This window comes from Meriones unguiculatus, chromosome 14, assembly GCF_030254825.1.
Source record: "Meriones unguiculatus strain TT.TT164.6M chromosome 14, Bangor_MerUng_6.1, whole genome shotgun sequence".
NCBI lineage: Eukaryota > Metazoa > Chordata > Mammalia > Rodentia > Muridae > Meriones > Meriones unguiculatus.
In genome coordinates, this window is record NC_083361.1 from 47,119,184 (window position 1) to 47,407,541 (window position 288,358).

Here is a 288,358-nt window from a genome sequence, read left to right on the forward strand (position 1 = left end):
TTTATGCCTAGGTCATTTACCCTTAAGAGAGAGTTTCTTTTTCAGAAATGAGGTTACATAGGCTTCACAGTATCATTTCTTTCTGTAGTCATTCTTGTATTTGTGTGTGTGTACCTAAAACCTTGATCTTACCATCTTTAATTGAGAGATTGAGATATTGAGATTGGTGTGACTTGAGTTCAGGAATTTAATACCTGTCTGAGCATTGTAGGAACACCCTATTTCGGTTAATAAGTACAATTAATATCTTTTATTGATGAAGCCATTTGGACCTTTTAGTGCTCTTGTACTTTAGTTTTTCTCACTGTAAATTCCAGGTAATTCTAGGCTAGAATAAGATTGTCTCAAATGTAAAACAATCTTGTTTAGTAAGCTGCTTGTGTGCAACTTTTTCATTTGTCTAGCTCATCACATATATTTGCATAGAGTCATTCATATATTTCCTTGATGATATTTACATACCTGGTGGTTTCAGAGACAGCATAATTCCACTTAAGCTCTACTCTTTGTATCTTTCCCATATATTCTAGGCTATATGGTAAATTGGCATACATTTGCTTAGGCCATCGTTTGATTTTGGTGACAGCACAAAATAAAATATTAGACTCTTTTACAGTTTTCACCTGCAATAGCCAGTGTTCTCTACTGACTTTTGATCTGGGTTTCCATCTACACTCATCTACACTCATGAAATGCTCATCCTGGAGCACTGAAAAGTTTTTACTTTATTTTTAAAATAATTCAGGTAGCTTCTGGTGGTTATCTTCAAATTTTTATCTTTTTACCTCCTTGAGATACAGTTTTTCACAAGAATCCCAGACTGGAACACTCTGGAACCAGCTGCCTGAGTTTCCCAAGTCCTGACATTTTAGGCTTGTGCCACCAAAACAGACTAACTCTACGTAATGTAAAAACATCTTTGTTTCATCATTAAAATTAGTTTGTATTGATGTATGATATCATTCTTATTCCTATGATGAGGATAACGATGACGATGACAACAAAAACAATGACAAGGTCTCATATAGCTCAGGGTGGCCTTGAACATTGTAGGTAAGGATGACCTTGAAATCTTGATATTTCTGCTTCCACCTCCTAAAAGCTGGGATTAAAAGTGTGTGCCACCCCTAGCTTGTCTACATTTTTGACAGGTATTTTTTTTTTTTACTGGCTATAGAATTATTGATTACTTTTGGGGGTGGTAGTTCTATCATCACTTTAAATTTATCACTTGTCTTCTAGAAGCCATTTTATTTTTCAACAAAAAGTAGCTGGATTCCTAGCAATCTCCTCTATTCAGTGGGTCTGTTTTTCCTGTGTCTGCTTTCAAGCTGTTTTTCCCCCTTATTTTTGCCTTTCAGTAATTGGACTCAATTTGTGTTTTCTTTTAATAATCCTGACCAGAGTTTTTTGAGTTTCCTGAGAGTTTAGGGAAGCTTTTGTGTTTACCAGGCACTCCTCCTTCCCTTCTAAGACACAACCGTGTACTCTCTTGCTCACTCTCTTTCTCCCCCTACACACATTAAAAGTGGACTATTTTCTTACAAATGTTTTTCTCTCTGCTATTCAGGTGGAATAATTCACATACAGAGACATATACATCATATATGTATATGTATACATTTGGCTTGTTTGATTTTTTTTGCTGCTGGGAATAAAACATGAGGCTTCTACATACCACAGGCAGGTGCTCCCCCACTCATTTATGTACCTAGCCTGGACAATCTGTAGCCATCTCCTTGTTTACTGATATTTTAAATCTACTGTTCAACCCAGTAACATTTTCATTTATTACATAGTACTTTTTTAGCTTTAAAACCACAATTTGGATCTTTTCATAGTCTCTATTTTCTTGCAGATATACCCTAGTTTATGATCATCATGACCATAGTTTTCTTAGGTTGACGTTTTCCTCTTCCTTTTTCTTTCTCCTTCTCCTCCTACTCCTTCTCTTCTTCCTCCTTCCTCTTTCTTTCCCTCCCCCTTCTCTGCTACTACACATAATTAGAAAGGTGGGGTTGTACTGTTTTCATCTTGTATGCTTTTGTCTTAGGAGCTACTTACCAAGCTTTGTAGTGTCATTCCATACTTGACTTGACATTTGTATGCACAATCATCTCTTCAATGAGTCCTTAGTGTTTTATTCTGCAGATGGTTAATGGACTGTAGCTGGAACTTACTTGTTTCAGATGGACTGGATTACAATACTGTGGGTCTAGGGTAGCCCCCTCCTCTGATTGCGCTACCTCTGCTCTTAGGCCATAACCTTCCTGGGATCCCATTAGGTTATTCAGGATACCCAACTGTGTATTTTGAAAGAAGAAACAGATGGGTAGGGGTGTAGGCGGTATTGCAACTGTGGCAATCAGAGCATTGCACAGTCCCTGGAGTTCGTGTTTTACACAGCAGCTGCACAGCACCAGGTCTTACACAGTGTCCCCTACATGGGTTTGCAGGTGGAGGCAATGAGCCTCTAAAAGGACAATTACTTCAGACAAATAAAACTTACTTTTACCCTCAACACACATGTTGCTCCTTTATTAGCCAAGTCTGTGTCCCTACAGTTTACATGTTCAGGCCTTTACTCATGGCACCCCAGAATGTGACTTTATTTGGAAGTAGGTGTCTTGAAGATGAGTTTGGGTTACTATTGGAGTGACAAAACAGGATTACCAAAACCACCTTGGGTATGAAAGGGTTTATTACAGATTACAAATCCATCACTGACAGAAGTCAGGGCAGGAACTCAAGGCAAGATCAGAAGAGGGGAACTGAAGCAGAGGCCATGAAGGTGTGATGCTTACCAGCTTGTTCTTTATGGCTTTCTCGGCCTACACAGAGGTGGCAAAACCCACCATGGGATGGTCCCACCTACATAAATCATTAATCAAGAGGATGCCCCACAGGTTGGCCCACAGGACAATCTAGTGGAAACATTTTCTCAGTTGAGGTTGTCTTCACAAATGACTCTAGCTAGCGTCAAGATGACAAAAAAACAAAACGAAACAAAACAAAACAAACAAACAAAAAAAACCCCAGAAAGAAACAAAACTCAAAAACAAAATAAACTAGCACATTGATGGAATCCTGAGTAAAAAAGAATAATGCTGGAGGGATATTATATCTGATTTTAAGGTAGTCTACAGAGAAATCCTAAGAAAACTAACACTTAACTGTCATACAAAAGTAAACAAATATATCAAGGAACAGAATACAGGTCCTGCATATAAATACATAAAACTATAGCCACTAACCTTAAATAGTGCTACAATGAAAACTGGATATTCACATGTATAAAGATAAAACTAGGTCTGTATCTTTCATCTTGTTAAAAAAAATCAACTCTTATATGCCAAGCAAGATGAATCCACTAGTGCAATAATGTTAAGTTTATTATGGGGTAACTAGCTGTTTCCTGATTGGATTTGATATCTGCTATACAGGAAGGAATTCAAGTATGGTACAAAAAATGCCAAAGGAAATGCATTATTATGTATAATTAAAAGATGCTAATGAAAACATTAAAAAAAAACCCTGTGAATTGATAAGAGACCTTAATGTAAGACCAGAAACTAAAACCAATAAAGGAAAAAAGTAGGAAAAACACTTTAAAAGATAAATATAGGTAAAGACTTTTAAAATAGTACTCCCAGCATTTAAGAAATAAGGCTAATGATAGACAAACTGTACCCCATGAAATGAAAAAGCCTCTGTATAGCAAAAGAAAGAGTCAATCATGTGAAAAGAGTGTTCAAAATGGGAATTTGTTGTTGTTGTTGCTAGCTGTACATCTGACAGAGGACTAATATCTAGATTATACAAATCATTTGTTGTTTGGGGAACTGGCAAGCATCATTCCAGCAGAGAAATTATCTGTACAAGGTGAAGAATAAAACTCAAGCCAGCACCAATTTTGCAAATGCTGTGTCAAAACTTCCAGAGTCTGACCTTAGCATTTATTCTTCTTACTTATCTAAGCACAGTAAGATTTCAGAAAAAAAGGTTTCCACGTGACAATTATCGTGATAAAGCTTTAGGTTTAGCTAAATGGAAACAATATAGCTAATACAGCAAAGAGCCCATGACCTTTATAATAAGAATGAGTTCTATTAACTGGTAAACAGTGCTCAGGGTTTTGTAATAAGCATTTGTAATAAGCATTCAGATATATCCTATTGATAGAGAATATAAAGTACCTGAGACATTTTCATAAGGATGGGTTCTCGTCACTGAGATATTAAGTTTAAGATTAGGGCCTAAAAAATGCTCAGGATATTGGGGAAATCAGGAAGGCTCACTCCATAGAATAACAAAAAGATTACCAGGTTGTTAAACAATATCCACTCCAGCCTTCCAGATGACCAGGAGTCAGTCATTTCCTTTCTTTGAAGAAAATTGGTCTGTGCTTGTGTTTAACAAGCCTTGTTCCTCCAATGCTTTCTGTGAGCTGAGCCTTCTACAATTTAAAAAGCTAAACAAGAAAAAAAAAAAAAAACCTCAATAAATAAACGCGTTAATGAAATGAGCAGAAAGGTCTCAAAATATGAAATATAAATTGCCTATAAACATATGAACAATTTCCAACCCAACTAGGCCTCAGAGGAATACAAATCAAAAGTATATCAAAATTCCTTCTCATCCCAAGTCAGAAGACAGCCATTAAGAAAAAAAAAAAGTAACAAATACTGCCAAGGATGTGGACAAAAAGGAGAATTTACTCACTTGTGGGAATGTAAAGTAATCCAATTACCATGGAAATAAGTATGGAGGCTTTTTAACAAACTAAAGATAGATCTACCCTCCAATGAAGCTATTCCACTCCTGGGTATTTTCTCAAAAGTCTTCAAGTCAAGGTCAGAGAGATTATGTGTGCATCAGTGTTCACTATTGTTTATTACTATTCACCATAACTAAGTTATTGTGAGTAGTAATAAACCAAACAATAGAGAAATGGATAACAAAAAATGGTTTATAAAAGAGACTATTTCAGCCATAAAGAAGGGAGTTATGTCCTTAGCAGAAAAATGGGTGCAACTCGACATCATTATATTAAGTGATTCATGCCAGTCTCAGAAAGACAAATATTCAATGTTTGCTCTTATATTTTATGTAGATACATTAAATAGAGTCTGTATGTACGGCAGCAAAGTGAAAGTAAAGCTTCTATAGAGAGAAAGGCGGCTAATGTGAAGCACAAGGGGCAAAAGGAAGGTAGGAGGGTATGGGGTATCAGTAACCAACAGTACATGTCTTGTAAAAATACAGTAGCATGTACAGTGAACATGTACAATTTAAAAACAAATGACTACGGCATACATGTTTTTGATGTTTTTCAATTTAAAAAAGTTAATGTGGTGAAAGTGTCTTGTAATCCACCAACATAAGAAGCAGGGGCAAAAACTGTCTAGAGCTGTTCCAGGTCACCCCTTTCTTAAAACAAAGGAGGAGGTAGAGGAGCAATGGCTCTGTAGTTAAGAGAGTTTGATACTCATGAAGAAAACTAGAATTTAGTTCTGGCCTAATAATTAGACCAGAAACTGTATCATTCAGCTCACAGCTGCCAGTAAGTCCAGCTCCAGAAGATCTGATTTTCTCTTCTAGTTTCTAATGGTACTCACACACATGTGTACAAAGTTACACACAAATATACACAGACAGATAGATAGACATAATAAACACAGGCACACACACAGAAGTACACATGTATACACATAAAAAATTTAAAAACCCATATTTAAATAACAAATACATCAGAAATACAGAGAAATAACTTATTTACTTTACTTTTGTAATGGTCAGTTTACCTCATGTCATAAGCTCATATTTCTTTCTTTTATTTTTTACTTCGAACCACAAACTGAATTTCCAATATATAGAGAAACGTATTTCTGGGCTCTTTTTTTCCAGCTGTATAGGTCTGCTTAAATAACACCAGAAATGATACCTTCATTAATAAAACATACTAATACATATCCTTTGTATTGTTATATTTTGATAGCGGAATTTGTGTTTTTATTTTTTGTGGCTTATCTTTTGAATATACCATTTAGCATGTGAACACTACATGTAGAGGGCTAAAAAGGACTTGTACACACAGAAAATTACTAGAGACTTCAGGAAAGTTAAGCACATAGCTTACCTCTTCAATGAAATGAAACCTGGAGCTGCTCTTTCTGGAATGTAAGGAATGATGTAGTTTTACAACCTGGTGATCCTTTGATGTCTGATGAGAGAGACTCTGCATATACATTTCAGAACTTATCCTGGGCCCTTTCTCTTAAATCTTGAGCATTACTTTTAGACCACAAACCCGTTATTATGAGTGATGTCACCTGTACTTTACAGCCTAAGTGACTTCTATGCTCTCTTAGGGCCAAGCCAGTCCTTTGACACCCACAGGAGTTATGGATATCTCAGTCAAGCTCCCTAGAACCTAAATATTGGGCACTGTCTCTCAGTCACTTCTTTCTTAGGCACTTCTTTCTTGTGAAAGAAGCCAGATGTACTTTGTAAAGAATCTCAGTGTAAACATGTCTCAACTTGTGCGCTTAGCTGTTACCTGAAAATTTTTTTTTTTCAAAATTATGCTGTGCTTAAATTTGGCTGAAGTGAAATGATCTGGGCCAGACTATCTAAGTCTTGGTCCAACACTGGCTAAATAAAACCGAGCTGAGCAGAGTTTCATTTTTACCTTACCCTGCCTGCTGTAAAGTTTGTTGGGGAATCACAACTATATATTAGGTATCATTAGTTATGATGTTAGCAATGATATATAGATGGATGATAATCAGAAGATTAGTATTCTTAAAATTAAGTTTAACAAGTTTAATGATTAATAAAATGTCAGGTATATTATTACAGTTAAATATATCGCTTATATATTATATAATTTTAATATATTAGTTAAATGTACTTTACACAGCTTATAAAGTATAAGCATATTTGTGTGATAACTGATATAATCTATCAGCTTTGTTTAGATGTCATCATATACACAGTCGTAGGTATTCCATGAATCTGTCATATATTGATTCCTGCAACAGCAACTTAATACAGAACAATTCTATCACAAGGATGCTCTGAAGTGAGTATCCTTTTATAACTGCAGACTATTCTATTTCTTCTTTCTCCATAATCACTGGCAATCAGCATGTTACTCTTGTCTTTATTATTTGTTGTTTCAAGAATACTGTATTAGTGAGATTATACTATATGTAGCCTGTAGAGATGAGCTTCCTTTACTCAGTATCTTTCTCTTGAGACCTATCAAAGCTGTGTGTATCAATAACGTGATTTTATTGCAAGCTAGTTAATTCTGTAGTGTATATGCGCCAGGACTTGCTATCCATTAGCCTGTTGGAGGGATTTGGTCTGTTTCTACTTTCTGACTACCATGAATAGAGCTATAATGCTGTATGTAAGTTAATTTTAATTTATCTAGGATAAGTGCCCAAGAGTGCAATGGTTCTATTCTATATTAAGCAAACTTTATGAGAAATGATCACATTTGATTAACAATGTTCTTAGTATTGTTAATAATATCTGTGATCTCTAAAAACTGTGTTGCCCTGCATGTAGGCTCTTGAAATCTGTGTTTTCACTCAATGTTGGGTTTCATTTGGTTTCGCCAAATGTTTATTGAGTGTGGCCCTAATTAAATTTCATTTTGTAAGGTTTTTTCATTTTGTGAATACATTAACCATTGCATTTTATGAACCAAACTTACCATTTATGAATGTGTTATTTATGTGTAAAATTCCTTTTTTATGTTTTCTTATGAATGAGGACATTGGGTTTTGAGGATTTACTTTTTTTTTTTTTTTTAGGATTTACTTTTCAAATGAAGTATACCAAGCAATATCCAAGTGGTTTCAGCAATTCACACTCCCACCAGCAGAACTTAAGAGTTCCTCTAATCCACATTCTCTCAGGCATTCAGAGATTAGGTTCTTAGCCTTTGTCAACGCAGTATATGTTATTTTTCCTATTTCTAAATACATTTGTTCATATATCCTGATTTGTTCTTTGTCTGCAGAACTTTGCTTCTCTGGTTCGCCAGTTTAAGGATGAAGCATCATTATCTCAGCCTGTAGAGTCACATGCTGCCCCTCTTCAGTCCTTTGTCTTGAACAGATGTATTCTGCTGGTTTCACTCTTTTGGGTACTTCGGAAGGTTTTTCATATGATTTGTTTGAGACCCAGTCTGTCTGTGTAGCTCATAGTCACCATCAAACTATTATTTTTTGCTTTGTTTTGATTGCTTGCTTTGGGTTTTTAAAAATAGGGTTAACACAGCTTAAGTTTTGTGCTTGCTATAACTTGCTATAAAGCCCAGGTTGGCCTTGAACTTATGACTCTTTTGTGTTCATTTAGTGTAGGTATTGCAGACATGTTCCACCATGCCTTGTACTGCCTTTCACTTGAAATCCTCCTGTTTCTGCCTCTCAAATTCAGAGACTATGGGTATGTGACCACTGTTCTTCACAGGAATGGTTCTTGAGGAATAGAAGTTGAAGGATGACTTCTAACCTTTTTGGGGAGTTTCTACATACATTCTCTAATCTATCAGAGGTGAAGACGTTAAGACTCTATCAGCAACAATACAATACATTGCTAGTTCATGACATGAACTGTTTGCAGAGATAGAAAAATTATCTGCACTGATACCAACTACTAATCAGAGACAGGGAAATTAACTGCCTTGACACTTCCAGACATTTCTAATATTCTTTGTTTGCTCCTTTTCTTGGCAACTTTACTGATAAGGAGGATAATCCTCCTTGCACAAGTTTGTTTTGTTTTTGTTTGTTTGTTTTTGTTTTTGTTTTTTGTTTTTGTCAGGTTTTCTTGAAAACCCAGTGACTTGACTGAAATGCAGGCTCCTGCTCATTGCAGATGTAGATCATATATGACTATACCTCCCTACTCATGACAATCACCCAAGAAGTCTTTAAGAAACATGGTGCCTAGTGAAATCTGCAGACTTAAAGAAGCTAAACAGCAAGGAGGACCTTAGGGAAGATGCTTAAATCTCATTCAGAATGGCAAAAAGGGTAGACACCAGAAGCGGTAGATAAGAGGGAACAGGATGGGAGCCTATCATAGAGGGTATTCTGAAAGGCTCCACCCAACAGGTGACGAAAGCAGATGCTGAGACTCACAGCCAAACTTTGTGCAGAGTGCAGGGAATCTTACAGAAGAAGGGGAGACTAGAAGGACACAAAGGGGACAACCCCACAAGGAAACCAACAAAGCTAAAAATTTTGAGCCCATAGGGATCTTGCAAGAGACTGATGCACCAACCAAGGACAATGCATGGAGAGGACCTAGAGCCTCTGCTCAGACGTAGCTAATAAGGTGCTCAGTCTCTCCCTACCTCAGCATCATCTGTTGTCCTTGGTTGCTTCCTCTGACTGTTCACTGACCATTCCCTGCCCTGGTTTTACTCAAATAATTTGTCTTCATCTATCCCTCTTCTTGGATGATCCCAAACTTGTTTTCCCTTCCTTAAACCCTACCCAGCTGTAGGAGGGTCTCGTTTTTGAAGCAGCCCACAGTATTCACTACAATCCAGTATAAGAAGAATGAAGTAACTGATACCAAAAAAAAGAAAGAAAGAAAAGAAAAAAAAAGAGAGAAAAGAAAAAAGTTCTCAATCAAATTTCCCTACCTACAGTAAGAGGTTCAAATTTGAAGGGTGAAAGCCAGATCAGAAAATCATTGGGCTGAAATGTCTGTATTTCTCCACCATGATATCTAGGCTGAAATGTCTGCATTTCTCCACCATGATATCTATATAGTTCATATCCTTTATATTCAAAATTGTCTAACAGTTATTATAACCTATGCACATTTCCATATACTAAATCATCCTTATATTTTTTCCTAATTCCCGATACTGTTGATACGCTGTAACATATATGTAATAGTCTATGTACATAGACTATATTGTTCAGAGAATAATAGCAAGGAAAATACCTATATACGGTCAATGAAAATTCACTAGCCTCCAAATATTTTCTATCTGTGGTTAGTTGAATCCTTGAATGTAAAATCTTTTGACAGGGACAGGCTGATGTACTTCCAAACCATATCCTGATTTATTGCCTTTCCTGATGGCAGTGTCCTAAAAGGAAATCAGGCCCTCTTGTCCCATGCATTTGTCTTGGGGAATCCATAACCTCTGTGTAACTGCAGCAAATGCAGACATGACTCCTGTCTCTCAAAAAAGGGCAGTGAAGCTCAGCATGCTGACAACTCTGCCTTCTCCCACTCTTTCTTGTGCATGGATTGGCTAATCCTCTTCCTAGACATCCTTGGCCTTCCTGTCTACCTCTGTTCCTATGGCCTTGCCTTGTGGGAATGTGACAGTGAGCCTTAACCTGATGATGTCACTGTGTGATTGCCTGCCCAGAAATAAATTGCTCTATCCCATTCTTAGAGACACTACCCCCAGAAGTTATTACACAGAACTGTGTAATAACTTACATGCAACTTTCCTGTGATGGTTAGAGAAACTTTGTATGGTACCAGCCATCCCTTAGAGACTGTTGACCTTTGCCCTGGAATGCCTGTGAGATCCCAATGGCCTACAGGTGAGATAAGAATGGGATAATGGTGTTCCTGCTATGAGGTATTTAACGGCCGGCCTTGCATTTCACTTTTGTAAGCTTGCTTATTGCTATGGGACTGGGATCAAGTGGTCTTTTTATTGCTGTGTAATGGGAAAGAGAAACAGTTGAGGGAACCAAACAATTTCCTTGCCCAGCTGTGGATTCTATAGATAATTGTAATGTACACTTTTGATATCTATCTTTATAAACCCTTCCTTTAGTCCCCTTCAGCTCCACATGCTGTTTGTATATAAGGCTGCCATGCTAGCAGTAAGAATACATCCACTTAATCAAAATTTGAATTGAGTCTAAGTCTTTGGTCTTTCCCAGTGTTTTCAAATGCTGCAACAGCCTCAACCTGCCACATCAGTGTGGATGGCAACTCCACTTTCAGCTGCTTGGCCATGTGCAATTCTATTCTTTATATCCTAACTAATATTAAATCCTCCTGCACTACAGTTCCCTTTCCCCTCTATATAACCACTTGCCTGAGCCACTGTATTTTTCTGCACTGCAGTGACTACTTACTGTGCTGCCTCCTTTGCTTCTATTCAGGCCCTTGAGCCACACAGCAAACAGGAAAATTTTGAAAACGTTAATGTAATCACATGATTCCTCTGCTCAACACCTGCACAAGGCTTCCTTTTGCATTCAATAAATAGGTCCAAATTCTCAGGAGGATTTACATATTTATGCATCTTCATGTTTCTGCTCCCTCATCTAGCTCCAGACACAGCTCTCTCTGCTGAATCTAGACCCCTGTGGCTATCTAAACGTGGTATCTGCATGGCTCATTACCTCAAGCCTATATTCAGGGCTATCAGAAAAGCTCTTGACTTCCATCCACAGAAGCAGCAGCTGTACACTCAATGGTCCTGTGCTCTGTGCCCCAGCATGTCCATGTCTTCTTTGAAGGGATCACTACTCTGGGCTATGCTAGTATTCATGGCGTATTCTCAGGGACTCCAGCAAAGGCTTGCAGTGGTGAAAGGACAGTGGGTTTCTCAATGAATTACAGACAGAGCTCTACCTGTTTAAAGGTCACTTCTAGAGTTGTCCTGCTTTGAGGCATTTGTGCAGAATAGTCTCTCAGCCTGGCTCTCTCACAGATCTTGCCTGATCCAGGTTTCTCCTTTTAACTTCCCTCTTACCTCTCTTGCACCCCTACAGGGTTCCACCTACTATTCTTGGGTGGTTTTCAGGATTTCTTGTGGGTTGCATTCTCTTCCTACTAGGATGTCAGTACCAAAAGAATGCTAATTGACCTTGACAGTTTTTCCTTTCACTCTTGCTTCCTACAACAATTTCAGGCAACAACTCCAATGGTGAAAAGAGGCTTGCTGAACAAGATGGGTTTGGTGATTTGCCCAGGACCCAGTAGCCTGGTGTCATAAAAAGTTCAGAGGTTGGGTGGCAAGCACAGCACTGGCCAGGTTACATCACAGACTTGTTCTTGTCTAGGCAGCCTATAGTCTGTGAATTAGACTGGTGGGCAACATCTAAGCTCAAAAGTCCTACAATAACTAGGATCGTGTGTTTGTGTGTGTGTGTGTATGTAGAGATCATCTCTTTTGGGAGATGACATGAGCTAAGCCCAACTGGAAATACTGATTTTGGATTTGTGAAGGGCATGTGAGGGAAGATTCCAGACTGGTGGGGCAGTATGACTCACAGAATCTTGGAACCTTAGCATGGAATGTAGACTGGAGGGAAATGGTCTGTTCTGAGAAGGGTAAGGAGACATCTCTCCCTGGGGTGGCCAGGGAAAAGAAGGGGCAGCCTTAAACCAGCTGGTGCTAGTTCCCCTAGGGCCTCAAGGGATCTTTGCCTGAGGAGTCAGCATTTGACTTTGAAAGCAACAGGGGATTCCTAGGAGCTCCAGGGTAAGGATACAGAATGAAGTGCTCAAATAACTAACTACTTTGACAGTGTGGACCAAATGCAGCAAGGATATTGGGAGGCAGTGCTTTGAGGCAGTACTAGAATATTTGTGAAGACTTGTCTTGTCTTCACAAGGAATGGAGAAACTCTCAGGCCTGGCAACTCCACTGGGTTATACGATGGAGTTGAAAACAAAGCCAGAGATGTTAAGGACTAAATTTGCTACTGATATTTAGTTTAGTATGCTACTGGTCTACTGTAAGAGTTCTTTCGGAGAAATGCAGACATTTTAGCCCAATGATTTTCTGATCTGGCTTTTACCCTTCAAATTTGAACCTCTTACTGTAGGTAGGGAAATTTGATTGAGAACTTTTTTCTTTTCTCTCTTTCTTTTTTCTTTTCTTTCTTTCTTTTTTTTTTTTTGCTATCAGTTACTTCATTCTTCTTATGCTAGATTCTAATGAATACTGTGGGCTGCTTCAAAAACGAGACCCTCCTACAGCTAGGTAGGGTTTAAGGAAGGGAGAACAAGTTTGGGATCATCCATAAAGAGGGTTAGGTGAAGACAAACGATTTGAGTAAAACCAGGGCAGGGAATGGTCAGTGAACAGTCAGAGGAAGCAACCAAGGCCAACACATACTCCTAGGTAGGGAGAGAAAGGAGAAGCTAGCCTATCACAGGAAGAAGATAAAGTTCTCAAATCTGGACACAAAGTGCCCCAAAAGTTATTTCTCATTTGGTCCCCAGCCATGGCCTTTCGGACTACAAACATCCCCATTTCTCATCTCTGTATCTGTAAAGAGAGCCACACAGAGTAGAAACTGTGGGCCTTTAATGGTATTGTGCTTCACAGCTCCTTCCAAACTCAACGCCAATCACCCACTATTCAATGAATGCAAACTCCTCTCTCCCATCAATGGAAAAGGATCTCTTTGCTCACATTCCCTCATCTGCCTATCAGTTGCTTTCAGTACTCAGTTTCTTTCTATATCTCTAGATCAGAGCTGCCTTAGGGAATCTCAGTCCTGTCCACCGGGCAGGAAGGAACACAGATTACATTATAATCTACTACGAAGAAGTTAAATAAATAAATTAAAAAAAATACACCTTATTTGGGGAGTAAAGATGATTATTTTAGAAAAACAAAATGTCTGGTTCACTAAAAAAAAAATGTGGGCTGAACAGTAAGGTAGGGTTTTGTAAAAGGACAGGAATATTGACTTCATAGAGAGTTCTTAGGCGCCAGTGTGATCTTCAAAATAAAATTTGAAAACTGGAAAACTAGTATACCAGGGATTACTCCAAGTGATCCCATCCTGGAGGAGATGCCTATTCCAGCTCTCCAGACACCATTTCCTGGTTCAGGAACAAGTCTGCCTGCTCTAGTCAGATCAAGCAAGCTAGGAGGAGGGGATGAGGCGTCCTGACTTTCAATCCCACAGTTTCCCTCTCTTCTCAGAGGCAACAAGCGTTTGCAAACTCTGAAACTAAACTGGACGCTGCAGAGAAACGAAAGTAAAGCTCTGTAAAGTTTCCAGCGCGGGCTCTTTTTGTTTCCCGCTATCCGCCCAATCTGAATCTGGGCGCTGAGTGAGGGCGGGGCAGAGGAGCCACCTCGGCGGAAACCACCCAGGCCGCCGGGGTGGCGGGAGGGGACTGCTAGGGGCAGGGTGTCGGGCCCGCCCGCGCTCTCCCGCCGGGCGGGTACTGCAAACCTCGAAGGCTGGACGGGCCGCGCGGGTTGGGCGGGGCGGACACGCTGACCACAGTCTTCGTGCGTCCCGCAGGAGGGGAGCCCGCTCCGCCGCGTCTGGGCGGCGGGCGATGATCACCTAGTAGGCTGGCGCGAGCGGCAGACGAGCCGGGCGCGGCGACACGCGGCCATGGAGCGGGAGCTCACGGCAGCCGACGAGTCCGCACCCCATGGGCGGCGGCGTCCACGACGAAGGCGCTGGGAGGGCAGGACGCGCATGGTGCGCTCCAACCTGCTGCCGCCCCCGGGCACCGAGGACTCCGCCACCGGAGCCCCCAAGGGCGAGCGACTGCTGATGCGCGGCTGTACCCAGCACCTGGCCGACAACTGTCTAAAGACCACCAAGTACACGCTGCTGTCCTTCTTGCCCAAGAACCTCTTCGAGCAGTTCCACCGCCTGGCCAACGTCTACTTCGTTTTCATCGCCCTACTCAACTTTGTGCCAGCTGTGAACGCCTTCCAGCCGGGCCTGGCGCTGGCCCCTGTGCTCTTCATCCTGGCGGTCACAGCTATCAAGGACCTGTGGGAGGACTATAGCCGCCACCGCTCGGACCACGAAATCAACCACTTAGACTGCCTTGTCTTCAGCAGGTGAGCCTCATTGGTCCCAAAAGGGTCGAGAGCCTCCGGGCAGTTGGTGTTGAGTGTGACTTGCATGAGGCCAGGGTGGCCCAAGGAGCAGAGCTGGCCAGGTGAAGTCATTCAGCCTCAAAGGCTCCTCAGCGCCCTAGATACAGGAGACCACACCGGTCCCCAGTCTCAGACTGGCACTTGACTTAACTTCTAAGACAGAACAAACCCATGGTTGACATCTGGCAGCACGCGGGCAGCATCATCCACAACTGCCCCTACCTTATGTCTAGGATGGATCACCTGAAGTCCTGGCCTCAGTCCTTGGGTAGCCACCATGACATTTAACATACAGGAATATACAGCCCAGTCTTAGATAATAGCTGTCTTGGGACAAAAAGTTCTCGTCTGATCAAATGGAAGGTTGGGGTACAAACGACAGTACATCTATGTGATGGACTTGTGATCCAGCCTCACACTTGGTACCAATTTTTAGGCTCTTAGCTCTCTCCCCCTGTCCCTATCCTTGATCCTCTCCCTCTTCCCCTTCCTCCCTCCTTTCCCTCTCTTTTATTTTCTCTTCCTCCTCTCCCTTTTTCCCCAATGGTTTTGAGGTAGGGTCTCTATGTAGCTGAGCGTGTTATTGAACTGGTGGTGGTCTTCGTACCTCAGTCTCCCCAGTGGGAGATTACAGCCATGAACCTCAGCACTGCCCAGTTTTCTTTCTTCTTTTCTTTTCTTTTCTTTTCTTTTCTTTTCTTTTCTTTTCTTTTCTTTTCTTTTCTTTTCTTTTTTTTCTTTTTCTTTTCTTTTCTTTTTCTTTCTTTCTTGTTTTCTATTTTTGTTTTTCTCCTCCTCTCCTTTTTTGTTTGAGAGAATTTCTCTGTGTTGCCTTGGCTGTGTCAGAACTCACTGTAGACCAGGCTGGCCTCTAACTCAGAAATCTGCCTGCCTCTGCCTCCTGAGTGCTGGGATTAAAAGCATGGGCCACCACCACCATCCAGATCTGGCTAGTTTTCATAGTAAGAACTTGTTTCCAGTTGAAAAGAGGCCTTGAGGGGCTGAGATGTTTCCAGGTGTGCCACAGGGAGTTGTTACCTTTCAGTGTAAGTCTCCTACTCTCAGAACCCTAAGGCTGGGATGTGAGCCAGGGTTTCCTGTGCATCTTCTCCCTGTAGTCATTACATGGACTTCCACACGGAGGTAGGTCATCTTGGAGCTCTGTGTTCAGTAGCTGTAACACCCTTTAACCCCCATCTAAAGCTCACTATGTTGTTTTCCTTTGGCTTACTTTGTTGGGTGGGCATAGGTGCCTACTTGGATGACATTTTTCATGTGCAGCTTCTACCACGCCTGAAGGCACCCTAAGAAACCCTTGCCTTTCGGTGGCAAATAGTGCCTCACACTTATGGGTGATGTTGAACTTGTCTCCTGGGATAGGTTAGAAGACCAGGAATCACTTTCTCCATACTTGAGTTTTTTTTTTTATTTGTTTTGTTTTTAATATAGGTTTATGCTTTGCTGCCTAGGCAGACTTGACTGTTTTCACTGCCTGAGCAGTGGTTAAGGTTCAGAGAGGTTAACTTTCAGCTACTGCAAAGTGGTATGACGGCTCATATTCAACAAGTTTCTCATATTCCTATGCTTTTGCTTACCAAACTTTGTGTAAGAACCACTGGGAAGATTTTTAAAGTATCAGATCTCCAGTGGGTTAGATTCAGCAGGTCTGGGAATAGGCCCAGGAATGCATATGAAATAGCAAAGAGGTGATTCTTATGTGATGGCCCACATTTGAGTAAGGCCCATTGCTTGCTCTGGAGAGGTGCTCATTGGCCAGTCACCAGACATGGTGATGTGGATGGAAAGAGCTATGGAATTTCCTGAGGCCTGTTCACCAGAAACCTTGGCCAGGGAGTGTGGAATCCTTTACACAAAAGCCCTCAGTGTCTCACACTGCAGGCAACTGTGTGTCTGTCCTCAGCACACATTGAGGTGGGGCTTTTAACAGGTCTCTGCATCTGTGTACATGTTCTTCCCACTTCCATCAAGCCTACTATTTGAGTAGCTTCCTTTTCAGAAATACTTAAGCTTTAGAAAATAGTTTATTTTCAGCTGACAAAGTCATTTGACCCTTGATAACATACCTATCTTGTAGAAGAGAAAACTGAGACACTGGAAAACTATGTCCACTTAAGTTTAAGTTCCCAGTTGGTTCCTGAGGACCCAGTATAGCCTCCAGGGAGGCCTATGATGCACCCATTGCTCCCTTGTCTCTAAGTTAAATAGTTTCCCTTGGAATGACTAGCTCTTCCACCAGGAAAGGTTCCTGGGTAGTTAGTGGACTTGAGAGAGATAGTGGTTGTATATGGAGCCTTACCTCAGGTATCTCACTTCCATCTCTGACCTTGTCATCATCCCAATGCAGAAGTTGCCAGTATTTTATCACTGGGGAAAGCAGTTTGCCTTATGCTCCACTTCTCTTCCTTGTTATAGGAAGACAGGTCAAATTCTTCCATTCCCTGAAGCCTGGGATTGATGTTATCAGGCCCTTGGGGTGGAGGGAAGAGGAAGTTGGGTTCCATCTAGGGCTGCTGATAGGCCCCCGAACAAGGCCCTAGGCTAGGCTCATGGCCCTGCAATGCAGGGTGATTACCAGGGGATGCCTTTTAGAAAAGACAGATAAGGGTCTGGGGTGGCCATGTAAGGTCCAGAGGGATGTGACCAGAGACGTGCAGGGAGGGTGGATGCTGCAGGTAAGGGATGGTGGAGATGGGGTGACACAAGCTGGCCACACCGGAGGAGAGTTCAGGAATGAATTTTAAGGCCTCTGGGGGTGAGGATGGACATGAACTTTGGTTCATGGGCCACTGCATTGGGTGAGCTCAGAAAGAGACCTGTGTTAGGTCAGTCTGGCTAGCACCTCTCTGAGAACAGCCATTCGTAGACTACTGTGAAATGTGGAGGTCTGTCCTGTCTTGTGCCTTTTCCATGTGCTTCAGATACAGTGCAAATTAGGCATTTATTCAATCAGAGCAGCTTTCTTTTCTTGTTTGAGATGGGTAATCTTAGCCTGGTGCCTAGGCTGGCCATGACTCCTGGGCTCAAGTAATCCATCTGCCTCAGTCACCAAGTAGGTGGGACTATAGCCAGTACTTTGTGCTCAAAGAACCCTTACCAAGGACCTTGTCCTTAAAGGTGGATTAATGACATGTCATTCTTATATGGCCTTTTGTGTGTCTGCTTCCTAGTCACAGGTTTCTTAAGCTCCTTGTTCTGAGGATCTTCTACAGTGCTTGGCAAGAGCGCAGCTTCCTAGGCAATGCACATTAAGCAGCCATTCTCTATGTTCTGAACACATTTTATCCTCCAGTGGATTGCAGACTCTGTTTGAGAAGATCCCCTGAGCCACATTTAGTGGGCTGGAGAAATATCTGTCTCTTGAAGAAGGATTAAGTGTCCTGAGCTAGATAGACCACCATTAGAGTATGTCCTGGTAGGAGTCCAAAGTAAGGGTCCTAGCACTGTACAGCTCATAGCAATCTACAGTAGGAAGTGTACAATAGGGATTATGTGGGTACCAATAGTCATGCCTGTTTCAGTCCCTTATGGGAAGTGTGTAGTTATTTACATCAAAACCTTACACATCCTCCTGGGTACTTTAAATCAACTTTAGATGACCAAATATCTAATACATTATAAATACTGTGTAAAGAGTTGTTGGTTTTTTTTATTTTTTTATTGTTTAGGTAGCAAGGACAAGAAAGGGATACAGAGACATATTTTATTTTTAGTTCAAGGTTGGTTGAGTCCTTGGATGTGTTGACTTTCAGGTATGGAGGGCTGACTGCCACAGTGAGCTGTGACAAACAGAAGGATCTACCTTTTTACTGTTGTCTGGAAGGTGCTCAGTGTTAGCTTATTAAACAAAGGCAGCTGTAGAGAGACCAAAGTCAGAATGAGAGAGGCCTTGTTTGACCCTACATAGGACAACACGTTTATTCACAGAGAAGGGTATCTTATCACCCATGTGTGGTATGACCAAAATGCCTCTAAGGGAAGATGGAAGGTGGCCTGTTATGGGGCAAAAAGTGACTTCTGTAGTCAGCAAGGGAAGTGTAGTCCTTCAGCAGGAAACCATCATTCCTAACTATGAGAGGATATTAAAAATGCAGGACAAGGGTGTTATAGCTGCTTTTTGATGAGGCTTAGTCTTTGTCAGAGTGATTAGTTCAAGGTCCATTGAAGAGGGGCTCCTCTGGTCATGTAGTGGGGGGAGAGTTTTATTTGGTCGGCTACTATGGATACGTGATTGCCATCCTACACTCCTCAAGAGACTTGGGAAATAGTTATTAGAGGGCTGTAAGCAGATGATTTGCTCACAGTGTAAAACTAGAGATTTCCTGGGAAGGCTGAGAGATAAGGGGAAATAGTGAACATAGAGTTGATTCAGGGTGACAGTGACTGGTCCCATTGCCAGGATTGTTGTACCAACATGAGCTAACAGAAGTAGCAGGGAGCTACAGAGCGTCAAAGGAAGGGAACAAGATAAAAGAGAGAGCAGTGTAAAGAATTATATCTAGGCCAGGGTAAGAGGGATAAAGGTCTCTTTTAGCCAAGGTTTTTCCAAGAGTCTAAAAGGTCTTATTTTGCGGACATATCAGGAATATATTTGCTTACAAAGTAAAACTGAGAGGTTTCCTGGGAAGGTTGAGGGACAGGGAGAAACAGAGATGGTATAAAGTGGACATTGTGGGGTGGGTATAGGGTGAAGCTCAATAAGTAAAACATTTAAAAGGCAAGGTGAAAACATAGGTATGAGGATAATAAGGAGAAAAACATCATCAAGGGGAGGAACCAGAGTGGGAGGGGACCAGAGGAATTTTTTGTTTGGTTCCTGTTTCTTTAGGCTCTGTTTCAAACCAGTTAAAATTTGCTGGCCTGGAGGCAGCTTTGCTTGAGGAGGACATAGATTGCATCCTTAGTAGTAGTCAGATCTAGTTCTTTTTAATCTTGGAGCACTGCAACAGCCAAGGAGTTGAGCTGGTCCTGAAGGATGTTAAGTTGAATTGAGCCGGTGAGACAGAGAAGTTAACTGATGCAAAGAAGGCTCCATTTCAGCTCAGCTGTTTACATTCTAAGTCCCAAAATCAGTGTCCAGAATGGCAAGAATAGGGATGAGTTTGATGGATCATGCCTCATTAGGCTGCAAATTGCCTTTAGGTGTTTCAGGGCATCAGTCTCTTTGTAACTGCTTCAAGGTTAACAGAAGGGAGATAAAGTGGAACAGCAATTAAGAGGACCTCTGAAGAGGATCCATCAAAGGGTTATTATAAAACTTAAAAGTTGACAGAGATATAGAACATAAGTCAGGATGTACAGCTTTGTGGGGAAATATTAAGAGGCAAAGTTATATGAGGAAAACTTATATAAGATTAACATGAGTTAAAGTCATTTGTACAATTGACCATGTACCAGAGTTCTGTAGAAGGATAAGGTAACTGTAATTCGCTGTTTGTTTACATCAGACTCCTGCATAAGGACCAAGAACCTAGAAGATTTGTAAAAGAAGTCAAAGTCATCCAAGGAATGAATCCAATGAATGAATCTGAACACAAAGTGTCTAAGTGGTATTCCTTGCTTTCACATATGATGGACTTTGTATATTTGTTTTAAACATTATCAAATATTAACAATATCAGCTATTATTTAATGAATGAAATAGACTCAATTTGATATGCTAAGTTTTTTTTTAAATTTGGAACTGTCACCTTAAATGACCGTATCTATAATTTAAAAACATGACAATACATATTTTGTTAACATCAAATTGTTATACCCAAGGTTATATAGTAAGTATATTTTATATGTCAAGCTTTGTAAAGAGACAGTTTAATTCTTAGTTGATTTCCCAAAAAGAAATGATTTTCAATTTCCATTTAAAAAATATACTCCCAGACGTAGTGACTACCTTGTATTTTTTTCTCAACAGTTTCTAGAACATTCTAGAACAGTGGTTCTTAACCTTCCTAATGGTGCAACCCTTTAATGCACCTCATGTTATGGAGACCCCATACAATTATTTTGGTGCTTTTTAATACCTGTAGTTTTGTTACTGTTATGAATTGTAATGTAAGTATCTGATATGTGACCCCTGTCAAAGGGTCATTTGACCCCCAAAGTGGTTCTCACTCTAAGATTGAGAACCACTGCTCTAGAACATCCTGTTACTACCCAAGTCAGTGACTGTCATGTCAAGTGTAAATGATTTATTCTACAAAGTTTTCTAAATTAACCTACTAAAAAAAAAAAAAAAACTTTTAAAAGTTTACATTTCCATTCCGTACACTCAACCAACAGATGAAAAAATAAAAGCAAGCAGTTCTATCTGTAAAAAATAATTTACATTATAGATTGAATTAACAAAGAAGGCTAAAGCCACCTCTTTACTCCTTTTGCCCATGGGCAAATCTTTAGGCCACTCTGTACCAACAGCAGTAACCTTACTCTATTTAAAAATAGATTACTTGTTTAGAGGCATACTTTGTAAAGCAAAATAACAAAATGAAGTAAACTTTAAACAAGTACTGGGTTTGGAGTTTCTTAGACAACATCCGTAAGTATCATTGCCAAAGTCTTTGTACTCCTTGAATCATTTGTTACTCTGCAGATGAAACCAACTGTCAAAGATGGTTTGACGTGGATGTTCTGAACAATTTTCCAATGCTGTGAATTTGATAACTGAGTATCTGGCACACTCTTTTAATGAGGGAACATGAACTGTTAGGGTATAGTTCTTGAAAGTAGCTTTTGCTAAAAGGAAGAATTGAATGCCAGGGTAAAGGGCATGACAAATTGACCTATTATGCAGGTCTCACACGAGTGAGGTGGTAGGCTTAGGTACAAGGTTCTTATTCACAGACTCCCATTATGTCAGTTTGGGAAACATTGATGGCAGAGCAATTGCTATTTGCCTCTCTGTTGTTTGGGACACTTAAGATGTGGGTATAGACTCTGAGATCCTCCACTGGGTAAGAGAATCCATCCTTCTTGTCATGTTAGACACAGGGAGTGACTCATCTTTAGATAAAGAGATTTTGTTTTGTTTTCCTAGTTTGGTGTACAAGGCCATAGCTAGTTAGACCTACACAGCTAGAGATGGCCAGGTCTATGCACATGAAGCAGCAGACTTCTGACAGCTCTTATTCCTATGCATCCTTGTCCTATAATGAAGCTATCATGCAATGTACTTTGTTGGGAACTGCCTGAGCTCGGGAGTTTCTTGCCATGCAAGTGTTTTGTAAATTTCACTCATTATACTCAAGCATGTGATCCTTTATAACCAATTTTTAAAATATTTTGAATATTACTTTACATTAAACAAACTAAGTTTACTTTAAACTTGTTTTGATTAACTTGTTTTGGGCTTTACAGCATATACAGAATACTCTTTTATGGGAGGTAACAGAAGACTGTATGATGGAAATAAAAATTGCTCTCTCTTGTCTCTTCAAGCTTGTCTATCTATACTCTCAGAGTCAAGAATGATAGTTTCTTGCTGAAGGACTATACTTGCCAGTGTCCCCTTTGGACTGCAGAAGTCATTTCTGTCCCATGGAAGGGACCACCTTATCTTGTAGGCATTTTGGCCATCTGTACATGTGGGTGATAAAATTTACTCCTTTACCCTGAATAAACATGGTCCTACCGAAGGTTCAACCAAACCTCCTTTTCTTTCCCATTTCTATCTCTCTGTAGCTGCCTTTTAAAATCAGTCTAACACTCTGGAAACAGAATTCTCATCCCTTCAGCTGTAAGCAGGTAACCGAGGCAGCAGTGCCTGAAATATAGTATATTGTAGATGAGTGTCACTGTGCATGGAACCCTGGTGCTTGAGCCTCATCCCTTCCTCATATGCTACTTAAGTTATCACTTCCCCCCACCTTAGCTTAGCTAGTTATCTTTTTTCTTTTCTTTTCTTTCTTTCTTTTTTTTTTGTTACAGGAGATTAAACGTTCACACGTTCAGTGTAGAACATTGTTTTTGTTCTACAACTGTGATACACTTCTGTGCTTGACTTTGTCTTCAGTCTGCTGCATGACATATCTGTCTATCTGTCTGTTTGTCCTGTCTGCCTGCCTCCCTGTCATTTATTTATCTATAGGAATTTCCCTGTTCCATTTCCTTTACTCTATTGCTCCAGTGAGCCAGGGGTACTTAGAACCCGTGCTCCCTGATCTTCTTGGTTTGTTATTTCAGGAGAGCTGAGAATGTGATACTCTCCTAACCAAAGCCTCAGTTGTTTTTCTTTCCTTCCAGGGTGCCATGCCCTGTATCTTGCCTTCCTGCTTCTCTTCTCCTTTTGTGTCCCTTTTCTGGTGAGCTTGCCTCTTTCTCCCCAGAGCTTTGATTCCATGGATCATGGTTCCTCCCCCTTTCTGAATTTTCTTTTTAAAAATGAGACAGTAGTGTGTAGTTTTGAGGGCATGAGGTAGAACTGGGATTGTATTCTTTTGATTGGGAAGAAGTAACTTTGTCCTAATGGGCCCTTGGAAAATCCAGATTCTTTCACCTTTCATATGGTAATTGAACGCCTAAGGCGGGGCAAAGCTGTTTACAATACTAGTGTTACCCAAGGAAGTAATGTTACTCAGGGTAATGAATGATATGGGTTCAAAGCTCTGTGGTCTTCGAAGCTACTGTAATATGGCCAAAGTTGTTTTGTCAGTGTTCCCACCTGCCCATCTCAGTTTTCTGTGAGGCTCTCCCTGTGTAGTGCAAGCTGTCCTTCTATCTCAGGTGTGTGGCACCATTCACTTATTCTGAAGCAACTCTCAGTCATAATGGCATTTCATTTCATTTCATTTCAAAGCATTTTTAAAAAGCCTGGCAGTTGTAATAAATGAAACTACAAATACCATTATCAGTATCAAAATTGTTATTTAAATTATTAAGTAGCCTAGTCTGTGTTTGAATATTCACAGGTCTTAAGTGGATTCATTTTTCAACTTGTATTGTTTGAATCTGATCAACATGAAGTCAATTGATTGCAATTAGCTGGTGAATTTTTAAATCTCTCTCAATATGTAGTTTTCCCTTATAACCCCTCCCCATGCTCATTTCTGTTCATTTGGCCTCAGAATTTATTTTCAGCAATTAGGCTATTTTTGGTGTAGGGCCTGTGGCCCACACACTGCTGAGGACACCTGTAGGGTTTTTTATTGTTGCTGCTGTTGTTGTTTTTTAGCATGTTTCTGCCTTAACATCTATGAAGTGGCAAGGTTGTTCTTCCTTAAAGTTCCATCAGTCTCGGCTTTAAATTTGCTTTGGCCAAAACTATGTTCATAGATGTCTGCACTTCATGTAGACTCAAATGCTGATCTCTTGTTGCTGTCTGATTGGACAACACCTGGGACCTTCGCTGTACCTCCTGAGTTGCTGGGGGGTGGAAATGGTTCTTACAGGGTGTCCTACTTTGTACAGTTAAAAAAGCAAACAAACAAACCAAAACAAAACCCCCAAAACAACAAAAAAATCAGAAGTACTTGGTATTGTGTCTCCATTGTTTTCCAACGAGAAACAATTAGCTTGCTAACGTTTATTAATTTCATTTTGAAATAATTTTTGACCCAGGCAAGTTATAAAAATAGTGCAGAATTCTCATATGTGTTTCATTAACCTGCCTCCCAGTCTTCTAGGCTTACTCTATCACTGAGCTTCTTTCTCAGACCCCTTTCTATACTTTAAGCTAATGTTAACCTTTCCCCATTTCTTCAGCTTTACTACAAAGGTACAAAATACAAATCTATGAGTTTGAATTTTCTCCTTGGTGTTGGGCATTCCATTAGAGAGCTCTACTTCCAGCTTCAAAAGCATTAGTAAGCTACAATGCTTTTGTTGTTTGTTTATTTATTTATTTATTTTAATCTCAAAACTGTTCTTCTATGGATGCATCAAGGAGTTTGGGTCATAAATTTGCATACATCCTCTGCTGTGACACTTGACTAACTTGTGCTATTGTAGTGCTTGTTTTATTGGACCCCTTGTACTTTTCTACATCACATCACTACACATAGAGTCAGTCTTACTTCTTCCTTTTCAGACTTTTGCCTTATATTTTTCTTGTTTTATCAGCATGGCCTTAAGTCCAGGATAATGTATAAGAAATGGCGGGAATCAGCTTCTTCTTGTCTTATTTCTGATTCTCAGGGAAATACTGTATTTCACCAATGTATGTGTGTCTTTGGCTGGGCAACAGGATTGGTCTTGCCTGTGTTAGGCAGGTGCTGTACCACTGAGTTAGAACTCTAGCTGTGGGTTTTATACATGCTATAAAAAGTATAAATATAAATATTTGCATATAAAGATATATAAATACATACACATACGCAAGTAGGTGGTGGGTATTGGATTTTTAGGTATCTGTTGAGAAGATCTTGTAGTCTTGTCATGTATTCAATATGATTTTAGGTCAAAGTGCAAAAATATTCTTAGCATACAAATGACCATCTATATTAATGTACTATCATTCTCCAAATGCACAAAGTATATAAGAAACAATTAGACAGTCCAATCCACTGCCCATTTGTATTAAGAATCTTTTATTTCAGCTGGGCATGGTGTCACACACCTTTAATCCCAGCACTCAGGAGGCAGAGGCAGCTGGATCTCTGTGAGTTCAAGGCCAATCTGGTCTACAGAGCAAGTTCCAAGACAACCAAGACTACACAGAAAATCCCTATTTCGAAAAAACAAAACAAAAAATTGTTTCATGAAGTCCATGATGAAAGAACCCTGTCTTTTTGCACAGCATTATTGTATTGGTTCATGTCTTTCACTTCTGAAAGATTGGTGGGCTGTCTAGCTGAGGGTTCATCTAAAACTTCAAGCTGACTGTGTTTGTCCAGTGTGTGCTGCCTGGTGTGAGCCCTGGTATGAGGATTTACACTTTTGCAGACTTTCCCAAGCATTTTTTTTTTAAATCCACAAGGATAAAGCTCTAATGTCTTAGTCTTCAGCATGGCACACCAGGAACAAAGCCAGTCTGAGCCATCAATTACCAAAATATTTGATGTTCTTGCTTACAGGACTGGGTGCAGCAGCCTCTCCTTTTGGCTACCCATCTCAAACCCCAGGCCAGATAGACACACTAAAGTCTCCAGGATAGGTCTTTGCTGCTTCTGGGGCCTCTGCCCCAGCACTGCTTCTCTGCCTCGTGGCTTCTCTAACCTGACAGACTAAGGAGATGCCTCCTCCTGCAGCTCTTGCCCTTTCCTTCAATGGGAATTTTAAAACTATTTCAGTTTCTTCTCATACCATTTAGATTTTGTGCTTCTTAAGTTACTTGAGACGCTTCACATCTGTGTAGAGGTTTGTTTATTGCACCCAACTTATTTGTTTGCGTAGAGATGTTCATAGTATTTCTTTATAATTCTAGTCATTTGATAATGATATATCTTCTCACTGAATTTAATAGTTTGAGTTTCTTAAAACTATTTTTTAGTTAGAATGCAAAATAGTGTTTTTATTGTGACATTTTAATCACATATATGATTATACTTTGCTTATATATGTTTTTTTTTTTGCTTTGTTTTGTTTGTGTTTTTTTTTTTTTTGAGAGAGAGAGGAGGTTTGTCTGTAGCCCTGGCTCTCCTGGAACTCACTGTGTAGATAAGGTTATCTTTGAACTTAGAGATCTGCCTTTTGAGTGCTGGGATTAAAGGCAGTCTTGCTATACTTTGTTATTTTTTCTTCCTGTCTCATGTCCTCTCACCCTTCCTTTTTCTGGTCTCTCTCCTCTTCCTAAATAGTCCCTGCTTTCATGCCATATATATTCTACAGACTTCTCATTCTCTCATCACCTTCTCCTGAGGATCTATCCTTTCCAATGTTCTAGTTTCATTCTCCTTTACAGCTAAATAATACACATTACATTTTCTTTATCCATTCATCTATTGGTGAATATCCAGGCTCCCATATTTTAGTTTTGTGACTAGAACAACAATAAACATGGGTGTGCAGGTATCTGTGTGATGACTTGATCCTTTGGATATATCCCTAAAAGTGGGAAGCTGGACAGGAGCTCTATTTTCACACTTCGTGAGATCTGCATGTTGCTGTCCATAGTAGCTTCATTAGTTAACACTTCCAAGTAGTATATAAAGTTTCTTTTATCCCACATGCTGACCCAGCATTTGATATCATTCCTTTTGTTGATGACAGCCATTCTGACCATGGTGAGGTGAACTCCCAAAGCAACTTTAATTTGTATTTCCATGATTCCTAAACTCATAGGGTACTTTTCAAATATTTATTGAACATTTGTATTTGTTTCTCTGAGATATGGCTATTCAGTTCATTATCCCTTCCTAGACTGGAAGATTCAGAGGAGGAGGGTATATTAGTACTTAATTTTTTGAATTCTTTATAGGTTCTTAATATATATTACTTACTTTTCTGTTGCTGTGATTAAAACACCATGACTAAAAGCAACTTAAGAAAATATTTATTTTGGCTTATGGTTCCAGAGCAACAAGAGACTGTCGTGGCAGGGTAGAGGCATGGCAGCAAGCAGCAGGCATGCTGGCAAGAACAGAAAGCTGGGAAAGAACATCTTTAACTGTAAGAATGAAGCCAAGGTAGCAAACTAGGAGTAGGGTGAGATTATAAACTCAAAGCCTACCTCCTGTGACATAGTTTCTCCCAGCAAACTCATACCTCTTCAACAAGCAAGACAAAGCCACCTTTTATTTTGTGTTTTGGTTAATGAGGATACAAGCATAAAATTTACTTAAATCAAATCCATCGCCAATTCCCTCCCTCAAACTCCTTCCCTCTTTTTACCACTACTCCCACAGCCTCTACTTTCTACTGCCAGTATGTACACAAGAGTAGTAGTAGCATCAGTAGCCTCTATAGGGGACATATTCCTGAGGAAGACTGACTCTGCCATGCCCAACAGCTCATACTCTAAGGGTGCAACTCTTTGCCACTACCTCTTTCCATGCTGGGATTTTATAGGGCTTAATCTTGTGTGTGCTACCACCACCATTGTCAATTAGTATGTGCAACTGCCCTGTTGTGGTTGGAAAACACTGTTTCCATGTAGTCATCTACTGCTTTTGGCACTTCCAATCATTCAACCCCTTCAGTGAGATGATTACTGAGCCTTGAGAGGAGGTTTGTGTGATACACATGTCTCATTCCTACTGAGCACTCCACAATCTCTTATTCTCTGCATGTTGATGAGTTCTGGGCCTCTGTGTGAATCGCCATCTACTGCAAAAAGAAGGTTCTCTGATGAAGGTTGAGAGATGCATTAATCTATTGTAGTAATAAGTCGTTAGGAGTCTGTTTAACAGGATGTCTGTTTAGTAGAGTAATAGCTGTAGCTTCTCTTTTAAGGTCTGTGACATTCCTTCCTGTGAAAGGCAGGAGACACGGGGGAGCTGGCCTGAAGCAAGAGTGAGGTCGAAGAGTGCCCAAACCCAAAAATTTCATCTTGAGACTGGCAGGAGTAGGACCATTCTGGGCCTGCATTTCCTGGCGCAGGTAGCCTTAAGGCCCCCACCTCTGGCACCCTTGAGGTGGTCACATAGCCTGGCAGCCAGATTACATGTTAAACTTTCTCCTTATAAGGTCATGTCCATCAAACACCTGAAATTCCTCCTCATGCAAATAAGATTTTCTCAGCACATTGGCCCCAGGTACAGTCTCTACCTACTCCCCAAAAGTTTAAATAACTTTTGTTTCCCCAGTTAAACGAGCCATCTCACTGAAGCTGTCTTTTGAGAAGGCTACTCACCTGCATTGTATCTACCCTCCCTGGCTAAGCTTTGATTCCTCCAGTCCAGCTCAATGTGCAACAAGCTTAGATACCCTGAGGGGGAACCAGACACAGGGTGACACCTGGCTTCAGATTCTTGGACCTATTTGTAGTAGTCAGTATAAGTTTCACCTTGTGGAGTGGGCCTTAAATCCAATCATAAAGTTGTTGGGCATTCCCATAATATTCATGCAATTGTACTAGATGGCATGTTTTGCCAGGTTGGTCATTATTACAGCTTGCAGCTATGTAAGTAAGCATTATAACCTTCCAGCATTATGAAAGCTGGCCAATAAGCATGAAGCTTCCAGTTCAGTACCAGCCTGATTTCTCCACATTCTCTAGCTTGAATGTGCGTATTTTCCATAGTCGGGTTTTACCATCAAGTTCTGCAGGGAAATCAGAGCAATGGCAATAGTATCTTTTGGATCCACAGACCAAAAACTCCAAAAGCACTAACCAATTCCTGGCATTTGGCTTTTTATTTGCTAGTAGCCCATGTATGGTGTCTGAGAGAGTCTCCCCTACACCCAAGGTAACTTCACTTTTAGTACCAGGTTTCCATTTCGGTTTTTCAAAAGACTTCATTGTTAGTTATCTGGCCCTAGCCTTCCTCCATCCTACCCTCCCATCCTTCATCCTTCTTAACCCTTCTTACTTTATTACTCCAGCTTCATGCCAGCTACCTTCTATTAACCATCTCTTAAAAGGTGCCTACCTACTGTCTCTTGCTGATTTCCCAGTTTCTTTGGGTATTCCTAATTTAAAGACATCTATCCAAAGGTTCAAAGCTAGCATCCATATATGAGAGAAGACATACAATCTTAGTTTTTCTGGGTCAGGGTTAGCTCACTCAGAATCATTTCTAGCCCCATATAATCATTTTTGAATTTCATAACATCATTTTTCTTAACAGCTAAATACTAGTAAATTAAGTATATGTACCACATGTTCATTATCCATTTATCAGTTGATAGATATCTAAACTGCTTCCATTCCGTGGCTATTGTGAATAGAGGAGCAAAGAACGTGGATGAAGAGAATAGTAAGATATAGAATCTTTAGTCAGATAGTTGAATCACGTGGTAGAGTACTTCCAGCTTTCAGAAAACTCCACCCTAATCTCTGTAGTTTCTGGAGTAGTTTGTAATCCTACCACCAATGCCTGCTCCAGTGTGCAGTCAGCCATTTTTCTAGGGACACTTATTATTACGAATTTAAGACTTAAAATAGATAATTATTTTGAGTTAAAGATCTACCTGCCTACCTACCTACCTACCTATCATCTATCTATGTTCAAAGTTAAACACAGGGCTTTGTATCCTGCTATGGAGCTGTATGCCTTTGCTGATCTGTAGGTATTTTTTTTTATTTATTTATTTTGATTTCATGTGCATTGGTGTCTTGCCTGCATGTATGTATGTGTGAAGGTGTGAGTTACCGACAGTTTTAAGCTTCCATGTGGGTGCTGGGAATTGAACCCAGGACCTCTGGAAGAGCAGCAAGTGCTATTACCCCCTGAGCCATCTCTCCAGCCTTCTGTAGGTATTTTCGTAACTGATATTCTTTAGTCACTAGGATACATTTGACTATAGTTTAGAGTCCTTTTGATATAACCTTCGGTCATTTCCTTTGGTCCTTATTTCAGGCTCATCTTACATATTTCATGGGTAGATTCATAGATGGCCTTCTTATTTCTAATGCAATTCTTTCGTAGCTCAAACTCCCAAGCCTAGCTTGATCTCATCATTCATTATGGTGGGATTCATCATTCATCATACCCACGCCATTGCAGATTCTTTTTTTTTTCCTTTGGAGAGGGGTCAGGTGGTCTTAGCTGTACAGTACCGAGTGGCAACACTGTCAGGTGTGTGGCCAGTATTTAGTTATTGTAGTGACTTCCATAGTTCCTGGGACTTGATGCTCATGAGCTGCAGCTGCTGAATGTGATATTCTTGTTCTGCATGGTACAGCTTGAAGACCATTCAGGAAGGTATGGAAAGCATTTTTGGAAGAACATTCTGGAGGCAAAGTTTTGCACACATCTGGATTCCTTGGTGGGGGGAAATTGACATGGTGGGACCTGCAGGCTCTTGCCCTTCACAGTTTGGTGGCCTGCTTTTTCTTGCTGGGTTCCTGGAACAGGGGAGCCCAGAAGGCTTATTTGTTCAAGACCTCCTCGCTATATATAGCAGAGTGAAATAACTTACAGGAAAAAAAAATGCAGATGCTATTTTGATTTCTACATTTTTAGAACACTTAGCCTTCTATGTTCATTTGTTTTGCATTTTGCTTGTATACATTGCCCCATACAAATCCTCTGGCCATTTTTTCATTGGAGATACTATATTTTGGAATACTTTGCAGGCTAATTTGGCTTTACTTGGTAATAAAGGAATTATTTTACTTTAAGTTAGACAGCAATGATTAAAATTTCTGTGAGGCAGAACCCTTGTCAGCAGGTTGGTGTTGGACAACTTCTGCTTTTTACAGCCACTATCCTCATTTAAACCTGAAGAGTGATACTGTCTGACCACAGTGCAGATAGAAGCCCCTCCCTGTGCTGTGAGCAAAAAAGGCTTGAACACGGAAAGAGTAGAGATCATCTGACAGGTGGGTGCATGTATGAAGAGGTCACTGCAGCTCTTTATAGCCTTACCACAATTTCCTTTTTACCAAGACATTTACGTCACAGTGTGACCAGCCAATCTTCAACATGATCTAAATGTTCTTCTGTTTAAGACAAAGCTATCAGTAGTTCATATATCTTTGTCATGAGTACAGTAAAGAGTGTGGACAGCACATAATTCCAGTCCTTGGGGACTGTACACAATTGCAGGATGACCATGGGAACTGTACATAAAATATTTTTGAAAATAAAAACAAAAACAACAAAAGTAAGGCATTACTTAAAGTAACAATTTAACAGTGCCATGTATATGATAACTTAGTTTGTAAATATACCTTGTCTTTTTCCTTTTCTTTTTTTTTGTTGTTGTTATTGTTCTTTGAGACAGGGTATATCTCACTTATGTAGCCCTGGAAGACATGGAACTTACTATGTAGTCCCAGCTGGTCTAAAACGTGTAGTAATCTACGAGCCTCAGCCTAATTGCTTTTGATTTTAAAACATAAAGTGATTTTAACTCACTGACCTACTTAATTGTGCTTTTGAAATGGTCTTACTAAACTTTAAAAAATGTATTTGCGTGTGTGTATAGGTCAGAGGACAGCTTGGCTGTTGGTTTTCTCCTATCTCTTTCTACCATGTGAAATCTGGCATTGAATTCATGATGCCAGTCTCAGTAGCTGTTACCTTCATCAGCTGAGCCTTCTTTAGCTCTGAAAAAAAATTTATATTTTTTGCCTATGAATAATTATAAAATCACAACTCAAAAGTAAGTATACAGTTTCTTGAAGGACTATGATTCAGAACCAGTTTAGCAATGAGGGAGCTTCCTTGAACAGTTGCTGGAAGCCACATGTAAGGCATGGGTACTCTGGGGACCAGCGGACTTTTCCATAGTAAGGAGATGCCAGCAGCTCAGAGACTGGCCTTATTTGTATTTCATCATCAGGCTTGAAGCATGTGTGAACTGTAGGGCTTTCCTAGAAAGTCCTTAGGGTATGAACAACTTTGGAAGGGTGGGCTGAATGACCAAGCCCTACAGTGGAAATTCTCCAGCCTGATTTTCTTCGCTAACCAGTAGTCCTCAGGGAGAAACTAAAGCCTGCAATAGAATTCAGCACCAGAGGAGTTAATGAAATGGCAGGAATCCTAAAGTGTCATATTTGCATAGAGTCATTTATGAGGCTTTACGCATAATGCTTTTTTTTTTTTTGTCTTGTTTTGTCTTTACTTGAGACAAGGTCTCAGTACATACACATGGCAATTCTGGAAGTCCCAGGGCTTTTGTTCTTACTATGCTGTGCTAACTGGCCTCTTAATTCTTTTTTTCTCCATTCCTGAGAGCTGTGATTACAGATGTATGTGATTAAGTCCAGCTATTACTATTTGTTTAATTGTTTGTTTGTTTTTCTCCTTGCTGTACAGGGGACAACCCCAGGCCCTGGTACATATCATGCAAGTGCTCTAACAGCTGGGCTACATGTCCGCCCTGTTTTCACTACTGTGAGGCATTTTGTGTTTGTGCTTCTCATGATTGTCAAGAACAGCCACATTTAGGAGTTACATTTTGGTTCCTGGTAAGAGCCTTTGTCTTTAAGACCTGAGGGACCTTGGTGGTGGAGAAGTGAGCTTGATAATTGTATCCCAGCTCTACTTCCACATGTCTCCCCTGACTGCACACATTAGACAGTCTGGCCAGCTAGCCAAGAGTGCCGCAGTGACTCAGGAGGGAGGAGGATAGGGCCTCTGGTTGGCTTCAACCCACACACCAGCACTTGCTCTGCAGTCTGGTTCTCCAGACTCCTAAGTACATGGGTGAGCAGCTTGGAGACTTCTGACTATTGCCAAGCCAGAGGGTGTGGCCACATCCTTTTCTGGGCTTTTCTCTGCAAGTCTCAGTCAGAGATTGTACCAGACACTGCCTAGGGTCTTTTCCTGTTTGTTTGTTTGTTTGTTTGTTTTTTGTTGTTTGTTTTTTAATCAGTGTTACTTCAGTGACAGACTTACACCTCAGTCATTTCTAACACACAGTGGCTCAGAAAATCTGCTGACTCAGGGAACTCAGAACAGCTTGAGAGAGACAGCAGGAAGAGAGTGGGCTACCTAGAGAGGCAGCTGCTACCAGGTGCTACCCTGGGATGTACTCTGAACACACTTGTTATTTTACACAAAAGGGAACTTTTCTCAGAATGTCTTATGTAGATAATACACAGAGGAAACAGTTCAGGATGTAGATTTGCGCAAGGGTCTTTTAGTAATAGCTCCCAAAATGAGGCAACAAAAGTAAAAATGAACAAATAGGGCTGTGTGAAATGCAAAAGCTTTCACACATCAAAAGAAAATTAAAAGAGTGAGAAGATGATACACAGCATGGGAGAAAACCATTACATAACTGTTCTCCACTGAGCAGTCTTTAAGACAGGTTGTATATGTGGCATTTATTTAGTAAAAAATAGTGCTTTTATTAAACTGTATGATTTTATTGCATGTATCTTGCCCCTCGTATCTGTTTTGTAGAAAAGTAATAACATTTTGCATTATAATGGTTATTGCTGTCATTATTTTATTTACTCCTTTCTCTGTGACAGGTGTGAGGTTTTTCTTGGCTTCTATTTCTCATTATTACTCTCACTGAACAACTTTTATTTATAGTTTGTTGTATCAGGGGCATATACTGGGGATTAAATTCAGGGTCCCAAATATGTGTTAGGCAAACACTCTGCCCAGCCCTATAATCTATCCCTTTCCCTTCTTTCCTTTTTCCTCCCTTCATCCCTCTGTCCTTTCCTCCCTCCTTCCTTCTCTCCTCTTCTTCTTTCTCTCTTCCTTGCTTTTTTTCCTCCCTTCTCAATCATTGCTCTTTGCATAGAAAATTCTGATTCATAGTTGGCATCTGATGACTTTGGTTTGTAGTTGGTATGTATGTGCTAAGGCTCAGCAGGTTCCTCCTATATAGTCTGTCTGTAGTTAGTGGTATGTCCTCAGTGCCAACATGTATGCCCTTTACAGTCTGCAGCTGGAGGCATGTGTTCAGGGCCAGCAAGCTGTCCTTGTATATGCTATAGTTGGTGGTGTGTCCTGGTCTCCCCTGTACGGCTGGGTGATTCCTTACACAGGAGGAGAGAGCTCAGGCTGTATTTGCACTCACCACTTCCACTGTCAACCTCCCTGTTTTCAATGTTCCCTTTTCAGTTTCTTTTTTTTGCTGTTTCTCAGTGGAGTGTCTTGTATAGCACGGTAGCAAATGCTTCCCAATACACTGAGGGACTTGCAGAAGGCACTCTGAGTGGAAGCACATGTCTGTAGTAGTACCCATCTCTATTTTTAAGTCTTGCCTGCAGTGACATCTTAGGTCAACTCCATTATACCAGTTCTGCATTAGCTATGTCTTTTCATTTTGCCGCTGATGTTGTGAGGCCTGGCCTTGATAGGGACTGCTCCTCACAGGGTTCACTAGTTTCTAGAGAGCAAATAACTCTTTTGAAAACATGCTTTAGGAACGCAGGCATCTCTGGCCACCTTCATCAGGCTGTCATTACCCCAGGTAAGGCACTACAAAATTAGATATGGGCCACCTGCCTGAAACCTGCTGACACAGAAGCCAACCCTAAACCCATTTGCTCTGCCTCATGTCTGCTTACAGGAACGTGACAACAGTTCCTCCTCTTCTTTTAAAAAAAATATTAATTATTTATTACAATTTATTCACTTTGTATCCCAGCTGTGGCACCCTCCCTCCTTTCTTCCCAACCCCTCCCACCCTCCCTCTTCTCCTATGCACTTCCCCTAGTCCACTGATAAGGGAGGTCCTCATCTTCTTCTATCTGACCCTAGACTATCAGGTCTCATCGGGACTGGCTGCATTGTCTTTCTCTCTGGCATGGCAAGGCTACACCTTCCCCCACCCCCACCAAGGGGGATAAGAGCCTGCCACTGAATTCCTGCCAGAGACAGCCCCTTCTCCACTGACTAGGGAACCCACTTGGGAACTAAGCCTATGAGCTACATCTGAGCAGGGGTTTTAGGTCCTTTCCATGCATGGTCCTTGCTTGAGGTATCAGCTACTGCATGGTACCTGGGGCCCAGTTTTTGCTTGTTTGTTTGTTTTGCTTTTTTGGCTCTGTTGGTCTCCCTTTGGAGCTCCTGTTCCTCCCAGGTCTTTCTGTCTCCTTCTTTCATAAAATTTCCTGCACTCTGCCCAAAGTTTGGCTATGAGACTCAGCCTCTGCTTTGATACCTCCATCAGTAGAGTCTTTCAGAAGCCCTCTGTGGTAGGCTCCTCCTGTTCATTGTCTTCTGCTTCTGATGTTCTTTCCCTTCCAGACCTCTGTGGCGTGGGGTAGTAGGCTTCCTCCTCTAGAGAACTGCACCGAGTTAAAAGTCGTCTAACCACATGGTTTTCTTGTTTAATTATTTATTCACTTACTTTGCACACTGGAAATCAAATCCAGAGGCACTCTCAGATTAGGCAAGTGCTTTACCACTGGATTGTATTAAGAGCCCCATTTACGTTCTCAGTGGCCATTGCCTACTATTCTTTAGATTCACCACATTTGAAAAATAAAAGAACGTATGTATTAAAATGATTCTGTGCTGGAGAGATGGCTCAACAAATAAAAGTATTTGCCCAGTAAGCATGAGCACTGAAGCTCAAATCCTCAAAATAAATCTAAAAGACAGATACCTGTAATACTAGGCTGTAGGGGGGTAGGATGTAGACAGGAAATCTCAGGAGCAAGTTGGCTAGTTGCTGAAATAGCCCTACATGAAATGAGGACCTCAGCTTCCATGTATAAGGAAGAGCCAATTGAGATCTCAACCTTGTTCCTCTATGTACCCAATCATATATGCATGTATAAATGCAAATGTACAAAAACAAAGTAAAACAATAACCAAAAAAGTTTTTTTCTGGAGTTGCTTCCTCTTGGCTCTTTTTGTTTTTCTTCAAAAGTTTTATGTGTGTGTCTGTGTTTGTGTGTGTACACTAAGCTGTGGAGCATGTGTGGAGGTCAGTGGAGGAAGAGCCTTCCCTAGGTTAGGCAGCCAAGTTGTATATAGAGGTCTGAGGAAAAAGTGCTCACACTAGGGGAGGGTCTTCCTCCTCAAGAAATCCTTCCAGGAGATGCCCTCTGCGGTTCTCCTGCCCAGAGACCTGTCTAGTAAAATTTGATAGCCAAGATTAAGCATCACACCCTCTCATCCTATAACATAATGGACACACATGATTTGTCACTGTTATCGAGTGTCTGAGCCTTTTCAGCATGGTCTTTATTGTGTTTTCCTTTAACAATTAAAATTCGCTACAGGAAATAAATAGATATAAAATTTACCATTTTGTTAATTTTGGTGGAAGGAAGTATATTCACCTTGCTGTGTGACCATCATCAAAATCCATCCCCCAAATCTTTTCCAGCTGAAATCCTGTACCCATTAAACACTGGCAGCTCATTTATATCTCCCCTGGCCCATACTTTATGTCTCTGTGGATATTGAAATACTTCATGTCGGTGAAGTCATATAGTATCTGTGTTTTTGTTACTGGCTTATTTCGGCTAACATGATGTTTAGGTTGTACATGTGTTAGCACTTGCCTCTTTAAGTCCAAATGGTATTTTATTTTATTCATAGAACTCTGTCTACTTAGCTATGGGCTGAGTGAAGTTGCTACCAGTTTTGGCTGTTAATAGTGCTTGTCCGCATATGGATGCACAAGCCCCTGCTTGAGTATCAGTGCTTTCCACACATGCAGGCCTTTTTCTTGGATCTAGTTTCGATGCCCTTTTCAGGGATTGTATCTAGGACAGCCTAAGCAAGGAGATTGTCAATTCCACAGGAATGAAACACAGCTCTACATTGCCACCCTCATTGGTCTGAAGTATCTTCTAAACTTTGTAAGGGACCTTGATTCAGGCCAAACTGCGGTATAGGGCTTTTATGCTGAAAAGAATTTCAGGACTAACCAATCATGATGATAAAGCATTGGAAATTTTATTTTAGTAGCAGCCAAAGCATTAGGGTTAAGAGAAAGAGAGACACTGAGAAGGAAGTGAGGTGTACTCAAGTTTGGGGGACATGCTCTTAAGGGAGAGTGGAGAGGGAAGATCTAGCCAAATATAAAAATAGGTCTTACATTAGCCATTTTTACATTTTGGTGACTTTCAGGTTGTGTCTCAAAGGGTTGTTAAGAAGCCCTTTATTCCTTCTGGTTTTGTACATGCTTCTCAGAGCCTGGCAGTTTGTTCATGCTTTGGTTCTGGTCTGGCAGTGAGATGTTGTGTCTTCCTATCATTTCTCCAATGTTTCCAGGGCTCACTGGCCAGGGATATAAAAGTGACAGTCTTCCTAGATGAATGTTTATCACAACACGCACAAGCTCCATTTTACCCTACCCTCGCATTGGGGATTTGCTGCTTATTTTCTTGACATGACTATTTAGTATCAGGCCAAGGTACTCTGTTCCAAGATGCCGATAAAAGGGATGACCATACTCAGAGGGAACAACAATGCTCACTGTCACAGCTTATAAACCCACTCTTTTGTATAGTTCTCATTGTTCAAAATGTTACTGTGGAGAATGATACTCTGGAGGCTGGAAGCCTGAGCTGGAGAAAGGTCAAAGGCTTCAGGGCCCCTGTTCCCACTTGTAAAGCACAGATCTCCCCACCACCATGCTGTGCTACAAGGCAGTTTTGGTAGCTGGATTGTCAGTCTCTCTTTACCTGATTTCTTTTTGACGATAGTTTTTCACTCTGACTTAATATCCTGCCACAACCTTGAACTCATAATCAACTCAAACTCATGCCTCTGCTTCCCAAGTGCTGTGATTGCAGATGCAGCCTTCATATCTCAAGGTCCTTTTTATTGAATGGCCAGTTCTCATGGGATTGCAATGGTGTATTATAACCAGTAGTAAGGAATAAGTAGGTAATCAAAGTCACATTGGGGATTTTTAGTGCTGCTTAGCAGCTTTGTGCCCTTGTGTCATTTGTGGTATCTTGACTTCCTCATGTTATGAGTATGTGTGAGTGTTTTTGGTGTGACAGTAAATGAAGGCATCTCTCTCATTTTATATGAATTAAGTGTTGTCATAGTTTTACTACAAAAATATACCTTTTTAGTGCTGAGAATCAAACACAGAGCCTGGGGCATCCCAAACAAGTGCTCTATTACAGAATTAAATTCAGAAATGAAATATTGTCATCTTAGGGAATCCCTCCAAAATTTTGTCATAAGACCAAGAAAATGACGGAAACAGGTAAAAATGACAGGCCTGACCTTTATACCACTATTTGCTTGTTTAGAACTTAAGAGTTTCTTGCTTTGACTGAAAAGAGCTCCACCAGAAATAGTCTTGGCATCTGGGAGCCTGGCAAAAAAGCAGAGAGCTTAAATGTTAGGGACTGTGAGTTGATCTTTTGAGGGGAGGAGATTCTCCTGGATATCTCCCAAACTTTATTTTATATGCTTTGGATAAACAGAGGAGATGGGGCTCTATGGGATGAGGGCTTTTGGAAGAATGTTGAAAAGCACTATGTAACTAGCTGTCTGGAAGGATCACAGGCTTTAGGCTTTTGTGATACAGGATGCACCTGGTAGATCAGCACACGGAGAGGCATAGCCACCTGATGTCCCAAGAGCATCCATCTGTATATATGGAGCTAATGCTCAGCCTGGCTCTTCCTGGTTACTCAGTTTTTTCAAGATTTATTTTATTTTTAGTTATGCATACATGTCTGTGTCTTCATGGGGATATGTACAGGTGCTCACAGAAGCTAGAAGTTTAGGCTACTCCTGGAGCTGGAAATACAGGTGATTGTGACCACGCTTAGGCCCAAGGGGGACTTTGCTGTCTTCTTTCATTCTCCATCTTACTTTTTAACACAGAGCTGGTCATTGAATCTGGAGTTTGCTAATAGGCCAGAGTGGCTTGCCTGCAATCCCTAAGGATCAACCTGTTTGGTGCTTTGAATGAGAATGGTCCCCTAAAGGATCAAATGTTTGGATATTTGGTCCTCAGTTAACGAAGCTGTTTAGGAATGACTAGGAACTGTGGCTTTGTTGGAGTAATTGTGCCACTGGAGGAGGGGTTTGAGGTTTCAAAAGCCCATGTCATCCCCAATTAGAGCTCTCTGCCTTGTACTGTGTCTCATAATGTACTCTTTCAGATGCTGTTTGCTGCATTGCTCTTCTCTATGATGGTCATGGACTCCAACCCTCTAAAACTTATATAAGCCCCAAAATAAACTCCTTGAATTATAAGTTGCCTTTGTCTTAGCAGTTGATCACACTAACAGAAGAATGGCTAAGACAACTAGTATTCTGCCCCCAGCATGTCACCATGCTGAGGTGACAGATACATTGATACTGTTACGTGGGTGCTGGGGATCTGAACTCAGTTTCTCATGCTCTCATAGCAAGTGCTGAGCCATCTCTCCAGCTCACTCTTCCACCCGGTTTAAGTTGCATGTTTTGAATTGTAGAGTTTTCTCCAATCTCCGAATCTTAACATCTGTGGAGCTGCAGTCCCAGGAAGCTTTAGCCCAGCACAGTGTGGGCTGGGGTGGTGACACTTGGAATGTAGCTGACCCAGCCCAGACTGGGGTAGATGGCTGAGGGCTGGTCCTATTATTGCTGTCAGTTCACCATAGAAAAATGTGAAAACAGAGACTTTTGGTGCTAGAACAAGATGGTATCAATTCACTTTAACCTACTCCTCCCTGTAAATACAACATGACCTTGAAAATAATTCAACAGGCTACAATAAAAAAGCCAAGGGATATAAGGGCATCTGTAGAACCTGAGGGCAATAGTCTTGGCTTCTGTTCTAACTCCAGGTGAATCCAACCTGGGCACAGGAGGCCAGAACCAGAACCACTTGACTGTGTAGACAAAAGCTAAGCTTACATAAGGATTCAGTGGAGGCCCCATGGAGATCCGGATCTCCATGTACTATTTCCACAAATACAAAAACAGATGACAGGATGATGCCCTTAACTTTTCTTTTCTCACCCTTGTCTTCTTCAGTGAACTGTCTTATGTCTTGCCTCTTTTCAAATTGTGTTCTTTGTTTTGTTAATGTTGAATATTGAGTAGTTCTCATCATCTTGTACCTTACTGTTTTTAAATTTTTAAATTACATTTTTAATATGTGTGTGCATGAGTGTGTGTGTGTGCCTGCATACTCTACAGAGGTCAAAGGACAATTTCTTTGTTCTTGTGGATTCCAGTGATCAAATTCAGGTGGTCAGAGTTCCAGGCAGCTTTATTACGCTCTGAGTCATCTTACAGTATGTTACTTTATGAACAAATCAGATAACTATGGACTGAAGAAATGTGCTAATTCACACGTTCAGCATGGCACATTATTCCCAGCCCTTTTGTTGCTGGTGTTCTAAATGTTAATGAGGGAGCACAATATGAACCACTGTTGGCACCAGGTAAACATGTTAACACCATAGGAGACAGAATGCATAGAGAAATACTATCGTGTTATGAGATGTTCCTGAAGTACAAAGCTTATGGGTAGAGACACCTGCTTTTTGAGACTGATGTACACACATAGCTGGGTGACAAAGTTTTCCGTGGGATATGTTTTTGAAACAATGGTGATCACTAATAGTGAGGAGGACTGCTTTAGTAAGGGCAATAGTGCTCTGTAATAATTGGCATCTTTCTCTTTATTTATTCAGGGAAACAGTTTAAGGACATGTCACAGACAGCACTATTATCAAGAACCACAATTCTTAGATCTTTCCCCAGAATCCCCACGGGTCGTGACTTTCAAGATGCAGGGCATCAAATTTACAGCCATATCACTGTCAACTTGCGTGATCTTGAAGCTAAACAGGGTGGGGCTTGGATGAGAGGAATTCAAAACTTTATCTGAAGTTGAGTGATAACACTAAGTCATTCAATTAAATTAAAAGAAAAATCTATCCTTGGCTGGAGCTAAGAAGGATAGCTGGGAGAGCTGAGCCAACCACTGTGGTCGTAATTTGAACACTCTGTACAGCCAGGTGGGGAGAGGCCTCTCGGACTTTCATACTAATATGTTGCTAAGAGGTCACACAAGAGTGGCTCTTATGTGGTTATGACTTTGTCACCATCACTTAGCTGGATATACAGTGGGCCCTTTCCCATCTGACAGTCTGGCACCTGTACTCCATCGGCCTAAAGGAAATTGATGGCTTGGTGTATGACTAATGTTCTAGTGTCTTCTTCCTGTGTTTGTGGGCAGGTAATCCAGGGAAACAAGCAGTATATCTCCAAGTCTCTTGGATTCTTTTTCAGAGTAATATACACTTTGGTTTGTGGGTGTGTTAGTTGGCATTGAAAAAAAGTCTAACTGTAGTTGGATATTTAGTCCAACATCTTAGCCCAAACATCCCAGAGCTTTGTATTTTGAAGTAGGTATTCATCATGGGATAGTGAGTGGTGACATAATTGATAACTATCATTTTTATGTTAAAATTGCTAATAATAGAGTTTAAGGGTTTGTTCCATCCCCCGAAAAACCTTGAATTAGCCAGCCAACACACACACACACACACACACACACACACACACACACACACACAATTTTCCCTCAATTTCAAGAGAAGAGGAATGTGTGGCCAATGTGGTCTAGTGCCAAATGACTGCTTCTGTCCTCTTAGTTTCTAGTACTCTGTTTCCCTGGCTGGTTGCTAAGTAACATCGCTTCAGCATCTCAGTGAGGTCCTTCACAGAATAAGTCCTGTGTGTTATAATCTTTTGCTGATTTGCTTTTCTCCCTTGGGCACATCGATAATGTCACTTGTGAAGGGTCTGCCGCTTCATTGTTAGTGGTGTGTCTCAGCAGATAATGTCACTTGTGAAGGGTCTGCCGCTTCAGTCTTAGTGGTGTGTCGCAGCAGGGTGTGTTCCAGCACTTCTGCTGTAGTGAGGTCTGTGATCTGGGTAGGGATGAGTAGCACACAGATTCCCACCTGCTGCAGAATATGACACTAGGGATGCCTTACAGCTTCAGAAATTGCGTCTCTGTGCTGGAAGCTGCAGGACTGCAAGCTATTATTGGCAGGACCATGTTCCCAGAAGGCTCTTGGCAGAAGACTTCCTGTCTATTGGTGTTCCTTGGCTTATGGTTGCCTCACTACAGTTCCAGTCTCTCTCATAAATGGCTGTTTTCTTTCTGTGTAAATCCCTGTGTCTATGTTATCTGCTCAGTATATTAGGGCTGACTTTAATCCATTATGACCTCATCTTAACAGCTCACGTCTGCAGAGGCCTTATTTCCAAATAAGGCCATGTTCTGATGTTCAAAATGGGCATCAGTTATTGAAGGGGCATACACAACACACCACAATTACCATAGGCTCTTATTGACACTTGCAATTTTTTTCTCCCCTCTCCCCTCTCATTCTTCATTTCTTTCAGTGTTCCCCTTTGGTACCATGTAATGTATTATTAACTGTAAATGGTTAAAATGGTTCTTTGGAAATTAGATGGCACTGTTATTTTCTAGACATATACAGGGACTTGTGAGTGGATGCTAGCTGGATGCAACCCCTGGCACATCGTGTGAGTCCAGAAACTCAGAAATTGTACATTCATTCAGTAGAGTCTCTGAAGACCAGCCTTTATTCAAGTATTTTGAGGATATTACACAGCTCGCATGAGTTGTTTAAACTTGATGAAAAACTTTCATATCTTCACACAGCATGTTGGTTTGGATTGCTGATTGTGGCCCCACCCCATTAGAAATTTTCTTCCCTGAACATATTTATTGAGTAGATTAAACTGTGCGTGGATAAAGTCAGGGTTTTTCTGGGCAAGCATAAACACACAGAAGCCATACAGTTATAGTAATCATCAAACAATGTGCAACTGCAGTGTGGGGTTCCTTGTAAGGGAGGAGTCCTCAGAAGCCCTGAATGCCTCAAACCACGCATAGCTTTGGAATGAGAGAAGACCCGTGCAGATGATCCAGATAGCCAGGCCCAGTGGAGGGGCTGCTGGACCAGGCCCAGCGCACAGCCTGTCTGCTGAATGTGTGGTAGGGAAGGAGGAGTGGGTGGTAGATGTTTTGTTTACATTTCATTGCAGATCTCTTCCTCACACCGTATATAATTTTGGTTTAAATAATGTAGAAAAAGTTCAGTCTGGTTCAACTTTAGGCTGCATTCTGGAAAGTACTGAGAGCTTTCTCAGTGCATTGCTAACTCTGGTTTCACTGACAGTTCTAGGAAGTGAATTCTTATGTTTGAAGTATTGATTCCCATGACAGTTACATTCTGGAGGTCCCATTAGTAACAGACTTATTGAAAGCTACTTGAATCTTTTGAAAGGGTGTGGTTGAAAAACAGAAAGGAGTTCACCATGCTAAGGCGTCATCCTTCAATGGAACAGTGTAGATGTAGGAAAGTGTTTGTATGTTTAGAGCTTGCATGAAATTCCCTAGAATCAAGTGAGAGAAGGGGAGCGATGCTGAATGGTGCTTCTAAGAGATGGTGTGAAAGAAGAAATGTAAAGATTCTGTCGTCTGCTTCTTAGAGATTATGTCACTGTGAGAGAAGAGAGTGTGAACAAGAATTCCGGGAAAGAAGCTGTGTCTGCAACAGCCAATTGATTCAAATTGCAGTGATGTAGAGGGGGTGGAATGTTGCAGGTCTAGCATAAAATTACAGGTTAATATTGGTTATTCTTAGCCTCCCAAAAGCCGTTTTTTACTTACCTCTGTGTTGGGCCTAACCTGTGGCTAATGGATACAGATCTTTTCTAGCAATCAAAGGGCAAAGAATGGTACTTCCCAGAGACTCATACTCCAACCAAGGACTATTCATGGAGATAACCTAGAACCCCTGCACAGATATAGCCCATGGCAGTTCAGTGTCCAAGTGGGTTACATAGTAATGGGAAGAGGGACTGCCTCTGACATAATCTGATTGGCCTGCTCTTTGATCACTTCCCCCTGAGGGGGGAGCAGCCTTACCAGGCCACAGTAGAGGACAATGCAGCCACTTTTGATGAGAACTGATAGACTAAGATCAGAAAGGAGAGGAGAATCTCCCTTATCAGTGGACTTGGGGAGTGGCATGCATGCAGAAAGGGGAGGGAGGGTGGGATCGGCAGGGGAGGAGGGAGGGGCTTATGAGGAGATACAAAATGAATAAAGTGTAATTAATAAAAAATTAAAAAAATGAATGCTGTCAGAAACAAACTATGGGATTTGATATAACCCACCTATCCAGTATACCTACAAAGTATTTAAAATGTGTCTTAATTTATGGCTATCTTTGTTCTGTTACTATAAACTGCTTCTATTGCGGAACATGGTATTTGGAATGATCTAAATCTTTGTACCACAGCCATGGCTCCAGAACAAGCTATCTCTTATTTCCTTTGAGGTAAGAGTTGTTTTTCGTATAGACTAGAGGGGTCCTGTAGGGTACTTCTTAGAGGAAACCTGGAAACCAGGTCTAGAATTTCTAAAATTTTTAACTCAGCATGGTGTTCTTTGGAGTTATGTCATTATTAACCAAGGCAGGTTCTGACACTGGAAATGGTGTAGTTCTAGGTATTATTAAGATTGGTCCCCTGTGCCCAGATTTTTTGGTTCTGTTGCTCTCCTTGTGGAGCTCCTGTCCCCTCCAGGTCTTTCTATCTTTCCCTTCTTTCATAAGATTCCCTGCACACTACCCAAAGTTTGGCTATGAGGGGGGAACAACCTTACCAGACCACAGAGGAAGACAATACAGCCAGTCCTGATGAAACCTGATAGACGAGGGTCAGAGGGAAAAGGAGGAGGGCTGGGGGAGGGGCATGGAAGGAGAAGAGGGAGGTAGGGTAGGATTGGGAGGGGACAAGAGAGGTGGCTACAGCTGGGATATAAAGTGAATAAACTGTAATTAATAAAATAATAAATTAAAACAAAGATTGGTCACTCTAGCAAAACACGTTATTTTGGAGGGTTTGCCTAAATTTTAGGGCACACTGCAGGGACAGTAGGAACTTTCAATGAGTACCATGTAGGACTACCAGGTATACTCTGTTTGAGGTACGGGAGAGGAGGACAGGAGAGGCTTGCGCTGCACACACTCTTGCTCAGGTCCCATGTCTCACTCTACCTCATTACTCTGTTGACCCAGAAGTGCTTCTGGATTCTTCCAGCCTTGCCCAAGAAGCCTTTCACCTTCCACTTTTCTGGACTCCACTACAATTGTCTTGTTTGCAAATATGATTAAGTCCCTTTATTGGCTTCCAATCTGTTCTCTCTGGTCTTACCTTCTGCCTGGAGGCTAACACACTTTACCCTTCAGCCAGAGTGAGGCCTGGAAACAGAAATCATATCTGGGTACTCCTGGGAAGCTGCCAGGGTCCCCTCATCTTCCTGGAATAAGACTCAAGCTTTGTTTGGTCTCCAGGACTCTGTACCCGATTGCCTGCTGCTTCACTGCCTACTTTTCATTCCACGGCAAGATGTCTTCTTTGTTGTACATGCTACTCCAAGGCCAGCTCCTCTTTAGAACACTGTGAAGCTATTCTTACTGGTATCTCCCCCCAGCTCTTGCTTGACTCCCACTTCTCGTTCATACATCCCAGTGTCTTGTCCTCAGGGGGAACATTTTTTCTTACACAATTTCTGCCTTACTCTGTTTTATTTATCTTTATAGCACATTTTATAGCACATACCACTACTAATCTCTCCCTCTCTCTTTTTTTTTTTTTAGAGTTGTGCATTTGGCTGGTTCCCAAACCTCTCTCAGTGTAAGAATGTAAACTAACAGGAGCAAAAAAATTTGTTTTGTGTGTGGTTGCATGCCTGGTTGCTATGGTAGAGAAACACCTGCCCCATAAAAGATGCTGTGTGTGTTTGTGTTTGAAAAACTAATAATAGTATACTCAGTGTTTATTCATTCCTATATTTAAGATTTTAAAAAATTAGAGTGTGTGTACACTGGTGTGTGTGTGTGTGTGTGTGTGTGTGTGTGTGTGTATGTGTGCATTACAGCTCCTTTATGGAGAGCAGAGGACAACTTTAAGAAGTTAGTTCTTCCATTTAACCATTTGTGTCCTGTGGATTTAACTCAGGTCATTAGTCTTAGCTGCAGGTGTCTATACCCCCTAGACCATCTTGCTGGCCCTAGAATTTATTTTTTGCTGCCTTTTCTATTTTGGTTTATTTTTAAGTTCTGGCTGATGCTAGGTACCTAATGTTAGTTTAGGGATAATGTGTGGAAAGTCCTGCTAGTTATTGATCTCTCTATAGACACTGGCAGAGGTGTCATCATCATGAGTGGCATTATGTTGCCATGAGGAACTGTGAACCAAAATCTCTTCTTTCCATCAACAGATTTGAACAAGTTTCACAGTTTTTTTCTTCTGTGCAAAGGCCCATTTCAATGGATTCTGTTGTAGTCCAGCAAATAAAACTGGAAAGGCAAAACCACAATAGGCTCCCATTTCTGCTTCCCCATGCTTGCTTTTTCAGACAGATTGGAACTGCAGTATCCACTGCCTCACCCTTTTTTGGAGGGATTGCCAGAATTAAATGCTGATCTTAGCTTTGTGGTCAAGGTGTCTTGCTATAACTAGCCATGGAAAGATATACTGTTCTTGTTTGTTTTTTTAAGATAGAGTCTGGATATGTAGCGTAGCTGAAGTTGGCCTTGAATTCATAATCATCTTGCCTTTTAAGTATTGGGATCATAGCCATGCCACCACTTCCTATAAGTCCCCACCTTTTGGTTAAATAATTCCATTACTCATCTGTCTTTGGAAAATAATCTTTAATGCAATCTAATATTCAAGTGCTGAAATAGCCTTCCCCTTTTTATAAATTATTTGCTTACTTTACATCCTCATTGCAACTTCCCCTCCCTTCCTTCATCCTCTTCCTTTCCCCTCTGCTCCTGCATCATCCATCCTTCCTGTCCTTCTCTTCAGAAAGGAAGAGGCCTCCCATTGGATATTAACCAGCTTTGGCATATCAAGTTGCAGTAAGGCTAGGTCCATCTTCTACGAGGCTAGCAAGGCTTTCCAGTTAGGGCAAAGGGATCCAAAAGCAGGCAATGTAGTCAGGGACAGCCCCTTCTCCTGCTTTAGGAGTCCCGCATGAAGACCAAGCTGCACATCTGTTCCTTATGTGCAGAGGGCCTAGGTCCATCCCGTGTGTGCTCTCTGGTTGTTAGTTAAGTCTCTATGAGCCCCTATTGGCCCAGGTTAGTTGATTCTGTAGTTTTGTTTGTTTGTTTGTTTTGTGTGTGCGTTATCCTTGACTCCTCTGGCTCTTTCAATCCTTCCTCCCCCTCTTCCACAGGACTCTACAAGCTCCACTTAATGCTTGGCTGTGAGTCTCCACATCAGTTTCCATCAGTTGCTGGGTGAAGCCTTTCATATAGCAGCTATACTAGGCTCCTATCTGCAAGTGTAGCAGAATATCATTAACAGTGTCAGGGCTGGGCTCCCTCTCATGGAATGTGTTTCAAGCTGAGGCAGTCATTGGTTGGTCCTTCCCTCAAATTCTGCTCCATCTTTTACATCATCTGCACATCATGTAGGCAAGGCCAAATTGTGGATCTAAGGTATTGTGGTTGGGTTGGTGTCCCAGTCTCTCCATTGGTAATCATAATTGGTTAGAGAAGACAGGCAGTTTAGACTCCATATTCCCTGTTGCTTAGCTAGAATCACCCTCATAGATTACTGGGAGTTTCCATTGTCTTGGGTTTCTAGCTCATCCAGAGATGACCCCCTAATCCAGTTGTCTCTCCCAGTACTCTCTCCCTCTGTCCTCCCCCTACCTCATCCCTACTTTTCCATTTCATCCCCCACCCAGTTTCCTCCCTCCATTCCACCTCCCCCCCATGTCTAATCTATTTCCCCTTCTCAGTGAGATTCAAATATCCTCCCTGGGGCCTTTGTTACTTAGCTTCTTTGGCTCTGTGTTTTGTAGCATGATTATCCTGTACTTTGACTAATATCCACTTATAAGTGAGTGCATTCCATGTTTGTCTTTCTGGGTCTGGGTTACCTCACTCAGGATAATCTTTTCTAGTTCCATCTATTAGACTGCCTGCAAATTTCATGATGTCATTGTTTTTAATGGCTGCATAATATTTAATTGTGTAAGTGTACCATGTTTCTTTATTCATTCTTTGCTTGAGCGATTTCTAGGTTTTTTCCAGGTTCTGGCTAAAAATAGCTCATTTTTAAAGCAGCAAAACCAGATGCTATTGTGCATTCAGATGTTGGGATGTTGTCTCATTATTAAATTACATTTAAATACTTTTATTACAAGGAAATGCATAAGACTGGATACGATAAATACAAAGGAGATTAAGTTCTCTAGGCACTACTTTTGGTTGCAATTGTCAGTTTTGGTGTGCTACCTTTTTGCATTCATCTTAAAGTATCCAATTTATTTATTCATTTATTTATTTTTGGTGGGTTCATCATTGACCCATTAGTTATTTAATCATGTCCATATATTTATGTTTCCCTCAAAGTTGCTGTTGTTGCTGTTGCTATATTTTATAAATTCATTCCAATAAAGAAGGTACATGGCTTGGTATTTGCATATTAAACTCACTTAGGCTGCTTTACTGCTCATCATGCACTGTGGGCTGCAGAATGTTGCATGTGCATTTAGGAAAAAATGTAATAAGAGCATTCTATAGCTAAACAGGCTGAATGGTTTATAATGTTTTTCATTCTGTTTCCTTGGCCAGTTGAATTTTTTCTTGTCAGTTGATTTTTTTTTATTATTATTAAAAGTGAAAGCATGTGATTAGACCTGATAGGCTAGGGTCAAAGAGAAGGGGAGGAGTACCTCCCCTACCAGTGGACTAGGGGAGGGGCATAGAGGGAAAAGAGGGAGGGAGAGTGGAGGAGGAGAGGAGGGAGGGGGCCACAACAGGGATACAAATTGAATAAATTGTAATAAATGATAATAATAAAAAAGTGAAGGCATGAAAACTTCAGTTATTGTTAAATTACTGCCCCGTTGGCTTTGTCATTTGTTTCCATGTTTTGGAGTCTATTTGGGCAGTTGGTTTATAATTACTGTGACATCAGAACAGAATAGCCTCTTTATCACTATGGCGTACCCTTTGTCCCCTCTATTAGTGTTCACTTTCAGATAGCCAACCAAGATAATTTTTTGACGCTGTATATTTTTTAAACCATTTGATTTAAACTCATTTGTTTTGGAATGTCGTCTACCTTTTATATGGAACATATAGATATATTATGTTTTTTAGGGAGAATATGGAATGGATTTAATTTGTATGAATAGGCTTTTTAAAAATTCTTTATTAATTACACTTTATTCACTTTGTATCCCCCCTGTGGTTCCCTCCCTCTTCCCATTCCAATCCCTCCCTTCCTCTCCCCTCTGCATGCATGCCCCTCCCCTAGTCCACTGATAGGGGAGGTCTTCTTTTTCTTCCTTCTGATCCTAGTCAATTAGGTCTCACCAGGAGTGGCTGCATTGTCTTCTTCTGTGGCCTGGTAATGCTGCTTCCACCTAAGGGGGAAAAGGTGGCCAATCAGTTCATGTCAGAGACAGTCCTTGTTCCTATTACAATGGAACCCACTTGGATACTAAACTGCCATGGGCTACATCTGTGCATGGGTCTTAGGTTATCCCCATGCATGGTCCTTGGTTGGGGTATCAGTCTCAGGAAAGACCCCTCTGCTCAGATATTTTGGTTCTGTTGCTCTCCTTGTGGAGCTCCTGTCCTCTCCAGATCTTACTGTTTCCCACTTCTTTCCTAAGATTCCCTGCACTCTGCCCAACAGTTGGCCATAAGTCTCAGCATCTGCTTTGATAGTCTGGAGGGCAGAGTCTTTCAGAGGTCCTCTGTGTCAAGCTCCTGACTTGATTCCTCTTTTCTCCTTCTTCGGATGTCCATCCTCTTTGCCTTTCTGGATAGGGATTGAGCATTTTAGCAACTCTTGATTAGTTTCTTTAGGTGTACAGATTGTAGTAGGTTTATCCTATATTATATGTCTATATGAGTGAGTATATACCATGTGCATCTTTCTGCTTCTGGGATAGCTCACTCAGGATGATCTTTTCCAGATCCCACCATTTACCTGCAAATTTCATGATTTCCTTGTTTTTTATTTCTAAGTAGTATTCCATTGTGTAGATGTACCACAATTTCTGTATCCATTCTTCCACTGAGGGGCATCTGGGCTGTTTCTAGATTCTGGCTATTACAAATAAGGCTGCTACAAACATTGTTGAGCAAATGTCCTTATTGTGTACTTGAGCCTCTTTTGGGTATATGCCTAGGAGTGGTATAGCTGGATCTTGAGGAAGTTCTATTCCTAGTTGTCTGAGGAAGTGCCAGATTGCTTTCCAAAGTGGTTGTACAAGTTTACATTCCCAACAGCAGTGGAAGAGGGTTCCCCTTTCTCCACAACCTCTCCAGCATGTGCTGTCACTTGAGTTTTTTATCTTAGCCATTTTGATGGGTGTAAGGTGAAATCTCAGAGTCGTTGTGATTTGCATTTCCCTTATGACTAAGGACATTGAACATTTCTTTAAGTGTTTCTCTGCCATTTGATATTCCTCTATTGAGAATTCTCTGTTTAGCTCTGTACTCCATTTTTTTAATTGGATTACTTGATTTGTTGCTGTTTAACTTCTTGAGTTCTTTATATATACTGGATGTTAGTCCTCTGTCAGACATAGGGTTGGTGAAGATCCTTTCCCAATCTGTAGGCATTTGTTTTGTTCTGACGACAATGTCCTTTGCTCTACAGAAGCTTTTCAATTTCATGAGGTCCCATTTATTGATTGTTGCTCTTATAGCTTGTGCTGTTGATGTTCTGTTCAGGAAGCTGTCTCCTGTGCCAATGAGTTCAAGGCTCTTCCCCACTTTTTCTTCTAAGTGGTTTAGTGTGTTTGGTTTTAAATGACTTATTCTCTGCTCTTCATGAGAGTTTGATCTATTTACAGTAAATGTGTGTACTTAGGAATGTGGAATTTAAGCGTGCCATCATGCTTTTTGTTTTCAATATGCCACATCTTTCTGTTCAATTTCTCTTTCCTTGCCTTATTTTCTAAACAAGTGCATCCTAGAGTATAATTTTAAAACCCCTTGTATTTTTTTCTCTATTTTTTGAGTCATTTTCTTAGTGATGGCTTTGAGAATCATAACCTACATCTTAATTTATAGCAATGTAATTCAGATTAATGTGGCTTGAATTGCAGTTTAACAAACATTTGGCTCCTTGAAGCTCCCCTTGCCAGCCCTTGAATTTGCCTATGCGGTCATACACATCGCATCTTTACACCTCTAAGTCTTTCAGCATGGGCTTCTAAGAATTACTTCATGCCATTGTTAAAAGTTATAATTCTAACCTTCTGTTGCTGCAAACAGTTCCTATTGGTTAGTAGCTCTTTATACTCATATTACTGTCTTATTAGCTTTCATTTTATTCAGAGGACTCCCTTTCCACTGCTTGAAACAAAGGTCTATCCTTCAATAATTGTTTTTGGGTATAGAATTAGTGTCTGATAGTTTTTCTTTCAGTACTTTGAAAATTTCACTCAGTTCCCTTTTGTCTTACATTACTTCTGATAAGATATCAAGCTTATTGGTGTCCCTTGCACAGTAAGACCATTCTCATGCTTTTTAAAGATTCTGTTACTGAAATAAGAAGGCACAGAGGCAATGGCCCATCAGACTGTGAACTACATTGATTTAGATGTTTAAGATTTTACTTTCTCTTAAGTTGTCTACTGAGCTTCTCTGACAGTTTCGTCATATTCTCAGTCATTCAACTCTATGTTTTTTTTTTCTAGAACTCTGTTCATACATCTGTAGGCACTATGGTTTCACAGATATTTCCAGGGTTCTGTGGATGAACCTCTCTTTCACTGCAGCCTCAGCTGATAGCTGTAACTGTATAGTGGTTCCTCCCCACCAGGAATCTCCTGCAAATTTTCCAGTTTCTCATTTCAACTTTTCAACTCCAGAACTTCCATTTGGTTTCTTTCAATATTTTTTCCTTCCCTGATATACTTTATTTCAGGTGATGTGACTATCATGCTTCTTATTAGCACATTAGACTTTTAGTTTGTTAAATATAAAAATTGTTTTGCCTAGTAAATTCAGCTCTGTGCTTGCCCATGTGCTCTTTTCCTATACAAGTTATACTTTCTTGTTTTTTTCTTGTTTTCTTTTCCTTCCTTTTCAGAGGAGACAGGGTCTCATTATATAGTCCAGCCTAATACTGAAACCAGGCTTCTCAACCTCTGGAATTGTGGGAATTATTACAGTAGGCCACAATACCTGGCTTCATGATTTTTCTTTGTTGAAAATAACATTTAGGGTCCATTGGTGTGGTGTATACCTTTAGTTCCAGAATACTCAAAAGCAGAGGCAGATGGATCTCCGTGAGTTTGAAGCCAACCCGGTTTACATAGTAAGTTCTAGGCCAGCTAGTGCTACACAGTAAGTTACCCACCCTCTCAAACAAACAAAACAAACAAAAACCCAAGTCCTCAAAACCCAAAAACTAAAACCAACGAACCATAACCATCCAAAAAACAAAACAAAGAAAAACAATACATAAGTGTGTGGGTTTATTTCTGGGTCCTCTGTTCGGTTCCATTGATCCACCATTCTGTTTCTATGCCAGTACCATACAGTTTTTAAAACTGTTGCTCTATAGTACAACTTAAGATCAGGGATGGAGATACCTCCAGAAGATCTTTTATTGTAGAGGATTGTTTTAGCAATTCTGGGTTTCTTGTTATTCCATATGAAGTTGAGAATTTTCCTTTCCAGGTCTGTAAAGAATTGTGTTGGTAATTTGATGGGCATTGCATTGAATCTGTAGATTGCTTTTGGTAAGATGGCCATTTTTACTATGTTAATCCACCTAAATGAACATCTGTACAAAGTCCCAATTTATTTCTAATATCAGAGATCAGACCTCTACTCTTGCCCGATGCGTCTAAAACAAAAAGGGGGAACTGTAGAGAGCTGCGGAATGCTATGCCTTAAAGATGGAGCTGGTTTCCGCCTTCCACCTTCCCGATGGTGAGTGCTCTCTGTCACGAACAACTCCACATTTGGCTAAGGCCGAGGATCTGGCTTGCTTCCATGTATGTGGACCTATCTGCATTGCCCCCGTGGCACGCCTGGGTTGGCTACCCAGAGGCTATTTAAGCTGTGGGCTGGCTTTCCCCGGGATCCGAGGATTGTTCAATGTTCCTGAATAAACTGCATTGAAAAAAAAAAAGTTATATTTTAAATAGTATTTGAATGTATTCTTTTAAAATGTTTGTTATGAAATAAATTAGTATTTAAAAAAAGTTATATTTTAAATAGTATTTGAATGTATTCTTTTAAAATGTTTGTTATGAAATAAATTAGTATTTAAAAAAAAAGAAAAACAATACAAAACAAACCAAAACCAAACAAACCAAAACCGAATAAAAACAAATTTAAATAAAACAATGTGTAGATTATGGAAATGAAATTCTTCTGTTTTGGAGTTTGCTGTTGCTTTTTTTTTTTGGTCTGCCTGTTGACATTTCTGAACAAACAGTAAGGCCACTGTATTCTCTCTCCTGCCACACAGGCAGGGATGGCTCTCTGCTTGGTTAGCCCAGTGGTCAGAAAATAACTGACCTAAAACCAAACAAGAAAAACGTTAAGGGCAGCTTAACGTTAAGGGCAGCTGAGCAATTTTTCAGTTACTTGGTGTAGTAAGCCTTTCCTTTTGAAAGCAGGAAGTGTTGGCTTTGAAGCCTATACTCACATACAAATCAATTTGCTTTGCTGCAAGGCTTTGGTTATTGGTAGGTGTCAACAAACAGCCCTTGTTTTGATACATCAACTACATAAGCTTTCCTTAGAATGTGTCTTTGCCTCTTTCTTCCTGCAGACAGAGGTGAACAGGTGCAAAAGGAGTTTCAAGCTTCTCACAGAACAAAGTCTGTTAATTCCTCAAACACAGTGAAGTAAGTTAGTTGTTGTACATTACTTTTGCTCATGTGGATTTTTTCCCCCAATACAGAGTCTTGTTGAGTAGCTCAGACTGGCTTCAAAACCTCTATACATCCCTTGAATTTGCCCTTCCTCATCCCTACCTCAGCCTCTGAGAATGGGGATTACAGATGTGCACCATCACTCCCACTGTTTGTTTTGTATAGTAATGAATGGTAAATGTGTTAACCTAGTTTGCATATTGTTACATTCAAGACTGAGCTCATCAGAACATTTTTTGATATGGAAATGTTTTGTTTTCCTTATGGAAATTAAGATCAACAGACGCTGAATTAATTTGAGTAATGTTTTCTATGCTCTGCATATATTATGGTTTTTTTTGAAAGCTTGTATGTGGAAACAAGTTGGTTTATCAACATAAATTTTAATGTTTGAACTACAATGTGGTAGATTTCGAGTCTCAATGCAGGAGGAATGCCTTGTTAGGGGCTTTGTTAGGTGCCAATTTGGAGGGGGCTATAGAGGCTCAGGCTTTCTTTAATCAATTGTGTGAAGTTGGGCAGGCCAGTCAACCTTCTGACCTTCATTTTCTGTTTTAGTAAATTGTTATAATGCAACTCCCGTGGATAAAAACAAAATAAAACAACAACAATAAATAAAAAATGAATCAGGGTCCAGGGAGATGGCTCAGTTATTAACTCAGAGGACAGGTATTTATTTGTTTCCTAGTACCCATGTACCTAAGTCAGTGGTCAACTCTGTTTGTAATTCCAGCCCCAGGGGATCAGATGCCCCTTCAGGTCTCTCAAGGCATCTGCACACTCAATACCCACAGACACATACATGCACATACATAAGAATGAATCTTAATTTTTTTTAAAAAAGTGAATCAAATAAGGTCATGTGTGATTATTCCTCATAAACTGCAAGAACTTAAACATTTCTCATTACTGTTATTACTAATAATATTGTTATGTATGTAAAGAAGATACAAAGGATGTTCCTTCTGTTGCCAGTGCCTATATAATTTCTCTTTTAAAAACTGGGTTATCCACTTGTGTATTAATTGGGGTTCATGCATCCACACATCCTGCCCACCCCTTCTAATTTTTACCAGCCTACTCTTAATCTTTCTGTTAGTCTCCACGAAAGAGAGACTGGAAGCTGCTTCTTGCTTTGTGTCTGGCATATTTCACTGAACCCAATGTCCCCCAGTTCTGTGTGCTGTGCTGCAGGTAACAGGCTTTCTTGTTCTTTGTGACTGAGTGAAATTTCATTGTCTATCTCTCCTCCTCACTTTCCTTAGCCCATTCATCTGCTCAGAGACAGCTTGCTTAATTCTCTGTCTTGCACTTGTGAATATTACTGGAGTGAACATGGGAAGACAAGTGTCTGCTTGATATGTATATTTCACTTCTTGTGGACATATGCCCAGAAGTGGGATTGTGGGATCATATGGCAGATCCATTTTGAGTATTTTAACAGTATGGGAGCATCCATACTGTTCTCCATTATGACTACACTTATTTATATTCTCGACAACAGTATATGGGAAACTTTTCTCACCTCTTTCCCAGCATTTACTTATTTTTACTTATGTATTTATTTACTTTGATAATAGCCATTTTGGTTGGAACGAGATGGCATCACTTTGTGGTTTGAATGCATTTACCAGGTGGCTAATGACATTAAACATTTTTTTTTCATATTTCGCTATTTATACTTTAGGGAAGTTCAGATCATTTGATTGGATTACTTGTTAAGTTCTTTGAGCTCCTTAAGCGTTTTGGATATTAACCCTTTGTCAAGTGGGAGTTGGTCATACCTGTCTATCCTGTGCCTGTCTTTTCAGCAGCATTTCAGTCTGATGGAATCTCACATAACAGTTTTTCACTGTTTTTTACTATATTCCAGGGTTTTACTCAGAAATCATGAGCCTGCATTGAGGTGTTCAATTATTCTTTTCTTTTCTTCTTTTCTCTTTTCTTCTTTTCTTTTCTTTTCTTTTCTTTTCTTTTCTTTTCTTTCCTTTCCTTTCCTTTTCCCTTCCTTCCTTCCTTCCTTCCTTCCTTCCTTCCTTCCTTCCTTCCTTCCTTCCCTTTCTTTCTTTCTTTCTTTCTTTCTTTCTTTCTTTCTTTCTTTCTTTCTTTCTTCTTGTAGCCAGACTTTTATTAAATATATATTAATTAATAGTCTTAACCCAAAATCAATACAGGATTTCTAAATGCAGGCCCAAATTTTGAGCTTTTGGAATTTTAAAACTATGATAATGTGTTAAAATATTATTTTATAAATAGGTGGTTAATATCTTTAAGTTTGCACATGGCTGAAACATCAGAAATTGGTTCACAACTTCATAGATGTAGATTTACGTCTATAGTTGGAAATTTAAATTCAGGAAAAGGACCTCATAGGAACCTACTTTGTTTTTATTTTAGGTTGAAGTTGCATAATAGTTTGAGTAGCTTAGATTTACCACAGTCAAACATTCATTCAGTTTGTAATCCCAACAGCTGGGAGTTGTAGGCCAGGCTCACCTAGAGTGAGATAGTCTTAAAATTAACAGGACAAACTAAAGAAATTTATCCAGTGACGAACTGATAATATACCATATAAAAGTTCAAGGGTGTGTGTGGAGGGACAGGAAGAGGGAGAGAGAAGTGGGAATGAGAGTGTGAGAGAGCTCTTCGGTTTTCATTCGGTGGGTGGCAGATCTGAGGTTTGTTTCCAGTGCTATTTAGGTGTTTATTTTCATTGTCAATTGGGTATAGAACTTCAATCCTCCATTCCTCTAGAAGTTGGAATATTGTATACCTCTCATAGGCTTGTATGGTAGAGAAAGGAGGATTAGGGCCTGCGATCTTTCTAGCATTCTGATCCTTAGGTTATCAGGGACAGGACAGAAGAACAGAAATCAGGTAAATAAAATTCACCCAGTCTCCCACAGTTATAAACAGGTTAAATTTTTAAAGTGTTAATGAAATAAACACAGATTATTATTATGATGACTTCTTTTGGCAGCAGCAATGCCTAGCTAAAGACTTAGGATCACACAATATGAATCATATTGTATGATTGTTTTATGGAATAATTCCTTGCCACTGACTATACCTCTGCCTTGGTAGATAGCTTTGTGTCACTATGATTATATTTCTTTCCTGTGTGTTAAACTATTCAGCAGAAATGTGATTTCTTTTTTTGAGACAAGCTATTTTTTGTAACCTTGGCTGTCCTGGAACTTGCTCTGTAGACCAGACCAGCTTCAAACTCAGAGATCTGCTTGCCTCTGTCTCCCCAGTGCTAAGATTAAAGGCACGTATTACAACACCCAGCTAGAAATGTGATTTTCAAAGACTTCAAAAAGTTTCTCTTTACAAGACTTTCACCATTACTTTACTAGTGGCTAAGTTTAGTCATGGTGGCCATATCTCCTTGCCAAAAAATATGTGTGAGTTCACACATGTGTTTGTGTTAGTGTGTGTGCATGTACATGTATGTGCCTGAGTGTTGTGTCCATGTGGGTATGTTTGTGTGTGTGCATGAGTATGTGCATGTGAGTGTGTGTGCTTGTGCATGTAAGTTTCTGTGTGTGTCCATGTGGTGGGTATATTTGTGTGTGCATGTGTATATGCACGTGTGTGTTATGGCACATGTGGAGGCATATGTGACATGTCAAAGGACAACATTAAAATGTCAGTCCTCTTCTGCCTTTCTGAGGTAGAGTCTCTCTTTTCTGCTGCTGCTTTGCATCCTGCAATCTTCTAAATTTGATCATCTGTCTCTGACTCTTATCTTAGGAATGCTGAGATTGTAGATGAATGACAGAGCACTCAGTCTTTTTTTTTAAACAAACTTATTTATTTTAATCATTTTACAGCCTGATCCTAGCCCCCCCTTTTCTTCCAGTCCCACCCTCACATCCCCTTTGCCCATTCCCCCCTCTCCTTCTCAGAGAAGGAAGGGTGGTTAAGAGGAACAAACCCACCTTGGCACCTCAAATCACAACAGAGCTAAGCACATCCTCTTCCACTGAGGCCAGACAAGGCAGAACAGCTAGGGGAAAAGGGACCCAAAGGCAGCAACAAAGTCAGAGATAGCCCTTACTCCTGTTGTTAGAGGACCCACATGTTGAGTATGCTGCACATCTGTTATATATGTGTAGGGGGTCTAGGTCCAGCCCTTGCGAGCTCTTTGGTTCTTTGGTTGGTGGTTCACTCTCCGTGAGCCCCTATGGGCTCAAGTTAGTTTGCTTTGTACATCTTCTTGTGGTCTTCTTGACCCCTGTGGCTCCCTAAATACTTCCTCCCACTCTTCCATAAGACTCCTCAAGGTTGGCCTGTTGTTTGACTGTGGGTCTCTACATCTTTGCATGTGATCCATCAGCTGCTGCATGAAGCCTCTCAGAAGATAGTTATGCTAGGCTCCTTGCCACAAGCATAGCAGGGTATCATTAATAGTGATAGGTGTTGGTCCTCTTCCATGGGATGGGTCTCAAGTTGGGCTGGTCATTGGATTGCCATTCCCTCAATCTCTGATTCATGTTTTTATAATTTTTTTATTTGTTTTACTTTATTTTTTCTTTTCTCTATTATCTTTTGTTTAACCTGTAAAGGCTTTCTTTTTTAATTTTATTTAATTATTTTACTTTTATTAATTACAGTTTATTCATTTTATATCCCCCCTGTACCTCCCTCCTTCCTCCCCTTCCAATCCCACCCTCCCTTTTCCCCACCTGTGTCCCTCTCCCAGTCCACTGATAGGGGAGGTTCTTCTCCCCTTCCCTCTGATCCAGGTCTCATCAGGAGAGTCTGCATTGTCTTCTTCCATGGCTTGGTAAGGCTGCTCCCCCTTAGGGGGAGGTGATCAAAGAGCAGGCTAATCATTTCTTGTCAGTGACAGTCCCTGTCCCCATTACTATGGAACCCACTTGGATTCTGATCTGCCATGGCCTACCTCTGTCCAGGGGTTCCAGGCCATCTCCATGAGTGGTCCTTGACTGGAGTATCAGTCTCAGAAAAGACCACTCTGCCCAGACTTTTTGGATCTGTTGCTCTCCTTGTGGAGCTTCTTATATTTCTTGTAGGCACGACAGATTTTAGGTTGAAGGTTTTATAGGTTACTTGGTGTTCCCCTCAGTCCAATAAAAGGTCCCACCTTGTTATAGGACGTAGCAACTTCCGGTTCCATACACCACACTGATAGGAATCTCAGCTAGGGTCACCCCATAATCTCCCCTGTCTCAGAGATGCTCCCCCACCTATTTCTCTTTTCTTTTCTGGTCCTCCCTTCTCTTCCCATCCCTATTCTCCTATACCTGATTCCCACCCCTTTTACTCTCCCCACCCCATATCCCATACAATTTTCTCCCCCCTCCCTCCTTCAATCTAATTCAGATGTCTATTATATTTCCTCTTTTGAGTGAGATTCAGGGATCCTCCCTTGGGCCCTCCTTGGCTTCTTTGGATCTGTGGTTGCAACATGGTTATCCTGTATATTATGCACCCAGCCTTTTATGCAGGTTCCAGGGATCAAACTTGGGTTGTCAGGCTTGCATGGATAGTGCTGAGCCATCTCCATGACCCTAAAATTTTTACACTTGCTTGTTTAATCCAAGCAAAACTTCTTCCCTTCAGTTTTTGATATGTCTGCTTGAAATTCCTAGAAGGCCTCTCCACCTCAGGACCTTTTACTAGCTCCCTAAATCAAGTCTTTACCTTCAAGATAAATAAGATATTGAGCTATATCTCTCTGATTGTGTCTCCAGCCAAGGAGAGTGAACATTGTCCATTCAAGGTCCATTGTCCATCCATTGTCCACTCATTTTTTGTTTTTGTTTTTTTCCTTTTTAAAAATAACTGATTTTCTGCCCCTTAAAATTTTATGTATTATTCTATTGGCCATTCTAAATGAGATTTAAGCATCCTCTCTAGGATCCTTATTGTTTAGCTTCTTTAGGTCTGTAGATTTTAGTGTGGTTATCCTTTATTACATGACTAATATCCACTTATAAGTATTTCTAGTCTGTGTTATCTCACTCAGGATAATCTTTTCTAGTTCCATCCATTTTCCTGTAAATTTCATGATTTCCTTGTTTTTAATAGCTGAGTAGTATTCCATTGTGTAAGTGTGCCACAATTTCTGTATCCATTTTTCCATTGAGGGATATCTAGGTTGTTTCCAGATTTGGCTATTATGAATGAAGCTCCTATGAACATAGTTGAGCAAATGTCCTTTTTGAATGGTGGAACATCTTTTGCGTATATGCTCAGGAGTGGTATAGCTGGGTATTGAGCTAGCACTGTTCCCAATTTTCTGAGAAAGCACCAGATTGATTTCTAAAGTGGTTGTATAAATTTGCACTACCACAAACAATGGAAGAGGGTTCCCATTTTCTCCACATCCTCTCCAGCACGTGTTGTCACATGCTGATGGGTATAAGATGGAATCTCATAGTTATTTTTGTTTGCATTTCCCTGATGACTAAGGATACTGAGCATTTCTTTAAGTGTTTCTCCACCATTCACTATTCCTCTGTTGAGAATTCTCTATTTAGCATTGTTTAGCTCCAATTTTTAATCAGGTTGTTTGGTTTGTTGGTGTCTAAATTTTTGAGTTGTTTATATATTCTGGATATTAACCCTCTGTTAGATGTAGGGTTGGTGAAGATCCTTTCACAGCCTGTAGGCTGTCATTTTGTTCTATTGGCAGTGTCCTTTGCTTTACAGAAGCCTTTCAGTCCCACCAGAAACAGTGGAAGAGAGGAAACAGAATGGGAGCCTACCATAGAGATCTTCTGAAAGGCTCCACTCAATAGGGGATCGAAGCAGATGCTGAGACTCACAACCAAACTTTGGGCAGAGTTCAGGGAGTCTTATGGAAGAAGGTGGGGTTAAGAGGACCAGGAGGAGGCAGGAGCTCCACAAGGAGACCGACAAAGCCAAAAATTCTGGGCCGAGGGGGACCTGTAGAGACTGATGTATCAACCAAGGACCTGGACCCCCTGTTCAGATGTAGCCCATGGGCAGCTCAGTATCCATGCAGGTTCCCTAGTAAAGGGCATAGTGGTTGTCTCTGTCATGAACTTGGTTGCCTGGTCACTTCCTTTTGGGAGGGAAGGTTACAGTGAAAGGGGATCCAGGTGGTTCTGATGGGAATTGATAAGTTAAGATCAGATGGCAGGGGAGGAGGACTCCCTTTCTGTGGACTAGGGGAGGAAGATGGGGAGAGGAGGGAGGGAAAGTGGGACCAGGAGGAGATGAGGGAGGGGCCTAGAATAGGGATATAAAATGAATAAATTGTAAAAAAGATAAAAATTAAAAAGTAAATAAATAAAAGGGAAAATACTACACTAAAAATTTATGAATTAACATTTGGAAGGCAGTAATATCAAACCCAGAGCCTTGTACATACTGGGCAAGCACCCACCCATCAAGCTACACTTCTGGTTCTGAGTTTTTAAAACATTCTCTTTTTTAATGTGTAAGTCGTGTAAATGTGTTGGCACAATGCATACACGTTTCTCACTTCATCAATAGCACCACTAAGTGTCCTTTTGACATGTATATATGAAAATTTGGTTATGCTTAAGCCTACTCCTTACAAAAACTTAGAATATTCTTTGAAACCCCAAAGGGTCCTCTTCTAGTTTGCTGTGATAAAAACACTCTGACTAAAGACAATTTAGGGCGGGAAAGGGTTTATATGGCCCAGATTTCTAGGAACACTGGCTATCATTAGTTTCTTCACAGCTTTCTTTTTTGCCCTGGACCACCTGTCTAGGGCAGTACTGCCTGCATTGTTTGTGCTCCTCTTACATTAATTAACAGTTAGCAAAATACTGCCACAGATATGCCCATGGCCCAGTATTATCCAGCCAAACCCCATATTCTCTGAGATAACTTTGGGCTGTGTCAAACCTACAGACACTAAATAGGAGAGATCCTATATGCATTCCACTGAACCTTGCTGGAGTTTGAACACAGGGCCTCATGCATACTCAGGCATTCAAGGGAAGTTCTCTACATTTCTAGCTCTACCCATTTATTTTTGTCTTAGTGTTTCATATCTTAATTTGTCATTTTCCTTTGATGGTGCTAGTGATTGAACCTAGGAACATGAACATGCTAAGCAAGGGTTCTCTACCAAGGATGTACACTCCAACCTTTCCTCTCATTCTGAAACTTTGTCTGTAGTCTAGACTAACTCTAACCTCATTGAGTTAGGTTAGCCTGGATAGCTTATCCTCATACTTCAGCCTCTTTAGTACTGGGATTGCAGACATAAGCCATGGCCTGGGCTTTATCACACACCCTTTAAAGTTATATTTTCCCCTTTCATATAATGAATTGTCCAAGGAAGTGTTTATTGAATTTTCTCTTTCGCATAAGACCTTCATTGTCTTTATTAGTATGAATACTGTACATAATTTTGCAAATGCTTTTTTTAAAACTCTAGCCACTGATATTATTACACACTACCAGAACATATAAGCTTTATAAGCATTGTAATGTATGATGGTGAAAATTTTCAGCTCTGAGATTGGTCTTTATCTATTGTTATCTATTGATTTCTTTTTCTACATAAAATAGCTGCTGTCAAGATTCCTACCAGGTTTCATTTTGTTCTCTCACATAATGAGAACTGCCATCAACTTGGTATAGCGAAGTGTTTCTACTCAGGCCATGCAAAATGGTTTTTGCATTTTCTAGCCCTTTAAGCCATTCAGAAAGCACTTTCTCTTTCTGCTTGTATCTCTGATTATACCTTGTTATTTTCTCACACTTACTTTCCTGCTCAGGCTGTAAGCATACTATGTGAACACATTTCTTTATATGCAGCAAGGTCTTGTTATGTAGCACATGTCACTGTCATTTTCTCAGTGTTGATACTGCACATATGTTTTAAATTTGTGTCATTGCTTTTTGTCATTTTGGGCTGTTGGGAATGGACTATTGTCCTTAGATGCCTTCTGAGCCCTCTCCTGAAGTTTGAGCTAGTTGTTGCTGATGCGTAAGAAACTAGTCCTATGTATCAGGCTGTTTTATTTAAAATTTTAATTATGGTCATAGTTCTACTGACTATTTTTTAAAATTTGCCTCTATAATTTGGTCTGTTCCTTAACTGTCTTTTTTAAAGTGTTTAACATCAATTTACTGTTTTTTCTTAAGATTTTTCTCATATATAAGAAAAATAATACAATTTTCAAGTTTAAAAAATTGATTAGGTTTTGCTGTACATTTTCATCTTATTTTGTAAAGTTAAATTAGCCATTTAAAACTATCCTTGTGGGAGGCTCCTAACTTGTTTCCTGTTTTCTTCTTCTTCTGATGTCCATCCTTTTTGCCTTTCTGAATGAGGATTGAGCATCTTAATCAGAGTCCTCCCTCTAGATTAGCTTCTTTAAGTGTACAGATTTTAGTAGGTTTATCCTATATTATATGTCTGTATGAATATATACCCTGTGTGTCATTCTGCTTCTGGGATAGCTCACTCACATGATCCTATCCAGTTTCCACCATTTACCTGCAAATTTCATGATTTCCTTGTTTTTCATTGCTGAATAATATTCCATTGCGTAGATGTACCACAATTTCTGTATCCATTCTTCAGTTGAAGGGGTATCTGGGTTGTTTCCAGCTTCTGGCTATTAAGCTGCTACAAACATTGTTGAGAAAATGACCTTATTATGTACTTCAGCCTCTTTTGGGTATATGCCTAGTAGTGGTATGGCTGGATCTTGAGGAAGTGCTGTTCCTGAGAAAGTGGCAGATTGATTTCCAGAGTGGTTGTACAAGTTTACATTCCCACCAGCAGTGGAGGAGGGTTCCTCTTTCTCTATAACCTCTCCAGCACGTGTTGTCACTTGAGTTTTTCATCTTGGCCATTCTGATGGGTTAAAGGTGAAATCTTAGGGTCGTTTTCATTTGCATTTCCCTTATGACTAAGGACGTTGAACATTTCTTTAAGTGTTTCTCTGCCATTTGATATTCCTCTATTGAGAATTCTCTGTTTAGCTCTGTTGCCCATTTTTTTTAAATTGGATTACTTGATTTGTTACTTGATTTGTTGCTTTTCAACTTCTTTAGTTCTTTATACAAACTAGATATTAGCCCTCTGTCAGATAGTGCGTTGGTGAAGATTCTTTCCCAATCTGTAGTCATTCGTTTTGTTTTGATGACAGTGTCCTTTGCTTTACAGAAGCTTTTCAGTTTCGTGAGGTCCCATTTATTGATTGTTGCTCTTAGAGCCTGTGCTGTTGGTGTTCTGTTCAGAAAGTTGTCTCCTGTGCCAATGAGTTCAAGGGTATTCCCACTTTTTTTTTTCTAACTGATTTAATGTGTCTGGTTTTATGTTGAGGTCTTTGATCCACTTGGACTTTAGTTTTATGCAAGGTGATAAGTATGGATCTATTTTCATTTTTCTACATGTAGACATCCAGTTAGACCAGCACCATTTGTTGAAGATGCTATCTTTTTTCCATTGTATGGTTTTGGCATCTTTGTCAAAGATCAGGTGTCTATAAGTGTGTGGATTTATTTCTGGGTCTTCTATTCGGTTCCATTGATCCACCATTATGTTTCTATGCCAGTACCATGCAGTTTTTAATTACTGTTGCTCTATAGTATTCCCACAGAGGGCCTCTGAAAGGCTCTGCTCTACAGACTGTCAAAGCAGATGTTGAGACTTATGGCCAAACTTTGGGCAGAATGCAGGGAGTCGTATGAAAGAAGTGGAAAATAGTAAGATCTGGAGAAGAAAGGAGGTCCACAAGGAGAGCAACAGAACCAAAAAAAAAAAAATTGAGTATAGGGGTCTCTCCTGAGACTTATACTCCAACCAAGTGCCATGCATGGAGATAACCTAGAACCCCTGCACAGATGTAGCCCATGGCAGTTCAGTGTCCAAGTGGGTTCCATAGTAACGGGAACAGGGACTGCTTCTGACATGAACTGATTGGCCTGCTCTTTGATCACTTCCCCCTTAGGGGAGGAAGACAATGCAGCCACTCCTGCTGATACCTAACAGACTAGGATCAGAAGGAAGAAAAAGAAACCCTCCCCTACCAGTGGACTTGGGGAGGGGCATGCGTGGAGAAGAGGGAGAAAGGGAGGGGTTGGGAGGGGAGGAGGGAGGGAAGTAGAGGGGGGATACAAAATAAATAAAGTGTAATTAAAAACAAAATAAAAATTAAAAAATAATAAAAATATTCTCAGAAGAAAAAAAAAATAAAACTATCCTTGGAGGCATTGGGGATGTAGCCTAGTTGGTAAAATAATTGCCTAGTTTGAACAATGCCATGGGTTAATGCCCAGCTCCCCATAAACCAGGAATGAAAGCACATGCCTGTAATATCAGCAGGTGGGAGGTAGAGGCAGAAGAATCAGTATTTCAAGGTCATCATAGGCTATGCAGACTTCACTTTCAACCTAGGATGTATGTTACTTTGTCTCAAAGAAACACTGAGTAGTAATATTGTTCCCTTAAAGATGATTTTTATGGGATTTAAGATTGAGGTTTTTTTTGTTTTTTGTTTTTTTTTTTTTTTTTTTTTTTTTCCAGACAGGGTTTCTCTGTGTAGCATTGGCTGTCCTGGACTTGCTTTGTAGGTCAGTCTGACTTTGAACTCACAGCAATCCTCCTGCCTCTGCTTCTCTGTGCTGGGAATAAAGGCATTTGACACCATGCCTGGCTATAGATAGCATTTTTTTTATGGTTGCCAAATACAAATGAAATAAACATTTTGAATGTAACTTTTACATATGGCTTGCCTGATTGTTTCATACCTGTTCTTACTGCATGTAGTTTATTATAAATAAATCCATATGCAAAAGAATATTAGGAAATGCCTATCAGACCAAAAGATTCTTAACTTTTTATATCTATATTATCTATATATCTTGATAGGTCATTTTCAAATTTTCTTAATGTATTTTTGTAATGTATTTATAAATATATTTATAAGTTTTTCAAACCTTTAGTCTTAAAACAAAACTATTGTTCCCCCTCCAAATGTTATCACATCAAAAAAAATTTAGTTGGTGGTATAATGTATGGGTTATTTGTTCTTCAAGATAGCTATTAGGTTTGGGGTCTAAAAATACCCCTCCCAGGCTCTTGCTTTGAAAGCATGTGCCCCAGTTGGTGGCATTGTTTTGGGAAGTTGTAGTGATTTTAGATGAGTGTGGCCTGGCTGGTAGAAATAGCCTACTATGGGCAAATATTTGAAGATAATAGTTCCACCTCTAGCTTCCTGGTTACTCAGTGTTCGGAGGAACTTCTGTCATATGCTCCTGCCATGTATAACTTTCCCACCATAATACACTGAAGTCTCCTTGAAACCACAGGCGAAAATAAGCCATTCTTCCTTTAAAATATATATAGTTTTTATCACAATATCGTAACAGTAAGTAATATAATGTGTCTAATATGTTTGTGTGTACACACACATACTCTGTAGCATGTGTCTCCCAGTATTACATAGAAATTCAGTTAACTAGAACATTAAAATTAATTTCTAACGGAAAAGAAAAATGTGTGCAACTTTGACTGTGCTATCTGTGGAAAGGCACTGTACAAGTAAAATATCTGTTCACAGTCATCAGTATAGTACAAGTAATCCTTATGATTTGTGGGCACATTCAATCTTTACAAGTGTCTTCTTTTAGAAACAAGAATTCTGACCACAGGAAAGGTAAGCAAAACAAAACTATGTACAGGTTTTTAAGTATCTTTTAAGGATTGAGCTGATGGTGAGCTTCACTGTCCTCTTAAATCTAGTGGTGGCTGGCATCCTGTAGCTGTGAAGTGGGTAGGGAGGCAGTTTGCAGAAAGGAAGTGTAAGTAGCTTATGTGCATCTGGGAAGCTGTTGTTTGTCTTCACCAGTAAGTTACTCTAATTAATTTTTAGATACTTTTGTAACATGAAGTAGGCTAAGTGGAATTTTATTTTCAACAGGATAGTGGTTTGTGTGTGTGTCTGTATGTGTCTCTGCCTCTCTCTCTGTGATTTATTTAGTTCATTTTAATTAATGATTAATTAATGTACAAGACAGGTCCTTATACACCACAAGCTGGCCTCTAACTTACTATGTCGCCAGTGAAGACCTTCAACTCTTGACCTTTTCCCAGTTCAGGGATCTTAGGTATGTGCTGCTATGCCTGGCTTTTAAATTTATTGTGATCGGTGTTCTTACACACGTGCTATCATGGAATGCTTCATTACACATATGTGTTGTGTAATGTTGCCTTACTTTCTAGTTGTGTACAGATTTGCATGGTTAGAGAAAATAGAGGAAACTTTGGAATATAGGTAGTGGATTATATAGATGATGTAAATTAGAAATTTCAAGTAGAATTTATTTTATTTTATTTTTATCAAAGTTTGTTATCAAATTCTAACTGAGAGGCACATATTTTGAGTAGTCTGCAAAATGAATAAGAGGAAGAATTCAACCTTCATTTTCAAACTGAGCTTTTAAGGTTCACTTTTCCTTTGTGAGTAGACGACTTCAAGAGTTGCCATTGGTTAGCTTTGCATATAGGACGCAGCTCAAAGATCAGTGAGGGTTCTGGCTGTAGCTCAATGGTGGAGGACCTACCAAATACATAGGACATTTTGGCTTCATTCTCAACACTCTGAGTTTTAAAAGTAAGATGGTCATTGTTTTCTCATCTGTTAATTTCTTGTAAAACCATTTGTACTGTCTCAAATCTGTGACCGGACTGTTGAAAATCTATAACTGTGGTTACCCTTTACTTTTTCAAAAGGTGTTACTACTGGATTTGCAGCATTTTAAAAATGTTAAATTCTAATTTTAAAAAGGAAAAAAAACCCTCAAAAAAAAAACTACACAGGTTTTGATTTTTTTTGTTTTGTTTTTTACTATGCCACGAATCACTGACAAAAATTTGAATTTTTGCTTTCTGTGTAGTTTAATTTTAAGGCATTATTGTAAGGGAAAATCGAAGCCTTTGACTTTATTTAGGTTTCCATATTTTTCTTTCTTTCTTTCTTTTGAAAAGCACAGTCACAAAGCAGTACAAGTTTTATTTCATTCATAATTTTCATTGCTTTGCAAATCTTCAACTATAAATATTTCCAGCCCTAAGATTTAAATGTTATTGCTAGAAAAGAAATGAGTAGGTATCATTTGAGTTTATTTTTCTGGTTGTCCTATATATTAAAATTTAAAGGTAGTTCAGATCCTCTGCCATGCATGTATTTTTTGGCACATTTTTCCCCTTCTCTAAAAACTTTTCCATAGTACATGATTCTAAATTAAGTCTTGGATTTCCATCTGGAATTGGAAAGGTAAAGTTTTTATATGTTCACAAAAGTTGGAACTAATATGAGTTAATGAAAGCAAAAAGGTATTACTCTATTTAAACAAACAAACAAAAAATTTAGCCTAAGCCAACAAGCCCATTGCTATTTTCCATAAAATGGCTAGTAAATGAAAAAAGTCTGCTGTTTGACATGTCTTACATTTTATTTTCTTGAAAAAAAAGCCATTTTCCATACATGCATTCTCTTTACCCATTTAAACTCAACAACGTCCTTTTATTTTATTTTCCTTTTTTTCAAAATACATTCAAGTTTGCTTTTAGCATGTTTTCCTATACTAACCAGTAGAAACAACCCAGTGTTTTGAGCATCAGCTTTGCCTCATCTCTGGTGCTTGCCAGACAAGTACTTTACAAGTACTTGAGCCACACCCTCAACCCAAAGTATTTTCTCTGACTGGTCACTCTTGTCATGGAACGTTTTGAACCAGTGGGAGGTTCTGAGGGATGTGAGGGCAGAGGTGGTGGGTGTGACTTAAGTATCTAGCTAGTGGTACAGGGGCCTTGGCTTCTGGTGGAGGCACTGGGTATCTGCAGAAGCCAGTTCACCCTGGAGGATGGGTCAGTGTAGTTACAGTCATGGCTGAATTTCGCAGCAAATTAGACTTAGAGATTTTCACAAGTTTCTTTTTGATAGTCATTCATATCATTTGTCACTGGTTTTGTCACTGGGTGACAGCTTGTTATTCTACCACAGTGTCCCATGAAATAGACCTTTTGTGGTTTCAGTAGTCTCAGGAGTGCTAGACTCAGAACCCTGGACTAGCTAATGCTACCTTACCTTCACTCTTGTGTGAAATGAGCAGGCTGTGTACATATACAAAAACCAGTTTGGAACATGTAAATGCCCTGTATGTGGTCAAAGCTCTTGCACATGATCTGAAGTTGGAAATGATAGTTATTGTTTATGGCACTACTAATCTCCTCTAGTACTCCCAAACTAATGAAACCATGTTGTGTGTGTCTATCTCTACCCTTGATATTTGTTCTGGAGGAATAGGTTTATGGATTTAACCCTCCGTGAGCCCCTGGCTTGGGTAAGCTTGCTGGAGGGTATAGGAAGTAAAGGGCATTCTGTTCAATTATGTAGAACTAAACCATCTGGAATTCAGCTATAGCATCATTTTCTTAAAAAGGACATTCTGGTCTCTGGAGAGAACTTTCTTACAAACTGATTGTTCACGAACCAGATGGATATTTCCAGTTTCTAAGGCACATTGTGTAAATATGAAAGACATATAAATATTTGTGCATGTTGTCATCTATTTTCAACACTGATCCCAGACTCTGACAGACTTCACAGTACCATGTAATATGGAAGGCTCCATCTTTATTGTCTTCCTAGCTTCAGCTGGAAACTTAAAAGGAGTTTTTTTTTTTTTTTAAACCTAGTTATGGACAAAAAATTGATTTCCCAAACTAGAAAGAAAATAGTGCCAAAGGCACTGTGCAATAGCCTGTCTGAAGTAACTGGCTCCTGTCAAGCAGGTTTTATGACTTGAAATCCCCAGGGATCGCAAGGAAATAGATACTCAGTCCCACTTAACACAGTGATGAGAAAAGACACATGGGTTTGGATCCATGTCCCATGGCGTTGGTCATCAGCCATTGGTCGGAGAAACTAGGTAGATGGCACCATCTCCAGTCTGGTACCCTCTGTTCCCTGATACCCTCCAGATCCTTTCAGACTTTCTAATCCTGCCTGAAAGGATTAACTTTATTATTTTCCATCTTGCATGTTTGTCCTTAATTAGTTATGTCCATTTTTATGAGTTTAGAAATATCTTTACCTCTCTTGTTTTGAAAATACATTTTTAGGTGGAAAATTACAGGATTGATCATTTTCTTTTATTAATTTGTATTCATTGCCTTTATCTCTAGTTCCTTGCACATCACTATTTACTCGTTTGTTTACAATTTAGTTGTTAATTTAATTTTCAGCAGTTTTGTGAGCCTGGGTCAGGTTTTCCCCTTCCTCCTTGGATTCATTGAATATTTTGAATTTGTGGCTGTAGGTTTTTCCTCATATTTGGAAAAATTTGAAAATTTTTCTTAGCTCCACCCTGGTTTCTATTTACAGCCTCATCAGTGCCACAGCTTACTGATGTTCTTTTTTTAGTCTGTTTCATATGTGATCTCATGTTACTTCTTCAGATTCAGGAGCTCTCTTTTCCTCACAGTTCTTATAATCTGTTAATCTCATCTATCATTATAGCTTTTAAATCTACACATTTTGTTCACATCCTTAAAAGTATATATTTTTTTAAATCCATTCCATCCATGTCTCTCTACATGCTTGAATCTTCCCTCTGACTTTTTGGACACGAGGACATGGCAGCTGTTTTGACGCCCCTGTCAGTTCATTTTTACCATCTGTGCCATTTTTGTATCTTTCTCTCATGTGACTCTTACTTGTTTAGTAGCATGTGCATTTTCCTGCTTCTTTACATGCCTGCCACCTTTTGTTAGAGGCTTCCAGGGCTGTTTTTGTTCCTGTACAGGTTCTTAAGTGGTTTTAGATGAGATCGTGTGCACCCTGGGTGGTATGGCTGTAGACTCCCAAGTGGTTTTAGGATTGGTTAACTTACTGTGTTTGGTTTTCTGGAGGCCTCCTTTTCACTTTTTTCTAGGTGGAATCCAACTGAGATAATATCCACCAGATCACCTGTTGACCTCTGAAATGAGAGGTTTTTCTCCCCTGGCTGGTGAGAAGTAGGGCTGTTTTTTGAGATGCTGGACTCAGGCAACAGGCTCAGTGACTACTGCTTCTCTCAGTCTGTGGCTGCTCCTCTCTGTCCTCAACTGCCCTTTATCATCAAGACTTGGCCAAAGCTCCAGTGGGATCCCTGAAAAAAACCAAGAAGGTACTTTCTAGGGCTCCACCCTACAAATTCTGGCTCTCTTGCTCTCTCTGTATCCTAAGCTCTGTGGTTTGCACATTGGAGGAGCAGGGTACTGCCAGGTACTCCTTGTTTTATGGTACAATATGGAGAGTGCAGGCAGTGAAATGGTCCAACATAGCTCTGCCTTTGCCCTTACAATAGGATCATCATCTATGTTTCTGTAGTTTAGTGCTTAAAATCCAAGTTAAATGTGTCACTTTTTTGATGTACATGGGTAGATCCTGAGCTGTAATAACATCTTGGTCAGAAGTGGAGCTGTGGTCACTGCTAAAAAATAATTTATGCTGACCTGGGGATGTGGCTCACTTTTTTAGAGTGTTTGCAGTGCTTGCATGAACCCTTAGCTTTAATCCCCAGCATGGCATAAAACCAACAATATTGGTGGCAAATACCAGTAATGCCAACACTGTGAAGTGGAGGTAGGAGGATCAGAAGTTCAAGGTCATCCTCAGCTAGTAATGAGTTGGAAAAGATCCTGTGGTAAAATAAAAGAGAATTATGCTTTGTTTTGTTTTTCTAAAAAAAAAAAACACATCGAGTTCAGAGATTAATAATGTATTTCGTTGCCAAGAGAAAATAATACTAAATAGTGTGTTTTCCTGTGCTGAAAGAAAAATAAAGACAACCCCCAAAGTAAAAGAAAATAAATAAATCTTGCTTTAATTTAAAGTGGAACAAAATGAGTATTCATTTTCCTCTATACTTGAATCAGGTTGATTGTAGATAAATTAAGACTTTGATACCATCAGCAAAACATTCTTACAGACTTAAGAACATGTGTAAAGTGTTCTAGGAAAAGGCTTGTGGGTGTGCTCAGGGTACCCTGGCTGCTTTCCTTCACTTTGAATGGAAAGAGAAATGTATTTATTTTTATAGTAATATTTCCTCTGAGTGATTGTGCAGCAGTAGAACATAGCACTGCCCATTTCAAAGCAGAAACAAACAGGTTAGTCCCGGGTACAGAGCACGATATCAAACTGCAGAAGTTCTCTGTGGCAGGCAAGAAGTTGAGTGCTGGTTGTTTCCTGCTTTGTTGTTTTGAGTGTGATTGATACACAATCTTTGCCAAAGGATACTCAGAAACGAAAAAAGCAGTTTAAAAAAATTAACATGAAAAATGATCGTGGTTTTAACTCCTAGCTTTCAGCTGTATAGAAAGCCAAAGTGAGGCCACAGCTTTGCTCTTATGAAACATTCAGTTTGTCTCTTATGCTTTTGTTTAATATTTAAATCATTTTTATTGATTATTTGATGTATTTTGATTAGATTAGTCTCAGCTTTTTCTGGTTTCTTCTTCCTGATCCACCCAGCCTCTCTATGTTCCCCTTCAACTTGGGGTTGGGGCCCTATTAAAAATTTAATTTTTCATTGATTTAAATTTTGCAGACATTGATAAATAATACTCTTCTTCTCCCAAATGCCATCAGATGTCCATCCTCCTCAATTAGGGTGGGAATTCATAGAACCCCTATTTATTTCATGCTAGAATGTTGATTGGCTTGAGCTTATGCAGGTCTTGTGCAGGTAAGCACAGCTGCTGTGAATTAATGAGTGTAATGGTCCTGTCATATTTAGAGGACACTTTTTCATTCTGGTCTTCCCCAGCCCCTGGCTCTTATACTCTTTCTGACCATCTTTCATGATGGTCCTTAATTCCTGCAGATGAGCGTGTGATAGAGATGCACCATTTGTGGCTGAGCCTGTCACTGACACTCTTTGTACTTTGACCAGTCATAAGTTTCTGGGTTAATCACTACTGACTGCACAACAAATTTCTCTGATGAAGTCTGAGAGCTGCAGTAATCTATGGGTAGAGAGAAATGACTTTAGGGAATAGTTTAATACTTTACCCGTTTGGCTAAATACTAGTAGGTTCAACCCTGGACCTGTGAGTCCAGAAGCATTTGTTATTGGCCAAATTTGCAGTATCAGCTATGTGTTTCTCCCTTGTGTAGTGTGCTTTAAATTCAATTAAGAAGTGGTTTGTTACTCCAATAACGCAGGTTCCACTATTATATCTGTAGACATATATACCTATAGCTTGCCATGCTGGTCATTTTTGTTTTGATAAATTTCAGAGGGGAATAAGTATTGAATGAGGCTATGAGCACAAGTGCTGAGTGAGACTCTGGCATCTTTTGCACGGCTGTGTATCCACTAGGGCTACTGCACTTGGTGTGCCACAACTTCTGGTAACATGCCTAAGTTTTTCTGGCATTAGTGTGTTCTGTGCTGTCTCAGTACCTACATCAAGGAGAGCAGCACAAGTCCAGGCATACTTAACAAGTGGAACTATGGAAGCCCTGGGAGGCAGGTGGGTTTGGCTGTTCTGTGCATGTTGGGATGTCAGATCAGTACATTGGGATCACATATACTGCTGGTGTCTCCCCATGATCTCACAAGTACTTTTTAAATTTCCTTTCTAGTAAGTTTTTATATTAATGTTTTCCTATTGTCCTGCTGTAAGCACTTTACAAAGAGCAGAAGTAGCCCAGGCCCCAGCAAGGGCTACATAGTGAGACCGTCTCTAAATTAAGAAATAAGTAAAAATAGTAGTGTATGCACAATCTCCAATCTTATTTTCTTCTCAGTCAGAGGGACCCAGTGTGAAAAGCCAGAGCTGTCACTGTAGTGTGGAATCTCCATACTGGCAGGCACCAGAGCTCTCCCAGCATGCCTCATGATGTTCATTTATGTCTTTTGTTTATCTTCACCTCATATTTCTTTCTTAGCTCCATCTCCTTTCTTCCAATTGTGCATTTTGCCTTGAACAATTTTTTATTCTTAGTGACAAGTCCTGGTGCCTAGGCAAAGTTTGCTCCTGGCTTAGAGGTTCCTTATGTTTTATACACAGTGATACTCTAGAATGTCCCTTTCTACCTAGAAGAGTCTTCTGGATTTGGACAGGGTACCCTCCTTCAGCTGCTCTACCCACACCTTCTTCTCTATGACTTACGTTTGGTTGGCTCCTATTGTTGTACAGAAAATATACAAGTATTTGTGGGCTTTAATAAATATCTTGACACATATTCTTAACAAGGTATCCTCCAAGCAGGCTGGCAGGCTATGAGCTCTGCCTGATGATATAATTCCAGGCCCCATTAAAAGGCAGAACTTGGGGTTCTGTGGGGAAAGGTACTTGTCACCATACCTGATGACAAGAATTTGATCCTTGGAAAATTGTGGAAGGAGAGAATTTACTCTTGCAGTTTGCACTCTTATCTCCATAAACACATTATTGCACATCTATGTCCCTTTCTCCAAATAAATAAACAAGACATAATGAAAAACATTTTTAAAGGCATAGCTTACTGGGCTTATGAATGTGGCCTGAGTGACAGAGCCCATGCCTGGCATGCACAAACTCCTGGGTTTCATCCACAGCTCTGCCATGAATAAATAAATAAATAGATGCAATTTAGTTATAGTACAGTTAGCTGAAATTGGGATCAACATTGCACCACCTGCATATTGAGACTGTGGGTAGCAGGGAGGATCCAGGATGACATCCACTTAGCTGTCATTGACTTTATTTTGTTTTCACACACATTAATCTCTCCGTCATTGATGGTTACCACTGGGCTTCTAGAGATTCAGAATCAGGCCATCCCTTGTCTTGTTCCTGTGCTCTAAATTGCTTGCTCTATGTACTGTGTGGTACAAACACACAAAATCGATTTTGTGGCTGCTATAGGCAGCTATGAGAAAAACCCTATTGGACATGATTTGAGCTTGGTTTGGCTACTGTTTGCTTTTGACAGCATCATCAATGTGTATTTTTAGCATCTGCAGAATAGCTAGTGTGCCCAGGACCCTATGGGCATCATTATGTTTTAAAAACAAGCACACAGAATCATTTCCTAGAACATCTCAGATTTAAAGAATTGACCTAAGAGACAGATATAAGCATTAGACCACACCTGATCTCAGACTGAGTGTGATGTACATGCTGAGCATTGCAGGTACCTCAGGTTCCTTTAGAAGTATGAAGCTCCCCTGAGTTGGGGAACCCACCCTCAGCAACTCTATTGTTTCTTATAAGATGTGTACTATGGCATGACTAGGGTCCAGGCCTTGGGTCTTCTGGCAGCAGATTACATAAGAGTAGAAGATGGTGGAGGATTCTTTTCCTTCTCTGTCACCATTTCCCCCCCTTACATTGCTGTGGACCACAGAGGGCGATAGATAGGGAAACTCTCTGTCATCTTCTCTCATCTGGTGACCAGACTTTTATATTTGTGTGTCTTGGGAATTGAACTCAAGGCTTGGCAGATGCTAAGCACTAATTCTACCGCTTTGTTTTAGTCCATGCAGATAATACTAACTGTTAAGACAAGTCCCCAAAATAAATGGCACTCTTTTTGTTGTTGTAAAAAAGGCATAAAAAACCTTGGGATTAATTTCCTCTGCTCAGATAGTTTGTCAGGCATGTCCTGGACGTGGCTGAAATGTTGGTATTCTCCAGCATGACAGTTTCCTTCAGTGGAGGAGCTCACTTCGCCTTTGGGTGGTCAGCCCTGATTTTACCACCTGGTGGCTGTAGTGCAGAAGTGAAACCAAGAAGAAAGACCATAGGAAAGAGGGCCAGCTGCTTTGTTGTTGTTGTTTTTCTCTATCTCATTGGGTCCTCTATTTGAGGACTTTGGGGCAGGAAGCCTTCTTCAGTTACATGGTGCGGTTCCAGATGATATGATTCCAGATGGAATGTGGCATGGAGGCCCCTCCTGGCCAGCCTTCCTTGCTGGGAAGCCGGATCACAGGCACAAGCTGCACATATGGAATGTGGAGGACTTTGGCGCTTTCCCCAGAAGAAAATGAAGATAAAAGAAAATGAAGCATTTAAAGCACAAATGTAATTTTTGTATTACTTTAAATGGACTTTATTCCATACACACAAAAAAGAAAAATCCATTCTTGCATAAATTTCTTATATATTCATTCTTAAAAACTCACAGCAACTTTCTGATGAAGGAGATTTCTTCAATTAATCTTTGTCACTCCATGTGAGGTTTTTCTTTGGTTTTAAAGGAAATGCATTCCTGAGAAAAATAAGAATGAAAAGCTTTTTTTTTTCTATTCTCCACCCACATCAAGTCTTCCTGAAGCTCTCTCCCGTAGACACATGCTCTCTCCTGGGTCCAATCTCTCTGGCTCTCCTCCACCTGGTGTCTCTTGGGTCCTTCACCACCCTACACCTGGCTGACTTTTTCTCATTCCTCTCTGTCCCCACCACCTAACACACAGCATGGAAGCCTCTGTAGAGCATAGATTACATTGCAGTTATCAAATGCTTGCTTCCCATGGTTGCCCAGCTAGGCTTTTATGGTCTTTTATTTTCTTTTAGTGTTTTCCTGTCGATGCAAGAGTTTCATATCTTCACAGTTATTTTTCTTTTTTTTTTGGGGGGGGGAGTCTGAGAAAGTCTGTTGTGACTTTAAGTACTGAGGTCAAGCTCAACCTTCTACATTCAAGAACCTTCTTCAAATTTTCCCCAACATTACACAGTGTTTGTCATATAACTGGAGTAAAGACTCAGGTTGGTGACCTAGTGGATGAAATGGTGATGTAATAACACATGGGTCAAAAGCCACTGGTCACTTACGTGGACTGTCTTTATACCTGGGAACTGAGCTCAACCACAAGGCAGCTGTGGGTTGTGTTGAAGCAATCCTTTTTTGCTCTTCAAGCTATCTGGCACAGTGAACCTGACATAAGCAAATGCCACACTGAGGATAACCCTTGGGATTGAACAGCACTTTTGATGTGCAGCAAAGCTTCATGTTCTTGTCATTTGCAGAGTTAAGAGCTGTTGTTACTGTACACTGGGACACAGTTAAATCAGAGGGAGCATCTCCTCGGTCCACTGATGTGTTTGGCATATGTGAGAGTAAGATGACATACTTAATTCTACATATTCTTTCCCTTTAAAAAATTAATAATGTTGCACTGTGAAACAGTGTCTTCTGTATGTGTGCTGGAAGGTGGTTGTTTGTAACAGTTAGGATCAGTACACTGGGAAACTGCTTCAGCATATAGGAACTGGACTTGTCATCATTGCTTCTAGTTCTCAGCCCCGACGAGTTCAGGAGATTACATATCTGTTCTCCTCCTATCTTTTACTTTTCCATATTTCCCCCTTGAACTCAGTTCAGTTATATAGCCCAGGTGTGCCTGGAACTTGTCATGTAGCTCAGACTGGTCTTAAGCTCAAGTCCCACCTTCCTCAGCTCCTGAGGATTATAGATATGAGTTGTCATCCTCTGAATGTGTCCCCTCTTCTCTCACTTCTTCTAAGTAAATATAGGTCCTTGTTTGAATGGAAGAAACTGAAGTGTTCAATAATCTCCAAGTTTAAGTGCATGTGAGAAGGAAAATTATCTGCTCCTCATTTTTAAAACATGGATTCAGCATTTCTTTTTTATCTGCAGGTTTTGCTTCAAGGATAGGTACCCAAATCCACAGATGCTGATGTTGCTTCTGTTTATATTAAATTATTCCTAGAAGACTTATAATAGTAGCTAATGGTTTATGGAATAACACTAGGTAAAAACTGGGTTCTGGGAAACTGCACTGAGAGTGTCCTCCAGTAGGCATCAGCCATGTGTACACCATTGATTTACCTAAATTCTGCTCATGGTTCATTTCAGGCACAATAGTGTCTGTATACATCCAGATCTTCAGAAGCTGTGAGTCTCTTGGTTTTCATGGCAGAGAGAAGGAAAGCATTGATGTGACAACCATCTGTAGGGAGGATAACATGGTTAGGCCAGTGGTCTTTAAAACACAGAGGAGAAAAGCAGTGAGCGGCTCAAAAAGAGACCTGGCACTGTTGCTCATTTTAAAAATGGGGTGCACTTTAGGGAACAGAGAAGATGGGAGAGAGAGAAAAAAAATCTTTGCCTGATCTTCCAGAGCCCTGCTGGGATCTTGAATTTCCTCATTTGTTGGAATTCTGCCCTTTAAAACTGCAGACAGTCCATTTAAATGGTTTTAGCTACTGTTCGTGGAAATCTGGTACAGCAGCAAGGAAGGCCTGTGGCAGATATTGAAGACTTCCTTCAGGGATTCAAGCAGCAGCTCAGGCTGTACAGCCCAGCAGTGTTCTCCTTTTAACATGAAGCAGCCCCACGAACCATGCCATTTCCACAGTGTATTTTGCAATTTCTGTACTGTTCTCCAAGAAGGAAAGTATCCAAATGGAGAGGTCCCAAATAATTCTGGCCCCAGCAACAACTTGCTAACTTAATACAGGAAAACCATTTTCCCAAGCCTCCCAAGTGAACAACGGCAGTTTTGTGTTTTCTGTTGAACCTGCTGACCACATGGCCTAGTCATGTGAAGCACATGTCTTATTTGTTCATAACAATGCTGATGAGACCCTTGGCTTAGGAGTGCCAGGAATTGTCCAGCCTTCTTTCCAGCACTGGCAACCAGCTACTTAATAACCTCGACTGATTTTGTTGCCATCTATTAGGAAGAAAAGTTGGGCTCAGAAATAAGTAAGCGGTCTTCTACCTGGTGTTCTATGATGCTACTCCTACCCTGTTGTGTGGAGTGCATGCAGAACATGCCAACCTAGTTGAGGAGTTAGTAATCTCAAGGAGCTGCAGAAAACAGAATGTTGTGTTTGCTCCAAAAGCAGTTTCCCCCACCAGATTGGACAAGGATCACTATGGATAAATTTATGTCTGATAAATGGGAGCTCAGGTGTTGGTCTTGTTTTCTGAGAGTTGAACAGGAGTTGTGCAGAGTGGTTTTGGAGAGTCACAAACTTCTGGATGCCACACAGCTTACACCCAGCCATATTTCCTGTGATGCAGACACTGTACTGTTCTCATTATCCCTGTTTTGCATTTGAGGATGCTTAGTCCAAGACCAAGTGTGCTGTGCATCTCATGACTTCTCATGCCAGGGTGTAAGCATAAAAATAATCTCTCTGTACTGTGACCCTGGTTCCTACTTTGCATTCTGCTATACTGGGACACAGGTTGCTGTTGGCTGAACAGCCTGTTCATTAGGAGCTTGCATTAAATTCCATAATGTAAGGGGCACAGTGTGGATTAATGCGTGCTTCCATGAAAACCCTGCATGAAGCCCTGTCTTCCTGGGGTCACTTAAATGTTCTTTCTTTTAAGGTTAGTTATTTAAATTCAGACAAATTTCCTTCCACCCAGAGAAGACTTACCAAGTCCAAGGTTACTATGTATGCCCAGAGGGCAGCACCAATAACTCACTTTCCCATTACTTATTCAAGTGGTTTCAGGAATGCTCTCATTTGTTAGCACTCCTTCCTGAGACCTTCGGTCTTACTGCCATGTAGTGTGTGTGTGTAGAATTCACACACACACTGTTGGTGGCAATGCAGTTTAGTTCTAAAGAACAGCGTGGCCATTCCTCAAAGGCTTACAATGGTGCTCCCCCTGGTATCAAATGTTCTAATATTGGGATAATATAGGGAAGAGTAAAATGACCTGAGTGAAAGGATGACACACCTTTTAAATGATGTACAAATATATCTCCTCTCAGTTTAAAAAAATAAGTAAGAATAAGATAAGATAAAATAGAATTATTATATGATTAAGTCACCCACCTTGGGGTGTATGTTCAAAATATGGAAGTCAGTGTGTGGAAGAGACAACTATACCACGTTGTTACATCAGGCACCAGTGACAAGAACCAAGATATGGAGTCAGTCATCAGTACATGAGTAAGTGAATAAAATATGCTAGATATACATGATGTAATGTTATTCTGCTTGAAAAGATCCTGCTCTTTGCAGCAGCAAGCAAGGATGGACCCAGAGCAGAGTATGCTAACTGAAATAAGTCAGACACAGAAAGATAACTTCTTACTCCTACAGTCTCATGTACATGTGGAATCTAAAACAATGGAGCTCATGACAGCAGAGTTGTGGGAAGTTTAACAGAAAGTAAGGGCTGAGGGAGTGGGAGATGGTGGGCAAAACTATTAGAAAGAATCCATTATTACTATGAAGTGATGGATATGTTAATTAGCTTCATCCTTTCATTCCACATGGCACACATATATCTCATTATAGCATACTCCATAATTAATATAGTAAGTAGGAGAAATGGTGAGAGAGGGAAGAAGGAGGGGGAAGAGAATGAGAGAGGAAAGGAGAGAGAGAGAGGGGAAAGAGAGAATCTGATTGATGGTCTAAAGGAAGAAAGTGTCTTCTGATTGTGAAGTTGTGGAGGTCTGAGTAATTAGAGAAAGAACTAATGTGTCCAGGTCTTCAAAAGCCTGGGAAGTTTATAGTAGCCTGGGATCCCATTGAAGCTACAGTGATGATTTGTTCTTTAAAAACTCAGTGTTTTCTTTGTATTGTTTTGGCATACATTAATTTTTTATATTAAAATTTTTCATATAGTAATACAATTGCTATACATTTTAGTGTCCCCCACATTTTTTGATTGTGACAGTCTCATCTGTTCTTCCCAGGCCTCAGAGAGCTCACTGTCTTACTGACAAAATTATTAAAAAAAAAACTCTAAAAAGTATTAGAGGTAATGTATTTATTAAGTGTCCTGATTTAAAGATTTCTCAATGCAAATGTTTATGGAAGCATCACATTAAACTGCTATAAATGGATAGAATGCCTTGTCAGATAAATATGTAAAACTGGCTGGATTCTCAGCAGCATGGCTGAACATGACTCTCTGAGCATGAGAAACTGTTGCTGAACTTTCTGTGGTTGACTTTTTTGTTGGGAGGGGGCAGGTGTAGAACTCAGTTTATGAATCCACCCTTCCAGATGATATGGATCAAGCCCACTCAACTGCTGCTCCTGAGCCATCCTTCTCAGGTTTTCACTTTTTATTCCCTTACAGAGTGTGTTGAGGTCACTTAGTTCAATATTTTGTTTTGTTCTTGTTTTTAAAACTTCTGTGGTTCATCTCAAGTTGCTGGCTACCTGAGACTTGCTCAGTTCTCTGTCTGCAAAGATGGAAACAACTTCTGGTGAAGCCAAGGAAATCTGCTGGTTCAAATGGGGACTTTAGGTGGAATTATCCTTTCTGGCTTGTGGATCTGAGGAGACATGTCAGAACTAAGTGAGGACATTTGGCAAGCTGTCAGAATGTCCTGGGGGCTGGACTGTGTCTCCAAACTGCTTTGTTCTCTGGCCATAGTAACCTGAAGGCTATTGTGCCAGATTGCAATCTAGCACGTCACAAGCAGAAGAAAGGCTCCTAATTCTGCTGGTGATTTAATGCTTGCTTGTGTTTTGGTGTGCCATGGCCATTCTGTAGACTCTCCAGACTGGCTGTGAAAGGCCATCTTATATCCCATGCTCCCATACCTTTTGATACTCATGTCTTCTCATGTCATATCACTCATAGGGACTTTTTTTTTTTCGTATAGCAGATTATCTATACAGCTATCTTTAAGAGTCTTAGAGATCCTGGAGGCAGAAGCATGCTGGTAGTACATGCTTCTACACAGGATGGCGTGGGGTTGATCTGGGTTTGGCTCTAACTAGGACTCGGGCCCTGAAGCAGGAAGTAAACGCATTGTTCCAGGTACTTCCAGCATAGAGTTTTCCCTAGGGAGACTGAAATTTGTTAACTTTGTGATTCATATCTTCTACTAGGCAGGGCTGTTGTGGCTAAGTTCACCCATGGTGGGTAACATAGACAAGCTTTCTCATCAGGTTATGTGTTGTCAGTGACAAGAAGAGGGAGGCAACCAGCTACGGGCCTTTCTTTGCCCTGGCAGGAGTCTAGCTTTCCAAATTTGTGGTCCAACAGACATTGTAGTGTTCCATTTTTACAAAGGCCAAGTACACCACAGCAAATTCACAAACTCATTCTTCATCGAAACCTGTTGTGCCTAAGTTGATCTTTCTGGTTTCATAGTTTCAGTTTGATAGATGACACTGGAGAGTGTGACCTAGATATAGAACTGATGGCCAGGGTGAAAAGTGATGCTTGGCTGTGCTGTTCAGTTCAGAAAGAGTATCTTTAGGTCCCCATTTCCCACCAGAAGACAGTAGCTACTTGTTATGGGTGACAAGTACTTGTGGGAAGGAAGTCTCTTGGGTCCATCTGCCCTAGGTACTACACCTTGGTAGAGCCTGAGGTCCTACTTCCAGTCATCCAGTGCTGAAAAGTCAGGTGCTAGACCAGACTGAAGATACTTCAATGCTGTGCGAGTCTTTAAAATAATAACTTAAAAAAACAAAACAAAACAAAAAAACAGCACAAACTTGCAAAGAGGGAAAGGAGTGAAAGTGGGTCTTGATTTGAGGGAGGACAACAATTTTTGACAGATGTGTGGGCAGGTGTAGGAGGGTCTAGAACTTGCAACCCCCACAGGACTGGTTAGGGCTCCTCCAAGGCTGGACTATTGGCACAGGGAGTCCAGAGACTTTTATTTTGTGAATCCTTTCCTCAAAACAAAACTACATTATGCTGTAATGAATCTAGAAGAATCTAGAAGACATGTGTGATATAATCTAACTATAGACAAACACTGTGTATATAGAACAGCGGAAGACCTCTTCTCTGAAATTATTAGGACCAAAATTTTTCAGACTTGTTTTTTCAGACTTTGTCACTTATATGTCTTGTATGCCCCATGTACATAGCACAAAGGTAATTTCATATAATGACCTCATCATACTTTTGCTCTGACTGCAACATATCACATGAAAACTGGTAAGAACCTTCCCCTTGTAGAATCAAGGGGACATTCAAATCCTTTTTGATGTTCTGATTAAGGTACCTAGCAGGAATGTGAAATAATAATTTAAAAAGTAAACTACCTTCATAGAGACAGGCAGAATGGGGTGGTTGGGGACTGGAGGTAGGAGGGAATATAACTGGTCATGGGGTTGTCAAAAATGGCACAGAGAATATAGGTGTTTGCCTCTAAGACTGAGGACTGTAGTTTAGTTTAGATGACTAAATGGTAGAGAGAACTGACTACCACAAGGTGTTGTCTGTCTTTCTCCCTTTCCTCCCTCTTCCTCTCTTTTTCTCTCTGTCTTGTCTCTCTCTCTCACACACACATACAATAAATAAAGGTAATTAAAAAAAATTAGAGAATATCTAACTGTTAGTCAAAGTATGCAAAGTTTAAGACAGATTGCATGAATAAGTTTGGTCATCTGTTGCACAGCACAATGGGTGACTATAATTAATGTGTGTGTCAGATTTTAAATGTCCCCCCATAAACACACAAACATGTGTGGTGGTCAATATGTTAAATAGCTTGACTTGATAATTGCACTTTGAATATATATCAAAATGTCACATTTTATGCATACATATGTATAGACAGTTATTAATCATTTAAAAATCTAAAACTTAAAACAATGAAAGAATGTTTCTCAAGCTGTAGAAAGAGGGAAGCCTGACAAATAGAACTGCAGATTTCTGCTGTCACTCCCTTCTCCAGCCACAATATGTCCCTCTGACTGGCCAACTAATCCCAGAAGAAAAAGACAGGGTTAAGTTAGAGCACACATGTCTAGGATGCATATGGTGGTTGTAGCCCCCTTCTAATGTCCTTCTGACTGTGAGGGTCACCTGTTGATTGACCTATTGGTATAAGCCATGTCCTCCAGTGCTCATGGGTTAATTCTTTCCTGATGACTCATCTTCAGGTCATTTGCACTGTATAAAAGCATTATAGTCCCCCATAGAACCCTTGAGGATCCAAAAGTAGCTGTGCATGCACACATGGTCACAGTTAGATCTATGGCATACCATTGAGGGACAGCTGCTGAGCCTATGTATATGAGCTCTGAAGCACTGTTGTCATGTGCTCAGTTATCCCCAGGAAATATTATCATCTAACACTCTGGAATGAAGGACTGGAGTAATAGCTGAAGAAATATTTCCAGCTAAAATTTCTAGTGGTAGTACTTGTCCCAGCACATTTTTGGAAAGAGCCATAGCCACTGGCAAGAAAAGAGAGAGGATAGTAACACAGTGCTAAAACTGGATTTATAAATCTAGCCCATTGGTCATTCATAGTGATAAAAGATAACTAGGAATCCCAAAACATCAAGACAATTCCTGTTTCTGTTTGCAAGTCTACAGTTCCAAGTCACCAGGGAGAATTGAGAGGGGAATCTGACTTCACAGCAGTCTAGTGAAGGCCCAAAATCATCATTTTCAAATAGGCTGTGAGAGAGTAAGAAGATGCTGACTACAGGCCCTAAGCTGAGGTCAGGAAAAATGGATAGGCTCATGCTTCATTCTGCATAAGGACTATAGCTAGTAAGAGTTATTACAGAACTAAAAAGAGATGAGAGAGAGGGTTTTGAACATAATCACCATGAAGAAACAATTATTTTGAGGCTATGGATAAACTATTTTCCTCAATTTGATCATTATTCAATGTATACATAAATTAGAACATTATGCTGTGCTTTGTAATAATGAAGCCATATTATATGTTTTTTTAAAAGGGCTTTAATTGGCTCATGGTTTTAAAGGGTTAGGGTCTATGATGGCAGCTCACATATTGATTACAAAATAGGAGACACAGAGAGACTGGAATGGCTTAGGTCTTTTGAAACCTCAGAGCAGCCATATTATATGTTAACCAAAATATTAAAATAATAAAATAAAAACTGAGCTGAAGGTGACTGGCAAGGTCAGATGACCCTGTGTGGAAGGGTGACAGTAACAAGCATTGTCCTGGGGTTCCCAGGCACGATGCATGGCTTTCCTGTGTGGGTTCCATGTGCTCTGACATAGTTGGAGGCCCCATCTGAGTTATTACCTCAGAGCAGCCCAGGAGGAGACATAGCTTGTCTTTTCGTTTTGGAGGCAGTCTTGCTATGTACCTGAGATTGGCTTTGAACTCATGATCCTTAAGCCTTAATCTCTTGAGAGCTACAATTACAGATGTGTACCATCACACCTGGCTTGTATTTGTATGCCTGAGTGATTTCATAAGACACTGATCCATAACCACTTCTAACATACTTACTCTCTCCAAGGAAGGGGAAATGTGTTTTTCAAAGCTAAAGCAAGAAAAACAGCTTAGCACCATGCATTTCTCAACACTCTTTCCAGTCAGACAACCTAAAATTAGAAGATGCAAGTTAATTTATTTGGGACCTTTGAGTGACTTCTAGCTGGGTCCTTTATTAACCTCCTTTGACTCTGAATATCTTCGTCTTTGGAGGGAGGACAACATTACTTACAGGGACACAATGAGGACAAAGTAGGACATAAAAGTCACCTTGGGGTTTCCTGCTCATGGCCTCCAGTTTTAGAAGCAAAGAAGGAAACAGTTGTTGTAAATTTCAGTACCACTGCTTGTTCTTGTATACAGCTCTTGCATATAATTGATGGGATCAATTTTTCTACAGGCTGCCATCTCTATTACTTTACCGAAGAAAGCTGAGAAGTTACTGCGAACTTAGATCACAGAGGTGTTTTGTCACCCCACAAGTGGCATCAGAAGGAATTACATCCTAGTAGCATATTTTAATTCATATGTAACAATGTTCTACTCCAGTGTCTGCCTCCACCAGGCCAATACTGTGTTTATTTATGATCCCAGAGTGATCATAATTGTGCAGACTACTATGTTTTAGGACATTTGCAGTAAATATATTACCAGGAGATATTGCTCTGGTGGCATTTTTAGAAAGCCTTTTTATGAAGAAGAGGTTGCTTTCATGATGTCTAATTTTGCATTGTGGTGAGAAGGTAGCACCTATAGTAGCATTGGTTGGGGTGTTTGGGAATTCAAAGACTTGACAAAGAACTTCAAGTCTCTGAAGAAAGAAATTGAAGAAGATACCAGAAGATGGAAAGATCTCTTATGGTCATGGATTGGTAGGATTAACATAGTAAAAATGGCCATCTTACCAATTGTATTACAGATTTAATGCAATCCCCATCAAAGTACCAACACAAGTTTTCACAGACCTTGAAAGAACAATTCTAAACTTCATATGGAAAAAAAAAAAGCCCAGAATAGTTAAAACAATCTTACACAATAATAGAATTTCTGGAGGTATCTCCATACCTGACTTCAAGCTATACTACAGAGCAATAGTAAAAACTGCATGTACTGACATAGAAATAAGCTGTTAATCAATGGAATCTAATCAAATTCCCAGAAATAAACCCATACACCTATGCATGCCTGATTTTTGAAAAAGGATCCTAAATCATACAATGGAAAAAGACAGTATCTTCAAAAAATGGTGCTGGTCTAACTGTTTATCTACAAGTAGAAAAATGCAAATAAATCCTTTTTTATCTTCATATTAAAGTAATTTTTATAAAACTGTATTTGTTTATTAGTTTCTCTCTTAACCAGGCTGTCACACACATAATTAAGACTCTATTATATTTGTCTAATAATAAGCTTCACAACACAATAACTGAGCAGTTATTACTCTTTTTTTTAACCTTCTAAGCTAATTTGGCTTCCTCTGAGCAGGCATCCTAGGGATACTTGCACTTTGTAGCTTTGCTTGCTGAGCTCTTTCTCCTGGTCCCTACCAAATACCTCACATGACTGAATCCCCTAGTTCGTCCTCTTACGCCTTGTCCCCTGGCTGGCAGGAAGTCCAGCCATATTCTCCACTTTGCTCAGTGACTGTAAAGCCTCTTTGTTGACATATCAGGGGACAATTGGGGAGTTGAATTTATAGAACATTGAAACAGGAGATGCTTGGAACAAAGATTGAAACCAGATATGGGGGGGGGCTACAGAAATTAGCATTTGAATTACATAATAACTTTATGTCTACATCACACCATCAGATTTGGGCTCCATCAGGATCAGAAGGTGGAGGCAGATGCTGATGGTATTGTTGTACAGTCTGGATCTCTATGTATTCAACAACCGGTATGAACTGAACTCTGTGGTATTTTTCACATCCTGCAATGGATGGGTTCTGAAATATCTGATGGCAGTCTGTCTCCTGTTAGTAAATCTCTATGACCTAACATTGGGTTTTTGCAAACATTAATTGCCCCTCTTCACATTCTGCAGCCATTTGGCTTTTAGTTTTTTTGAATTTTTATATTTCTTGCCTCAAAGGCTTATTCTGTTTGCCTTAGAAGAACCATGCAATGCCTCTTCTGTGAGCCAAAAGACCCAGCAGTTTCAGGGTGCTTGGGAGGCCTCAGGGGAGCTGATGTGAGTGGTGGGCTCAGTTCTGTGGGCTTTCCTATTTTTAGATGCATCTTCTATGGACCTTCCTAGATGGTTTACCTTTAAATTTACCTGATTACGATGCACTTTGAAGAATATGAAATATATCTGACTGCTTATGAAACAGAACACATCCAGGCATGCTTGGTCAACTGCATTTCTGTTGGTTTAGCAAGTGTAACCACTCTAGTGGTTACAACTTAATCCTGGATGTCTTAGCAGAAAATACAAACAGACAGAGACCAGAAGTCAATGTAATATCTATAAAAGACACTTGCCTTTACATGGATTGTGATGAAATAGGATAAGGAAATAACACTAACCATATAGCCATATTTTATAAGATTATGTTGAAATTGTACCTATGTGCTTGATTTCATTGAAATCTTGTGAACAATTGTGGTGTCTTTCTGATAAGCAATGTGATGGCTTTTTTTTTCTTTTTAAATTCCAAACCAGAAATCAAATGTAAGATGTAACTCCAGTCTCACTTGTGGTGTTGCTGACTTTATTAGTTAAAATGAAACACTTGCTTCAAAGGCAGTATTGGGGAGAAGTCATACATAAAGCAGACTGCAAGGTAAAGTCCAGATTTAAGGTTCCAGGAAAGGGTAAAGTGTATAAGGCAAGGCTAAAGAGCTTAGGGAATGTGGTGTGAAGGGGTGGGCTTGCTGGGAGACTGAACTAGGTCAGTTTCCTCTTTTATAGATCAGGAAGCTGAGGCATTCAGAACCCAGAGCCTGATTTGGAGGATGAGTCATAGCTCAGATGAGACCTTATATATATATGTGTGTGTGTGTGTGTGTGTGTGTGTGTGTGTGTGTGTGTATACATATACATATATCTGGGCTGTGTGACATTAAGCAGTGGCCAGATGGGAGGCATCATTAGCAATAGTCCATCATTCTGAAGTCAACGGATTAGTAGGTTTATAAATATACCATGTAAAAGGATCATGTGAGAATATATAGAGTGGCTTTATGCCACCTGGGACACAAACTTGAGGTCTGTGGCTTCTTCATGCAGTCAGATTTTATTTTTTTAAAGAGGGAGCAGTGCTCAGAGCTGCCACTCAGCCTGAACCCAGGAAAACAAACAAACAAACAAACAAACAAACAAAAAACAGCTTTCTACCTCAAAGAGAACTCCAAAGGGAAGTGCCCAGAGTGGGAGACCACAGCAAAGCATTGTCCTTCTATAACCACAGCTCAGGTGGTTCTGGGTGGATGATGTCTCTATGATTGTTTACGAATGTGTGGGCATTTTGACAAAAGGACTAGGCACTGCTTTTCTATGCCCCTCAAACACTGCAATGTATGTTCCAGCACCAGCTGCCTTTGTTTCTTTAACATGCATACCAATATGCATTCTTAGACCACACCAGTCTCGCCGGAACAATTTCAAATGAATAGGGGAGGTAAGGTTTCTTGCTTAGTCTATGTGAGATGTCTTTTTTTTAGGCCACCAGATCACATGTGCTTTCTAGGTCAAACCTCTTCACCATTGTGGATTCAGAGTAAGGTGGGTTTGTGACATTGGACTGCTCAGTCCCTTTAGGGCTCCTTTATCTGTGCAAAAGGGAACACACTGTTAGGACCAAAAGAAGGCTTCTCAAGGTATAGGCTGGAGAGTTCACTGTGTGGTGACTTCATCAGCCATGGTGTGGAGAGAGATGTGTTCACTTTTTGGTTATATTTACTGCCAGTACTAAGATGATGGAGTCTCAGTGCTGAAAGAAACTACGATCTAAGCCATCTACACCTGCTGGTGTTCGCTAAAGACCCCAAATAAAAACTCTGGAGTACCCATAGCCCTTGCATGGAGGGCTGTTCTGAAGAACAGTTATGTCTTTCAAGAGACTCAACAGACTGCTGTATTTGAGTGCTGAGTAAGTCTCTAGGGAGATGAATGCATGCCAGGAATGTTTACATACATGAGTGAGCTACTGGGAGTTACAGTTTGCAAAAGCTAGAGGATGTGGCAATTCCATGCACACATTCCAGAACTGTTTTCCAGCTGCATTCCCTCAGCATGGAAGGGTAAATTATGGTTTCATGCAGAAAGCACAGCACTCTATAGTCTCTTGCTTTCGGGGCTCACAGGACATGGCTGGGCACCAGGGAACCCTATGCTTACCTGGTTGCGAGAAACACCAGAATCTGTCTTTATCTCAAACAAAACAAACAAAACAACAACAACAACAACCCTTTACTTCTGAGGACAAATAGCCTAAATGTTAATCCCCATTGAAGTAGAAGAGTAGTCTCTCATTTCCTGTATTACTTCTCTGTACTTCATTTCTGTACTCAACACCTGATAGGAGCAATATGAGGAAGAAAGAGTTATTTTGCCTCATAGTTTGAGAGCATAGCCTATCATCGTAGCAAAGGCATGGTAGCAGAAGAATGAGGCAGCTGGCCACATTGCACCCACAGTCAAGAAGTACAGATAGGAGCAATACTGGTATTGCTTTCTGTCCTTTTCATTTTATTTATTCTGTGGTCCATGGTATGGTGCCAGCCACAGTGAAGCAGAGTCTTCCTGCATCAGCTAAACATCTGTAGAAATGCCTTCACAGATATATCCAGAGTTGTGTCTCCTAGGTAATTCCAAATCCAGTCATTTGGCAATGGAGATGAATTATCTCTCATTTGTTCTTATAGTGTCGCCCATCCTCCATTTTAGAAGTAGATCTTCTCTACTTTCAAGACATTAGTAATTGCACAGTAGAGATCACTCTCACTGTGGAAACACTGGACAGCCATAAACAAAATCATGCACTGAGTGGAAATCCTGATGTATACATCTCTAAACAATGCTTAAATCTTCAATTTATGAAGAAGTCATATCAATTTCTTGACCTAAAGCAAAAGTTCTTATTAGCAAGATAAAACAATTACTTTAAATTAAAAAAAAAAAACATGGTTTCTAAGAATAAACTAGTTTTAACCAAGTTTAAGCCAATGATCAAAATAATGAATTGAGGGATTGTTTTATTTTTCCTTTAAATGAAATTGGTCATCCTAATTCTTATACAAGATTCCTGGAGTGTCTATGATAGACAAATAGGGTCAGATGAGAGCAGCAAGGCAAAATGTATCAGATTATAAAGTGTTAACAATGTTTCCTCAGAAGAAAACTATGGAGACCTCAGATTCCCACACATCTGTACAACACTTCGCTTTCCAGCTGAGCAAACAGAGGCTGAAAGGTGATGTTGCAGGGACATCTGTGATTTGTGGCTGACTGACCAGGCCAGATTTCAACCCCATTCTGAGGTGACAGGACCTTTGCTTTGCTTGAAAGGACTTGCTTTTGTCTGTAGCCTTAGGCCTGGCTCTTTTTGCTCATGAGACATTCTTTTACTGTTTTTGTCTTTGTTTCTTATTTTTATTACTATATTTCTTACTTATGTTTGTTTTAGAATTTCAAACATGAGTACTACATTTACTTCATTCCAACCCCTCTCTCTCTTCCTCTAACTCCTCCTGTGGCCCCTCAAATTCATGACCTCTTCTTCATTATTGTTACATATATACATGCACACAAGCACTCATCCACCCCCATCCCCACCTCCCCACCAAAACCAAAAACTTCACTGAGTCCATTTAGTGTTGCTCCTATGTTCATGTGTTTAGGGATGACCACTTGGGACTGGAACTCAAAACTGGAGAAAAATGATTTTCTCTTTCAGCTGTCACTGACTGCCTCCAGCTCTTGTAAGATTTCTCCCCTTTTCATTGGCTTATCCCCATTAGTGTAGTCATTATGTAGGTATTGGTAAAGTATCCATATTGTTGATATGTTATCATGTGTAGATAACACTCTTTTGCTTGGTCCTCTGGTTTACAATATTTTCACCTTTTTCCTTTCCAATTTCCCATGAGCCTTGTGTGGAAAGATTGCATTGTAGGTACATCAGTTGGGGCTGATCACCCCACAGACACTTATTTTCTGTAATTTGATGAGGTATGCATCTCTGTAGCAGTCTCCATTTGTTGCAAAAAGCTGTTTTGACTAAAGGATGAAGCTACATTTATCTGTAGGTATAAGGGTAAGTATCTAGAATAGTCACAAATTACATTGGTTTAGTGGCAGTAGGTTACCCTCTAGGACAGTGGTTCTCAACTTGGGGGTGGTGACCCCTTTGCGGGGGTTACACTGCAATTCATAATAGTCACAAAGTAAAAGTTATGAAGTAGGAATGAAAATTATTTTTCCACAACATGAGGAATTGTATTAAACGGTCAGAGCATTAAGTTGAGAACCACTGTTCTAGGGTCCATGAACTCTCCAGTCACTATTAGTTGGTAAATCTTAAGGAACACACACATTTTCTCTTTCATAAGTGCTCTCTGAGCTTTTCTTGGATTGACAGTCTTAGATTAGTCCCCTCTTGTATCTTGAGCTGAGAACTCAGCAAACAGAAGAGCTGGTTATCATTCCTCTGGAGTGACCATGATTTTTGTGTGACCATATCTCAGCTCATGCTCCAAGACTGTTCACTGTCAAATTCCTTTGTTTGTATGTCATTTTATGCTTTGGTGGACTTCCTTTTCATGAGGTAGTTCTTTCTCAGTCATGGGTATTATAGAACTAAATGCTAAGGACATTTCTTGTTTACTGCTTTGTATATATAGACCATGGGGTGCTTGGGACAGAGAAGACGAGAAAAGAAAAAAGAAGAAAATGGAGTAAGAGGAAGAGAGGGGAGAAGGGAGAGGGAGGGTTAGAGTGCCTTTACCTTGGTGTAGGAATTAGAGATGACATGTTTATTTTTTATGGCTGTGTAATAAATATCACACACACATAAGTTGCTAAACATTAAACAACATGATCTCACACTTTCTATGGCCAGCAGATATTAGCTGGATCCTCTACTCTTGAGTCTTGTCAGGCAAAAGGTACCATCTGTCCTCCCATAGAAAGTTTCTGCATTTAGGAGAAGGTATGCTTTTCTACCTCTTTCCATTGGGTAGGTCTGGGAATGATCCCACAAAAATTTACAAGGAAATTTAATCCTCCGTGTAAGCAACTAAGAGTTATAACAATGATCTATTCTCCCACAGATTAAGGAACTGCTGGGTTATTTCAAGACCATCTCTGTCACAAAAGCCAGTTTATCTCTTGTCCTTGGACTCCCTTCTCATGATACCTCATACTACCTTGTGTGAAGGCAGATTTCCTGCCTTCAAGAAAGTGCTTCACCAAACACTGCCCATTGACCTTGAACCTCCTACTTTCTACTGAGCTGAATATGCTGCTGTTTTGGTTTATATATTATCCAGTGTGTGGTATTCACTTATAGAAACAAAACAAAACAAAACAAAATACCCGAAACTTACTAAGACAGTCTGAGGTATTCCATTCTCATTCTGGCTGATGGGTGAGGGGTTCACCCTCAGGTCCTGGCCATGTAGCCTCTTCTTTGCTCCCATGCACATCTCTTTCTCTGATACCAGACATAGATTCACAAGACACATGGCTAGGTCCATATCCTACTGGAAGTTGCCCCATGTGTCAGCTTATAACAGGATGATTGGTCACCTGTGTTCCATAGGTGTTTCTGACTCCAACCCATCCACAGAAGCTATGCATGTTTCCTGTGCACCAGTGTTAAAGGTCTTAGGGTCTTCTTGAAATCTGCTGCCACATAGGGGTAGCATCTGTCCTTAAAAAGAATTCAATATGTTCTTTTTATAAACAGTGTCATTTCTAAAATTGCTATAAACTCATCTGCTGTGTAGAGGACTATGATTGCTGTAAATCCCCTCTGTTTATCCAATTTTTAAAAAATTTTCTATCCATATAGAAAACATAGAAAAATATATGGATGATATCTATCTATCTATCTATCTATCTATCTATCTATCTATCTATCTACTATCTATCTATCTATCTATCTATCTATCTATCTATCATTTTGTGTGTGTGTGTGTGTGTGTGTGTGTGTTAAGATCGAACCCAAGACTTAATGTATGCTTGGCATATTCTTTGCCATTGAGCTATAGCACAAGCCCATCTCTATTACTATAGAACATGCAACCCATTTATCTCAGGTGGCCCACAGTTGCTGGAAAAGAATAGCTTTCTTTGGGTGGGGTACACTAAAGGCATCTGCAGAGATGGAGTACTGTGACCCCTGGGGTGTTCCTTGTGGAGAAGATTGTTGACTGTGTAACCACTTGAGCACTGAGCACAGAAGTCTGAGGAAAGTGGAAGTAAGCCTAAGTAGGTCACCTGGCCAAAGCCTCAAAAAGAGTGCTTCTAAGAGGCCACTGGGCATCAGGTTAATTTACTTCTGCTTTCTCTACAGTGCATTCCCTGTGCCCCGGTAGCCTGTTGAGTACAAGCATGTGAAGAAATCACACACTGTGCTGCCCTCATTCAACCTCTCTGCTCTGCTCATCTTTTTTTGGCAATTCAGCTTGTGAGCTCTTTCTAGCTAGAGACATAAGATTCAAAGTCCTGAGAGAGGTAGTAGTCATGCAATGCCTAACAGTGGGGATGTTTTCTCACACAGGCATCATCAGGCCATCTTGTTCTTGTAAGAACATTGTAGTGGTACACACATAGTTACACACTTATATGTTGTCACTCCATGTGCTATCTTGAGGCAATCAAAAGACACTCTAACCATGGATGTTTGCTGATGCTAGAGGAATCAGCACGCCACTTTAGAGTAAACATTATTTATAACTGGATGTGTGCATTAAAATTATCATGAAGGGGTTGGAGGTTTATTTTAGCCCAATAGTAGAACAGCTGTGGGCTTGGTTCCTCTAGCACGAGGGAGAAAACAAGAAAAACATAAAATGTGTAGTGGAGTAAGTATACAAACCAGAGACATCATCACTCCCCATTTAATATCATATTCTATACATGATTTTGTCTGCTGTGCTAAATGCCACTTGCAGCGCAGCAGCTTTGTGCCAGCATTACTGCAGACCTGAAGTCATGCATTACACCATGGCTACACAGCTGTTATGTCATTATGTGATGATAACCTTTAGCTCACTTTTGCAGAGGTCTGGCACTAAGCAGACCTTGTTGAAATGGCTATGTGCTGTATTAATCTATGTGGGCTGCCACAGCCAAGTATTCAGAGCTGTGTCTTCAGGAGTCTGTAATGTCCTGTACTATCCTTGGCCTTTAAATAGCCATCTAACCAGTGTTGTCACATTCATTTTGTGTGGACATCTCTGATAGCTCTTTCCTTGTTATAAGGACACAACTAACACTAGAGTAGCATCTCACCACACTCTCTTCACTCAGATCCCTCTGGAGCAGTGGTTCTCTCTAATACTGTGACCCTTTAATACACTTCCTCATATTGCCGTGATGTCCAACCATAAAATTATTTTTGTTGCTACTTCATAACTGTAATTTTGCTGCTGTTGTGACTCTCAATGTAAATATTTTTTGAAAATAGAGGTTTGCGAAAAGGGTTGTGACCCACAGGGTAAGAACTGCTGCTCTAGAAAGACCCTATCTCCAAATGTAGTCTGAGATAGTAGTGGATAAGACTTCAACATAATTACTTAATGGAACACAATCCAGCCCATAATATTAGGAAAGACTGACAAATATGTAGCATCTATTATTTTCCCCATAAGTGAGCATATGTATCACACATAATCACGAATACAAAGACATTTATCATGAGAAGAATACAACTTGAATTTTGTGAGGGATCCTGGTCTATGGCAGCAATATGTGCCCTGTGTACTGTTCTTTTACAAAAGATTCCCAACTTAGACTTTCACAGGATCTGCCCAAGACAGGGATTCCTGCACCTGAAGGGTCTTTTCCTCAGAGCCTTATTCTTCTAGATATCCTGAAGGGGGTGGTGTTGCTCTTGCTTAGAGCCTGTCCCATGTCTCATTGAAGGCCTTAGGCTTCTTCTGCATAGTGCCCTTAGTGACTAGCTATGGTAGGGAATTTCCTTTAGATGCACATGCCTCTCTCTATTACTGGTTCTAAAAATGAGGTCTATTGAGGAAGCCAAACTGAGCTCGCTGAGTTTTGATACTATGTACAAACTCACCAAAGACAGTGCTGCTGAGCTTCTCTGTCTTCTATCATCACTGTCCTGGAATGGATCCCAAGATCACCCGATCTGGGGGTCCCACTGAACTCAAAGTCTAGCCCATGGACTCGAGTACATCTACTGCCATTCTCTGTGGTAGAAATGATTTCCAAAAGGACTGCCTCTTTTAAACTGCTTTGCTCTTTCTGTAGAAACCCAGGAATGGTAATGATGAAGAAGGGAAATTAAAGGCAAAAGCTTCTAATGCTATAAACTTGGGGTCTGACCTTTAGAAAAGGAATTTTAAATGAGCTTAATATGTCTAATATGTTTGATATCAAGTTCATATTTCTCCAAATTTGGAAGGAATCAGACTGTTAATTAGTAAGCAAGATGGGTGATGGAGTATCTCTTCTGTGCCTTACCTCAGAATATCTCTGGATGGGGTGGGGTGAGAGGAATCTTAGTGTGATGAGTGGACCATATAGATCCTTGGGATAAACATAGTAGGCCTATGTGATCAATATAGTGGACCAGATAGAATGACATTTTGCTGTTTTGGGGATGTGATCAACCATGTGGGCTTGATTGCTACAGCCCACAGGATGCTCTCTAGTGGTTGTCTCTCTTTTAGCATTTAGGTTCCAGGACAGACACTATATTTAGATCTTATTTTATAGTGGCCGGTACTGTGCTTTGTACATAGTTGGTTTGGTGTATCTTGAATTAGTAAAACATAGGAAAATAGAGGCTTAAACTGAAAGAAGTATCAGGCATGGTGGTATGTAGCTGCAGTTCCAGCTACTTGAGTTTTTGTATGGTCATTTGAGCCCAGAAGTTTGAGGCCATCTTGGGCGACATAGTGTCTGTATCAAGAGACAGTGACCAAGACAGACAGATTAGAGGACAGAGAAAGGAAAAAGAAACAGGGAAGAAGCTGAAGGAAGCACTTATAGCAGTCAGCCCTTGAAGTTTGTAAGGGTTTCTTCAGATCCAATGTGGAACTTAGCTGAAAACATTCAGCCAATTCTTTACACTCCATACTTACATAAAAATCCAAGAAACTGCTAAAAACAACCTTTGTGTTGGATTACTAGGTTTGCTTTTCTCGTGGTCATGTGAATAACTTAACTAGCAAGTTCTGAAGGCTACAGCGATTGGTGACTGTAGCTGTTGTCCTGGGCTACTTCTTGATTTGGTCAAGAGGATAATGCTGGTCTCTTGTCCATTTTGTAGACCCAATAGTGACATATGTCATTGCTCACAGATCACTTCCAGGCCCTGCAGGAGCTCTTAGACCACCCAATAGTTTGCTAAACAGGTACAACATAAGCGTAGTTTCACAGGGTTTAAAGATTTAAAATTATATTCTTTTTATTTCAGGCAGATAAACATAAAGATTACCATTACAATTAAGTTACATTTTTTTGAAATAAAAAATTGTGGCACATAACAAAATCTGCCATTGTAACTATTTTAAGCATATAATTTAGTAGCATTAATGATACTGTGCAGTCTAACCATCATCACTACATCCAAATCACCAGGTAGAAACTGTATCTATAAGTAAATATTTTTTTCCTCCTCCAGCCTTTGATAACTATGATCTCTTTCTTCCTCTTTACATGTCCCTGTTCTAAGTCCCTCATGAGAGGAAACATGAGATAGTCCTTTTGTGAATCCTCCCATCACTTAGCACAGCATCTTCCCAATTCACCTGTGCTCTAGCTTTCATTCCTAAGTATTGGGTAATATTCCACTGTATGTGCACTGTATTGTCTCCCTGTCCATCAGTGGGAAGAGGGTTGGATTCTGCATTGTGGCTAATGTCATACCACAATGAACAGAGAAATCCTTGCTTTCTGTTTTTGGGGCACAGGTCCAGGAGTGGTGATTTTGACCATTTTCAAGTGATGAAGCTCATGACATTTATGGCTTCCACAGTGATGAGCTCCTACATCATTGTCTAGCTTTGAACATTTTTGTCAACCCCAAATCACTTCCCCCTTTTAAGCAGTCAGTCTCCATCTACCTTCCTTCCAGCCACAGTAGCCTTCCACAGTCTGTCCCTACAGTTCTGCAATTCTGGCCATTTCAAATAGACTTATATGCATTTATAGCCTCAAGCTTGTTCTTAAAAAACAACTTGCTGTTGTCAAAAAGTAGAAACAATGTTTCAATGATCCTCAAATACTCATCAGCCAAACTCAGCATAGTTGGATCTTGTCAACAGTGTTAATCAAAGTCTCTCACCAGGGAAGAAAAGAAATATGTGAATCGATTCTGGAAAGAAATTCGAGTAGGCGACTTCGTCCATCTTCGCTGCAATGAGATCATACCTGCGGACATTCTGCTGCTATCATCCAGTGACCCTGATGGGCTGTGTCACATCGAGACTGCTAACCTGGATGGAGAGACCAACCTGAAGAGGCGGCAAGTGGTCCGTGGCTTCTCGGAGCTTGTAAGTGGTCTGCATTCTCAGAGCACCACAGGCATCTGTCTCCTATGTGGGTCTTTGTCTCTGGGCTGGGCCACTTTTTCTGGTAGACCGACACTGAGAGTCTGAGAGCCTCTCTTCCTGAGAAAGCGCATGGTCAACCTGATCCTGTGGGCATGGGGATTTTTCTGACTATGATTTCCAGGGTACACTTACTGAGTTTCTCAGAATGATGTTTTAGTCTTTGAAGAATTGTGAGTGAACATTCTGAAACAGTCAGTGTTTACTCAGTCACTATGCTAGGTCACCAAATGGCAGCATAGCAGAGTCACAGCCTGTTCCCATGTAGGTTGGGAACATTATCTCCTCAAGAGACTTTTTCAGTTCAGCCTCCGGGCTTCAAAAGATGAGTTCTTTCTCAGATAAGAGTGGGGTTGAGTGAGGAGTAGAAAGGGAGGTTTTACCCACAAACAAGCTAGGAAATACAGAATCCCCAAGGGGCTTTCCCATAGGTGTTCTTTTTTTTTTTTTTTAAAGTTCAGTTTTGTTTTGTTTTTGTTTTTTATCAGTTACATTTTATTAACTGTATCCCAGCCGTGTCCCGCTCCCTCATTCCCTCCCAGTCCCTCCCTCCCTCCCTCATCTCCACAGTGCCCCTTTCCAAGTCCACTGATAGGGGGCCCTCCTCCCCATTCATCTGATCCTGTTTTATCAGGTATCTTCAGGACTGGCTGCAAAGCCCTCCTCTGTGGCCTAACAGGACTGCTCCTCCCTTCGGGGGTGGGGAGACTAAAGAGCCAGTCATTGAGTTCCTGTTAGAAATAGTCCTTGTTCCCCTCACTTTGGGAAACCAATTGGTTACTGAGCTACCACAGGCTACATCTGAGTGGAGGTTCTAGGTTATATCCATACATGGTCCTTGGTTGAATGTCAGTCTCAGAAAAGACCCTGTGCCCAGATATATTTGGTCCTTGTGGAGCTCCTATCCTTTCCCCATCAGACTAACTCCCCTTCTTTCTTATGATTCCCTGTACTCTGCCAAAGGTTTGGTCATGAGTCTTTGCTTTGAAAACACTGCTAGTTAAGAGTCTTTCAGATGCGCTCAGTAGACTCCTGTCATACGTTCAATGCACATCCCATCTGTCTTTCTAAACGAGGATTGATCATCTTACCCCATGTCAGCTCAATTGGTTATCTTTTTTAGGTGTATAGATTTCGTTATGTTTATCATATCTTATAGGTCTATATAAGTGAGTATATCCCATGTTTGTCTTTCTCCTTCTGGGATATTTCACTCAGAATGATCTTTTCTAGATCCCACCATTTGCCTGCAAATTTCATGATTTCCTCCTTTTTGATTGCTGAGTAGTATTCCATGGTATAAAAATACCACAATTTCTGTACCCATTCCACCGTTGATGGACATCTGGGTTGTTTCCAGGTTCTGGCTATTACAAATAGAGCTGCTATAAACATGGTTGAGCAAGTGTCCTTTTTGTGTACTTGAACAAACTTTGGGTATATACCTAGCAGTGGTATAGCTGGGTCTGGAGGAAGCACTATTCCTATTTGTCTTAGAAAGCGCCAGATAGCTTTCCAGAGTGGTTGTACCAGTTTACATTCCCACCAGCAGTGGAGGAGGGTTCCCCTTTCTCCACAACCTCTCCAGCATGTGTTGTCGCTTGAGTTTTTCATCTTGGCCATTCTGATGGGTGTAAGGTGATATCTCAGGGTCGTTTTGATTTGCATTTCCTTGATGGCTAATGAGGATGAGCATTTCTTTAAGTGTTTTTCTGCCATTCGATATTCCTCTGTCGAGAATTCTCTGTTTAGCTCTTTTCCCCATTTTTTAATTGGATTACTTGGATTGCTGCTTTTCAGCTTCTTTAGTTCTTTGTATATACTGGATATCAGTCCTCTGTCAGATAAAGGGTTAGTGAAGATTCTTTCCTAATCTGTAGGCAGTCGTTTTGTTTTGATGACAGTATCCTTTGCTTTACAGAAACTTTTCAGTTTCATGAGGTCCCATTTATTGATTGTTGCTCTTAGAGCCTGTGCTGTTGGTGTTCTGTTCAGGAAGTTGTCTCCTGTGCCAATGAGTTCTAGGCTGTTCCCCACTTTTTTTCCAATTGATTTAGGGTATCTGGTTTTATGTTGAGGTCCTTGATCCACTTTGACTTTAGTTTTGTGCAGGGTGATAAATATGGATCTATTTTCATTTTTCTGCATGTAGACATCCAGTTGGTCCAGCACCATTTGTTGAAGATGCTGTCTTTTTTCCATTGAATGGATTTGGCTTCTTTGTCAAATATCAAGTATTCATAGGTGTGTGGATTTATTTCTGGGTCTTCTATGCGGTTCCATTGATCCTCCTTTCTGTTTCCATGCCAATACCATGTAGTTTTTATTACTGTTGCCCTGTAGTACAGCTTGAGATCAGGAATGGAGATACCTCCAGATGATCTGTTGTTGTACAGGATCGTTTTGGAGATTCTGGGTTTTTTATTTCTCCATATGAAGCTGAGAATCTTTTTTTCAAGGTCTGTAAAGATTTGAGTTGGTATTTTGATGGGAATTGCATTGAATCTGTAGATTGCTTTTGGCAGTATGGCCATTTTCACAATGTTAATCCTACCAATCCATGAGCACGGGAGATCTTTCCATCTTCTGATATCTTCTTCGATTTCTTTCTTCAGAGACTTGAAGTTTTTCTCAAACAGGTCTTTCACTTGCTTGGTTAGAGTCACACCAAGGTACTTTATGTTATTAGTGGCTATTGTGAAGGGTGTTGTTTCCCTAATTTCTTTCTCAGCTTTTTTGTCTTTGGTATATAGGAGGGCTTCTGATTTTTTTGAGTTGATTTTGTATCCTGCCACTTTGCTGAAGGTGTTTATCAGCTGAAGGAGTTCTCTGGTTGAATTTTTGGGGTCGCTCATGTGTACTATCATATCATCTGCAAATAGTGACACTTTGACCTCTACCTTTCCGATTTGTATCAGTGGGATTGATTTAAGTTTCTCTCCATTGAGTTTGATGTTAGCTATAGGCTTGCTATATATTGCCTTTACTATGTTTAGGTATGTGCCTTGTATCCCTGATCTCTCCAAGACTTTAAACATGAATGGGTGTTGGACTTTGTCAAATGCTTTTTCGGCATCTAAGGAGATGATCATGTGGTTTTTCTCCTTCAGTTTGTTTATGTAGTGGATTACATTGATGGATTTCCATATGTTGAACCACCCTTGCATGCCTGGGATGAAGCCTACTTGGTCATGGTGGATGATATCTTTGATGTGTTCTTGGATTCGGTTTGCAAGTATTTTATTGAGTATTTTTGCGTCAATGTTCATAAGAGAGATAGGCCTGAAGTTCTCTTTTTTTGTTGGGTCTTTGTGTGGTTTAGGTATTAAGGTGACTGTGGCTTCGTAGAATGAGTTTGGTAGTGTTTCTTCTGTTTCTATTTTGTGGAATAGCTTGAGGAGAATTGGAGTTAGCACTTCTTTGAAGGTCTTGTAGAATTCTGCGCTGAAGCCATCTGGTCCAGGGCTTTTTTTGGAGGGGAGACTGTTAATGACTGCTTCGATTTCCTTGGGAGATATAGGGCTATTCAATCTTTCTACCTGATCTTGACTTAGTTTTGGTAGATGGAATCTTTCAAGAAAATTATCCATTTCATTTAGATTCTCAAATTTTGTGGCATATAGGCTTTTGTAGTATGACCTAATAATTGTTTGGATTTCCTCAATGTCTGTGGTTATGTCCCCATTTTCATTTCTGATTTTGCTGATCTAGATAGTTTCTCTCTGCTTTTTAGTTAGTTTGGCTAAGGGTTTGTCTATCTTGTTGATTTTCTCAAAGAACCAGCTTTTTGTTTCATTGATTTTTTGGATAGTTTTATTTGTTTCTAGTTGATTGATTTCAGCCCTTAGTTTGATTATTTCCAGCCGTCTGCTCCTCTTGGGTGTATCTGCTTCTTTTTTTTCTAGGGTTTTCAGTTGGGCCATTAAGTTGTTTGTATGTGATGTTACGAATTTCTTCTTGCAGGCACTTAGTGCTATAAATTTTCCTCTGAGCACTGCTTTCAATGTGTCCCATAAATTTGGGTATGTTGTGCCTTCCTTTTCATTGAATTCTAGGAAGTCTTTAATTTCTTTCTTTATTTCTTCCTTAACCCAGCTGTCATTGAGTAGTAAGTTGTTCAGTTTCCATGTGCGTGTCGGCTTTTTGTTGTTTCTGTTGTTGTTGATGTCTAGCTTTAGTCCATGGTGGTCAGATAGTATACAAGGGATTATTTCAATCCTTTTGTATCTGTTGAGGCTTGCTTTGTGGCCCACTATATGGTCTATTTTGGAAAAGGTTCCATGTGGTGCTGAAAAGAAGGTGTACTCTTTTGAGTTTGGGTGAAATGATCTGTAGACGTCTATTAGGTCCATTTGATTTAGGGATTCTGTGAGTGCTTTTATTTCCCTATTTGGTGTCTGTCTAGTTGATCTGTCCCTTGGTGAGAGTGGAGTGTTGAAGTCTCCCACTATTAAGGTATTAGGATCAATGTATGATTTAAGCTTTAATAATGTTTCATTTACGGATGTCGGTGCTCTTGTATTTGGAGCATAGATATTCAAGATTGTGATGTCCTCTTGGTGGATTTTTCCTTTGATGAGAATATAGTGGCCCTCCTTATCTTTTTTGATTAACTTGGGTTGAAAGTCTATTTTATTAGATATTAGGATGGCTACTCCAGCTTGTTTTCTGGAACCATTTGCTTGAAAAACAGTTTTCCAGCCCTTTACTCTGAGGTAGTGTTTGTCTTTGTTGCATAGGTGTGTTTCTTGGATGCAACAGAATGTTGGATCCTGTTTCCTTAACCATTCTGTTAGCCTGTGTCTTTTTATTGGTGAGTTGATTCCATTGATATTGAGAGATAATAGTGACCAATGCATGTTAGTTCCTTTTGTAATGGAGTCGATGATCTAACCCTGTTTCATTGATTGTTTTCTTTTCATTTTTGTTGGGACATTATCTGTATGCCCTGTTTTCTTGGGTGAATTTGTTTTCATTGGATTGGAGTTTTCCTTCTAGTATCTTTTGTAGGGATGGTTTGCTGTGTAGATATTGTGTAAATTTAGTTTTGCCATGGAATATTTTGTTTTCTCCATCTATGTTGATTGAAAGCTTTGCAGGGTATAGTAGTCTGGGTTGACATTTGTGATCTCTTAGAGTCTCCATGATACTTGCCCAGGCCCTTCTGGCTTTCATAGTTTCTGATGAGAAGTCCAGTGTGATTCTGATAGGTCTACCTTCATATGTTAGTTGGCCTTTTTCCCTTGCTGCTTTTAATATCTTTTCTTTGTTCTGTAGATTTAGTGTTTTGACTATGAAGTGACGTGATGTGTTTCTTTTCTGGTCTAGTCTATTTGGAGTTCTGTAGGCCTCTTGTATATTTATGGACATCTCTTTCTTTAATTTGGGAAAATTTTCTTCTATGATTTTCTTGAAAATATTTTCTGGACCTTGGAGTCTGGAGTCTTCTTTTTCGTGAATTCCTATTATTCTTAGATTTTGTCTTTTCATAGCATCCTTGATTTCTTGGATATTTTGTGATTGGAACTTTTCTGATTTTACTTTTTCTTTGAGAGAAGTATCCATTTCTGCAAGTGTGTCTTCAGCTCCAGAGATTCTCTCTTCCATCTCTTGTATTCTGTTGGTGATGCTTACTTTTGTGGTTCCTGATCTTTTCTCCAAGTTCTCCAGCTCAAGGGTTTTCTCATTTTGTGTTTTCTTTATTGATTCTAATTCTGTTTTCATGACTTGCACCATTTCTTTCATGTGTTTGAATTTGGATTCCTGTCTCTCTACGATGGCCTCTATTTCTTTTTTCATTTCCTTCTTATATGCCACTAATTTTTCCTCTACTTGTGTATCTATTTGTTTGGCTATGTTTGCCTGTGTTTCTTTAAGGATATTGTCTATTTCTTCTTTCTTTGCCTCCAATTGACTGGCCATCTCTTTGAAAGACTTGTTCATTTCCTCCTTATGAGCCTCAAATAATTGGGCAAGCATGGCTTTAAAATCATTTTCCTGTGCTTCTGCTGAATTGGAGTATCCATCGATTTTGGGGTTTGCTGGTGAAGTCATGATGTCCTGATTTATGTTTGAAGTGTTCTTTCGCCTACCCCTGGCCATTGGCTTATCTGAAACCTTCCCTGTTTGTTTTTGAATTCTGCAGATCAGACTGGTGCTGTCTCTCTCTGGTATCTGGAGGGTTCTTCAGGAAGCTGAGCACTCTCAGCGTGTGCTGAGGACTAGCTGTACCTGTGGGAGGAAAGTACGCAGGCGCAAACGGGGCAAATGCAAGCGTGTGTGTGCGCGCACGTGTGTGTGTGTGTGTGTGTGTGTGTGTGTCTGTGTGTGTAAGTGTGCGTGGATGAGTTTCTCGAGGGACAGAGTGATGGCTAATGTTGAACCCTTGAGTGTGTGGGAGGGACTCTGCACTGTATATGTCGCAGGCGCTAATGATGATCGCAGCGCAATTTCTGGCATTAACTGTCTTAACTCCTCAATCAGGCTCACAGGGCAGGAACTTCAATGTCCCTAGTGCCCCTCTGTTTCCCAAAGTGGGTATGTGGGTGGGAGGGGGGTTCGATGCCTGGCTTCTGATTTAGAAGGGCCCAGGATCTGGGGAACTGCAGATTCTCAAGGGTGCACTCACTTACAGGCAGGTCTCTTGGCAGAGATCGTGGTATCCGGGGCTCTCTGCTCTCTGGTTTGGCCCTGCTTCTTTGATGTGTTCTGTCAGTTTTGTGCTGCTGTCACTGCCAGGTTCTGAGGTCTTGCTGCAGCTGGAGATTTCAGGGTGGTCACTTCAGCAGGGATGGGGTAACGAGGCTCTCATTTCTCTGGTTTGGCCCTGGTTAGTCTTAAACTGGAGGGCTGTGGTGCCCCGCCAGTTCAGTGCTGCTCCGCTGCCATGTCCCGCTGTAACTGGAGACTGGGTTGCTAGTCCCAATGCTTTCTGGGAGGTCCTGGGATCTCTTTGTTGTGCTCTCCAAGCTTGGGAGCCCCAGCGCCTGGTGTGTCCAGGTTGTATGACGTTTCTGCCTGGTTTTGGTGAGTATATAGCGTATTCTCTGTCACTGTGGGATTGGGCGGGCCGTACCGTCAGTGATGGCGATCCTGTGGAGCTAGTATGGTGTCTAGCAGATTCGCGCCCTGGGAGGATGGTGCAGCCGCTGCGCGAATCTGGGACTCCGGGACACGTACTGCTGGCTTTTGTCTGCCGCTAAAGTGCTTGGGGCTCCGTCTCAGCGGCTGTATACCCCAGGCAGTTAGGTCTGTGCTGAGAAAAATGAGTCCGCTGTGCCACTGTGCCGCTGTGCCGAGGAGGAAGGAGGTCTGGGGGAAGGGAGTGCCGCAAGAACAAAGGATCATTTCTCTCCTTCCCCAAGCAAGTCTCCGGGTGATGGGAGGCCAAAGTTTTCACCTCCTGCAATGTTCCCTGTTTTTCAGAAAGCCTCGCTTTGATGTTCCTGGGTTGGGGGTCCTTCCATTCTCCAACTCAGAAGATCAGGTATCCCACTGCTCAGAAACTGTGTGTGCTAGTCGCCATCTTGGCTCCCCCCCCCCCAATAGGTGTTCTTAAGAAAGGTTTGTCCCTTTTAGGTCTGTGCAGGGACATCCAGTGCTAACACCCTGTGACGTAAGGACACAAAAGCCTCTGGATATGTCTAAAAGGAAGTGGGGAAACCTCCTGACCTCACCTACTCTATTCTGCTTTGCTTGTCTGAGTCACTCCGTCAGGTCTGGCCACTGTATGTACTAAGGATGCTTTGAAAAGTGACCACAGGATGTGAGTCCTGCATTTAAGGGAGGATCATTGAAGATTTCTTTTGCCACATGGGGTCATGCTACCCATTTCTCCAATAAAGTTTTGGTGGGCTCAGAACCAGGGTTCAAGGGGCTGGTGTCAGCAACTCGCTTTGTTTGATAGTTTACAGGTCTGAAGGAAGGTAGTGTAGGCATTGCAGGCGAAGTGACTCCTCTATCAGGACTGCGGAGGGGCTAGGAGTCCTGCTTCCCACTCTTGCATTGTCTTGCAGTTTACATCATTCACCATCACTGGCAGAGATGCCTCTTCACACTCTGAGAAGACCACAATGAGACTAACACTTCACTACAAACCTTTGACTTACTGTTCTGCTCTTTCTTGTTTTCATCACAATTTCCTCATTTATATTTGACTAGGAAACAAAAAACAAACAAAAAGCAGAAAACCCATCCGAGTTTCCTACCAAATATATTTTGTGGAACTGTAGATATAAAATTTTAGAATTCCTGTATTGTAATGGTGCATGTTTATAATTCAAGCTGCTCTGGAAACTGAGGCAGAAGATGGAAAGCTCAAAGCCCAGGTGAGCTATGGAAAAAGACAATGCTACAAAACAAAACAACAGAAAACCTTAATGTACAAGTATAAATATACACAAAGTCTTATAAATGTGCATATATGTCCACACACACATTTGTCTGTTTGAATGGAACACTCTTATACCAAGCCTGTTTGTTAGGGTCTCCTCCTTGCCTGATGATTATGCTCTCCTGAATTTGGTGGTCGTTTGGGTTCACATGCAGTCTGATGTGTTAAGTAAATCCTGGCAGTAAGTCAGCCTTATGTTTAGGTTTCTTCACCTGGTCAACTGTGTCCCGGAATCTGAAGCCTCTGCCTTCTCTCAGGATACAAATGGGTGTGTGGGGGACTAACAATGCAGCATTGGCAGCTGCAAGGGACACAAGTCTCCTTCCAGTTCTCAACTGCTCACTAAGAGGCAGGAAGAGGTGGGATGGGTACAAAGAGCAGCATAGAAGTGCTGCAGTGTGTAGAGGATGAGGCGACATAAGTGAACAGGTATGAGTAGCTGAGGTTGAGGAAAAGATGATGATATGCAGAATGAGGTGGAGTATAAGTGTTTAGCATGGTGAGAGGGATGGTCAAAATACTGACTTCTTAGCTAACTCCCAAGAACTTACTCATTTTATATCTTTTACTCTTCAATTTCTGAATTCTCCTAAATTCCCCTTGTTTCTCAAACAGCAACTGTGACACTTCATAGCTCTATCATGCTTTGTATAAGCAAGTCAGATGTAAGTAGGATGCTCAAGATTTAAAGATGGTGTGATGGTTTAATCTTGTTCATTTGATGGGACTTTGAATCGCCTTGGAAACAAATCTCTGGCGATATCTGTGAGGAATTTTGTGGTTCATGGAGGTGGGAGACCCACCTTAACTGTGGGTAACACCATCCCATGGGCTGAGATTTGTGGACTGAATAGAAAGGAGGAAGCAAGAGCACAGGCATCCATCAGGCTCTACTTCCTGACTACAGATGCATGTAACCATGCCACCTCTTGTGTCTGCTGTCCTGACTGCAGTGACCACCATGGTACACTGTATCTGTGGAATTGAAGAAATAAACCCTCAAGCTGCTTTCTGTCTTGTGTTTTGTCACAGCAGGAAAAGTAACTAATGCAAATGGTTGTTCTCTATCACCCTTTAGGGAAACATAAGGAAGCAAATAGAACTGAGTCATAATCTAGTCAAATTGGGTCAAACTAACAACTAAATAATTCTGACTTTTTAGCAATAGTTTTCTTTGACAGCAGCAAATTCCTTCAAGATGTATGAACATTTTGGTTCTCTTATTGATGTATTTTTCACTTTTAGAATTACTGTATATACACTGTAATTTTGAAATTTGTTTATTTATTTCCTATATAGAAAGTAAAAAGCCATAAGTCTTCGACTTTTAAATGCCCAACAACTGGCAAACTAGGCTTCTTATAGGAGCAATACAATGTAAGTTCCCTGTATTTAAGCTGTTTTTTAATTACGTCATAGAAAGATGAATAATAGACCATATTCTAGATCTTGATTCATGTAAGATTCAAAGTAATATTTTATCAGTTTGATAGATGGCAAACTGAAAGGAATAGACTTCAGAAAAACTTAAATTAGAAGGGATTTTTATTTTTCTAGTTTTATAAGGATAAGAACAACCTTGCCATTTTCACAGGGGATAAAAAGTGAGTGTGTCATCAGACTCCGGGCAGGAGACAAGTCATACATGACTACATCAGAGAAAGTCTATCAAGGACTTTTATGTGTTCTTGTGGCTCTAGTAATGGAGCACAGAGTGGTGCACTCATTGGGCAGGTGTTCTGCCTCAGAGCTAAGACTCCATCACAGATGTGAAGCAAACTTAATGTGAGATAAACAGTAAAACCTGAGTGGTGTAGGCGAAACTGTTGCAAGTAGCAGGTCTGAGATAAGCACAGCCTTCTGCTCAGGGGACTACCATAGCTTATAGGATGGGGGACTGCTGAGGGGCTGTAGTTTTGTAACTTGATGCAACTCTACTGCAGAGGATTTACAGAGAGTTGCCAAGCTTGGGAATTTGCTGGATTCCATGGGAGCCTCTGATCACTGGCTACTGACGAGGCTGCACTCTGTATGTTCCTAAGATAGACAGCTCTTGCAGCTGCAGTGAGCCATACTCAAGATGGGTAGATGCCTTCTAGATAGTCGCTCAGGAGCCCTAGGCCTTGAGTATGAGAGGCAAGGTGAGTTTGTAGGGAGAAGCAGCCTAGACTGGGATAGAGCCCATGAAGTTTTGCTTTCATTACCATGGACAAGGTATGGCTAAGTCCTCTCTCTCTCTCTTTTTCTCTGTTTCTCTCCCTCTCTCTTTCCCCCCTCCCTCTCTCTGTCTCTGTCTCTCTTTTTCTCTCCCTGTCTCCCCTCCTTCTTTCCCTTCTCTCCCTCCCACTCCCTCAGTCTTTCTCTCCTCACTCACCTGGAAGTAGTCCTTTACTCCTCCACCTTCCACCAGCGCCCTCTACTGACAAGACAGAATTTAGCACCTCGCCTACACATTCTCTTACAGGGTGGATAAAGCGAAAGCGTTCATCTGCTTATAGAAACTGTAAAAAAGAGGGAGTGGCTCCTATCCTTTCCATGGCATACTAACCCCCCTTCTTTCATATGATTCCCTGCACTCTGCCAAAGGTTTGGTTATGAGTCTTAGTATCTGCTTTGAAACACTGCCAAGAAGAGTCTTTCATATGCCTTCTACAGTAGACTCCTAGGAGCAGTCCTGCTAAGCCACAGAGGAGGACTTTGCAGCCAGTCCTGAAGATACCTGATAAAACAGGGTCAGACAAAAGGGGAGGAAGTCCTCTCCAATTAGTGGACTTGGAAAGGGGCAGGAAGGAGATGAAGGAGGGAGGGTGCGATTGGGAGGGAATAAGGGAGCGGGATACAGCTGGGATACAGAGTTAATAAAATGTAACTAATAATAAAAAAATTAAATAAAAAAAAGAGAGAGTGGCTCATGTCTGCCAGGCCTAGTAATTTAAAGAAACGGGACTAATTCATGTCCATCAGCTGATGCTTCTGTTTGGGTCTGAGGTTAGAAAACGTGCCCATCCTCAGCTGTCAGAGGATGTTTCTAGAAAGAGGGGCTTGAACCTAATTTGAAGGCTAGAATAAAGGCTAGGATGTTAGCTCTTTGGTGTAGTCATAAAGACGGACCTACACACACCCTGAGTGGTGGAAATGTGTTTATTTAATGAAGCATATTGGATAAAACTCAACATAGTTGAGAGGCTATAAGACAGGCAGGAAGTGATGGGCATGTCCCACCCAGACCTGATATAAGGATGAGGATCTAGACTAGGTGGATGGCTCCACCATTAAGCCCTCTGTTGTAAACTTGAAGGTTTTGACTTAAAAAGAAAGGTTTAGTTTAAAGCTTGGAGTTGAATGATAGCATCCAAAATTTCAGAAAGAAATTCCAGTGCTAAAAATTGCATTCACATTTGTGAGTCACATTTTTTTCAGCTCTCTTAACCCTTAACATGCCTTTGCAATTGAGGTACAGTAAACATTATGTTAAAAAATTTACATGTTAAAAATGAATCCTGTGAAATAATGATCATCACACTGTGTTATCAGTGTGAAATAGGTAAAGCAAAGGCAGATACTCTGCCTACCATCTTTCCATCTGCTTCTCTGGGTGGAGCTGGAGTAAGGGGGTGCTGTCTGAACTCCAGGGAGGGCTCAGAATCATTCAGGTTTTCTCTATGTTTCACAGCCCACTCACAGTCCTATAGCCCCGGGAAGAAGTTCCAGCTCACCTGGAATAGTTGTATGAACAGAATCGCAGAATCAGAGCTTTTCCAAGCATTCTCTAAGTATCTCAGGTCATATAGAACACTTTTTCTTTGCAAATTTTGATTCATTCAACAAATATTCATTCAGAGTTTTGTTAATTAAAACTAGAAGCATGTTCTTCTCCTGATCCTCATATTGCTTATGTTAAGTACGAGAACTAGGTAAAGGTTGACGTGGCAAGGAGTAGGTGGAAGTAACCAAACAGAAGTCAGGTTATGAAACATGGGGTGGGGGTAGGGGTTGGAGTTTCAGATGATGGTGAGAAGAGGAGGGCAGGTGATCCAGAGGCTGTTTCTGTTGGAGAAGAGCCCTCATGAGTGGTTTCTTTGTCGCTTGGTTTACTGAGAGGGTGTGTTCTGATAGTTTTTTCTTGAGTGGGTCTGTCCCAGTTGATGCTAAGTTTCTATTTATAAGTGAGTGTGAGTGCATATGTTTTTGGGTATGTCTGTACACAAGAACGTGTATACATAAGTATGTGCAAATATGAGTATATAGTACACGCACTATACTGCTTTTCTGAGGTGATAACTTTGCATTACTTTTGCATTTTATTTCATTTAATTTTCAGAAACAAGATGTTGCTGTGATCTTCCTGCCTCAGCTTCTTGTAGTTCTGCGATTATGGACATGTACCAGCATGCCTGACTTGCATTATTTTTAAATTTTACAAAGGACAAACAGTGTTCTGCCCTGATAACACTGTGTTCTAGAAACAGTGAGTCTCTCAGATAATGTTCTGTGGAACAGTGTCTCCAGCCTCATCATTGACATGACTGTGAGGGCAGGTCTTAGGTCAGTGTGCCCAGATTGTCCATCCACTACAAAGTGGACTAAAGAACACTCTGTTGCTTGTTGAAGGGCCCTGCTTGGTATCATTTGTCTCCCAGTTGTTTTGTGAGCAGAGTGTCAAATAGGCAGAAACTTCACCATGTCCACAGAATATACCAGAGACCAGTTCCCTACATTTTAGTTATAGCCACTGTTTCTAAGTTCTACAAGCCTACCTCTGCATTTCACCACCTGGGCCTGTTTAGTTTGTATGTGGCTTCCAAAAGCAATGTTAAGTTTCAGCCCTCATTTTGATGCAAGTGCATTGTAGAGGAGATGGAAGCAGAGAGATGTAGGGGCACATTTGATTTTTCTGATGATGGGAATGTAAACCAGACCTTACAAGACATGAAATTGACTTCAGAAAACACTTTTACTGCCTCAAGTGTGGATGGAACCATGATATCTGACAAGATCAGAATTGAATTTAATAGTGAGATGAATTCAGAGCCTTACACTTTATTTATGCTAATGAGTGACTTGTGCTGAAAAGTTACTTAAGGACCTCTTGAGAATCTTAACTATGCTGGAAAAAAAACCAAGCTTCTCTAGCCTGTCAGATTCAGTAAAGCAATTTTTAGTCATATACTGTACACATTAAAGTCCCTTTACTTCCCACAGTTCTTCACCTACTAAAGAGAAATGTGGGTATCACTGACTGTGATGAGAAATTTCCTCCTCTAGGCTCCAAAGATTAGCTACTTAGGGATATCAAGTCAAAGGCCTGTAGGTCAAGAATTGGCCCAGAACCATTTAAAGATATTCTCCCTCTTTGTCTGTCTCTGTCTGTGTATCTCTGTCCCTCTCTCTGTCCCACTCTTCCATCTCTTTCACTAGTGGGTACTTATGATATTTGAAGCCCTGAGATCTACAGCCAGTAATCCAAATGTGCCTCCCACTCCAATGATTCAACAAAGAAAAAATGTCTTATTTAAGCTTTGTCTTTGAGCTAAAAGAACAAGTAATTCTTATTCACCTGGACTGACTGACTTTCATCAAGGGCACTTGTCAAGGCTGAAAGTAAGCTTTTCATTGTGTGCTAAGAAGAGCTAACTTAGGTCAACTTCAAAGGCTTACAGATCTAGGTTTGTTTTGGACAAAACATCAAATGGTTGGTTGGTTTGCTCATCCGGCCTTTATCGAGCATGAGGAGCCTTGACCACCAGGCAGGAAATTCTCCAAGGTAGACTCTGAAGCCTGGGTCTTTGCCTTGGCTTTGGGAGATTCTGTGGCCTGTGAACTCTTGTCATTTACTTAAAAAAGCCTGGAAAGGGATTATGCAGGGTCAGATTCCAAGGATAAAAATCTGTCTGTCTGTCTGTCTCAGAATTAAAAGCAAAAAGGTCCCCTGGGAAACTGGAAAGAGAATCTGGAGTTTAATGTCATCCTCAGCTACATAGGGAATTTGAAGCTAGCCTGGGATCCTTTTCTTTTCCTGAAACAAATACTTGAAACAAACTGATAATTTTGATTCATTGTTTGGGAGGTGTCAGTTCATGACCTGTTTTTTAGTAGATGTGGTGGAAGAACAAGACTGACAAAACTCACTCACCTGTGGCCAGAAAAAAAGAGAGAGAGAGAGAGAGAGGAAGGGGTTGATGGTCTCACTACCCCCCCCCCCCAGTGTCCTAATTTTTTCCACTGGCCCAGTGTCTTAGAGATTCTATCAGGTTCTCTCCATGCATAGTCCTCCGTTGTTGCCTCAGTCTCTGCAGGTCCCTGGGACTCAAGATTTTTAGCTTTGTTGGTGGTCTTGTGGAGCTCCTGTTCCCTATATGTCCTTCTATTCCCCATCCTTCTTCCATAAGACTCTCTGTGCTCTGCCCAAAGTTTGGCTGTGAGTCTCAGCATCTGCTTCGATTGCCCTGTTGGGTGGAAGTCTATAGTAGACTTCCATTCTGCTCCCTCTCTTACATCGATTCTGGTGTCTATCCTGTTTGCCATTCTTAATAAGATTTAAGCACCATCCCGAGGGTCCTCCTTGTTTAGCTTCTTTAGGTCTGTAGATTTTAGAATGACTATCCTATATTATATGGCTAATTGCTCAGATGTAGCCAATTGGCAGCTCAGTCTACTTGTGGGTTCCTGAGTAAGGGGAGCAGGGGCTGCTTCTGTCATGAACTTGATTACTTGCTCTTTGATTACTTGCCCCTGGTGATGGGATCTTGCAAGGACAGAATGGAAGAGCATCCAGGCAGATCTTATGAGACTTGATAAGCTATGAGCAGATGGCAGAGGAGGAGAACTCCCCCTTTCAGCGAACTAGAGGAAGGGGATGAGGGGAAGAGGGTGGGAGGGTGGGACTGGGAGAGTTGAGGGAGGGGGCTTCAATTGGGATATATAATGAATAAATTGTAATATATATTACATATATACTGTAATATATATTACATATAATGTATACTATATATTATATATAATTATATATATTTATATATTATTTATATATATTTTATATATATAAAATAAGAGAGAGAGATTCTATCATGTCTTGATGGTAGCATGCAGGAGCCAAGCTGATAACATTTAGGGATCCTTGCAGTCTATACTGTGGTATCTTTGGGTGAAGTGGCAAAATACCTTTACCCTCTAGCAGTGCCAGCTGCACTCCTTTCACTCACTGTGTTCCACACCATTTTCCAACTGGTTTATCTTTTATATTGAAAATAAATTTTTATACAATATATTCTGATTATTGTTTTACCTCCCCCTACTCTTCCCAGTTCCTTCCCACCTCTCCTCCTACCCGGACCTGTACCCTTTCTGTATCTTGATAGTAAACAAACAGGCAGATAAAAACAATAATAAAATACAATAAGCTAAAATAAAAATAAACAAATCTGGATAGGAAAAACCAACAAGGAAAAAATGACTGGAGAAAAAGCACAAACAACACATAGATGCAGAAACACATGTTTGCACACACAGGACTCTTACTTAAACACACACTAGGAAGCCATAATATATACATGCAAAGGACCTGTAAAATTAAAAAAAACAACAAAACAGTTTCAACTCAGCATTATGAGACAAAGTACATCCAAAGATGCCACTGAATTCATTCTGTGTTGGCCATCTACTTCTGGGCATGAGGCCTACCCTTAAGAGTGGTTTGTTTCCTCAGTGAGACTCATTTTGAGAAAAAAACAAACAAACAAACAAACAAAAAACCACTAAATTTTTTATTTGCAAGTTGTTATCAGCTGGAGATAGCTTCTGGGTTAGCTTCTTCAATTCAACTTCACTAATCAACATATTTTTTGAGAGACAGAGAGAGCGCTAATTCCATGTTGTTTTTATAAATATAACTCTATATTACATTTTGAAGTCAGGGGTAGTAATACCTCCAGCGGTTCTCAGGAACTCTAAGAAAGGATTTCTCTTCTTGTGCTGTGAGGACACAGTTTTTCTGGAGTGTTACTCTAGTGAAAATAGCAAGAAGTGTCCCTATGCTGCCCAGGTATACCAGGTTCTCCAAAATTATGGCCCTAGGGAACCTGTGTCTTCATGGGGACTTTGTTCTGTGACCTCATCTCCTCTCTTTATAAGGACAACAGTCACAATAGGTCAGAGTCTACTCTAATACTTCATTTTAACTCATTCACATTTTCAAAGGCTCATTCCATATATGTGATAGTATTTGATGGTTCTATATAGGACACTGAAAGAGGGGTATAACTCAATTGTCACAGTGTCTTTTCAGAAAAAACTTTACTCTGTGGATGGTGCACTGTCACACTGGTCATCTCCATGATCTCTCAGAGCTCATTCCAGCTCACTCTGCTCCCAGAGGTGAAAAGGACTTTTTTTTTTTTTTTGCCTGGAAAATTCAGCATTAGTGGAGGAGAACCTTGGCACAGTAATTAATACATGACTGCAATCTCCCTGGGAGCTGATTGTCAGTGAATGGTGCAAAATCTAAACTAAAATCTGTGAATGACAGGGCATGAGTAGGAATTAGAATCTACTGTGGAACAATGTTCAGAACTTCAGCTAGAGGGCATTTATTTATTTATTTATTTATTTACTGGTTTTAGATATGTACCACATGTATAATTCAAGCTATTATTAGCTGGGGCAGAAATTCTTTTTACCAAGTATTTTCTGTAGAGATAGTATAAGGAAGCCTTTCCAACCCCTGGCTAAACTCTGCTTTTGGTTGTAGAGTTTCCTTGAAGAAGACTAATTTCCACTGGAAGAGATATCTTCTGTTTTCCTAGCTGGTGTTTACTTTACATTATAAAAAGAGCCGGGCCTTGGTTTGCTTTGTTCCTACAGTTAATGAAAAAAAAAAAATAGCAAGCAAAGATCTGCTGAGAGTCATTTTAGAATCTTGACCTGGTGTTGAAGGTAGGCAGGATGCTGCTGGGCTGGAGTAGTGGGACATGTTGGTGGCTTGGGCCCCTGCCCATTTCCCAGTTATCAGCCTATGTTTCTAAGTCTACATCTGTGAAATAAGGGTGTTAGGAAAGCATGAGTGTTGTTTTAAGCAAAGGGAACAATTTTCTTCTGATTACACCACTTAACCACAGTCATCTGTGGCATGAGCATTTATTGGGTGGGGGATGAGCCGTTAGTGCTGACCTCTTTCCCCTCTACTGATCTTTCCCTTGACTGACAACATTCTCCTAATGGCCTGGTCACTTCACAATCAAGCTTGCTCCTGCATCTGAAGTCCCACTGAATCCCCTTGTACTCAGAGTCACCTTGCCCATGCATATTGGTGGTCACTCTCCATACAAACCAGCTGCTGATAGTGGGATCAGAACCTGTCTGCCCCAGTGGGCCCCTTGACAGTATGTTAGAGCCCTTCTAGCTCTTTATAAGCAAATAAGAATAGACCTTTTGACCCACTATTGTGAGGTGGGCCACACCCTGGGGTTGCTATGGTTTCAAAAGGGTCAATGCTTGAGGCACTGTGTGGTTGCTTCCTTGGTTTACAAGCAGAGGGCTAGGTGTAGAGAGGTGGCAATTTTTAGTCACACAGCAAACCCAGCATCGAGGCTCCAGAGACTGTCTACCACATGTACTTTCTGCTTTTTATGTGTTATTCTTTTTTTATATATATATTTGCTGTGTCTGGTCTGTCCTGCACATTGAACACAGAGCAGCCTGGGCTGGCTCCTTCAGTTGCCTTCTCAAGAGTGTTCAAGACTACATACCATAGTCTTGGTTTCTGCAGTCAGCCCATGTTTTGCAACATGGGCTGCTGCTAGGATGTTGTACCCAAATAATAACTCTGACCTTGAAACTCTGGCTTGAGAGTTCATCAGAAGGAGGCTCTTTGAGCTCTCTGGTGAAATAGAGGAGTGGCTCTCTAGACCAGAACAGGTTGAAGGTGATTTGATTACTATGCACAAATCTGACTGCAATACACTGCACAACAGAATAGCCTATCTAAGGGAAGCTGTGCATGCCAAGAATCCAGGAAGAACAAATGTTTTTGCATATGCATATCTTTATGCACAAACACTACACATGTGATGCTCACTTAGGGGCCACTTATTTGAAAAAGGAGTTTCTACTAATTTAGAATATTTGACCAAAACTCCACTAGATTATTTCTAAAATACTTACTATGGTCAATGCATTGTGATTTGGTGCCTCACTGAGACAGCTCTGTTCCCCAACCTGGTTGTGCTCCCAGTGATTTGGCAAAGGTAATGTGAACCTTTTCAGTTGAGCATACACAGTGTCCCCTAGGGTTGCAGAATAGTGAGGCCTGTGCTCCAGGCCTCTGTTTCTCTTATGGATATGGAGGATGGGCCTCTGTTTTTCTACATGGGGCAGGAGTCATAAGGTTGAAATTGAAAGGAGTTGGATGGATGAAGTGTTCCATGTGGCCTGTGTACAGAACACTAGATATCCAGGAAAGGTGATTGTAGCTGTCAGCTAGGCAGAACAGGATGAAAAGGCCCACAGAGTACTGGGGTCCTACACTGAGCAGAGGTATGCATTGGGGCTCTTAGGGTTTTAGAATGAAGTGTAACTAGTAGAGGTATGACTGTGCTGTGGAGAAAAAGATAACACTTGCTGTGCATTTCATTTTCCACTTTTCATCTCTTGCTACCCTGAGGAGCAGACAAAGCAGAGGAGGAAAGGGCCAAGTAGAAGCATCAGGAAGCAGGCTAGAGTGGCCAGTGTCTACATGTAGGTCTAAGAGGCTTCTTTACTCTCTCAGAGTCATGGAGCACTTTGGAGGGTCAGGCCCTGTTGTTGACACTGGAAAAATAGACACCAAAGTCCAAACACTTTTTCCTTTATGTAAGAAACTTGAGCTGTTAGGCAGAACGGACTCAGGCCAAAGCCTTCTTATGCTGTTGAGACCAGAACATCAGGAAACAGGAGGCCTTGGGTTCCTGGCCTACACTTACACCACAGGGGTTCCTTCCAGGCAGAGGGAATGCCTGTGCCTCCATTGCTTAGCACTGAACACCCAAATCCCTCCTCTAGAGCTGTCAGAAGAAAACTCTTGATTCTCAGAAGAGAGGAGTTAGGCCAGTGGACTGGAGTACCTGCTGCTATGGTCCCAGCCCTTATGGTGTACATGGCAAGCCACACCTTCCACAGCCTGTAGCTGCCTGTCTTTATGCCCCTTCCTATTGGCTCACTGTAAGAACACGGGAAGGAAGGTATTGGTACCGCTTAAGCAGGAACCTGGATGAATGGCACTTGAAGATAGTTGGGCTGGTATAGCAGTCAGGGTAAGCTGTGAGGTCTTTCTCTTGCACCAGCTATGTTTTGATTCAGAGAAGTTATTTGATCTCTCTGAGCCTCTGTTTCAATACAGGCAAAATGGGGCTATCATGTTTTTTTCCCCTACCCGTAACATAGTACCTGATTATTATGCATTACTGACATGGAAAGGCTATTTTACAAAAGTGCTCCCCTCGGACTGTTGCAAGGAGAGTGAATATGAAATGATGGAGAAAAGCAAAGAATAATCTACCCTATCAATGAACATCACTATCTGTGTGAGGCGGTATGTTTAAGAAGCAAAAACAGAGTCCCAATAGTCTAGGTATTGGGTGAGAACTGGCCAGAGCTGTGAATACTTGCTCAATGGGACTTTTGCACAAGAGATGGATGAATCACACTCAACTCTCCCTTGCTTGGGAATCCAAAAGTGTCTTGGCTCCTGTGAATAGGGCAGAACAGCATATTTTCAGTGAAGGTCATGTTGACAGAGCTGGGTTCTACCTGGACATAGAGATATATGTTTATTGCCATGTTTTCTAGCCACCAGTGAAATATCCATAGCCTTCCTGCTCTTTCCATAACTCACTAAAACTTTTTGGTTTTGTTTTTAAAGCACACACATGTCTTTTACAAACAACAAAAAGGTAGTTTTGAAAAGCTTTGTATAAAATAAGTTCTTTAGGGATGCTTTACTCATGTTGCTTATTAATTGACTCATGTAGGAAGAGCCCACTCCTGTCCTTCTGTATTCTATAAAGCAGAAGGAACCTGTTTGCTGGGGTGAATTGTCTTCCAGCTGATGCTGTAGAATCAGTTGTTGCTGCGTTGCTGTGTCTTGGCCACTAACCTGGAGCCAACGTTCCACCCAGTTTCCTTAGAGAGGACTGGCATACATAGCAACAGTGTTTGACTTGGGCACCCATTCAAGCTCCCTCATGCAGTTAATCCCCATAGGTATGTAACTGGTATTTTTCTTGGAGACAGTATAAGAAATTAAAGGGGAGGAATATTTCTGAAACTCCAGCTGAGGGCTCTGGTAGAAGGACTGCCCTACTACAGATGACTTTAGAGGGCCACCTTGATCCTGGCTGCCCTCCCACTTTCACGCCAAATGGAGTAGGAAGAGAAAAGGGAAGGATGCTGCACTGAGGAATTGAGCTGGGCAGCATGCCTAGTAGGTGGGGATGAAACCTAGCTACAACATTGCCCTGAGATTCCAAACAAGTCAGTTCTCCGCACCCAGACACAGGGCTTTTGGAATGAATGTACATGGTGGAACCATGCAGTCCCCTCCTGCACTCTTTCACTATGTGGTACATTTTATGAAAAATTATAAAGACATTGCAGTGGATGGTGTCAGGCAGGGACAAACAAAATGAGTATGCACCTCAGTTGTCACCACCTTCCAACCACTGTGACCACTTTGTGCTTACTACTTGCCTCTAGTTTTGCCCTTAGCATCTGGCAGGTATGTGGTTGTGACTAGATTTTACAAAGTCAGACAACACATAAGACTATAAGGTCCACTTGAGAGAGAGACACAAGGCATGCACCTTTCATACTACAGGTCCAGCTGCCTCAGGAAAGAAGAGACTTAGACTCTAAAAGATGAAGATTTCAGATGAACCTGAGCTTCACTGTTACAATATAATGAATGTATCCACTAGCATTCTCTGGGGTAGGAAATGATCTTTTCTTATTGCTGTGATAAAATACTCTGGCAAATGGATCCTAAGGAAGAAACTTATTTAGTTCACACTTCCAAGTTACAAGTCATCATGACAGGGAAACCTCATTAAGTCTGTAGCCAGAAGAAGAAATCAATGCATGTGTGGAGCTCTTGGTGCTACTGTAATGTTATAAGAGGCTGTGAGAGGAAGAGTGAACTCTTTCACGAGAAAGAGCCTGAGTGGTATCAAGTGCTGTCAAACAGTAAGAGCTCTGGTGCCACTGAGCCCTTTTACTCAAGGTAAGGATTGGATTTTGCCAGTTTGTACACCTTTCAGACAGAAAGGCCCAAGTACCTCTCTCCCCAGATCTTCTGCTGAATCGTAGTAAGCCCCACTCACTCATGTTCTGCTCTGTGTTCTCTACATGGGCTGGATCTTCCACATGAGCCTTGTTTTCCTTGTAAGCCTTACTCAGGGGCTCTTCCTGTCATCCTCCTTTGAGTACTCACCACATTGAAGGATTTCAGCCAACTACAGTATATACTCAGCAGTCAAGGGAGCAGCACATAAGAGACCTGAGGTTTCATTTGGGATTGTTTGGCTGTTTTTCCCTTTGCCCTCACAGTCAGTGGTTTCCAGAATTTCTTGTCATGGACCCAGTCTGAAGAGGACTTGAGTGTTTATTTCCTTATAAATTAGATTATATAAGTTAGGTTAAGCCATTTTTAAATTTTCTGTCCCTGGGATCTAACTTTGGTTCTTAGACATGGAGACAAATGCTCTGCCTCTGACACTCATGCCTAACCTCCATTACTGTTTTGTAGTTCAGAATGCTAGCATATAGCTTCAGAATTCCCAGAAAAAATCCAAAATTCTCCAGAATCCACAACTTTTTGGTGACATCACTGACACCATGAGTACAAAATCATACTTCACCTAATTTTGTTTCATGAACAACAACAAAAATATTTTTTGTATAAGTCAGAGTGTAAGTTATATACGAAATATCATAAATTATGTGTTTTAAGATTTGGGTTCTCCCCTCAAGACATATCATAGTGTGTATGTAAGTATCCTAGTATAAAAAGAAATCCCAAGTGAAAAAACACATCTGGTACCAAACACTTCTAATTTGCCATCTTTTATGTCCATTATGAAGGTTAAAAAGGAGGAAGGTTTAAGAAAAAGGTTTAAAATAAGTGTCAGCAGAAGGCCTACCCCTGATTCCTGCTCCCTGATCACTGAGCTGCCACCAGCTGGGTGTACTTCCCTTTTGCAGGCCCTTGAGTGGATGTGCAGGTAACGGTTTCAATTAGTCACATATTAGCAGATCCTACTTGTACATGTGAATGACCAGGGAACTGTAAAATCAGAATCCCAGTGCTAAGGATCTGGACAAAGTAGACCTTTTAGTAGAAGCCTTCAAGTTTAAACTGTAACATACCCCTGCCTGTGCTTCAGTTTCTTACTTTTTTCTGCTATGATCTAGATGGCTCTGTGGAGTTCACATAATGGGTGTAGGTTTGGTAGGAGCATTCCTTACTCACTCCATGTTTAGCAGAGCCCAAGGACCCCTCTGTTTAGACCCCAAGGACTAAGCCAGGGTTACTTGCATCCCCTAAAACATTCATGGAAGGCTGGGGACCAGTGAGAGTCTAGGCTGAGCAGAATTGCTATCTGATTCTGATCCCCTTGTAACAAAGAGGGTTTCTTTCAGTTCTTCATTTTAACCCTCACAAGGGTTAGGAATTTGGCAAGAGTAAGTGTGGCTGGCCAGTTGAGCATTGTTTTAATCATCTTGTGCATGAAAGGCCACTGTAGCCTGCTTGTGCTGACCTTAGCAGTGTGCCTTCTGTTGGCTGTGGGTGAAAGATTCAGGAGAGTGGCTGAAGGGTACACCAGCAGAAAATAAGCCATCTTCCTCCACTTCCCAAACAGGGCACTGAAGGGCATGAGAAAGATAAAGAAAGAGAATGATGACAGTGGCTGGAGAGATGGCTCTAAGGTTCAGAGCACTTAACCTGAGGTTAAGAGCTGCTCTTCTATACCTGATAAAACAGGATCAGATGAATGGGGAGGAGGTCCCCCCTATCAGTGGACTTGGAAAGGGGCACGGTGGAGATGAGGGAGGGAGGGTGGGAGGGACTGGGAGGGAATGAGGGATCGGGACAGGGCTGGGATACAGAGTTAATAAAATGTAACTGATTAAAAAAAAAAAAGCTGCTCTTCTAGAGTTCCGAGTTCAATTCCCAGCAACCACATGCTGGCTCACAACCATCTATAATGAGATCTGGTGCCCTCTTCTGGCCTGCAGATGTACATGCAGGCAGAAAATTGTATAAATAATAAATAAATCTTTAAAAAGGGGGAGAGGCTGGAGAGATGCCTCAGAGGTTGAGAGCACTGGTTGCTCTTCCAGAGGTCCTGAGTTCAATTCCCAGCAACCACATGGTAGCTCACAGCCATCTATAAAGAAATTTGGTGCCCTCTTCTGGTGTGCAGGTGTACATGCAGACAGAATGCTGTATAAATAATAAATAAATAAATCTTTAAAAAAAAAGAAAAAGAATGATGACAGAGGGTTAGCTTCCTGTATGTCCCTAACTGGGGCCAGTTACATGCTTTCTGTAGTCCAGCTGCCTTGTATATACAATGTGAATTAGACTGTGCTGCCCTCAGGATCAGAGGCAGGTTAAGGTACAGTTTGCTGTAGCTGAATATCTCACCTGAAGGTTCTGTTGAAAACCTGCCCAACTTGATACATTGGTGCTTTTTGGAGGTATGGCCTCTGGGAAGTAATCAGAATTAGATGAAGTCATAAGTAGGGCCCCCCCATATGATATTAGTGGCTTTACAAGAAGAAAATTGGCACATAATACCTTCTAGGTTATTAGGAAGTAGCAAGGATGTTCTCACCAGAGGTGGTTTCTGTGAAGTTGGACTTTCCAGTTTCTTATCCAGTGTTTGGTATTGTGCTGTAGCAATAGAAAGGGATATAGCTTTTGCTCAAGTAAAAAAAGTAGTACAGTTATGAGTAGTTAGTTGTCAGCTAGGTGCTGTCTATTATGGATGTTTCTAAGGACAAAGTGGGAACCAAGCACAGGAAGTCTGGAACATGAAAAGTTTACATGATGGTGGGGAGGGTTGAGTCAAAGCAAGCAGACTGAACAAGGACATGGCACTTTGATTATGTAACTCAGTGTGGGGAGGAACAAGGAAAGACTGAATGTCCTAAAAGTGAGTCGTGGGATGCAATGAAGGTAGTTGCCCCCAACTGGAACCTGGCTGTCATCTGGAATCAGTCAGCTTTAGCAGTTGCTAACACTCTGAACCTAACAAGCAGATGTTATATTTATTAACAAGAACAAAAAAAAGAGACCCTGTTCCATTAAAAATAATTTAAATCAAGAACTACATGGGGATTGAGCATTTTAGTCAGAGTCCTCCCTCTTGATTAGTTTCTTTAGATGTACAGATTTTACTAGGTTTATTGATATTACATGTCTGTATGAGTGAGTATATACCATGTGTGTCTTTCTGCTTCTGGGATAGCTCACTCAGGATGATCCTTTCCAGTTCCCACCATTTATCTGCAAATTTCCCATCCCGAAAGGCAAAGAGGATGGACATCAGAAGAAGAAGAAAACAGGAAACAAGTTAGGAACCTGCCACAGAGGGCCTCTGAAAGGCTCTGCCCTGCAGATTATCAAAGCAGATGCTGAGACTTATGGCCAACTGTTGGGCAGAGTGCATGGAATCTTATGAAAGAAGTGGGAGATAGTAAGATCTGGAGAGGACAGGAACTCCACAAGGAGAGCAACAGAACCAGAGAATTTGAACACAGGGGTCTTCCCAGAGACTCATACTCCAACCAAGTACCATGCATGGAGATAACCTAGAACTCCTGCACAGATGTAGCCCATGTCAGTTCAGTGTCCAAGTGGGTTCCACATTAATGGGAAGAGGGACTGCCTCTGACATAAACTGATTGGTCTGCTCTTTGATCACCTCCCCCTGAGGGGGGAGCAATCTTACCAGGCCACATAAGATGACAGTGCAGCCACTCCTGATGAGATCTGATAGACTAAGATCAGAAAGAAGGGGAGGGGGACCTCCCCTATCAGTGGACTTGGGGAGGGGTATTCGTGAAGATGGGGCAGGGAAGGTGGGATTAGGAGGGGAGGAGAGAGGGGTTTATGGGGGATACAAAGTATATAAAGTGTATTTAATAAAAGTTAAAAAATAGTTATATGGTTATATAAACAGTCACATATTTAATATTAATAAATATTAAACAAATATAGATTAAAAAATAAAAAGAACTACCTGCACAGCCAGGTGGTGCTACATACTTTTAGTCTTAGGATTTGGGAGGCAGAGGCAGGTGAATCTCTGATTTCGAGGCCAGTCTGATCTTTTAGAGTGAATTCCAGGACAGCTAGGATTACACAGAGAAACCCTGTCTCAAAGGAAAACAACAACAACAAGAACACCAAATTTGCATACACATGTAGTTTAGATTTTGGAAAAGTAAATCATGAGTCCAAGCAGGTAATTTTGGTCCACTATGCACTGTGTGGAGGTTGAAATCTTCCTAAAATGAAGCTAGCCTCCTTCAGATGACAGTATCGCTCCTGTTAACCAGCCATTTTAGTAAAAGGAAAACTAGTGTGCCACCAAGGGAAAATACCCCCTCCCCCACACACACTCACACAGGCTTTACCAGTTTCAAGTACTTGTCTTTAAACTTGTTTTATTGAGGTGAGATTGATACAGAGCAGACTCCACATAGTGTGAAAGTATTCAGGTACATTAATGAGCCCAGGCAAAAGCTAGAAACCTCACAACCGTCAGAACACCCCTCACCCTAAAGTAGGGAAGAGCTTTCTGCTCTCTTTACTGAGTTCCCAGAGCTGACACCTGTTGAACTAGGATACTGGTGAATACTTTTAGAAGATAACAATCCTTTTAATTCTTATTCTGATAACATATATCATGAGTCAGTGTTGAACTGTATCCTGCAATTTCTACGATTTCTGCTTCAACTGAGATAATCAGGATTTCTGCCCTGTGTCAATGAAGCTATTAAACTGATTTATCTAATGCTGAGCTGACATTTAACTCCTAGAATGTGTCTCTTTCCTAGTATAGTATTTTTATATCTTTATCTCTGAGATGGGCTCAGTATGTTCACATATTATTAAGGATTTTTTAATCAACTAGAAAGGCATGCAATTTCCTATTTATATAGTTTTGCGAACAGGTGTCAGCTTTGAGAAAGTGTTCTCATTAGTAGGACTATGATTCCTCCTTCACATACTTCAGTGACTTCACTGGTAAAACCATCTGCGTCAGACTATTTTTAGTGGACAGGTTTAGACTTCCCTTTGGTTTCCTTCATATGAAACAGTTATCAAGGATGTATGATTTACCTTATTATCATGCACACTTAGAACCTATTGTCCTAGCAAATTGAACTGTTGCCATTTCAGGTGCATACTTTGCATTATACATGGAAGTGTCTTTCAATTCTGAATTATATCTGGTATTATTAGAATTACATTCGTTTTCTCTCTGTTACCTTGCACTAGTGTTGTTGTTGTTGATGTTTCCTTTCTGTTTGTGATCAGGTATCTGTATGCTTTTAATGTTATTTTTTATAAAAATAATATTGTTTGGTGTTTTAAAAATTGAGTCTGACAATCTGTGTTTCTATTAAAAGGTTTTAATTGGCCTATTTTAAAACTTACTATTGCTATACTTTTAAAACAGTATTTATAACGTATTTATAATTGTGGGGTGGTCTCAGACACCAAAAGAGGGTGTCAGATTTCCTGGAACTACATATGGTTAGAATCTGCCAGATAGATGCTGGGAGAAGAACTGGGGTCTTCTATAAGAGCAATAAATGCTGTTCACTGCTGAGCCACCTCTCCAGTCCCTTATTACTGACAGTTTTGGGTTGGTTTGTTTGTATATGTACCTTTTTTTTTTGTTCTGCCTGATTTGTTTTCCCTTCTTTTGACTTAGTGTTTTATCATTCAGTCTTAAAATGTTCTGTCTCTATTTTCATGCTTGCACTACAGATTGAAGTGTTCATCCTTGTCTGTCTTCAATTTAATTTAATTTTGTACTGTCCAGACAGCTGAAGAATGCTCTAATTCCTTATATATTTCTGTGCTCTCTTAGGACATGCATTAGTGAGTTATGATCACATATGCCTGTAAGCCCCTGAGATATCACCATCCTACCCCAGTCAGGGCACCTCCATAACTCATAGTTACCATTTTATTGGATTTGTTCTTCTCAATGTCTTAGCTGTCTCTAGAAGGCTGGTTTTACCTTCTCTGTGAACATCTTTATATACTATTTTCTTTAGTCTTGGTCCCCTATAACAATTTTCTCAATCTTGTTGTATTTTTATTTATTAATAATATTGCTGTGTGTGAATTATATAAGGAGGCACATATCATGTCACATGTGTGGAAATCAGAGGACAACTTTGTGGAGTTGTTTTTCTCCTTCCATCTTTATGGTTGTTTCAGAGATGGAACTCAGGTCTTCAGGTTTGTGCCGCAAGTGCCTTTATCCACTGAGCTCTCTCTCCAGCCTTGTTTCTTTTTCTGGTTATTCGGTTTATTTTCTTTGGTTTTCAGCATTTTGTTGTTGTTTATTACTATTCTGAGACAGAGTCTCATTCTGTTCCTAGTCTCAAGAGCACCTCCCAAATCTTAAACCCTAGTTGCTAGAGCCACAGACACAAGCAGCAAATCTGACTGACTATGTGCATTTTGATGTTCCAAGTCTAGGAATTGTCTCCCTCTCCTTGGTTTGTTTAAGGTTCAGTCTTTTGCGCCTTAGAATCAGCATGCTGCATCCTCAGCTTCCTTTCCCTCCAGCCCTGGTACATTCAGTTGCATGTGTGTGGTTTTTCCCACTCTCCCTCCAGCTTTTTCACACTCTATCCTTATTTCTCAGACTGTAGCTCCCCACCTCATGCTTTATTCTAAATTACTTTTTCTGGTGTCCCTTATCACCCATTATTTTTATATATCCCAAATCTAATAAATGCTTCCTCAGCTTTAAACTGGAATTTGGGGTCTCTTATACTGCTTTGCCACATTTTAGCTTCTGACACTTCTAAAATTTCATCATTGCCTTCATGACCATAACAAACTTTGTGTGTGTGTGTGTGTGTGTGTGTGTGTGTGTGTGTGTGTTGGCTTATCTATTTTTCTGTAGCTAAGTTGTTCTTAAAGGTTTGACTTCTGCAAATAATTTGAGGGCTTGGATTATATATGTGTATTTGTACATATGTGTATTGTGCATGTTTATTTCTCTACAAATAGAGAGAACTTTGCTCTCTCTGAGGGCTCTTACTACCTGGAATCACTATACTCTGATTTTAGGGTTGAGATTTTCTGGCCTCCCAAAGGACTCTCAGCTGGGTAGCAATTGGTACTAAATTAACTCAACATTATAAGGCACTTGTCATGCAGTCTCCATGCTGGGAATCTTCTGTTCAGTCCCCTCACTCTCTGGGAGTACAGCTGTCCAAGACCTCATCAAAAACAATGGATACTCCTCAAGTCCTTCTCTTTATATGCTCTATAGTAGTCCACATCCCAGTCCTCTGAACTTTTTAATATACTGAGCTAATGACAGGGAAAAATTGAGGTTGAAAATGAGATTAAATGATAAGGCAACTTCCTCCAAGATGCAGAGATAGTTTCAGATTATCCCTGTGAACTTTGTATAGCCACACAAATGAAAGGAGTTATCAAAATGATACCACATGAGAAAGGATCAGTCTTCCAAATGCTGATTTTGAAAATGGATGGCAACCAGAAGCCAAGGGTGGTGGCCTCTTGAAGTTGGAAAAAATCTACAATGGAGTTCATTCTGGAGTCTCCACTTACAGCCTGTTCCTTAACTTCATCTTGAGAGCAGCAGTAATAGAGTGTGCTGTTTTCTGGGTTCAGTGTGTGGTTACTTGATACAGTGACATTAAAAGCAAACCTAAGCCCCATAGGCTATAGCATTTGTTCCACCACTCTCACTCTGGTTTTCATCCTCCTTTAAGAATTTGTAAACATCTAAGATAAAGGGGCCCTGGAAAGACCTGACCTCTGCTCTCTTGAGTTTCTGCCTTTTGTGGATCCTGGCTTGATGCCTCTTCATCTTTTGTTGAAGTTGGTATTTGGGACAGGTGACTTTAGCATTCTGTCCCAGCATGTGTGGCACTGGAGCTGCAGTGCTGATCTGTCTTTTGAATCTGATGGAGAAGCTAGTCTAGTTGTGGTTTAGAATGTTATATTCCAGCTGCCATTTAGTCATGCTGTCATTTTTCAGATTAGAATAAGAACGCCTTAGGTGGCCTTCTATTTTTATCCCAGAAATGTATGCTTCTTACTGCTTTCTTATAAGGAAACTTGAGGTCTCAGTTACTTTCTACCTGTAGCTACCTGTCACTCTGTCTCCATGCTGTAAAATTTCCTTTTAATTCACTTATTTTCTGGGGTGCAGTTCTTCATGGCCTCATTAAAAACAAAAACAAGAAAACAAAAAACAAAAAAGGACAGCTCTTTACCAGGTCCATAAAGGAAGGATGGCCTTTTCTCTCACCAGGCTCTGTGCTCAGTGGTCTCTAAGACATGCATGTCATAATGCTGAGCCCATCTTTGCTAATGTCATTCCTCCCACTTTAGTGACAGAGGAGGCACAAAGTAGTTGGTGGCTGTGACACAGACACCAGAGGAGAGCCTGGACTTGTGCCCTGGCTGTGCAGATTAGCTCAGCATCACCACTGCAGTATGCTTCCTATGAAGGCACCATGTTGGAGTAAGTACAGACTTTTTCAAGACAGCTATATTAAAGAACAGCCCTCATTTCAGTGCTTGTGAAACAGCATTGATTACCTGGCTATCTAAATGCACAATCAGTTTTTGATGCATTTAGACACATTTGATAAAATGTAATGTGGGGTTCTGCTGACATCTAGCCCACTAAAACAGCATGAAGCATTTGTGGCCAAGAGGAAAAGAGGGGCTTTGATTTTGAGAATTCAGGCTCAAACACAGCACTCTGAGCCTTTTGAATTTTGCCACTATCTAAATGAAGCTTCTATGGTTCTGGGCTATAAATCAACCAGGAGGCAAGAGAACAAAGGATGAAAAGGTGGGAAGTAAGGGGAGGGAAAGTCTCCTACATACTCAGAAGAGAATTATGGAGGGAAAATCTGGCTTTCTACTCTCGTAGAAATGCCCCTTTAGTCTCTAATGCTTGGGTTTATGACAAGAAAATTTGCAGTGTAGAGGAAAATGTGTGAAAATCCCTTCCTCAGTACCTTTCAGAAGAGTTGAGCTTCCTGAAAGCTACCTATGATATGGACATGTGTGATGCTGTTCCTGAAGAAGAATCATGGATGTCCTGGAGTGGTTCTCAAAGTCTCTTCTTTGTTACTCTGAAACAATGATGTAAGGAAATGATGAAACACACCTAGAACTGTCACAAACTGGGTTACCTGTGCGCTTCATTAAACTGTGGTGCTAGCCTACTTATGCATGAGTGTACCTTAAATAGCACCATCACAGCAATTGTACATTAAATCTAATTTAAATTGGTCCTGTTTAATATTTCTATCTGGGCATAAACTGTTAGCGTAAGCACTTCTGTGATGCTGCTTGGAAAATGATCACTGACTTTTTTCCTTATATGTTTGAAGTAGGCTACCTTCACCAAAAACAAAGTGACATTTGAGTACTTATTTATTTAACAAACAGCCTTGAATCCCCACCACAGGTCAGGGGTACCATGGTGAACTGGACAGACTACTTGCTTAACAGGTTGAAGATTGATTTGTCAAAACAATGCTGGCAGAGAAGTTCACTCACTCATTTGTTCACTCATTCATCTAGAGGCCACTGGCCTCTTATGAATTCCCACAACACTGCCAGGCTTGTGTGGAACACAGATTGCTTTCCAGATGCAGCATTAGAGTGGGGAAATTACTCCATCAATTTGGGTTAAAATGCTTGCCTAAATTAGATCAGTATTTTTCACATACTGTCAAGAGATACAGAACAATATTAGAGACTATGGAGAAATCATCTTACTTTTTGAGATGAAATATGCTTGTATTGCAAGAAAAAGAAAAGACTGTGATATTTGGAACTATGGGGAACCTCTCTTAGCCTCTTAGCAGGCATACCTTCTAACTCCTTGACCTCCACAAGCCCAGCACAAAGATTTGGAATAACACAGAAGTTTATGGTAATGAGCTCTTTCTATAATAAAGCAGGCATTACCTCTTGGCCATGACTAAGCATCAAGCTCTGCGATGACTCACAAGATATAGAGCTCCTTTTCTCAGGGGACATGTGGTCCAGTGAAGGAGTCATGGATCTTCTCAACCTTTCCCAGTGAAATAGGAGGCTTACTGTTTCTCTGTCTTTCTCCGTGTGTGTGTGTGTGTGTGTGTGTGTGTCCATCCATCTGCTTTGTTTTCATTGAATAATTAAGAGTAATTTGACTAATGCAAGTGTGAAATGCTATTTTATTTTGATATGGGTGGGGAATTGTTTCCAAGGTTCCGCATCCCCACCCTAAGGATATAAAAATCTACAGGTGTTCATGTCTCATGTGAGAAATAGCACACATTTACATAGTGTGTGTATAGATACTCCTGGATACTTTAAGTCATCTGTAGTAACTTTAAAGACTTAATACAGTACAAACATTATATAAATGGTTGTGCTGTATTGATGAAAGAACAGGGGAAGAAAATAGACTGTTCAGGAGTAGTTTTTCTTGGCTATGTTTGGTTGACTGTGTGTGAATAGAGCCTGTGATATACACCCTTCCCCACCATCTCAATTGCAAAGGCTTGTAACAGAATCACCTGTTTAAGTAGTGGAATTTATTCAGCTACTTCCTGGAGTCATGCCTATAGCAGTGTTCCTCCTTGGATGGCTGAGAAGGACCAAGGCATCTATATAAACACCTGTTCCACTTGGAAGGGAGCTGGATGGAGCATTAGGAAGACACCCTGCTTTGGGTCTTTGGGTGTCTTTAAAAGGAAGGAGCATCACCCACTTTGGTGACTTTGCTTAGGCTGACAAATTTTCTGTCAGAATTGCAAGTTCAAGGTAAGGGCTGGACGGCTCTCAGCTGCATCACCATGCTGCCTCTTCCTTTCCAACCAGAAAGGTCCACCTACTCATGTACTGAAATTTCAGAGCTATCTGAAGAACATCAGAAGCTTGGAGCATTACATGGCCATTGAGATATGTGGCATCTTCATGTAATGAAGGAGACCTCCCAGTAGTTAGTTTAGTTAATCCTAAAATATTAGCAGCTTGTCACCAAATTGCTGAAGAATGCAGCTTTAGCTCAAGGCTGGTCTGGATATGTGAGCAGATATCTTGCAGATATCATTGCTTCTGGAACAGTGAGCTGCCATCACAATCACCATCCTTCTTTTAGGGAAATTTTATAGAATCTACTGCACAGCTTCTGGTATATTAGATGTGACAGACTCATGTTAATGTGGAATCAGGGTTCAATGATTAGCCATCTCTGGTGAAGCTGGGTGTCTCAGAGGCCAAGGCAGCTTCAATTACTCTAAGGCCTTTGTAACTTTGATCATCACTCTTTTTCCTTTTTTTTTATTATTAATTAGTTCAATTTACCTCTCTTTCATAGACCCCTGCTCCCTCTCCTCCCAGTCCTACACTCCCTCCCACATCCCCTCTCCATTATAACTCAGAACAGAGGAGCCCCCCCCACCAAGACTCCCCAGCTCATCTATTCACATGAGGATTGAGTTCGTCTTCCTTCCGTGTGGCTTTGTAGGGAAGTCCCATCAAAGAGAAGTGATCAAAAAGTAGGCAACATGGTCCATGTCAAAGATATCCCCCCTACTCTAACTAGTGAGCCCACGTGAAGCCTAAGATGCTCATCAGGCTTATCTTCTTAGGGTCTATGCATTGTAGTAGCATGTCTATCTTGTACTATGTGACTAAAATCTGCTTATACACCGTGTGTGTCTTTCTGGGTCTGTGTTTTACCACTCAGGATGATCTTTTCTAGTTAAATACATTTGTTTGCAAATATCATGATTTCCTTGTTTTTAATGGCTGAGTAGTATTCCACTGGGTAAATGTACCACCGATTTTTTTATACATTTGGTTAAGGGACATCTAGGCTTTTTCCAGATTCTGTCTATTACAATAAAGCTGCTATGAACATGGTAGAGCAAATGTCCTTGTTGTATAGTGGAGCATCTTTTGGCTATATGCCCAGGAGTGGTATAGCTGGGTCTTGCCTTATGCCTATTCCAAGTTTTCTGAGGAAACACCAAATTGATTTCCAAAGTGGTTGTGCACTCCCACCAGCAACTGGAGGAGTGTTCTTTTTCTTCACATCCTCAGCATGTGTTGTCACTTGAATTTTTTATCTTAGCCATTCTGACAGGTATAAGATGGAATCACAGAATTTTTTTTTATTTGCATTTACCTGATGACTAAGGACATTAAGCATTTCTTTAAATGCTTCTCCACTTTTTGCGATTCCTCTGTTGAGAGTTGAGAATTCTGTTTAGCTCTGTGTCTCATTTTTAATTGGATTATTTGGTTTGTTGGTGTTTAATTTCTTGAATTCTTTATATATCCTGGATATTAGGTCTTTTTCTAATGTACAATTGGTGAAGTTCTTTTTGCAATCTGTAGACTGCCTTTTTATTCTATTGATAATGTCCCTTGCTTTTCTTTGTTTTTCAGTTTCATGAGGTCCCATTTATTAATTGTAGATCTTAGAGCCTGAGCTGCTGATATTCTGTACACAAAGTTGTCTCCTGTGCCATTTTAAGCTCTTACCCAGTTTATCGTCTAGCAGATTTAGTGTATCTGGTTTTATGTTGAGGTCTTTGATCCACTTGAGGTTGAGTTTTCTGAAGAGTGACAAATATTTCTGTTTTTAAAAGCGGAGTAGTATTCCATGTGTAAATGTACCACAATTTCTGTATCCATTCCTCAACTGAGGGACATCTGGGTTGTTTCCAGGTTCTGGCTATTACAAATAAAACTGCTACTAACATAGTTGAGCAAATGTACTTGTTGTGTACTTGAGCATCTTTTCTATATGTGCCTAGGAGTGGTATAGCTGGTTCTTGAGGTAGCACTATTCTTATTTGTCTGCAAAACTGCCAGATAGATTTCCAAAGTGGTTGTACAAGTTTACATTCCCACCAGCAATGGAGAAGGGTTCCTCTTTTCCACATCCTCTCCAGCATGTGTTGTCACTTGAGTTATTCATCTTCGCCATTCTGATGGGTGTTAGGTGAAATCTCAGGGTCATTTTGATTTGCATTTCCCTGATAACTAAGGACACTGAACATTTCTTTAAGGGTTTCTCTGCCATTCGATGTTCCTCTATTGAGAATTCTCTGTTTAGCTCTGTATCTCATTTTTTAATTGGGTTACTTGATTTGTTGCTGTTTAACTTTTTCAGACTTTTATATATTCTGGATATTAGCCCTCAGTCAAATACAGGGTTGGTTAATATCCTTTCCCAGTCTGTAAGCTGTCATTTTGTTCTGATGATTGTGTCCTTTGCTTTACAAAAGCCTTTCAGTTTCATGTGGTCCCGTTTATGATTGTTGCTCTTAGAGCCTGTGCTGTTGGTGTTCTGTTTAAGAAGTTTTCTCCTGTGCCAATGAGTTCCAGGCTCTTCCCCACTTTTTCTTCTAACAGGTTTACTGTGTCTGGTTTTATATTGAGGTCTTTGATCCACTTGGACTTTAGTTTTGTACAGGGAGATAAGTATGGATCTATTTGCATTTTTCTACATATAGACATCCAGTTATACCAGCACCATTTGTTGAATATGCTATCCTTTTTCCATTGTATGGTTTTGGCATCGTTGTCAAAGATCAGGTATCTGTAAGTATGTGGGTTTATTTCTGAGTCTTCTATCCGATTCCATTGATCCACCATTCTGTTTCTATGCCAGTTTGATACAGTTTTTATTACTGTTGCCCTATAGTACAGCTTGAGATCAGGGATGGAGATACCTCCAGAAGATTTTTTATTGTAGATGATTGTTTTAGCAATTCTAGGTTTCTTGTTATTCCATATGAAGTTGAGAATTTTTCTTTTAAGGTCTGAAAAGAATTGTGTTGGTCATCAAAACAAAATGACTACCTACAGATTGGGAAAGAATCTTCACCAACCCTCTATCTGACAGAGGACTAACATCTAGTATATATAAAGAACTAAAGAAGCTGCAAAACAGCAAACGAAGTAATCCAATTAAAAAATGGGGAACATAGCTGGACAGAGAATTATCTGTAGAGGAACATTGAATGGCAGAGAAACACTTAAAGAAATGCTCAATCTCATTAGCCATTAGGGAAATGCAAATCAAAACGACCCTAAGATTTCACCTTACACCCATCAAAATGGCCAAGATGAAAAACTAAAGTGAACACATGTTGGAGAGGTTGTGGAGAAAGGGGAACCCTCCTCCACTGCTGGTGGGAATGTAAACTTGTACAACCACTATGGAAAGCAATCTGGTGCTTTCTCAGACAACTAGGAATAGAGTTTCCTCAAGATCCAGCCATACCACTCCTAGGCATATATCCAAAAGAGGCTCAAGTACACAATAAGGACATTTGCTCAACCATGTTTGTAGCAGCTTTATTTGTAATAGCCAGAAGCTGGAAACAGCCAAGATGCCCCTCAACTGAAGAATGGATGCAGAAATTGTGGTACATCTACACAATGGAGTATTACTCAGCAATGAAAAATAAGGAAATCATGAAATTTGCAGGTAAATGGTGGGACCTAGAAATGATCATCCTAAGTGAGCTGTCCCAGAAGCAGAAAGACACACACGGTATATACTCACTCATATAGACATATAACATAGGATAAACCTACTAAAACTGTACATCTAAAGAAACTAAGCAAAAGAGAGGACCCTAACTAAAATGTTCAATCCCCATCCTGAAAGGCAAAGAGGATGGACATCAGAAGAAAAAAAAAAAAAAAAAAAAAAAAAAACAGGAAACAACCTAGGAACCTGCCACAGAGGACCTTAGAAAGCCTCTGCTGTGCAGACTGTCAAAGCAGATACTGAGCCTGAAGGCCAACTGTTGGGCAGAGTGAATGGAATTTTATGTAAGAAGTGGGAAATAGTAAGAGCTAGAGAGGATGGGAACCACAACAAGGAGAGCAACAGAACCAGAAAATTTGAACACAGGGAACTTCCCAGAGACTCATACTCCAACCAAGAACTATTCATGGATATAACCTAGAACCCTTGCACAGAAGTAGCACATGACAGTTCAGTGTCCAAGTGGGCTACATAGTAATGGGAAGAGGGATTGCCTCTGACATAATCTGATTGGCCTGCTCTTTGATCACTTCCCCCTATGGGGGGAACAGCCTTACCAGGCCACAATAGATGACAGTGCAACCATTCCTGATGTGATCTGATAGACTAAGTTCAGAAGGAAGGAGAAGAGGACCTCTCCTATCAGTGGACATGGGGAGGGGCATTCGTGAAGAAATGGAGGGAGGGTGGGGCTGGGAGGGGAGGAGGGTGGGGCTTATGGGGAGATACAAAGTGAATAAAGTGTAATTAATAATAATAATAATAATAATAATAATAATAATAAAGAATTGTGTTGGTAATTTGATGGGAACTGCATTGAATCTGTAGATTGCTTTTGGTAAGATGGCCATTTTTACTATGTTAATCCTGCCAAGCCATGAGCATGGGGGGTATTTCCGTATTCTGATAGTTTCTTCTATTTCTTTCTTCAGAGGCTGAAAGTTTTTTCATACAAGTCTTTGACTTGCTTGGTTAGAGTTACACCAAGGTACTTTATGTTATTAGTGGCTATTGTAAAGGGTGTTGTTTCCCTAATTTCTTTTTCAGCCTTTTTGTCTTTGTATACAGGAGGACTACTGATTTTTTTTTAGTTGATTTTGTATCCAGCCACTTGATGAAGGTGTTTATCAGTTGTATAATTTTGGGGGTCACTCATGTATACTATCATATCATCTGCAAATAGTGATACTTTGACTTCTTTTTTTTCTGAACTGAATCCCCTTTATCTCCTTTAATTGTCTTATTGCTCTAGCAAGGACTTCAAGTACTATATTAACAGGTATGGAGAGAGTGGGCAGCCTTGCCTTGTCCCTGATTTCAGTGGAATTGCTTTAAGTTTCTCTCCATTGAGTTTGATGTTGGCTATAGACTTGCTGTATATTACCTTTACTATGTTTAGGTAAGTGCCTTGTATCGCTGATCTCACCAGGACTTTAAACATAAATGAATGTTATATTTTATCAAATGCCTTTTCAGCATCTAAGGAGATTATCATGTGGTCATTTTCTTTCAGTTTGTTTTTATGGTGGATTACACTGATGGATTTCCATATATTAAACCGCCCGTGCATGCCTAGGATGAAGCCTACTTGGTCATAGTGAATGGTATCTTTGATGTGTTCTTGGATTTGGTTTGTGAGTATTTTATTGAGTATTTTCACATCAATGTTCATAACAGAGATTGGCCTGAAATTCTCTTTCTTTGTTGGGTCGTTGTGAGGTTTAGGTATCAAGGTGACTTTGATTTCATAGAATGAGTTTGGTAATGTTCTTTCTATTTCTATTTTGTGGAATAGTTTGAAGAGTATTGGTGTTAGCTCTTCTTTGAAAGTCTGGTAGAATTCGGTGCTGAAACCATCTGGCCCTGGGCTTTTTTAGCATGGTAGACTTTTGATGAAAGCTTCTATTTCCTTAGGGGATATAGAACTATTTAATTGATTTACCTGGTCTTGATTCAGCTTTGGCAAGTGGAATCAATCAAGAAAATTGTCCATTTCATTTAGATTTTCAAATTTTGTGGCATATAGACTTTTGAAGTAAGTCCTAATGATTGATTGGATTTCCTCAGTGTTTGTTGTTATGTCCCCATTTTCATTTCTGGTTTTCTTTATTTGGATGATGTCTTTCTGCCTTTTAGTTAGCTTGGCTAAGGGTTTGTCTATCTTGTTGATTTTTTTCTTGGTTTCATTGATTCTTTGAATTGTTTTATTTGTTTCTAATTGATTGATTTCAGCCCTGAGTTTGATTATTTCCAGCCATATATTCCTCTTGGCTATGTCTCCTTTTTTTTTTCCCTAGGACTTTCAGATGAGCCTTAAAATTGCTTGTATGAGATGTTTCAAATTTCTTCTTGAAGGTACTTAGTGCTATGAATTTTCCTCTTAGCACTGTTTTTATTGTGTCCCATAAGTTTGGGTATGTTGTGCGTTCATTTTCATTGAATTCTAGGAAGTCTTTGATTTCTTTCTTTTTCTTCCCTGACCCAGCTGTCATTGAGTACCGAGTTGTTCAGTTTCCATGTGTATGTATGCTTTTTGTTATTTCTCTTGTTGTTGAGGTCCAACATTAGACCAAGGTTGTCAGATAGAATACAACGGATTATTTCCATCTTCTTGTATCTGTTGAAGCTTACTTTGTGACCAACTATATTGTCTGTTTTGGAGAAGGTTCCATGAGATGCTGAGAAGAAGGTAAATTCTTTTGTGTTTGGGTGAAAGCTTCTGTAAATGTCTGTTAGGTCCATTTGAGTCATGACCTCTGTCAGTGTCATTGTTTCTTTGTTTGATTTCTGTTTTGTTGGCCTGTCCTTTGCTGAGAGCGAGGTGTTGAAGTCTCCCACTACTAATGTTTGGGAATCTATGCATAGTTTCAGTTTTATTGATGTTTCTTTTAGAAATGCGGGTTCTCTTGTATTTGGGGCATAGATGTTCAGGATTGGGATGTCTTCTTGGTGGAATTTTAGTTTGATGAATGTGAAATGACCTTCCCCATCTCTTTTGATTATTTTTTTTGATAGTCTATTTTATTAGATTTTACAATGGCTACTCCTGCTTGCTTCTTGGGTCCATTTGCTTGGAAAATCATTTTCCAGCCCTTTACTCTTGGGTAATGTCTGTCTTAGTGACTCAGATGTGTTTCTTGTATGCAACAGATTGTTGGATTGTTTACGTATCTATTCTGTTAGTCTGTGTCTTTTTATAGGAGAGCTGAGTCCATTGGTTTTGAGGGAGAGTAATGACCAGTGGCTGTTAGATCTTTGATAGTGATGTTGACTGTGGTAGTGTGTTTTTGTCCCTGGCTACTTTTAGTTTTGCTGTAGTGAGGTTATTTATTTCCTGTGTTTTCCTGTATGTAGTTAGCTTTCCTGGGTTGTATTTTTCCTTCTAGTGTCTTCTGTAATGCCGGATTTGTGGGTAGGTATTGTTTAAATTTGTTTTTGTCATTGAATATCTTGTTTTCTCCATCTGTGATGACTGAGAATTTTGCTAAGTATAATAGCCTGGGCTGACATCTGTGTTCTCTTAGGGTCTGCATGATATCTGTCCAGGCCCTTCTGGCTTTCATAGTTTCTTCTGAGAAGTCAGGTGTGATTCTGATGGGTTTGCCATTATATGTTACAAAGCCTTTTTCTCTTGCAGCTTTTAGTATTTTATGTTGTTGTTCTGTATACTTACTGTTTTGATTATTATGTGGCTGGAGGATATTCTTTTCTTGTCTAATTTATTAGCTGTTCTGTAGGTCTCTTGTATTCTTAAAGACCTCTCCTTTAAGTTGGGGAAATTTTCTTCTATGATTTTGTTGAAAATAAATTCTGGGCCGTGTGGGAGGGAATCTTCTTTTTCCTCTATTCCCATTATTTTTAGGTTTTGTCTTTTCATGTTGTCTTGGATTTCTTGGATGGTCTATGTCAGGAATTTTTTAGATTTAACATTTTCTTTGACAGATACATTGATTTCTTCCATTGTATCTTCCACATGTGAGATTCTGTCTTCCATCTCTTGTAGTCTATTGGTTATGTAGTCTATTGGTTATGTAGTCTTTGGTTGTCTCTGTAGTTCCTGTTTTTTTCCCTAAAGTTCTTTCTCTCCACAATTTCCTCCATTTGTTTTTTTCTTTAATTTTTCCAATTCTATCTTCAGATATTGAGCCATTTTGTTGATTTCCTTCACCTATCTGACTGTATTTTTCTGTTTTTCCTTCAATTCCTTCAGCTATTTGTTTGAACATTCCTCTTTTATTTCTTTTAGTGATTTTATTATTTCCTCTCTAAAGGCCACAAACTGTTTAGCTGCATCTTCCTGTACTTTTTTACGGATGGCCATAATCTCTTTGACTTTATCTTTCTTTAGTTCTTTACGCATTTTACTTGTTTCCTCTATTATCCTGTTCATAAGCATAGATGTAAGGTCTTCTTCTTGTATTCCAGTTATGCTGGGGTGTCCATAACTGCTTGCCCCTGAATAGCTGGGTTCTGGAGAATTCATATAGCTCTGTCTTTTGTTGATTGAACTTTATGCTGGCCTCTACCCATTGGGCTATCTTAGGTGTTGTGTGTTAGTTTCTGTTCTTCATGGAATCCTGTGGTGGGGAGAATCTCTTTGATAGGAAGATGATTTTCCTTAAAGAGGCCTCCTCAGCTTTTTGGGTATGGTCACTGAATGCCTGGTGTTTTTCAGGAGTTGCCACAGCTCACCTCAGGCATATAGATCTGAATGGTAACTGTGGTCTTTGTTAGTCAGCGGGCCTCTCCTCTCATGCAGAGAAGTCCTGGAGACAACTGCCCTGTTCTGTGTTTCTTGCTGTAAATTTAGTGAGCTGCTGCTGTAACCTGGGCTCCCTGAAGTTTGGTCAGTTTAATTAGGGAAAACTGGTTGCCCCTTGGAGCAGTATCTGGGACCTGATCTCGGGGATCCCAGGCTTCTGTAGTTCTGGGGTTGGAGCTCTGTGCCCCAGTACCCAAGCAGTAATCAGTGGCACAGCTCTCATGCAGCAGGAGTCTAGAGCCTGGAGCCCCCGGGTGCCCAGAAACATTTTTCTGTAGCTGGGTGTCCTGAAGGAAGGCCAGATGTTTCCCCCACCATGGGGTTTCCTCCCAACAGGGACACCCAGTCTCTGGTTTTTGGGTGGCTCATAGAGCATGCTGGTGCTGGCTCATGGTGGCTCCAAGCTGGTGACTAGATGCTTGCAGGAAAATGGGAACTTTTCCAGAGAACTTTTCTGAGTGTGGTGGTGGTGGTGGGGTTGTCTGAGCGCTCTAAACTCATACCTACTGTTTTCCTTGCTGTGGGGTTTTCTCCAGACAGGGGAACCCAGTCTGTGATGCTCTTTCTTTAAGTTGGGAAAATTTCTTCTGATTTTCTTGAAAATATTTTCTTGATTGTGGAGCCTGGAATCTTCTTTTTCATCTATTCCTATTAATTTTAGGTTTCATCTTTCCATGTTGTCCTTGATTTCTGGAATGTTTTGTGTCAGGAACTTTTTTGTTTTAATGTTTTCTTTGAGAGGTATATCTATTTCTTCAATTATATCTTCAGCACCTGAAATTCTTTCCTCCATCTCTCGTATTCTCTTGGTGATGCTTACCTCTATGTTTCCTGATCTCTTCTCTAAGTTTTCTATCTCTATAGTTTTCTTGGTTTGTGTTTTCATTATTGATTCTAATTTTGTTTTCAGGTCTTGAACAGTTTCATTCATTTCCTTCACCAGTTTGATTGTGGTTTCCTGTCTGCCCTGATGGCCTCTAATTGTTTGGTTGTATTGTCCTGTATTTCTTTGAGAGATGTGCTCATTTCCTCTTCATATGCCTCTAATAGCTGCATAAGCATTGCTTTAAGGTTATTTTCCTGTGTTTCAGCTGCATGAGAATAGCATTGTTTTGGGAGCAGGGATTCTGGTGGAGACATAATATTCTGTTTTTTATTAAGTGTGTTCTTTCATTGGCCTTTAGCCATCTAGTTTTCCATAGCCTTGGCTGTTTGTTTCTTGACCCTGTACCTAAGAGTAGATCCTTCCATCTTTGGTGTGTGAAGTAGTCTTTAGGATGACCAGAGAGGTTCAGGTGAACATGAATGTCTGCCGGCATTTTGGATGCAGCCATGCTGGGGTGGTTGTTTCAGAAGGCAGAGGTGTTTGTTCCAGACAGGGGCGCAGATGCCTTGAAAGGTGGAGTGAGGCGCCGGTGCCTTTAATGGTAGAGTCGCTGGTGCAGGTACCTTGAAGGGGAAGGGCTGCAGGCAGGGTTGCTGAAGAGCAAGGGGCATCTATGCAGGTGCCTTAAAGATTTGGCTTGGGCATCTCAGGTGGTAGCTGAAAGGGCACAGATGCTTCAGGTATCAATCACTAGTATTCAGGTTTTGACACAGCAGCTGAGCTGTAGCTTACAGGCCTACCAGAGATTGCGCTCTTGAAACTCAGGTTTGCCTGTATTCCTTCCATTTTGGATCAGGGATCCCTATTATTTTATTGTCCACCTGGTCTCCACAGGGGGATCAGTAGAACCATAGCCTGGATCCATCATTCCAACTCCCCAGGTGTCCCTCCAGTCCCAGAAGTACCAAAGTCACTGTTTTGGATCCTGCCACCCTTTTACTCACTGGTTTTGCAGTCTTTGATCTTCTGCCCCTTAGATAAGCTACACACTGGTTGCTACCATCTTTGTATTGGTAATCACTCTTCAGGATCCTATATTCTAGGTAGTGTACCAACTGAGGAAGCTGGAGTGATGGCTTAGTAGTTAAGAGCATGCTCTGCTCTTGTAGAAGACCCAAGTTCCCAATACTCATATCGTGCTGTAACTCTAGCTTCAGGGAATCTGAAGCCCTATTCTGGCATGGCACCCACACAAAGCCACATAATTAAAAATAAAATATACTCTTATATTTATGGTTGTGAGTCTACCTTTAACAGTTGAGCCATCTCTCTAGAATCTTATGAAAGAAGGGGGAGATAGGAAGACCTGGAGGGGACAGGAGCTCCACAAGGAGAGCAACAGAACCAAAAAATCTGGGCACAGGGATCTTTTCTGAGACTTATATTCCAAACAAGGACCTTGCATGGAGATAACGTAGAACCCCTGCCCAGATGTAGCCCATGGCAGCTCAGTTTCTAAGAGGTTTCCCTAATGATGGGAACAGGGACTATCTCTGACATGAACTCAGGGGCTGGCTCTTTGATCACTTCCCCCTGAGGGGGGGTGCAGCATTTCCAGGCCACAGAGGAAGACAATACAGCCAGTCTTGATGAGACCTGATAGACTAGGGCCAGATGGAAGAGGAACACCTCCCCATTAGTGGACTGGGAAAGAGGCATAGGAGAAGAGGTAGGGAGGATGAGATTGGGAGGAGACAAGGGAGGGGGCTACAGCTGTGATACAAATAAACTGTAATTAATAAAAAATAAATTAAAAATAAAATATACTAAAAATAATCTTCCCCAGCAAAGTTCTGAAAGAACACTGAATGTAGTACAATACCTGACATTTGTGTGTTATCAAACAGTTGTTACTAGTCAATAGGACTTTCAAAATTAATTTATCCTGTCTGAGAGTGGGGCTCAAGACAGTGAATTCACTTAGTGTAATTGAAGCTTTGGGCTCAGTCTCTAGAATAAAATTAAAAATAAACAAATCAATTAAAAAATAAAAGCAGAAGAGGTAGATCCAAGGAAAATACCCATACACTCACTTATGGCAGCAAGGCGCTGAGGGTCTCTTATAGGCTGGATGGGCATGTAGGGTCTCATGTATGCTGGACAGGCACCTCTCACAGCTGAGAAGGTGCCTAGGGTCTTGCATATTCTGGGTATATGTGCTTGGATTTTGCAGAGGCTGTGCAGGTGTCTAGAGTCTCACAGATGCTTCATGGATATATACAGTCTCACATATGCTGCTCAGGTGCCTAAGGTCTCACATAGGCTGGAAAGGTGCCTTGGGTCTTGCATAGGCTGGAATGGTGCCTGAGGTCTTACATAGGCTAGAAAAATGCCTAGAAACTCTCATAGGCTGGACAGGTATCCAGGTTTTCTCATAGGTGGACAGCTATGCTAGGGTCTCACACAGGCTATACAGGTGCTCTGCCACTAAGCTCTATCTCCAGAATGAGAGACATTTTAAATGAAAAATTGGAATTGGCCTTGGTGTGGTTTGGTGAGGTTGCCACAGATTGAGGGTTGAACCAACAGACACTTATTTTCCCAAGGTTCTGTAAACTATAAGACTGAGATGAAGGTATCAGCAGTTTGATGTCTTCTGAGACTTCTCCCATGGCCATTTTCTCGATATAGACTCATGGTTGCCCTTTCCACCCTCACCATGTGTGCCTATGTCATATCTGCTTCTGATAAGGACACTAATCCTATTAGATCAGCCCTGTGTTTGCAACCTCATTTTAGCTTAATTAGTTCTCTCCAAGTCCTGTCTCTAAACACATTCACATTCTGTATTCCTGGAGGTTATGACCCCAACATGTACATTCTGTGCGTGAGAGGAGCACAGGTCAGCTTCTAAGAGACTCTGAAGATTCCCCTAGTTCTGAAAATCCTCTGCAGTTCCAGATGAAGCCAGACATCTGTGCCCTGGGCATGTATATTTCTCAAGGCACATGGTTGGGGTAGAGCATTACAGATTCAGTGATGAAGCCCCGGGGACAGAATGTCCTACTGTTTCCAAGCTGTGCGTTTTACATTTTTTCTTAGTGAGAATGAATAATAAACAGAGATGGAATATTTTAAGTCATATCTTCTTTGTCTGCCAAAACTCATCCTGACATTCTGCAGAAGCCACTCCCTTCCTGGCCATCTTGTATGCTGTATCTGCCACTGTCTGCTATGGAAAAAGCAGTCCACTAGTTTCAAGATAATTCATACAACTTTAAATAAACACTAGATGCTAAAGCAGAGGCCCACTCTGAAAATGGAATGCCAGGCTATTTCAGTAAGGGAGAGAGACTTATGATGACTAAGAGACTTTAAGAAAAGCCTTTGTAAATGGCATTCCATGAACTGGAATCGGAGATTAGTGGTAGAACACTCTTGTAGTTCATGCAAGGCCAGAGGTTCAAACTATACTATTGCAAAATAAATACAAGTTTAAATATTTCAAAATCAGCTGTTGCACTAGAGCTGATATTGCCGAGTAAGTCTTCCTCAATGTCCTGGGAAACATTGAGATGTGACTTTTGAGTAGTTATCTCTATGGTTGTATTGTGTACAGGGACATACACTGTTGTGATAGAGTACAGTTCACCTGGACTACACTTTTTGTGATGTTTCAGCCTGCTTTTCCAATGATCTGTTCCAGCAAAAACAGGCTTATTGATTTTTTTAAACCGTATAGAAATGTTTTATTTTATTTTATTTTTTTAATAATTTTTTATTAATTACACTTTATTCATTTTGTATCCCCCCCATAAGCCCCACCCTCCTCCCCTGCCGATCCCACACTCCCTTCCCTTTCTGCATGCATGCCTCTCCCCAAGTCCACTGATAGGGGAGGTTCTCCTCTCCTTTCTGATCTTAGTCTATCAGTTCTCATCAAAAGTGACTGCTTTGTCCTCTTCTGTGGCCTGGTAAGGCTGCTCCCCCCTCAGGGGGAGGTGATCAAAGAGCAGGCCAATCAGATTATGTCAGAGGCAGTCCCTCTTACCATTACTATGTAACCCACTTGGGCACTGAACTGCCATGGGCTACATCTGTGCAGGGGTCCTAGGTTATCTCCATGAATAGTCCTTGGTTGGAGTATGAGTCTCTGGGAAGTTCCGTGTTCAAATTTTCTTGTTCTGTTGCTCTCCTTGTGGAGACCCTGTCCTCTCCAGCTCTTACTATTTCCCACTTCTTACATAAAATTGCATTCACTGTGCCCAACAGATGGCCATCAGGCTCAGCATCTGCTTTGATAGTCTGCAGGGCAGAGGCTTTCAGAGGCCCTCTGTAGAAGGTTCCTAGGTTGTTTCCTGTTTTCTTCTTCTTTTGATGTCCATCCTCTTTGTCTTTCAGGATGGGGATTGACTGTTTTAGTTAGGGTCCTCTCTCTTGCTTAGTTTCTTTAGATGTACAGATTTTAGTGGATTTGTCATATGTTGTATGTCTATATGAGTGAGTATATACCATGTGTGTCTTTTTGCTTCTGGGACAACTTACTCAGGATGATCCTTTCCAGGTCCCACCATTTACCTGCAAATTTCATGATTTCCTTATTTTTCATTGCTGGGTAATATTCCATTGTATAGATGTACCACAATTTCTGCATCCATTCTTCAGTTGAGGGGCATCTGGGTTGTTTCCAGCTTCTGGCTATTACAAATAAAGCTGCTGCAAACATGGTTGAGAAAATGCCCTTTTTGTGTACTTGAGCCTCTTTTGGATATATGCCTAGGAGTGCTATGGCTGGATCTTGGGGAAGCACTATTCCTAGTTGTCTGAGAAAGCACCAGATTGCTTTCCATAGTGGTTGTACAAGTTTACATTCCCACCAGCAGTGGAGAAGGGTTCCCCTTTCTCCACAACCTCTCCAGCATGTGCTGTCACTTGAGTTTTTGATCTTGGCTATTCTCATGGGTGTAAGGTGAAATCTCAGAGTTGTTTTGATTTGCATTTCCCTAATGGCTAATGAGGTTGAGCATTTCTTTAAGTGCTTCTCTGCCATTCGATATTCCTCTACAGAGAATTCTCTGTTTAGCTATGTTCCCCATTTTTTAAGTGGATTACTTGGTTTGCTGCTTTTCAGCTTATTTAGTTCTGTATATATATATACTGGATATGAGTCCTCTGTCAGATAAAGGGTTGGTGAAGATTCTTTCCCAATATGTAGGCAGTAGCTTTGTTTTGATGACGGTGTCCTTTGCTTTACAGAAGCTTTTCAGTTTCATGAGGTCCCATTTATTGATTGTTGCTCTTAGAGCCTGTGCTGTTGCTGTTCTGTTCAGGAAGTTGTCTCCTGTGCCAATGAGTTCAAGGGTATTCCCCACTTTTTTTTTTCTAGCCGATTTAATGTGTCTAGTTTTATGTTGAGGTCTTTCATCCACTTGGACTTCAGTTTTGTGCAGGGTGATAAGTATGGATCTATTTTCATTTTTCTACATGTAAACAGCCAGTTGGACCAGCACCATTTGTTGAAGATGCTATCTTTTTTCCATTGTATGGTTTTGGCATCTTTGTCAAAGATCAGGTGTCCATAAGTGTGTGGGTTTATTTCTGGGTCCTCTGTTCTGTTCCATTGATCCACCATACTGTTTCTATGCAAGTACCATGCAGTTTTTAAAACTGTTGCTCTATAGTACAACTTAAGATCAGGGATGGAGATACCTCTAGAAGATCTTTTATTGTAGAGGATTGTTTTAGCAATTCTGGGTTTCTTGTTATTCCATATAAAGGTGAGAATTTTTCTTTCCAGGTCTGTAAAGAATTCTGTGGGTAATTTGATGGGCATTGCATTGAATCTGTAGATTGCTTTTGCTAAGATGGCCATTTTTACTATGTGAATCCTGCCAAGCCATGAGCATGGGAGATCTTTCCATCTTCTGATATCTTCTTCTAATTCTTTCTTCAGAGACTTGAAATTTTTTTCATACAAGTCTTTGACTTCCTTGGTTAGGGTTACTCCGAGGTACCTAATGTAATTTGTGGCTATTGTGAAGGCTGTTGTTTCCGTAATTTCTTTCTTAGGCCTTTTGTCTTTTGTATACAGGAGGGCTACTGATTTTTTTGAGTTAATTTTGTATCCTGCCACTTTGCTGAAGGTGTTTATCAGCTGTAGGAGTTCCCTGGTAGAGTTTTGGGGGTCACTCAGGTATACTCTCATATCATCTGCAAATAGTGATAATTTGACTTCTTCCTTTCCAATTTGTATCCCCTTGATCTCCTTCAACTGTCTTATTGCTCTATCCAGGACTTCCAGAACTATGTTGAAGAGATATGGAGAGAGTGGGCAGCCTTGTCTTGCCCCTGATTTCAGTGGAATTGCTTTAATTTTCTCTCCGTTCAGTTTGATGTTGGCTATAGGCTTGCTGTATATCGCCTTTACTATGTTTAGATATGTGCCTTGTATCCCTGATCTCTCCAATACTTTGAACATGAATGGATGTTGGATTTTGTCAAAGTCTTTTTCAGCATCTAGGGAGATTATCATGTGGTTTTTTTCTTTCAGTTTGTTAATATGGTGGATCACATTGATGGATTTCTGTATATTGAACCACCCCTGCATAACTGGGATGAAGCCTACTTGGTCATGGTGGATGATATCTTTGATGTGTTCTTGTATTCAGTTTGCGAGTATTTTGTTGAGTATTTTCACATCAATGTTCATAAGGGAGATTGGCCTGAAATTCTCTTTCTTTGTTGAGTCTTTGTTAGGTTTAGGTACCAAGGTGACTGTGGCTTCATAGAATGAGTTTGGTAATGTTCCTTCTGTTTCTATTTTGTGGAATAGTTTGGAGAGAATTGGTGTTAGCTCTTCTTTGAAGGTCTGGTAGAATTCTGCGCTGAAGCCATCTGGTCCTGGGCTCTTTTTGGTTGGGAGACTTTTGATGACAGCTTCTATTTCTTTGGGGGATATAGGACTATTTAATTGATTTACCTGGTCCTGGTTCAGCTTCGGTAAGTCAAATCAATCAAGAAAATTGTCCATTTCATTTAGATTTTCAAATTTTGTGGCATATAGACTTTTGAAGTAAGTCCTAATGATTGCTTGAATTTCCTCAGTGTCTGTAGTTATGCCTCCCTTTTCATTTCTGATTTTGTTGATTTGGATGGTGTCTCTCTGCCTTTTAGTTAGCTTGGCTAAGGGTTTGTCAATCTTGTTGATTTTCTCAAAGAACCAGCTCTTGGTTTCATTGATTCTTTGAATTGTTTTATTTGCTTCTAATTGATTGATTTCAGCCCTGAGTTTGATTATTTCTAGCTGTCTACTCCTTTTTGGTGTGTCTGCTTCTTCTTTTTCTAGGGTTTTTAAGTGAGCCATTAAGTTGCTTGAATGTGCTGTCTCAAATTTCTTCTTGAAGGCACTTAGTGCTATGAACTTTCCTCTTAGCACTGCCTTCATTGTGTCCCACAAGTTTGGGTATGTTGTGTCTTCATTTTCATTCCAGGAAGATTTTAATTTCTTTTTTTATTTCTTCCCTGACCCAGCTGTCTTTTAGTAGCAAGTTGTTCAGTTTCCATGTATGCGTAGGCTTTTTGCTATTTCTGTTGTTATTGAGGTCCAGCTTTATTCCATGGTGATCAGACAGGATACAAGGGATTATTTCAATCTTCTTGTATGTGTTGAGGCTTACTTTGTGACCAATTATGTGGTCTGTTTTGGAGAAGGTTCCATGAGGTGCTGAGAAGAAGGTAAATTCTTTTGTGTTTGGGTGTAAGGTTCTGTAAATGTCTGTTAGGTCCATTTGATTCATGACCTCTGTTAGAGACATTGTTTCTTTGTTTAATTTCTGTTTGGTTGACCTGTCCTTTGTTGAGAGTGGGGTGTTGAATTCTCCCACTATTAGTGTGTGGGGATCTATGTGTGGTTTAAGTTTTATCAATGTTTCTTTCACAAATGTGGGTGCCCTTGTATTTGGGGCATAGATGTTCAGGATTGTGATGTCTTCCTGGTGGAATTTTCCCTTGATGAGTATGAAGTGTCCTTCCCCTTCTCTTTTGATTAATTTTGGTTGAAAGTTTATTTTATCAGATATTAGAATGGCTACTCCTGCTTGCTTCTTGCATCCATTTGCTTGAAAAGCCATCTTCCATCCCTTTACCCTCAGGTAATGTCTATCTTTGTGACTTAGGTGTGTTTTTTGTATACAACAGATTGCTGGGTTTTATTTACGCATCCATTCTGTTAGTCTGTGTCTTTTTATTGGAGAATTAAGTCTATTAATATTGAGAGAGATTAATGACCAGTGGCTGTTAGATCATTTGAATTTGATGTTGGCTGTGGTCATACGGTTGTGTGCTTGGTTGCTTTTTGTTTTACTGTAGTGGGGTTATTTATTTCCTGTATTTTCTTGGATGTAGCTAGTTTTCTTGGGTTGTATTTTCCCTTCTAGTGTCTTCTGTAATGCTGGATTTGTTTGTAGGTATTGTTGAAATTTGTTTTTGTCATTGAATATCTTTTTTTCTCCATCTATGAGGACTGAGAGTTTTGCTGGGTATCGTACCCTGGGCTGACATCTGTGTTCTCTTAGGGTCTGCATGATATCCGTCCAGGCCCTTCTGGCTTTCATAGTCTCTGTTGAAAAGTCAGGTGTGATTCTAATGGGTTTGCCATTATATGTTACTTGGCCTTTTTCTCTTGCAGCTTTTAGTATTTTTTCTTTGTTCTGTATACTTACGGTTTTGATTATTATGTAGCAGGAGGATTTTCTTTTCTGGTCTAATTTATTGGGTGTTCTATAGGCCTCTTGTATTCTTATTGGCCTCTCCTTTAAGTTGGGGAAATTTTCTTCAATGATTTTGTTGAAAATATTTTCTGGGCCTTGGAGAAGGGAGTCTTCTTTTTCCTCTATACCTATTATTCTTAGGTTTTGTCTTTTCATATTGTCTTGGATTTCTTGGACGGTCTGTGTCAGGAAGTTTTTGGATTCAACATTTTCTTTGACAGATACATCGATTTCTTCCATTGTATCTTCCACACCTGAGATTTTTTCTTCCATTTCTTGTAGCCTATTGGTTATGGTAACCTCTGTAGTCCCTGCTTTCTTCCCTAAGTTCTTTCTCTCCACCATTTCTTCCATTTGTGTGTTGTTGTTTTTTTTTTTTTTTTAATTTTTCCAGTTCTATCGTCAGGTCTTGAGCTATTTTGTTAGTTTCCTTCTCCTGTCTGACTGTATTTTCATGTTTTTCAGTCAATTCCTTCAGCTGTTTGTTTGAACAATCTACTGTTTCTTTTATTTCATTCAGTGATTTAAGTATTTTGTCTCTAAAGGCCACAGACTGTTTGGCTGCAGCTTCCTCTATTTCTTTTCGTATTTTATTTGTTTCCTCTGTTATCTTCTTCATGAGCATAGATGTTAGATCATCTCCTTGAATTTCAATTATGCTGGGGTGTCTAGGGCTATTTGCCCCTGGATAACTGGGCTCAGGAGATGCCATGTTACTCTGGCTTTTGTTGGTTGAACTTTTACGCTGTCCTCTACCCATTGGGCTATCTTAGTTGTTTGAAGTTAGTTTCAGGTTGTTCCTGGACTCTTGCAGAGGAGAGAATCCCTTTGGCAGGAAGATGTTTTTTTCCTGAAGGAAGTCTTCTCAGCTTTTTAGGTATAGTCACTGGATGGCCAGTGTTTTTCAGGAGTTGCTACAGCTCACCTCAGGCATAGAGACCTGGGTGGTAACTGTGGTCCTGATTAGTCAAGAGGGTTCTCTTCTCACCAGAAGTCCTGGAGACAGCTGCCCTCCTTCTGGGTTTCTTGCTGTAAATTTAGTGATCAGCTTTTGTAACCTGTGTGACCGTGGTTTGGTCAGTTTTGTTATGGATAACTGGTTGCCCCTTGGAGCAGTATCTGGGGGTTGATTTCAGGGTTCCCGGTCTCTTTTGCCCTGGGGTGTGCAGTTCGTCTGTACTGGTGAGCTGGGCACACAGCCACTCAGATGATCCAAGCAGCCCGGTTTCTTCCTTGCCTGTGGGGCCCTCTCCAGGCAGGGATTCCCAGTCTCTATTGCACTGGGGCGTGCAGCTTGTCTGTACTGGTGAATTGGGTGCGCAGCTCTCCGCGAGGCGGGAGCTTAGTTGTGATGGCGGCGGGTGCCTGTGGCCCGAGAGACCTTCCAGGGAAAGACTGTGTGACCCGTGATCAGACTGGCAACTTTGCTTCCCCGTGGGGTTTTCTTGCGACTGGGACTCCCAGGCTTAGGCACCCTTGTGCCCACGGATCAGCCTGGGAAAAAGTGATCTGGACACGCAGGCTTGTGGCTCCAGCCCAGAGACCCAAAGCCCGAGTTACACGGGATTTCTTCCGGGTTCTGGCTGGGCAGCCGAGAGTGGGCCCGACTGATTCCCATGCCGTGGGAGCCTCCCCTTACCTGGGAAACACGATTGCTGCAATTTTAGGGCCCAGAGTTCAGTCTCCTGGTCGCTGCATGGAGAGTGCTGTCCCGCTTCTCAGACAGTGCTCTCCCGGCGCCGCCATCTTGGCTCTCCCTGGCTTATTGCTTTTGTGACAGAAAATCCAATGAACCTGACCAGAAACTGATTTATTAAGAAAGAAAGAAGAAAGAAAGAAAGAAAGAAGAAAGAGAGAAAGAAATTAAGAAGAAAGAAGAAAGAAAAAGAAAGAGAAGGAAGGAAGGAAAGAAAGAAAGAAAAGAAAGAAAGAAAGAAAGAAGAAAGAAAGAAAAGAAAGAAGAAAAGAAAGAGAAATAAAAAGAAAGAAATTCTTGGTTTCACTAGGTTCTTTAAGGCTTTTTTACTTCATTTTTCTCCATTATTATTTTGTCTCTTTCTGACCTCTTGGAGGAGGTAGGCAACGTTACATCCATCAATGGAAAAATATAAACATTTATTTTACAGAGAGATGTCATTTCTCTTAGAGCAGAATCATAATGAAGTTGCGGATAGTTGGCTACTTAAATTCCTTCCAACAAAGGTTAATAAAGAATCTTTAAAGAACATCTAGGGAATGAGATTTTAGCATAAATTTCTATTTTCAAGTAGGAATTGCTTCTCTAAATTGCCATGAAGAAATAGAAATGACCTTATGTATCTCAGGAAACCTCACTCATCCATTTTCCTTATGATGCCTCCTTTGCTATTATCTCAGTCTCTAATTTTGCATTACAACTAATTGTTTCACCTCACTAACTACAAGTCTGCATGGCTGTTCATAGTTAAAACAAGTTATTGTTCATTATAAAAATAAGAAAGCATGCATTCTGCAGAGATTCATAGCCAGAGTCCGTGAGGGTTCCCCTACCATGGGTGTGAGACAGATGAACGTGAGCCTTTTAGAGCAGAATGGCCAAGCCTAGCTTTCTCTAATGTGTGTGTACTATTATTTCAGGTCTCTGAATTCAATCCTTTGACTTTCACCAGTGTAATCGAGTGTGAGAAGCCAAACAATGACCTGAGTAGGTTTCGTGGCTGCATGTGAGTATCATGGATCTTTGCAAATTTTCTATTTTTTCTTTTGATAAACCATATCCACACATAGGAACATAAAGTCAAACATGCTCTTGGATATTCTTCACCACATACATCATTTTTGGCTGATTTTGGAAGTAATTCGTAAGATCCTGTCAACAGTGGGGACTTGTCAAAAAGGCACTGTATTATTGAGGAGTGACTGATTTTCCCTCTGAGAGACTGAGGAACATAAGAAAGGACAAGAAGCTTATGACCATTATACCTGGCCACAAAAAAGGAAGTCAGAGACCAGAGGCCAGGCAGGAAGAGCCTTCCTGATCATTCAGTCACTGAACAACACTTTATTGAGTATTCGCTGTATACTGGTACTAGCCAGTGCAGTGACTGAACAACACTTTATTGAGTATTCGCTGTATACTGGTACTAGCCATTGCAGTGACTGTAAAGCAGTAACAGATTTTGCTGTCATGTTTATTTCTTCTAATTAGGAGAAAAGAGATTAGTGTGTGCAATAGCTCAGCCCCCCTTTTTTGTTCCTAAGCAGAAAGACCAAAGGTGGATAAATGTCCCTGGAACGGCCATGTGGAGTGATACTTGGTGAATCTGGGTCAGGGGTATGTGGAGCTCAGGAGGTCACTCACTATACTGTTTGGTTTGTTCTTACATGTATTTGGAATTTTTTCTACTAGAAAATATTAAATACTAGAAATAATGCTAGTTTAGGGAAAACAGTGGATGAAAGTAGCATGTCCATGGAATTGTTCAACTGCAAATGGGAGCTGTGAGAAACAGTTTCATGGAGAATGAAGCAGATGATAAGGATCTAAGGACACCAGGTTCAGGCTGTGTGGCATGCCAGTGACTCCTTCTGTGAGAATAGAACTCATAAACTTAATTCCCTGAGCATCCATGTGATGATGCCACTGTGCAGTACAGAGCAACCTCCCTCATAAATGAACTCCTGCTTTCTGTTCTCTGAAAGCTTTGGGAGACTGTTGCTATCTCAAGCTTTTCTGATGATGACAACTTAAATGTCCTGGCTGCCACATTGCCAGAAAGAAACACTGAGTACAGTATGACATAGCTTATAGCTGCCATCCAATCAGTCATTTTTTACTTCTTCTACCTTGTCCTTCCTGCTTGCTAGTCTCCAGAAAGTTCTGGCTGAGAAACAACATGGAGACACAGGTGGTCTAAGTGCCACCTGCCCCTGGTCACTGGATTCTTAACCCCGTCTTACTGATTTCCCATCTCTTTTGGGCACAGTAGTTTAAATAGGTCATGGGATGGACTCTTGGGGTGCAAAATGGATCCTCCTCCAGTGCTCACATTGACTGGTTCTGTAAAGGTGGACTGTAAGCAGCAGCATCCTAGAAATTTTCCTGCAACTCTAAGACACTAAAGAGTAAGAAGCTTTACCCCAGGCAGTTAGGTTGAAGCTGCTCTTGGGAATACTAGTACAGAGGTACAGAGGGAGGGCACAGAATCATATGAGCAGGTGTCAGGAGGGGATCTGGGTTGAGAGGTGTACCTTCCACAGAAGCAGGCCTGACTGTGCCGGTTTCTTATCCTTCTTCAGAGAAGGGAAGGCACAGCCTACCTGAGTCCTAATACTTGTACTGGGAGCTAGTTTACAAAGTACATCAGTTACAGGATATGCTCTTGGTCTGGGACTCAGGTACTCCTCTCAGCCACCACAAAACAGAAGATGCTTGACAGGGAGTCAAGGCTTGCCTCCAATATCACTGCCAGGCATGCCTGCAGATTTGTGCTTCTAAGGACCAGACAATCCAAACTCAAATCTACGGTCATTATTACTCAGAAAATGTAACTCAGGGTTTTGGCTTCCCACCCCTTGCCAGAACTGACGGTTGTAGGAATGTTATCCTGCATTTCTGAGCTCTGGTCTAATTCTGTAAATAGTATAACTGTTCCTTCAGCATCAGGCTGACTTGAGAAGCAAATGAAAAGACCTGTGTATACCATGTGATATAGAAGTCATTGTATAGAGAGGGTGTTTTTTTGCCTTATTGTGTGGCTCCATTGATAGGAAATGTAGGACTATCTGTGAGACAGGATAGGAATCACAGGTCGCCAGAGCTTGGGAAACCAGTATTGCCTGGGAAAGAGAATGACTGGCAGGGTTTTTTTCTGGCTGGAAGAAACATTGTTGAATTATTTGCTGCTGATTTCACAGCTCTGAAAATATAAACACTGAGCTTTTTATTTTAAATGAGTAAGTATTGTGGGATATGAAGTACATTGCAGATTAATAGGAAGAGGTAAGGGTCAGGGGCTTCATAATTCAAGTGTACTTTAGTACATATACTGTTTTCTTTATATCAGTCCCTACAGTTAACTTCCGATGTGATCCACAGAAGCAGAAAATACCAGAATTCTCTACCACTTTCAGCTATTTCCAAAGTTGTCTCACTAGCCTAGGCTTAAGCCTTGCCTTACCCTGTGAAAGGAGAGAAAGCTTTTTCAGATAGTCTCTGTTCTACTCTGTTCAGTCAACTCCATAGCATGTGGTGATTTTTTTTTATTATTATTCATGAGTATATGTAAGTGGATACCTACAGAACCTAGAAAATCTCAGATCACTTGGAGCTCGAATTACAGGCAGTTCTGAGGCTGACATGTGTGCTGGGAAGAAAACTCGGGTCCTTTAGAACAGCATTAAGCGAGCTTAACCATTGAACAACCTCCTCAGCCCCACATATGATGATCTTTGAGAACATTGTTTAGTGAAATATTTGCAATTTTCCCTGAAAAGATAAAGAGATTAGATTTTACTTCACCATACACTAACATAAAATTCATTTCACATTATGAAGCCAGTTGCCTGCTTCTTAAGTAAGCATTCCAGGAGCTTTCCTACCTGAACGTCATAGAGCTGAACACAATATCACAGCAATTGGGTGACTGCTGGGAAATGCAGCACCTGGGAAATGCAGCCTGTTTAACGGGGGTGGCCTCCTCCTGTGTATTAGTTACTGTTCTATTGCTAGAAGACACACCATGACTAAGGAAACATATAAGAGAAAGCATTTAATTAGGGACTTGTTTACAGTCTCAAAAGAGAAGTCCTTTTACACATGACAGTGTGGCAGCAAGCCAGGCAGACAGGCATGGGGCTTGGGGGCGGATGGGGAGCAAGAGCTCACATCCTGATCCTCAGTCAGTAGGCAGAAAGAAAGTGAGACTAGGCCTGCAGTGACACACCTCCTCTAACCAGATCACATCTCCTAAGCCTTCCTAAACAGCCCACCAACTGGGGACTAAGCATTCAAATATATGAGCTTAAGGGGGCCATTCTCATTCAAACCACCACACTCCATGGGATATAGCAGCAGGATCATTACAGACAATTGAACTGTTTCTGTTCCTTATCCTCTCCCAGCCAGTGCTGAGAGTGAGATTTGTGTGAAACATATCCAAGAGCTTTACTGGAAATGAACAGTCTTTAAGGTGAACTGTAATTGTATCAGCTGGACGCATCATTGTTTGAGATGCTTTCATTTACCTTAATAGACATAATCATCTCCTGAGAAAATGGAACATTGACACAAAGCAGTTTGGTAATTTCCACAAACCACATGAATTAGTTGAACAAAATCTGAACAGTGTGTTATATCAAAAAAAAGTCTGCCTAAGGTTCAGTAGTTCCAGACATTATCTATCAAATACCTATCATTCTCTCTTTTCTGCCTATGTCAGTCAGTGTGCTCGTAGGCATAGATGGAGTTCTCAAACTCATAGAAATAAGGACGCATATTTCTGCACAGGAATGGAGGGGCTTAGAAACCTGGAAGGCATGATAGAGATACTACATCAAAAATTGTCACTACCACAAGGTCTATGGACTCAAAAAGGTAGGAGTGGCCACTAGGTGGAACTCTATACTGTCAAGACACAATCAGTGATCTTTAACCAGGAAAGCACAGAAAATTTACTCCCTATTCTCTGTTGCCTCCATCTACTCCTTCACTATCCTTCCCAACACTCCCTTACAACAAATCTAACCCAAAACTGTAGTCAGGGCAGCCATTAGCATTTACCAAGTACTGAGGAGAACAACAGGGAACAAAATGTGATAAGATATGAGGATCCTGCCTGAGAAGTTTAGCAGAGAGGATATACATGAAGGTTGTAAAACTTAGCCCACACTGTGAGAGAGACCTCATCTACACCAAAGACAGCATGAGGAGGTAAGGACACATTAGTGGACCACGAGGCTAGGTTGGTATAGAGCAGGACTGTTAAGGGCTCGGGTGGCCATTTGCTGCAGATTTAGCTACCTTGGGGAAGTAGTTGGCTTGAAGGTTATGCAAACTGCTGTTCCTTTTCACTGTAGGGCTTGGCAGGTGTTACCTGAGCATAAAAGCCTTGTCCTCCTGTGTCTATGCAAATGGATGATATTTTTCACTCCTATGTCTGGCTTTTGTCATGTACGTGGTAGCCAGTCCTCACCTTTCCTCACACACTACACTCAGATGAATGAGACCTTCTCCCAGCAGCACAAGAGTTAGAGAGGACAGTACCTTTGGAGAGATAAGGGATGCTTCAGACATTTATTTGCTGGGCACTGCTGTTTCCCAGAACCACTAGATCATATCAATCTGTTCTGCATAAAGTTTTGCTTCCAGACAGTTTTCATTTAGAAAAGCATGGTTAGATGAGTCAAGAAGTTTGGGGACTTGAACTAGAGTAGTTCCAAATAGCCTAGATTAAATGTTAACAGATGTGCTTAGTTGCCAAGGACAGAGTAACACAGTTGGGCAGAATCAAATACAGTAATGTATTTGTTCAGTCTGGAGCCTAGAAGGTGAGGCCAAGGTATCAGTGGGTTGATTTCTTTCAATACTTCTGTGCTTGACTTGTGATTGGCCAACTTGTCCCCATGTCTTTCAATTGCCATCTCTCTGTGTGTGTGTACTAATCTCTTCTTAGAACATCACCAGTCAGATTAGGTTGGAGGCTGTCTCAATGACCTCATTTAACCTAATTACTTTCTTACAGACCCTACCATATCTTAAGGTCCTGGGGATTGAGATTTCAATACATGGATTCTAGGGACAACATAGTTGGGTCTATACCTAAAAAGCAGGTGCTGAAGGCATTCTGGTGGGCTGTCCCCTTGAGCATCTTTGGAACTGAGTCACATGCCTATATCTGTTCTATTGTTGATGGGAATATGCCACCTCAGAAATTTGGGGCAGCAAACTAGCTACTGAGGATCCCCATTGGGGGATTCTCTTCTTCCATACCTCTGATATGGGCACTGTTCTCAGAGGAGTGTGTCTGTGCCCCCTGCATCTTCTAGCTATTCCTGCAGCTATGGTCCTTATATAGGCTGGTTCAACTTCTAGTGATAAGTTCCCACTTCAGTTGGTTTGATTTAAAGGCATAATATAGGACTCATGAATATTAATAGCTCAGCTGCAAGTAGCACTTGCCTAGGATTTTCGAAGACCTGAATTTAATTCTCAATACAACACATACACATACACACACACACACACACACACACACACACACACCCATACACACAGAGAGAGAGAGACACAGAGAGAGAGAGAGAGAGAGAGAGAGAGAGAAGCAGAGACAGAGACAGAGAGTGAAAGATAATCCTTAGATCCTCAGTACCTTGGAGGTATTCACTGTGAACACCAAAACTCAAAGACATTCGTGTCCCATATGTAAAATGCCATACTGTCTGCATATAAGCTATACATATCCTCCAGTAAACTCTATAAGTAATATGACTTATAAAAACTACATAGTTTAAATAGCTGTATACTTTATTTTTCAAGAGATAACAAGAAAAAAATCTACCTGTTCACTAGAGGCAATACCTTACCTCCAGTGTCACCCATCTACAGCTGGTTAAATCTGTATGTTTAAAGCTCACAGATATGGAAGGCTGGTTGTAGTTACATATCATATCAAAGATGGTTGAATCTGATATACTGTTCTTGTTTTTGCTGAGCTCATCTTGTTCCTAGAAAGCATGACTGAGGTGATTGTTCTTTACTGCTTTCCTGAGAAGTCTTTTCCGTGTCCCTAGAGAAATATCCACATGAGAGATGCAGCATGGGTTTTCTCTCTCTGGGACAGTAATGAGGCAGGTAACTGCCTTTGTACATATCTGTCTAATCTCTTGATGCTGAACTTCAGTCCTGAAACTCTGTCTTGGGTTTGCTAGTGTGAGCCTGCCATCAGCACAGGGCTGATTAAATAGTCCCTTGAGTGTCCCTTTCTACAAGCTCTGCAGAAGAGCTGGCACTGTGGTGAATTATGTTAAATTAATTACAGTAAATTTATGTGCAGCAAGCATTTTAGTCTTGATCTTATATAGTTTCTCTTTCTTAATAGAAATTTCTGCAGCTAATATGTTACTGTAGGAGCGGTCAGGAAGGAAAGACTTTCAGAGATCTGAGTTGCCTAGAGGAGATATTTGGACTGTGGTTGGGAAGAAGGATGTCTATGGTGGGTATGAAAAGTGACCCAAGCATTCCTGTGTAGTGCTAGTATAGACCGCGTTGGCCAACACTGGTCATTTGACCAACAGGACAAGTTTTAAAGACAATGGCTTAAACTTGAACATTACTGCTGAATCAACACAACAATGACACAATTTGTAACAATCATGATTTTAAATACACCTCAGATTAAATATATTAATAACTTTATGAAAATAGATGTAAAATGTTACAAAATTGGGGTTGAGGAGATGGCTCAGTGAATTAGAGAACCTATAAACATGAAGAGCTGAATTCAGATCCCTAACACCCATGTAAAGATCATATATGGCCATACACACCTGTGACACTAGTGCTGGAAGCAGAAGCTGGAAACAGAAACAGAAGGGTAGTTGCAGTTGTTGGAACAGACAGTTACATACAAAGTCCTGTCCTATTACTGTCCCAGGAAGAGAAGTCCTGTGTCTCAAATGTGAATGTTTCTCTAAGGCTAACTGGACATGAAAAACACTTCTCTGGGCATCAGCAAAGAACAGTATAGCCTTATAGCCTGACTGAAAAGAATGACAAACCCTAGGTTCAGTGACAGACGAAGTAAGTCAAAGAGTGATAGAACAAGATACCTGACATCCTCCTTTAGCCTCCATGTTGGTGCCTATACACACATGTTGGCATATACACATACACCATACAGACAGACAGACAGACAGACAGACAGACAGACACACACACACACACACACACACACACACACACACAGTGTTGTCAAAATTAATAACATCCCTTCCCTTCCTAAGGCCCATGTGTGTTTTGTGACAACACAAGGCACTGACCAGTACTACCATTTCTGGTAGAGTAGATGTGTCAGAACTCACCCAGCGAGACTGTCCTTGTCAGCTTCCCAGGTCTGCCCTAAAGTCAGTGCCCAGTTAATCCCATGCAAAGTAGATAAAAAGCAGCTTTAGGGCTTCTGTGTGCCCAGTTGCTAATTTGCAGCAACTTCCTCTCAACTGCTGTGGAGACCCATCAGGATAAGCAGGCATGCTGGAATCTTCTGACCCCTTCCTTCTCTAGCACCCAGGTTTCTCAGAGTTTCCATGGGTATATCTGAAGGTGCTTGTGCAGCCATATGACATGCCATGCTCCATGTTCCTCCACAGCATCCACAGTAATGGGGAGAAGGCTGGGCTGCATAAGGAAAACTTGCTGCTTCGAGGGTGCACCATCAGGAACACAGAAGCGGTGGCTGGCATTGTCATCTACGCAGGTAGGCACAGGCTAAACCTTTGGCCATGTACTATCACACTGTGCTTTGTGAGCCTCAACTTTTCTTTCTAATTTCTATCTCATCATAAGAGTTGTATGTACCCACTGTACAAAATTAGAAAATTAAAATTTAGGAGAAGAGAAAAGTGTAAAAACAAGGATTGCTCTAAAAGCAACTCAACCAATAAAGGAGTAGTAGCTGTTGTTGTTCTTCTTTGTCTTCTTCATCATCTTCTTTTTCATCATCATCATCTTCTTTCTCATCCTCTTCTCCTCCTCCTCCTTCTTTCTCCTCCTCGTCTTATGTCTTTCCATTCATTTCACTGTTGTTATATAATTCATTCTGCATCCTATTTTGACCAAAGTTCTTAGAGATCTGTAATCTAGCATACACTTGCTTGTAGGAGACTGGTGTTCCATACCACCCTATCCTCCTCTGCAGGACATGAAACCAAAGCCCTGCTAAACAATAGTGGGCCCCGCTACAAGCGCAGCCAGCTTGAAAGGCAGATGAACTGTGACGTTCTCTGGTGTGTGCTTCTCCTCGTTTGTATGTCTCTGTTTTCAGCGGTTGGTAAGTCTTCTAAGATGAGAACCCGGTGAAGTAGACTACTGGATATCCTATAGGCAAGCTTGGGGGGGTTATCCTGAGTCTACTAGACCCCGCACCTTAAAGGCCAAATACACTATTTTCACTACTTGGATTCCAGGAGTGCCTGTATCAGTATCAATGTGAATGAGGTGAATGAGATTGCACAGTGATGTTCCTTTCTGAGTAGAAGACTACTGGGATGGAAGGATGAATTCATCATAGCAGTCTTAAGGGGAGCAGGACGAAGCAATAGTGATGAACCAAGATAACAGCAGGAGAGGTGCACATATAGCAATGTGGCTGTAGAAAAAGAGAAAACAACCATTTTTGTCCAAAAACAGTGGCAAAACGTTATACATCTTTTGCAGTAATATGTTTTGAGGCTCCAGCACTTGACTGCCATCTTGTCCCTGCTCAGTTGTCAGTATGGACCAGACAAGTGTAACTTCATTTTGAAGCATGGTTTCAGTGATTAAAGCAGAGCCACATAGATACCAAAAGGTTTCTGTAACCAGATAGGTATGGGACTTAGCTTAGGAAGAAACATGCGTAACCCTTGACTTCTCAGAATGTGTAACATGTCAAAGTTCAGTCTCCTAGCAGTGACCATGTAAGCAATAATTGAAGCTCTAATGCTTCTTTATCCAGGCTCTTAGGACTCTTTGTTTTTGTGGCACCTAGATGGTGAAATCCCAGCACACAAGCAGTTTTTATATTTTGGCTAATGGTGCCATTCAACAACTTCAAGAGGAAACCTGTGGGTGTGGTTGGGGTTTCTTACTATTCTGTCCAAGTTGGCTTAGAATGCTTGATCCTCCTACATTATCCTCTGAAGCGACGTGATTACAGATATGTGATACCTCACACAGTTTAAGAAACTCTCGATATAAACAAACCACAGAGTGTGCACTCTTTCCAGCCACCTGCTCAAGGGTCTGGCACTATGTGCCATGTTTTCTTTTATGTCAAAGAAAGCTAATATGGTCATGTCCAGTAACAATCTTAAAAATCTTTGTCTTAATTTCCCCAAGCAGCATTCTTTCTTTCCTGTCAGATGAATGATGCCTCTCTTTGAACATGTGCAGGACATGGATTGTGGGTACGGCGCTATCAAGAGAAGAATGCATTGTTTGATGTTCCTGAGTCTGATGGCAGCTCATTATCCCCTGCAACTGCTGCAGTTTACTCATTTTTTACAATGATAATAGTTCTGCAGGTAACAGTAATAAATATTGTATGGTAATTACTTTAATTTCCTCAAGTAAATCCTATAAATTCTGCATCTTGGAGAATCACAAATACATGTTGCCTATTATTCTCTATTTTATAGATTATATCTTTGGTGACTTTCAAGTTTCTGTTCTTTGCTTTTCTTAAAGTGATTAATGCTTCGAGGATGGAGTTTTTCCCCATTGTTTCCTTGTTTATTTTCTAATTGTTATTATTATTTTATTAGCCTGTGATTGAATCAAGGATTTCACATTTGAGAGGGTCTGTTTACTTATTATTTTAAAAAATAAATTTTACCTGGGAGTACTATTTATATTTACAGAAAATTTTCAGTCACTAATGGAGAACACCCACATGTGACTTTCACCCAGTTTCCATGATAGGAAGGGTGCTATCTTGATGGAATACTCCCTAAAAAGTAGGAAACCAACCGGCATGCTTTGCTGTGGGCCAAACCCCAAGCAACTTCATTCATAGCATCATTAAAGACTAGTATCTCTCCTAGGATTTGTCCTGATGCTACTGCATTGGTTTTCAGCAGCATTTAGTGTACATTCTCATGCCTCCATGCCTGTAACTAAGAGGCAGCATGCAGACAGGTCTGTTAAAGAGTAAAGATAGCCCCAGAGCTCTAAGAGGCAGTGAAGGGTCACCACTAACCTCTCTGAGAAACAAGTAACCAGAGAGTATGTCCAGCCTTGTCTGAGATACCTTTCTCTTATTATAAGCACATTCTTCCTACAGGGAAAACAGTCTCATTTAACATTCCAAATTAGCTTTTTTTGTAAATGTAAATTTTATTCTAGCTTTCAGTTAGGATAATAGTTGGTGTCTTAATTAGCATAATTAATTTACCAAGAGAACCCAGTTAGTCAGACTATGATATTCAGGGCTCATAAATATTAGTTCAGTGCTCTTGATCTACAAATAAACATTCATTCCCAGCAAGTTGGTCTTGAGTGATCAAACCATAACTGGATACATTTCTCAAGCCATGTTCCCTTTGCTTGCCATTGCACAAGATCACAAAGCTGTCCTGCAACATCAAACCAGCCTCTGAAACAACTGTTCTCATTCTGTGGCTCCTCCCTAGACTATGGGGCATATCTTTGTGTGATAGACCCTGTCACTGGGTCCCAGGGGAAACATGAAGGAGAGTGCTGCTATAGTTAGAGGTGACTTTGGTCATGAGGACTCTGACTGTACCTGTTTTCTTCTCTTCTCTCTTTCCTTTCTTAGCCCCTCTCAAGCACAACTTAGTCTCCAGGCCATCGTTATCCTTCCAGACATAGTAGTGGATTTCCGCTCTGCAATTGCACCAGCCTAGGCTATTCTAGTTTAAACTCTTTGCCAGTACTCTAATCCTTTTCCAATAGTGACTTTAAGCCAACCTATTTAAGCTCTTAAAGGTACAGTACAGTTCCTGCTTGGTCATTTGTCATTTGACTTGATTGTGTTAATTCCACTGTTTCCTGGTTCTCATAGTCATTCATCCTGTGTGCCTTTGTCTTGTAGGTTTTGATTCCAATTTCCTTATATGTTTCTATTGAAATTGTTAAAGTGTGCCAAGTATACTTCATTAACCAAGATATAGAGCTGTATGATGAAGAGACAGATTCACAGCTGCAGTGCCGGGCTCTGAACATCACAGAAGACTTAGGGCAGATACAATACATCTTCTCAGACAAAACGGGTACATTAACTGAAAACAAGATGGTCTTTCGAAGATGCACTGTGTCTGGCATAGAATATTCTCATGATGCCAATGGTGAGTGTGAGGACAGAGGTCCCGGTCTGGGCTGCATTAGACAATTGTTCTCTCCAAAGCTGCATGAACAGGAAAAACCGTCCACAAGCTTTTAGCATTTGCTGGCTTTCAAGGGAGGATAAATCCTTGACAATCACTTGGGAATCTGTGCTATTTATAGAACGAGCTGACACTGCCCTGCTTGCTGCCGTGTCTGGAATGATACTCATCTGTTTTGGCTCATTTTCTGCCAGGCAAGCGCAGCAGCTGGACGAAGCACCCTTAAAGTGCTAGTTTCAGCATTGGCTTCACTTTGTCGTACAGAGGAACAGATAATATTTTTTTTCATCACTCATTTTTCTTTTAGCTATCAGCTGAAAATTCTCAGCTAGGCACTGTGGACTTTATGCTGCGTTCTTAGCCTTGGAACACAATGTCCTTCAGAGCCTAAGAGAAATGAGTCTTTTTGATTTTGGTTCAAAATCAAACCTTCAGACTCTCCTTTAGCTTATCCTTTGCTGCTTCCCTCCTTGCTCAAGGAAGGCTCAGGGAAAGCCACCACCTTCCTCTTGCTGGAAGAAGAAACAATAATGAGGGCGCCTGCACTACAGTCATACTCCTGGAATAATAGCAACTTTGAGTACAGGCCCCCTTGCAGAATCCTCCTCTTTACAATAAGAATAACAAATAAACACGTACTACCAAAGAGAATGGGGGAAACAATGAATGGGCACCTCTGTAGCTGCTAAGCTATCTCTCCAGCACCTGAGAATTATCTTGATGGCCACTGTCTTTCTCTGTACACAGTATAATGGAAGACATAGGAATCTACCTAATGTTTAACATTTTATTTGCACCCCCAAACAAACAGCCAGGGGTATTTTCCATTCTTTTACTCATCTACCCTGTCTACTTTCTTAACTTCATTCTCCTGTCCCTACCTCACACTCTAACCTTCTCGCACCCCTCCTCCTTCCCTTCCCACCTACCTAGCTTTGTGCACTGGAGTGAATTCCCAGGCACTGTGTTTGTAGCAGCCCTTTAGAGCTGACACTCAGTTTTAGAGAGACAAGAGTAGTTTTGAGATCTCTCACGCAGCACTGCCTTAAATCAGTGCTGATGTTTCCTCTTGGTGAAGTGATGGTTATGTTAATTAGTTTCATCTGTATGTAAATAGCACATTTTATACTTATGTCAAAACAAAACATCTGTACTCTGTGAATATGTACAGCTATGATTTGTCAACAAAGATAACATTAATAGCACAATTACAAAATAAAGCTGGGATCTGAAACTTCATGGGACAGAATCAGATTTGACAGAAGCTGAAAGCTAAGATAAGGCTAAAGGGTTTTGTCACTTCCAGAGGACATTGTAAGGCATTTGAGGAATGAAAACAGTCTTCATGCATCTCTGTGACATGATGTACAGAAGTGCCAGCACTGGAACAGATGCCATCTTCAGTCGGTTCTGCCCATAGTTTGACATTAACTAGTAAACAAATACAGATCTGAGCTAGCCACAGAGACTATGGGCATATTCTCGCACCTCATGACCTGATAACCTATAGCCAGATGCCTTGGTCTAGGTTTCTCTGAGGCCTCTAGAGTTAGAAGCAGGCCTCAGCCCACAGTATGACAGCAGTGGCTTCTTCCTCAATATACAGCCTCAGGAAGAAGGAGGATGCTTGAGGGTTGCAAATTTTCCCTCTCCAGGATAGAGTCCATTCAATGCACAGTGCCAGAAAGTGGGCACAACTAATGCCCAGGCTTTGTTCTTCCTTGCAGTCCAGCTAGCACACTGGACTTACATCACCAGACAATGGATGGGATGCTTGGCATCTTGCTTTGGAGAAGTACTTAGCCTGATGACAGTGAGCAAATAACTCCTTCCTTACCCCTGTTTATCTCATTTCTGAAGGAAGGCCTGATAATTAATAGAAAAGAATTGCTCACATGGCTGACTAATACTATGGGCATCTCTGAGAAGTTAGGATGTTAGGATGCCTTAGCACTTCCACCAAAGCTTTCACTTGAACTTCAGATTAAATACTTGGAGTAAAGGAGTAATCCTGAATAGGTTGCTTATTGTTCATCCATGACTCAGAGAGCTACCCTTACATGGCAAACCTGGGAAGATTGTTCAGAGACACCAGCAAAAAACAGCAGCATGAGCTCTTCTTCATCCCATTTTTTCAGGCCCTCTTGTGGATGTAGGAACCCTACTGGCCAGTGAATCCCCAAGACTCAGGACCATAGCCAATATCATTTTATATAAAGCCTCAGTGGCTGGGTCCAGACCTGGCTACATACAACTAGGCTATGCAATTTCAAGAGAGTGAACATTGCTGTTCTATAGCACTTGACGGGCTAGTGATGCATGTAAATAGCTCCCTTGCCCTCATGGCCATTATAAGACACCTAATACTGATGCATGCTCTCCATTTCACATGGATAATGTCTCATTGTCTTGAAAATTCCCAAGAGGCAGGCCACCCTAGGAAAGTGAATCTTTCAAGAACATTGTTGCATTAGCAAGCTTGCCATCTGCCCTGACTTTTCACAGACCCAAATGTATCTAAGTTGTACTGGAATAGAAGGTAAGTTGGGAACCCAAGTCTGGTTGAGTATGGCAGTGTAGCCACTGCATCATACTTTACAGGACCAGGTTTTGGGATCCCTTGGACCTGGGTGACACCTTCATCTTCCTTCACTTGTGTCATTTGACCTCAATAAGCTTCTTAACTTCTCTGATGTGAAATGTGTTCTTCTCACCTATGAAAGATTTTTAGAATCATTAAACAAAAGAATAAAACCTAAAAGTTCTGCTGGCTTCAGGTTGCCGACTCATGTAGAATGCAGATGAGTGGAGATGTTGTAGGAATATTTTAAATCCCTTGTCAATGAAACACTAAATACAGCCTTAACATTAGAAAGTGAAGACTGGATGTCCTCTGCAACACAGGCGCATGGAATCTACAATAGCTTTAATTGATTCAGTCTGCCCCCATGCTGTCTTACATTGTGTCTCTATCCTCATAGCCCAGCGACTGGCCAGGTACCAAGAGGTGGATTCAGAAGAAGAGGAAGTAGTGCCCAAGGTGGGCACAGTATCCCACCGTGGCAGTACTGGGAGCCATCAGAGCATCTGGACCACTCATAAGAACCAAAGTATCAAATCCCATAGGCGCACAGGCAGTCTGGCTGAGGCCAAGAGAGCCAGCATGCTGTCTAAGCACACTGCCTTCAGCAGCCCCATGGTGAGTGTAGGTTGTGAGTAGCCCTCCTGAAGGGACATCAGCCTATCATTCTGCTTTCTTCCCACTCTTCATTGTCTCCAATAATCAAAATTATCTCTTTTAATTGCACAAATAAGCTCAGGCTTGGCTGTGCTCCATGAACAGAAGCTTTCTAGCCAACACCTCTCTCTGCTATTGTATCTTGTTTGAAACACTTATTCAGCCTCTTTGCCAGGGTATCTGCTTCTGGGTGGTTGCCAGGTGAGTCACCTAAAGATGGAAACAAAGAGGAAGCTTAGCGGAATGAAATGTACAAAACATCAGAACAAGATGACATGTGCGAAAAGACAGAGCCAATTACCTGCCCCATAAAGTTTTAATTGGATGAACACGAAGTAAATGAAACCACTTTTTGTCTTGTCTTGTCAGTAGCCAAAGCGTTTATGGGCTGCTGTCATTAGTCAGGGAAATTTCTATAAGTGAGTAACAGGCTCTCAAAAGATTCTTTCACTTCTGCAATATTTTTTTAGATTTAAAAAAAATTTTAATTACAGTTTATTCAGTTTGTATCCGAGCTGTAGCCCCCTTCCTTGTCCTCTCCCAAGCCACCCTCCCTCCCACTTGTCCTCTCATGTCCCTCCCCCAGTCCACTGATAGGGGAGGTTCTCCTCCCCTCTGATCCTAGCCTACCATGTCTCATCAGGACTAGGTTCTGCGATATTTTAAGAACAGAGAAGGAATCATTTGTGCTCACTTTGAATGGTTTCATTCTTTTAAGAGATTCTAGGCCTATATAGAAGCTACCATTTAAGTTCAAGTATCTAGAATTGCAGAAGATAATTTTTCAGTTCACATTTGCCATGAGGGAAGGAAGGCTCTGGGAGGCAAGGGGAAGACTGCATTGGCACATATTTTCCTTCCAACACTTTACAATATGTATTAAGACTACTTGAAATATTCAAACTTTCTGATCCATCTTTATGGTCACTCAGTCAACAATTCCTATAACAGAAGTTTACCAATATGTTATTTATACCAGCAGAATGGTGAAAGTTAAATATTTAGTGAGAAAGGGTAGCCAGATAATTAGGGTATGCCCATCCATTTTGAGGATGGTTTTTAAAATGTGTTCTTATATAATTTTAAGGCATGAAAAAGTTCATATGGTGTGCTTTGAGATAAAACTGTCAATTTACTGTCAGTTTTTATAAAAAATATATTGATTATGGAAAATATTTAATTATTTAAATGTAGACAGATGAGATCTCAAGAAACATGGTTTTCAAAAGGTAAATATTTTGTAGATTGATACATGTTTGCTCCCCTAAGAAATATAGTAACATATAATAATACATGTTTTTAGTTAAATATGTAAGTATTCTATATAATTGAAGTTTCATATGTACAATTGTAAAATGATATATCTGTCATGGTATTAAATTGTTTTCATACCTTTTAATAAATTCAAGCCTACTGAAATAGTTAAGTGCTAAAGTACTTGGCAAATTTTTGGGTTAAACTCATCTTGCTGCTCTGTTTTCTTTCCAGGAAAAAGACATCACACCTGACCCCAAGCTGTTGGAGAAAGTGAGTGAGTGTGACAGGTACCTTGCCATTGCAAGGCACAAGGAGCACCCTCTATCCCATCTGTCACCTGAGCTATCTGATGTTTTTGACTTCTTCATTGCGCTCACCATCTGCAATACAGTAGTTGTCACATCTCCAGATCAGCCACGTCAAAAGGCAAGTTCTGCAATATCTATGAGACCCCAAAGTTCTCTTGACTCTCTCTCTCTCTCTCTCTCTCTCTCTCTCTCTCTCTCTCTCTCTCTCAGGCCTGCACTGTGACTGCTGGCTGATGGCAGTAAGCATACTTCACTTTCCTTCAGGAATCTGCTCATGTTTGGTGCTTGGGACTTAAGGGGATGCAACAGGTGGTGCATATGGGGCAAAGCAGGCATGCAGCTGCAATAGATGAGAGGATAGGTTGTTAGATACTGTTTGAACATAGGATGGGAGGGGTGCACATAGAGGCCAGCGAAGACCTGGTCTTATGGTTATTCATATGACTTTGAGGGAACCCCACTTACTCTGGGACTTCCTGAATCTCATGGCCTCGGACAGAGGCAGAAGGAAAGCTACTCAAAGTGACTTACTCAGAGCCTCAGGCTTCCAGAACCATACAAGAGGGATGATAAAGGTAGGTTAGGGAGCAGATTTGGGGACAAGATGTGCAAACTTCAATCCTGGCTGAAAGATTTAGGCATGTTATTCTAATCACTGTGCCTCAGAATGTCATCTGGGCCATAGAGATGTGGTTAGGATTGTAAGGAAGGTCTCAGAGTCAAGTTTTGTTACATAGAAGATATGTGCTAATGGTAATAAATACATTTATCATTGTTTCTCAAGGTAAAGTAAATAAGAGAGATTAAGTTCAAGGTTATTTGGATTTGGGTTTGCTTTGGTCCAGCATTAAGATTCTTTTTGGAGAAGGGAAAGGTTTATGTGAAAAGGGTCCTTTGAACCCCAAGTGTTCCTCAGAGAGTTATGCTCATGAGTCAGGCTGCATAACGGATGCCTGTGAGCCTGGTTGTCCATATCAAGCAAGGAATAGAGAGAAATGGTATTCAGGACTGAATATGTACCCTAGATCTGGCCCTATCAGCCTCCTGGCTCAGCTCTTCCAGCAGCTTCCACAATGGAATCCCTGGTGGAATATGTGTTGTGAGCAAGGTGGGCCAACACTCTCTGCTGTGACAGTATATCAGAAGGCATTTGTCACTCAGCTATGTTCTTAATTCTCACTACTTCAACTTGGCACTAAAGAACCTGAAATATCCCAAGTAGACAGTTCTGTAGACACTGACCACAAGTTTGGACTGCCAGCTCCAAGGAGAAGCTGCTTCCTACTGTGGCACAAGCTGCCTGAGCATCCCTTACCTGGCCTTGGGAACTTCTATGAAAAAACACTAAAAGGCTCTCTGTCATGTCCACCGCTGGAGGGCTGAGTGTTTCCTAGGTCAACCCTTTGCCCAGCAGACAAAAGCAATATAACAGCTGTTAAATAAGCAAGAGATCCCAGGGAACTAAGCTGTGTTCTGAAGGTCACATATGCAGTTAGTTTCACAGAGGGAAGAGAATATTTAATCACCCACCCTTAGACTGCAAATGGTTATGTTTCTAGATGCATTTCTGTTCCTGCATCTAGGGGAAAACCACCTTCAGGGAGCTTTTGGAGCCTCCAGGTGCTACAGGGTGAAGCCGCTCCCCCACTCAGACATGTAGCATATTTAGTCATGCTTGCGGACATGGAGATATGGTTCCGTGGTAGAAGGTAGGCTTAGCATGCATGAGGTGCAAGACTTAGTCTCCAGAACCAAAACAATCAAACAAAAAGGGAGGCATTATAGGTCCAAAGAAAAAAATACTCTGTCATAATATAGGCCTGTGTCTCACTTTTCTTAATGCCTGCCTTAGCTGGAAACCTTTATGCTAATTTACAACTTTGGTCCCATAGATTTGGGTTATTTCAACATTTGCTTTTTTTTAATTTTAATTTTATTTTATTTTTAATTACACTTTATTTACTTTGTATCCCCCATCTAGTTTCCTCCCTCCTCCCCCTCCCAATCCTTCCCTTCCTTCCCCTTCTTCACACATGCCCCTCCCCAAGTCCACTGGTAGACTTTTTCTTCCTTCTGATCCTAGTCTGTTAGGACTCATCAGAAGTGGCTGCATTGTCTTCCTCTGTGGCCTGGTAAGGCTGCTCCCCCCTCAGGGGGAAGTGATCAAAGAACAGGCCAATCAGTTTATGTCAGAGGCAGTCCCTCTTCCCATTACTATGGAACTGACTTGGACACTAAACTGCCATGGGCTACATCTGTGCAGGGGTTCTAGGTTATCATGCATGATACTTGGTTGGAGTATGAGTCTCAGGAAAGACCCCTGTGTTCAATTTTTTTGGTTTGCTTTTTTATGCCATCTTTTTTCTTTCTTTCTTTGAGAAATTCTTACAATGTATTTTTTATTATATTTACCCTTTTTCCCCAGCTTCTTCCAGATCTACCGCACTTCCCAACCCACTGAAATTTTATGCATTTTCTCCCTACCCCATTTAAAAAACTGATCAAGTAGAATTTGTGCTGCCCATATACTCATGGAGGTATGGCCATCACTGGAATCTGTTCACTTTAGCATGGGTCACATTTCTAAAACTAATTTTCCCTCAACTCTCTGGGAAGCTATCAGTTGCCAACAGCTCCTCAGCAAGAGGTGGGACCTCATGCCCCCTCCCCTCCGTGCTAGTATTTGGTCTGACTGGCACTCACACTTATAGTTCAGGTTTCTGTTGTTTCAGTATTTGCTCTTTAAGTGTGGCTTCATCACTCTGTTGTTAATCTTTTTAAACTAACAATACTGTGTATATGGCTCCTTTTTCATTTCTTATGCTTCTTAAATTTTTTTAATTGTTTGGATCATGAATCAGTTCATTAATTTGCTGAGAACGATTCCTTTGAGTTTATATACATGTGACTTGTATATAAATATTTTTACAGACACAAGTCAAAAGAATATATAAAGTATTCTCATAAGTAGCCAAGACTGAATTGGAATTTGTGATCCTCCTGCCTCAGCCTCCTGAATACTGGGATTTCATATTTGGCCCACTGTGCTTGTCCTTAAATGGCTTTTTAATTGAGGTGTGGGTAAAGGAGACAGGCCTAATTTTTTGGAGATTATCAGTGAGCTCCTTGCTTCTCTGGGGCATTTATGAGGAGCTAGCAAGGGATCAGTGGGATTTTTCTTACCTACCTTTGGACTTTTTCCATTATAGGTAAGGGTGAGGTTTGAGCTGAAGTCCCCAGTGAAGACTATAGAAGATTTTCTTCGGAGGTTCAGCCCCAGCCGCCTGGCTTCTGGCTGCAGCAGTATCGGGAACCTGACCACCAATAAGTTCAGCCACAAATCTGGATCTGCTTTCCTGCCCAGCCTGTCTCAGGACAGCATGCTTCTGAGGCTGGAGGAGAAACTAGATCAAGCGTCAACCACAATTGCAAGCAATGGCTATAGCAGCCAGGCAGGCGAGGCAGAGAGTTGGACTACAGAGTGCTCTCCAGAGCAGAAGTGCCATAGGGAGCAAAACACACAGCAAGAGAGAGAATTGCGCTATGAGGCTGAGAGCCCAGATGAGGCTGCGCTGGTGTATGCGGCCAGAGCCTACCACTGCGCACTGGTGGACCGGCTCCACGACCAGGTGTCTGTGGAGTTGCCCCACCTAGGCACGCTCACCTTTGAGCTACTGCACACGCTTGGCTTCGACTCCATCCGCAAGAGGATGTCAGTGGTGATCCGCCATCCACTGACTGACGAGATCAATGTCTACACCAAGGGGGCCGATTCAGTGGTCATGGATCTGCTGCTGCCCTGCTCCTCAGGTAACTGGCCTCCTCCTCCAGCTGAGAAAGATTCCTTTGGGTTTTGAGGGAGGACATCTTGAGAAATCCCACCGGCCTGAGTAAAGGGATTTTCATTAATCCTGTCTACGACACAGACCCTTTGAGAGAGTCACAGGGATTTGCACTGGTGTGAATTTAGTAGGCGTTTGCACCTTGACCCCACTCTCTTATGACCTCTACCATAGTGGAGTTGGAGATTGCTTGGAAAGCATGACACTTAAAATAGAAACAATGACTACTGGGAGCTTTTAGATTAGAAGTCCTGGAAGTTTCCTTTCTGGTGTAGACTTTGCACAGCTTTGAGTTCTAGGCCACACTCTTCAGCCTGTTTGTATAGCTGTGTAAGAATGGACTGGGGTCACAGGAAGTGGGCCTGCCAGCATCTTTTCTCTGCTCTCACTGGGCCAAGCCGCCTCTTGTCAGTCTCTTTCCATTACTTTAGGGTTGAATTGTGCTTTAAAAACCACGGTGCAATTAACCATCAAAAAAGGTTGTAACTATCCAACTCAAAATGCTCCTGACCTTCAGAAGGAAAGCACAGGCCAAGTTGTAAAGTGAACTTGGTTTTTTCTCTGTCAGTGAGAACCAAGGAGTGAGATCACCTCTGGGAATCTGGAGAAAGGTAAAGGCTGACTCTGACAGTGGTTAAAAGGGTCCATTCAAGCCTCTGCTGCTTAACCCCTGTGGTCTTCCTGACTTCCATATCCTGGAATCAGCCTGGGTACCACCTGCTGTGAGACTGTTTATGGAGTTCTTGATGTGCTTAACAGAAGATGCTGGGCAGAGTCCTATTAATAGACTGATTTTCCATTCCAAGATAAATTTCATTCTTATTCTTGATCTTATTTACATCTCCATGAAAAAAAAGCATAGAGAAAGGCTACTATCTGAGCAGATTTTCTTGTACTGACATCATTTCTGTCCTATCTAGGGCAAACATTAAAGGAAATATGATAGAGTACTAGGCCTCAGCCTCTCACACAACTTAAGGGTCATGTCAAATGGAAAAGCACTGTGGGAAAAGAAGCATATGGAGGAAGGCATGTAGTGGGAGCAAGAGTAAGATTAGAGAGGAAGGGGGACAAGAATCAGGATGCACTTTATGCATGCATGAACTTGTGAAAGAATGAACTCACTGCCATGTAGGATGGGGAAAAGGACAGCCAAAGAAGCCTATTTCATCCTAGATAGAGGGCAGTAAGCCCTACCTATCTGTTCAATGAAACAGACTCTGTAGAGGCAGTCACAACAATGTAACATGTATGATCTTTCCCAGTGCATATTTTAAGATGTTTAAGAACATCACAACTGTGTAGACAAACCACAAAGAAATTCTTATTACTTTGTTTTGTAATGCCACCTCTTAGTCAACTTTGTTTCACTGTAACAAAATACATGACAATATCAGTCTATACAGAGAAGTTACTTAGGCTCACAGTTGAAAGGTTTCAGTACACAGTTGACCCTATCACTCTTAGGATTGTGATGAGGCAGCATGTCATAGGCTCACATAGTAGATGGAACAAACTACTATGGCTATGAAATAGAAGTGGAAGGGGTGCAGTCCAAGTACTTCTGTCCCCTTTGAGATCATGGCCTTCCACCAAGCTTCAGTTTGTGGACATCATTTGTCCTGCTTCAAAAGAGGGGAACCACACCTTCAATGCATGGGCCTTTGGAGGATTCGAGCCACATTGCCATTGTTTCACTTTAAAAAGACATTTTAAAATCAACCAATGCTAAAGATATCTTAGAAACAGATCTCATTAAATTAAATAAAATAATTTACCACCATGGCCTGGTTTGCCATCTCATCCCTCCTTTCCTTCTAATAAGCTGCATGGGGAAGAGCATTATCTGGGGCACTGTCGGGACAGTAATTAGCAGGTAAGGAGGGAACATAAGATAGGGCCAGAGTCATTGGCTGCTAAGTGTGCCTAAGCCTTTTACTGTGCAGCATCTGCAGAGCAGAAGAATATTTACCCTTTTTAAGACCTATCCAGAACCAACTTTAAGGTTAAGGTTGAGGAGCCCAAACTCTTCTTTGGGAAGCCCTGCGTCCTTTTCTGCTCAGTCATGCTGCCCCAACATAGGGCTTCTGTGCACCTACATGCCTTGTTCCTATGTGCCCCCTATTGTGGGCCTTTGAAGAAACCTGTTATCTGCAGTTAGTTGCAGCTAAGAAGAGCAAAGCTCTTACTTCCTGGAAGGACCAGGTAATGACAGTTCTATCTTATTTTCTTAAGTGCCACATGGCCAAGAAGAAAGTACATCAAAATAATTTGGATTTCCACCTTCCTCTGGGAAATATTGCAATGGGTTTGGATAGTAAAAATGTGTAAACATATCGGCCAAGTTAATACTGAGAAAGTGTAGGTACCAGAAAGAGCAGCTATAGCATAGCACAGGGGTCACTGTGAACTCACCCACCTGGACACGTGACCATGTACGTACATTGTTCTGCTTTTCATTTGAGAAGATGAGGCAGATGTGGAGAAGAGCAGACTTGTTACAAACAGCTAGGAGTAAGGAAGAAGCAACACTTAGTGGCCAGGCCACCCAACCTGTTTACAGATGGTGATAGGAGGAAGGTACACAGTTCTCTTAGGCAGATGTAATCCATGTGCTTTCTTCAAGGAGCTCACAGCCCTTAACCAAAAGCATCATGAACTGGATCAGCAATAGTGAACATGGCATGGTGGGAAGGAATATATGATAGCCAAGTCTTTATCTTGCCAGCCATGGTGGGAAGTTATCTGATGTTACATTCAAAGCACCATCCTACCCAAATCTTCATAGCCCTTTGTTCAAATACCAGGGTCTCCTGGCCTTGACTTTAGATGAGTCATTCACTTTATGTGTGTCAGTGCCTACCTCACAGGAGGCCCTATACACACTGGCTAAATTCCTGGTATGATGTAGACTAGCAGCATGAGCTGGATACCCCTTTTCACCCCTCTGCATCCTCTCTTCAAGATTCCCTTGCCTGTGGTTTGGTAGAGTCATCACTGTACAGTCATTATAATATAACCTTTAGCCTGTTCAGCCCTTTTACAAGAGCAAGGATAGAATACATATTCACTGCAGCCCACTGCCCAGCAGGGTCTCATGTGCATCAGGAAACTTTTTTTTCCTCCCATGAACAAGCAGAGAATCACCTTTCTCCCTGATTCCTAACTTATTAAAATAAAATTTCTTAATTGGGAAAATATAATTTCCAAAGTATAAAAGAAATGACATTTAGCACTTTGTGAAAACACACACTGAGATTAAGAAGAGAAACTGTACTGCCCCTTGGGAGCCTCTCAGTGTTGTGGGCACTAATAGTCATCTCCCAGTGTCTGGCCAGTTGCAGCTCTCTTAGTCCTACTGTGTTTGCAAGTTGGTGAACATGGAGGCCATCTTTTTAGACTGTGTTAAGAACTGCCACTATGGCATTTTGTCTGCCCCTCCAGGGCCCTGGAGCAGTCTCAGCATCATTCTGCATGCAGCCCTCAGCAAGCAGTGAAGGTACTAGCAGTCTCAGGCCACTTCTGTGTGTACTAGTGTTCCATCTCTAGGGAGCTGAACATCAGACACAGAATTTCCTCCCATTAGTAGGTAGGCAACAAAAAATATGGGTTGCTGTAGAATATCAGTAATAAGAAGCTTTTTCATGACTACAATCTCACATGCATTGAGAATGTTATGACTTTATCTTGAGTCAGCAAACCCCAGCTTTGGTCCCAGACATAAGCAGAATAATTGATGATGCATACCCACCCTAGAAATGCATGTCTACGGCCATCCCTGTCTCTATCTATTCCAAATCCTAAATGACATAGGCAGCTTAAATTCAAGTAGTTGGGTTTTTCTCCAATAAACGTGGTTGATCAGAGTCACTGCCCTACCTCCCTCTTCTACTGAGCCAGCCACCCCTCCTCTCCAGAGACAATTGAAGAGCCTGGTGGTTTGTATTTTAATATCAATGCTAAAACAGTGATGACAGGCCCAGGAAGCTTTTAAGAGTGATGAGATGCCAGTAAGAAACAGTCAAACTACAAGTGTCTTTGAACTTGTCTTTCAGTAAATTTAAATACTAACGCTAAATAATCCAGGACAACTTTTCAAGTTCATTATTGAACATAAGAGGCCACCTTTAAAAGTAATTGGCCTACCAAGTCATTTTAATGCCATAAGAGTACTGTTTGTTTATGTTCAGCTTCATACAAGAGGATAAGATTTTTCACTCTAAATGTCACTGTTCTATATGGCTGGCTAGGTCCAGCTTGTCACGAGGTAAACTTGAATAGTAGACAGGCCTCCATGGGTCCAGAGGTCTCATGATTCAGAATTTCTAGAGATAGAAAATATAATGTATATAATGTTCAGTTACATGTAAATTTTAAATAAAGGGTGTGTATGTGTGTGTGTGTATTTAGTAAAAGTATGACCACCATTTTCACAGCTTCTACTCACAGTGGGGGATGTCGTTATGGGGAGAGAAATGAAACTTTGTGAAGTTCAATTTTTCATAGATAAGTTAGTATACACATCTATTTAGTAGACTGAACAAAAACATGTCAAGTCACTTTTGATAAAGTTTTGTTCTCCTGTGTTTCTCAAAGGATTTTAGAAACAACCCCAAACTTGTGTTTTTGATGAGGGTCTTTTTTTGAAGTACAGCTGGCTGACTTTGAGTTCTATGACATTTACGCACCATTTGTAATCAATATGACAGGCACTAGGAAGTCCCTCATGGGGGCACTCAGCTGGGCTGCTTTTACTGTTTCTGCTTGTACTCTGACCTAGATGATGCCAGAGGAAGACATCAGAAAAAGATCCGGAGTAAAACACAGAATTACCTCAACCTTTATGCAGTTGAAGGCCTACGTACCCTGTGCATTGCCAAGAGGGTGAGTGAGGGTCATCTTCATGAGGGTGAGTAAGTGGTTCCTTCATGAGGGTGAGTGAGAGGTGCCTTTATGAGGGTGAGTGAGGGACATCTTCATGAGGGTGAGTGAGGGGTTCCTTCATGAAGTTGAGTGAGGGGTTCCTTCATGAGAGTGAGTGAAGGGTTCCTTCATGAGAATGAGGGTTTCCTTTATGAGAGTGAATGAGGGGTTCCTTCATGAAGGTGAGTGAAGGGTTCCTTTATGAGGATGAGTGAGGGGTTTCTTTATGAGGATGAGTGAGGACACCTTCATGAGGATGAGTGAAAGGAGCCATCATGAAAGTGATTGAGTGGCACATTCATGAGGGCACACACTGCCAACTACTCCCCTCCCTGAACACAAAGCACCCAACAGTGTGTCTCCATAGGTTCTGAGCAAAGAAGAGTATGCCTGCTGGTTGCAGAACCACATAGAAGCTGAGGCATCTGTGGACAGCCGTGAGGAGCTCCTTTTCCAGTCTGCTGTTCGCCTGGAAACGAACTTGCACCTGCTGGGTAACTAACTTTCCAAGTGCCTGTTGTGTGGAGCAGTGCCAGTTGCAGGGGTCCTAGAGTGACTGCTTTTCTTGCTCTGAACTGTGCTGGGCTTGTCTGAGGAACCCCCAGGTTTAAAGCTAGCCTGTCCCCAGGTTGAGAGGAACATTTCTGCAGGCCACGTGTGTGCCAAGCACTCTAGGTTGGCTATGACCTTGACTCCTTCATGCCTCACTTTCCAATCAAACTAGTGAGTAGTAAGCCTTTTGACGATAGATAGTTGGAAAGATTTCAACCTCCCCCCCAGCAATCTATGTGAACATTCATGGAAATGCTGAGTTTTGCATCTAATAAATATTTCAGATTCATTTGGGATGAAAAGAAAATAGCTCATATTTCCTCCTTTGTCCCTATTTACATCTAATAAAATCTAATTAATTTTTAGGAACACAGTACAGTATCTATTACTTTGGTACCTATTTTAATATTTAATTTTTCAGTATCTTAACATTTCCTATTAAAATAGTAAGTTCATCTGAGTATCCCACAGCTGCGTATGTGGTGTGTGCTTACAGAGGAACTGGTTGTGACAATAATACACACTCCTTTCTGTGAAATGTTTCTCAGATTCTGCTGGACTTGCAATAAAGCTCCAGAGAATTCATCTTTTCTTATTTAACAAAGGATGCATTCCCTTGTCCTCATTTTCTGGGCAAAGCAATTAGGAATCTATATTTCTATATATACATATCTCCTATAATAGTTATTGTTAGTGTTTAATAGCATGATGTGTTCTAGACAAAATACCATCACAGTGGTATTATCCACAGTGTCTGACAGACTACGCCGTACTCAGAATGCTGCAGGACCTGAAACTCTCAGACATGGGGAATGCTATCTCTAGTAAATTAAATGAAGCCCCTCAAAAGTGTTTCTGCCTATTTGAAACCATTGATTTGATTACTGAATTGGGCCTGCGCTCATAGTGAGACCCTTATCTTCAGAAAGCAAACAGCAGGCAGACAAGATGCTGTATGCATCTAAGATGCTGTAAGCATCTAAGTCTAAGATGTGGAGGTATAGGTGGTAGGATATGAATTTGAGACCAGCCTGGGCTACATAAATGGGCCAAGTTTTAAAAAATGAAAAGAAAAAGAAAAAAATTAAACAACATAAAAACCCAGAAAGGGGATTTTCTGGAATGTTTTTTATGGTTAGAGTGATAAGAGGGAGGGTGCTTTGCTCCCAGGTACTCTCTTTTCATGGCTGATGTGGGTGAGTGGTGAGGTGGTATTTCTCCTTGACAAAGCTAACTGCTCAAATGGAGTGAAGTTTGCTTACTGGTACATTCTTGTGGTAGCTCTTGAATCCACTGTAAGGCAGTGAAGATGGAATACCTTTCGTTTCCCAAGTCATGACATCATGGCTGTAAATTGCTTCACTGCCCCTTCCCTACCATCTATCTCTTCTCAGTTTGGAGTCCTGGGGCTTGGTTATCCATTCCAGGTTCAGCCACTTATTAGCCATGGAAGCTTAAACAAATAATTCAGTTTTTTTCATCCAAGTTTTCTTATGTGCTATATTGGGAGTAATAATTCTAATATGGGAAAGCTGCTGCAAGGTTAGAAGGAGAATATGGCATGAGGCACTGAATGTGTTTTGGGCATGCACTCTAGCTCTCAGCCACAACAGCATGTTGATGAATCAGTCAGGCCTAAGATGGCCTCACTGTCCCCGTTCTCAGATTGTATGTAAAGTTAGCTGCTTGTTATTTAGTCAGAAAGACTTCAAGGTACACTATGTGAGTGTACATCATTATGTTAGGTGACTTGTACTTGTTCCTCCTACATTATACTTGGGAAAATGTGACAGGTTGAACATCTCTAAGCAGGAAAAGATGAAATCTGAAATGCTCCAGAATTCCAAATTTTCAGATCTTCATTGATCTTTCAGATCTTCATCTCCTAAGATGGCCTGACTGGTCTTTTTTGTACACACTGTCTCTAGCAGGTGGACATCCACCACTTCCAGTCTTTGTGCTGTGTCTCTGTTAACTTAGGGTACTAAGTTACAATTAATTACTAAGACTAAGTACCTTAGTCTTACACTGAGGGTGAGATCACCTCACCTTTTGATCTTCTGCATGAATTCATATAAATGGGTAAAATCCAAAAGATCTCTCTTGCTCTTGAAATCCAGTTGTTAATCACTTTCCACCTCCTAGCACATGGAAATTTTATGCTTTAAGTGATAGAACCTAAGCTTAAAAAAAGAGCCAGCTAACACAGCTTCACTAGGGGGCAAGGAGTTCAGGAAGTTTCCAGCTCTTCACTGATATTTCCGAAAAAGATGAAATAAGCAGTTTATATCTGTAATATTCTAAGCCAAATTCCTCTCCCTAAAAGTCTTTATTTAGGTGATTATGATAACTTAAGAGAACCACAAATAATATTTCAGCAGGAAGGGTCACCTTCATAATTGGTTCTTAAACTGCTTTTTCTGGGCAAGAAACAAAGGTTAGCTATAGCATTCTACTCATTTTGCCTATAATTGTTGCTGGTTCCTCTCTAAATGTTGTCTGAAACCACTCAATCCTTTCCCCTTCCATCAAAAGCCACGTGACACCTGGGTATTATAACGTGGGTACATGGAAGAGTTCAGAACAGAACTAGTGCTTCCGTGCATCAAGGGACTCAGGATCCCACCCTTCATAGTCTCAGCTAAACATAAGTCACCTTTTAAAGCCCTGCCTCCTAACACAGTTACACAAAGTACATTGGGAGTTAAGGCTTCCATCTATGAATCTGAAAGCATTCTTGGCAGCTGGGGACACATACATGCAATCAATAGCAGTGCCCCAGCACAGGAGAGAGGAATGGCAAGGAGGCTCAGGCAGGGCTGGAGCCCAGGAACTGATGGGATGCAGCTCACTTTGAGAGGTAGGAAAGCAGACTTAGGCACATTTTAGTACCGAATACAAGCTGATTATTCTACACCCAAAATTTTTAGGATAAGAAGCATTTTGGGTTTGAGTGTTTGTGTTTTCTTGTACATACACAAGGACTATGACCTTACATTTTTGTATAACTTACACCTTATTATATTCTGGAGGCAAGTTCAGATGCTTCACACCACCATTATGCTTTGGCTGTAACATTTCATATGAGATCATGTTAGATCTGAAAATTTGGAATTCTTGAGCATTTCAGATTTCATCTTTTCCTGCTTAGAGATGTTCCACCTGTCACATTTTCCCAAGTATAATGAAGTCAGTAAGAGGAACTTACCTCTTAAATTCTTTATGTTTGTAGAAAAAGCATTCATGATTATGTTGCTTAAAAAAACTAATGAGTCTTTCTGCACCGTATGTTTGGATAGCAAATGGTTGACATGGTTGAGAGCAAACATTGAATTTCATGAATGGAAACTCTCATAGGATAGGGGATGGGGAATGACTAAAACTTTTCTGTTAATCCCTTGGGCATATGGTAATTTCCTCCCTTCACTGTCCCCGTTCTCAGATTGTATGTAAAGTTAGCTGCTTGTTATTTAGTCAGAAAGACTTCAAGGTACACTATGTGAGTGTACATCATTATGTTAGGTGACTTGTACTTGTTCCTCCTACATATTCTTGACTAAGTCACAGCAATAGCTATTGTAAGTGTTCAGCACTGTCCTGAACTTCTCAATCATTTTAGCTTGCGTCCAGGGGGACTTTTTGCCATTTAGTGTCATTGGGCAGGTAAGCCCCAAGAAAGTCTTAGGTAACTGGTAGTGCCATATCTGTCTTTGGTATATGGCATTTGTACCCCATCAGGAGTTGTGAAGATGGACTCACTGGAACTGTCATACATTTAACCAGGTGCCACTGGGATAGAAGACCGCCTTCAAGATGGAGTACCTGAAACAATCACTAAATTACGGCAAGCTGGCCTGCAGATTTGGGTTCTCACAGGTGACAAACAAGAAACAGCCATTAACATTGCATATGCCTGCAAACTGTTGGACCACAGTGAGGAGGTCATCACACTGAATGCAGAGTCTCAGGTAAATTGCTTCCAGAGAGGCTGTGCTTTGTCTCATGGTGGCCTTATATATCCATGCCTCAAATTTCAGAGTTGTATTATAAATCTATCCATTGGTACTGGGCTTCACAACTCTGTGTTTTGATTGGCTCTGGTTTTATGTAATGGTCTCCAACTGTTCCAAGGAGAAGCTTACTTGATAAAGGGTGAGGAGTACACTTATCAGGCTAGACTCTAGAAAAGGATGTCTCCTGGGTGGAGAGGTTGGATCTAAGATTTCTTAATAACAAAGGAATGTACATCTGGGCTTTATTAATGAAAAGTTCAACTTAGTTTTTCATATCACTGGATGCTTTTTTGTTATTAGTTGTTTTTGTTTAGTTTTAATGAGGTCCTATATGTCTAGAATGCGGTGCCAAGGCAGTGATCCTTTTAGCACGAACTTCTTGGGTTTCATCACCTGCCTCTAGGCACTTCTCTGAGCTAGTCATATTTATCTGCTTAAACCCTCAAGTTTGCAGGGGTTGTCTACTCGCAGTACCTCTCTGCTCTAGAATCTGATTTCTCCCATGAGCTTCACTTGAATTCTCCTCAGGCTATCCATGAGCTTCTTGGTGAAGCCAGAGCCTCCCTCCACGCAGACCTCTTCCTCTGCCATCTTAAGGAAACTTAAGGTCATGGCAGCCTCTATGGATATCATGGATACCTCCTAATTTCCCCACCCGGATCTGCATCAGCTGTCCAGTCCTCAGGACTCTGCCTCTGAGAGCTATGTGTCCACAGTCTCTCCTTGTTATCTTGATGTTTGTGGGTCTTTAGTGACACTCCCTTGCTTATTTATGATATCCATGTTTTGTGTCTGTTCTCTGATTACTTTTGATGCCATTCTATCAATTATACTGATTCTTCAAGATCAAGGTTTGGGTTGTCTTGATTTCTTTCTTCTGTTGCTTTGCTTTATTTTTAGTCTTATTGATGATGATCTGAGCCACTTTCCTTCTCTTCTTCCTCCTCTTCTTCATCTTCTTCATCCTTTTTCTCCTTTCCCCCTCTTGTTCCTGTGCTTGTTTTGTTTTTATTTCCCCGTGCTCAAATATTTTTCCTAATATAAACAATACATTATAACTGTTTCACTCAGCACTATTTGTCTGCACCTCCCAATTTTGAATTGTGTTTTCAGCTACATATAGCTCATGATTTTTTTAAATAAGTATTTCCTATGTTTCCTTCTGCGTCTTTCGATTATTTCAGAAACTTTTGTTTCACTTCCAAGTATTTGGAGGTTGTCTTGTCACCTTTCTGTTTCTGAATCCTAGTTTGATTCCAACCTGGATAATTAATATTTTGGTTAATTGAATTTTGTTAGCTTTTCACAAACCAAAACTTTTCAATAACTCTTTAATACTTGATGGTTTATAGCAGTCTACATTGTGTTGGCTCAGCTGCTTTCTTCTCCAAAGTCAGTGCCATTTAATTGATAAATGGGATGGTTCAGTTCTTTTGTTTTAAGGGTCAGGAGACAGGACTTCCTGAATTTCCTTGGCTCACCACTTCCCTTCTGTCTGAAGCAATTGCTATAGTGTAGGTCCACCAAAAGACTGTTGCTTTTCTCAGGAAATATCTTAACCACACCTTCCTTCTGGAAGCATGTCTTCACTAAGTACTGAAAACTGAAATGACAATTATTTCACATCAGCTATCTAACCATGTTCTGCTTCCTTCAGACACATGATTTCTAATGAAATCAGCACAGTCCTTGAACCCTTGCTGCATAATAATCAATGGCTGTTTCTGTGTGGCTGCTGTTTGGGTTTTTTTCTTTGCTTTTGTATCAAACAGTTTAATCATGGTGTGTTTGTGTTTCAAGCTTACTGAGTTTTATCTGTTATTGTATCTTAATTACTAAGCCTATATATTGAGGATTTTAGAGAATAAACTCCATATATAGAATGGTTTTAGATTTACAAAAATGTTTGGAAAGTCTTTGGAGCATTTCCATATCATACCCAATTTCTCCCTGTTCACATCTCACAGGACCATAGCATATTTGTTATGCCACAAACCAATATTAACACATGACCTAACTAAAGCTCCTGCTATATTAGAATTCTTACTTGGCACCTCCCATCCTGTTTTAGGATTTAACATTACATTTGTTTGTCAAAGCTCTCTTGAAAGTCCCTGGCAGCTGTTTCTGACATAGACTCTGTTGCTGGCTCTTCAAGCACTTCCACCAGTGGGGAGGCCTTGCCAGGCCATAGAGGAAAAGGATGCAGTCAGTGCTGATGAGATTTGATAGGCTGGGGTCAGTTGGTAGGGTGAGGAGGACTAGGGGAAGGGGATTGGTGGGGAAAGAGGGAGAGAGGGAGGGACCAGGAAGAGATGAGGGAGGGGCTGTGATCAGGATGTAAAGTGAATAAATTTAAATAAAAAAGAGGAGAGTGGAAAGAAAGAAAAAAAGAGAAAGAAGAAAGCAAGAAAAGAAAGGAAAGAAAAAGAAAAAGGGAAAGAAAAGTCTGGCTTTGACAGTTTCTCAGACTATCTTTGCCTTTCACATTCTTGGCAGCTTAAAGAGTGCTGATAACTTGTTTATGGACTGATTTGATATTTAGATTTATCTTATGTTTTTTTTATTACAAGAGTGAAGCTGTGAATTTTGTGTGGAGGACATGAGGTATCATTATTTTATCACATTGTATAATCATGTCACCATGCTGATGATGACCTAGTATTTGCCACTTGTATACATTTTACAAGAAATACAGCTTTTTCCCAACCCTTTTCATTTTTTAAGTGTATTTATTTATTGATTTTTACATCCTGATTTCAGACCCCTCCTCCTCTGCTCCTAGTACCCCCACCTTGCACACCATTCTCCATTTTCCCCTCTCCTCCTCAGAGAAGGAGGAGGTCCCCCATGGGTACAACTCACCCTGGCACATTAACTCAATGCAGAACATCCTCTTCCACTGAGGCCAAACAAGGTAGCCTGGTTAGGGGAACAGGATTCAAAGGGAGGCATCAGAGTCAGAGAAGGCCCCTGCTCCAGTACTTGGGGGATCCATACAAAGACTATGCTGCACATCTTCTCCTATATTCAGGGGCCCTAGTATAAGTTCATGCCTGCTCTTTGGTTGGTGGTTCAGTCTCTGTGAGTCCCCCTGGGCCCAGGTTAGTTGACTTTGAAATCTTCCTGAGGAGTCCTTGACTACTCCTGCTCCCTCAATTGTTCCCCCAACTCTTCCATAGGACCCCCTGAGCTCTGTCTAATATTTGGCTGTGAGTCTTTTTCTCTGTTTCCATCAGCTGCTGGGTGAAGCCTCTCAGAGGAGTTATGCTAGGCTCCTGTCTGTACATCTAGCACAGTAATATTAATAGTGTCAAGGATTGGTTCTCTCCCATGGCATGGGTCTCAAGTAGGGCCAGTCTTTGGTTGGCTATTCCCTCAATCTTTGTTCCATATTTTTTCATGTATATCTTGTAGGTAAGACAAATTTGGGTCAAAGGTTTTGTTCCCACCCTTTTCTATACTGAGCTCTTTGGAAATAAGTCCTGTAGACTCACATTTATGGAGAGTGGCCCTACAGTCCACCTTTTTGAGTGCAGATTCTACATAAATTATTTAGACTTTCATTTGCATTTCTATAGGGTCTTTCTGTGTATCACTCACAATATTTCCCCCAAAATTGTATTGCTATTGATTTCCAGAATGGTAATGCTTCCCTGAAGCTTCTGTATGCTGACTACATTATTGTCCTTGTTAGATCATTCTGGTGTCAGGGTCACCTTCTGTTCCTTGTGCTTTTCTATAGGAGCTAGGATTTCCTGCTTCTTCTGACACTGAGCTTTTATCATGTGCCTTATGCTTTTTACATTGTGACTCTCATCCTTTTTCTTATTCCTCTGGCATATAGGTTTTGGAAGCAGGTAATCAACTCTGATGGATTTGGACTTTAGGCTCCACTCAGCTTCTTGATGGGTTATTTGCTTAGCCTTTGTCTGCTCCCAGTGCCCATCTTTGTACATATTTCTCTCTGTAGGTCAGTTTGGAGCAGGGATTGTGACTGTGCTAAAATGTCATTCTCAAGAGTGTTGCTGTCCCCTCAGGAATATGCCCATGTATACACAGCACATAGTGAACCCATGAATTCATAAATAACATTATAGGGCCAGCTGAAATGTCTCCCTTTACCTTCTTTCCAATACTTCCTAGTTACCTGAGAGTCCCCTTTTCTGACGTCTGGTGAGAAGGTCAAGGTGTGTTACCTTTTTTCTGCTTCCTATGTTCCTCCCCTTTCACCTGCAATGTGGACACCTGTGATGGCAGGGCAGAGATTAAAGGCAGTCATTATACTGCCATCTTGACACCACTGCACCTGAGAAAAGAGGGCAGGTTCTACTCCCTCTGAGTCTTCTTCCCTAGATGGCCCTGTTGGCTGCCAGCATAGTAAAACCTATATGATAGGGGCTAGGAGAAAACAGGAAAAGAAAACAACGTAAAAAAGCAGAGATTTCCCCATATCTTGTCTGAGAACTGGGAATGCCCTTCCATCCTCCTGCAGTCAGAGCCCAGAGTTTCTTCCAGAGCTCCTGGTCTCTGGCATCTGCTTTCAGTTACTTGGTCTCTTGGGTCATGCCAGAGGCTTTTAAAGTAAAACTGGAACATTTCTCACCCTTTCAAGTACTTACTATGATAATCTCCTTTTTGTATCGGAATACTACTGTTTTCTTTCAGAGCTCATGATTAGCTGCTCTGTGTACCTGGCCAGTACAATAGCTGCATCAGGGGAGAGACTGGATGGGGTGAGCCTGCTTCATCTCAGGAAGAACTAGCTACATGGATGCTTTGTAATATAAGCAGGGCCTTCAAGTTGTTTCTACATCCACATTCTACTTAAGTGTTCTCCAGTTTTCAGAACCTCTAGCAGAGGCTCTATCTTCAATCACTAATATGTATGTTCCCTATTTGTAACTGGCAGTGGTCATGTGCAGGGGCCTGTCTTTACCTACAAGTCTTCCTAAGGGCACTGGTAATCTCTTTTCAGATTTGTCAGTGTCTGAATGTAACAGTCTCAGGGAAGTATTGATTGGTCACAGCTTGACAGCTTGATGTCTATAGTATGCTTTAAGAAACTAGGCTCTAGGCCAGCGGGTTATCTGTCTACAGGAGGACAGGAGAGTTCAAACTTCTCCAGGGTATGTTTGTTCCTAGAAATGAGTACCCTCTTTGGTCTCTGGCTCCTGTCCCAGAAGCATATTACTATCCAAGTTTTCATTCTCTCTGTAACTCAGAACCAGTTTCTGAAGGGCATGGATAACTTTTTTTATAACACATTAATTAGACTTCTTTTTTATTTATTTCTTGAAAGGAGAATTTCAAGAGAACACTTAAAATCTATATATAGATATATAGATATACAGATATAGTCTGAACCAGAAAAGGCTTTGAAAGAGCTTTGTGCACCACGTTTTATGACTCAGTATGATGCAGGAAGATTTAGAATAACAGCCCAGAGAATTATAGAGACATGCAGGTTGAACTTTCAGCTTAATGATGTAAGGTATAGCAGTAATGTAGCCACACCTATAAAGGTTAACATGCTCCATTTCAACTTCAGCACACCAGTAAGGGCAATAAAGTATAATCCAGTAGAAGCTAAGCTCCTCCTCTCCTATGCAGGAAGTCATGCTCTCCAGCTGAGCTTCCTTTTCTGGAGTCTAAAGAGCCATTCATGACAGGCAAGTCCCCTGAAAGGACTTCAGCTTGGGGTATTGAGGCAGGTTACCAGGGTCAGTAACATGATCCTACTGAAATGCATTGCATGTCAATTTCAGGAAGCATGTGCGGCCCTGCTGGACCAATGCCTCCGCTATGTGAAGACCAGAAACTCCCGAAGCACCCCTGAGAACACTGAAAGCAATCTGAGCGTGGGGTTCTCTTTCAACCAAGCCTCCACATCCACTGCCTCCAGCTCCAGCCTAAGCCTTGTGATTGATGGGAGAAGTCTGGCCTATGCCCTTGACAAAAGCCTGGAGGACAAATTTCTCTTCCTTGCCAAGCAGTGTCGCTCCGTCCTCTGCTGCAGATCTACCCCTTTGCAAAAGAGCATGGTGGTAAAGCTGGTCAGAAGCAAGCTCAAGGCCATGACCCTGGCCATAGGCAAGTACTTAGGCAAATACTACAGGGCCTGACCCTACACCTAACTTATTTAGCAAACCCTCTCAATGTGACCTGAATTTCTGATCCTCTTCCATATAGCACTATGAAATAAGAAAAGCCTTATTCACCTGTTTCTATTTACAATATTATACCCAGTGTGGTAAAGTGGAAAATTCCAGATGAAAAGCATACATCAAGAGACACAAGATGTGGGAGCAGATGTAAGTACTATTACAAGATCAGCAATTGCTAATTTAAGAAGCTGGAGTGTAGACCAATTTTGGGGAGACAGGACTTTAGATACCTACCTGTCCCACACAATTCAGTCAGAGTGATGTCCTGTAATAGCATATGTCGACTTAGCAGAGACCCTTTTCAAGGGCTTTCAAATGTCACATGCATCTTCGAGGTAAGGCTCTATGATGTTCTAAGGACACAGACTGTAAAAAACAGAAGCTCCAGTGACTCTTCTTAGCTGAACTTTGTTGACAGTTCTGAGACAAGGATCTCATTAAATACATCCAAGACAGTACCTACATCAATTTCAAGAACACACAATTTTGTATCATTTAAGAACTGTTTCTAATTTTACTTTTTCTTGCAGTTACTCTTGGCTGAGGAACTTTCTAGATTCTTCTCCAATGACAGGTGGAGGTCACTTAGCACCTCCTTAGGGAAGCATCTCTTCCCATTTCTGAATTGGCTATAGTCTCCAGCACAGGCTTAGCCACTTCCTGGTGAGAGCCAGGAAGGCAGAAACTCTCATAACAACAACTATAAATATAATCCACTCTTGGGAACTAGTTGGGTCAGTGATAAGGTATCTTAACCATTAGTCAGTCATCTGTATTTATAGTATAATTTGCAGAAAGTCTGTGGTATTACTCTCTATCACCATGGGTACTGCCTCTGCTAGGAAGAAACCAGCTTTAAGTGTAAGACCTTGGTAGCAATAGTCTGAATACCCTAAGAGATCCATATTATCCTCTAAGGAGAGTACACAGATGGACAAGGGTACATGCTCAGGAGAAATGATCAGAGTGTTCACCATGGCTCCCCCGGGAAGGAAAAACTAATCTCCCATTAGAATGTCACATTATTTATTGGACCATGTACCCTAGTCTTAAGAAACAAGCAGTTTAGATTCAGAGAACCCCATTGTGCATCATAAGTCATTTTCAATGGGGCTTTACGGGAAGCTAAAGAGATTCCCATTGTTCAACAAAACTGTAATTTAACAAATACTAACTGATCATCCATGTTGAGTTTAGCTCAATAAAAATGAGTAAAAATCACAAGGAAGAGACACCATAATCCATATTTGAGACACATGCAGGTAATCCAAGTATGGAGAAGGTAGATACAAAAGGATTACATTTAAGGCCAGCCCAGAGTACATAGTAAGTTCAAGGCCATTATGACAAACTCAATGAGACACTGTCTCAAAATAAAAAGTAAAAAGAGTACTTGGGATATAGGTCAGTGGCAGAATACTTGTGAAAACTCTAAATTTGGTTTCCAATATTGGGAGAAAGGCTGAAATAAAAGGGACAATGTACAGCCACATCATGAGTCACTCTGACTTTTGTATATCTTAGTCTTTTGTTTTTACAGCTTGTATGTCTGCTTGCTTTGTCTATTCTAAGCCTAATTCTAAGAATGACCACTGCCATCTCAATAATAATGGCTATGTCTGTTTGACATCCCAAAGATGTCAAGGTCTTTGACTTCTTGCTTTAAAGTTCATCAATTAACAGCTTGATGAAACAAATGGAAGTTTTCTTTGTTATGCCTTGAAGAACCAAAAAGCACATAATGGTTAACTCACTGGTTATAATCAGTGTGCATAAAATGCTGGACAGAATTCAACCTGCTTGATGTAGTAAGAAAATTGCTAAGGTGACTCTGAGTTGGAGAGGTTCTGATGCCCAGCTGAAGGAGTTGAGTCACTGCAAAAGTAATGAAGATGATGATGGTTTCTCTTACTGTGCCAGATGTCACATTAAGGACCTTTTCTGTGCATATCCTGACAGTATCGAGCCCACTGAATGAGATAGTGGCTAAGTGCTATCTGATTTCTGGGACAGCTTGATGTGACTGGCAGTTTCATGGTGTACTATGTCAAATTCTAATTGGCTACCTCAGTTTTCCCAGGAAGTTTCTCTTCTGCCCTTTCCTCATTCTTTCTCACAGAACACAGTGCAACAGGGACCCAAGAGGCTCAATATGTTGGTGTAATTCTGTGCATCTCAAAATAACTGATTCTTCCTACCTGGGTTGTTTTTAGGTGATGGGGCCAATGATGTCAGCATGATCCAGGTGGCAGATGTAGGCGTGGGGATCTCAGGCCAGGAGGGCATGCAGGTAAAAGACCAGTTGGACTGTCCTATAGGACCAAATGGTCCTCATTGGCCTCCTGCCCCAACATAGCACAAGTTTTCCAAACCTGTCTCTGACCTCTGATGAAGCTGAAGGTTTTGCCTTCAGTATGGGCCAGTGTTCACCTGCTACGAAGCCAGTAGTGGTGAGATAAATTGTCATTTCATTAATGAAGCCATGTGTAGGAAACATCTTTGCCTGTGTCAACACAGGTTATTTTGGGAAACTCTGACTCCAAGAGGCAAGGTGAGTCATAACCTCTCCTGGCTCATCCCAGGAGGCATTTCTGTTTACTACTGCTCAACAGTAGTTATACTCTATAAAAGCTGCCTCATGACACTGTTGGAACCCAAAATCACTCTGAAAATAAAATGCAGTCATCCTGATTCCTGTGGAAGTTCCATCTGTGTTTTTCATTTGCCTGTGTGTCAGTTCTGAATGTTCCAGAAGTTGAACATACTAGTTAACTTAAAATATGCTGCTTCTGGATATAGCATTACAACAACTTGAACCATTTAAGCAAGTTTGAGTCACATTTTATTTTAACTTGGTAAAGATTTTAGGGAACAATTTATTTGGTGGGTTTTTAAAATCATAATGTTAGTCACAATTTATTCACTAGTTAGAGCATTTATTTAATCAGAAATTATTTATGGCATGCTCACTATATGCTATTTGTAAAGCTGTGCAGAGAACATTAATTTTCTGGCTTCATATTAAACGTCAGTCATATTGTAGGCCTGGAAGTATAATACAGTACAGTTACCCCTCAGTATGGGGGGTAAGGAGAGAACTGCTTCAACATCAAAATCCACAGATGCATAATTCTCCCACATAAACTGTTACATTTGCATAAACCCTGCACATACCCATGTACATACTTTAAATCATCACTACATGATTTCTTGTACCCAATGCAGTGGAAACACTATGTAAATAGTAGTTGTGCTACATTGTTTAGACAGAACAATTTCTAAATTTTTAATACAGTTTTGACAGAATGCTTTACATCCACAGTTGTTTGAGTCTGTAGATACAGTTCCCACAAATACAAAACGCTGACTTACATGCCTAATGGAACATCCATTTCTGAACCAAAGGCTTCATAACCTCTGTAATTCTTCAGTCATTTACCCCAGTTTTCATTCTTTCAAAATATCAAGACTCCACTATTGCCTGGCACAGACTTGGAAAGAATCAACATCAGAATAGTCACTGTCCATAGTAGAGTTAGTTTAGAAACTCACTCAAAGGAAAAAGTCTTTAAAAAGGAGTGGAGGGCACATCTCAGGAGTAGGGTACTTACTTAGCACATGTAGTGGCTCCAGGTTGGATCCTGAGTGCTGAAAAGCAAATAATTTAATAGGCCATAGTGTAGACTTTGGGGCTGTCTTTGGAAACATCCCCAAATGCTGAGAATTCCTGAGGAAACTCAGCTGTCTCCCTAGCCTTCTGCCTATCATTCCCACAAATCCATCCTAGACACAGTGCCTGCTCCTTTGTAGAGACAGCCTCTGCCAATGCTTTCAGCTTTCCCAGCTGTCCAGGTAAAACTAGGATGGTAAAAGCTGTGCTCATTTTGTACCTGCCTCTGTCAGAGCTTGGCTGCAGAGACTATTCCACAATATGTTGGGCTAGAGGAGTCCACAGAGATTGAGTGTCACAAGCACAGAAGCTCTGTTGTCCCTTCCAGCTCCTAGTCTGAGCTGGCTGTCCCACAGGGCTGGACTGGTGACCTTCTGCCTATCCTGACTTACATCCATAGGGACTCACCCTAGATTTCTTATACTCATCCTTTCAAGAAGATCTCAAGATAGTGTTTTCTCATTTACTGGAAGAACATGCAAACAGCATGGTCCCCATCAGAAGTCTGGCTTTCTTGCATAATACATTCTGCATTACATGTAATTTGAAGTACATATGAAAGTATTCAGCCATGTCCTACCTAGAAATTTGCTTGTCTAAAACCTGCCCTATGGGCCCAGCTATTTCCTCATTTTACTCAAGTCATAAGTCTTATGACTTAGGCTTGTCTCAAGCCTAGAACAGAGGTAGCAGCTAAGTCTTCTCCTCAGGTGTTCACCATCAATGTCTGAAATGTAAAAGGTTTCTTTGCTGGGTTTCTTTTCATATGCAATTGACAAGGACTCTGCTACTTAGCTTTTTCTTAAGAGAAATAGAGAAAAGCAGCAACTCTGAGAAATCCCCAATGAATTTTTCCTTTCATTCATTCAACAAATGTTTCTTGAGCTTCTCCATATTCATGGTGTTGTGAAGGACATTGTGAGGAGATAAAAGTCAAATATGGACTCCTTTTCAATTTCATGAGTGAACAATGATGAAGACCGCAGGAGGGGAAGGAAAGAGCTAAGTGGAAGTCTACACATACCTGCCCTTTATACTCATATGTTCACCATCTGCAAATCCCAGCAGCTGTGAGGATTATATTTGGGAACAAAGCACATGAGTGTCAAACATGTAGAGATATTTTTTCCTTGTCATTCCTTAAAGACTGTTAATTCTGCTGGAAGAGCAGTCCAAAATACAACTCCCATGGTTTCTTTATTTCTGTCTGTCTAATATCCATCAGTCAGCTTTGGCTCATATTTGAGATCTGGGTATTATATAAAAACAAGCACCGTGCATCTTTATGTTTTGTGGCTTCTTAGGAAACAGCATTAAAAAAGAAAAACTGAAGCTTTTTAAACTCATTAATCATATATCTAGTATTTGAGGCCTTAAATAGTTCTAGAAAGTAGCATCCCCAAGCAACAGCACTTACTGAATGGTTTTTCTTTTTAATGAAATGAGTTAATAAGACAATGCCACACTTAGCACTGTATTTGAAGCTGGATTTCTTTCCTCCCATTTGCTTTGCCTTGTCTTTGTTCTTTTATGCCAAGTGGGGTGTCAGCAGTAATGAGAATTACTTTCCTTTTCAAGGCTGTGATGGCAAGTGACTTTGCAGTGCCAAGATTCCGATACCTGGAGAGACTCTTAATTGTCCATGGACACTGGTGCTATTCCAGACTGGCCAACATGGTGCTGTATTTCTTCTACAAAAACACAGTAGGTATTTGACATGGGTCTTTAGAGTTTTTCAGTTAAAAGGCTTATAATTTGTAGGATCATTACCTTCATAAGGCTAACAAACCACCAAGATCTGTCTGCTCCATTGTTTTGGGTTTGTATGAATGTGATCTTAGCCTGGCCTTGTGCCCTATAATATCTAAAGACTAACTCATGGGAAATGAACAGACAGGCAACACAAGAAAATTCATGTATGATTTTATAATGACAAAGCCGGCAGTTTCCAAGAGGTCAAATCAATAGTAAGTTGCTAAGTCTGTGTTACTTTCTGACATCTGATTCTGTTCTCAAGTTCTCAACCTGTCTGCATTGGGTTTTTAGGAGTGTTCCATTGGGGTGTCCACAGTGGGACACTGATTTCTCTTCTGTAGGCCAGCAAGATTATAGGAGAAGATTATTCAGTGGCATTGCAATCAGAAAATTACTTGACCTTGCTATATAGCTTAGATGTTGAATAGTGTCTATCACAGGCACATGCCAAATCCTCAAGTGAGGCCTTGAACCTACTAAGAAAGGGACTTCCACATCCTCTTGGGTTCATGGGACAAGGTAGCTATCTAAATAGGTAGCTCCATTTTAGTCAAGACTCCTAGGCCAGATGTGCTGTGAACAGTTGGGTCTTTTCAGGAGCTTTGAATACAGGGCCCTTCCTGATCTCTCCCAAGTGGCCCTTGTGTTTAATCTTAGTCTTTCATACTCCATAGGCCTGTAGGATGGCCCACAGCATCATCACAGAACTTTGACTCATTTGTAAGACACTCCCCCAAAGGGCTTCAGGACTCCTGCTCTTGGCTCTGCCTCTGGCAGCTTGAGGCTAAGTGAACCAACAAGAAGACAAACTAAACTTTTGGGATAAACCTAAGCTTGTCTCATAAATCTTATTGTCTAGGTTCTAAAACTCCAGTGTCAAGACTATCTCGTGTCCTTCTGAAAAAGAATAAAATAAATTAAAAGTTTATTATTATTATTATTATTATTATTATTATTATTCCATATGAAAACCTTCATAACTTGGTGTCAGTTACAGCTCTTTTTATGTTCCTAATGGTTCATTCTTGATGCTGATATATTTTCCCTTCCTAACCTCCCCCACCTACTCGCTTGCCTGATTTCCAAAATGTCTTCTAACAAATGAATACAGATACTCAGAACCAATCAAGACATGGTTAATTGATTAGATTTGGAAATTAATTCCAATTAAGCTCTGCATGGGACCATCTAACAAACATTTTGCCTTTGTGATTTTTTTCCTTTTTTTACACCCCAGTATTGAATTGTCAGCATGGTGAGACCTCTGATATCCAGACCTAGAGGCTCCCAACTCCCTACACAAACTTGAATGACACCTGTGGAGTAGGCTAGAATGGAATGCAGCCTCATTTCTTTGGGTTCTTAGTAGTGGCATCTTAAGCATAATTGCTTCTTATAGTAGGGTTTGTTGTCATGATAACAGCCTGTTACAAGTTGAAAATATCACAAGTGAAAAAAATACATTTAGTGTGCTTAGGTCATCTACATTCATAGCTTGGTGGCATAGCACACTGGGACATTGTTACCTTGTGCCTTGTGCTCAGCTGGGAGCTTTGGCTCAAAGCCACTATCTAGCATTTCATGAGAGAATAAAGAACAAGCAGAAATTCAAATCAAAACTGAAAGTTTTGCAGAATGCATATTGCTTTCACACCATCATCAAAAACTTGAAAAATATTAAATTGAGGCTTCATAAGTTGAGAATCACGTCTGTTTGATGTCTTTGTGTTATAATTTTTTAATCCCCCCAAAACAAAACTAGTAATTAAGCCAACTGATCTCTGTAATTCTCAATAAAAGTTGGTAAAATTGAGATGGTAGTGAGAATAACATACTTGAAGCTTTCCAACACTTTAGAGGTAAACAAAGGTTGAAGTGGCAGCCTGAGGTGGGTACAGTCTCCTCTTGCTCTCCATGTTAAGTCTGTGCTTGTTGGTGAGCACAGGGACACAAACTGCCCGCTTGTTTTTTTTCATGTAAGATGCAGGGCTTTGTTCACAGCATATCCATGTGAGGAGTTCAAGGGTAATCACTCCTCACAGGAGAGAGTCATTAATTTTAAGAATAAATTGGCCTTTCCAATAAAGAGCAGAGAAGAACAGTTTCCATAGTAACAGAGATGTGGGAATAAAGCTCTTTGGTACTATGGGGAGGGGGGACTCTCAATTATCTAAGTATTTTTTCTTCCTGTTCCTTTTGACTCCCATTTGCTCTACTGTGACTCATAAGGCTGAGCCCACAGTGGTGGGTGAGCAAAAGTGAGCTGTTGGAGGAAGGCAGGGGAGAAAAATCAATGAAAAGCCCAAGACTGTCAGTGGTTGGTGTGGGGGGAGGAAGGTTGCATATTAGGAAACTCAAGTCATAGATTAAACGGTACTTTGAGGATTTAGTCATAGCTTCCACCCACATGGATTAGCACTTCTTCTCATCCTCAGAAGACATTTTCAAGGCAAGAAACCAACGCCTGGAGAGGAAAGAGGCTGATTCAAGAGCCAGTAACATAAAGCAACTCATTCAAGAACCACAGATAGCTGTAGCTCTAGAACACAACCCTCATTTTACCCAGTTGAATATCCATCTGCTCTACTACATCTCCTTTGGAGACTGAGTGCATGCAGTTTAGGCCAAGATCATCTGTGTTTGAACAAGTTGGATTTTTTACTCATACTCTGATCACGTGTTTTTATATCTCAAACATTAATTTTCTGTAAATGTTAACAGTTCTTTGAGCTTGAGCCTCAAAGGAAGAAGTGAAAACAGTAAACCAGGAAAAGTATGCCTCTGACAAAAGCCACAGGGTTACAGGGATCTAGTCTTTAAAGGTATCAGATGATTTAATTCTCTACACACCCCTACCCTCATGTAGGTCTCACAGGTATGGTCATATCATGGACAGAGAAACTGAAGTAGGTAGGATGATATGATCTATGCCAGATTACACAGTGTGAAAATAATACATTGTGTTCTGGCTTTGTATCACTCTACTGAAATAAATAAATAAATTATAAGGGAAAAGTTTTTCTTTATTTTTTTCTTTTAGGTATAAGGCCCATAGACTGTTGGCCCTATTTCCTTTGCATCTATAGAGAGACAGCACATCATGATGGAAACAAAGCTGCTTACCCCATGGTTCTCAGAGAGGCAGAGAATTGAGTCACCAGTTCTATTTAAGGACTTACCCTCACTGATTTGACTTCCTATCACTAGGCCCACCTCTTTCAGATTCTACTGCCTCCAAATACCTCTATGAGTTGGGAAACAATCTTTAACTCAGGGGCATCTGGGAAGCATTTAAAATCTGAACACAGTCTTTTAACTCTGTAATCAGACTGCCATACTCCTTACTTTAATGTAATCCAGCCACTGATACTCTGCCCCTGTGAAAGGAAAGGATAGGAGCTCTCCAAGGACCAAATATATCCAGGCACAGGGTCTTTTCTGAGACTGACAGTCAACCAAGGACCATCTATGGATATAACCTAGAACTTCTGCTCGGATGTGGCCCGTGGTAGCTCAGTAACCAAATAGTTTTCCAAAATAAGGGGAACAAGGACTATTTCTAACAGGATCTCAAGGTCAGGCTCCTTGACTTCCCCTCCCCCCCCCCCCGGGAGAGGAGCAATCCTATTAGGCCACAGAGGAGGACTCTACAGCCAGCCCTGAAGATACCTGATAAAACAGGGTCAAATGAAAGGGGAGGAGGTCCTTCCCTATCAGTGGACTTGGAAAGGGGCAGGGAGGAGACCAGGGAGGGAGTGTGGGGTTGGGGAGGGAATGAGGGAGCGGGATACAGCAGGGACACAGAGTTAACAAAATGTAACTAAAAAATAAAATTAAATTTAAAAAAAAAAGAAAGTGAAAAGACATCCTACCTTACTCACAGTGGATGAACAGGTTATTGAAGCTTTCTGCTTCTTACTTTCTTGCTTTCACTTTTGTACTTGTATGTGAGTTGTTGAGTATTTTTTTACTGTTCCTTTTTAAAATAAGGCAAAGATGAAAGGATCATGAATTCAAGGCTAACCTGGGCTGCATAGTAAACCTCCTCCCCCAAGAAAGAAAAGAGAGAGAGAGAGAGAAAAAAGAGAGGTAGGAAGGAGAAAAGGAAGAGAGAGAGCACGGGGAGAGGTGGGGGAGAAATAAACCAAGAAGATATGGGATCAGAAATGTATCCTAGAGTAGGTGTTTAGGAAGATAGAAAAAAAACAGGCCCCAGGGAAGAAGTCACAGGCTCTCTTAAAATGGGAGCCATCCTAAGCCCCAGTCACACCTTGATTGTTTCACACTGATCATCTCCAGCTCTTCAGGCACAAAATCTCATCTCTCCCTAGGATACTCCTAGGAATTTCCTATTACTGCTGCTGGTCTCTTGAGAACAGGAGGCTGTAGTAGAAGAGAATTATGAGGCATGCCAACAACAAGGCTGAAGGTTAGGGCTGTCTTTTGGGAGAAATCACTGCCTAGTCACTTTACTACAGAAAAATCTCTGCAAGGATCTTGGCTCTTTCAATGAGTCTCTGCAGGGACAGTCAAGAAATAATCTGCTTTTAATGCCCCCATTCTCTGTTGCAGATGTTTGTGGGCCTCCTGTTTTGGTTCCAGTTTTACTGCGGCTTTTCTGCATCTGCCATGATTGACCAATGGTATCTGATTTTCTTTAATCTGCTCTTCTCGTCGCTTCCCCAGCTCGTGACTGGGGTGCTGGATAAAGACATTCCAGCTGACATGTTGCTGAGAGAGCCACAGCTTTACAAGAGCGGCCAGAACATGGAGGTAAGCCTCCCTGTGTCTCTGCCTCCATCTCCTGGCCCTCTCCACTCTCCTTTTCACCTTCCAGAAAAGTAAAATTCCCCCCAAATTCCTACTTGATAGATACCTGAGAACAGTGTTGAAATTGTACAATGGATGCTCTCTGCTAGACTGTGTTTCATTGTGTTACCTTTTCGTTGCTGTAACAAAATACCAGAGAGGAAAAGATTTTTTTGCATACTTGATTTTGGCAGTTGTAGTTCTAGGATCAGGCACTCCCATTTGCGATTCTGGGAAGTGTCTGACCATCATGGTGAGAACCACATACTGGAGCAAACTGCTTGTATCAGGAACCAGAAAGCAACCAGAACTCACCATCGACTCAGCAGCATGGCCACAGTGACTTAAGGGAGTCTTACTAAGCTCCACTTCCTGAAGGTTTCATCATGCCCCTAAAGTGCCACCCTGGGAACAAAGTTTCAATATGCATGCCCTTGGGGGACATTCTAGATGACAGCCATTGCATTCATGAAGTAAAAGCCTCTCCACTTCAGCTATCTCTAGTAATCCAAGAAGAGTCCTCACCAAATCTGATTTACTCACAGGTGATAAGCAATTTCTCTAAAGCAAGCAAAAGCAAAGAAAAGTATAACTTTCAAAATGAGTTAAGACATCAGACTCAAGGGGAAAACAACTGAGTCAGCAGATAGGTGAATTTTTTTTAAATACAAATCTTTTATTATGCCAGAAATTGAATAATAACTACACCAATTTTGGTCTGAAGATTTTTCTCAAGCTTAATGACAATTAGCACTCTGACCATTAAAAGTTTATAACACATTGGGACATAGCTATCTGCCAAGGCTGTCTTGGAGACTTTCTTTATTCTAGTGCCCTTGAAACCACAAGATTCTTAAAAGTTGAGTAATGGAGTTGATTATGGAAAATTATAAAAGATAACTCTCTTCTGTCATAGTTTCTCAATGATGACTATACTTATGGTCAAGAGGAAGTTAAAACACATGACTGAGAACAAAAATGATATGATCTATCATATGATAGATCATATCATTTTTGGAAATGATATGGAACAACAGGAAATTATTCCTGCATACTTAATTCTGTTTAAATAAAAAAAAAACACCCCAACTGCCAGTCAGTCAGACTGCAAGATTCCCTGAACTCCAGTGCCTGACTCACTCTTCCCTCACCAACTTAACTCATCACCGGGGCTGGTCCCAGAAACCAATGTGGGTGCTTGGAACCAAATTAGGGTTCTCTGCAAGAACCTGAAGTTCTCTTTGCTGATAAGCTATCTCCAGTTCACAAATAAATACTTATCATATGACCCAGATATCTCACTCCTAGGTATGTACCCTACAGAAATGAAACTTGTACGTATTCTCAAACTTGATTGCAAAGGTAACATCACCCATAATTGCCTCAAATTTGAAATAACTCAAATTCAATGAGTAAATGCACAAATAGTATTGCATTCATAATTTTTTTACTGGTTAAATTGTTTATAACTTTATTTATTTATTATTTATTTTTAATATTAGTTACAGTTTATTAACTTTGTATCCCAGCTGTATCCCCCTCCCTCATTCCCTCCCAAATCCCACCCTCCCTCCCTCATCTCCTCCTTGCCCCTTTCCAAGTCCACTGATAGGGAAGGACCTCCTCCAGGTGAAATTTATGTTTACATCAGCACAACATGTTTGGCAAACTGATGGCTAGTTGTTCTAGCCAGCCCTTAAAGTAAACCATGTATTATTCTCTTTGGCCAGTTTAAGTTTTATGTGTGCAGAAAGAATACAGCGTCCTGTTCTTATGCAGCATGTCTAACTCAAAATGTATTTGCTTCAGGTCAGCTACTCTGCTGACACTTAGTTTCCATATGAGCAGGATCCACAGCTCAGGAGGCAGTTCACTAGAAGACAAGGGGGTGGCTTTCTGGGTGGTACCTATGGTCTTGACAGGATTCTTATCCTAGCTGGTTTACTCTCCTCAGCCAGCCATGAACAAGACACTACAAGCTTGTCATGTACAGTGAGGTAACCAATGAGAATGTTACCAGCACTTCCCTTAAGTGGTGATAAATGTTCTTCCTGTCTCCTGTGTGTATCCTGCGGACCAAACAAAGCCTTTGTCAGCTACTTGAGGACTTACTAGACTACTCCTAAGGAGATGGTGGGATCCTGGTTGCTTCTTTAAATACAGATTTTTGTCATCCAGGTACTAGTACATTCCATTTGCCTGTATCAAGACCATTTTTGCCTTGGATATATTGTTATAGTGTGTTAATCATTGTCATAACAAAATACCTAAGTCAGTGTTTTAGTTACTTCTCTATTGCTGTGACAGAACCATGAACAAGGCAACTTTTTAAAAGAATTTATTGAGGACTTCAGGTTATAGAGGGTAAGACCATAGCCACCATGCTGGAGAGCATGGCAGCAGGCAAGCAGACATAGCAGACCTTCCAATCTTTCCCAAACAGTTCCAACAACTGGGGTCCAAGCATTCAAATATTTGAGCCTATGAGGATCATTCCCATTTAGACCACTACAGTCAGGTTATTTGACTTAAAGAAAAGTAGTTTTTCATCTTATAGTTCTGAAGGTTGAAGACTGAAGAGCTTCATCTGGTGATGGTTTTGATGTTGATAGGGTATGAAAGCATGGCATGGCATGGCAGTCATGAGGATGTAGCTCTTCTAGTCATTTTCACATAATTTAGTCATGGGGGCTTTTTCCTGGTGGTTTTATTCTGTCTCCCAAAGGCCCAACAAGTTTTCACATTCTAAATATTTTTTGGTTTTTTTTTTTGTTTGTTTGTTTGTTTAGTTTGGTTTTTCAAGGCAGGGTTTGTCTGTGTAGCCATAGATGTCCTGGAATGCACTCTGTAAACCAGGCTGGTCCAGAACTCACATATCTGCCTGTCTCTGCCTGCTATTACTAAAGGTAAGCATCACCACCCGACTCTCTCTTTCTTAATATTCACAGTGAGAATTAAGCATTAGTAAATGTACCCTCAGAAACACATCTAAACCATATCAAAACATAGTAAAGACTGTTTAACATCAAGAGAGGTTGGAGAAATGATTGATGTTTAAGAGTACTTACTGCTCTATGAAGTGGATTCACATCCTGCTCATATGCACGTGAAAACACTCATATACTTAAAAGAAGTGAATAATTATAAAAACCAACTAACAGTTTGTTTATATGGTGGATTACATTGATAGATTTCTGTATATTGGACCACCTTTGTATGCCTGGATGAAGCCTACTTGGTCATGGTGGATGATACAAAAGACAAAAGCACCTATAAAGAAGTTAGGGACACTACACCCTTCCCAATAGCCACAAATAACATAAAATGCCTTGGTTTGACTCTAACCAAGCAAATGAAAGACTTGTTTGAAAAAAAAAAAAACTTCACCTTTGAAGAAAGAAATTGAAGAAGAAATCAGAAGATGGAAATATCTCCCATGCTCATAGATTGGTAGGATTAACAGTGAAAATGGCCATCCTGCCAAAAGCAATCTACAGATTCAATGAAATTCCCATTGAAATACTAACACAATTCTTTACAGACCTTGAAAGAAAAATTCTCACCTTCATATGGAAAAATAAAAATCCAGAATTCCTAAAATAATCCTGTACAACAAGATTGTCTGGAGGTATCTCCATCCCTGATCTCAAGTTGTACTACAGAGCAATAGTAATAAAAACTGCATGGTACTGGCATAGAAACAGAATGGTGTATCCATGGAACTGAATATAAGACCCAGAAAGAAACTCAGACACTTATGGATACTTGATTTTTGACTAAGATGACAAACCACACAATAGAAAAAAGACAGCATCTTCAACAAATGGTGCTGGTCTAACTGGATGTCTACATAAAGAAAAATGCAAATACATCCATACTTATCACCCTGCACAAAACTAAAGTCCAAATGGATCAGAGACCTAAATGGAAAACAAGACACACTAAATCTGTTAGAAGAAAATGTGGGGAAGAGCCTTGATTTCATTGGCACTGGAGACAACTTCCTAAACAGAACACCAACAGAACAGGCTCTAAGATCAACAATAAATGGGACCTCATGAAACTGAAAAGCTTCTGTAAAGCAAAGGACACTGTATTCAGAACAAAACGACAGTCTGGGAAAGGATCTTCACCAGCCCTATATCTAACAGAGGGCTAATATCCAGAATATATAAAGAACTCAAGAAGTTAAACAGCAACAAATCAAGAATCCAATTAAAAATCGGGGGTACCGAGCTAAACAGAGAATTCTCAATAGAGGAATATAGAACGGCAGAGAAACATTTAAAAAAATTTCAGTGTCCTTTGTCATCAGTGAAATGCAACTCAAAATGACCCTGAAATTTCACTTTACACCCATCAGAATGGCTAAGATTAAAAACTCAAGTGACAACACTTGCTGGAAAGGATATGGAGAAAGGGGAACCCGCCTCCATTGCTGGTAGGAATGTAAACTTGTACAACCACTCTGGAAATCAATCTGGTGCCTTCTCAGACAATTAGGAATAGTGCTACCTCAAGATCCAGCTATACCAAAATATAGGCATATATCCAAAATATACTCAACTTTACCACAAAGACATTTCCTCAACAATGTTTGTAGCAGCTTTATTCATAATAGCCAGAATCTGGAAACAACCCAGATGTCCCTCAACTGAGGAATGGATACAGAAATTGTGGTACATTTAACAAGGAAATCATGAAATTTGCAGGCAAATGGTGGAAAATAGAAAAGATCATCCTGAATGAGGTATTCCAGAAGCAGAAAGACACACATGGTATATACTCACTTATAAGCGGATATTAGACATACAATATAGGAAAAACATACCCAAATCTGTACATCTAAAGAAGCTAAGCAAGAAGGTGGAGGACCCTGGGTAAGATGCTCAATCCTCATTCAGAAAGGCAAATGAGTTGGACCTCAGAAGATGGAGAAAAAAGGAAACAGGAGCCTACCACAGAGGTGCTCTGAAAGACTCTGTAACCTGCAGGATATTAAAGCAGATGCTGAAACTCATAGCCACACTTTGGGCAGAGTACAGTGAATCTTATGAAAGAAGGGGGAGATGAAAGACCTGGAGGGGACAGAAGCTTGAAAAGAAGAGCAATAGAAGCAAAATATCTGGGCAAAGGGGTCTTTTCTGAGACTGATATTCCAACCAAGGACCATGCATAGAGATAACCTCAAACCTCTATACAGATGCAGCTCATGACAGCTCAGTGTCCAAGTGGGTACCCTAGTAAGGGAAGCAGGGACTGTCTCTGATATGAACTCAATGGCTGGCTCCTTGATCACCTTCCCCTGGGCAGGGGGGAGGGAGGGAGGGGGGGTGAAGGGAAGCCTTACCAGGCTACAGAGGAGGATATTATAGCCAGTCTTGATGAGACTTGATAGGCTAGGGTCAGATGGAAGGAGAAGAGGATGTCCCCTATCAGTGGACTCAGGGAGGGGTAAGGGAGGAAAATAGGGAGGGAGGGTGAGATTGGTAAGGGAGGTGGGAGGGGGCTACAGCTGGGATACAATGTGAATAAATTGTAATTAATAAAAAATAAATAAATTTAAAAAGAATATAAAGAAAAAATAAAAATTCACTAACAAAATCCATGATTTAACTTTAAAAATTAAGTCTCTTTGTTAAGAATCTTTTTAAAAGACTAACCATAAAACATTTTCAAAGTAGAAGGATGGCCCAGATTGGGGGTGGGGGGAACTCTGGGGGCAAACTAAAGATTTCAGGTATTTTTTCCTGATGAAAAGTCCCCTTGTAAAGCTTAGTAAGCAGTGTCTTTTTTTTTAATTCTTTATTAATTACACTTTATTCACTTTGTATTCCCCCCTGTGGTTCCCTCCCACCTCCAGTCCCAATCCCTCCCTGCCTCCACCCTCTGCATGCATGCCCCTCCCCAAGTCCACTGATAGGGGAGGTCTTCTTTTCCTTCCTTCTGATCTTAGTCAATTAGGTCTCATCAGGGGTGCCTGCCTTGTCCTCTTCTGTGGCCTGGTAATGCTGCTTCCCCCTCATGGGGAGGTAATTAAAGATCAGGCCAATCAGTTCATGTCAGAGACAGTCCCTGTTCCTATTACTATGGAACCCACTTGGATACTGAACTGCCATGGGCTACATCTGTGCAGGGGTCTTAGGTTATTTCCATGTATGGTCCATGGTTGGAGTATCAGTCTCAAGAAAGACCCCTGTGCTCAGACATTTTGGTTCTGTTGCTCTCCTTGTGGAGTTCCTGTTCTCTCCAGATCTTACTGTTTCCCACTTCTTTCATAAGATTTCCTGCACTCTGTTCAAAGGCTGGCCATAAGTCTCAGCATCTGTTTTGATAGTCTGCAGGGCAGAGCCTTTCAGAGGTCCTCTGTGTCAGACTCCTGACTTGTTCCCTCTTTTCTTCTCCTCCTGATGTCCATTTTCTTTGCCTTTCTGGATAGGGATTGAGCATTTTAGCAAGAGTCCTCCCTCCTGATTAGTTTCTTTAGATGTACAGATTGTAGTAGGTTTATCCTATATTATATGTCTATATGAGTAAGTATATTATGTGTGTGTCTTTCTGCTTCTGGGATAGCTCACTCAGGAGGATCTTTTCCAGATCCCACCATTTACCTGCAACTTTTATGATTTCCTTGATTTTCATTGCTGAGCAATATTCCATTGTGTAGATGTACCACAATTTCTGTATCCATTCCTCCACTGAGGGGCATCTGGGCTGTTTCCAGCTTCTGGCTATTACAAATAAAGCTACTACAAACATGGCTGAGCAAATGTCCTTATTGTGTACTTGAGCCTCTTTTGGGTGTATGCCTAGGAATGGTATAGCTGGATCTTGAGGAAGCTCTATTCCTAGTTGTCTGAGGAAGAGCCAGATTAATTTCCAGAGTGGTTGTAAAAGTTTCCTGGGACTTTGATGTTTACTGACTGTATTGACATCATTTCTACCCTTCCCTCTTTTTCCCTCCAACTCCTCACATGCTCCCTACCACCCAACTAACCCTCAAATTCATGACCTCTGCTGACCTACACTGATAGGGCTCATATTCTTGGTTCAAATACTCCAGTGACCCAGCTACCTGAAGCTCTGTGAGCCTGCCTGTTTTGATTTTTCATCCACCATGATGAAGCCTTGCTCTTCTCAGGCTCTGAAACAGTGCTCAGGCCTAACGATTTGGAATATCCCATGCTCAAAACTGCTATGAAGAAGACAAACCCTTCTCTGTAATCCCTTCTGTTTCTGTATTCCAGGAGTACAAGCCACGAGCATTTTGGTTAAACATGGTGGATGCTGCCTTCCAGAGCCTGGTGTGCTTTTACATTCCTTACCTGGTAAGTAGGAACCCAGAATAGGTTTTCTCCTCATCTGCCTCTAGGCACCTACAGGCACACAGAATTTGAACATTTTGATTCTGTATTTCAGGCCTACTATGACTCCGATGTGGATGTATTTACCTGGGGGACTCCTGTCACAGCAATAGCACTGTTCACCTTCCTACTGCACCTGGGTATTGAAACTAAAACCTGGGTGAGAGCGACGGGCAAAGTCATATTCCAAAGGGGATCTGAAGTTTCAGTCACACATTTCCCAACAGGTGTTCTGCACATACAGGACCCTGCAAAGCTGCCCCAGCTCTGTGATTAAAAGCTACTGGCCTTAGAAAAGGGACAGCCCACTATTCACTTTCCTGAGCAGCTCTTATTTACCTGCCTTTTTGTGTCCTCCATTGCTATGCCCCTGCCTTGCCTTCTTCTCCTGCCCTCACACTCCCATCACAGGCTGTTCCACTAAGGCCATCCAGCCGCCAGTGACAAGAATCTTCACTAAGACCCAGAAGGCACACCCTTAACCTTCCCTGATAAAGTCATGTTGCTGTCTCTGTTGCCACTCTTAATGTGAAGTAAAAGCCTTTTCTCTTTGGTTCCTTTTAGACGTGGCTCAACTGGTTAGCCTGTGGCTTCAGTACTTTCTTGTTTTTCTCCGTGGCTCTGATTTACAACACCTCCTGTGCCACATGCTATCCTCCATCTAACCCATACTGGACCATGCAGACATTACTGGGTGACCCTCTGTTCTACTTGACTTGTCTCATTGCACCGGTTGCTGCATTGCTGCCCAGGTGAGTATCAGAGTCCAAATCTCTGAGTGATAAGCAAGTACAGCACACACCCCTTAGCCTTGCTGTGCTTGGACCTGTGTGAGTCTCATGAAGCTAAGTCATAGCTCAGTGAATCTGATTCTTTCTCATGTGTTCTTTCTAGATTGTTTTTCAAAGCCCTCCAGGGGAGCCTTTTCCCCACCCAACTCCAGCTGGGACGTCAGTCAGCCAAGAAATCCTCCAACAAATTCAGTGCTCTCAAAGAACATTTTACTCAGGGACAACCACCTGGAGACTCAGAAAATGAGCTTTCAGAAAGGAAGATCATGGGACCTTTTGAGTCCCTTCCCAGGGACTGTACCTTCCAAGCTTCCCAGCTCACACAGCAGTTGGCCTGCTCCCCAGAGGCTAGCGGGGAGCCCAGTGCAGTGGATACAAACATGCCATTAAGAGAGAACACCTTGCTAGAAGGACTGGGCACTCAGTCCTCAGGGTCCTCAATGCCCAGGGAGGCTATTTCTGAACAGTGTCCTGGGGACTCCAAGAGGAAAATTACCAGCACTAGTCAGACAGCCCCTTTATCTTCACTCTTCCATCCACCCAGCTTTGGCTCACTGAACTGGATCTCCTCACTGTCACTGGCCAGTGGGTTGGGAAGTGTTTTGCAATTGTCCAGAAGTAGTTTACAGATAGAAAAGCAGGATGGTGATTTTCTGTCCAACCCCCCTCAGCCAGATCAGGACCTGCAGAGCTTACAGGGACAAGTCACAGGCTACTTCTAGTTTCACCTCCAAAGAGCCATAGCCATTTATGGTGACAAAGAAATCCTTGAAGTGGCCTTTTTTAAGATATAACAGATGTTAATGTTATTTATGTTTATTATTTGCACAGAAGAGTTCTAGAAAGATGTATTTTTTAAATGTTTCCAAGACAAATATAGGAAACCAGAGGTACCAAAAAAGAAAGTTTATTTTTTAAAGTTCTAAGTAGAGTATACTGATGAAAAATAAGAACACATATTTTTATCTATCTATATATAAAGTTTAAAGAAGAATGACACTTGAAAAGTGTGTCTAGATTTTTTTTTCATCTCATTTTATAAGGAAAAGCAATGTGCTTTATTTCCTCAGCACACATGACCCTTGCTTTCCACAGGCCGGCATAAATGTGTGAGTAGTACAGTGAACCCTGGAGTGGCTGTGGTGGATGTGGAAACAAGACTAGGAGGAAAGAAGACTGAGGGGAGGGCGAGTGGCCTTTGAGGCAAAATTCCTCCATTAGCTTCCAATGTTACCAACAGAAAAAGAAAAGTGAAACCTTAAGAAAAACTCTGTGGAGTTCCTGCCAACACTCAGTTCTGTGCAGGCATTTCATAAAGTTCACCTCAATAGTTATGACAGTTCCAGTGTTGGGTGTATTTCTTGCTAAAATCACCACAAACAATAAACAACGTCCACTTACAAAAGAAGTGTCTGGCAGCCACTGCTGTGTGAAGAAACTGATATATGACTTAAGTGAGTATGTTCTGAATACTGTGGGGAACTTTCTTATGCAAGTCCTTTTGACACTGAAGAAAACAGTAGTGTGATATATAGGACAAGGCCACAGAGAGACTTGTTACACCAATCTCCTTGCACCAGGTCATGTGCAACAGCCAGACTTTGCCAACCAAATGTTTGAACATTTTGAGTAATTACCTTCAGGCTTTTGTCTGATGAGCTCTCAAATCTCCACATCCAAAAGGGAAAGAGGAAAGGAAAATGATTAAAACTCTAATGACAAACTCTATTATCTCAATGACAATGTTAATTCATTCTCCATGTGGTGCCCACTCTATCTCACCTTGTCCCTTGGGATAGGAAGTAAGCAGGGGTTGAGTCTCAGGCTCATCCTGTGAACATCTGTCTCCTCAGACTGCAATGCAGAGGAACAGAGGATAAAGATTTGGGGAAGAATTACCCACTAAATATGATTCTTGTCTTCCTCATTTCTCAGAGTGGAAGCTCACTATATCAGTTCCAGGAAAGAGAGCCTTAGTTACCTTAGATTGATCCACTCAGATCTAGGATGCTATAGTCTATAAATTCCCCACCACTGATTCTATGTAGGAAACCTCCATCGATCTTTATAGAAGAATTGAGAAGAGGGAGCTCTGGAGTGTTATTGCATGTTGAGGACATACAAGCTTTATTTTGAGTGGATTAACACTGAGATCAAAAGGGGATTTCAAGACTAGGTTTCTTCTCTTGTCCTTCAGATATTCACCATTTTGATCATGCAACAAGCAGGCTCACAACAGATATAGGCACCCTAATACTGAACTCTTAGAACTACAAGGAAACAGATTTCTGTTCTTTATAAATCACCCAGATTCAGGAATTCTGGTCTCACAACATAAAACAAATCAAGGCATAGGACTTATCACCTTATCTCTTCCCTTAGTTTTGGGGTTCATTTCTGTAAGGCTGCCTCTGTTCTTGATGCTGCAATTCCTTCAGTCAGCTAAGAATATAGTCACACATCCAAAGTAGAGACTTCTTTTCAAATTCTAAGCATTCCTAGTGTCTATAACCTCCTATATAGAGGTTGCATAGCAGCTCCCAAAACAGGTACTGGTAAACTGGGTAGGAGGTAGCCTTTCTATGGGGCTGTGTCTCTAGACAATAGCCTGACTTACACTGACAAGGATGGTGAAAGAATGAAGAAACCACACACTCATGCACACACACTGACACACACACACACACACACACACACACACACACTCTCACACACACACACACACAAACACACACACACAGAGAAAGAGAGAGAGAGAGAAACTAGGGTCAGATAGACTGAACTCTCTGATGGACACAGTCTGTTTACAGAGTTGAACAGAGAGGCAGGCTTAACTGCATGTAGTTAAACAAGGAGGCAAGGTTTATGGAATACAGCTGGACTAAGGAGACAGGTTTAGGTAAATTAGGAGGAACAGTCTTTATATGGGAGTGTCTTGTACCGATGTCAACAACACATATTCACTCAGGACTTTATTCACTTGTGTCTTTCCCTGCTTCCCATGTGAGGAATCTTTTTTAGAGCTGGGAGGGAAAGATGAGGGTGGCAGAAATGAGTTAGAAGCATTTTAGTACCAGCAATGCAGGATGAAAGGCAGAAACTGTCCTAACCTTTTCCCATGTCATGTCATACTCCCTTTTCTGTTACGGGGAGCGACACATTTGAAAAGTATTAATGTGGGAAGATGTATTCTTATCACAAGAACTACAATCATCAGTATGTATGTATGTATGTATGTATGTATGTATACACAAATGAATGCCTGACTTTACAATGACCCAGTGTCCAGACACCTTGTGCTCACACCCTTGCTTCTTTCCAGGAGAAACCTGATTCTACTTGCTTCTCAGAAAGTAGAAGGATGTGGACATTAGCTTCAGAAATGTGCATAGCAAAGCCATGTTAGAGAAATAAATATTGCAAAAAGTGTGTCAGTTACCTGCTTATGCAATGAGAAATACCCATGGCATTTACTGTAATTTATTCCAGCCAACCACATTTATCTCAAAGTAGCATAGTATTGAAGTGAAAGTCATGATTCTTTTTGAAAACGCCACATAAAAGACATCACCAAAACCTGACAAAATATTTGAAAGTTTGAATATTTAAAAAGAGTTATTAGTGGAAGATGAGAGATGAAAATCACCATTATTCATACATGACTTGGGGAGATACCTGAAAATTCAAGTAAATGAATAAGAGGTTCTCAATAATTTAAGGAAGTATATAAGCTCAGTCTATACAAGAGGATGGCTGCTCTTGAGGGCTCACCCTGCTTTGGGCATCAAAGTAACTGATCCAGCTAATGAAGACTGAACAGCATCACTACTTGTTTCAAAATCAAAACAAACTTCTAGAATTCAGATATTGTCACTTTGCCTTGAATGTCTAGCACTGCACAGAATCAAACAACTTAAATACATTCAGGAAATATTAGTTTAGAAGAAGAATCAAGCTATTAATAAAAAAAGACATTCCTATTAAAATCATACTCAAGAAAAATTACTTGTTATGATTCATTGTTTAATAATTTCTAGATTTCCTAGCTAATGCAATAATATATGCATTTTTAAATTACTGGAATGGCAAGAACTTGAGATAACCATTGTCCATACACAATATGATTGTATACCTGGAAAATCTCAACTGAATAACTTAAAAGACTCTCAGAACTAATGAAAGAAAGAAATTGATTCAATAGAAGGAAAACAAGCCACAGTTTCCACAGAGAACAGTGGGAATCAAGAAAATGTACTAGTGAAGGCTGGAAAGGTCCCAGTTGCCACAATATTAAGAAAAACTGAAATACTGAAGAAGAATCTGTGAACGCAGACAACTAATCAGAATCCAGGAAGTTTTAATCCAAAGTAGGCCTTGTTTCTAAATTAGAAAATGTGAAGCTGTCACATTCCATACTTTCTGTTGGGTATTCTTGGTTTTCAGGTTTTTTGTTTGTTTGTTTGTTTGGGTAGTTCTGAAATCAGCAAAGTGGTTCAAAAGTTCAAGTAGAGTTTTTCAGAGGTACAATGTGGAAGGCTCCTGTCCTGTTCCTTGTCATCTCCTACTTCGGATGTCTATCCTGTTTGCCCTTCTGAATGAGGATTAAGCATCTTCCCTGGGATCCTCCTTGTTGTTTAGCTTCTTTAGGGCTATAGATTTTAAATATGTTTATCCTATATTATATGGATAATATCCACTTGTGAGTATATACCCTGTGTGTTTTTCTGCTTCTGGGATACCTCACTCAGGATGATCTTTGCTAGTTCCCACCATTTGCTTGCAAATTTCATGATTTGCTTGTTTTCAATTGCTGAGTAGTATTCCATTGTACAAATGTACCACACTTTCTGTGGCTACAGAGGAAGATGATGCAGCTAGCCTTGATGTGAGCTGATAAGCTAGGGTCAGATAGAAGAGAAGGAGGTCCTCCCCTATCAGGGTACTAGGGAAAGGGCATAGGGAGAGAAGAGGAAGGGTGGGTGCGACTGGGAGGAGACTGCAGAGGGGATATAAAGTGAATACACTGTGATAAATAAATTACTTGAATTAAAAAAAAAAAGAAATGACAAGCAGCCTATGGCAAACACCATTGTTAAATTACTGAAAAGCTGATCTCCAGCACCTCACCCTTGTAACATGTATGAAATTGTTGCTCAGCAAGCCAGTTATCTGGAATACCATTAGATCAGGCAGACAGTGTTGGGGGACAGATTGAAAGGAGGTAACTGAGGACAATCTCTTGTAATCTGGAGAATAACACTGATTTGTCATCCCCCCCAAAAAGAAAGTTCAAGTAGAGTAATATATGGGCAAAAAATACCAAAGAAAATTCCATCAAATAAGTCATGGACAGAAAATGTCTGCTTTGGCTGGAGAGATGGCTCAGAGGTTAAGAGCACTGGCTGTTCTTCTGAAGGTCCTGAGTTCAATTCCTAACAACTACATGGTGGCTCATAACCATCTATAATGAGATCTATTGCCCAATTCTGGCCTACAGGCAGAATACTGTATAAATAATTAATAGAAAAAAGAAGAAAAAGTAAATGTCTGCTTTATACAGTAAAGTGGTAGCCAGTCCCGGAATTGAGCATAAACCCAGCTAAGATCATTAAGGGCTAATGGACAGTTTAGATAGGAATGTGCTTTATGACACTCACACACTTAATTTACAGTTGGTTCGGGAAAGATACATGAACAGAAGACACATGATATGTCCTTTTACAATAAGAATTTAATTTAGTTCCCACCTTCTGAATGAGGATTAAACATCTTCCCTGGGATCCTCCTTGTTTAGCTTCTTTATGGCTATAGATTTTTAATATGTTTATCCTATGTTATATGGATAATATCCACTTATGTGTGAGTATATACCCTGCAAATTTCATGATTTCCTTGTTTTTCATTGCTGAGTAGTATTCCATTGTGAAAATTACCATAATTTCTGTATCCATTCCTCAGTTGTGAGATATCTAGGTTGTTTCTTGATTCTGGCTATTACGAATAAAGCTGCTACAAACATTGTTGAATAAATATCCTTGTTGTACAGTTGAACATATTTTGGATATATGCCTAGGAGTGGAATAGCTAGATCTTGAGGTAGCACTATTCCTAATTGTCTGAGAAAGCGCCAGATTGATTCCCAAAGTGGTTGTACAAGTTTACATTCCCACCAGCAATGGAGGAAGGTTCCCCTTTCTCCACATCCTCTCCAGCAAGTGTTGTCACTTGAGTTTTTGATCTTAGCCATTCTGATGTGTGTAAGGCAAAATCTCAGGGTTGTTTTGATTTGCACTTCGCTGATGACTTAAGGACGATGAGCATTTCCTTTTTTTAATTAATTTTTTTAATATTAGTTACAGTTTAGTAACTTTGTATCCCAGCTGTAGCCTGCTCCTTCCCTCATCTCCTCCCTGCCTCTTTCCAAGTCCACTGATAGGGGAGTTCCTCCTCCCCTTCCATCTGAACCTTCTTTAAGTGTTTCTCTGCCATTCAATATTCCTCTACTGAGAATTCTCTGTTTAGCTCTGTACTTTTTTTATTGGGTTACTTGATCTGTCGCTGTTTAACTTCTTGAGTTTTTTTATATATTCTGGATAATAACCCACTGTTTGATATAGGGTTGGTGAAGATCTTTTCCCAGTCTGTAGCCCATCATTCATGATTTTCAGGCAAAAAACTAGAAAAGATCATACTGAGTGAGGTATTCCAGAAGCAGAAATATACACACGGTATACACTCAATTATAAGTGAATATTAGACATATAATATAGAATAAACATTCTAAAATTTGTACACCTAAAGAAGCTAAGCAAGAAGGTGGAGGACCCTGGGTAAGATGCTCAATCCTCATTCAGAAAGACAAATGGGATGGACCTCAGAAGATGGAGAAAACAGGGGAGAGGATAGGAGCCTATCATAGAGGTGCTCTGAAAGACTCTAAACCCTTCAGGGTATTAAAGCAAATGCTGAGACTCATAGCCACACTTTGAGCAGAGTGCAGTGAATCTTATGAAAGAAGGGGGTGATGAAAGTCCTAGAGGAGATAGGAGCTTGAAAAAAAAGAGCAACAGAACCAAAAAATCCGGGCACAGGGGTCTTTCCTGAGGCTTATATTCCAACCAAGGACCATACATGGAGATAACCTAGAACCCCTGCACAGCTGTAGCCCATGGCAGCTCAGTATCCAAGTGGGTTCCCTAGTAATTCGAACAGGGACTGTCTCTGACATGAACTCAGTGGCTGGCTCTTTGATCACCTCCCACTGTGGGTGGGGAGCAGCTTTACCAGGTCACAGTGGATGGCAATGCAGCCAGTCCTGATAGGTTAAGGTCAGATAGAAGGAGAGGAGGACTATTAGTGGACTAGGGAAGGGGCATGGATGGAGAAGAGGGAGGAAGGATGGTATTGGGAGGGGATGAGGGAAGGGGCTATAGCTGGAACACAAAGTGAATAAATTGTAATAAAAATATTTTTAAATTAATTTAGGCTTAAAAAGATAAGGAATCATTGAAAGTTATTTATGAAGTCATGTGTATATGACATAATTATGTATATAACAATCATACTGATGTAGAAAAATGTATGTATACACATGTGTGTACATGTGTATACATATAGAATGAATACATTATATATGTATATAATTACATATACCATTATATGTATATGTGTATATATACATAATGTATTCATTATATATATACACTTATACATATGTGTGCACATATATACAGACATAAATGCATATTTTATATATATATATATATATATATATATAATGGTCTTAATAACGTAAGCTTCAAATTTTTAAATTGAAAGCTCTAGTGTAGGTAGGAGAAACTGAAATCAAGTACCATCAAATATCTGAAGGTGATCCCTTAGGCCTGTTGTTCCTCGTGTCTTGCCTATCTTTTGCCTAACTTTTGGCTGGCTCCTAACCCTGAATTTCTTCCTTTGAGTCTGTGAACTGGGCCTTTCATTGCAACTGTCTCAACACTGATGGTTCATCTGTTCTTTGTGGATCTGTCAACCCTTTTCAATCCTACTACCTAGAACTATTTTAGAAGGCTCTAGCATGCTGTTTCTGTGGGCTCTGTAGCTCTACAGTGCTAGGAAAAAGAGAAGCTGCAATAAGGACACTTCCCTGCCCTGGTCCCAGAATGTCATCATCAGTCAATTCCATGGTCGCTTATTTGCTGAATAAATCTAGCAACTAGGGTGACTGTTAGCTAAAATCACACCTCTAAATAGGAAAGTCATTTGCACTAAAAATATTTCACTATTTGTATACTAAGTGAGAATTAAAATTGAAAGTCCTGCTCTAATGGAAAAACAGGTATGTTCTGCAAATGACCACTATGAATAACAATTATCAAGTCACTATTTACCCAAAGACTGGACTGATTGAGCACTCATATTTTAGTGAGAGCACCCTACCTATGAAGAAGCTTGAATCTATCCCTTCTCTTTGATCCAGTAAATCCACTTTGATGAACTATTTTTATGTATAAATTTATGTGATATGCATATATGTGTGCATATTCACATGTATGGCACATGTATGCAGGTACACAGGCACAGTTGTGGAAATGTGTGTGTAGGTTTCAAGGTTGACATGGAGTATGGAATATTATTCTCTGCCTTATATATTGAGGCAGACTCATTCACTGAACCTTTCCCCATTCAAACTAAACTAGCTAGCCAACTAGCTAGATCCCCTTTCTGCACATGCTGTGTGTACAGTCAGGACCCACACTCCCACTCAGCTTTTAAGTGAGTTCTGGTGATCTGAACTTTTATCCTTTTGATTGCACCACAAATGCTTTACCCTCAGAACAATCTCCTAACTCAAGTTTGGGGACTAAATATTAAGAAAATATCCAGTTTTGTTCAGTTAAGACATTCCTGGTAATTAGTGGTACAAATCTGGAAACATTTTTGAATATCAGTGAAGTAATTTCAGGAAATACCAGTACTATCATAGATCTAAAACATGGACTCCACTGATAGAAGTATCATGAACAGTCTCCTTTTTGCCTTTTTGTTAGAGACCAAGTATTTCAGGATTAGTGCCCCGTGCAAAGCTGGTACCTGCCAAACACAACATTTTCTAAAACAAGAAGTAAATGGCAGTGCATTTAAGCCTTGCTGCAGTGTTGTGTGACCCTTAAAACTTGGGGATATGACACTTAAAACCAGGGTCTATATGTTATTCCCAATCCAGGGTCATACAAAGGATTCCGGCAAAACTAAGTGGTAGTAAAAAAAAAAAAAAAAAGTAGGGAGGAGCAGGGATGTTAGGAGTGGAAGGGAACACAGAAAGCATGGATCACAGTAATCAGAATGTACTTAATATGTGTGTCACATCCAAAAGTAAATTCAATAAATTTAATTTTTAAAATTCTGGATATGGTGTTACATGTCTATGATCCCAGCTATGTAGAACACTGAGGCAGAAGGATTTAAGTTGAGGACAGCCTGAGTATATAACAACACATCTAGAAAAAGGAGGCGAACAATGGAAAAGTTTTCAGACTGCTCAAGAAGGAATAATCTTTAACATTGTAGGTGGGATTGCTGGTCAAATTCATGGGATCTGTTAGGTTTGTATGTCCATAAGCATTGGCATTTTGAACCTCATCATTGAAAACAGCATAGTATTCCCTGAAAATAGACATGAGTGTCACAAAACTGGATCTATGCTCAGCCATAGCTCAGATCCAAAATGGTAACCCAGAATTGTCAACTTTCCTTTTGAAACCCCTTTCCAGTTGAAATATAGTCTGAGTCAACAATGTAAAATATTTATTTCATTATTCTAGCAAAGCTCATCGAATGTAGAAAAATAAAGAGAACGGTGAGAGTTGAGGGTCTGGATTTAAACAGTACAATGTTAGAGGAAATGCCTGTCATTCATGAGACCATGCCAACATCACAAAGAGTAAAATTTGAGCTATCATTGTAGACAATATAATGTGCCACCCAGATCCATCCCTTGCAGTTCAGGTTGCTTTCCAAGCACAATTCCACCCACATTTGGGTCTATGTAAGCATACCAAGACCTCACTGTCTGCCTGTGATCTGAACAGTACAGGAAGCCTGGTAGGATTGACTGAGCTTCTTATAGAATCATGATTCTCCACTCAACCCAGCTTCTTTTATGCTTCCTCAGGTCCGAGTATATTCCTAGTAAGTCTACTGAGTTTAAACCTATCTCAATCAACTTCTGGGGTTCTTGACCTAATGCAGTGCTGCATAACAAAAAATTTCCCAAGAAAAGTGCCAGGATATAGCTTCTTATAAGTAATCATAATTATATACATATAAAATATTTATATGAAATGTAGTTGAGTCAGGTAGACATGTGTAATCTTGATACTCAGGAGACTGAAGCAGAAGGATCACAACTTTAAGTCTAGATGAAATTAAAGTAAAAACACATACTTGAAAAGATAATAAATCTTATTGTGAGGTTGGAAAGATTGCTCAGTGGTCAAGACCACCGTCAGCTCTGGTATAGGGCTCAGGTTTAATTCCCAGCACTCACATGACATCATAACTGTAACTCCATTTCCAGGGGATTTGATGTTCCTTTCTCACCTCCACTACTACCAGGCATGCATGTGGTGCACATACATACATGGAGGCAAAACATGCATACCATAAAATATATATTTAAAATCTTATTGTGTCCCATCTGTCCATCTTATTTAACATCTCTCAGTAAAGTTTTGTATTGAAATTGGCCCCTAATATCCTGATTATATATTTTTTAAATCAAACTAATCTTCTCTCTTTGAGAACAAACAGTGAGTGATCAGTCCCTAGAAGCCACTGCGTTTTCAAGTCCTGCAGCACTCCGTCATCACAGACAACATGTGCTTGAAGCTTTAAGTCCCCCAGAATGTTTCAAATCCATGCTTTTGCCCGCCTCTGCTCAAGGTATTTTCTCATCCTCATGCCTAACACTGCAGCCTGGTTTTTTGCTGTGCTGTGTCCCTCTCTGTTTTCCTTGTACTGAACCATTCTTTCAACTTCCCTAGAGTACTGGCTCTTTCAGAATAGAACCTGAATTCTTCAGAATAGAGGAATTCTATCAAGATATTCAATGATTGCCTAATGAATTATTGCTAAATCAAATTAGCTGGGCTGTCCATGCCATGTCTTTTCTCTGTGCCATGGGTGTGCTCTGGTTCTTATCATGCAGTCTTGTCATGCCTGTGTTGTAGGTGAAAACAGGGATTGAAATCTGATTGTCTCCAGGAGCTGGTCCAGAGGTGGAGGTACTTTTGGGGAGGTGGGGCCTAGTGAGAGCTCCTTAAATCATTGGAAAATGCCCTAAAAGGAGACTGTAGGAACACAGGCTCTCCTTTTGCTTACAGTGTTATTTTTTTTAATTTTTAAAAATTCTTTATTAATTACACTTTATTCCCTTTGTGTCCCCCCTGTGGTTCCCGCTCTCCTACAGTCCCAATCCCTCCCTGCCTCCACCCTCTGCATGCATGCCCCTCCCCAAGTCCCCAAGTCCACTGATAGGAGAGGTCTTCTTTTCCTTCCTTCTGATCTTAGTCATTAGGTCTCATCAGGGGTGCCTGCCTTGTCCTCTTCTGTGGCCTGGTAATGCTACTCTTCACTCATGGGGAGGTAATTAAAGAGCAGGCCAATCAGTTCATGTCAGAGACAGTCCCTATTCCTATTACTATGGAACCCACTTGGATACTGAACTGCCATGGGCTACATCTTTGCAGGGGTCTTAGGTTATTTCCATGCATGGTCCATGGTTGGAGTATCAGTCTCAAGAAAGACCCCTGTGCTCAGACATTTTGGTTCTGTTGCTCTCCTTGTGGAGTTCCTGTTCTCTCCAGATCTTACTGTTTCCCACTTCTTTCATAAGATTTCCTGCACTCTGTTCAAAGGCTGGCCATAAGTCTCAGCATCTGTTTTGATAGTCTGCAGGGCAGAGCCTTTCAGAGGTCCTCTGTGTCAGACTCCTGACTTGTTCCCTCTTTTCTTCTCCTCCTGATGTCCATTTTCTTTGCCTTTCTGGATAGGGATTGAACATTTTAGCAAGAGTCCTCCCTCCTGATTAGTTTCTTTAGATGTACAGATTGTAGTAGGTTTATCCTATATTATATGTCTATATGAGTAAGTATATTATGTGTGTGTCTTTCTGCTTCTGGGATAGCTCACTCAGGAGGATCTTTTCCAGATCCCACCATTTACCTGCAACTTTTATGATTTCCTTGTTTTTCATTGCTGAGCAATATTCCATTGTGTAGATGTACCACAATTTCTGTATCCATTCCTCCACTGAGGGGCATCTGGGCTGTTTCCAGCTTCTGGCTATTACAAATAAAGCAGCTACAAACATGGTTGAGCAAATGTCCTTATTGTGTACTTGAGCCTCTTTTGGATATATGCCTAGGAGTGGTATAGCTGGATCTTGAGGAAGCGCTATTCCTAGTTGTCTGAGGAAGAGCCAGATTAATTTCCAGAGTGGTTGTACAAGTTTACATTTCCACCAGCAGTGGAGGAGGGTTCCCCTTTCTCCACAACCACTCCAGCATGTGTTGTCACTTGAGTTTTTGATCTTAGCCATTCTGATGGGTGTAAGGTGAAATCTCAGGGTCGTTTTGATTTGCATTTCCCTTATGACTACGGAGGTTGAACATTTCTTGTGTTTCTCTGCCATGTGATATTCCTCTATTGAGAATTATCTGTTTAGCTCTGTACTCCATTTTTTTAATTGGATCATTTGATTTGTTGCTGTTTAACTTCTTAAGTTCTTTATATATACTGGATATTAGTCCTCTGTCAGATATAGGGTTGGTGAAGATCCTTTCCCAATCTGTAGGCAGTCATTTTGTTCTGATGATAGTCAGAAGCTTTAGAGAAGCTTTTCCGTTTCATGAGGTCCCATTTATTGATTGTTGCTCTTAGAGCCTGTGCTGTTGGTATTCTGTTCAGGAAGTTGTCTCCTGTGCCAAAAACAAATTTCAACAAAACCTACACACAAGTACAGTGTTACAGAAGATACTAGAAGGAAAAATCCAACCCAAGAACACTACTTTCAAGAAAACACAGGAAATAATTAACCTCACTACAGCAAAACAAAAAGTAGCCAAACACATAAACACACTACCATAGCCAACATCAATATCAAAAGATCTAACAGCCACTGTTCATTAATCTCCCTCAACATCAATGGACTTAATTCTCCAATAAAAAGACACAGACTAACAGAATGGATGTGTAAACAAGACCCAACAATCTGTTGCATATAAGAAACACACTTAAATTACAAATATAGACATTGCCTGAGAGTGAAGGGCTGGAAGACAGTTTTCCAAGCAAATGGACCCAAGAAGCAAGCAGGAGTAGCCGTTCTAATGTCTAATAAATAGACTTTCAACCAAATTAATCAAAAGAGATAGAGAAGGACACTTCATACTCATTGTTGGGATCAGCAAGCAGGCATTTCTACAGGCAGCCCCTGGGGCTTGGCAGACCGGGCGGGTATCAGGCATTTGGAAAGACACCCAGACCACCTGCTGACCACCTGGAACCACCCATGCATGCTCTGGATCACACTATAAGAGAACTGGGGGCCCCTCCCCTTGCGCTCCTTCTTCTCTCTCTCTCTTTTCTTCTCTCTTCCTCTCTCTGTCTGTCTCTCCCTCTCTCTGTCTCTCTCTGTAACCCCCCCTTCCCTAATAAACCTCCCACGTGGAACCGATCTTGTGGTGTGATCTGTGGACCCGTGTGGAACCTCACATTTCTACAATTCCTAACACTCATCAAGGGAAAAATCCACCAGGAAGACATCACAATCCTGAATATGTATGCCCCAAATGCAAGGGCACACACATTTGTAAAAGAAACTTTACTAAAATGTAAACCACACATAGACCCCCACACATTAATAGTGGGAGACTTCAACACCCCACTCTCAACAAAGGACTGGTCACCAAACCAGAAATTAAACAAAGAAACAATGACTCTAACAGAAGTCATGAATCAAATGGACCTTATAGATATTTGCAGAACCTTTCACCCAAACACAAAAGAATTTACCATCTTCTCAGTTTCCTGAGTTATTACATAAGCTCTACTGTGTGCTCCCCACCATGGCTATCCAGCACTCTCACAAGGAGCTCAATAGGTTCTCTGATTTTAAATGAAAAAAGAAATTGAAGGAGCAGTTAGTTGACCCTTGCACTTTCCCAAGCAGGTGCAATTTTCTGCCCTTACCACTGCAGACATCAGTTAACAGCTCTCTAGTAGCCCTCTAACTGGTTTCCAGACTGAGGTCGCCTCACTAATGCTTTCATTCTGAGGCTTTTAGTGTTTTAGACTGAACCATCTATAAATAGCCTTTGTGAGTTTTTAACCCTATGACTGTTAGCTAGTCTAACAGTGTCTCTTCTATAAATATATGTATTCTATAGTCTTTAATATTGAACTCCTTAGTACCATAACCAAATTTTCCTAAGGAAAGTCACCAAATGATATCATATTTGGAAAGAGACTCAAAGACAAATCTGTGGGTTTACAATCAACTGATAATTAAAAAATACAGTAAGAGAAGTATAGCTTTAATAAAAAGTAAAATATAAACCTAAAGACAATTGTTTGACTTATATAGGTTTCCTTATAAACACTGCCTGAAAAGGTAGCAGTCAAGGAGCAAGGGAAAGATGGGCACAAAAGAAACAATAGGCCAATCATGGTGGGGCTTACCTGTAATCCTGGATCTCAGGAATCTGAAACACTAGGATCATAATTTTGAGAACAGTCTGGGCTACATAATGAGAATATATCCTGAAAAGAAAAGAAAGCAAAATGAAAAGAGGGGAAGAAAAGGTGGGTAAGACAGTTTTTTTTAATTCTATAAATATTTTATATGTATTTTTTATTTTTATAATAATTATACTTTATTCACTTTCTATCCCAGCTATAGCCCCCTCCCCATTCCTTCCAACTCTCATCTCCTCCCATACTCCTCTCCAAGTCCACTGATAAGGGAGGTCTACCTCTCTTTCCATCTCACCCTGGTCTATCAGCTCTCATCAGGACTGTCTGCATTGTCTTCCTCTGTGGCCTGATAAAGCTGCTCGCCACTCACGGGGATATGATCGAAGAGCCAGGCACTGAGTTCATGTCAGAGACAATCACTGTTCCCCTTACTAGGGTAACCCACTGAGCTGCCATGGGCTATATCTGTGCAGAGGTTCTAGGTTATCTCCATGCATGGTCCATCGTTGGAGTATCAGTCTCAGAAAAAAGACTGTGCCCAGATAGCTTGGTTCTGTTGCTCTCCTTGTGGAGCTCCTGTCCCCTCCAGGTATTTCTATTTCCCATTACTTTCATAAGATTCCCTGCACTCCATCCACAGTTTGGCTATGAGTCTTAGCATCTGCTTTGATACCCTGCAGGATAGAGTCTTTCAGAGCACCTCTGTGGTAGGCTCCTGTCCCATTCCCTATTTTCTCCCTCTTCTGAAGTCCATCCCCTTTGCCTTTCTTAATGAAGATTGAGCATTTTACCCATCTTACTTGACTAGCTTCTTTAGGTGTACAGATTTTAGTATGTTTATTCTATATTATGTGTCTAATATCCACTTATGAGTGAGTATATACCCTGTGTGTCTTTGTGCTTCTGGGATACCTCATTCAGGATGAATTTTCTTAATTCCCACTATTTGCCTACGAATTTCCTCATTTCCTTGTTTTTCATTCCTGAGTAGTTTTCCATTGTGTAAATGTACCACAATTTCTGAAGTTCTATTATTTTGTTGAGTCATCATGTGGTTTAGGTATCAAGGTGACTATGACTTCATAGAATGAGTTTGGTAATGTTCCTTCTATTTCTATTTTGTGGAATAGTTTGAAGAGTTAGCCCTTCTTTGAAGGTCTGGTAGAATTCTGTGCTGAAACCATCTGGTCCTGGACTTTTTTTGGAAGGAAGACTTTTGATGACTGCTTCCTTGGGGGTTATAGGACTATTTAAACTATATACCTGATCTTGATTTAATTTTGGTAAGTGGAATTTATCAAGAAAATTTCCCATTTGATTTAGATTTTCAAATTTTGTGCAAGACAGATTTTTTATTAATTATACTTTATTCACTTTGTATCCCCCGATCAGCCCCTCCCTCCTCCCCTCCCAATACCATCTTCCCTCCCCCTTTTCCACGCATGCCCCTCCCCAAGTCCAGTGATAGAGGAGGTCTTCCTCTCCTTCCTTCTGATCCTAGTCTATCAAATCTGATCAGGCCTGGCTGCATTGTCTTCCTCTGTGGCCTGGTAGGACTGCTCCCCTCTCAGGGAGCAGGCCAATCAGTTCATATCAGAGACAGTCCCTGTTCCCATTACTATGGAACCCACTTGGATACTGAACTGCCATGGGCTACATCTGTGCAGGGGTTCTAGGTTATCTCCATGCATGGTACTTTGTTGGAGTATGAGTCTCAGGAAAGACCACTGTGCCCAGATTTTTTGGATCTGTTGCTCTCCTTGTGGAGTTCCTTTCCTCTCCAGATCTTACTATTTCCCACTTCTTTCATAAAATTCCATGCACTCTGCCCAACAGTTGGCCATAAGTCTCAGCATCTGCTTTGATAGTCTGCTGGGCAGAGCCTTTCAGAGGTCCTCTGTGGCAGGCTCCTAATTGTTTCCTGTTTTCTTCTTCTTCTGATGTCCATCTTCTTTGCCTTTCAGGATGGGGATTGAGCATTTTAGCAAGAGTCCTCCCTCTTGATTAGTTTCTTTAGATGTACAGATTTTAGTAGGTTTATCCTATATTATATGTCTATATGAGTGAGTATACACTGTGTGCATTTTTTGCTTCTGGGATAGCTCACTCAGGAGAATCTTTTCCAGATCCCACCATTTATCTGCAAATTTCATGATTTCCTTGTTTTTTTATTGCTGAGTAATACTCCATTGTGTAGATATACCACAATTTATGCATGCATTCCTCCACTGAGGGGCATCTGGGCTGTTTCCAGCTTCTGGCTATTACAAATAAAGCAGCTACAAACATGGTTGAGCAAATGTCCTTATTGTGTATTTGAGCCTCTTTTGGATATATGCCTAGGAGTGGTATAGCTGGATCTCGAGGAATTGCTATTCCTAGTTGTCTGAGAAAGCCTCAGATTGCTTTCCAGAGTGGTTGTACAAGTTTACATTCCCACCAGCAATGGAGGAGGGTTCCCATTTCTCCACAACCTCTCCAGCATGTGTTGTCTCTTGAGTTTTTGATCTTAGCCATTCTGATGGGCTTAAGATGAAATCTTAGGGTCGTTTAAATTTGCATTTTCCTGATGGCTAATGAGGTTGAGCATTTCTAAAGTGTTTCTCTGCCGTTTGATATTCCTCTGCAGAGAATTCTCTGTTTAGCTTTGTACCACATTTTTTAATTGAGTTATTTGATTTTTTGCTGTTTAACTTCTTTAGTTCTTTATATATACTGGATATTAGTCCTCTGTCAGATATAGGATTGGTGAAGATCTTTTCCCAATCTGTAGGCTGTTGTTTTGTTCTGAAGACAGTGTCTTTTGCTTTACAGAATCTTCATTTTCATGAGGTCCTATTTATTGATTGTTGCTCCTCGAGCCTGTGCTGTTGGTGTTATGTTCAGGAAGTTGTCTCCTGTGCCAATGAGTTTAAGGGTATTATCCACGTTTTTTTTCTAAGCGGTTTAGTGTGTCTAGTTTTATGTTGAGGTCTTTGATCCACTTGGACTTTAGTTTTGTGCAGGGTGATAAGTATGGTTCTATTTGCATTTTTCTACATGTAGACTTCAGGTTAGACCAGCACCATTTGTTGAAGGTGCTGTCTTTTTGCCATTGAATGGATTTGGCATCTTTGTAAAAAATCAGGTGTCCATAAGTGTGTGGGTTTATGTCAGGCTACTATTTGATTCCACTGATCTACCAATCTGTTTCAATGCCAGTACCATGCAGTTTTAGTATTGTTGCTCTATAGTACAGCTTGAGATCAGGGATGGAGATACCTCCTGAAGATCTTTTCCTGTAGAGAATTGTTTTAGCACTTCTGGGTTTCTTGGTGTTCCATATAAAGATGAGAATTTTTCGTTCAAGGTCTGTAAAGAATTGTGTTGGTAATTTGATGGGAATTGCATTGAATCTGTAGATTGCTTTTGGTAAGATGGCCATTTTTACTATGTGAATCCTGCCAAGCCATGAGCATGGGAGATCGTTCCATCTTCTGATATCTTCTTCTAATTCTTTCTTCACAGACTGGAAATTTTTTTCATACAAGTCTTTGACTTGCTTGGTTAGGTTCACATCAAAGTACTTTATGTCCTTTGTGGCTATTGTGAATGGTGTTGTTTCCCTAATTTCTTTCTCGGCCCTTTTTTCCTTTGTATACAGGAACGCCACTGATGTTTTTGAGTTAATTTTGTATCCAGCCAATTTGCTGGATGTGCTAATCAGCTATAGGAGTTCCCTGGTAGAGGTTTTGGGGTCACTCAGGTATACTATCACATCATCTGCAAATAGTGATACTTTGACTTCTTCCTTTCCAATTTTTATCCCTTTGATCTCCTTCAATTGTCTTATTGCTCTAGCTAGGAATTCAAGAACAATGGTGAAAAGATATGGAGAGAGTGGACAGCCTTGCCTTGTCCCTGATTTCAGTGGGAATGATTTAAGTTTCTCTCCATTGAGTTTGATGTTGGCTATAGGTTTCCTGTATATCACCTTTACTATGTTCAGGTATGTGCCTTGTATCCCTGATCTCTCCAATACTTTAAACATGAATGGATGTTGGATTTTGTCAAATGCTTTTTCAGCATCTAAGGAGATAATCATGTGGTTTTTCTCCTTTAGTTTGTTTATGTGGTGGATCACATTGATGGATTTCCGTATATTAAACCACCCCTGCATACCTGGGATGAAGCCTACTTGGTCGTAGTGGATGATGTCTTTGATGTGTCCTTGGATTCGGTTTGCTAGTATTTTGTTGAGTATTTTTGCATCAATGTTCATGGGGGAGATTGGCCTGAAATTCTCTTTCTTTGTTGGGTCTTTGTGAGGTTTAGGTACCAAGGTGACTGTGGCTTCATGGAATGAGTTTGGTAGTGTTCCTTCTGTTTCTATCTTGTGGAATAGTTTGAAGAGTATTGGTATTAGCTCTACTTTGAAGGTCTGGTAGAATTTGACACTGAAACCATTTGGCCCTGTGCTTTTTTTGCATGGTAGACTTTTGATGACAGCTTCTATTTCCTTAGGGAATATAGGACTATTTAATTGGTTTAATTGGTCTTGTTTCAGCTTTGGAATGTAGAATAATCGGTCAAGAAAATTGTCCATTTCATTTAGATTTTCAAATTTTGTGGCATATAGACTTTGGAAGTAAGACCTAATTATTGTTTGGATTTCTTCAGTGTCTGTGTTATGTCCCCCTTTTCATTTCTTATTTTGTTGATTTGGATGGTGTCTCTCTGCCTTTTAGTTAGTTTCTATCTTATTGATTTTTCTCAAAGAACCAGCTCTTGGTTTCATTGATTCTTTGAATTGTTTTATTTGTTTCTAATTGATTGATTTCAGCCCTGAGTTTGATTATTTCCAGTCATCTATTCCTCTTTGGCAAGTTTGCTTCTTTTTTTTCTAGGGCTTTTAAGTGAGCCATTAAGTTGCTTGCATGAGATGTTTAGAATTTCTTTTTGAAGGCACTTAGTGCTATGAACTCTCCTCTTAGCACTGCTTTCATTGTGTCCCATAAGTTTGGGTATGTTGTGCCTTCATTTTAATTGAATTCTAGGAAGTCTTTAATTTCTTTATTTCTTCCCTGACCCAGCTGTCATTTAGAAGCAAGTTGTTCAGTTTCCATGTGTGTGTAGGCCTTTTGCTATTTTTGTCATTGAGGTCCAGTTTTAGTCCATGGTGATCAGATAGGATACAAGGGATTATTTCAATCTTTTTTTCTCTGTTTAGGCTTGCTTTGTGACCAACTATATGGTCTATTTTGGAGAAGGTTCCATGAGGTGCTGAGAAGAAGGTAAATTCTTTTGAGTTTGGGTGTAAGGTTCTATAGATGTTTGTGAGGTCCTTTTGATTCATGACCTCTGTCAGAGTTATTGTTTCTTTGTTTAATTTCTGTTTTGTTGACCTGTCCTTTGTTGAGAGTGGGGTGTTGAAGTCTCCCACTATTAATGTGTGGGGGTCTATGCGTGGTTTAAGTTTTAGTAAAGTTTCTTTTACAAATGTGGGTGCCCTTGCATTTGGGGCATAAATGTTCAGAATTATGATATCTTCCTGGTGGATTTTTCCCTTGATGAGTATGAAGTGTCCTTCTGTATCTCTTTTGATTGATTTTGGTTGAAAATCTACTTTATGAGATATTAGAATGCTACTCCTGCTTGCTTCTTCGGTACATTTGCTTGGAAAGCCATCTTCCAGCCCTTTACAAACATGTCTATCTTTGTGATTTAATTGTGTTTCTTGTATGCAACAGATTGTTGGGTCTTGTTTACACATCCATTCTGTTAGTCTGTGTCTTTTTATTGGAGAATTAAGTCCATTGATGTTGAGGGAGATTAATGAACAGTGGCCATTAGATCCTTTGATATTGATGTTGGCCATGGTAATATGTTTCTGTGTTTGGCTACTTTTGTTTTGCTGTAGTGAGGTTATTTATTTCCTGAGTTTTCTTGAAAGTAGTTATTTTTCTTGGGTTGTATTTTTCCATCTAGTATCTTCTGTAATGCTGGATTTGTGTGTAGGTATTGTTGAAATTTGTTTTTGTTGTTGAATATCTTGTTTTCTCCATCTATGAGGGCTGAGAGTTTTGCTGGGTACAGTAGCCTAGGCTGACATCTATGTTTTCTTAGGGTCTGCATGATATCCGTCCAGGCTCTTCTGGCTTTCCCAGTTTCTGTTGAGAAGTCAGGTGTGATTCTGGTGGGTTTGCCATTATATGTTACTTGGCCTTTTTCCCTTGCAGCTTTTAGTATTTTTTCTTTGTTCTGTATACCTACTTTTTTGATTAATTTGTGTCGGGAGAATTTTCTTTTCTGGTCTAATTTATTAGGTGTTCTGTAGGCCTCTTTTATTATTCTTATAGGCCTCCCCTTTAAGTTGGGGAAATTTTCTTCAATGATTTTGTTGAAAACATTTTCTGGGCCTTGGAGGAGGGAATCTTTTTCCTCTATTCCTATTATTTTTAGGTTTTGTCTTTTTATGTTGTCTTGCATTTCTTGGATGGTTTGTGTCAGGAATTTTTTAGATTTATTATTTTCTTTGATGGATACATCGATTTCTTCCATTGCATCTTCTCCACCTGAGATTCTTTCTTCCATCTCTTGTAGTCTGTTGGTTATGCTTACCTCTGTATTTTCTGTTTTCTTTCCTAGGTTCTCTCTCTCCGCGATTTCCTCCGTTTTTGTTTTCGTTAATTCTTCCAATTCTATCTTCAGATCTTGAACCGTTTTGTTGATTTCCTTCATCTGTCTGACTGTATTTTCCTCTTTTTCCTTAAATTCCTTCAGCTGTTTGTTTGAATGTTCCTCTGTTTCTTTTATGTCTTTCAGTGACACAAACTGGCTGCATCTTCCTGTATTTCTTTACGGATGACCATCATCTGTTTTATTATATCTTCCCCTAATTCTTTACTTATTTTATTTACTTCCTTCATTAACCTCTTCATTAGCATAGATGTAAGGTCATCTTCTTGAATTTCACTTATGTTAGGGTGTCCAGGGCTACTTGCCCCTGGATAACTGTGTTCTGGGGATGCCATGTTGTATTGCCTTTTGTTGGTTGTGCTTTTTCGCTGGCCTCTACCCATCTCTCTGTCTCAAGTGTTGTCTGTTAATTTCTGGTGCCTGCTGAGTCCTGGGGCAGGGAGAATTCAGTTGGCAGGGTTCTGAAGTTCTCCTCTGCTTTTTGGGTATGGTCAAGTGAATAGGGGTGCTTCTCAGGAATTGTCACAGTTCACTTCAGGCACAAGGACCTGTGTGGTAACTGTGGTGTCCGGGAAGGCTCTCCTCTCATCAGGAGAGGTCCTGGTGATGGCTGTCCTGCTGCTGGGTTTCTTGCTCTGAATTTAGTGAGCATCAGCTGTTGCTCTTAAGGTGTAAGTTTTGGGTGCAGCCCTCTTGAAGAACCAGGGATTCCCACAGTTTTGTCATTCTAGCTAGGGATAACTGGTTGATCCTTGGTGCAGTATCTGAGGGCTGCTTTAATGGCTCTCTTGCTTTTGTACGTCTGAGGATGCAGCTATGTGCCCCAGTGCCCTAGGGGTACTCAATAGTGGAGGGTGAACACAGTGCTCCTGCCTGCAGTAGAAGGCTAGAGCCTAGAGTCTGCATGAATCCAGAAAGTCTTTTGGTGCTGGGTATCCTGAGTGTTAGACCCGATGATCCCCTGGCTGTGGGGTTTCCTCTTGACAGGGACACCCAGTCTTTGCTTTAGGGATAGCCTTTCTGTCTGTGATGGCCAGTAGAACCTGCAGGCACAGACTTACGTGGCTCCGCCTTTCTGGGGATTGTGTGCCTGGGCATCTGGGGAAACTGGGTAACTTTTCCCAAGACCTTTTCGGGGTGGTGGTATCAGCTGAGTGCTCTGAGATCAGACCAGCCACTCCCCTCCCTGTGGGTTTGCACCTGAGAGTGAAACTCAGTCTGTGGTGCCCTGGGGTCCACAGTTCTGTCTGGGGCAGCGAATCAGGCGTGCAGGCAGAGCTCTGTGCCAGAGCCTGGGTCCCCAGCTTTGGCTGTGGACTGGCTCCTGGGGCACCTCTAGAACCCGAGTCTTTTCCAGGGGATGTCTGGGTGACCTAAGGTCGGTCCCAATCTTTTCCTGCACTGTGGGGTTATCTCTCGACTGGAAATTCCAGTCTCTGATGTTGTGGTGCCCAAAGTTCAGTCTGGGACAGTGATCAGAGCATGCTGGTGTGTGGCTCTGGGCTGGTGGCCAAGCGCCTGGCAGAACCGGGATTTCTTCTTTGGTTTAGCTGGGTGAATTAAAGCTGATTGAATCCCCCACCGTAGGGTATCCTCTCACCTGGGAAACACAATCACTTGTGTTTTATGGCCACGAGTTCTGACTGCTAGTCACTGTGCCGATCCTGCTGTGCTGCTGGTCAGAATGAGAGTCCTCCTGGCACTGCCATCTTGCCCCACCCTTGCTTTTCAATTTCTTTAGTTCTTTATATATACTTGATATGAATCCTCTGTCAGATAAAGGGTTGATGATGATTCTTTCCCAATCTGTAGGTAGGCAGTTGCTTTGTTTTGATGACAGTGTCCTTTGCTTTACAGAAGCTTTTTAATTTCATGAGGTCCCATTTATTGATTGTTGCTCTTAGAGCCTGTGCTGTTGGTGTTCTGTTCAGGAAGTTGTCTCCTGTACCAATAAGTTCAAAGCTCTTCACCACTTTTTCTTCTAACAGGTTTAGTGTGTCTGGTTTTACGTTGAGGTCTTTGATCCACTTGGACTTTAGTTTTGTGCAGGGTGATAAATATGGATCTATTTGCATTTTTCTACATGTATATATCCAGTTAGACCAGCACCATTTGTTGAAGATGCTATCTTTTTTCCATTATATGGTTGTGGCATCTTTGTCTAAGATCAGGTGTCCATAAGTGTGTGGGTTTCTTTCTGGGTCTTATCTTTGGTTCCCTTGATACACCATTATATTTCTATGCCACTACCATTCAGTATTTATTACTGTTGCTCTATAGTACAGCTTAAGATCAGAGATGGATATACCTCCAAAAGATCTTTTATTGCAGAGTATTGTTTTAGCAATTCTAGGTTTCTTGTTATTCCATATGAAGTTGAGAATTTTTCTTTCTATGTCTGTAAAGAATTGTGTTTGTAATTTGATGGGAATTGCATTGAATCTGTATATTGCTTTCGGTAAGATGGCCATTTTTACTATGTTAATCCTACCAAGCCATTAACATGGGAGATTTTTCCATCTTCTCATATCTTCTAATTCTTTCTTCAGAGACTTGAATTTTTTTTTTCATACAAGTCTTTGACTTCCTTGGTTATGGTCTCATCGAGGTACTTTATGTCTTTTGTGGCTATTATGAAGGGTATTGTTTCCCTAATTTCTTTATCAGGCCTTTTGTCTTTTGTATACAGGAGGACTACTGATTTTTTTGAGTTAATTTTGTATCCAATCATTTTGCTGAAGGTGTTTATCAGCTGTAGGTGTTATCTGGTAGAATTTTTGGGGTCACTCAGGTATACTATCATATCATCTGCAAATAGTGATACTTTGACTTCTTCCTATCCAATATCTATCCCCTTGATCTTCTTCAATTGTCTTATTGCTCTAGCAAGGACTTCCAGAACTATGTTGAAGAATTATGGAGAGAGTGGGCAGACTTTCCTTGTCCCTGATTTCAGTAGGATTGCTTTAAGTTTCTCTCTGTTTAGTTTTATGTTGGCTATAGGCTTGCTGTATATTGTGTTTACTATGTTTACATATGTGTCTTGTATCTCTGATTTCTCCAATACTTTAAACATGAATGGATGTTGGATTTTGTCAAATGCTTTTTCAGCATCTAAGGAGATGATCATGTTTTTTTTCTTTTCTTTTTTTTTATAAGAATTCGTTTTATTTTTTTATTTTTCTCAATAACTGTTACAAACATTGTGATATTATAATGGTAGAAATTAGTAACTCCTTTGAGGAACAAAGCTGTAACTCATACAAATATTTATGATTGTTGAGAAGACTCTAAAATTTAATAATCAAAAGATATCTCATTATCTTTGTTTTCATCACACATCTTGAATTTTCTCTCTTATAGTCACAACAGATTTTATTCTCATGTTATCTATATACATACATATATACATTTTTGTTTTTATTCATTTTTAGTATCTGCATTTTCCTAGTAGCCTACAAAATCCATAAGGGTAAGAATCTAACCTTTCTTGTTAGTGTGACAATTCCTGCAGTGTCTCATGTAAGGCAGTTTTCACACATTTTAGGGTGAATATCATACAAGACGTATGTAAGAAAAAATTATGAAATAATTTGCCACACAAATGTGAATGAACACCTACATTTGAGTCCACAGAATTCATATAAAAGTACTGGGGAAGGAAGTTCTCATAATTCCAGCACTATTGTGAAGGTAGAGATAGATCTTCAAATCTCAGCTAGAGAGCCCTGCCTAATTGATGAGCTTCATGTTCTGTAAGACACTATCTCAAAAAATGAAAGTGAGATCAAGTTGAAACACCAGATTTGACCCTAGGATTTCCACATATGTACACACATGTATCCCTGTATATGTGCTCACATGAAAGTACACTAATAAGTATGAGCACCACATATAAAACATCACATGTACACATGCAATATAAATTAATTAATATAAAACTGTAAACGGATGAGCAAAAGTAAATAAAAACACCTCCATGATATAATGCTTCTAAATTGTTTATCAATAGCTACTTTAAACAATGCTATTTGGTTTTTTCTTTCAGTTTGTTAATATGGTGGATTACTTTGATGGATTTCCGTATATTGAACCACCCCTGCATACCTGGGATGAAGCCTACTTGGTCATAGTGGATGATATTTTTGATATGTTCTTGTTATTCGGTTTGCAGGTATTTTGTTGAGTATTTTTGCATCAATGTTCATAAGAGAGATTGGCCTGAAATTCTCTTTTTTTGTTGGGTCTTTGTGAAGTTTAGGTACCAAATTGACTGTGGCTTTGTAGAATGAGTTTGGTAGTGTTCTTTTTGCTTTTATTATGTGGAATAGTTTGAAGTGAACTGGAATTAGTCTTCTTTTAATGTCTGGTAGAATTCTCCGCTGAAACCATCTGGTCGTGGGCTTTTTTTTTTTGGGGATGGGAGACTTTTGATGACCCCTTCTATTTCTTTAGGGGATATATGACTATTTAATTGGTTTACCTGGTCTTGATTTAGCTTTGGTAAGTGGAATTGATAAAGAAAATTGTCAATTTCATTTAGATTTTCAAATTTTGTGGCATATAGACTTTCAAAGTAAGTCCAAAAGATTGTTTGGATTTCCTCAGTGTCCATAGTTATGTCCCACTTTTCATTTCTGATTTTGTTGATTTGGATGGTGTCTCGCTGCCTTTTAGTTAGCTTGGCTAAGGTTTGTCTATCTTGATGACTTTCTCAAAGAACCAGCTCTTGGTTTCATTGATTCTTTGAATTGTTTTACTTGTTTCTAATTATTGATTTCAGCCCCGAGTTTGATTATTTCCAGCCATCTACTGTTCTTTGGTATGTCTGTTAATTTTTTTTTCTAGGGCTTTTGGGTGAGCCATTAAGTTGTTTGAATTAGCTGTCACGAATTTATTCTTGAAGGCACTTAGTGCTATGAACTTTCCTCTTAGCACTGTTTTCATTGTGTCCCATAATTTTGGGTATGTTGTGCCTTCATTTTCATTGAATTCTAGGAAGACTTTAATTTCTTTTTTTATTTCCTCCCTGACCCAGCTGTCATTTAGAAGCATGTTGTTCAGTTTCCATGTGTGTGTACACTTTTTGCTATTTCTGTTTTTTGAGGTCTAGCCTTATTCCATGGTGATCAGACAGGATACATTGGGATTATTTCAATCTTCTTGTATCTGTTGAGGCTCACTTTGTGACCAAACATATGGTCTATTTTGGAGAAGGTTCCATGTGGTGCTGAGAAGAAAGTAAATTCTTTTGTGTTTGGGTGTAAGTTTTGTAGATGTCTGTTAGGTCCATTTGATTCATGACCTCTGTTAGAGACATTGTTTCTTTGTTTAATTTCTGTTTTGTTGACCTGTCCTTTGTTGAGTAGGGTGTTGAAGTCTCCCACTATTAATATGTGGGGATCTATGTGTGCTTTAAGTTTTTTCAATGTTTCTTTTACAAATGTGGGTGCCCTTGTATTTGGGGCATAAATGTTCAGAATTGTGATGTCTTCCTGGTGGAATTTTCCCTCCATGAGTATGAAGTGTCCTTCTCTATCTCTTTTGATTACTTTTGGTTGAAATTCTATTTTATCAGATATTGGAATGGTTACTCCTGCTTGCTTCTTGGGTCCATTTGCTTGGGAAGCTGTCTTCCAGCCCTTTACCCTCAGGTAATGTCTATCTTTGTGACTTAGGTGTGTTTCTTGTATGCAACAGATTGTTGGGTCTTGTTTACGCATCCATTCTGTTAGTCTGTGTCTTTTTATTGGTGAATTCAGTCCATTGATGTTGAGGGAGATTAATGACCAGTGGCTATTAGATCCTTTGATTTTGATGTTGATTATGGTAGTAATTTTGTGTGTCTGCTTACTTTTTGTTTTGTTGTAGTAAAGTTAATTATTTCCTGTGTTTTCTTGAAAGTAGCTAGTTTTCTTGGGTTGTACTTTTTCTTCTAGTATCTTCTGTAATACGGGATTTGTGTGTAGGTATTGCTGAAATTTGTTTTTGTTGTTGAGAATCTTGTTTTCTCTGTCTATGAGGCCTGAGAGTTTTGCTGGGTACAGTAGCCTAGGCTGACATCTATGTTCTCTTTGGGTCTATATGATATCTGTCCAGGCCCTTCTGGCTTTCATAGTCCCTATTGAGAAGTCAGGTGTGATCCTGATGCATTTGCCATTATATGTTACTTGGCCTTTTTTCCTTGCAGCTTTTAGAATTTTTTTGTTTTTTCTGTGTACTTACTGTTTTGATTATCATGTGGTCTATTCCAGTCTAATTTATTGGGTATTCTGTATGTCTCTTGTATTCTTATAGGCCTCTCCATTCAGTTGGGGAAATTTTCTTCAATGATTTTGCTGAAAATATTTTCTGGGTCTTGGAGGAGGGAATCTTCTTTTTCCTCTATTCCTATTATTTTTGGGTTTTGTCTTTTCATGTTGTCTTGAATTTCTTGGACTGTCTGTGTCAGGAATTTTTTAGATTTAACATTTTCTTTGATGGATACATCAATTTCTTCCATTGTACCTTCCACACCTTAGATTCTTTCTTCCATCTCTTGTAGTCTATTGGTTATGCTTACCTCTGTAGTTCCTGTTTTTTTTTCCCTCAGTTCTTTCTCTCCACAATTTCCTCCATTTGTGTTTTCTGTAATTTTTCCAATTCTATTTTCATATCTTGAGCCATTTTGTTGATTTCCTTCACCTGACTGTATTTTCATTCAATTCCTTCAGCTGTTTGAACAATCCTCTGTTTCTTTTATTTCTTTCAGTGATTTAAGTATTTCCTCTCTAAAGGCCACAAACTGTTTGGCTTCAACTTCCTGTATTTCTTTACAGATGGCCATAATCTATTTGTCTTTATCTTCCTCTATTTCTTTATGAATAGCCATATCTGTTTGACTTTATCTTCCTCTAGTTCTTTATGCATTTTATTTGTTTCCTCTATTACCTCTTTGTAAGCATAGATGAAAGGTCATCTTCTTGAATTTCACTTATGCTGGGGTATCCAGGGCTGCTTGTCCCTGGATAACAGGGTTCTGGAGATGCCATATTGCTCTGTCTTTTGTTGGTTGAGATTTTATGCTGGCCTCTACCCATTGGGCTATCATAGGTGTTGGGTGTTAGTTTCTGGTGGTTCCTGAAATCTAATGGTGGAGAGAATCCCCTTGCCAGGAAGAGGTTTTTCCTGGAGCTTTTTGGGTATGGTCACTGAATGGCTGGTGTTTTTCAGGAATTGCCACAGCTCACCTCAGGTGTACAGTCCCGAGTGTTAACTCTGGTCCTTGTTAGTCAAGAGGGCTTGCCTCTCAGCCAGAGAAGTTCTGGAGACATCTGCCCTGCTTTTGGGTTTCTTGCTGTAAATTTAGTGAGCTGCTGCTGTTACCTGTGTGTGTCCCATTTGGTCAGTTTAATTAGGGATAACTGGTTAACCCTTGGAGCAGTTCTGAGGGTTGATCTCAGGGATCCCAGGCTTCTGTGGGTCTGAGGTTCGGGCTCTGTGCCCCCAGTACCCAAGCAGTAGTCAGTGGCAGGTGTGCTCTGATCTCATTCTGTGTAGCTGTAGGCTAGAGTCAGGAGCCTGTGGATAGCCAGAAACTTTTCCAGATCTAGGTGTCCTGAGGTAGGGCCAGGTGTTTCCCATACCGTGGAGTTTCTCCCAACAGGAAGGCCCAGTCTGTGGTGTTTGGGTTGGCATGTAGAGTGCACAGGCGCTGGCTGGTGGTGGCTCCAAGCTGGTGACTGGGGATTCTGAGACCTTTTCCTGGGAACTTTCCCTTGTGTGCTGTCTCCTTTCCTGTGGTGTTTTCTCCTGACTGGGACTCCCAGTCTCTGGTACCCTGGGGCACTCAGTTCTGTCTGTGAGGGATAGTTGGTGCACAGCAGGTTTCTAGGCTGGCGTGAGCATCCACAGGTCTGCAGAACCTTTTCTAGGGATAGACTGGATGACCAAGGTCAGTCCCCATTTGCTTCCTTCCCTGTGGGGTTTTCTCCAGACAGGGAAACCCAGTCTCTGATGCCCTGGGATGCACAGTTCTGTCTGTGATGGAGAGTTGGGACTGCAGCAAGTCTCTGTCCTAGCAGCTGGAGCCCAGTTCCGAGGTGGCTGTGTGTGCCCGCCATTCTCTGTAACCTTTTCCAGGGAAAGACTGGGTGACCCGAGGTCAGTCCATTTTCCTTCCTTCCCTGTGGGGTTTTCTCGACACTGGGATTCCCAGTCTCTGGTGTTTTTGTGTCCACTGTTGAGCCTGGGAAGGTGATCAAGACAAGCAGGCTTGTAGCTCTGGTCTGGCCACCGAGACCCAGGATCTCTTCCGGGTGTTTCCTCTCAACCGGGAAACACGATCACTATTGTTTTAGGGCCCAGGGTTCAGTCTCTTGGTCGTTGTACTGAAGATGTTGTCCTGGTCCTCAGACGCAGTGTCTTTGTAACGCCACCATCTTGTCACCTCTGCAAGACAGATTCTTAAACCATTTGTCAACAATTACAATGAAATTAAGTGGCTGAAAGCTTTAGTAAGGATTTCAAAATGAATTTTAAAAAGACATATATACAGGCCCATTAAGAATACAGATACAAGTAAATATTGAAAAATGATTTGAAAACAATATGGGCAGGAAAAGTGATACTGGTGCTGGACAAAGTTGACTGAAAGACATAAAGGTAACTTACATGGTAAAGCACTCAGTCTCTTCGGAGGGCATAACAGTCATGAATGACATATCCCTAATAACAGAACTTCAATGAATTATAGAGAGAAGAAGCATAATCACAAAAAAGCCAGATTCTCTCTTAGAAATTCACAGAATAGATGGAGAGTTAAATGGAGGATCTGGAGAACAAAAAATTTGTTTCTGCACTCACCACTGGAAAATACAGACTGGACTGTATGTGTGGCATAGGGTGGATATAACTACAGTAGAGAGTTGCCAGCCTTAGGAAATAAAATTAGGTGGTCCAAGGCAGACCAAGGGAGTTAAAATGTACAGAGTGCAGAGAAGAGCAAGGAAAGAGACTCTAGAGAAGAACAAGCACAGAAACTTGGGGTCTCTGGCTCTCACTGGCTAGGAGGTGAACGGGTCTACATACATCCATGACTCCATAAGGAACCCACAGGCTCCCTAGGCACCCTTACACACAGTGTGCCTGCCCCACCTAGTACTGACCTGTGGTTTTACCTTTGGCCTGCCTTTCTTATCTCTACAAAAAAAAAAAAAAAAAAAAAAACAAAAAAACCTTATTTATCTATATACACTCCCTGACAGATTTACAAACTTCACTTCAGCATGCAACCTACCATTGCAGCAAAGCCAAACGTAGAGCAGACATCTCACACTAAAAGGCCTGTGTATTTGTAGATCAGGTTTTGACACTGCCAGCTTAGTTTCCTTTCTACTTTGATGTATTGCTGGCCTTGGACCATTTGAGTAGACTGTAAGAAAGACAATCACCAGTTAAGTTCCCTCTGCCCTGCATAATGTGGACCCCTCTGGTACATGAACAATAATTACACATATTTAGGTCATTCCAGAGGATCTACCAGCCACAGTTCCCTTACCATATCAACTTAGCTACATCTATCATATCAGCCTGATGTTATTTACTAAATGAGTTCCTTCTTGTGCTTGTGCCTTCAAAGGCAGGAAAACTCATTTGAACAATTTGAACTTGGTCATTACCTGACTCAAGGTCAGTGTTTGAGAAAATGAAAGTGACAAGTGTTTTCGGTACAAGTACACTGCTGTTTGGCTTTTGTTTGTAGAAAGCCTTTCTTTGGCTTTCATTAATAGAAGCATAGCTGCAAGTCGTCATTGGAAAGTTGATGGTATGGTTCAGCCACCAGATGGAATGGTTACCCCTCCTTAACCAAGCCTAGTCTCAACCGGTACACAGTGTGCCTCCAGCTTTGCCAAAGAAAACAGTGAATTACCTGATTTGTGTGATCACATCTACCCAGAGTTTAGTAACTATTTTTATCCAGGAAAAAATTTTAGGCTACTCTTAGATTTGCTTTGCAACTAGGATCTTCAGTTACTTTTGGTTTGTGTTAAACCATCACACAACCCTCCAAGTGTTCACCAATTTTAAATGCTTTCTGCTTCTCATCTTTCTCTACCTTTTGTGGTCCAGGAAAAGGAGAAGGAAGCAACCCTGCTCATAGCTACACCCTTATTATCTCATCCATCTTTTAGCACGGACATCTTCTAAAACAGCCCCCAAAATTCATGTTTTGGTTTTATTAAACCACGGGATTCAGTATTTCTATGCTTGTAGTTTGATTCAGAAGGGGTTGTCTTTTAGTTTATGTATTTTGTATTTATGATTTTTACAGTTAGAGAATAGGGTAAAAAAAGAATTGGCAATATGTACCCGTCTGTCTTCTCTGTCAAATAATATATACACAATGAAATAAAATGTAAAGCTGTGTTCAGTATGTAGGACTGAGCCCATCTCTTCTATTAGAATGGAACCATGGATTTTTAGAAGACTTGACCAGGAACACTGGGAATAAAGTAAAGGAGGAGATGCTGGCCAGCTCAGCTGTCTAATTTGAATAATTTAGCTATTTATTATAAGCATGTCAGGACACATACCTGTGGCCTCCAGACAAATTATCTGGGTTCTTCCTCTTACTGGGTCAAAATGTAAACACAGGCTTAAGACCTGGGATGAATAACTGGTGTTCCTGTCCTCTGGGTGTGGGTGGCCACAGTGGCTACTATGAAAGGTTTTGGAATGTTCTAGCCCCATGATAGGGAGAAAATAAGGTCCTGTGGCACAGGCCAGGTTTAACTTTTTATCCAGAAAGCCAGTGAAAACATAGTGTGAGCCTTACTTTTCCCCTGCGCACCTAGCATATCATGATACTAGATGCTTCATGGCTGGGTAAACGACTTTAACAAGTTTGCCAGATTGTTACAGGCCAGGGGATGGATATCAATATTTATCATCACCCTCTTTTCATACACCTAATGGGAATGATTATCCAGGAAATAGGCAATCTCTTCTTGTTCTTGCATACTCTTGAGGCAAGAGATGACAATGATGGTCAGTCCTGTCTCCTTTGGCATCTTCCTGTGTAGCTAACTTTAGAACTGCTAAATCACATGAAGTAGAAAGGCATACCATCCAGGCTTCTGAGAGAGGGCCAAGAATCCCAGTTTAAAAAAGAAAATGTTTTCACACCAAAGAGAAGCATTAATGTCCACCTCCCTTATTCAAATACAAAGAAAGAACATGTCAGTGTTTTACTGTTCGTGAGATTTCTGACTATGACAGCCTTACTAAAGCTGGCAAGGAATGCTATACAAGGTGTTTACTGATTACAGTCACAGAAGGCAAAGAAAACACTTCAAAACACAGCTGTGGCCACACATCCATTATGGAGTCATATTCACCTTTCCATAGAAGGCTGAATGTGTCCTCCAGCTGCTGAGCCCAGTACCTTGTTCTGAATCCCCTTGCACAAAATGAGTTATGAGGAGACACCAGAGTTGTTCAAAAGTGAAAAGTTGTTCAAAAGTGTGGTACACAATGAAGACACTTTTGGTAGGAATGCTTGTCTTTCTGGCTGTTATTTACTGCATCTCATTGCCTATTTTGGAAGAGAGTGAGCTGCAGCATGCAGATACCCAAGAAGCCGTATTTAGCTTGGTTATTATTTATAATTTTCCATGGAGAAGTGCCTGGGAAAATGTGTGGCAGAGCTGGCCCTCCCCCAACACCTCAAATGCATATAGGAAAGCTGGGTGTGCTGGGAAATCAGCCTACAGGTCTTCCCCCTTTTCATTCCATGGCTAACTCACACAAAGCACGTTTCACTGGCAGATGGTCTGAGAATTTATCTCTCTATAAAATTAGCACGGCAACAAATGTGTCTGCCCTGACTTGGAAGCTCAAAATAACCCATTAGGTCCCACGTGGCCATAAATCTCTGTCCTGCGTTATGGCTCACAAGAGTGGGAAACACATCAGACTTGAACTTCTTAGAGGAAAGTCCTGCTATTTTTAGCTCCTGCCTTCTCTGGGAGAAAACATTCTTCCAGCTTTCAGGCTCTGGAAGAGCTGACCTGAGCACTTCAGCTAGCCTCCGTAGAAACACTCCCAAGCTTGATCTTGTACCCTCACACAGGCTTTATGTTCTCTGTAGCAGTTACCTCCTCCTAGCAAAAGCGTGTTCATTTTTCACTTGTTCATTGTTTTCCTTTTTTTCCACTGAGTGAGGAAGGATCCTTATCAGAACACCAGAGAGAAGGAACTGTATTCTTCATGACTAATTCAGAGTGTTTTACATGATTGTCAAAATTCATTTCCATCTGTGATATTAAATAATAGTGTCATCTCACAGCAGGGAACAGATATATTCCTTGGGATCTATTTATAAACAACAAACAAAGAAATGCAGAAAATCTACTATTTTCCTTGTGGGCTGGGTTTTCTAAGCACGCATTATTACATAATGCATTTTAAAGTAGCTTTTATAAAAGAAAATGTCTTATGGTATGTACCTAAAATTTTTTAATTTTTAAAAGATTATCCAAAGCCCCCTCTCAGTGGGTTTTTTCTTATTGAATCTTGCCCTGAAAACAAACATGACATTTTATTGCTGATCATGACACACATTGCTTTGTTGTTGTTAAGGAAATCTAATATTGCAAGGAAATATTCTACTGTATGAACAAAGGGGCTGGAATTTTGGCTACACCTAAAAATACAGCTGTCTTACTATTCCAGGAACATCTGTTCTTTTCAACACTGTCTCCTGGTGGACCTGTGTTCACAAAGCAGAATATCTTTGGGGGCTTTGGAGAAGAGTACCTGTCCTACAAAATCTTCCCCTGATAAATGTTCCCAAGAGCAGTCTTGTGATCCTCACAGGCACATTACAGATTTTGTGGACAGGCGTTGGAGTTAAGAGAGCACCCAAGCATTTGGTGTTGTCTAGGGCATGGATTAAAATAAGCCAAAGCTTCTGAGCTGCTTTGATTTCTTCATTGCTATGCTCAGAGCTCTCCGAACACCACTCCCGACACTGGATGAAAAATCGTGCCTCTGCCAGCCATGAAGTGTGAGGCACTGAGCTATCTTTGGCTTCATTTTCTCAGAGGGCCAACCAAGTGGGGCTGCTGTATACAGCTTCTCTGCTGGAATGCAGCAGCAGCAGTACTGATCTGCTCCTCCCTCTTCCAATACTTTCTCTCCCCCATTCTCTCCCTCAGTTCTGGCTAGGAATCCACCAGATAAGACCTCAGCCTGAGGTTCTGGAAAGATTCCTTTGAATAAGAATACCATTATGAAAGGAAGCTTGATGGTGTTCAATCAGAGGATTGACCTCTTGCAGGAGCAAATTGATACCCTATGGCAAATCGCTCAACCTGGCTGTCAATGAAAGTATGCTGGACTTTGTGTCACTAGCATACAACATGAGAATTTTTCCTGTGCTACAAATCTGTCTAAACAATTGTCGAGCTATATTTTAGGTAATTGGACTGGAGAATTCGATACTACGATGGAGCAGCTGAGAGTGGCCATTGTCACAGTAAATTCTACCAGAGTGGACGCAGGGCTAGCCACAGGATTATCAACATGGATTGCTGCAGCTATGAATCATCTGAAGGAATGGGCGGGCATGGGAGTGTTAGCAGGCCTTCTGGTGTTGGTCTCCTTGGTTTGCCTGTGGTATATATGCAAGATTAGAGTCTCACAACAGTGTGATGCAGCCATGATCATTCAGGCCTTTACAGCCATGAAGCAGGACATTCTCCCCAAGCATGGTTGGATACCATAAAAAGCTAAAATGATACGCTCAGGATGCGAGGCTAAGCACTGCACTCAGGGTCAGCTGCTTTGGACCCAGAGAAGAGCATGTCTGATTGCATGCGGGTTGATGCCCCAGGTCCTGCCTCTGAGAAAAAGGTATCAGACGGGTCTGATGCACTTTGGGTGGATGACACCTAAATGAACATCTGTACAAAGTCCCAATTTATTTCTAATATCAGAGATCAGACCTTTACTCTTGCCTGATGCGTCTAAAACAAAAAGGGGGAACTGTAGAGAGCTGCGGAATGCTATGCCTTAAAGATGGAGCTGGTTTCCGCCTTCCACCTTCCCAATGGTGAGTGCTCTCTGTCACGAACAACTCCACATTTGGCTAAGGCCAAGGATCTGGCTTGCTTCCATGTATGTGGACCTATCTGCATTGCCCCCGTGGCACGCCTGGGTTGGCTACCCAGAGGCTATTTAAGCTGTGGGCTGGCTTTCCCCGGGGTCTGAGGATTGTTCAATGTTCCTGAATAAACTGCATTGAAAAAAAAAAAAAAAAGAATACCATTATGAGATAATTTCCCATGTTTTCTTGAATATACATATATATGCATATATATATATTAACATTTATTTTAATTACCATTAAAAAATTTCCCTATATTTTAGTTTACTCAAGAAAGCAGAGTGAAAAAGTGTTGTGAATAGAGTGCCCCAGAGATGAGGTGCATAGAAATCTCTGGAGTGGATTTTTTTCAACCTTCACCAGTTATGGTTTGAATATGAAATGTTCTCTACAGGACCATGGGTTTGAACACTTGGTCCCCGATTGGAGAGGCTGTGGACTCTTTAGGAAGTAAGAACAAAATAGAAGAAATGGATGACTAGAGGAGAGACGAGCTTACAGATTCTATCCCAGTTGATTCTTGTACAAACTGTAGTTCGTAGTCTGTTGAAATGCTAGGAATCTCAGCCATACCCTCCTGCCACTTTGAACTCTACCATGTCCTCCCTGACTTCAGAGATGCTACTATTTCTGAAACCATGATGAATTAAACTAACATAAATCTTCCTCCAGTCCTGAAGTAAACAGTTTAAAATGAAAAAGGTAGTAACTTCTTCCTCTTGTGTCAGAGGCACTAGCTTTGTCTTTGAGGCAGTTTGGTTATTCATTTATATGAGAATATGGTATGACAACCTAACTTCACTCCAATATCTGACTTACTATAATTATCTATCTCTTAATCCTACTTTCACCATAATCTAGTTATTGCTTACCATAAGCAGTCATCCATCTACATGATTAGACTTATGGGCTGGTCTTGTCCATCATGGTAGTTGCTTAAGAATGTGAAAACTTTACCCATCTTGCAAATGAGCAAATTTACAGTTGTCAAACACAATGAATGTTCTCAACCCACACATTAAGTCTATAATTTGAATCCATGCTGGCTGTTACTCTGAGTCTTCACCACCACAAAGTGCTATATAGCCTCATGAGTTTCCACATACCTGTTAAAAATATTAATTTTATTTGAATATAGACATGAAATCTCATTCTCAAATGTGAAGAAAAACTTAAAATACATAAACTAATTCTAGTGGAACTCACATTACTTTCTTTTAATTATTTTTGTTTTTGAGATAATAACATAATTGTAGCATTTTCCCTATGTCTTCTCCCCATAAGCCCTCCCATATACCCATCTTGGCTCTCTTTCAAATTCATGGCCTCTTTTTTCATTAACTGTTGTTGTTGTTGGTTGTGGTGTTTATGTTTGTGTTCCAAAATACACAAATACAACTTGCTTAGTCTGTATGCTACTTATATGTTTGTTTCCAGTCATATCATTTGGTATTGGATAACCAACTGGTTTGCCCTTCCCTGGGGAAGACTAATTCAAACCCTTCTTTGAGCATTCACATTAATTCCAAATCAAGGATTTGATAGTCCCTACTGTTTAATTCATTATCTTTCCTCACTCCAGGAAAGATGCCCAGTCAGCTCAGACCTATCTTTGCAAAGTTTATTATGATACTGGCACATAGATCATACCCCAAACTTAATGTATTATCTATGGTATACAACTTGAAAGGAGACACACTGGAAATAGAAAGGAAGGACCTGCAGAATAGGGTGAGTTCAGTCTGAGGGGGGTTCATATGTGGTATTGGAAGAAAAAGATACAGGAAGGGGTGTGTTACTTTGGAGGGTCAAGAGAGCAGTGGAGAGTGATTTTCTTGCAGTGTTCCAGAAAATACACATACAGATTTCTACATGGCTGTAAAACTCCCTAAGGTGAATAGGCACAGCACTTGTGGCCAACTTTTTATGGAATAATCTCTAGAAGGATTTCCAGAGTTATATGTTCCTGTATCTATTCTCCTATCAACTTAGAAGAAGGAACAAGTTGACTTTTTTTCCCTCCTTTTTCCAAATGTCCAAACACCCTTTCAGGGGTGCATAGTCCTTAGCCTTCTCCTCATTCCCATATTGCTTCACTTCACCTTGCACTCATCCTACCTTCTAAGGTTGCTCCTGGTTCTGGGTGTGGGGTATCTATAGAACCTCAAAAGAGCAAGGGCTTCAGAACTACCCAGAGGAGTCCCAAGACTGCTTGCCCTCTGTTGATTAGTCTGCCAGGACCTGCTCCTCACTGCTAAAGTCAGGCCCGTGAAACCTGAGGTTCCCGTCCTCTGGGCTAGAGCAGGACCTTGCAGCCTCTGGCAGAATCCAAGATACTTGCCAAGAGCCAACTTCAGGGCTACTTGGGAGCAGCAATCAGGCCTGTGCATGAAGGTTTCAGGTACTTCTTTACTTTATCCTTCATTGCTGTTCATTCCTTCATGGGCTCATGTTTCTTTTTAAAATTTTTACTATTATCATTAGTTCTAGTTTTTGTATGTTGTATGAAGAGTGAGGCACATGCATGTAGAGGTCTAACGACAGCTCTGTGCAATTGTTCTCTCCTTCCACCTTTACATGGGCCCTGGGGATTGAACTCAGGTCTCCATGGTTGTACAACTAGTGCTATTACCCTCTGAATAATCTTGCTGTTTCACAGAATCATGTTTCTAAGTGCATGAAACGAAATATATCATATGACAATGGAAAACAATTATGTTGTAATAGTAAAATGGCTTCTAAAAGACAAAAAAAATGGTATACAGCAATAAATGTACCTCATTAAAAAGCTAATTAATCTAGCTTCTGGTTTATTACCTGTGGCAATTTTGTATAAAAAATGTTTCATGATAATTGCAATAACCATAATATGGTCGGATAAGGCTGACAGCTAGTGGTACAGAACTTGGGGTTCCCAAACAAAATGTAGGATGACCATTTATATTTAAATTTCAAAAGGACAATGATTAACTTTTGGTATACATTTGTTCCAAATATTATATAGGGCATACTTATAGTAAAGCTTTTTTTAATTTTTATAAGTTGAAATTTAAATAGGGATCCTCTGAGTCTATCAGTGTTGTTGAAACTTGAGTAAGATTAATATTCACATCTATAACTGAAAGAAACACTATATATTTGTTGGAGATTAGTGAGGAAAACTGTATCTATTCAAGCTGATGGACACCTTATCTCCATGTTGGTCAGAAACCACCACACCCACTATTAATGTGTAGGGATCTATATGTGGTTTAAATTTTATCAATGTTTATTTTACAAATGTGGGTGCTCTTGTATTTGGGGCATAGATGTTCGGGATTGTGATGTCTTCCTGGTGGAATTTTCCCTTGATGAGTATGAAGTGTCCTTCCCCATCTCTTTTTATTAATTTTGGTTGAAAGTCTATTTTATCAGATATTAGAATGGCTACTCCTGCTTGTTTCTTGGGTCCATTTGCTTGTAAAGTCGTCTTCCAACCCTTTACCCTCAGGTAATGTTTATCTTTGTGCTTCAGGTGTGTTTCTTGTATGCAACAGATTGCTGGGCTTAGTTTACGTATCCATTCTGTTAATCTGTGTCTTTTTATTGGAGAGTTGAGTCCATTGATGTTGAGAGAGATTAATGACCAGTGGCTGTTAGATCCCTTGATTTTGATGTTGGCTGTGGTCATAAGGTTGTGTGCTTGGTTGCTTATTGCTTTACTATAGTAAGGTTAATTATTTCCTGTGTTTTCTTGACAGAAGCTAATTCTCTTGGGTTGTATTTTCCCTTCCAGTGTCTTCTGTAATGCTGGATTTATGTGTAGGTATTGTTGAAATTTGTTTTTGTCATTGAATATCTTTTCTCCATCTATGAGGTCTGAGAGTTTTGCATGGTATAGTAGCCTGGACTGACATCTGTGTTCTCTTAGGGTCTGCATAATATCCGTCCAGGCCCTTCTAGCTTTCATAGTCTCTGTTAAAAAGTAAGGTGTGATTCCAATGGGTGGTCCAACTTGATGTCTACATGTAGAAAAATGCAAATAGATCCATACTTATCACCCTGCACAAAACAGAAGTCCAAATGGATCAAAGACCTTAACATGAAACCAGACACATTAAATTGGTTAGAAGAAAAAGTGGCGAAGAGCTTTGAACTCATTGGTACAGGAGACAACTTCCTGAACAGAACACCAACTGCACACGCTCTAAGAGCAACAATCAATAAATGGGACCTCATGAAATTAAAAAGCTTCTGTAAAGCAAAGGAAACCATCATCAAAACAAAGCAACTGCCTACAGATTGGGAAAGAATCATCACCAACCCATTATCTGACAGAGGATTCATATCAAGTATATATAAAGAACTAAAGAAGCTGAAAAGCAGCAAACCAAGTAATCCACTTAAAAAATGGGGAACATAGCTAAACAGAGAATTATCTGTAGAGGAATATCAAATGGCAGAGAAGTACTTAAAGAAATATTCAACCTCATTAGCCATTAGGGAAATGCAAATCAAAAAAAAAAAAAACCCTGAGATTTCACCTTACACCCATCAGAATGGCCAAGATCAAAAACTCAAGTGACAACACATGCTGGAGAGGTTGTGGAGAAAGGGGAACCCTTCTCCACTGCTGGTGGGAATGTAAACTTGTACAACCACTCTGGAAATCAATCTGGCGCTTTCTCAGACAACTAGGAATAGCGCTTCCCCAAGATCCAGCCATACCACTCCTAGGTATATATGCAAAAGAGGCTCAAGTACACAAAAAGGACATTTGCTCAACCATTTGTTTGTAGCAGCTTTATTTGTAATAGTCAGAAGCTGGAAACAGCCCAGATGCCCCTCAACTGAAGAATGGATGCAGAAACTGTGTTACATCTATACAATGGAGTATTACTCAGCAATGAAAAATAAGGAAATCATGAAATTTGCAGGTAAATGGTGGGACCTGGAAAGGATCATCCTGAGTGAGTTGTCCCAGAAGCAAAAAGACACACAGGGTATATACTCACTCATATAAACATACAACATAGAATAAACCCACTAAAATCTGTACATCTAAACAAACTAAGCAAAAGAGAGGACCCTAACTAAAATGTTCAATCCCCATCCTGAAAGGCAAAGAGGATGGAGATCAGAAGAAAAAGAAAACAGGAAACAACCTAGGAACCTGCCACAGAGGGCCTCAGAAAGCCTCTGCTGTGCAGACTGTCAAAGCAGATACTGAGCCTGAAGGCCAACTGTTGGGCAGAGTGAATGGAATTTTATGTAAGAAGTGGGAAATAGTAAGAGCTGGAGAGGACAGGTACTCCACAAGGAGAGCAATAGAACAAGAAAATTTGAACACAGGGAACTTCCCAGAGACTCATACTCCAACCAAGGACTATTCATGGAGATAACCTAGAACCCTGACAATGCAGCCACTTCTGATGAGAACTGATAGACTAAGATCAGAAAGGAGAGGAGGACCCCCCCATCAGTGGATTTGGGGAGGGGCATGCATGCAGAAAGGAGGGAGTGTGGGACTGGGAGGGGAGGAGGAAGGGGGTTATGGGGAGATACAAAATGAATAAAGTGTAATTAATAAAAGTTAAATAAGAAATTTAAAAAAAAAGAAACCACCACTCACCAATATGTGTAGATGAAGGTTCTCAGCTCACAGAGCACCTATTTTTAGTGTTATAGAAGACGTTTCATGGGCTTGAAACCCTATTTGCCTACTAGCTAAAACTCAGCTGGAATTGCTAGGATTCTAGGCCGCTGAAATCCACTGGACCCCTGACTAATGAGATTAGTCCAATCTTCTCATCCTCGTGGTCAGTCACAGAAAGAAGCCTTCCCTACTTTCCCTGGATCTGTTTCAATTGTGCCACCAAGCACACTCTCATAAAGCTAAATTTCTCTCTGCTAGATTGTAAATCCCCAAAAAGACTGGGATCAGGTGATCCTGCTCACCACAGTATTATTGCTAAACATTCCCCTGAACATGAATGTTTGGTAATTGGTGAATGGACAAATAAGGTAACAAGAACCACACTCTACTTATATTTCTGGCTACAGTTGTATTCCTCATTTCTGGGTAAAAACAGATAGAGAAATAAAATTGGCCATTTTCAAATCACACTGAGAAATTAATTTTGTGAATTGGAAACCCCAGAAACACGGAAAGCTTCTTTGGAAGGAGGGTTTTGTTCCTAGTATTAATTCTAGAAGGAATATTTTATTTTAGCAGAGCAAGTGGGAACAAGGAAAACAGCATGATGAGTAAAGAAGTCTCTGGACTGTTATACACTGTCTATTATAGTCTGATTCAAGCTCCCTTCCATCTAGAAAAGTTGTTTTACAAAGGGATAGAGAAGTGTGAAGAATGGGGAGGTGGTGGTTTAATTTTGTAAAAGGAAGAGCATTATAAATGCACTGTGCTGTTGACTGTAAATATGCTTAACACTATTGACCCATACATTTCTGAAATGGCTAAAATGTGTAGTATGGTACATGCCTGTAATCCTAACTACTAGCAGTATCTTGATTCTTGTGCTTTTCTTATGCTAGGATTACAGGTATGGTTCCAAGCAAGCCCAATCTAGGCTGCATGAGATCCTATTCTTTTCAAAAGGTACATTTTCAATAGCCAGATAATATTTTGCTTTATAAATAATGATTACAGTTTAATTACATTTCTTCTTCTCTTCCATCCCTCCAAACACTTCCATATATCTCCTTTACTCTTTTTCAAATTAATGATCTCTTTTTACATTCATTTTATTGCATGCATATATGTATATGAATATAAAGATATATTAATAAATATAATGTGTTCTGAACATATAATGTTACTTGGATGTATGTTTTTAGGGATGGCCATTTGGCATTGGAAAATCAATGGCTGTGCTCTTCCCTGGGGAAGACCCAGTTTTCCTCAGCTGTATATAGGTCTCTATGTAGTGTGAGGTATTGTGGGCTTTTGTCTGTCCAATTTGGCATATCCATTGCTATTGTACTTGTTCATCTCATGTTTGGATAGTCATGTCAATGAGACTTTATAAGTGTAGCTTTTAATATTATTAAGAGACACAATCACACAGTTAACTATAACTCCAGCCCAATTTTCAATATATCTCTGAAAATATTTGACATTTCAATCTGAAAATCCATGTTCCTTCATTTTGGTCATTACCTTATATTATTTTTCCTTTATTTTGTGATTATTTTTTCCTGCAGTGTAAATTTCTTTATGCATTATTATTCAACTTTTCCTCTCTTTTCTGTTTTCTTTCATTAAACCTATATATAATTCCCAAAATATTTAATCTGTTTTTCCATTGGATTTTTGTTAGACTTTTAACTTACAAAAACATATTACTTCTTAGAGAGCTTTATACAATATGTTTTGCAAAAAATACAATGAAAGGTAAATACATATTTACTCTTCCCTGACTCCTCTCAGATCCATGCTCTTTTCCCTATTCACACAGAGTTGTGTCCACCACCCTCACATTAGCAATCTAGCAAGACCAATTGATGTTGACCAAATAATTGTGGATGTGTGGTTTCCCACCGAGTCTTGGTTAAGTTACCAGCACTAACACTCTTAGAGAAAACTAACTTTCCCTTTCCAGCATCCAACAATTGCTAACAACACAATGGGTAGCTGTGGGATTTTGTGTTCAACTCCCATCTCCATGCTAGAATTTGTTCTGGCTTGGGGTTGCAGACTGCTCTCACAACTACTGGGAGTCCTTGGAGTCAGTTTTGGCCCCTCTTCTATAGTCAGCCTGAGGACTGAGAAGAAGTGATGAAGTATATTTGATCTATTTAGGAGAAGGCTTTCACATTCACTCATATGAATGTTGGTAAGTTGTAGCTCTCTAGGTTAATCTACTGCAAATAGAAGCTTCTCCAATGAGGCATTGAGAGAAAAACTGGTCTGTGGGTAGAATAAGTCATGAGGCGTCAGTGTAATACAATAGTAGTATAGTCATTCCTAGAGCCTATGACTTGTCTAGCCATAGGTTCTTGGCTTGGTATTATACATGGGATGTTTGGGATATTTTGTAGCTGAATAATATTTCATTGTGTAAACATATCACATTGTCATTATCCACCCAGAAGATGATGGACATCTAGGCTGTTTCCATTTTCTAGCTAATGGGAACAGATCAGTGATGAACATGGATAGGCAGCTATCTCTACAGAAAGATATGAAGCCCAAAAGTTATAGAGCTAAGTCATGTGGTAGAACTACATTTAGCTTTTTTGAGAAACCTCCACAATGATATGAATATCTGGTGGTTATTTTCATACATGCAAGTAAAAGTAAAATAGTAAATAAATAAATAAAATATGGGAATCTAGTTCAAAGTATTAAGGTCCTTTGAGAGTGGCTATTAAATCTAGGACTCAACTCTTGAGAGAGTTCACAAAGAAAGCATATTTGGCGCTTTGTTATGTTCTGTTTAAGTCTTACAGTAACAGAATACCCTGTCTGTGTCTGACGAGGGTATCTCTACCTGGACACAGAGTTGTGAACACACCTGAGGCAAGGATTGAAAGGAGGCCTCCATCCTCTGTGGCCATACATCCTAATGTCATACCAGCTCACTTCTTTTTCTTCCCACAGCCAAAGTTAAGGTCTCCTGGATACATTTCTTTTAATTTTTAGAAGGTCCTGAAGTGGTAACTGTACCCTCACCTCTAGCCCTACTTCCTAGGACCCTCCAGAGCAGATTTTGGACTGGTCATACTTTTCTCAGTGGCATCTCTCTTTGTTCTTGGTGTGTTTTCATTCTCTTCTTCTGAACATCAGATGTTCTTCGTTACTTCATTCCTTTCTTTGTACTTTAATATAATATACTGTGGTTCAGGAAGGAGCTAAGTTAAATGCAGTTATTTAAATTGCTAAATAAAATTGGATTTATTTTTCATTTTTATACTGTCTTTGGCAGGCATGTCCTCTGCAGAAGAAATCCCTTCTCCTGGGATTCCTTCTTACATTCTATCTCTAATGCCTCAATTATTTTTTTCTCCTTTATATTCCAGTCCCACTCTATTGATTTTTCTTTTTCATGCTATAAATATGCTTATTTCACCTCTAATTCTTCTTCATAAAAGCAATAATTTTCTCGCTGTTTTCTTGCCTGTTTCTCTTTATTAAATTTCATTTCTCTGATCTTTCTTATGAGATACACTTTTAGTTGGCAGAGATGATGACAACACTACCTGAAGGCAAAGACAAGCCCAGTCACATTAGGAATTAGCAGTAGGAGTGGTTATAGCAAATGCATATCATATTCACCAAGCCCCAAAAGAGATGCAGTGTGGTGGTGATAAGGAGACAGAGGCACAGCTCGAAACATCCAGCCCAATCTTCTGAGTTCTCTTGATCTTTTAGGGACACTGGCTTAGGCAAAACTAGGATTCATGGATTTGAAGCAGAGAGAAAAGTCAAGACTACCCGATATGAGTCAGAGTTGGGATTTTATTAAAATCAGAAAGAAACATGCTCAGGGCAATACCTGAGTGTGTATGTGTGCTTTTAACAGAACCACCGATTATTAAAAGACATTTTAAACATAGAATTTTATGCATAAAAGTTAATGATAGAGCTGTTCAAAGAAAGAAACAGCATACCCTGAATGTGAGTATGGACTGCTCAAGAAAACTTCACACTTAGAGGTCAGCATTGGTTATACAAACCATTTTGGTGAATTTGAAATTAAACTGAAAAGTTGTCACAAAACCTTTTCTTCTTTTTCTCTCTTTTTTTGAGATGGGAGACTCTAGGGTGGCTTTGACTGTGACATAGATTGGAATCTGATAGGGTAAAATCAGAAGCCACAGGAATCATACACAGGGTTTCTAATGTGAGTTTAAATTTTAGATGTACATATAGGAAAGGAGAATGTCCCTCAGCAAATATTATTAATAGTACTGGAAGTCTTCTTAGCTGGTGAGAAACTTCAACCAGACTCATGAATGAGGAATTCTTCCTTTTCCTCACATCCCATAACATTCCCTGTCTCTATATCCTGCCTTTCATGCATAAAATGAGGTGAGATGGCTTAAACAGAAGGCTAAATTGAGGGTATTTTTAGAAAAAAAATGCTCTGGGTGCTTATTATTCATAGCAAGAAAATGAAGAGATTTGTTAACCAGACAAACCAAAGAGTCTGTGCAATGTTCTTTGAAGATAGGTTTTCCACCATTGGCAATGTCTCCCCTCCTGAATGCATGTAACAGTTTCTTAAGAATTCTTTTTAAGAACCTTCATCCTCAGCATATTGTCAAGGTTAGCTTAAATCTACTTTGAGAATGCTCATCTCTCTGAGTACATAGGCATTCTCCTGCTCACCCACTGTACCTCTACCTATATGGCTTCCACCTTAAGTTTTTTTTTTCTCTCTCATTTTTGTGTCTTTAGTCTAGGTAGTTTCTCACGGTCAAACTCATGTTTCCCAGAGCCCTGCAAACCACCATTTTACTCTGTGTCTATGACTTATACTACTTTAGATACTTCATATACATGGAATCACAAAATACTGCCCACTTTGCCCTTCCCCATGTTTGTTGCTTTTATGATATCTCACTCAGCACTATAGAATTCTCAAAGTATTCTTATAGATAGGCAGCTCCTTGTGTTTGTGCTGTTGCAGCATTTTTTATATATTTATTTACTTGAGTTTGTGGCATATTCTTCTGAAGACAACTGCAAGACTGCAATCAGAGATTCTCACTGTCACTTAGCTTCCTCACTAGAGCAGCATGGATTCTGGCCAGTGCTGCAAGCATATGTTTGTTTTGAATCCTGCAATTGCCTTGGTATTCTCCTGTCCAAGTTCCACTTGGTGTCAATAGCAGGTATTTACTGAGTTTTAATTTCAACACCATACTGATACACTAACTTGCTTCATGGTCAGTTTTGAAGGGGGGATCTTGTCCCAACCCTCAGAAGGTGTCTATTGGATTTTGCTAATGTTGCTCCTCATTCTTTTACCACCTCAGCCCCTCCCCATCTATAAAAGCCCAGTCCAACAGTTAGAGTTCCCACCATTAAATATTTATAGTTTAGGAGCTAGTAAGATGGTATATCGAGTAAGGCACTTTCTATGCAAGCACAATGCCCTGGAACCCACATAAAAAAAAGAAAAAAAAAAGAAAACAAACTCCACAAAGCTGTCCCATGACCTCTACATTCATTCAGTGTCATGCACACACACACATATATACCATGTACATACATACAAATATGCACACACATACAAATAATAATAAAATTGAACCATTACCTCAAGAAGTGTCTGCACCCTGTTCCCTCTCCAAACTCTAAAGCCTGATTTCTAGTTCAAACTGTGTGTTGCAATCATGAAGGAGCTTCAAATACTCTAGCTTGTCTGTTCATAGATTCTGAAAAGTATCACCAAGCCTGGTTGGTGATCAGGATTTGGAAATTTCTCAGATGTTTTTATGCATAATCTTTTCTGCACCAGTTGTCCCTTACTCCATGTGCTCTATAAACTAGCCACAGCAGCCTAGCACAAGGAAGGGTTAAACATACAGTCATAGCCTAATCCATACCTTGTGGATTGACAACTGCATTTAATAAGGTAATACATCTGCACAACAAACTTGAGAAATTCAGTTGAATTCTTCAGCAATCCTGAAGTCTTTCCAGAAACAAGTAGTGACTCAATGTTCAGATTAAATGTCAGAAGGAAGCATTAGACTTCATGTGAATGGCATAAACAAGCACTTGGACTCCAGTTCTGCATCCAGCACAGATCTGGACTTTCTGCTCTGTTAGGCAGATAGGGATGACCTGACATCAAGGGAAATGATACACATAAGTATTCAGCAAATGGCCTGAGACAGGCACAAGTTCAGGGAAACTCCATGCTCATTTTTTTTCTTTAATTGAGGATAGATTCTTTTCTCATACAATATATTCTCATTATTGTTTCCCCTCCCTCTACTCCCCATAGTTACTCTGTACTCCATCCCCTCCAGAACCACTCCCTTTCTGTCTCTCCTTTAAAAATCACAGGCTTTTACAAGATGACAACACAAAATATCACATAATGAAGAAAAAACTATCCTATGGAAGTTGGACACTGCAATACAATAGGAGAAAAAGAGTCCCAAGACCAGGCATAAGAGTCTGAGACCCACTCATTCTCATAGTCAGAAGTTAAAAAAAAACCCACTAAGCTAAAAGCTATTATATATATGCAAAGGATCTGTCCCAGAGGACATTGTGCTTGATGCTTCAGTCTCTGTGAGTTCATTTGTGCTTTTATTAGTTTATTCAAAGGACCACATTCTACTGGTGTTCTCTAGCTCCTCTGGCTATTACAATTTTCAACTCATCTTCCATGGGATTCCTTGAGCTCAGAGGGGAAGGATTTGATGGAGATCTCCAATTTAGATTTTTCTCTCCACATAGTGTTTGGCTATTGGTCTCTTCATCTGTTCCATCTACTTCAGGGGGAAGTCTCTCTGATGATGGATGGATAAGGCACTAATCTATAAGTGTAATAGAATATCATTAAGAATAATTTTACTGATCTTTTAAAAAGACCACTAGTGCTTGGTTTTACCTATGTCTCTGGACTATCTAGTTTCTGGTTATTGGTTACCCAAGCAGTATTGGGTATGAGTTCCTTCTCATGGAGTGGTGCTAGAGATCCAAACTTACATACCACTGAATGGTGGAAGCTAGGGAGTTCCAAAGCAGGCAGTAACCCTGCAGTGTGCAGCCCTTTAGTTAGGCAGCTATGCTAATTGTACAGGGTTTGAGAAAATGCCTGTGCCTGCTCAGTTCACAGCCAGAACAAAGGTCTGCCGGCTGCTCCATGGCTGTCAGTGGCTCACAGTGGATTAGTAGGTTTCAACAGCAACAGGGATAGCTATGGCTGTCTGACTAAAAGCCAGGGGTCTAATGGTGACTCCTTCAGGCAGGATGAGCTTCCTTCCTCCAGAATAAATGATGAGTCTCAGACAGTCTTTGGTGAAATAGATGCTGGTGGTCCCTTTATTTCATATAAAATGGAAATTTATAAACCTTGGGCAGTAGAAGGGGTTTTCAGGGTAAATGTATTGATTCACTGGGGCTAGGAGTGCCAGGGATACTTCATTTACAGGGAGCAGTACAGTCCTATCATAAGAAGGGGAAGATAGTACTTAATTATCCTATGGGAAGCCGGAATTGGAGGAAGAACTCCAGATATGGTTAGAGGTATGGAAAAACGTCATGACATTAGTTGAAAGCTAAGGCACTAGACATTTCATTACCATGGAGGAAGGTATTTCTAAGAATCCCCAGGTGCACACTGAATGAGTTTCTTATTGGAAAAGAGATGAGCCTGTAATTTCCCTGATGGCTTTGTGACACTCCTTAGAGGATCTGGAGTTTCCCTAGATGAGGCAGAGAGGTGGGAACCCATCTGAGGAAGGGAGTCTGTCATTTTAGCATGAGCTCAGGGTCTTTCCAGTAATGCCAGACTTCAAACTCAGCGCGGGGTCCAACACTTTTCCATATAAAATATTTTAATTTCATAGATTCCATTTATTAATTGCTGATCTTAGTGCCTGCATTAATGGTATTTTGCTCAGAAAAATAGCTCTTGTACCGATATGTTCAAGGCTGTTCCACTTTCTCTTCTATCAGGTTCAGTGTATTTTGTTTTATGTTGACGTCTTTGAAGTTGAGTTTTGTGCAAGATAATAAAAATAGATCTATTTGCATTCTTCTACATGCAGACATTCAATTTGACTAGTAGCATGTTGAAGATGCTTTCTATTTTTCTGTGTATACTTGTGGCTTCTTTATAAAAAATCAGGTAGTCATATGTGTGTGGATTTAAGTCTAGGTCTTGAATTGGTGTTCATTGATAAATGAGTTTGTTTTAATGTCAACACCATGTAGTTTTTCTTACTATATCTCTTTAATATGGTTTTATTGGGAGTGATGAGAACTCCAGAAGTTCTCTTACTATTTAGGATTGTTTCAGCTATCCTGGGATTTTTGTTTTTCCATGTAAGTGGATAATTGTCCTTTTAAGGTTTGTAAAGAATTGTTTTGGAATTTTCCTTGGAATTTCACTGAGTATGTAGATTGTTTTTGATAGGATGGCTATTTTTACTATGTTAATACTATCAATCCATGAACATGGGTGATCTTTTCATCTTCTGATATCTTCTTCAATTTATTTCTTCAACGACATGAAAGTTTTTATCACACAAGTCTTGTTTGTTTGATTAGAGTTACCTGAAGATATTTTACTTTTTTGGGAATTATGTTGAAGGCTGTTGTTTACTTTATTTCTTTGTCGGTTCATTAATAATTTGTATATAGAAGGGCTACTGTTTTGTTTTTTAGTTAGTCTTGTATCTAGCCACTTAGATTAAAGTGTTTATCAGCTGTAAAATTTCCCTAGTAGTAGTTTATGTATACTATCATATCATCTGCAAATGAGAATATTTTGACTTCTTTTTTCTTAGTTTGTATTTCCTTGAACTCCTTCAGTTCTTGTATTGCTCTAATAAATCAAACACTAAATTGAATAAATATGGATACAGTGGACAACATTTTCTTATTCCTGATTTTAATGGACTTGCTTTGAGTTTCTCTCCATTTAATTTCATGTTAGATATAGTATTGTTCCAAATTACATGTGTTACATATTTTGTATGTCCCTTGTTTACCTAATCTCTCCAGGACTTCTATCATGAAGGAAGACCCCAAATTCCTAATTACCCCCCTCAGCCCTTTCACATTATTTACTGGGATGCATTTTATTAGTGTTTTAACGATTGTGCTTACTGAGTTCAAAGTTTGCTGCCAGCTGATTACTATTTAGGCATTGAAATTGGGTTAAATAGCCCCTCATTACTTCAGCTGAATTACAGTTTGCTAGTGTTTTGTTGTTCATCGTATTGGCTTGAAAGACAATGTTGATGAAGAAAAGAGCTACATCAAGGAAGAATGCAGAAGTGGGTAGAAAGGATGAGGGGCTTTTAGGGGCAGTATTAGAAGTCCATGTAGACTGGATGTGGGTTTTCCCTTCTGTGGCTCTTAAGGGCAAAACAATGGGAAAAGGTAACAGAGTAGGCCTTGTCCCAGACTCTTTCCTAGCAGAGAGGTCTGATCTCTTGGAAGCCATAAGAAAGAGAACAAGGAGAGCCTCCAACATCCCAGCACTGAAGTAATTAACCAATACTCACATAATCAGAATTATTTTCAGAATGGTCTCATAGTCTGATAACGTAGCTAAAATGCTCTTCATTGTCAGAGTAGAATGATGGATAGGCTCACTCAGAGAACTGCCTTGCTAGGGTGGTGATCAGAGAGCAATATAGGATACAAATTATCCTGGAGGAGAATAAATGGGACTTTTAAACAGGATATTACCTGAAAGACCATAAACATTTGGACCTCCATACAGTGGTGTTATTGAAGCAGCAGTTCAGAGCTACAGGGAAGATTTATTACATGTTTTCTACACACATGCTAGGCAAGAGCCTCCAGACCCACATCCTTAACTCATCCCCATATATTAAAGACTTAACTCCCAGGTTGGTCTCACTGGAAAGTGGTAGAACCTTGATAAGGTAGGGCTTTGTGGGAAATCCTCAGGTCACTGAGAGAATGCCTTGAAGGATATAGTGTGAACTACCCTACTTCTTCCTTCTCACATCCTGACTACAGTGTGAGTGGCTTTGCTCCTCCACATGCTTCCTGTCATTATGTGCCACCTTGTTACACATTTAAAAGCAACAAAGCCAATGACTATTGTCTGGAGCTTCTGTATTATGAGCTGAAACAACCCTTTCCTCTTTAGAGGTTGATCATTGCTCAATGTTCTTTGCTTAGGAGGCAAGTGAAATAAAAAAAAAAACAAACAACAGGCATTCATGCAGAAAAACTGGGATCAAGTGGGCTGTGTACTCTACGGGAGATGTATCAGCAGAAGTCTGGAAACTTAGTGTATTTACTTTATACTTCTGAATTAAGGAGGTAGATTTATTGTATACAACTGGGGGAAAGGAGGGACTAGCTAATCTTGGAAGTAGAGCTTTTAGGAAAGCAGTCTCAGGCTAGAAACATCTGGAACAATGAAGTTGTACTTTCTATACACACTGTCAACATCCACATAGACACCAGGAGAAGGCTTTGCCTTGGAGAAGGCTTTGCTATTCTAATTGGTCTGTGCAATTGTGATCCTTGATATGTTTACATTCATGTCATATGATACATAATTACTAAAGACTTCATACATTCCTCATATATTATCTCAGGTATGTTATTTTAGTATAAAACTAATATGCAACTAGGCTAGAAGCTTTCTGTCGGCTTGTTACTGGACATAGATAGGCTAAGAAATGGAACAAACATGGAACTTTATTTTAAGTCTACACATCCAGAAACTGATTCCAGAGTCTAGTGGTTCAGAGTCTGCAATCAGCAGTCCTATAACTTTCCAGATTCTTAAGCACACTTATTACCCTCTAATAATATTAAATAAGAATCTGTTAGGTTTCTCTTCAGAAAACAAAACAAATGCAACAAAACAAACCACCCCTCCCCAAAGAAAACAAAATGGAAACAATAAATGCATTCCTCTCTACAGAGCCTGTCCCATCAGATTCTGTCTAATCAGGTTCCCTTTAGGAAGAGAGATCTCTTTACAAAGTCACAACAATCAACAACAAGAATACATGGGAGCAGAGAAGATGCTTTCGATGTCTTGACCCAAGTCAGTACCTCACCTGCCACCTGTCTTTCTCCAGTGAGGAGAAACTCCTGATTTCTTTGTTCTAACCGCAAATGAACATTCTATGAAATACTGCAAGGCATGGGTAAACCTTTTAACCAGCATTCTTTTCTGCTGTCTGCATGGTTACCTGTATGCAGTGAATTCCCTGCCCATTTGCCCACTTGTGCCTCCATTTTGACTGTTGGACATAAGCTAAAAAAACAAATGGTTGTAGTGCCTCAGGCTAACAAACCACCAATCCTCTGCCTTTATTAATTGAGCCCCTATTTTGATCAGAAATTTTCTCCTTTTTTTCCTGGTAATGGAAGTTTTTTTTTTTGTTTTTTTTAAATTTTAATTGTTTATATTAATTAGAGTTTATTCACTTTGTATCCCAGCTTTAACCCCTCCCTTATTTTCTCCAAATACTACCCTCTCTCCCTCATCTCCTCCCATGACCCTCTCCACATCCACTGATAGGGGAGATCCTCTTCTGCTTCCATCTGACCCTAGCCTATCAGGTCTCATCAAGACTGGCTGTGCTGTCTTTCTCTGTGGCCTGTTGAGGCTGCTTCCCCATCAAGGGGAGGGGATCAAAGAGCCAACCACTGAGTTTATGTCAAAGACAACCCCTGTCCCCTTTACTAAGGAATACACTTGGATAAAGAACTGCCGTGTGCTACATCTGTGCAGGAGTTCAAGGTTACCTCCAAACACAGTCCTTGGTTGGAGTATCAGTCTCAGAAAAGACCTCCGGACCCAGATTTCTTGGTTCTTTTGCTCTCCCTGAGGAGCTCCTGTCCCCTCCAGGTATTTCTATCTCCCTCTTCTTTCAGAAGATTACCTGCACTATGCCCAAAGTGCATCTGCTTTAATACCCTGCAGGGTAGAGTCTTTTAGAGGTCCTCTGTGGTAGGATACTGTCCTGTTTCCTGTATTCTCCCTCTTCCAATGTCCGTCCTGTTTGCCTTTCTGAGTAAGAATTGATAATCTTACCCTGTGTACTCCTTCTTGCTTACCTTCTAAGACCCGAAAACCATACAATGGAAAAAAGACGGCATCTTCAACAAATGGTGCTGGTCTAACTGGATGTCTACATGTAGATAAATGCAAATAGATCCACATTTATCACCCTGCAAAAAACTAAAGTCTAAGTGGATCAAAGACCTCAACAGAAAACCAGACACACTAAATCTGTTAGAAAAAAAAAAGTGGGGAAGAGCCTTGAACTTATTGGCACAGGAGACAACTTCCTGAACAAAACATCAAAAGCACAATCTCTAAGATCAACAATCAATAAATGGGACCTCATGAAACTGAAAAGCTTCTGTAAAGCAAAGACACTGTCATCAGAGCAAAACAACAGCTTACAGACTGGGAAAGGATCTTAACCAACCCTGTATCTGACAGAGGATTAATATCCAGAATATATAAAGAACTCAAGAAGTTAAAAATCAACAAATCAAGTAAGCCAATTAAAAGATGGGGTATAGAGGTAAACAGAGAATTCTCTACAGAGGAATACCTAATCACAGAGAAACACTTAAAGAAATGCTCAACATCCTTAGTCATGAGGAAAATGCAAATCAAAACAGCTATGATATTTCACCTTACACCCATCATAATGGCTAAGATAAAAAACTCAAGTGACAATACATGCTGGAGAGGATGTGGAGAAAGGGGAACCCTCCTCCATTGCTGGTGGGAATGTAAACTTATACAACCACTTTGGAACTCAATCTGGCACTTTCTCAGACAATTAGGAATAGTGCTTCTTCAAGATCCAGCTATACCACTCTTAGGCATATATCCAAATTATGTTCAAGTATACAACAAGGACATTTGCTCAGCCATGTTCATAGCAGCATTATTCATAATAGCCAGAATCTGGAAACAACACAGATGTCCCTTAACAGAGGAATGGACACAGAAATTGTGGTACATTTACACAATGGAATACTACTCAGCAATGAAAAACAAGGAAATCATGAAATTTGCAGGCAAATGTAGGGATCTAAAAAAGATCATCCTGAGTGAGATATCCCAGAAGCAGAAAGACACACATGGTATATATTCATTTATAAGTGGATATTAGACATATAGGACAAACATACAAGAAACTTTCTTTTCAGTTTAGAATCTTTCCAAAATGAGTTCTGTGTTCATGGAAATTCTGAATATTTACACCTTGCTTATTCTATATTTTTTAAAATTTTTATAGCTTTTCTTCACAATTTATTCATTATATATCCAGAGTAAAACCCCCTCCCTCAACTCCCCCAGTATCATTTTCCCTCCCTCTTCCTCTTAGCCCCTTCCCCAGTACACTGAAAAGGGGAGTTTTTCACTATTGCTATCTGCCCATAGCTTGTTAAGTCTCATCAGAACTGCTTGGATCCTCTTCTTCAGTTGCCTGGCAAGGCTGCATCAACAGGGATGAGTGATCAGAGAAGAGTCAACTGAGTTCATGATAGAGGCATCCCCTGATTCCCTCACTCAGAGATCCTCATGGAGACTGAGCTGACAAACAGCTACATCTGAGCGGGGGGGGGGGGTGTCTAGGTCCTCTCCATGCATGGTCCTCCACTGGTGCTCCAGTCTCTGCAGGACCCCCCACAACTCAGATCTTTTGGTTTTGTTGGTCTCCTTGTGGTGCTTCTGTCCCCTTCATGTCCCTCTAATCCCACCCCTCTCTTCCTCCTAAGACTCCCTCTGCTCTGGAAGCAGTGCTAAGAGGAAAGTTCATAACACTAAGTGTCTTCATAAAGAAATTCAAAACATCTCATACAAACAACTTAACAGCTCACCTGAAAAGCCTAGGAAAATAAGAAACAGTCACACCCAAGAGGAGTAGATGGCTGGAAATAATCAGACTCAGTGCTGACATCAATAAACTAAAAACAAAAAGAACAGTTCAAAGAATCAATGAAACCAAGACCCTGGTTCTTTGAGAAAGTAAAAAAGATAGACAAACCCTTAGCCAAACTAACTAAAAGGCAAAGAAATCAACAAAATCAGAAATGAAAAGGGGGCATAACAACAGACACTGAGGAAATCCAAACAATCATTAGGTCTTACTTCAAAAGCCTATATACCACAAAATTTAAAAATCTAAATGAAATGGACAATTTTCTTGATTGATTCTGCTTACCAAAGCCAAATCAAGACCAGGTAAATAAATTAAATAGTCTATATCCCCTAAGGAAGTAGAAGCTGTTATTAAAAGGCTCTCATCCAAAACAAAGCCCTGGGCCTGATGGTTTCTACACAGAATTCTACCAGACCTTATTCTGGTTTTAAAACCAAAAAGAGAAAAAAAAAGTGAGGCATGAAAATGTATTGTTTTTGCAATAAATCTTCAGGACTTCTTCATTCCAACTATTCTGGACCAGAAAAGCTCAGCCATTTTGTGAAACCTAAGATAAATCTACCAGAGCCTTATAATCTATTTATAAAGGCCCTTGTGCTTGCTTGTTTCCTTCTATTCTTATAAAGTCATCTTTGGTCCCAGCTTGTATAATACTGAGAAATGCTCACCTGCAGTTACTTAGTTCTGGATGCTGTGCCTCTGTGGGAGGGGAATTTGTGAAAGAAAGGCACTGGCAAGCTGAATGCAGCCTTGCTGTGGGGTGCAAGTTTAATGGAACTGAAGACCGAGGGAGGATGATATCATCTCACCAAGCTGCTCTTTGTTCTAAGGAAAGAAGGTTAGATGTCCTCCTATTATCCATCCCCAGTCTCTGCTCTGGTGAACAGGATTCTCCCATCTTCATTGTTTTCATCCTCCCTCCGGCCTTCACTAGTGTTTTGATTGTACTGTGTTAGCGATTAAGTTGAAGTTGCCAATAATTTGTTGCTGTAGCATTAAGAAAAGATGTAAAATCATAAAAAATGACTCCCCTTGGAGTCATTTAACCAAAAGTGAATCAAGATTTGAATTATCTACTTCAAACTCCCCATGTCTTCCATTCCCTCTCTGTTGTATGAACCTGAATCTGTGCTTGCCTGAATTCTACATTATGAGTCTGTTTGTCACTGTGTCTGTGTGTATTTATCCCTATGTGTGTCTGTCTATTGTGTGTACTGTGTGTCTGTCTTGTGTCTGTGTTGTTGTGTGTGTCTCTCTGTCTTTTGTCTGTGTTGTTGTGTGTGTCTGTCTGTCTTGTGTCTGTGGTGTTGTGTGTCTGTCTCTGTCCATAAAAATGACCTTCACACTGTCTTTCTGGAACAGCATAGAAAGCATCTCATGAGGAAGGAATGGGTACTTTACAGAAATCTTTTAACCTTTTCTCAAGTGATTAAGTCACTGGCTTTAATCAACCCAGATAAAGCACATCATCATTTATCAGCCAATAACCACAAATGGATGTTTTCAACCTTTATGGTTGATTGGTGGTGGGGGGGGTGCTTTAAATTTCTGTACGTAATGCTTGTAGTAAATAAGACACATGCATTGTCAGGGTCAGGGACTTGAAAGAGAACAATCCTTAAGATTGCAGCTATGCATTAGGTTGTAAAAGTTGATTATATGGGAGATTCAAGACAAGTAACATGGATTGTACATTGTTCTTTTAAAGGAGATTAAACAGTTTGCACACTTATTAAGACACCAGTCTTAAGGCACAAGTGACCTCAAAGTGTATTATTAATTAAGGCTGTGAGGTCTAGCAAAAAGTTCCAGTCTTTTATAAAGTAAGAGCTTTTCAGAATGTCACTTCGCCACACGATGCTCCTTTTCTTCTTCACTGGTTGGTGCTTTCAGGCTGATGGTCACTAGTGAGTTGAGACCTAGCTTCCTTCCACCTTGCAGTTGAATCAGACGGATGCTACTTCTTGGTGCTCTTGAACATGGTGTCTCCATCACTAATTCCTGTTTTTGTTTCCTTTCCTTTTTTCTTGCTCCTCTTTTCTCCTTCCTTCTATTTCCCAGAATGCGTGTTTTCTTCTGATGTCTCACAGAAAATATTATATTAATTTGCTGCATATTTCTCTTATTTTAATAGTAATATTTGGTATCATACTCATTTAAAAAAATAGTATCTGTGAGGTTTCTTGTGGACAATTCTTTGACTGCAAAGCCTCAAACCAGCCAGTAAACAAAATACTGAGGGATACATAATGATAAAGAGTTTGGCTTTTTTCTTCTTTGCCAAAGACACTCAACTGTGGACTACAGGCTCTTTAAAGACAGTCCTAAAATTAAGCTCAAATTAGTTATCAAATCATGCATTCTGTTGAAGTGGAGATTCCATTTATGATAGCAATATTGCTTGGCTGAGTTTCTGAAAAGCATATTCAAAGTATAAAGCAAGTGATGTGAAGAAAATGTAGGTAGGTTAGGAGGGTTGGCCAGTTTGGAAGAAAATGCTATTTGTAGGAATGAAGGACTTATGTTTCACTGATCTAAGAAGGTAACAGATTAATACACCCCAAAAATATTGCCTTACATCTAATTATTACCTCTCAGACTATATGAACCAAGGGTTTGGGGCAAGTATTTAATCTTAAATATAGTCTTTCCCCTCTGGCCAGGTGGTCAGCAACATTTCTGAGATACAATGTTTTCAGTCTTTCTGTCTTCATCATCACTTGCACCTATCTTTCCTTCCCTGAATGTCTGGGCTCAGGCTCTTTTTGAAATGCTTAGTTACTAGAACCAAGATTTAGGGTTAATTTTGAAAACTACCATTTCTCTCTCTATTTATCTATGTATGTATGTATGTATGTATGTATGTATGTATCTATCTATCTATCTATCTATCTATCTATCTATCTATCTATCTATCTATCTATCTCTGTCTATCTATGTACCTATGAATAATACTAGAAAAGGCACCCCTCTTAAGATATGAATTACAACAGAAAAAGATGGACACATTTGGGCTCTTCTCTTCAATCATATGGCAGCTCACAATTGTGTGTAACTCTAGCTATCCTGTGCTCTCTGATGCTCTCCTGTGGTCTCTGAGGGCATCAGGCATGCTTGTGCTACATATAAATACATACTGGCAAACCCTCACACACATAAAATAAATTAATCTTTAAGACAATATAAAAAAATTGAGCCACATAGTGGTGGAACAGACTTTTTTGGTAGAAAAAGACAGGCAAAATGAATGGATTTGGAATGAACTCTCTCATGTAATTTTAATAAGTATTCTAATATATGCCTCACTAATACAGATAACTCAAACATCCACATAGCTAATGATATCAATGTTCATTGGAAGAAAAAATAATGAAAATGGGAAAAATGTTAACAATGTTAACATATGCACCAATATGCAACAGATTATTCACTAACAGGTTTGCAAGGTCATCTTTTCTTTGACAATTTTCATTAACAATAATATTATTTCTATCTTTTTTATAATTATTATTATTTTTTATTAATTATACTTTATTCACTCTGTATCCCCCCATAAGTCCCTCCTTCCTCCCCTCCCGATCTCCCGATCCCACCCTCTCTCCTCCTTCTTCACGAATGCTCCTCCACAAGTCCACTGATAGGGGAGGTCCTCTTCTCCTTCCTTCTGATCTTGGTCTATCAGATCACATCAGGAGTGGCTGCATTGTCATCTTCTGTGGCCTGGGAAGGCTGCTCCCCCCTCAGGAGGAGGTGATCAAAGAGCAGTCCAATCAGATTATGTCAGAGGCAGTCCCTCTTCCCATTACTATGTAGCCCACTTGGACACTGAACTGTCACGTGATACTTCTGTGCAGGGGTTCTAGGTTATCTCCATGAAAGGTCCTTGGTTGGAATATGAGTCTCTGGGAAGTTCCCTGTCTTCAAATATTTTGGTGCTGTTGCTCTCCTTGTGGGGTTCCCGTCCTCTCCAGCTCTTACTATTTCCCACTTCCTACATAAGATTCCATGCACTCTGTCCAACATTTGGCTATAACTCTCATCGTCAGCTTGACAGTCTGCAGGGCAGACCTTTCAAAGGCTCTCTGTGGCAAGTTCCTAGGTTGTTTCCTGTTCTCTTCTTCTTCTGATATCCATCCTCTTTGCCTTTCAGGATGGGGATTGACCTTTTTAGTCAGAGTCCTCTCTCTTGATTAGCTTCTTTAGATGTATAGATTTTAGTAGGTTTAGCCTGTGTTATATGTCTATATGAGTGAGTATATACCATGTGTGTCTTTCTGCTTCTGAGACAGCTCACTCAGGATGATCCTTTCCAGATCCCAACATTTACATGAAAATTTCACGATTTCCTTATTTTTCATTGTAAAGTAATACCCCATTGTGTATATGGACCTCAATTTCTGCATCCATTCTTCAGTTGAGGGGCATCTGGGCTGTTTCCAGCATCTGGCTATTACAAACAAAGTTACTACAAACATGGTTGAGCAAATGTCCTTATTGTGTATTTGAGCCTCTTTTGGATATATACCTAGGAGTGGTATGGCTGGATCTTGAGGAAGCCCTATTCCTAGTTGTCTGAAAAAGTGCCAAATTGATTTCCAGAGTGATGTACAAGTTTATATTCCCACCAGCAGTGGAGTAGGCTTCCCCTTTCTCCACAACCTCTCCAGCATGTGTTGTCACATTAGTTTTCCTTCTTGGCCATTCTTATGGGTGTAAGGTAAAATCTCAGGGTTGTTTTGATTTGCATTTCCCTAATGGCTAATGAGGTTGAGCATTTCTTTAAGTGTTTCTCTGCCATTTGACATTCCTCTACAGAGCTTTCTCTGTTTAGCTCTGTTCCGCATTTTTTAAGTGGATTACTTGGTTTGCTGCTTTTCAGCTTCTTTAGTTCTTTATATATACTAGATATGAGTCCTCTGTCAGATAAAGGGTTGGAGAAGATTCTTTCCCAATCTGTAGGCTATCATTTTGTTTTGCTGACAGTGTCCTTTGCTTTACAGAAGCTTTTCAGTTTCATGAGGTCCCATTTATTGATTGTTAGAGCCTGTGCTGTTGGTGTTCTGTTCAGGAAGTTGTCTCGTGTACTAATGAGTTCTAGAGTTTTCCCTTTTTCTTCTAACTGATTTAGAATGTCTGGTTCTATGTTGAGGTCTTTGATCCACTTGGACTTTAGTTTTGTGCAGGGTGATAAGTATGAATCTATTTTCATTTTTCTACATGTAGATATTCAGTTGGACCAGCACCATTTGTTGAAGATGCTATGTTTTTCCATTTTATGTTTGTGGCATCTTTGTCAAAAATCAGGTGTCCATAAGTGTGTGGGTTTATTTCTGGGTCAGTTCCATTGATCCACGATTCTGTTTCTATGCCAGTACCATGCATTTTTTATAACTGTTGCTCTATAGTACAACTTAAGATCAGGGATGGAGATACCTCCAGAAGATCTTTTATTGTAGAGGATTGTTTTAGCAATTCTGGGTTTCTAGTTATTCCATATGAAGTTGAGAATTTTTCTTTCCAGGTTTGTAAAGAATTGTGTTTGTAATTTGATGGGAATTGCATTTAATCTGTATATTGCTTTTGGTAAGATGGCATTTTTACTATATTAATCCTGCCAAGCCATGAGCATGGGAGATCTTTCCATCTTCTGATATCTTCTTCTAATTCTTTCTTCAGAGACTTGAAATTGTTTTCATACAAGTCTTTGACTTGCTTGGTTAGGGTTATACCAAGGCACTTTGAGTCATTTGTGGCTATTGTGAAGGCTATTGTTGTTTCCCTAATTTCTTTCTCAGCCCTTTTGTCTTCTGTATACAAGAGGGCTACTGATTTTTTGGAGTTAATTTTGTATGTGGCCACTTTGCTGAAGGTGTTTATCAGCTGTAGGGGTTCTCTGGTAAAGTTTTTGGGGTTAATCATGTATACTATCATATCATCTGCAAATAGTGATAATTTGACTTCTTCCTTTCCAATTTGTATCCTCTTGATCTCCTATACTGGATATGAGTCTTCTGTCAGATAAAGGATTGGTGAAGATTCTTTCCCAATCTGTAGGCAGTTGTTTTGTTTTGATGACTGTGTCCTTTGATTTACAGAAGCTTTTCAGTTTCATGAAGTCCCATTTATTAATTGTTGCTCTTAGAGCCTGGGATGTTGGTGTTCTGTTCAGGAAGTTGTCTCCTGTGCCAATGAGTTCAAGGGTATTCCCACTTTTTTTTTTCTAACTGATTTAATGTGTCTGGTTTTATGTTGAGGTCTTTGATCCACTTGTACTTTAGTTTGGTACAGGGTGATAAGTATGGATCTATTTGCATTTTTCTACATGTAGACATCCAGTTAGACCAGCACGATTTGTTGAAGATGCTATCTTTTTTCCATTGTATGGTTTTGGCATCTTTGTCAAAGATCAGGTGTCCACAAGTGTGTGGGTTTATTTCTGGGTCCTCTGTTCGGTTCCATTGATTCACCATTCTATTTCTATGCCAGTACCATGCAGTTTTTATAACTGTTGCTCTATAGTACAGCTTGAGATCAGGGATGGAGATACCTCCAGAAGATCTCTTAATGTAGAAAATTGTTTTAACAATTCTGGGTTTCTTGTTATTCCATATGAAGTTGAGAATTTTTCTTTCCAGGTCTGTAAAGAATTGTGTTGGTAATTTGATGGGAATTGCATTGAGTCTGTAGATTGCTTTTGGTAAGATGGCCATTTTTATTATGTTAATCCTTCCAAGCCATGAGCATGGGAGATCTTTCCATCTTCTCATATCTTCTTCTAATTCTTTCTTCAGAGACTGGAAATTTTTTTCATACAAGTCTTTGACTTGCTTGATTATGGTCACATGTAGGTACTTTATGTCATTTGTGGCTATTGTAAAGGGTGTTGTTTCCCTAATTTCTTTCTTAGGCCTTTTGTCTTTTGTATACAGGAGGGCTACTGATTTTTTTGAGTTAATTTTGTATCCGGCCACTTTGCTGAAGGTGTTTATCAGCTGTAGGAATTCCATAGTAGAGTTTTTGGGGTCACTCACATATACTATTATATCATCTGTAAATAGTGATGATTTGACTTCTTCCTTTCCAATTTGTATCCACTTGATCTCCTTCAACTGTCTTATTGCTCTAAAAAGGACTTCCAGAACTATGTTGAAGAGATATGGAGAGTGGGCAGCATTGTCTTGTTCCTGATTTCAGTGGGATTGCTTTAAGTATCTCTTCATTGAGTTTGATGTTGGCTACAGGCTTGCTGTATGTTGCCTTTACTATTTTTAGGTATGTCCCTTGTATCCCTGATCTCACCAATACTTTAAACATGAATGGATGCTGGATTTTGTCAAATGCTTTTTCAGCATCTAGGGAGATTATCATGTGGTTTTTTTTTTTTCAGTTTGTTATTATGGTGGATCCCATTGATGGATTTCTGTATATCGACCCACCCCTGAATGCCTGGGATGAAGCCTACTTGGTCAGAGTGGATGATATCTTTGATGTGTTCTTTAATTCAGTTTGCAGGTATTCTGTTGAGTATTTTTGCATCGATGTTCAGAAGGGAGATTGGCCTGAAATCCTATTTCTTTGTTGGGTCTTTGTGAGGTTTAGATACAAAGGTGACTGTGGCTTCATAGAATGAGTTTGGTAATATTCCTTCTGTTTCTATTTTGTGGAATAGTTTGAAGAGAATTGGAGTTAGCTTTTCTTTGAAGGTCTGGTAGAATTCTGCGATGAAACCATCTGATCCTGGACTTTTCTTTTTTTTCTTTTTATTGATAGGAGACTTTCTTTGACCACTTTTATTTCTTTGGGGGATATAGGGTATTTAATTGATTTACCTGGTCCTGATTCAGCTTTGATAAGTCAAATCGATCAAGAAAATTGTCCATTTCATTTAGATTTTCAAATTTTGTGGCATATAGACTTTTGAAGTAAGTCCTAATGATTGTTTGAATTTCCTCAGTGTCTGTAGTTATGCCTCCCTTTTCATTTCTGATTTTGTTGATTTGGATGGTGTCTCTCTGCCTTTTAGTTAGTTTGGCTAAGGGTTTGTCTATCTTGTTGATTTTCTCAAAGAACCAGCTCTTGGTTTCATTGATTCTTTGAATTGTTTTACTTGTTTCTAATTGATTGATTTCAGCCCTGAGTTTGATTATTTCCAGCCATCTAGTCCTCTTTGGTGTGTCTGCTTCTTCTTTTTCTAGGGTTTTAAGTGAACCATTAAGTTGCTTGAATTAGCTGTCTTGAATTTCTTCTTGAAGGCACTTAGTTTTATGAACTTTCCTTTTAGCCCTGCTTTCATTGTTTCCCACAAGTTTGGGTATGTTGTGTCTTCACTTTCATTGAATTTTAGGAAGACTTTAATTTCTTTCTTTATTTCTTCCCTAACCCAGATGTTATTTACTAGCAAGTAGTTCAGTTTCCATGTGTGTGTAGGCTTTTTGCCATTTCTGTTGTTGTTGAGGTCCAGCTTTATTCCATGGTGATCAGATAGGATACAAGGGATTATTTCAAAATTCTTGTATCTGTTGAGGCTCATTTTGTGACCAAACATCTGGTCCATATTGGAAAAGGTTCCATGAGGTGCTGAGAAGAAGGTAAATTCTTTTGTGTTTGGGTATAAGGTTCTGTAAATGTCTGTCAGGTCCATTTGATTCATGACTTCTCTTAGAGACATTGTTTCTTTGTTTAATTTCTGTTTTTTTGACCTGTTGAGAGTGGGGTGTTGAAATCTCCCACTATTATTGTGTGGAGATCTATGTGTGGTTTAAGTTTTATCAAAGCTTTCTTTTACAAATGTGGGTGACCTTCTATTTGGGGCATAGATGGTCAGAATTGTGATGTCTTCCTGGTGGAATTTTCCCTTGATGAGTATGAAGTGTCCTTCCCTATCTCTTTTGATTAATTTTGGTTGAAATTCTATTTTATCAGATATTGGAATGGCTACTCCTGCTTGCTTCTTGCATCCATTTGCTTGGAAAGCCATCTTCCAGCCCTTTACCCTCAGATAATGTCTGTCTTTGTGACTTAGGTGTGTTTCTTGTATGCAACACATACAAGATTGCTGGGTCTTCTTTACACATCCATTCTGTTAGTCTGTATCTTTTTATTGGAGAATTGAGTCCATTGATGTTGAGAGAGATTAATGACCAGTGGCTGTTAGATCCTTTGATTTTGATGTTGGCTGTGGTCATAAGTTTGTGTGCTTGGTTGCTGTTTGTTTTACTGTAGTAAGGTTAATTATTTCCTGTGTTTTCTTGAAAGTAGCTAGCTTACTTGGTTTGTATTTTCCCTTCTAATGTCTTCTTTAATGCTGGATTCATATGTAGGTATCGTTGAAATTTGTTTTTGTCATTGAATATCTTGTTTTCTCCGTGTATGAGGACTGAGAGTTTTGCTGGGTATAGTAGCTTGGGCTGACATCTCTGTTCTCTTAGGGTCTGCATGATATCCGTCCAGGCCTTTCTGGCTCTCATAGTCTCTCTTGAAAAGTCAGGTGTGATTCTATTGGGTTTGGCGTTATATGTTACTTGGCCTTTTCCCCTTGCAGCTTTTAGTATTTTTTCTTTGTTCTTTATACTTACTGTTTTGTTTATTATGTGGTGGGAGGATTGCCTTTTCTGGTGTAATTTATTGGGTGCTCTGAAGGTCTCTTGTATTGTTATTGGCCTTTCCTTTACGTTGGGAAAATTTTCTTCAATGATTTTGTTGAAAATATTTTCTGGGCCTTGGAGGAGGGAATCTTCTTTTTCCTCTATTCCTATTATTATTAGGTTTTGTCTTTTTATGTTGTCTTGGATTTCTTGGACAGTCTGAGCCGTTTTGTTGATTTCCTTCACCTGTCTGACTGTATTTTCCTGTTTTTCCATCAATTCCTTCAGCTGTTTGTTTGAACAAGCCTTTGATTTTTTTTATTTCATTCAGCGATTTAAGCATTTCCTCTCTAAAGGCCACAAACTGGCTGCAACTTCCTCTATTTCTTTCCAGATAGCCATAATCTGAGTTTATCTTCCTCTAGATTTTTACATATTTTATTTTATTTCCTGTTATCCTCCTCATGAGCATAGATGTTAGGTCATCTTCTTGAATTTCATCTGTGCTGGGGTGTCTAGGGCTACTTGCCCCTGGATAACTGGGTTCTGGAGATGCCATATTGCTCTGGCTTTTGTTGGTTGAACTTTTGCACTGGCCTCTACCCATTGGGCTATCTTAGGTGTTTGGAGTTAGTTTCTGGTGGTTCCTGGAATCCTGTGGTGGAGAGAATCCCTTTGGCAAGAAGATGGTTTTTCCTGAAGGAAGACTTCTCAGCTTTTTGGGTATAGTCACTGGATGGCCAGTGTTTTTCAGAAGTTTCCACAGCTCACCTCAGGCATAGAGACCTGAGTGGCAACTGTGGTCCTTGTTATTCGAGAGGGCTCTCCCTTCAGTGGGAGAAGTTCTGAAGACAGCTGCCTTGTTTCTTGTCCTGAATTTAGTGATTTGCTGCTGTAACCTGTGTGTCCCGTGGTTTGGTCGGTTTTGTTAGTGATAACTGGTTGCCCCTTGGATCAGTATCTGGGGGTTGATTTCGGGGATCCCGGGATTTTGTAGGTCTAAGGTTGGGGCTCTGTGCCCCAGTACCAAGCAGTAATCTGTGGCAGGTGAGTACTGCTCTCCTGGTAACAACAAGCTGTCTGGTGCACAGCATGTCCCTGGTTTGGGCCAGTCTGTGGGACCTTTTCTGGGGATATACTGGGTGGCCTAAGTCCGTCCCCTTTGCTTCGTTCCCTATGAGGGTTTCTCCCGACAGTGACTCCAAGTCGCTGGTGTCCTGGGGCGCACAGTTCTGGCTATGAGGAATAGTTGGTACAAAGCAGGTCTCTGTGCTGTTGGCCCATGCACCCGTCCGCTAGTCTGCGGGAGCTGGGTGCCCAACTATTCTCTGTGCTTCCGGCTTGGGGCCAGATCAGTGATGGTGGCTCATACCCGCTCGTCTGTGAGACCTTCTCCAGGCAAAGCCTGGGTGGCCTAAATCAGCACTGTTTCCTTCCTTCCCTGTGGGGCCCTCTCCCAACAGAGAATCCCAGTTTCTGTTGCACTGGGGCGCACAGCTCCATCTGTGCCTGAGAGCTGGGCGTGTAACCTCTCTCTGTGTGGGCAGTGAGAGGCCAGTTCTGTGATGGCAGATCATACCCGCTGGTCTTCCAGACTTTTTCCAAGGAAAGACTGGGTGATCCATAGCCAGTCCCGCTACTTTCTTTCCCAGTGGGTTTTTCTTGAGACTGGGACTCCCAGTCTCTGATGTTTTTCTGCCCACTAATCAGCCTGGGAAGGTGATCAGAACATGCAGGCGTGTGGCTCTTGTCTTGCAACCTAGTGCCTGTGGGGTCCAGGATCTCTCCCGGGTTCTGGCTGGGTGGCCTGAGAGTGGACCTGACTGATTCCCATGCTATGGGAGTTTCCTTTCACCTGAGAAACACGATCGCTGTTGTTTTAGGGCCCAGAGTTCAGACTCTTGGTCCCTGTATGGAAAATGTCCTGCTCCTCAGATGCAGTGTTCTCCTGGCACCACCATCTTGCCCTCCCCACTCCCCCATGGCTCAGACTTTTAATCCCAGCATTTGTAAGGCAGAGGCAGACAGATCTCTGAGTTTGCAGCCAACTTGGTTTCACACTAAATTCCAGGCTAACTAGGGCTACACTAAACCCCTTGTCTCAAAAAACTAAAAATGAAAAATAAAAAAATAAACTTTAATGCTGGTTAAGATGTCTCTGGATTGTGATCCCGAAAGTTAGTGTTACCTAAATTATACTGAAGTTTATCATTTACTCAAAATGATTTGATTCTCATGAATAACAACAACAACAAAAAATAGCACATCTGCCTAGGCAAAGTATTTTTTGTATGATTTGTTAATAGTGTGTTATATAATGTTATAATTAACCTTTGATTATTTCTAGTAGCTCAGACAAGGAATGAATTACCATTCACAATAGCACTTGTGGGTAAGGTCTAGCTACTCACTCTCACCATCTTTGGATTTTGACACTCAGTAACTAGACAGAGGATGGTACTTATTCCAACACAGAATAAAAACTTCAGGTATGAGTACTCTTCTGAAAGATCTGGGACAGGTCCATGTGTTGACCACATAGAAATGAGCCTCATTAAAACCAAGAGCCAACCCATCTGGGAGAGATCCAAGAAGCTTCTGGCACATTATAAATCTCCATTGCCATTCTTTTTCCCCTAGAGCTTTGTGATAGAAAAGAAATTCCTGAATCTATTAGAGTAATAGGGCTCATGGAATACTTTCCCACTTTGCAAGCCTGATTTTGTACTCTATTATTTCTTCATAAACCTTGGTCACCTTTAGATCTTAGTTGTAGCTGCCCTGCCCCATCAAGTACATTAAATTTTCAGGTCCTTTAACAGGTACTCAGTACTGGTTCCCAGCTATCAGATGGTCCCCAAGACTGAGTGAAAATACTCCCTCACTGCTCAGCAGTGCATGTTATCAGAATTCATTAGTAGCCAGTCATCAGTCAGCATGGCCACAGGAAAAGCCATATTCTGAGAATGTGAGCATCTCTTGATCTTTTCCTGGTACAGCCATAGGAAGCTACATTCATTGGTATAGAAAACCCCGCTTTCTTATGGCCTGGTAAGGCTGCTCCCCCGCAGAGGGAGGTGATCAAAGAGCAGGCCAATCAGATTATGTCAGAGGCAGTCTCTCTTCACATTATTATGTAACCCAATTGGACTCTGAACTGCCCTGGGCTACATCTATGCAGGGGTTCTGGGTTATCTCCATGAATAGTCCTTGGTTGGAGTATGAGTCTCTGGGGGAACTGTAGAGAGCTGCGGAATGCTATGCCTTAAAGATGGAGCTGGTTTCCGCCTTCCACCTTCCTGATGGTGAGTGCTCTCTGTCACGAACAATTCCACATTTGGCTAAGGCTGAGGATCTGGCTTGCTTCCATGTATGTGGACCTATCTGCATTGCCCACTGGCACGCCTGGGTTGGCTACCCAGAGGCTATTTAAGCTGTGGGCTGGCTTTCCCCAGGGTCAGATGATTGTTCAAGATTCCTGAATAAACTGCATTGAAAAAAAAAAAAAAAAAAAAGAAAACCCCGCTTTCACTAGCTGACTCTGTGATGCCTATTATTCCCATATGTACAGGGAATATCACCTGTGGAATAGAGAGAATTTGTGCCTAGACTTTTATGACCAAGAACTACAGATCTGCATTGCAAACCACACTCCTCCAAAATACCATCCAACCAGTTCCTACTCTAACCTTCACACTGGGGTGGAGAGGAGATAGGACAATCATAAATATCTGCTTGTATTAAGTGTTTATTAAGTCTACTCTACCAACAAGAAAGTCAAAGCACCATGAGTTTAGGATAATCTTCAGTCACAATTCATAAGCATGGGCCAGTTAAGAGTTGATGCCATGCATTTCTGTTTCCAAATTCCTCCATTCTAAGCTGCACTGGTTCCTTGGCCATGCTCCATTCATCATATATACTATGAGTAAGAAATATGTATAGAGACACATCACCAAGGCTCAAAATGTAAGGGAATGGGGACATTTGAAGAATGAACATTTAGGGGCTGGGTTTGATTCCTGCACACCAGTGGGCACTGAATTGACTAGAGAGGGGACAGAATCAATTTTCCCTAATAGTTGCCTGGGGTTTCTACTGCTGATAGTAGATCTAGAATGAACAAAAAATCAGCAAAGAAAATGGCAAGTCTTCTTGAGCAGGCACTTCCAAAGTTTTGGATCAACATGAAGCCAGCTACAGATTCTCTGGGCCTAGGCATGGAAATACTCCCCTCCCATATCAGTCACTCAGTGCTGGAAAGAAATTACAGGAGCTGAGAGTGCATGTATGTATGAGGAATGCACCATACCTGAGGTCCAGAAGAGGGAAGTCAGATACTGGTGAGAATGAGATACTCACCTGTCTGGATGGCATTTATTTTAATGTGACTTATACAGCATATCCAGGCTTCTAGACAATTGTCCTCAAGAGGAGGACTTGCCTTGAGCACCAGGAAGACTGATATCTGTGAAGGATCTCATTTAGACAGGGAAATTTTTATGTGAGATAAGGTCACTTAATTCTAAGTGGGTCCTTAAGGTCCATGTATATTGTAGTATGCATCAGAATTCTGTTCTTCGTTAAAGATAAATAATACAGCCTTGCATATACAGATGCCTTTCTTCTTATCCATTTTTTCCATAGATAGATATTTGAATTGTTACTATCTTTGATCTATTGTGAATAATGCTGAGATAACTGCAGGACTGCACTTATCTCTTTGATGTCCTCCTTTCAATTCTTTTGGGTATATACTCAAAATTGGTGTTATTGGAAAAATGTAGCAATTCTATTTATATTTTAGATCCTTGAATGTTTTCTTGAATAATAGTTATATCACTTTACTTCCTCATTGACATTATAGTGGGCTCTGATCACACAAAATTCACACAAATATTGTATTTTATTGTGTCCATAAATAACGTACATTTTTAAAATCTCTAAGTTGAAGAAGGAGGGAAATGCTCATTTTTTTGGTAGATATTTGCCTCTCTGAAGACAAACTTTATTCTTTATCTACACTTAAATTTTTTCATATTTTCCTTTTAATAATTACAGTTTATTCACTTTGTATCCCCCCTGTGGCTCCCTCCCTCCCAATTCCACCTTCTTTCCCCCTTCTCCACTTATGTCTCTCCCAAAATCCACTGATAGGGGAGGTACTCCTCTCCTTCCTTCTGATCTTAGTCTATCAGATCTCATCAGGAGTGGCAGCATTGTCTTCCTCTGTGGCCTGGTAAGGCTGCTTCCCCCTCAGGGGGAGGTGATCCAAGAGCAGGCCAGTCAGTTCATGTCAGAGGCAGTCCCTGTTCCCATTACTATGGAACCCCATTTGGACACTGAACTGCCATGGGCTACATCTGTGCAGGAGTTCTAGGTTATCTCCATGTATGGTCCTTGGTTGGAGTCTCAGAAAAGACCCCTGTACCCAGATTTTTGGATTCTGTTGCTCTCTTTGTGGAGCTCCTGTCCTCTCCAGGTCTTACTATCTCCCCCTTTTTTCATAAGATTCCCTGCACTCCACCCAAATATTGGCAATAAGTCTCAGCATCTGCTCTGATACCCTGCAGGATAGAGCTTTTTAGAGGCCGTCTGTAATAGGCTTCTGTCATGTAGAAAGGCTAAGAGGATGGATATCAGAAGTGTTCATTTTAAGGCCAAAGAATTTAGACAGTTGGGTTGCAGGGTAGATATGCAGTCCTTCCCTCATTTGAGCTATGCATGCTCTCTAGACATTCTTGCCTACATATTGGAAGACGAGTATTACTCAGCTGTTTTAAAAAAAAAAAAAAACATCATGAAAAACAGAAAAAAACATCATGAAATGTGTAAGTAAATGGATGGAACCAGAAAAAAAAAATCACCCTGACTGAGGTAACCCAGACCCAGGAAGATAAATACAGTATGTATTTGATTATATGTAGATATTGCTCATTAAGTAAATGATAACGAAGCTACAAACTGTAGACCCGGAGAGGAGGGGACTGAGTGAATACATGGATCTCCTGGGAGGGGAAAAGAGAATTAATTTTATGGGTGGACTGAGAAAGGGGATATGAGAATGGGAATACCAGGTAGGTAGGAAGAAGGAAAATGGGTTGAGAGACAGAATGAGGGGAGAGGCATCCAGAATTGAGGTGTACTTGAAAGATGGTATAGAAACCTAGTGCACTGGAAACTTCCTAAAATATATGAAGGTAATCTTAATGAAGTCTCCAAATAATGGGGGAGACAGAGTCCCAAATATCTTGTCACCAAATGAAGCTTCCCTTAGTGGGACTGGAATACAGTCAATTGAGTTTTTGTCCAAAGGGTTTCATGGAAATTCCTAATCAACACAGGTTGTTGCAAAGATAAAAGGGTTCTCTCCACAAACTGACAGCAAGTCCTGATTGCTGAAGACAATACCCACACAACTCACTGAACATGAAGATGTCATGCCGGTGCCTACATAGAACATTTACTCTTATTTTCTAGTGTCTTTGGTATGGGAAGGCACTCTATAGACTATCAAAAGAGAAATGCAAACACCACCCAACAAACAAACAAACAAGCAAACCTTTGATCTACCAGATGTCCTGCCTGCATAAAAAATATGCTAGGGCAAATTTGGCACATAGCTTGTGGGAGTAAACAACTAATGTCTGATTTGATTTAAGGTCCACTCCACAAGATGGAGCCCGTACTCAACACTGCTTGGGTGACCAAAAACAAGAGACTAGGTAGCCCATACATCTAGGGTAAAGCCAAATACTACTGGCCTTAACCACAACAGAAACAGAAGTAATAAAATGACTCCTGATGATAATCTGCTATGACTATAGATCCATGTCATCCATCATTAGAGAAGTTTCCTTTTTCAGCAGATGGAAACAATAAACTACACCCAGACATTACACACACACACACACACACACACACACACACACACACAGAGAGAGAGAGAGAGAGAGAGAGAGAGAGAGAGAGAGAGAGAGAACTTGAAACATACAGCTTTAAATGGGATCTCTCCAATCTCTCCTGTAAGCTCAGGTAACCCCATGAAAAAAGACGTGGAAGAAAGTAAAAGCCAGAGAAACAGAAGACAACCAACAGAGGAGCATGAACAAAGCTCAAATAAACTCACAGATAGAAGCAGCAAGCACAGGACCTACATGGTTTTCACCAGGTGCTCTGCATATGTACTATAGCTTTTGGTTTAGTACTTTATGATAATCCTAAGTGTATGAATAAGGCAGTCTCTCATTCTAGTGTCTTCATTCGTGCTGTGTTCCTTCTATTGATTTGCCTTGTCTAACTTTGATGTGATGATTTTTTTTATTTTAGTATATTTTATTTCATTAAAAAATGCTGTGCTTTATAAAGCTCTTCATCCCTAACATGAATTGAACATAACCATCCACCACCCAGAGTCAATGAACCTCTAAGTCCTCCTATTCAGCACACTGGCCTTCCAAATGGAGCAGAGAAACATTTCATCTTCTCTGCTTCATGAAATTTGCTGTGGAGTCCCAGGTGAATCACTTTTCATTACTGGTGTCCATCTCCATGGTTGCTAAAGTCCCCATGTGCACATATAAATTGCCTTCTAAGTGGGAATGTTTCCAAAATCTCACAGGCAAGTTAGTAAAGGCAGAGACATGTGCTAAGAATAAACATCCCGAGTGGAATAATGAGCTTGGAGAATGTGCAGAGCACAGCTACAGTGAGCCCCAGAAGATAGCTCTTTCTGTCCCACATGCTTAGTGGGTCTTGTCTGGGCTTTGGGGAATAATTTTCAAATTAAGCTAAAGAGGTTCAAGGAAGTGCTTGGAGCAGAGTGTCAGCTAAAATTACATCTCATTCCCACTCAATATTATCCTTCTATGATGTTTAAATCTTCTCATTTTGTAAGGAAGAGTAGTTGATATACTCAACAGAGCCCTGGTCACAGGATGAGGAAGGCAGGTCAAGGGGAATGCATAATAATGGGAATGCACAAAACCAGAGTGAAGCCAAAGGCCTGGAATGTGAATTGACTAAAAGTGAGTGTGTTTCAGTGAAAGAGGTATTGTAAGGATTGGGATCAGCAGAAATCTGAGGGAGAAGAAGCAGGGACCACTGATCAGTAGACAACACGTCCTGTGAATATACTCAACCCAATGGGATAGATGTTCCAAGGGCAGTGTGTGTGTGTTCACACATGGTAATATTTATGTTTATTTATACATGGGTGTGAATGTTAATTGATGTATATGATTACATGATTTAATGTATGAATGTGCATTTTGAGAATAAGTGAGCTTGGGTGTATTTGAGGATGTTTATAAATATGTGTGTCAGTATTGTCTGATCCAGTATATGAATATATCCATGAGAGAGGGAGCTATATATATAATGTGCAAGGAGAGGTGTAGAGCTGACCTGAATTACAGATCAAGTTTGTGGATTGGTGTCCTTTCAGAATAATTTAATTAAAAAACATTCACAGTCCTACCTACCTACCTATCACACCTATGAACCACACCAATAATAATCAGCATGAAAAGATACCTTTAAAGGTACAATTAATGGTACTTATATGTTGGTGGTAATTAACAACTGTCTAACTAAACTTAAATCCTATTCAACAGTATGGAAATTAAGCCTGATAATAGAAATCTGGCAACTAACTGGGTCATTGACCTTAGAAGATAATTACTACTGCTACTTTGCTAGACCAGAAAAATTCCTAATAACATTCTAAATCTTATCCTTACACCCATAAATAAAAAAAAAAAAAACCTATTACCTGTCATCAAAAAGCTTCCCTTTACAGCAAATGATGACCATCACAGGAAACCACAACTGAATGCAACAAAGATCTCAATGGATTGTGAGGAGTCCATCATTCCCAACAAAAACACCTACAGCATAACTCCTGCCTCTATGGCTCAGGGAACACTGTGGAAAAGGGAATAGAAACATTGTAAGAACAAGAATACCAGGAAGTCTGCTGTGAATCACTCTCTTATAGAAATGGCTGCATAAACAAGAAGTAAACAATGGCAATATAAATAGACAAGGTAACACAGAAGGGTGAAGTCTCAAGTGATCCCACCATTAGACAAAGAACTACAAACAATCAATGACAATTAGTGAGGGAGAATTTGACTTTCCCAGAGGTGAACTCTCTAATTGGTTATCCAGTATGAGCAGTTATTCCAGAAACTGTAGCACACACACAATAAACAGACTCACCAAGGTGTGTGTGTGTGTGTGTGCGCTTGTGCACACATGCGTGTGTACACATGAACATGAGTGCACGTGTGTAAAATAATAATAATCAAAGAAATAAAGGCTATAAATTTGAGAGTGATAATTTATGGAAGGAGATGGAGAGGAGGGAATTGCAGGGGATGGAGGTGTAGGGAAAATTTTCCAGGCCTACTTACAGGTTTGAAACCTTCCAAAATCCAACAGTCCTAGAGCTTACCTTGAAATACCTCACCCTAGAAATCTCCACCCTGGAAAATTCTGTCCCTAAGAAACTATATATGAGTCTTCCTCCTGCTCAGTCTTCCCTGCTGATTCACCTGAGCAGAGGCATCCACCCTCTTGTTCATTTCCCAATACATCTTTTGTGAGGGGTTTATTGTGGAGTGTAACTTTGTGGTACTTTTGGCTCTCAACCAGGAAGCCTTTCCACTCAGAGCTGTAACACTTACAGAAGAAAGGAAAGAAAAGGCTGAAATAGTGTAGTTAAAAACAAAACAAAATAAAACAGTCCATCTTTCAGTAGCTAATTGAGAAGGTAAAAAAAATAGTTACCCACTCAAAGTTTGACTACTTACAGTGTCACACTCCCCCTTATCAAAATTAGAATTTGCACTGCCAATATGTCATTTAAATTGTATTAAACACTATCTAATTCTCTCTGGCTCTCACCCAAAAAAGATCATAAGATCTCAAACTCAAACTCACGTATGTAGTCTCTTCTCACACTGGAGATGATTTAAACATCATATAAACAGCCTATTGGTGTGATTTGCAAAGTATGGCAAATGTGATGGGTTGTAAATGCTCAGAAGTCTTCCATAAAATGTGTGGTAGAGTTTACTTCTGTTTTGAATCATTGGATCTGGTGAAATTAGCAGTTGTGCAGGGAAGACACATAAAAAGTTTTGTTGAACAGTACCTGCCTGCATTATACACTAGTGTCAAAAATATTGTGGGAGTAACCAGTCATTTCTGATTGAATTTAAGGCCTACTTAATTGAGATAGAATCCATCCTATTATTGCTCCTCCAGTGACCAAGAACCTGAGACTATATAAGCTATGAACTTAAGGATAAAATCAAATATTATTATTCTGCTAAAAGAATAAAGTAATAATTGTCTAATGATATTCTGCTATAATCATAGATAAGAGACTCACTCTGGCATCATCAGAGAAGCTTCATCCTGCAGTAGATGGGAACTAAAACAAAGACTGACAATTGGACAATTGAAACATTCAGTCATAAGTGATATTTCTTCATCAAATCTTCCCCTCAGGACTTAGGAAGCTATGTGGAAAAGGAGGTAAAAAGATTGTAAGAGCCAGAATAGATGGAAGATGCCAATAACACAGTGTCTTCCAGATACAACTGGAATGATGCACACATGCAGCATGCACAGGTCCCACACTTAGTCCCCAGGATCATACATCTGATCTGGCCTTCTGCAAGTCCCTGAGATCTACCCACCAGTCCAAAATCATTCCCACCAATTTGAAAAGGGCTCCTGTAGGAATATTCATCTTCCTGCCCCGGGCTGTCCTGTACTCCCAAGAAATCCAGTAGGCAACAGAATCTCAGAGTCAATGTCAGAGACAACAGATGGCTAAAGGACAGCATAAAAGTATAATTAACAAAAGTCAGAAAAATATGTCATTCCAGAACCCAGGTATCCAAAGGCAAGCAGTCCTGGATACCCTAACACAACTGAAACACAAGAAAGTTACCTTAAATATATGTTTATGAAGATGAGAAAGGAGGAAATAAATAAAATACATACAGAAATACAAGAAGATACCATCAAACAGACTGAGGCCTTTAGAGAGGAAATAAATCACTGAAAGACATACAGGAAAATACAAACAAACAGGTGAAGGAATTGAACAAATCATTTAATAAAAGGCAAAAAATATAAACAAACAAGTAAAGGAAATCAACAAAACAGTTCAAGATATAAATTTGGAAATGGAAACATAAAAAAGCACAAACTGAAGAAATCCTGGAGAGGAAGAACTTAGGGAGGAAAACAAGGGTTACAGATGTAAATATCACCAATAGAATACAAGAAATGGAGGAAAGAATCTCAGGTGTAGAAAACACAATGAAAGAAATTGATGTAGTCATTAAAGAAAATTTTAAATCCAAAAAATTCCCGACACAAAGCATCTAAGAATTCAAGGATACCATGAAAAGACGAAGCCTAAGAATAATAGGAATAGAAAAAAGCAAAGATTCCCAGCTCTAAGGACTAGAAAATAATTTCAACATAATCATAGAAGAAAATTTCCCCAATCTTAAGAAACAAATGCCTATAAGCAAACAAGAGGCCTACAGAACACCAGATAAATTAGACCAGAAAGGAAAATCTTCTCACCACATAATAATAAAACAAAAAGTTGCCAGGGGAAAAGTAACATATAATGGCAAACCTATCTGAATAACACCTGATTTCTCAACAGAGACCATAAAAGCCAGAAGGTCCTGAGCAGATGTCTTGCAAACCCTTAGAGACCATAGATGCCAGTCCAGACTACTATAGCCAGCAAAACTTCTAATAGCCATAGATGGAGAAAACAAGATATTCCACAACAGTACCAAATATATGAAATATCTATGCACAAACCAAGTCCTAGAGCAGATACAAGTAAGAAAACTCTAACCTAAGGAGGAGTTAAACTAAATCCCCAGAAAACACAGGATATAAATAACTTCACTACATCAAAACCAGAAGCAGAAAAATACGCAAACACACTACCACAACCAACATCAAAATAAATGAAACTATCAGTTACTGGACATTAATATCTCTCAATATCAATGGATTTAGCTGTCCAATAAAAAGACACAGACTAACAGAATGGATGTGTAAACAGGACCTATCATTCTGCTGTATAGAAGAAACACACCTCAGCCACAAAAGTAGACCTTACCTGAGAGTAAAGGGCTGGGAAAAGGTTTTTGAGGCAAATAGATCCAAGAAGCAAGCTGGAGTCACCATTATAATATCTAACAAAATAGACTTTCAACCAAAATTAATCAAGAGATGAAAAAGGACAGTTCATATTCATCAAAAGAAAATTCCAACGAGAAGACACCACAATTCTGAACAACTATGGCTAAAATACAGGGAAAGTACATTTATTAAAAGACACAACAATAAAGATTAAACCATACATCAATCCCCACACATTAGTATTGGGAGACTTCAACACCTCATTCTCACCAAAGATTAGGTCAAAGAAACAGAAATCAAACTGAGAAAATAATGACACTAACAGAAGTTTTGAATCAAATGGACCTAACAGACATCCACAAAACTTTTCACCCAAACACAAAAGAACCTTCTCCAAAATAGACTATATAGTCAAGTCACAAAGCAAGCCTCAATAGATACAAGAAGATTGAAATAATCCCTAATGTCCTATCAGAACATCATGGACTAAAGCTGGAACTCAGCAACAACAGAAATCTCAACAAGCCTATACACACGTGGAAACTGAAAAACTCTCTACTCAATGACAATGGGCTCAGGGAAGAAATAAATGAAGACTTTCTAAAATTCAAAAAAAAAAAAAATGAAGGCACAACATTCCCAAACTAATGAGACACAATGAAAGAAGTGCTAAGGAGAAACTTCATAGCACTAAGTGCCTTCATGACAAAATTGGAGACATCTCATACAAGCAACTTGTAAGCACACCTGAGAGCCGTAGGAAAAAAAGAAGCAGACACACATAAGAGGAGAAGACACCTGGAAATAGTGAATGAGGGATGAAAATCAATGAATTAGAAAGATAGAGAACAATTCAAAGAATCAACAAACTCAAGATGTTTCTTTGAGAAAATCAACAAGATAGACAAACCCTTAGCCAAACTAACTAAAAGGCAGAGAGATAATATCCAAATAACAAAATCATAAATGAAAAAGCAGACATAATCACAGACACTGAGGAAATAAAAAAATGATTACGTCTTATTTTAAAAGTCTACATGCAACAAAAATTTAAAATCTAAACAATGGACAATTTTCTCTATAGATTCCATTTATCAAAGTTGAACAAATTAAATAATCTTATATCCCCCAAGAAAATAGAAGGAGTCATCAAAAGTTTCCCACAGGGGGGTAAAAAGGCCATGTTTAGACTGTTTCAGAGCAGAATTCTAACAGATGTTCAAAAAGATCTAATACAAATACACTTCAAACTATTCCACAAAATAGAAAGAGAAGGAACATTACCATATCATTCTGTGAGTCCACAGTCACCACACAAAGACCCTACAAAGAAAGGGAATTTTGGACCAATTTCCCTTATGAACACTGACACAAAAATACTCACTAAAACACTCACAAACCGAATCCAAGAACAGGTTAAGGATATTCACCATGATTAGGTAAGCTTCATGCCAGGCATGCAGTAGCTGTTTCAATATATAGAAATCCATCAATGTAATCCATCATATAACCAAACTCAAAGAAAAAAAAATTTGATTATCTTCTTAGATTCCAAGAAAGCATTTGATAAAATCCAACACCTAGTCATGTTAAAAGTCTTGGAGACATCGGGGATAAAAGGCACTTACTTAAACAGAGTAAAGGAAATATACAGCAAGCCTATAGCGAACATCAAACTAAATGGAGAGAAACTTAAACCAAGTACACTGACATCAGGGACAAGACAAGTCTGCCAACTCCACTGGTATCTCTTCAAAATAATACTTGAAGTCCTAGAGAGCAATAAGACAATTAAAGGAGATCAAAGGAATAAAAATCTGAAAGAAAAAAAAAAATCAAAGCAGCACTATTCACAGATGACATGATAGTATATATATAAGTGACTCCAAAAATTGTATCAAGGAATTCCTAAAGCTGATAAACACTTTCAGTAAAGTGGGTGGATAAAAAATTAACTCAAAACAAACAAACAAACAAGACAAGAGATCCCTGCCAGCCACACCCTTAGTGTGGGCATCATAGGGATTCTTGGGATAGCAACCCCAGCGCTGAAGCCTCTACCTTGTGGGACTACCAGTGTAATCCAGGCAAACAATCCCTGGATCCCAGACAGAGCTGCATACTAATTTGGCCTGTAGGCCACTGCAATAGTCAGGGAATCCCCGCATGCACACTGCGCCCACTAAAAGCACATGCGAATAGCGCCAGCGTCACATTCCTTACTTAGGTAAAAATGAAACCACAATGCACACTCCCAAACCAGTGAACCTCTATCATCTTCCTGAAAAAACAGTCTAGAAAACGGAAAGAGACTATCTTAGCCTGAACTACAAGCTCGAGGAGCAAACAGTGAGGGTTATAAATAACCAGATGGCCAGAGGCAGACATAAGAACACACCCAACAAAAATCAGGATAAAATGACCTCACCAGCAACCCCACAAATCAATGGACACTTCAATTCACTATATACACAAGGAAACGACTTCAAAACTATGTTTTTTCCAGCTATGAGAGGCCCATAAAGATGAAATGAACAAAGCCCTCAGAGAAATAGCCACAGAAATTGAAACGAACAAAGAGGAAATAAATAAAACTCTCAGAGAAATGACGATGAAAATCGAGGCAAATAGAGGAAATGAACAAAGCTCTCAAAGAAATATCCACGCAAACGAAGGCAAATAAAGAAGAAATAAACAAAGCTCTCATAGAAATACAGGCAAACTCTTCCTCCTCTGCACGTCGGGCGCCGCGCTCATCATGAATGACACAGTGACCATCCGGACCAGGAAGTTCATGACAAACCGTCTGCTTCAGAGGAAACAGATGGTCATCGATGTTCTTCACCCTGGAAAGGCAACAGTACCAAAGACAGAAATTCGGGAAAAGCTGGCCAAAATGTACAAAACCACACCAGATGTCATCTTTGTATTTGGATTCAGAACCCACTTTGGTGGTGGCAAGACAACTGGCTTTGGCATGATCTATGATTCTTTAGATTATGCAAAGAAGAATGAGCCTAAGCACAGACTTGCAAGACATGGCCTTTATGAAAAGAAAAAGACCTCCCGTAAACAACGAAAGGAACGCAAGAACAGAATGAAGAAGGTCAGGGGGACTGCGAAGGCCAACGTTGGTGCCGGCAAAAAGTGAGTGGAGATTGGAGACAGCCAAAGGAGTAGATCTTTTTGCGGTGACTTGATCTGCTGTGATGTGCACATTTCTGAGAGGACAAATAAACTGAAAAGCTCTGTGTCAAAAAAAAAAAAAAAAAAAAAAAAAAGAAATACAGGCAAATATAGCCAAACAAGTAGAGGCACAATTAGTGATATATAGAGAGGAAACAGACAAAAAAAAATAGAGGCCGTCATTGAAAAGCAGGACTCCACATTCAAACAGATGAAGGCAATGGTGTAAGACATGAAAACAGAATTAGAATCAATGAAGAAAACACGCATAGAGAAAAACCTGGAGCTGGAGAACATAGAGAAAAGATCAGGAACTACAAAGGTAAGCATCACCAACAGAATACGAGAGATGGAAGAGAGAATCTCAGGTGCCGAAGATACACTTGCAGAAATTAACACATCTCTCAAAGAAAAAAATAATATCAGAAAAGTTCCAAACACAAACATCCACGAAATGAAGGACACCATGAATAAACAAAATCTAAGAATAATAGGAGTAGATGAAAAAGAAGACATGAGGCTCAAAGGTCAGGAAAATATTTTCAATAAAATTTTCCCAACTTAAAGAAAGAGATGTACATTTAGAAAGAGGCCTAGAGAACACCAAATAGACTAGATCAGAAAAGAAATTCTTCATGTCACATCATAGTCAAAACACTGAACCTGCAGAACAAAGAAAAAAAAAATTAAAGTAGCAAGAGAAAAAGGCCAAGTAACATATGAAGGTAGACCTATCAGAATCACACCAGATTCCTCAACAGAAACTATGAAAGCCAGAAGGGGCTGGACAGAAATCATGCAGTCCTTAAGGGACCACAGATGCCAAACAAGACTACTATACCCAGCAAAACTTTCAATCAACATAGATGTAGAATTCAAAATATTCCAAGACAAAAACAAATTTAAACAATATCTACATGGTAACCCAGCTCTACAGAAGTTACTAGAAGGGAAACTCCAAACCAAAGAAAACAACTACATCTAAGGAAACAGAGGAAATAGATAACTACACAACAAAAAAACCAAAAGAATACAAGCAATGAAACTCAGCAACACTACCAACCACACATCAAAAGAAAGTAACAATTGTTGGTCACTGGTATGTATCAACATCAACGGACTCAACTCCCCAATAAAAAGACAGAGACTAACAGAATGGTTGCAGAAACAGGATCCATCATTCTGTTGCATCCAAGAAACACACCTATGCAACAAAGATACCTCAGAGGAAAGGGCTGGAAAAATGTCTTTCAAGCAAATGGTTCCAGAAAACAAGCTGGAGTAGCTATCCTAAAATCTAATAAAATAGACTTTCAACCAAAGTTAATCAAAAAAGATAAGGAGGGCCACTATATTCTCATCAAAGGAAAAATCCACCAAGAGGACATCACAATTTTGAATATCTATGCCCCAAATACAAGAGCGTCTACATTCGTAAATGAAACAATATTAAAGCTTAACTCACACATTGATCCTAATACCTTAATAGTGGGAGACTTCAACACCCCACTCTCACCAAGGGACAGATCAACTAGACAGAAACCAAATAGGGAAATAAAGGCACTTACACAGTCCCTAAATTAAATGGACCTAATAGACACCTATAGGTTTTTTCACCAAAATTCAGAAGAGTATACCTTCTTTTCAGCAGTGCATGGAAACTTATCTGAAATAGATCATATAGTTGGTCACAAAGCATGCCTCAAAAGATATAAAAAGATTGCAATAATCCCTTGTATTCTATCTGACCACCATGGACTAAAGCTGGACCTCAACAACAACAGAAATAAAAAAAAACAACAACATGCACATGGAAACTGAAGAACTTGCTACTAAATGACAGCTGGGTTAAGGAAGAAATAAAGACTTCCTAGAATTCAATGAAAATGAAGGCACAACATACCCAAATTTATGGGACACATTGAAAGCAGTGCTCAGAGGAAAATTTATAGCACTAAGTGCCTTCAAGAAGAAATGTATAACATCACATACAAGCAACTTAATGGCCCAACTGAAAACCCTAGAAAACAAAACAAAACAAAAGAAACAAACAAACAAATAAAAAAACAGATACACCCAAGAGGAGCAGACAGCTGGAAATAAGCAAACTCAAGGCTGAAATCAATCAATTAGAAACAAATAAAACTATTCAGAGAATCAATGAAACAAAAAACTGGTTCTTTGAGAAAATCAACAAGATGGACAAACCCTTAGCCAAACTAACTGAAAAGCAGAGAAAAATCTATCCAAATCAGCAAAATCAGAAAAGAAAAGGAGAACATAACTACAGACACTGAGGAAATCCAAACAATCATTAGGTCATACTACAAAAGCCTATACGCCACAAAATTTGAAAATCTAAAAGAAATGGACAATTTTCTTGATAAACTCAATCTACCAACATTAAGTCAAGATCAGGTAGAAAGACTGAATAGCCCTATATGCCCCAAGGAAATTGAAGAAGTAATTAAAAGTCTCTCCTCCAAAAAAAGCCCTGGGCCAGCACAGAAATTCTACCAGACCTTCAAAGAAGTGCTGACACTAATTCTCCTCAAACTATTCCACAAAATAGAAACAGAAGGAACATTACCAAACTCATTCTATGAAGCCACAGTCACCTTGATACCTAAACCACACAAAGACTCAACAAAAAGAGAACGTCAGACTTATCACTCTTATGAAC

At 40.4% G+C, this 288,358-nt stretch overlaps 2 protein-coding genes across 4 annotated transcripts; both read left to right on the top strand.

Annotated features, from left to right (window-relative positions):
- Nucleotides 1–14,126: 14,126 nt before the first annotated feature.
- Nucleotides 14,127–206,869, top strand: Atp10a (ATPase phospholipid transporting 10A (putative)). Of its 3 annotated transcripts, none has more exons than XM_060367242.1 (21): nt 14,127–14,839; nt 97,905–98,109; nt 151,379–151,464; nt 159,107–159,213; nt 159,655–159,786; nt 160,890–161,020; nt 162,550–162,802; nt 165,823–166,040; nt 167,568–167,762; nt 170,854–171,454; nt 176,267–176,370; nt 176,777–176,903; nt 180,745–180,929; nt 186,743–187,067; nt 189,355–189,431; nt 192,390–192,515; nt 197,139–197,339; nt 204,623–204,703; nt 204,795–204,899; nt 205,304–205,491; nt 205,634–206,869. In XM_060367242.1, the coding sequence occupies exons 1-21, from the start codon at nt 14,379–14,381 to the stop codon at nt 206,250–206,252; spliced, it is 4,527 nt and encodes a 1,508-aa protein (XP_060223225.1). In that variant the 5' UTR covers nt 14,127–14,378; the 3' UTR covers nt 206,253–206,869. The 3 variants fall into 3 exon arrangements, 2 of the variants coding, with proteins under 2 accessions (XP_060223225.1, XP_060223226.1); XR_009585526.1 differs by having other exon boundaries at nt 14,134–14,839; nt 204,795–204,879; nt 205,634–205,770; XM_060367243.1 differs by lacking the exon at nt 204,795–204,899 and having other exon boundaries at nt 14,134–14,839.
- A 78,342-nt stretch (nt 206,870–285,211) lies between these two features.
- On the top strand, nt 285,212–285,737 carry LOC110557835 (small ribosomal subunit protein eS24). Its single transcript, XM_021652450.2, has one exon. It carries the CDS (start codon nt 285,248–285,250, stop codon nt 285,638–285,640), a length of 393 nt encoding a protein of 130 aa, XP_021508125.2. The 5' UTR covers nt 285,212–285,247; the 3' UTR covers nt 285,641–285,737.
- The last annotated feature ends 2,621 nt before the right edge of the window (nt 285,738–288,358 follow it).

What these genes read in the sequence shown, in the direction of transcription:
- Atp10a (XM_060367242.1), top strand. Translation starts at nt 14,379, where the DNA reads ATGGAGCGGGAGCTCACGGCAGCCGACGAGTCCGCACCCCATGGGCGG. An exon ending in CAGGCCAGGAGGGCATGCAG is followed by an intron (nt 189,432 to 192,389) that starts GTAAAAGACCAG and finishes TTCCTTTTCAAG; the next exon opens with GCTGTGATGGCAAGTGACTT. An exon ending in GTTGCTGCATTGCTGCCCAG is followed by an intron (nt 205,492 to 205,633) that starts GTGAGTATCAGA and finishes TGTTCTTTCTAG; the next exon opens with ATTGTTTTTCAAAGCCCTCC.
- LOC110557835 (XM_021652450.2), top strand. Translation starts at nt 285,248, where the DNA reads ATGAATGACACAGTGACCATCCGGACCAGGAAGTTCATGACAAACCGT.